This window comes from Cherax quadricarinatus, chromosome 55, assembly GCF_038502225.1.
Source record: "Cherax quadricarinatus isolate ZL_2023a chromosome 55, ASM3850222v1, whole genome shotgun sequence".
Lineage (NCBI taxonomy): Eukaryota > Metazoa > Arthropoda > Malacostraca > Decapoda > Parastacidae > Cherax > Cherax quadricarinatus.
In genome coordinates, this window is record NC_091346.1 from 6620530 (window position 1) to 6891344 (window position 270815).

Genomic DNA, 270815 nt, shown 5'->3' on the forward strand with positions numbered 1-270815 from the left:
CTTCGTGATATCTCTCATGATTGCCACTACGTTGTACTCTTAGCGCACTTCGTGATATCTCTCATGATTGCCACTACGTTGTACTCTTAGCGCACATCAGTGTCCCGTGATAATTTTTTATTTACTTATTAATGAAACACGTCTTCTTACCAAGCCTTTCATTTAAAAATGAAACTTTCAAACTTTTCTACCTCGGCTTCAACAACAGAATTCCACTTTCGTAATAAAGTCGCACAAAACAATTATTCTCTCACTTGGCTGAAAATTACATTAATACTTATTTAACACTAACCAGTATCTCTCGCTTCTTGGTGTATTATTGTATTACCCGCTTCCCACATAAAATTTTTATTCTAAACTCTGATTTAAACATTTATACAGCTTTTATTTTTACAATTATCCATTTAACGTTGCCACCACATTCTCTCTCTCTCTCACACCTTAATTGTTGCGTTCTTGCAAATTCAAAAATCCATGCCTTTTTAACTTGTTTCACTCAGTGCTAGGATAGGCTATCCAGCCTTCTTCCATTCATTACTTCAACAATCATTCTTTTTCTTAACATCTGCACTACATCAACATTAATTCAAATCCAAAGTCAAATTTTTCTTAATTTTCCTTGGGATCATTCCATGAAAATGGTAACAAACTAAGAACTCCACGCAATTTATTGGATTTATACAACACACAGGTGTGGAGAAAAGATTTTAACTTAATTTTCCTACAAAAACTGTCAAGGAAACATTAAAGGTTTAAGAGTTGTTAGAATAACAAACAAAAAAATACCAAATGCGTTGTCAGTGTAAAGTGCTTTACATATTCATATTTTTTCACAGGTTTCACAGAACGGTAGTACTTTCTTGGATGGTGATTGCGATCTACCAAGAGAATAATTAATTTTCAATTCTGCTTTACAACAGTCGTCTCCATTTTGGTTTTATGTACTAATCTCTCATAAGATGTCCTAGCAAAAAATGCAATTATTTTTTTTTTTCACTAATCGCTCAAACATCGCTTCTAATCCTGAATCTTACGACAAACTACTACCCATGTCTCCCTTATTATTATTATTATTATTATTCATATGAAATGATAAACCCAGTGTAGGTCAATAAGTTTAAGAACTGGTGGAGGCTCAATTCATCGTCTCAAACGGGAGATAGACTACCTAACTGTATTTGTCTAGCTCCCATGTCTCACTGTCAAGAGTATGGAGATTTGGAAATCACCTTTAGAAAACAATTGCTTTTTCTCACTTCGTTGTCATGTGAAGCTATACCACTAAATGGTAACCTTCCTTACTGTGGCCTATAAATCCTACTTCCGTTCAGTTATACAAACGTGAAAAGAAAACCTACTGAACGTTGTACACTGTTGGAATCCTGGAATTTTCTGTCTTTAAAAACACTTACGATGGTAGGTAAATCTTATAAACTTCTAAATACATTCAGTATACACTTATATTCAATTTTCTGCATGCATATTCATAATTATTACAACTGTAATATTTCTCTTTCAATTTATGCGGCCTAGTTCAGTACCAGACCACGATGTTACACTGAAATTAACTGATGCATGCAACAGATTTAACTCATCGAACATGAATAGAAAATCAAGCCCCGGAAACAGCTGAAAGTAGTCAAAACAAGAGACCCTAGCAGATCTTCCACTACAATACACTAAAGGTCCACACTCCCCAGGCAATGGAAGGCACTTAGGCTCGATCCAACAAAGGAAAGGTTAAGTTCCGTTCCTTGGATGAAGATCCCTCACCGGCGTCAAGATACCTACCTCTCTTGAGGGGTTGTAGGTGACATCCTACTGAGTGGTAGTACGTATGTCATAGATTTGGCCACTAGACTTTGAAATGTGGTGCAGTAGATAGCAGCTTTCAGCCTGTAAATCCAGTCTTTTAGTTTAAATATCCTATGTTTCGACAATTACCTTGAAGAATAGCATTTTTACTTACCATAATCTTCTTCTGGGTGCGTGGGGAGGCACAACACTCCAGCGCCAGTCTATCTCTCCTAGCTTCCTCCAGTTCCAGCTTCACTACCATCGAGGTCGCCATCTTCCTCACTTGTGAACGCCTTACTAGCATGCGTTTCCAAGTCTCGTTATTATTTTACTCTTTTTAAGTTTATTAGTAGAGTTTAGGACTTCATATTACTGCCTTGGCTCTTTCCTGTATAATTTTTATTGTGTATTTGTATTTCTCAAAATTCATGTATATTACTTAACATCTCCAGTCTGTCTTCATGTTTACTATTTCTCAGTTTATTTATTCACTTCACTGCTTCCAGTTTGAGTTACCCACTCCAGTAGTTTTCAAGATGAGTCATCCACTTCACCAGTTTTCAGGATGAGTCATCCACTGCAATATACTCAGGTTGTGTGTGTTTCTGCCATTAGTATAACTCTCTGCTCCATTTTTGACAAGCTATGTACCCTCGGGTCTCCTTACTGAACCTCTTAGTAACCGGAAGTGCTATTGTAATTAAGATGGTCTCACTTCGACTCGTTTTTATGATAATGCTAAAGGTATCCTATGCAAAAAAAAAAAAAAAAAAAAAAAGGCTATCATTATTTATTAACTTACGGAGGTCCAATTTTCAGAGCCACTTAGCAATGATATGAAAAGAAAAGCTTGACTACTGGAGTGATTTTTGTCTCTTAATTATTGAATGGAGGGTCTAGCCTACATACACCCTTTGTACTGAATGGCTGACACAAGTTTAGCGTTCACATATTATACAATATCGAGAATATCGATGACTGTGAACTGTGTCGAACATTACCATTTAATACTTGTAGCGTAAAAAGATAGCTATAGCTTGCCGGCAATTTAAAGCACCCTGAATACTTAGAAGAAATTATATTCATAATGAAGCGCTAAGCCCGTAAGGCTCAAGAGATCTTCACCAGCATCAAAACATCTCACTCGAATGATGAAATAAATGAGTGTACTTTAACAGCACAGTGTTCAGTGGTCAGTCGTCAGTGTTCAGTGGTCAGTCGTCACGTGAGGTCACAGACCCTGAGCTGCTTTGGGGATTAGCGTGGACGGTTACAAAGCATGGCTTGCTTCTGCAGTGTTTTAAAAACTGAGGTTGGAGAGTTGAAGGAGGAGGTCTTGCTTCTCCAGGAGGAGATTAGGAGGCTGAAGGTCCACCTCAATGGGCCCGGGAGAGAGTGTGAGGTGGTTGGAGATGTGGGGAATGAGGCTTCTAGCAGTGAGGTGCAGTCTGTCTCTCACTGTGAGGAGGCTGTAGGTGGGGAGGTAGCAACGGCTACCAGCAGTGAGGTGCAGCCCAGCACCTGCTACAAGTGGCGAGTTGTTCACAGTAATGGGAGGCGCATCAGAGTAAGGAAAGTTAAGAGTGAAGATCTGAAGGTAGGAAATCGCTTCTCTGTTCTCCAGGATGAATGTACTTCAGTGGCCAGTGAAGGTAAGGGTACTACTGCCCCTGCTAATGAAGGTAAGCGCATTCTTGTGGTTGGTGACTCTCAGGTAAGATATGTTGACCGTGCTTTTTGTAATAGGAATAAGAAGATGAGAGATAGAGTGTGCTTCCCTGGAGCTGGTGTTGGGGACATTGTCAACAGGCTGGATAATATCATGTCAGGTAATGGGAACAAGCCCATTATCTGTCTCAGTGCTGGTGGAAATGATATTGGGAAGGGTAGGAGAGAAGAGCTGCTAGATAAGTACAGGTCAGCTATAGATTTCATTAAGTCTAAGGGAGGGATCCCAATCATATGTAGCATCTTGCCTAGAAGGGGAGTAGGAAATGAATGGTTGTCTAGGGCAATTGGTGTAAATTGCTGGCTAGACAGATACTGCAAGGAACTTGCAATCCCATTCATTGACAACTGGAACAACTTTTATGGCAAACATGATATGTATGCAAGGGATGGGGTACATCTCTCTGGGGCAGGGGTGGTAGCACTTGCAGACTCGATTGAGAAGGCCATTGGTGAAATGCCTATGATTTTAAACTGATGGAAGATAGAGGTATGGGTGTGTGTGGGAAACAAGCAGGTTGCAACACTAGGGTTGGAAACAGTAAATGTATAAAAGGCATTCAGCATGAAGTTATAAATAAAGACAATAGAACAGGTCAGCAAACAAAGGGGGACAGCAGAGGGCAGCAAGGGACTAGCTCCCTTAAGGTTTACTATACTAATAGCAGGAGTGTAAGAAATAAGATAGATGAGCTAAGATTAATTGCAAGTGCAGGAAACATAGATATTATTGCTATAACAGAGACCTGGCTCAATCTGAAAGATAGAGAGATGCCCTCTGAATGTCACATACAAGGCTATAAATTATTCCACACTGACAGGGTCAACAGGAAAGGTGGTGGAGTAGCGATGTATGTCAGAGACAATTTAAATTGTTGTGTTAGACAAGATATTAAATTAGAAGCGTCAGCCACTGAATCTGTTTGGTTACAGCTTCTCGAGGGCCGAGAAAAACTAATTTTGGGTGTGATTTACAGGGCCCCAAATCTTGATAGGGAGTGCAGTAAACTTCTATGGGACGAAATTCGTAAGGCATCTACATACGAAAATGTTGTGCTAATGGGAGATTTCAACTATAGACAGATTGACTGGAGCAATTTGACAGGAAATTTAGAGACGGGTGACTTTCTTGATTCGATCCAGGATTGTTTTTTAAAACAGTTTGTGACAGAGCCAACTAGGGGAAATAACCTCCTTGACTTGGTTCTTGCCAGTAGGGAAACACTAATTAATAATCTTGAGGTTAATGATGAGCTTGGGGAGAGTGATCACAAATCACTCAGTTTTAACATATTATGGAATTCCCCTAATAATGGCAATCAAGTCTCCGTCCCTGACTTTCGCTTGGCTGATTTCATAGGACTGAAAAATTACTTAGGTGGGCTGAACTGGAATGACCTGACTAAGGGTCAGGTAGGTGGTGATGGTTGCCGATATGATGCTTTCCAGGGCATAGTTCTAGCTGCTCAGTCAAATTATGTTCCAAATAGGGAAATCAGATCAAACAAAAATGATCCTAAATGGATGAACAATAGATTAAAATATCTGATTGGTCAAAAGAGAGGCATATATAGGCAAATCAAAAGAGGAGAGGGGCAATTAAGAAATCGATATATTCAGTTAAAGAGAGAAATAAAAAAGGGAATTAGAAAAGCAAAAAGAGATTATGAGGTTAAAGTTGCAAGAGAATCGAAGACTAACCCAAAAGGATTCTTTCAGGTATACAGAAGTAAGATCAGGGACAAGATAGGCCCACTCAAAAGTTCCTCGGGTCAGCTCACTGACAGTGATAAGGAAATGTGTAGAATTTTTAACACATACTTCCTCTCAGTTTTTACACAGGAGGATACCAGTGATATTCCAGTAATGATAAATTATGTAGAACAGGACGATAATAAACTGTGCACTATTAGGGTCACAAGTGACATGGTCCTTAGGCAAATAGATAAATTAAAACCTAACAAATCCCCAGGCCCTGATGAACTGTATGCAAGGGTTCTAAAGGAATGTAAAGAGGAGCTTAGCACACCTTTGGCTAATCTTTTCAACATATCACTACAAACTGGCATGGTGCCAGATAAGTGGAAAATGGCAAATGTGATACCTATTTTCAAAACAGGTGACAGGTCCTTAGCTTCGAACTATAGACCAATAAGCCTAACCTCCATAGTGGGAAAATTTATGGAATCAATAATTGCCGAGGCAGTTCGTAGCCACCTTGAAAAGCATAAATTAATCAACGAATCTCAGCATGGTTTTACAAAGGGGCGTTCCTGCCTTACGAATTTATTAACTTTTTTCACTAAGGTATTTGAGGAGGTAGATCATGGTAATGAATATGATATTGTGTATATGGACTTCAGTAAGGCTTTTGACAGGGTCCCACATCAGAGACTATTGAGGAAAATTAAAGCACATGGAATAGGAGGAGAAATTTTTTCCTGGATAGAGGCATGGTTGACAAATAGGCAGCAGAGAGTTTGCATAAATGGGGAGAAATCAGAGTGGGGAAGCGTCACGAGCGGTGTTCCACAGGGGTCAGTGTTGGGCCCCCTGCTGTTCACAATCTACATAAACGACATAGATGAGGGCATAAAGAGCGACATCGGCAAGTTTGCCGATGACACCAAAATAGGCCGTCGAATTCATTCTGACGAGGACATTCGAGCATTCCAGGAAGATTTGAATAGACTGATGCAGTGGTCGGAGAAGTGGCAGATGCAGTTTAATATAGACAAATGCAAAGTTCTAAATGTTGGACAGGACAATAACCATGCCACATATAAACTAAATAATGTAGATCTTAATATTACGGATTGCGAAAAAGATTTAGGAGTTCTGGTTAGCAGTAATCTGAAACCAAGACAACAGTGCATAAGTGTTCGCAATAAAGCTAATAGAATCCTTGGCTTCATATCAAGAAGCATAAATAATAGGAGTCCTCAGGTTGTTCTTCAACTCTATACATCCTTGGTTAGGCCTCATTTAGATTATGCTGCACAGTTTTGGTCACCGTATTACAGAATGGATATAAATTCTCTGGAAAATGTACAAAGGAGGATGACAAAGATGATCCCATGTATCAGAAACCTTCCCTATGAGGATAGACTAAGGGCCCTGAAACTGCACTCTCTAGAAAGACGTAGAATTAGGGGGGATATGATTGAGGTGTATAAGTGGAAGACAGGAATAAATAAAGGGGATGTAAATAGTGTGCTGAAAATATCTAGCCTAGACAGGACTCGCAGCAATGGTTTTAAGTTGGAAAAATTCAGATTCAGGAAGGATATAGGAAAGTACTGGTTTGGTAATAGAGTTGTGGATGAGTGGAACAAACTCCCAAGTACCGTTATAGAGGCCAGAACGTTGTGTAGCTTTAAAAATAGGTTGGATAAATACATGAGTAGATGTGGGTGGGTGTGAGTTAGACCTGATAGCTTGTGCTAACAGGTCGGTTGCCGTGTTCCTCCCTTAAGTCAATGTGACCTGACCTGACTAGGTTGGGTGCATTGGCTTAAGCCGGTAGGAGACTTGGACCTGCCTCGCATGGGCCAGTAGGCCTTCTGCAGTGTTCCTTCGTTCTTATGTTCTTATGTTCTTATGAAAAGTACACACTCCGACAACGTACATTAGATGACTTCAAAAGGAGCCGTTAACCAGACTGGGGATAAAGCTAGATGAAGAAGGGAGTTAGTAGCATAGCAGCAATTTACGGAGACGTTCACTAATCTTTTGGGTGATCACAGCATCGGAAGTGCCGGCGCCTCTCTCCTCTCCTACCCCTACCTACTTCCAAGTTTAAGTATTTCTCTCCCGTCAACCCTCTAAGTCCTCCAAGTCTTCGTCTCATTCTCATCCTCCAAGCCCGAGTTCGTTCCTTTCTCTAAGCCTCAATGTTTCCCTCCCTTACAACATACTACTTACAGACTTACCTCCCTTGCTCACAGCCTTTCTCTTTTCCTCCACCCCTAACTACAAAACAGCATCCTCCCTCCCAGTTTCAGTCTCTCCTTTCATCTCTATTTAAATATAAACGTACGCCCCTCCCTCCCGACAAGCCTCTATCATCTTTTGCACTTCCATCTCCCCCCTCCACATATAATTGATTTACAGAGGTTATTTAAAGCTTCCTTCCCCGTTGATCATAGATGCATTTTTTAACACATTAATTTATACATTCCTCCTGGGGTGATTCAGATTTGACCCAAAGTAGTATGAGCATTGCAAGGCTATGTGTCTGTCCGTCTCTCTCATATCAAAATACATGTTTTATTGTTAACATGTGTGTTTTAATGAGTGGTTTAACAATAATCTTGAAATGTTTCCCTTATCCTAACCAGCTGTGTCTACACACAAATTTCTTACATATTTTCTTTCACTAGCGTATTGTATCCAGTAGTTCCGTGAGCTGTCTTCACTTCCACCGTGTAAAACAGTTCAACGGTTCTTAATACACCGTATACGACATTCTCTACAGTGACACTCCTCCCTCAACACATCCACAACCACACATCAACACATTTCCCTCAACACCACCACACATCAACACATTTTCCTTAACACCACCACACATCAACACTACCACCACACATCAATACTTGTCCCTCAACACTACCACCACCACACATCAACACTTTTCCCTCAACAGCACCACACATCACTATTCCATCAACACCACCACCACCACACATCAATACTTTTTCGTCAACACTGCCACCACCACACATCAACACTTTTCCGTCATCACCACACATCAACACTTTTTCCTCATCACCACCTCCACCACCACACATCAACCTCTCCACAACCATCACCTCACCAACGCCAATGAGGGATGACCTCCCCCCCTCCAATGAGGAAGGTTCCCACACCTATGCCAATCCAATAAAAGAACTCCTCACTCCCACACCAATAAGGGATGGCACCAATAAGGGAGGACTAAACACCTCTCCCATACCAATAACGATGGACCAACACCACTTGAGCACCAATAAGGGAGGATCCCACACCTCTTTGGTACCAATAAGGGAGGATCCCACACCTCTTTAGCACCAATAAGTTAGGACCCCCACACCAATTAGGGAGAATCCTACACCTACCCCACCGCATACCTCTCTCCCACTAAGGCAATAAAGAGAATGAATTATTAAACCAAAACTCATGCTTCTTTCCGGCTTTATTCTCGACGCTGTCACAGAGAACCAACCAGACTCAAATCCTCCTACGATCTGAACATTAAAAATGTTCTCATCATGTATTGCAATATCTGGACGTTTAAGTTGGTGCAGTATACCCTACAAGAGCTAAGCTACCTTGCCACAGCAAACTTTTGCATCTGTAAAACGAGTGGGTATAGGCACGCAGCTAATTTAAATACATACGGTACATCTTAGAAAGAAACTTATTCATTGGCAGAGCTGCTCGGTTCACACCTGAAAGGACTCGAACGAGTAGGCATAAAGGAAGGTTTCCTTAAACCTCATGCCTATGTTCACCAAGCAGTAAATGGGTACCAGGGAGTTAGTCGACTGTTGCGGATCGCATTTTTGGAAAAAGAACTTCAGGACCTGAGGGAAAGTAATTCATATTACTTGACTAGGATATATATACACAGACGATGATCAAACTAAATGTAAGGAATGTGGTCAGCTTTATGATAACTTGGTATTTTGTGTATCAATATATTCTTGCACTACCGTGCATAAGAGAGATATGGGGTGCATAACGAAGTTGCCTCTTTGGTGGCGAAAATAATAAAAAAATAATATCGAGTTAATCTAGGTAATAAACCTCCAGGATTAATTATACGAAGTCAAATTCTAAGTAATGGTACGTATTAAACGAAAGCTCCAAGTTTCTGATATGTTTTCAAAACATAACTTATAAATGCATTAATAAATAACAAATTGTAGAATAAATAGTTGTATTTTTAAAGAGCTTTATTTGTAAATGTGTCTGACAATTTTCCGTTTCCGAAGCACTGGCAGTACTGTAAAGAGAGAATTTGTCAAGTTAATTAAGTCTTTATTCTGACGAAATTTCGCTTAGTGTTGCGCTTAAACAAGTCATAGTAACTTAATAAGCTCAATACTAGGAATAAAAACTTGCTCTGCAAACTATCTCTCTTTACCATACTTGTAGGCACCATTTGCCTGTTAAAGCACACTAGCAGTGCTTGTCCACAGCACAGCTTACTGCATGAACAGTGAACATAAGAAGCCTCGCTTGGGTACTAGGATGAGAGACGGCGGCAGCTCACGTGAGCTGACTTAGCGTTTGTTTACGTGTGAGGGGCAGGCAGCGACACTGCACACCACACTAGCCAGAGTGCCACTGAACCTCACCTCTGAGGCCACTCACCGCCTAGCGTTGGCACCCGCCCGGCCACCTACGCTCCCCGAACACACCTACACACATACACCATGCAATTACCTTCTATTATTATTACATTATTAATGGTATCGTGTGCTGGAAGGTGGCAAAGGCCACTGATGTACATTTTAAGAGAGAGCAAGAGTGTGTATATCTTTATCTCCGTCTTTAAAAATTAAGTTTGTGCCTTGCTGTATTCTACATAAAGGATGATACAGCATAACAAAATAATGAAGGGCGATATTTTTTTTCAATCAGTAATTGATCACTTCTTTACATCTTTTTCTTACATAGAGCAGAAAGGTAAAAATAAAATACAGCCTTACCTGCGTTACCTTTCGTAAAAATAAATATTTTCTTGTAAGGCTCCCCACACACCCACCCCACATACTCCCATCTACTTCCATACATACATATTCACTGACTAAATAAAGAGGACGTTGTAGTGACTGAGAGGTAAAGGGGTCGAGGAGGAGGGCAAAGGAGGGAAGTGAGTGTTTAGCAAATGACTTGTAGACATTTTCACGGTAAATCAGACTGTAAGAGGTTATAAGAGACAAAAGATTTAATAACTGATAATCAGGGTTGTTTAATTTTTTTAACCCAGTCCGCCCAGTTATTTTATAAGACCAATTTTAGAAAAAAGAAAAACTTTTTTACAATTTTTTTTTAAGTTTTTCATGTTTTTATTTGCTTATTTTGCTTAACATAGTGCTTTTACAATGGAATGTTAATTTTTTTTTAATTTACACATATATTGACAGAATCATACTTCATGATAGATGCAATACATTACTGTGCACAGTGCAGTGTATAGTTCAGAACCGTATTTTTATATACCTTCCAAACTGAATACTGCACTCTACTGCTAATGCTTCCACTGCATATATTATTATTAGAACAACACTGATGTTATACTCTACAAACCATTTACGATATTAGGAGACATCAGATAAAATGCTAAGATTCCAAATGAATCCATATACTTTGAAACTTATTCAGATGAAATCCAATGCAACAGTATTCATGTTGAGATTTGTTAAATCAATGAAGCATAAATACTCACTCAGAAGAGAATTGTTAAGTAGCCTGTTTTTGGCAGTGAAGGAGTCTACACAGGATCATGATAACAAGTATAGGTAGATATAAAGCTGGAAGGAATTTGAGGAAGCAAAATATGACAAAGAAAGTAAACAGAAACGCAGACATTACAATTCGTGTTTTCTGAAAGACTCAGAAAACACTTGAAAAAATGTAATGAATTCGCTAAGAAAACGTACCCGGATAATCAACGCCTTAGGAAGATGCAAATGATATAAGTATACCCAGTGAAATCAGTGTGCCAGGGACCTCTAAAAGACCACCTTCATTGTCATTCAAGGTCAAGAGAAGTGCAAATCCATCATCTAATTGTTCTGTTGAATACACTGCATAAAATACAGAAAATAGAGATATCCGTGCACAAAATTGAATAAAAAAAAATTATTAAACCTGCAGTATGCCAGGGTAAAATTTTATGCCTGTAACATACCTACCACTGATCTATATTCCGTTAAAGATTTACCTAAATTTTAATTATGCTGCACAGTATTAATGTATACAGTAAGAGTACCAACACAATACTTTTTTAAATACTATTTGACCAGCCTATAAAAGGCCCCAATAAAAGATTAAGAGCTAAATTTCTGTATCTCCTTGTATCAAAACCATAATAAATAATAGTTTTTGAGTTCAGGTACCAGGCCAGACGGAGTAAATCAACTGAAGTTAAATCACGTTTATAAAATTGGTCATTGCCAAGTTTAAGTTTGTTAAATACCAAAACCAGTATGGTACTAGGGTGTGTGAACATAATTTTGTAGTACCTACAATATGTTGTCAGGCCTCAAATACATTTTACTATAAAGCAGTAAAAGAGTGTAACGGATTGCCTGCACACGTCAAAGCCTGTTTTAGCAGGAAGAGAGCTAAAAGGTACCCAATGAATGAAGCTACAGAAGGGGAGGAGAGTGATTTCTTATATAGTTAACATCCATGTACCTTATTGTAAGCTGATCCTCTCATTAATGTTCATGTAAATAACTCCGTTCAGTTTATTTCTATGGTATCTATTTTTATTGAAAGTGATTTTCACACCGTTGAGTTACTTAGTTGTTTTACTTTTTAAGGTTATAATCATGACTGATTTCTACCGTAATTTGCAGCTAGGATTCTAAGAAAATATTACAAGGACACCAATGGAAATAAATGATTTTGTCCGACTTTTTGGGGATAACCTAGGTAATTTACAAATATGTTAAACTATACATATAATTGTACTTGTGTGTACCTGTACCTAAATAAACTTATTTAAACTAAAAAAAAAAAAACCGGCTCGGGAGGGTGAGTGTGTAGCTGATAATAGTATGAAAAGATAGGCTGGAGGAAAGATAGATCACTGGTGATTTCTGCGCTTGATGAGACTGAGGAAGACTCGGAATTGAGATTACTAGAAAACGAGGGTGATGGAATTAAGAGAATTATAAAAAGAAATGTTGGAACAGGAGAAAATAAATTTAATTATTTTTAATGGTCATCAAAAACTCAAGGGACATGCATCCCTGGTGCATATTTCACCAGCCAGTCTTACAATAAAAGCCAATTCTGGGAAGAATGAGACAGAACAGACACACGGGAGAGCAAAAAGAACATAAACTGACGCAAACAGGAGAGCAGTTGTGAGACAAAATCAAGAACTATTGGGAGATCCCTCAAACAAAATGGAAGGAGTAGATATCAAAACACTCCCTATCCCCACTCGCGTCCCTAAGTTGACAATGTTCAACTTACAAACTAAGGATCCAGGATCGATCCCCAGCACAGGAGACACGCTGGTCATGTTTCCTTACACATGCTGCCCTTGTTCACCTAGCAATACGTAGGTACTTAGGTGTTAGCCAACTGTTATGGGTCACATCTTGGGGAACAAGATTAACCTAAGTTTCTTTAAATTCTCTACATAACCAGGGGTTTTCTATATAGTATACCAGTGATGTCGGCTAGGTCTACAACAGTTTTATCATGTTTTTGTGAAAATTATTATTATTATTATTATTATTATTATTATTATGTCATCATCACAGATTTAGTAACACAGGAGTCAGTTACAATCACTGTAAGAAAAATGGGTCCCAACTCGGACACAGTAAAACAGAGCCATTAAAAAAAAAAAAACTGTCAGCACTACACCTGGGAAATCTGCAGATATACTAGACAAACTGTAAAAAGAAATGGTATGTGTCAGTCTGATCACCCCAGAAAATGCCGTACTCTTTTGAATAAAGAAGTATGTCATTTCAATACTTGCACATGTTTTCACCCTAAAATATGCAATGACTCAATAAACGAGATACAGTGATATGATGCAAACTGCCTGGCATTTTTCATGTGTAGGGAACGAGGTATATAAGGCAACATGAAAGCATAAATGAACACAGAAAATTCAACCGTAAAGGCAGAAATTATTTTTTTTTTGTGTCAAAAAAAAAAAAAAAAGAATGGCAAGACCATATCACTACCTAGGAAACATCCTGGACTGGAAATGAATTCACTGGAAACAAAACCACAGGCAGGCTCACCAGAGCCATGGATACTGAAGCAAAAAAAAAAAAAAAAAAAAAAAAAAAAAAAAAAAAAAAAAAAAAAAAAAAAAAAAAAAAAAAAAAAAAAAAAAAAAACAGCTCAGCGACAAACATAACATCTTTTGTTTTTGCAAATATTCTTGGTTTTTAAACCGAGTAACAACAAAATGCCACTCATCAGCGGTCTCGTCAGTGTCAAATGCAATGTTTGCTGCTTCACGGAAACCCAGTGATAGGCTACTTTAATAATGAACTATGGATTCCTGGATACATTCTACTCAGATGCGACTAGAAAGAGACAATGGGAGGTTGGTCTGTATGTTACTTAATACTACGAATAATGTGGTCGAATCTTCGGTAGTTAAAATTATTAATAAAAATCTAGTTATTGCAATTTTATAAAAACTCCCACCAACCTAGAAGTGATGATGTCTCATCTATCTCCTTCAAGGACACCTCAAGACAAACCAGCAAGATACAAGTATAGCATACAAATGAAGATACAATAATATAGATGATAACTTAACGAATGAATGAATGGCAAATTTATTGCCACACAAGTCATTGATTGCCTAGATGAAATTAACAGGATCTATAACAAATTCAATATTGGTGCCGTGTTTGAAATATTACATCATGTGGAGGGTTTCGGGGGCGTTGACCCCCGAAACCCTCTCCAAAATGGAAAATGCCACTTTGGTGTGATATTCACACATACGAAAACATGTAGTTAAAAGCAGAGAAAGTTTAAAGAGATGCGACCAAATGGTTTCCACAAGTGAAGAAACTGAGTATGAAGCAAGATTAAAATATTGTAAGAGAGATTTAATAACCAAATATAAATATATAAAAGGATGTGAGAAGCAGATAAAGAATTTTTTGGTTCCATACGTATAAATTAATGGAAAAGATATATTAAAAATAGATTTTTTTTTACAAATAGTGATGGATGGCTGGAATTAAAATCTAAAGGAGGATGGAACCAAACTAATGAGTATTGTAAACACCTATATGATACTATAGGCCAATATCCAATTTACACCCTCTCTCAAAAATCTTCGAAAAATTAATTCATAAACGAATCTACTCCTACCTCATCTCCCATAACATTCTCAACCCCTGCCAATTTGGATTCAGGCCTAATAAAAATACTAATGATGTTATTATACACATGCTAGAACATATATACACTGCAGTAGAGAAAAAAGAAGTCCCACTGGGGATCTTCATTGACTTACGTAAAGCTTTTGATACAGTTGACCATGACTTGCTCCACGTAAAATTGTCACACTATGGTATTAGAGGGCACTCCCTCAACTACCTCAAGTCTTACCTCAGCAACAGAAGCCAATATGTGTACGCAAATGGGGCAAGCTCTTCCGCACAACCAATTACAGTTGGTGTCCCACAGGGAAGTGTCCTTGGCCCTCTTCTCTTTCTCCTATACATAAATGACCTACCAAATGCTTCGCAATTACTCAAACCCACACTTTTTGCAGATGACACCACATACGTCTTCTCTCACCCGAGCCCAGTCACGCTAGCCAATACTGTAAACACTGAATTACAGAAAATATCTACCTGGATGAGGACTAACAAACTTACATTAAATATTGACAAAACCTACTTCATTCAGTTTGGTAGCAGAGCTACAGATGTACCTCTTAACATAACGATAAACGGATCACCTATCACAAAGCTAACAGAGGGAAAATTCTTAGGAATCCACCTCGATAATAGACTCAAATTTCATACACATATACAACAAATTTCTAAGTAAATTTCCAAGACTGTAGGCATACTATCGAAGATACGGTACTATGTTCCACAGTCAGCCCTCCTGGCCCTTTATCACTCTCTTATTTATCCCTATCTCACCTATGGAATTTGTGCATGGGGCTCAACAACAACTAACCATCTCAGACCACTAATTACCCAACAAAAGGCTGCAGTTAGAATAACAAATTCTCACTACAGGCATCACACTCCACCAATATTCAAAACACTCAACCTACTCACCATACAAAACATCCATACTTATTATTGCACTTATTACATACATAGAACACTTAACTCTGATATTAACCCTCCCCTCAAACATCTCCTTGCCAACCTCAACAGAACACATGACCATAATACAAGGCACAGATCACTCTTTGATGTTCCTCGTGTCCATCTCACGCTATGCAAAAACTCAATGCACATAAAAGGCCCTAAAATCTGGAATTCATTACCTGTAAATATAAAAGAAACACTACCTGTTTATAAATTCAAGTCTCTTCTCAAAGTTCACTTACTCACTCAAAACCAAATAAATACTGAATAACTGAACCATATAAATTGTATATCCTAAATGTTACTCACAATTATATCACACAAATGTTAAACCTAACTTTGTTATTTTTTTTTTTAAATACACTACCTGAATGAACAGCAATGCATGCAACCATATGACCTGTCTTTGTAATACTCATTTGTATTTTATAGTTATCTGTTTACAATAATGTCTTATCACTGATTTCATCATTGCTTAGTTAATCTTAAGTTAATTTTAAGCCAGCCCGTAATGCTATGCATATAAGTGGCTTTGGCATGCTGCTCTTACCTGTATTTTTTTTTTGTACCTCTGTATGTATGCTAAAATTTATAAATAAATAAATAAATAAATAAATTTATATAAAAAAACAGAGCAACGAAAGCCTATGCTATATTCAGTTCAGGTCATTTAGCACCTGGAAAAACGAGAGGCCACCAGGTTCAATCCAAGGAAGAGAAGGTCAGGTGCAATTCATTTGATCAAGAGCCCCTCACCAGCATCAAGAAGATTCCCTTGTGGGGTTCCTATAACATAATAAATATTACATCTTATCTTACTCTCACCCACCCACAAACAAATCCAAAGTTAAATACAGTAATATAATAGAGAACAAATACCCGGTTAATACTAATAATTAATATTATATTTACTTATAGGCATGGATGTTTTAAGAATTTTTCAAGTGGTGTTTCCGAGGATTTCTTCCTTCAGCAGAATGACAAATGTTAAATATAAGTAAATAATCCAATAAATACATAAGAATACACCCTCTCTATACTGCATATTAATATTATTATCATCATCAAAACTATGCGCTAAAAATTTACGATTCAGAGAAAAATGTTTCCCAAGCGGTGTAAGGAGAACTTCACTTACAATACGGGGTAGAATAATTTCACTGGCGATGCGAGGAGGAAAAAGAAATGAAAGTGTCACCAAAATATAAATGTCTATCAATGGTAACTACGTTACTGGTGCTGCAGATCTTGTCCCCTGACAAAGGTCACTGCCAAGTACATGTACTGAGTGGCCCAATTTAATAATGACACGGGTTAGTGTTTTGATAGGCTCAAAGCCTATGAACTGCACAAGCCATTATGGCCACACTTCAACTGTACACTTACAAAGATTATTGTATTGTCTTAAATAATGACTTAGGTAAACAATGAATACATGAGGATATGTACAACTTTGTCTATAGCCTGACACCTCAATTACTGGGAACGCTTGAAGTTGCTCAACCTGTACTCCCTAGTACACAGGCGGGAGATACATGATTATATACCCTTGGAAAATCCTAGAGGGATCAGTACTAAATTTGCACATGAAATTCACTCCCTATGAAAGCGAGACTCGACTTGAGATGCAACATTTCCCAATGAAAACCAGCGACGCCTCCCATCATACATAAATAGGATTACCAACAGACCTCCGGCTGTCTTAAAAAGGTACTGGACAGACACCTATTCAGTACCTGACCAGCCGGGTTGTGGTTCGTACGTCGGGTTGCGTGCGGTCAACAGTAATAGCCTGGTTGATCAAGCCCTGACCCACCATGAGGCCTGGTCACAGACCAGACCGCGGGGACGTTGACTCCCGAAACCCTCACCAGGTATATTCCAGGTCATCTTGATATTCAACTTTAAATCATTCAGTTCTCAAAAATTAGCCTATTCTATTAACTGCACCTTCATGACTTACCTTACTCTTTGTTTGTAATTACATCTTGCTGTATTTGGCTCTCTACGATAGGTTTTGGACAAATAATCACAAGATAATATACACTAGGTCAGACGAGCGTCCACCTACCCCTTCACCAGCTCAGAAATGGCGCTCCCTCCCTCCCCCAGTGGCGGGAACCCTTGATATCTAAAAAGTTTATTCAGGTTCATGTGTAGTGCACATGCACCTGAATAAATTATCATAAATTATTATACATGGAAGCATATGTGTAGATTTTTTTATACTTACTGAAGCACATGAGACACATAATCCTAACAATATACTTGCATCAAGACCGGGGAAGGAAGCCGATGTTGACAGTGAAAAATGTTAATTATTAGGGAAATTAAATTATCATTATTGTCAGTCAATATTTATTTTGCAACAAGCAATCATTTGCTATACATTATGTAGGTTTGACATTTTTTAAAGTAATATTGCGGTTTAAACAAGGCGACCAGCCTTCCAGGTATTGACAGAACGATCCTGGTTTTGGCGGGACTGTCTACCCGACATTTTAGGAGACGCAAGATTGTCCCGCTTCTATACATATTGATAAAACTTTTTTTTAAATATTTACTTGTCAGACGCCTCTAGCCAGAGGGGAGAGAACATAGCCATTTAACTATGCTGAACAAATGTCCTGATTAATCAAAACAAATATCCTGATTAGTCAAAACAAATATGCTGAATGGGTCAAACAAATGTCCTGATTAGTCTTGATTGGTCAAACTTACGACAAATAAACTTTACTGTTAACGGATAATTTGCTTCATGATGCCATTAACTAACAGGCAAAGAAATACTTAATTTGTTGTACATGAAGCTTGACGTTATATTGTTTGGTAATTTTGTCACCATTACAGATTACATGCTCTTAACGTTGCCTCCCAGTCTCCAGAGTCACGAGTTTAGCGCTTCCCACTAGTATAAATAAAAATAACTCTTGATCCTCCCTTTCCTTTGAGCCTGACTGAATTCCATTCCTCAGGCTGTATGATCCCTACGGGTTTGACGTTTCCCTTAAATAAAAATGGCCGCCTCGTACACAGCCCAAAACCAATTCAGTCCTTCAACTGAATAATATACATCAACTCTGAAGGTTCCATGTCATCCAGAAGTTTTCGACGTTGAGGGTTTATAGCCAGTAGACAAGACATTCACATATTGTGGCAAGAAAACCGGTATTTAAAATTTCCAAATTTCTTCTAAAGAAAATTGGTACATTGATATCTTAACACCCAAAATCAATCCCAATTTTCTGTTAGATGATGATGTAGTAAGTAATAGTAAGTAGTTAGTAGTAGTAGTAAGTAGTAATATAATCAAGGTAAGCGCTAAATCCAAAAGGGTTACACAGCTCTGCTCTAAGATACACCAACATTTAAGGTTTGAAACCTATCAGAAATTAGATTTTTTCAGTTATTGTACGGAAATCAAATTGTTTAAAAAAGTGGCAAACTAAAACTTACGCAATCTAGAATCAAAGTGAAGCTTTTTTTTAGAAAAGCACATCAGCATTGCAAGTTTAAAGCCGACCGGAAGATGCATTCTCCAGTTATCTCACAAAAACCCGACAAATCCAAAATTATAAAACATTAGTAAATGGTCAGATCTGCAGCCACAGCCTAAGATGCATCAGCTGTTGAAGACTGAAGTTGCTTTAAAAAGATATCCCCTCAAGGAAGGTTCCTTGATGTTGGTGAGGGGCTCTTGATTTAGGGAATTGGATCTGTGCTCCAGTTCCCCGAATTAAGCCTGAATGCCTTCCACATCCCCCCCCCCCAGGCGCTGTATAATCCTCCGGGTTTAGCGCTTCCCCCTTGATTATAATAATAATAATTTAAAAAGATATACTCGAAGTACTTCACAAAAAAATCATAACATTTTGAAAATAAAATTGGCATTACACTCAAAACATTTACAGCCTTCTATGTAGGATACACCGGTTTCTGAAATTATTATTATTATTATTACAATCAAGGGGGAAGCGCTAAACCCGGAGGATTATACAGCTCCGGTTTCTGAAAGCTTGAGGCCGTTCAGCGCTTGAGGAATAGGAGGCAATCAGGTTCAATCCAAGGAAGGGGAGAATAAGTTCAATTCTTTGAATTAAGAGCCCTCCATCAGCGTCATGGAACCTCCCTTGAGGGAGAACTTGTCGAGGTGTCCCTAGACTAGGGCGAGGCTGTGACCCCACACACACCATAGTAAACCTTCGCATGTCTTACTGATCTCAGGAGGCCGCCTCGATACTATTTGATTCCTACGGATTTAGCGCTCTCCCTTAAATATTATTCTAATCAAGGGGGAACGCTAAACCCGTAGGATTATGCAGCGCCTGTGGGGAGAGGGGGATTTGGAAGGTATTCAGGCTTAATTCAGGGAACTGGAGCACAGATCCAATTCCCTAGATCAAGAGCCCCTCACCAACGTCAAGGACCCTTCCTTGAGGGGAGTGTTATTATTATATAAAAAATGCTAAACCTACAAGGGTCATACAGTGCCGTCCCTTAAATATAAATTAATCCCAGACCCAAGGGAGATTCCTAGATGGCAGTGAGGGGCTCTTGATCCAAGGAATTGAACATGCCTTACCCTTCCTTCGATCAAAACTAATGCCCATTCTCCCAGGCACTGTATGACCCTTAAGGGTTGAACGCTCCCCCAGGAATGTAATAGTAATGTATTTAATCCCAGAATAGAACACTATGCTTATTTTTTGTAACTATCATTATATGAAACACAACCTCGCTGTGTCTGACACTTTTCATCTTTAGTCCATTAAATTCTTCTTACATTCTTTCAGTTTGTCACAGGCTGTGCAGTAATTAGCCATTATAAAAAAAGGTGCAGGCATGACAAAAATAAGTCTGTGACAGCAGTTACAACCAACAAACAACAGAGCAATCATTGCCGACACTTCATATAAATAATCATATTAAAAAAACACAACAGACAACAGAAAATCGCTACCAACAAATCACCATGAAGTAAATAACGCTAGGATGTCAAAATCGATGATTGCCAAATTTCATGGGGAAATTGAAGCTCCGCCATTATTTCCTATCGAAGTTTTTTAACAAATGAAAAATCCTGTGGTACCATCTCTATCCTGTTTTGGCCCATCAATATTTATCTTAGTTTTAACGTTTTAACATAGTCCTTTAACTAGTCACAAATCCAGATTTTTTTTAACACGTCGGCCTTCTGCTGAGGCAGGGTGACCCAAAATTATTATTATAATCAAGGGGGAAGCGCTAAACCCGGAGGATTATACAGCGCCTGGGGGAGGATGTGGAAGGCATTCAGGCTTAATTCGGGGAACTGGAGCACAGATCTAATTCCCTAAATCAAGAGCCCCTCACCAACATCAAGGAACCTTCCTTGAGGGGTGGGTGACCCAAAAAAAGACACCCTTTCACCATCATTCATATATAATCACTGTCTTTGCAGAGGCGCCCAGATATGACAGTTCAGATGTCACTCCAAACTGCCAACATCCCAACCCCTTCCTTTAAAGTACAGGGCACTGTACTCCCCACATCCAGATATAGTAATATAATAAAATAAAGTGCTAAACCCAAGACATATGTCAGTCTGAGTCCGTTTTCATTGCTTATATGACTCAGGAGAGAGCAACACAGTAGTACATTCAGGTAAGCACCATATGACTTGGGAAGGAAGAATATGGTAACACACTCCCAAGCAGGAGGAAGTGCTATAACCATAGGAGTTATACAGCTCATGGGGAATGGGAGGCAATTAGGTTCAACACAAGGGATTTATTTATTTTTAAATTACTGTAATCAGTGGTAAAAGTAAAACCCGGAAGGGTCATATAATGCTTGGGGAATGGGAGACCCTTTCTGGAGGGTCAAGGTATTTTTAACACCCCTGGCCATCTCACCAAGGCAAGGTGACCTGAAAAATAAACTTTCACCATCATTCACACTATCATTGTTTTGCCAGAGGCACACAGATACAGCAGTTGAGATGTACCTTCAAACAGCAAATATCCCAAATGCCTCCTTTAAAGTGCAGGCAGTGTATTTCCCACCTCCAGGACTAAAGTCCAGCTAACCATTTTCCCTGAATCCCTTCACAGATTACCTTATTCGCATTTTAACAGCTCGTCAGGTCCCAAAAACCATTTATCTCCACTCACTCCTATCTAACACGCTCATGCATGCCTGCTGTATGTCCAAGCCCCTTGAACACAAAATGTCCTTTACCCCCTCCCTCCATCCTTTCCTAGGATGACCCCTACCCCACCTTCCTTCCACTACAGATTTATACACACTCCAATTATTATAATAAAAGAAAGCACTAAACCGACAACAGTCATACAGCGCTCCAAGTCATCCTAGTCTGCTCCATCCTCTCTAAATGGCCAAACCATGACTCATGAAATCATAATGACACGATTGCAAACAAACCATACCACGGGCAGGGATAGAACCCGGGATCAGTCTCAAAACTCTGTAAAAACTTGCAATTGTGGTCACAGTGGTGCCTATGCTAACCCTCCTATGGTGTAGAAATATACCTAGTTGGACGAATCTTATTGTGGCAAGCTGGTCCAGTGGCTAACGCGACAGTCTGGAGTTTTGAGACTCTCTAATCGCAGGTTCTATCCCCACCCGTGGTATGGTTTGGCCAAACCATCTCAACAACCCCTCCTCAGTCCTTGGATAATACTAAAAGTATTATCCAAACTATGAATTCTCTGCATAATAATTACACCACATTGCCCTCAGACACGACATCTCCACTGCCTCCAACTTCCTCACTGCAACATTCACCACCCATGTTTCACACCCATACAAGAGTGTGATACCACTAAACACTCATACATTTCTCATTTGCCTCCATGGATAATGTTCTTTGTCTCCACAGATACCTCAATGCACAACCCACCTTTTTCCCTTCATCAATTCTGTGGTTTGTCTCATCTTTCATATATACTCATCTGCTGGCATGTCCACTTCCAAATATCTGAACACATTCACTTCCTCCATACTCCCTCCCTCCAATCTGATATCCAGTTTTTCATTACCTAACTTGTTTGATACCCTCATCACCTTGCTCTTATCTGTGCTTTCAACTTCTTTTTTTATACACCTTTATTGTATTATATTCACAAGGTCATTCAGTGCTATACAGCAGAAGTGGAAGATATGAAAGAGAGGGAGAGATGGTCTTTATTAAATTAAGGGTCGTACAGGTCCTAGGAAATGGAAGGTAATCAAATTTGATACAAGTAGTTCCAATTCACTGGAATAAGATTATCATAATTATTATAATCATGGGGAAGCACTAAACCTGTAGGATTATACAGCGCATGGGGGGGTGGAAGGTATTCAGGCTCAATTCAGGGAACCGGAGCACAGATCCAATTACCTATATCAAGTAGATCGAGACCCCTCACCAGCATCAAGGAACCTCCCTTGAGGGCACTGAAATAAGAGCCCTTTACCAGCTGTCAATATTATAATCATGAGAAAGTGCTAAATCCATAAAAGTAAACAGCATTTGGGGAATGGGAGGTAAATGGTTAATCCTAAGGAAACAGTACCTCCAGTTTCTTGCATCAAAACCCCTTTGCCAACATCAAGCTATTTCACCTTAAAGGAAAGCTGTATTAAATGCTCAGGTAACAGGACAGTTGTAATCATTATTTGTGGTATTTTACCATGGCAAGAATGATGCATGCTGCAGACTATGAAGTTTCAGGTACTGATCACACACATCTTTAGTCAGCTGTGTGTCATGGAGCCTTGGCTGACCATTATGATTCAAATGTGTCCTAACATACATTTAGTATGCTAAGATTAGGCTAGCATGACATTCAATCAACACAAAATACTCTAAATAGGATAAGCCTAACACTCCCAGCTTGTTATGTATAATATTCTTAGAGCTTAACATTGTATTCTGTACCTTTGCAGTGCATTCCCAAGACTCCATATTGAGTATAATAGGGAAGCATCATACTTCCTGCAATTATTTTCAATGGCAGTAGCAACAGGAAGGTCATACAAGGTTGTATTATTACTCAGGAATTTTGGTAAATTTTGGTTAGGCTTAGGTTTAAATATGTTAATTTAAGCATTCATATATAAACTGTAACAGTCCCAGTTGTGTTAATAATAATAATAATAAAAAAGCACTAAACCTACAAGGGTCATACAGCCCAATTTTGTTAAGTTTTGTAGTTTAATTTAGGCTCGAGCATTGTCTATGGGCCTACAAGTGCTTTTGCGCAATAATTTATATGTAATACTGTATATCCTAGTCCATTTTACTTCATGTAAGTTTACTTTGTTGCAAGTCATGTCTTCTAGGACCTTATCTCCATTAGTGTATTGTATCTGTTTTTGTGTTGTCAAGGCTTTGTCCCAGATGCTAAAAGAAACCTATTCCATTCAGCTTGGAAATAAAGCTGCAAATGATCTGATTAACATAATGCTAAATGAATCATCAGTCACAAGACTCACAGAGGGAAAATTCCTAGGTATCCACCTTGACAGTAGCCTTAAGTTCTGGACACACATACAACAAATCACCAAGAAAATTTCAAAACTGTAGGCATACTATCAAAGATAAGGTACTATGTTCCACAGTCAGCTCTCCTGGCACTGTACCATTCACTCATACCCTTATCTTACATACGGAATTTGTGCATGGGGATCAACAACATCCAATCACCTAAAACCCCTCATAACCCAGCAAAAAGGCAGCAGTAAGAATGATAACGAATTCCCACTCCCGCCAGCACACTCCACCAATTTTCAAGTCTGAATCTGCTCACCATTAAGAACATCCATACTTATTCATGTGCCTACTACATACACAGAACAATACACGCAAATATAAACCCTCTACTCAAACTTCTCCTCACCAACTTAAACAGGAAACATGACCACAACACAAGACACAGATCTCTTTTTGATATACCTCGTGTCCTTAACACACTGTGTAAAAACTCTATGCACATAAAGGGCCCTAAAATATGGAATTCATTACCAGAAGTATTAAAGTAACCCAGTCTGAAAACCAGTTTAAGACACTTCTCAAAAGCCACTTAATCACCTTAGACTAAACGCTAAATACTCAGTACACACATACTCACCTATGTACTCCCACATCATAACTTCAACAATCACTTTGAACCTTTTATCCATTGTTGACAGGAATATAATTGAACCATTGTTTTCCACAAAAAGCATTTTAGACTATAAGAATATATCCTTTTTCTTATACAAATTTAATTCACTTATAATTAATAATCTACTGTTCAACTATGAAATAATTACTGTCCTACTGTACAACTATGATAAAATCCTTAGTGTTAAGTAGTCTGTAAGCCAATAATGTTAAGTTGGCCCATAATGCCTAGGCATAATAGAGGCTCTCTTTGCATTGCAACCCACTATTGCAAATATAAAATCTCAATGTACTGTTTGCAAAGACAGAATAAATAAAATAAAATAAAGAAAAATGCTCATGTTTGTGTGAAAAATCAGATTAATATACAGTATTTATAACTAAGTACAGTGCCTGTGCTTTGAAGGAGGGATGTTGATGTTGCAGTATTTTAACAGTAGTGTAGGCACACCTCTGGCAAGACAGTGATAGTGAATGATGATGAATGCGTTTCTTCTTTTTTGGGTCATCCTGCCTTGGTGGGAAACGGATGTTAACGTTAATAAAAGAAATTATAACGAACTGCTAGCTGTGTTCTTTATTCCCTTGTTATTTAAATTACTTGGGTCATTTCTGAGTACAGTATCCCTTGCATTAACATTTTGGCACAGAAGTGACCTTAGACTGCTTCATCACCTGTTGAATGTAAGGCAAAGCATACTTGGATGGCATTGTGCATTAAGACAAAATTGCTATCATATTATTTATGCGATTTGGATATGCACATTGCACTATGACCTGTAAACATGTTAGAATTTGTATCAAGTATAAGAGAGGATGCCATAGAAGGATCAGGACAAGCGAACCGGGTGCTAAGGGTTCAATGATCTTTGGGGCCCCATCGTTAAATCACAGTACCTTGGTTCACTGATCAGTCACAGACGAGCCTGCCAAGTGCTGAGACGATATGGTGTCACTCGTGGTCAACATTTGCCAGAATCACCTCTAGCTGGTTGAAGTATGGTGCTCTCTCTCTCTCTCTCTCTCAGGCTTTTGTCTTTGCTTTTATCACCACTTATATTCCATTCTTGTACATAGTGTACATAAATGTACATCTCTGTATATAAACATTTGGTGAAGGAAAATACAAGTTAAAATATTCCGCCAAGTTTGTTTTGCTCCAACCCATTATGACCAGGTCAACAGGCCAGCAATACCTGTATTCGTAATAACAAGTTATCCATGTTGGATGTGAGGTACAGCCTGTCCATTTCACTTGTGTTTTCACTCCATATAGCAAACCACATACATAATCCTGCATATAGAGAGAGCAATAGGGTGTAGAGAACTAATAGGAAGAGATCATATAAGCCACAAAACAGAAGATAAGGCATTCAAATACCTTCCCTGGATAGCCAAACTGGCAAAAAATTTCGACACTGCAATAGAGTGGGTAAAACCTCCAAATCTGTTAGCCAATGACATACCACAAAGATGAATGATGGAAGGAAGATAGAGACAGCTACAACAAGCAGATTGGGCATTTATTTCCACTTTGTAACTCAAGGTCATGAAGCTCAAGTTGACTGGTGTTACCTGCACACTCCTCAAAAGACTGAATGAGAAAAACCATCTCAGGAATGAAGATTGCCCTGCAGTGCAGATTCTGCTGGGCACAGAAAATGAGAGTAATGAAAGCACCAGTCACTCCCTGGAGTTTAAATAAAGCATCCTACATGTGAAAAATGGAACTTGGTTGTGTAATTTGTGTTATGTGCCTTCATGACCAATTGAAAACAGGAATGTGAAAGTAACTGATACTGAATGCTACAATGACTATACTTAGTCATGGTGTAATAAATTGCTTCCATGTCTCACTGTGGAAAGCATACTAAGGAGATATGTCAGGAGGAAGTGGCTTGGTAGACCTACTGGACTGACAGTAATGGTTGGTTCTCAAAGAAGAATTGTCAGTGATCTTTGAAAGTAAGGCAACCTGCAGGCTAGGTTGCCTGAGTGGCAAGTTCCAGGATGAGTGCAAAAGATCATTAACTAGAAAATAGCACCATCTCTTCACCCACCTTGGAATCTATGAACCACTTACACTAACAGTACTAGGTCTAATAAAAAGACAGCAGTCCAGGACCAAAAGGGTGGGTACCCTTCAGTGCCTACTTGGTCTGAGCCAAATATAGTACAACATTCCACCACCAACCACCAGAAGGACAAGTACCACCCCATGCTACCTAAACTCACAGGAGCCCTCAATTCACAAAACTGAGTGTAAACTAAAATCCTCAAACTGAGTCTTAGCAGTAAATGCATTTTTTTTTTATTAACACATTGGCCGATTCCCACCAAGGCAGGGTGGCCCGAAAAAGAAAAACTTTCATCATCATTCACTCCATCACTGTCTTGCCAGAGGGGTGCTTTACACTACAGTTATAAAACTGCAACATTAACACCCCTCCTTCAGAGTGCAGACACTGTACTTCCAATTCCCAGAGCTCTGTCTGGCCTGCCAGTTTCCCTGAATCCCTTCATAAATATTACCTTGCTCACACTCCAACAGCACGTCAAGTATTAACCCTCATGAAACACCACTGCATCCCACTGATACAGCTAACAAGATAAACAACTTCTTCTCAAACACAGGATCTAATCTCGCCAGTAAAATCCCACGTACCAATGCCCGTGCCGGGGACTACCTAGATGGGAATTTCCCAAATTCCTTCTATCTTGTACCAACTGAGCCCACGGAAGTCAGCGCGACCATAAAGTCACTTAAAAATAACTCGGGGAATCTGTCTCACGTCCCACCATTATTGTACAAGCGAGCGGCCCATGTCCTTTCGCATGCTATTAAATTACTTTTTAACAAGTCACTAGAAACTAGCACTTTCCCGACACTACTCAAGACAGCAAGGGTTACACCAATACATAAAGGTGGTGACCCTACAGATGTAAACAATTATAGGCCAATATCAAACTTACCATTGCTATCCAAAATCTTCGAGAAACTCGTGCACAGGAGACTATATTCATTTATAATGTCACAAAACATACTCAACCCCTGCCAATTTGGATTCAGGAAAAATAAAAGCACTAATGATGCAATTATAAAAATGCTAGACCTGCTTTACACAGCATTGGAAAATAAGGGATATCCGCTAGGAAATTTTATTGACCTAAGAAAAGCGTTTGACACAGTAGACCACGGCATCCTACTCCACAAACTTGACCACTATGGTATAAGAGGCCATGCGCTTGCATATTTTAAATCCTACCTTTCTAATAGGTATCAGTATGTCACCATTAAAGACACAGCCTCATCACTACGGCCACTAGATACTGGAGTTCTGCAGGGAAGTGTCCTTGGACCCCTGCTCTTCCTCATTTACATCAATGATCTTCCAAAGATATCCCAACACCTGAAACCCATTCTCTTTGCTGACGACACGACTGATGTCATCTCCCACCCTAATATTGCCACCCTCAACACCACTGTTAACGAGGAGCTGCTCAAAATATCGACTTGGATAACAGCCAATAAACTTACACTTAACACTGGCAAAACCTACTATATTATGTATGGTAGCAGAGCAGGTGTTGCGCAACTTAACATTAAGATCGACAACACTCTAATTGCCAGACATAATAAGGGCAAATTCCTTGGCCTATACCTCGACAACAATCTAAATTTCAGCACCCATATCCAACACAACAAAAAAGTTGGGGTTCAACTGCAGCAACACACCTAAAGCCAATAATAACCCAACAAAAAGCAGCAGTAAGAATAATCACTAAATCCCATCCTCCCCCTTTACTGGATACCCCACACAAACATCCCAAATTTCAGTGAGAAATTAAAGGCACTAATAACAAACAGACAAATGAATAAGCACCACCTTCTCTTAGCTGGAGACTTCAACATCAACCTTGGCCTACTAGATGATCAGCCTGTAACTGATTTCATCAACAATATGAACAACACACTTCTCATACCAACAATAACTAAACCAACCAGGCTCACTGAAACAAGTGCAACCATAATAGACCACATATGGACCAATATACTAGCCCCCCTTAAATCAGGGATAATCACAGATAGCACTACAGACCACTACCCTACCTTCCTCTTGACAAACATTAGTAAACCACCACTTGAATACAACAAAGTTCATTTAGACTCCATGATGAGGCCTCAATAAGGAAGTTCACAGCTGACCTAGTGACTGTTGACTGGCCTACAGAATTCTCCAAGGCCAATGGTATTGATGACTGGACAGACATTTTTCTTAACAGATTACTTAGACCATACAACAAACATTGTCCTATAAAAACGAAACAGATCACAAACAAACGGCTTAGTTGCCCATGGCTAACCAGCACCATTCTGAAATCCATTGATAAGAAACACCAATATGAAAAGCAATATAGACAGGGCTTAATACACAAAGACATTCTTAAACACTATTCATCAGTCCTCACCAAAGTAATAAAGAAAGCCAAACAACTATACTACTCCAGTAGATTCACTGACACAAGAGGAGATATAAAAAAGACCTGGAAAACACTCTCTCAGATTCTAGGGACCCACAAACTGAAAAAAAAAGAATATTGCCCTAACTAAACCTAATGAAACACCACTGCATCCCACAGACACAGCTAACAAGATAAATGACTTCTTCTCAACCATAGGTTCTAATCTCGCCAATAAAATCCCACGTACCAATGCCCATGCTGGGGACTACCTAGATGGGAATTTCCCAAATTCCTTCTATCTTGCTCCAACTGAGCCCATGGAAGTCACCGAGATTATAAAGTCACTTAAAAATAACTCAGGGAATCTGTCTCATGTCCCACCATTACTGTACAAGAGAGTGGCCCATGTCCTCTCGCATGCTATCTCATTACTTTTTAACAAGTCACTAGAAACTAGCACCTTCCCGAAACTACTCAAGATGGCAAGGGTTACACCAATACATAAAGGTGGTGACCCTACAGATTTAAACAACTATAGGCCAATATCAAACTTACCATTGCTATCCAAAATCTTTGAGAAACTCGTGCACAGGAGACTATATTCATTTATAACGGCACAAAACATACTCAACCCCTGCCAATTTGGATTCAGGAAAAATAAAAGCACTAATGATGCGATCATAAAAATGCTATATCTGCTTTACACAGCATTGGAAAATAAGGAATATCCACTAGGAATTTTTATTGACCTAAGAAAAGCTTTTGACACAGTAGACCACAGCATCCTACTCCACAAACTTGACCATTATGGTATAAGAGGCCATGCGCTTGCATATTTCAAATCTTACCTTACTAATAGGTATCAGTATGTCACCATTGAAGACACAGCATCAACAACACAGCCACTTGATACTGGAGTTCCGCAGGGAAGTGTCCTTGGTCCCCTGCTCTTCCTCATATACATCAATGATCTTCCAAACGTATCTCAACACCTGAACTCCATTCTCTTTGCTGACGACACGACTTATGTCATCTCTCACCCTAATCTTGCCACCCTCAACACCATTGTTAATGAGGAGCTGATCAAAATATCGACTTGGATGACAGCCAATAAACTTACGCTTAACACTGACAAAACCTACTACATTATGTTTGGTAGCAGAGCAGGAGATGCGCAAATTAACATTAAGATCGACAACACTCTAATTGCCAGGCATAATGAGGGCAAATTCCTAGGCCTATACCTCGACAACAAACTGAACTTCAGCACCCATATCCAACACATAACCAAAAAAGTATCCAAAACGGTTGGGATCCTCTCCAAGATACGATACTACGTGCCGCAAACTGCCCTTCTCACATTATACCATTCACTTATATATCCATACCTCACCTATGCTATCTGTGCTTGGGGTTCAACTGCAGCAACACACCTAAAGCCAATAATAACCCAACAAAAAGCCACAGTAAGAATAATCACTAAATCCCATCCCTGGCAACACACTCCCCCACTCTTCATAGATCTAAACTTACTCCCTGTTCAGTACATCCACACTTACTACTGTGCAATCTACATCTACAGGACCTTAAATTCCAATATTAACCTTGACCTAAAATGCTTTCTTGATAGTTGTGACAGAACCCACAGGCACAACACCAGACACAAACATCTCTATGACATTCCCCGTGTCCGACTAAACCTTTACAAAAATTCAATGTATGTCAAAGGCCCTAAAATCTGGAACACCCTACCTGAAAATTCTAAAACTGCAGACACATTCATCACCTTCAAAACTACCATCAGAAAACATCTTATCTCCCTGATACACCCTGTCAACTAATTACACGAATACCACCTGGTGGTTAACACTTACACTCACTCACCCATTTGACCATAAACAGAAATATCAATCTCAATTTCAAAATAATGAATCTTAACTAGTCATAAGTTGGCCTGTGATACTCCAATACTGAAACTATGTATAGTGCCAAAACAAAAGCATTCACATTGCTAAACTCACAAACTAGTATTTAGTCACTTAGCCATAATACCAACTTACCTCATAATTTTGTAATATTTTAAACTTAAGATTTGATTTAAGTCTGCCCGAAATGCCTAGCCATGCTAGGTGTTCTAGTGGTACACTCTGTAATTATTATTTTACTACATGTAAACCACACAATAACCAAATTCTGTAAACTCAGCATTGTAATCCTTATAGAGAATAAACTTTGAATTTGAATTTGAATCCCTGGCAACACACACCCCCCTCTTCACAGATCTAAACTTACTCCCTGTTCAGAACATCTACACTTACTACTGTGCAATCTATATCTACAGGACCTTAAATTCCAATATTAACCTTGACCTAAAATGCTTTCTTAATAGTTGTGACAGGATCCACAGGCATAACACCAGACACAAACATCTCTATGACATTCTCGTGTTCGACTAAACCTTTACAAAAATTCAATGTATTTCAAAGGACCTAAAATCTGGAACACCCTACCTGAAAACTCTAGAACTGCAGACACATTCATCACTTTCAAAACTACAGTTAGAAAACATCTTATCTCCCTGATACACCTCGACAACTAATTACATGATAATCACCTGGTGGTTCACAATTACACTCATTCCCCTACTGACTATAAACCCAGAAATACTAATCTTAATCTTAAAATAATAAATCCTAACTAGTCATAAGTTTGCCTATGATACTCCAATATAGACACTTTGTATTGTTCCAAAACAAAAGCATTCACATTGCTAAACTCACAAATTATGATGTAGTCACTTAGCCTTAATACCATAATCTGTAAGGATTTAATGTTAAGAATTAATCTAAGTCTGCTCAAAATGCCTAGCCATGCTAGGTGTCCTAGTGGCCTCCTCTGTAATTAGTATTTTATAACTTGTAAACCACACAATACCCAAAACCTGTAAACCCCACATTGTAACCCTTATAGAGAATGAACCTGAATTGAATTGAATTAAACGGTCCAAACGTATATATACGTTCTCTCGTGTAGCACCCCGAATATTTTGAGAAAAAAAAAAAGTTTTTTTATAGGAAAAAAGAGCATGTGGTACCCAGGCGTCCCCAATTTTTTTCATATGGCGCACACTGAGTGCGCACACCCATTCTCTCTTGTCTAGGCGACTCAGGCCTATCGTGCCAATGTTGAATGAATGACAAATGAAGCATATACATATATACGTTTCGGGCGCTACGTGAGAGAACGTATATATACATTTGGACCATTTAAGGGTTAAAAACCATTTGTCTCCATTCACTTCTATCAGATACGCTCACACATGCTTGCTGGAAGTCCAAGCCCTTCGCACACAAAACCTCCTTTACCCTCCCTCCAACCTCCGAGTGGACTAATATGCAACCCACCACCAGCCTGCAACAATGCTATGTGGTATATGATCAGCTCCAATTCCTTGTATCAAGAACACTCATCCTAATTGAAATGATACTGGTAGTACAGAAGATCATATGACCTACTGGTAGGTCACTCATGTCAGTAATGTACTACTGTTGGGCAGTACAGAGCATATTATAATAATCAAAGAGAAGCACTAAACTTACAAGGGTCATACAATGCAGTGTACAGAGCGTACCCTTGTTCCAATGATAACAATAACTGCAGTTTAGCTACATATACACTGCTGTACTACTTGCTTTGTTACATTTTCATCTCCACTCTGCTTCTACAGCAAATACTCTTTTCCTTTCTTTCATTTTCCCTTACTTGTGTCTGCCTTTCTCTCATTTTTCTTATTACACTTGCCCACTTATTTATGCTTACTGAATCAACACTCTGTCTTTCCACATTCAAATATTTGATTGAAAATAAACAGCAACTGGTTAACCTTTGTAATAACAAAACTAACAAAGTAAAATTACTTAAACGACTTTAAAGTAATAAAGCTACTGTATAGATCTAGTTTCAGCAAGTATTTCTACAATTTTTTGAAAACCATGGAGGCCACCTCCCACCAAGGTAGGATGACCCAAAAGTAGAAACAATTACTGTTATTCATTCAATAGCTGACTTTCATAACCCTATATACTGTCTTCTAATTTCTACACTCTGAATTCTTTACAAAACATTCACACCACACACTGTTCTCAAACAAATCTCCACTGCCTCCACCTCCCTGCAGTGTTTAAAGCACCCATGTACTAGGGTTGATACCACTATACTCTAGTACATTCTATTTTTTGCCTCCATAAATAGGCCCCCTTTTCTATCTTTTCCCCGTCATTCTATAGTTCATTTCCTCTTTCATCAACCCATCTGCCAACATGTCCACTCCCAAATATCTAGATACACTCTTCTACAAGTCCATCAATAAAACATTAAGCCATGATGACATCACACATCCCTTTCTATGGCCTACTTTAACCGGAAAATAATTTCCTTTTCTTCTATATAGTCTAACCTAAGCCCTGCTCTCCACATAAATTTTTTATTCCTTTTAGTAACCTACTACCTATTCCATACAGCATCCACCACATTGCTGCCCTAACCACCCATTCATATGCCTTTTCCAAATCCATAAATGCAAGAAACAATTCCTTACCCTTATCTATATACGTACTGTTCATTTACTGTTCAGGATATACAACTAGTCTACACATCCCCTATCCTTCCTAAATCTTTCTTGTTCCTCTGTAATCCTATTTCTGTCTTAACACTAGGATTATTTCCCTATTATTTTTGCACTCTCTTGTCCCCTTCTTCCTTGTACAAAGTTATGCAGGTTCTCTGCTAATATCTATCACAATTATGAATAGCTAGGATGTATATTAATGTTATGCTTTTTAGAGCCATATTTCCACAAAAAAATTTATTTTCAAAAAACTTCCCATACACATTCATAGAATGTAAATTATCATTGCTAAAATTAACAAAATACAATTTAGCCAAGTGTTACCCAACCTATCTTAGTTCAGTCTAAATTTAGTTACTGTACTTGTATTATTATTTAACATCAATGAGATATATTAATTCCATGATGTACAAGCTGATTTTCAAGAGGGTTATTTCAACAATGAATTAACATTCAACTTGCTTGGTAAAATTATCACTGCTTATAAGCCAAGCCTGCAAACCACTGTCTCAAAAAAGAACAATATAAATATCTCTGGAAGCAAACCTCCACCCTACCACTGTTAACAAAATAAATAATCTCGCAGCTTTTTGCCCAAGTACCAAACCATAGCATATCTGAGGCTTCTTGGGAAAACAATCTCTGCTTTGATATACAGTGGACCCTCGGTAATCGGCCATTCCTGTTATTGGCCAACTCGGTGATCAGCCGTTTTTTTGGGCTCCCCGTGATCGGCCGTTATTTCGGTGATCGGCCATTTCGGATGCGTCTGTCTGCCGGTTGGAGCTGCTTGCGCGTCAGTTTGGCTGTGTGTCTCGGTGCGTGAGGAAGCATCTGCTAATACATCCAAACATTTCACTTGTTTTCCATTGTTTTTTTGGGGTTTTTTGCAGTGCAACTGCGAAATAAGTAACCATAGCTCCAAAGTAAAGTTCCTGTGGTAAAGAAAGTGAGAAACACCATGAAATTTAAGCATGCAGTGATTGATAAATACAAGAGTGGTATGCGGGTGCTGGAACTTGCCAGGATGTACGGGAAAAACAAATCACCAATTACATCCATCCTGGCAAAGAAAGAACAAATCAAGAATGCTAATGTTGCAAAAGGAGTAACTTTTCTAACGAAACAAAGGTCACCAATAATGGAACAGATGGAAAAGTTGTTGCTATTGTGGATTAAGGAAAAACAATTAGTGGGAGGACAGTGTTGTAGAATCTAGTATTTGTGAGAAGGCAAAGCAGTTACATGAGGAACTTCTACAGAAAACTCCTGGAACAAGTGCTGCTAGTAGTAAATTTAGGGCCAACAAAGGCTGGTTTGAAAGATTCAAGAAGCGTAGTGGCATACAGTGTTGTAAGGCATGGAGAGGCTGCAAGTTCCGATAAATGTGCGGCTGAAAAGTATGAACAGGAATTCAAGGACTATGTAAAGGCTGAAGGATTCAAACCCCAACAAGTGTTCAATTGTGATGAAACAGGCCTGTTTTGGAAAATGCCAAAAAGGACCTACATCACACAGGAGGAAAAGGCACTGCCAGGACACAAGCCTATGAAAGAAACAACAGGCTTACTCTTTTGTTGTGTGGTAATGCTAGTGGGGATTTCAAAGTGAAGCCTTTACTGGTGTATCACTTACCAAGTCCCAGTGTTCAAGAAAAGCATTGTCAAGAATAGATTGTGTGTGATGTGGAAAGCTAATCATAAGGCATGGATCACAGGGCAAATTTTCAAAGAGTGGGTTAATGATGAGTTTGGCCCAAGTGTGAAAAAATGCCTCCTGGAAAAGAAATTGCCACTCAAGTGTCTCCTGGTACTGGACAATGCTTCTGCACATCCTCCAGACTTGAAAGACCAAGTGTTTAGGGACTTCAATTTTATAAAAGTTAAGTTCTTGCCTCCTAACATCACTCGTCTCTTCCAGCCCATGGACCAGCAGGTCATTTCTAACTTCAAAAAACTCTACACCAAAGCCGTGTTTGAAAAGTGCTTTGAAGTGACCTTGGACACTCAGTTGACCCTAAGAGAGTTCTGGAGGAATCACTTCAACATCCTCAATTATCCTCAATTGCATAAGCATTACAGGTACAGTTCAGGATGTTTATTTAAGGAAACGTTTTGCCATGAGTGGCTTCTTCAGTCCTAATACAGAGAAAACTAAGAAAATGCGTATATATGTATAGTGGCAGGAGTCAGATGAAGTGACGTGTGGGTAGAGGTGGTAGTAGTAGTAGTGGAACTAAGGAGGTGAGACGGATGGCTAGAGAGGGACCTGCTGACATCATGTAACAGCAGTTTCCAGAATGGGTAATATCCTGTTGGTATCACCATACCATTTCTTTATAGGTAAAGCTCGGGAGGGAGTGACTTCCAGGACTTTGAACTCTGCTCAGAGAAAATTGTGGCCAGGTTGTGTCCAAGTGAGGGATTTTGAAGGGTTTGAGGCTGACCCTGACCTTGCCTACCCTGTGGCCTCTATTGTGGCACTGGGGAAGTTCCTGGGGTCGGAGGTGAGTGGCAAGGATGTGGAAGAGTTGGTGGAGGACCACAGGGAAGAGCTAACCACTGAAGAGCTGCTACACCTTCAACTCGAACAGCAACAGACTGCAGCTGAGGAACTTGCTTCAGAGGAGGAGGAAGAGGGAGTGAAGGAGGTGCCTTCTTCAGAGATTAAAGAGGTGTGTGCAATGTGGACTAGGGTGCAAGCTTTGTAAAGAAACACCACCCTGACCAAGCTGAAACAAGCCATATCTGCAACATGTTCAGTGACAAAACCCTGTCCCACTTCAGGGAAATCTTAGAGAGATGCCAGAAACAGACCTCTACGGACAGATTTGTTGTGTAACAGGGGTCCAGTGACTCAAGCTGGTCCTAGTTGCACTAAAAGACAAAGAAGTTAAGTAACCCCAGAGAAGGCTTTGCTACCTGAAGTCTTTATGGAGGGGGATTCCCCTTCCAAACACTAACTCCTCCCTCTTTCCTCCTCCCTATCTTCCAGAAGCCAGCATTAGTCTTCAATAAAGGTATGTAATGCTTATACGTATAATTGTTTAAAAAATTATTTTTTTGCAGCGAGGAGGCGGTTGGAGGCAGTGGAGATGTCCTGTCTAAGGGCAATGCGTGGTGTAAATATTATGCAGAAAATTCGGATTGTGGAAATTAGGAGAAGGTGTGGAGTTAATAAAAGTATTAGTCAGAGGGCTGAAGAGGGGTTGTTGAGGTGGTTTGGTCATTTAGAGAGAATGGACCAAAGTAGAATGACATGGAGAGCATTTAAATCTGTAGGGAAAGGAAGGCAGGGTATGGGTCATCCTCGAAAAGGTTGGAGGTAGGGGTTAAAGGAGGTTTTGTGGGCGAGGGGCTTGGACTTCCAGCAAGCATGCATGAGCGTGTTAGATAGGAGTGAATGGAGACGAGTGGTATTTGGGACCTGACGAGCTGTTGGAGTGTGAGCAGGGTAATATTTATTGAAGGGATTCAGAGAAACCGGTTAGTTTTATGCAGCCAGACTAGAGTCCTGGAAATGGGAAGTACAATGCCTGCACTCAAAAGGAGGGGTTCGGGATATTGGCAGTTTCGAGGGATATGTTGTGTATCTTTATTACGTACATGCTTCTAAACTGTTGTGTTCTGAGCACCTCTGCAAAAACAGTGATTATGTGTGAGTGAGGTGAAAGTGTTGAATGATGATGAAAGTATTTTCTTTTTGGGGATTTTCTTTCTTTTTGGGTCACCCTGCCTTGGTGGGAGACAGCCGACTTGTTAAAAAAAAAAAAAAAAAAATTGTCTGGAACAGATTAATTGTACCATTAATTCTTATGGGAAATATTATTTCGGTTTTCGGCCATTTCGGTTATAGGCCGAGCTTCTGGAACAGATTACGGCCGATAACCGAGGGTCCACTGTACTGTTTGAAACATCATAATCTCCAACATATTTTCACTTTAGATACAGGAGTGTGACATATCCTTTCATAATCAACCCATCTGCACACCCTCAGGCTACCTTGTGCACTTAAGCTACCTGTGGATATTCAAGCCACCAGTTACACTAAAGCAACCTTTGTACACTCCAGCCACCCAATGTATTAAAGTTGCCAAGCACACTCAAAGCCACTTGACACGCTCAAAGCCACTTGGCACGCTCAAGTCACCTGTACACACTCAAGCCACTTGGCACGCTTATGTCACTTGGCACTTTCATGCCACCTGGCAAATTCATGTCACTTAACACACTCATGTCGCCAATCAATAATGACAGCAATTCGGAATAAAAGAGGGGTAACCAATATATATCTATATCTTTCTTCTTTCTTTCAACACACCAGCCGTATCCCACCGAGGCGGGGTGGCCCAAAAGGAAAAACGAAAGTTTCTCCTTTTCTTTCTTTCAACACACCGGCCGTATCCCACCGAGGCGGGGTGGCCCAAAAGGAAAAACGAAAGTTTCTCCTTTTACATTTAGTAATATATACAGGAGAAGAGGTTACTAGCCCCTTGCTCCCGGCATTTTAGTCGCCTCTTACAACACGCATGGCTTACGGAGGAAGAATTCTGTTCCACTTCCCCATGGAGATAAGAGGAAATAAACAAGAATAAGAACTAGAAAGAAAATAGAAGAACACCCAGAGGGGTGTGCATATATGTGCTTGTACATGTATGTGTAGTGTGACCTAAGTGTAAGTAGAAGTAGCAAGACGTACCTGAAATCTTGCATGTTCATGAGACAGAAAAAAGGACACCAGCAATCCTACCATCATGTAAAACAATTACAGGCTTTCGTTTTACACTCACTTGGCAGGACGGTAGTACCTCCCTGGGCGGTTGCTGTCTACCAACCTACTACCTATATATATCTATATATCTATGATTTATAACTTACTGCTACAGAGTATCTTATGCCATAAAATGTAAATTTTTTAAAAAGTACTTGTAAAAAATATCTTTTATAAGGAACTTTTAATTCCCTACGCACTTTTTTTTATTGCATTGCAAATTCTGCTTTAAAAGTTAAATAATAAGATGAATGTTCATAGGCCTAAGACATAAAGAATCTAATAGCTATCCTTTTGTTAAGTTTCTATATCATTGATTTTCCTCATGGAGTATATTTGCATGAAGTTTTTCAGCTCTGTCCCTTAATTTACCCAGCTCCTCTTGAATCTTGTCTGTGATGACTTTACGAGCTGTTGTAGGGTCCTCCTGCTTCTCCTTCATTTCAGATACTAATGCCTTGAAATCCATTGGCTCTCCAACCACAACAGTTACTGTCTTTCCCACTCTGGGAATATAAGGAACTCGAGTTGGTAGAATTTGGTCCATTCCAACGTGGTAGAATGGCAAAACAATAGGGCAAACCGGTGAATCATATACTAGTCTTCCAACACCCCATTTGAGGCGGATGTGTTCCATGCCCATGTTTACCTTACCCTCAGGAAATATATGCACCCACTGGCCTTCCTTCAGTCTCTCAATCATGAAATCCATTGCTTGCTGAGGAAGACAAAAAATATTGTCAATAGACTTATTAATTTTCAATCTTGATTTACTGCCTTTAACCCTTAAACTGTCCAAACGTAGATCTACGTTTGCTCGCGTAACGCTCCGAACGTAGATCTACATTTTTTTTTTTTTACATTCTTTCTTATGAGGAAAATCAAGGTCGGAGCAATAAGCGTGCAAACGTAAATCTACGTTTGGACAGTTTAAGGGTTAATATACTGTATATTAATTATTATTATTTTTATTATTAACACACTGGCCGATTCCCACCAAGGCAGGGTGGCCCGAAAAAGAAAAACTTTCACCATCATTCACTCCATCACTGTCTTGCCAGAAGGGTGCTTTACACTATAGTTTTTAAACTGTAACATTAATACCCCTCCTTCAGAGTGCAGGCACTGTACTTCCCATCTCCAGGACTCAAGTCCGGCCTGCCGGTTTCCCTGAATCCCTTCATAAATGTTACTTTGCTCACACTCCAACAGCACGTCAAGTATTAAAAACCATTTGTCTCCATTCACTCCTATCAAACATGCTCACGCATGCCTGCTGGAAGTCCAAGCCCCTCGCATACAAAACCTCATTTACCCCCTCCCTCCAACCTTTCCTAGGCCGACCCCTACCCCGCCTTCCTTCCACTACAGACTGATACACTCTTGAAGTCATTCTGTTTCGCTCCATTCTCTCTACATATCCGAACCACCTCAACAACCCTTCCTCAGCCCTCTGGACAACAGTTTTGGTAATCCCGCACCTCCTCCTAACTTCCAAACTACGAATTCTCTGCATTATATTCACACCACACATTGCCCTCAGACATGACATGTCCACTGCCTCCAGCCTTCTCCTCGCTGCAACATTCATCACCCATGCTTCACACTCATACAGGAGCGTTGGTAAAACTATACTCTCATACATTTCCCTCTTTGCTTCCAAGGGCAAAGTTCTTTGTCTCCACAGACTCCTAAGTGCACCGCTCACCCTTTTCCCCTCATCAATTCTATGATTCACCTCATCTTTCATAGACCCATCCGCTGACACGTCCACTCCCAAATATCTGAATACATTCACCTCCATACTCTCTCCCTCCAATCTGATATCCAATCTTTCATCACCTAATCTTTCTGTTATCCTCATAACCTTACTCGTTCCTGTATTCACTTTCAATTTTCTTCTTTTACATACCCTACCAAATTCATCCACCAACCTCTGCAACTTCTCTTCAGAATCACCCAAGAGCACAGTGTCATCAGCAAAGAGCAACTGTGAGAACTCCCACTTTATGTGTGATTCTTTATCTTTTAACTCCACACCTCTTGCCAAGACCCTCGCATTTACTTCTCTTACAACCCCATCTATAAATATATTGAACAACCACGGTGACATCACGCATCCTTGTCTAAGGCCTACTTTTACTGGGAAATAATTTCCCTCTTTCCTACATACTCTAACTTGAGCCTCACTATCCTCATAAAAACTCTTCACTGCTTTCAGTAACCTACCTCCTATACCATACACCTGCAACATCTGCCACATCGCCCCCCTATCCACCCTTTCACATGCCTTTTCCAAATCCATAAATGCCACAAAAACCTCTTTAGCCTTATCTAAATACTGTTCACTTATATGTTTCATTGTAAACACCTGGTCCACACACCCCCTACCTTTCCTAAAGCCTCCTTGTTCATCTGCTATCCTATTCTCCGTCTTACTCTTAATTCTTTCAATAATAACTCTACCATACACTTTACCAGGTATACTCAACAGACTTATCCTCCTATAATTTTTGCACTCTCTTTTGTCCCCTTAGCCTTTATACAAAGGAACTATGCATACTCTCTGCCAATCCCTAGGTACCTTACCCTCTTCCATACATTTATTAAATAATAGAACCAACCACTCCTAAACTATATCCCCACTTGCTTTTAACATTTCTATCTTTATCCCATCAATCCCAGCTTCCTTATCCCCTTTCATTTTACCTACTGCCTCACAAACTTCCCCCACACTCACAACTGGCTCTTCCTCACTCCTACAAGATGTTATTCCTCCTTGCCCTATACATGAAATCACAGCTTCCCTATCTACATCAACATTCAACAATTCCTCAAAATATTCCCTACATCATCCCAATACCTCTAACTCTCCATTTAATAACTCTCCTCTCCTATTTTTAACTGACAAATCCATTTGTTCTCTAGGCTTCCTTAACTTGTTCATCTCACTCCAAAACTTTTTCTTATTTTCAACAAAATTTGTTGATAACATCTCACCCACTCTCTCATTTGCTCTCTTTTTACATTGCTTCACCACTCTCTTAACCTCTCTCTTTTTCTCCATATACTCTTCCCTCCTTGCATCACTTCTACTTTGTAAAAACTTCTCATATGCTAACTTTTTCTCCCTTACTACTCTCTTTACAACATCATTCCACCAATCGCTCCTCTTCCCTCCTGCATCCACTTTCCTGTAACCAAAAACTTCTGCTGAACACTCTAACACTACATTTTTAAACCTACCCCATACCTCTTCGACCCCATTGCCTATGCTCTCATTAGCCCATCTATCCTCCAACAGTTGTTTATATCTTACCCTAACTGCCTCCTCTTTTAGTTTATAAACCTTCACCTCTCTCTTACCTGATGCTTCTATTCTCCTTGTATCCCATCTACCTTTTACTCTCAGTGTAGCTACAACTAAAAAATGATCTGATATATCTGTGGCCCCTCTATAAACATGTACATCCTGAAGTCTACTCAACAGTCTTTTATCTACCAATACATAATCCAACAAACTACTGTCATTTCATCCTACATTGTATCTTGTATACTTATTTATCCTCTTTTTCTTAAAATATGTATTACCTATAACTAAACCCCTTTCTATACAAAGTTCAATCAAAGGGCTCCCATTATCATTTACACCTTGCACCCCAAACTTACCTACCACACCCTCTCTAAAAGTTTCTCCTACTTTAGCATTCAGGTCCCCTACCACAATTACTCTCTCACTGGATTCAAAGGTTCCTATACATTCACTTAACATCTCCTAAAATTTCTCTCTCTCTTCTACATTCCTCTCTTCTCCAGGTGCATACACGCTTATTATGACCCACTTTTCGTATCCAACCTTTACTTTAATCCACATAATCCTTGAATTTACACATTCATATTCTCTTTTCTCCTTCCATAACTGATCCTTCAACATTGTTGCTACCCCTTCCTTAGCTCTCTCTCAGATACTCCAGATTTAATCCCATTTATTTCCCCCCACTGTATATTAAATATGTAAATAAATAAACACATATACACACTCAGTGGCCACTATATTAGGAACACCTTCTCACTGATGCAAATATCTAATCAACCAAAAAAATTAAAAAAATAAAAATGCATAATACTGTGACTGAAACAGAACACAAATATCCCTCACATAAGAGACTGAGACTTATGACAACATTTTGGACCAACTTAGACCATTAACTAGTTACAAAGAAAACACAAAGAGAAGGGAGCCAGGAATGGGAGTGGTGTAACAAGAGGAGGAAATAGTATTAAAGTGTTGCTAGTGGTGGTAGTGGCAGCAGTGGTGGTGGTAGTTCTATGTGATGGACAAGGAAAGGGTTAAAGAAACAGTCATTCTCCTTCTATGGTCCGAGTTCACATGGTGATTTTTTTCAATATGCATTTTATGTGGCTTGTTTTATCAAGTGCATTAATTGTTTTATATGGCATATTGGAGCATTTGCTGGATGCTTATATTTTTGTGGTACAAATCTGTCAATTTTTTTTTTCTTTTGGCTTAAATCGACAATTACTATGACCTAGAATTTTGTTGAAAATTTGCTTGCTACCTCTCCTATGCAGAAATCTTTCTACATATTTCTGTGAATTTCAATATTAATAAGATTAAATAATATTTTAAGAGATACGACCTGTGAAACAAAAAAAAATTGTTTTCTTCCTCGTGTTTATTGCTGACACATTCACCACTACTCATTTTCCAACACTCCACCAAATCCTACTTCATTGTTCAAGAGACTGTTTTCAAACTTTTCAGTGACTGTACTCTCTCCTGGAATGTAACCTCTCTCAAATATGGAGGACTTACTGTCTGGAATGGGACAACATAAATGAATCATATACACTTTCATAAAAATTTGTTTGTTTAAATATACCTGATTGAAAACCTATATAGCATAGTCAACTGAAAAACTTTTAAAAACAGGGAATGGAATTTATGAATTCTTATGCAGAAAAAGTTTTGAAATCTGTTAGTTCCGTAACAACAAATGCAATATGCACTGTTACTAGAACTAACAGATGACGGCTGGATACTATTTAGACACCAACCTGATACACTCCAAGTCCTCTAATAATTGGAATACACTTTCCATGGCTAAAGAACCAACTGTAAAATTGACGAGTGAAAGCAATATCATGGGCAGCAGGAGACCAGCGCATTGTGTGAGCACTCCACAAATCTCGCCATCTTAACAAACCTGAGAATTACAGATGCATTAGTATAGGAGTTGTTTACACTGTATGTGCAAATTAATATTCTGATTTAATATTTAAAACTTTGTTGTCTAGAGTGGGAAGAGGAGGGGAGGGGAGGGAGAGAGAAAAAGGAGACGATGGGAGGACAAGAAGAGATGAGAGAGAGGGAGGGGAGGAAGAGATATTAGAAGAAGGGTGATAGAGAGAGAGTAGGGGAGCAGAGGTATGAGAGAGAGAATAGAGGGAGACGAGGGCAAAGTGAGAAAAGTTACCCAATAACACAATTCCAGCTCTAAATTAACAGAATGGGGCTGCTCTAACAGTAATTAAGAAAAGGCTGAATGGTTTCCCAACTTTTTTGATGTTAAGATTCAAGCCCTGAATCTAGATAGCCAACTTCCATAGATAGCAACAAACTGTGTCAAAAATCCATCCCCATAATTCCATGGGACATGCAAAAGGCTGTGGGGCTCGATGAAGGAAGCACAAGATTATTACACAGATGTGATGATTAGGCAGCATCACCTCTAGCTCACATATACTAACTCTGACTAGCATTAGATAACTGGTCTTTTTGTTTACTTCAGAAAAGATTGCCCTGCAGCTGATTTCCTGTTGAGTCTGTCTGCTATATGACACCAATTGCTGGATAAATGTAAGATCATCTCTTAAAAGTAACTATGGTAAATACTGCTAATGCCTTTCAATGGGTTTGGCACTGCTGCTTCTCAATAAAACTGCAAGCACAGAGAATCTCTGGATCCATTCTACACCTGAGTAACTACTCTTTTTAGCTAAGACTTACTGATACATTGTTTGTAAGCCACTTAATCAGTGCCAGCTAACAAGGGAGTATGCTCAATCCATTGCTATAAAATTTATAATGAACTATACTTCAGTGACCTAATTCACCATTTACATGAATCTCATGTCCATGCAAATGACTGCACTCTAACATATATTCAAGAGAAGAAATGCTCACTTCCCTGAGAACATAAATCACCAACCTGCAGCTCCATCTGCCTTGGGCAAGAGATATCAAGTTACATTTGCTACTGAGAAAACACAAATGATGATGATGGTCTTCAGACAATATGACATTACTACTAGAGATAAATGAAGTGAATAACATAAAAGACTGTGCAAGGCAACTTGCCTTAAGTCTCAATCCACCTTGGTTGAACCTGTAATTTCAGCAGAGCCTTCAACATTAAAGAAATGTCAGTAGCCATACTGTTATGTGTCAATGCTGTCAAGGTCTCCCACTTGGCTATTCTCATTATGGCCCAACTTCAAGAACAGTCATAAAGTTTCTATAACTGCAATTTGTATCAATATTATACACAAACCGTTGAGATAGACATACCATTTATTGGTATAAATCAGAGGAAAGCTATTATATAATAAGATGGGTAACCATCATCATCACTGTTGCAATCAATTAGCCTCATTCATTTTTATGACTAGATACCATTTGGAAAATGTTTTCATAACAAACAGATTTTCAAGAAATCAAATTAACTCACTAAATAAAAGGTGACTCAAAGATGGCTTTAATTTCACCCTGTCCCCTACAAGTACATCATTCTGCTTTACACTAAATTAATATACACCTATAAATTAACTCTACAATAAAGATATAAAAACCAGACATTAAAGTGAGCTAAAAAAGAAAGTTAACTGCTACTGGCTTTTAAAACGAATACATGAACATGTTTATCTATAGAATCCTTAAGTGTAAACAAAAAGAGGAGAGAGAGAAGGGGATTGAGAGGACAGTACTTAGAAAAACGTGCATTAGAGAAAAACTAGTTGCTGTCTACTGCTACTTGTTTTGTCTGTATGACTGAAATATAGACAGAAAAGAAGACACTCCCTACTCTTCAGTCTCTCTGGCCACAATGCTGGCATGATGGGTAAAAGGTGGGTGCCATGTACTATCATGCTGTAAGAGACACATGCATGGAGGATTTATAGGAAAGGAAGATGGAAAGCATGGATTTAATACAATTACCTGCACTACTACAACTACTACTACAAGTGCTGAGAAAACTTAATTTGTCTCTGCTACTTCTACACCTCTTACATGGATGTGTGAATTCAGGATAAACAAGTAGAAGTCTCTCTCTCTACCCTCCATTCCCACCGGCTCAGAGAGAGGGGAAAAAGTTGTGAGCCAGACAAGGATAGCTGCCTGATATTCCTATGAGGATATGTTGACCAACTGGCCTCACCTCTCACTCACCTCTACCTAGTGTGCCTAGCACAGAGAAAATGGCTCTCTTGATGGAAGAAAACATAGTTCCAATCACAGACTAGAGTGCTCTTGTTAATCACTAGTATAAGTTTTGAGATACATATCTCGTAAGAAATGATCGATGATGTTATTACAGTTTGTTACTGTGTGATTGTGAATATGGTTTCAGAAAAAGTTGTAGTGCAGCCGCTCTCTTGCAGCAGCCAATCTCTTGTTTAGCCTCCCCACAACTGGTGCCTTGACCAGGTGTGGTACCACAGTCTAAATTGCAAGGAAAAGAAGAAAGATTAAGTTGATTTTAGCAGTGCAGGAACCCATTCAGCTCACAAGTACCTGGTGCACTATTATGAACAAAAATTTTACACAAAAAAAAAAATCGCTGCATTATTTAAGGATGAACATATGCCTTTTTTGTATACCAGTAATAAAAAATTGATCTAATTAAAAAATAAATGCATTATGAGACTGGTTAGGATATATGTTTAAAACGTTTGTAGAAGATTGTCTTCAAAACTTCAATGTATTCTTAACATTCAATAACAAAATGTTCAATTGTTATACGACAGTGCACTTTTCACAAAAGGGTTGATTTCTGTTTCATCAAAATATCTACTATTTCTTATTTCATGACTGGAGAATACCCAAGGGCTGTTGAAAAGTTTTTTTATTTCTCATTGTGGTTTTTTCTATGTTTATCCAGCCATCTCCCTTTATTTGATAATTAAACTAGTATCAGACCAAAGTAAAAATTTTATCAATATAAGTTCAAAAGTTTTTTTGCAACTAAATCTGCTTCCTAAAATTTAAATGATTTCACTAATATAAAGTGAGAAAACAGTAGATGAATTGTCTCTTCTCTTACTAATATGGAGTATCACTTAAGATTTGTGTGTTGCAAACAAGCCACAAAAAAAATAAAAATGCTTATGCAAACATCCTAAAACAAATATGATAATGTATCAAGCTCTTTGTATCTTTTTAGTTTTGATGTGTCGGTACTCTACAAAAGTTTAGTACAGTATTTACTAGGCACTACCATAGCCATTGGTATATAGCATTCCCACAATGCACTGCAGGGGCCGATTTTCTGTATGCTGCACACACCAACCATACAGACCCATTCTCTCATATGTAGGCCTACCAGGTTTCTTGCACTAAATTTAAAGCCACTAGAATTTAGCCATAGATCTACATCAGGGACCCTGGCATCAATGATGTAGTTCTATGTAATGACCACTGAAAGGGTTAATGATATTCATTCTCTGGCATTATCAAAAAACCTAACAGAGTTATTTGCTGACTCGAGAATTTTTTGACACCCACTGAATGCAATTAGCAGACCATATCATAAAGAAACCAATGCTGCTTGTATATATCTTACAAACTACACATGGTAATCATCTTACCCCAAAGTGCAGGATCATCAATGCAGGAGTAATGGTTTGATACAGTAACAAGAGGTACACCTTCTGGTCTATTGCCAACCAACTCCTGTAGCCGTTCCACATTATGGCCACTGACACTATTACACCACTCTGAAAATATACTTTAACTCAAAATTTGATTTTTACCTAAAGAAAATGTAGTTTCTGTCTAGGTTTTCTACTGTTAATTCTAATATTAAAGGCTTACCTGTAAATTAATTTTCATGTACACTGCACAAGTAAACAAGAGCAAATTTACATAACTAATTGTCAGTAATGGTGTGGAAAATACTTTATATATTTTCCAGAAATACAGTAGTTATATGTAAACAGATGGGCATACTGTATTTAATAAAATTTATGTTATCGAAAACAGGAAGCTGCGCCTGCGCAGAAGGACTTGCCATTGCTGTTTGAACTGGTCAACTGTTAGTGAATATTGGGAAGAATTTTTCGTGCTCTAGAGGTTAAAATTGGGCTGACACCTCTCAAATAGGAGACGAAATTGTCAGATGTGCATTCCTGCATAACTTGAGTATCAGTCGACAGGACAGGACAACTCCAGGAACCTCAGATAAGCTGTCTAATTTATGTTTAAATTCTGGCCAGTAAATTTTTCATATTATTATTATTATAATCAAAAAGAAGCGCTAAGCCACAAGGGCTATACAGCAAATTTTTCATAAATGTAGACAAAAGGGGGGGTCTTGTACATGACACATTAATCTCCAGTCAAACTGGTGGGTGATATTAAGATATTTTCCTTCTGTTATATAAATGTGTATATATATAATTCTTTATTAATTTAATATAGTCCACAAATTTATATATTTACCAGAATTCCTGGTGTATGTATATTTCATTTATAATTAATAGGTCCAGAGCAACTTGTGGATATGACAGTGGTAAGTATCGAAGGGGTACATTTTTTGCAACCTAGGTATCCCAAATTCCTACTTGTCTAACTGATAAATAATAATTATCTTTGTTCATTTACTGTTATGTACATAATGATACATTCAGATAAATGTAATTTTCCGCAAATGGTTAAGTTAACAATACACATTTATATTTTTAAGGTATAGATACTTCAACACTTTCCTATAAGTTAAGATACTTGTCAGTACCTTTATAACAGTGTTCCTCAGTAAACTTACCACACGACCCACCAGTCATTTAAGGTTTACCTTGCTCATGGACCCCACTGGAGACTGTAACTTACACAAACAGTGCTCTATAATAACCAAGCTCTTTAAATATTATGGTATACCTGGAGTATACCTGGAGAGGGTTTCAGGGGCCAATACCCCTGCAGCTCGGTCTGAGACCAGGCCTAGTGGTGGATCAGGGTTTGATCAACCAGGCTGTTACTGCTGGCCGCACATAAACTGGCATATGAACCACAACCCGGCTGGTCAGGTAATGACTTTAGGTGCCTGCCCAGTGCCTTCTTAAAGACAGCCAGGGTTCTATTGGTAATTCCCCTTATGTATACTGGGAGGCAACTGAACAGTCTTGGGCCCCTGGCACTTATTATGTTGTCTCTCAGTGTACTTGTGGCACCCCTGCTTTTCATAAGGGCAATGTTGCATCTCCCGCTGAATATTTAACTTGGCAACTGATCAGACAGCACCAGGAATAACTGTTCATTCAGGTTGATTGCATTATAGTTACTCAGGTTATATGTCCTAACATTCAGCCTTTAAGAGACACCACCATGCAAAATTTACAGGATATAGGTGGCTCAGTAGGCGATGCTCTCGCCTCACACACTGAGTGTCCATGGTAGAAACACTGAGCATGTTTCCTTACACCTGCTGTCCCCATTCACTTAGTACTAAGCAGGTACCTGGGTGTTAGTCGACGTGTGGATTGCATCCTGGGGGACAAGATTCAAAGACCACAATGGAAATCAGACAGACAGTCCTAAATGATGCACTGACTTTCTTGGGTTATCGTGGGTGGCTAACCTTCAAGGTTAAAAATCCAAATGAATCTTTATCTTTTCATAAAGCAGAACACTTTGTGTTAATAACCCAATTATGACTAATTACTTTTGGTAATAAGATGTCAAATTTTGGAGTTTATATTTCTTACTCTACTGCATACAACTAAATAAGGTACATAATTGAAAAAAAATCAGTGGTGATTTGGTATAAACTTTTTGAGCTTTTATTCCTTATTAATGTGGCATGTTCAACTATATGAAATAATTGTAAAATATGAAACAACTAATAATTTTCTAGTGATGTAGCAATGCTCAGTGAGGTGTGACAAAGACCCATAGTGACCTGTGTGATCCTGATTTTTGAGCTACCACTCACATGACAAGCATGGAGTCACTTCATCTGACTTTGTTGGGTTATCCTAGGTAATTTACACTAAGTATGATAATTATACTTATATGTCATTGTGACTAATAAACTTGCACAATACACTACCCACTTAGGCAACACAACTGATACCACAGCTTACGTACTCAGAAGAATCTTGCTGAAAGTTCCAACCAAAGGAATTATAATGTTACTCTTCACCCTGAATGTGAGAGGTGGGTCCTTCATGTCCGGGAAGGGCCATCCATACTTAAGTTTGAGGTCAGCCTTCTGAGGCACCCCCACACACACTCTCTCTGCCTCAGCCATTGTTGTTATGGCTAGAGTTAAAGGCAACTACACCTTAAGTCGTACTCTGCTCTAGTCATGTCCAAGCAATGTCAATGTCAAAGTCAATGTCAAAGACATGTAGAGAGATTTTATTCATTTTACGTGGCAGTGGTATGTCCGTAGAGGTTATACAGCGACTTGGGGAAGGTTCAAACCAATTAAAGGAAGGGTAGGTCTGATTCTTAATATAAGTGCCCTTCACCGGCGTCAAGGCATCTGCCTGTAAGTCACATAGACACAACAAACCTTCATTAAAACTGTTTCACTCAGTGAATGCTTCATCAAGTTTATTAAGATTACTTTACAGCGTAAAGTAATCTTAACCAGCGTATACGTGCTGGTTTACTATCTATTAAGTTGCTGCTTAATTTAAGTAGCACAGTACTCAACTATGGAAATAAATTGCAGTATTATACAATACAATACATTCTTTATTTCCTTGCAAGTTTACATTGAGATTCTGTAAGTACAATAATGAGTTGTAGTGCAAAGAGAGCCACTATCATGCCATGGCATTATGGGCAGACTAAATTAATGACTTACAAACTACTTAATATTAGATAAATTAATCATAGTTTGTTTAAGTTGTGCATCTGTTTTTATTTATCGCAGACAGTAAGTTTGCTCAAATTACAATCTGGGGATATTACATTGGGACAAGTTGAAAGTATTTTGTACGTTGTGTATATCAATAATAAATATTTAAATTATATTATAAGACATTCATCATGAAGTTATAAATAAAGACAATAGATCAGGTCAGCAAACAAAGGGAGACAGCAGAGGGCAGCTAGGGAATAACTCCCTTAGGGTCTATTATACTAATAGCAGGAGTCTGAGAAATAAGATAGATGAGGTAAGATTAATTGCAAGTGCAGGAATCATTGATATTTGTGGAAAATTTTCTAGGGTGATTACCTTTATGTACCTCAGCATTACATGCATACAAGTAAACTCATTGGGAGACAACCATATTGTTTACCGTAGTCACCCCGTGTGGACATGTGAGAAAACTTAACCACCCTGGTCACGGCAGGTGGTTCCTTCGACCTCACAATCTTATCCATATCTATCCGAGACCAGTATGGATTGGATAGCACCCACAAGTACGGTGCTACTAATTAATTGTGGACTGTATAGATTATATTAGTGTAACTGAATGAAGGGGGGGGGGTAGGTTACACATGGATATATCCATCAAGGAAAAACACTTGTACATAATCTCTCCACTTACCAGATATTCTCTGGTGGTCACTTGATGTAGCTGGATCACTCATAACCTATCCAATTACAACATACCTAACTGGCCAGTATCAGTCTGCTATAACTAGAAGGGTTACTTAACTGTGGGTGATTGATTCTCCTTATTTCCTCTATTCACCATCTCATTTCGATGTCCTGCTACACCGACACGGTTCTTATTCCAGCAGGACGAGGTATCCGTCGGTTTGTCCCGGTTTAGAAGTCGTGACTCTATAAAGCCTTCACTATCCTCGGGACAGGAACAACGAGATAAACATGTGCACACACACTCTGGGAATGGCAGTTCATATCGCTTCAACGATTCCTTAACTTAGTGTTATTATCACTGATTATATTACGATTTACAAGACGGTTTAATGTCTCATAATTATTATACACACTGGAGGCCACTCCATTAAGATTTGAGACCGATGAGTGATGATTAAATCACGGGTAATTTTCCCCGGGACACAGTCCATGGCGACGCGCCAGTCACCCCCGGTCCTACCATTATGGTGCCGTCAATCACGTTCCCTCACTCTTCATCAGGAACAGTCACGACACTTCCTATTATGAAATGAGGCCTATATTAATCCTTAGGCCGCCATGAACGCCAATTTCCTGGTTCCATGCTTTCCCAGCCTCCTCACTACATTCAAAACACTCCCGCCTCACCCATGCCCCGAGTCGACCTCTACCCCCGCACATCCGCACATGCGCAAAGTGAACTCTTGGTTCTGTCCTATTGTCAAATACATTTTTCACTCATATCGACACATTAAACACCTATTAGGCGCTATAGCTTCAGAAAATTGAAATATTTTCCACAATATCATTGCTATAACAGAGACCTGGCTCAATCTGAAAGATAGAGAGATGCCTTCTGAATGTCACATACAAGGCTATATATAATTATTCCACACTGACAGGGTCAACAGGAAGGGTGGTGGAGTAGCGATGTACGTCAGAAAAAATATAAATTGTTGTGTTAGACAAGATACAAAATTAGAAGCATCAGCCACTGAATCTGTTCGGTTACAGCTTCTCAAGGGCCGTGAAAAACTAACTTTGGGTGTGATTTACAGGGCCCCAAATCTTGATAGGGAGTGCGGAAAACTTCTATGGGATGAAATTCATAAGGCCTCTACATACGAAAATGTTGTGATAATGGGAGATTTCAACTATAAACAGAATGACTCGAGCAGTTTGACAGGAAATTTAGAGTCAAATGACTTTCTTGATACGATTCAGGATTGTTTTTTAAAACAGCTTGTGACAGAGCCAACTAGAGGAAATAACCTGCTTGACTTGGTTCTTGCCAGCAGGGAAACGCTAATTAATAATCTTGAGGTTAATGATGAGCTTGGGGAAAGTGATCACAGATCACTCAGTTTTACTATATCATTGAATTCCCCTAATAATGGCAATCAAGTCTCTGTCCCTGACTTCCGCTTGGCTAATTTCATAGGACTGAAAAATTGCTTGGGTGGGCTGAACTGGAATGACCTGACTATGGGTCAGGGCATAGTTCTAGCTGCTCAGACAACTTATGTTCCAAATAGGGAAATCAGATCAAGTAAAAATGATCCTAAATGGATGAACAATAGATTAAAACATCTCATTGGTCAAAAGAGAGGCATATATAGGCAAATCAAAAGAGGAGAGGTGCAATTAAGAAATCAATATATTCCTGGAGTTTACCTGGAGAGAGTTCCGGGGGTCAACGCCCCCGCGGCCCGGTCTGTGACCAGGCCTCCTGGTGGATCAGAGCCTGATCAACCAGGCTGTTACTGCTGGCTGCACGCAAACCAACATACGAGCCACAGCCCGGCTGATCAGGAACCGACTTTAGGTGCTTGTCCAGTGCCAGCTTGAAGACTGCCAGGGGTCTGTTGGTAATCCCCCTTATGTATGCTGGGAGGCAGTTGAACAGTCTCGGGCCCCTGACACTTATTGTATGGTCTCTTAACGTGCTAGTGACACCCCTGCTTTTCATTGGGGGGATGTTGCATCGTCTGCCAAGTCTTTTGCTTTCGTAGTGAGTGATTTTCGTGTGCAAGTTCGGTACTAGTCCCTCTAGGATTTTCCAGGTGTATATAATCATGTATCTCTCCCGCCTGCGTTCCAGGGAATACAGGTTCAGGAACCTCAAGCGCTCCCAGTAATTGAGGTGTTTTATCTTCGTTATGTGCGCCTTGAAGGCTCTCTGTACAATTTCTAGGTCAGCAATTTCACCTGCCTTGAAAGGTGCTGTTAGTGTGCAGCAATATTCCAGCCTAGATAGAACAAGTGACCTGAAGAGTGTCATCATGGGCTTGGCATCCCTAGTTTTGAAGGTTCTCATTATCCATCCTGTCATTTTTCTAGCAGATGCGATTGATATGATGTTATGGTCCTTGAAGGTGAGATCCTCCGACATGATCACTCCCAGGTCTTTGACGTTGGTGTTTCGCTCTATTTTGTGGCCAGAATTTGTTTTGTACTCTGATGAAGATTTAATTTCTTCGTGTTTACCATATCTGAGTAATTGAAATTTCTCATCGTTGAACTTCATATTGTTTTCTGCAGCCCACTGAAAGATTTGGTTGATGTCCGCCTGGAGCCTTGCAGTGTCTGCAATGGAAGACACTGTCATGCAGATTCGGGTGTCATCTGCAAAGGAAGACACGGTGCTGTGGCTGATATCCTTGTCTATGTCAGATATGAGGATGAGGAACAAGATGGGAGCGAGTACTGTGCCTTGTGGAACAGAGCTTTTCACCGTAGCTGCCTCGAACTTTACTCTGTTGACTACTACTCTCTGTGTTCTGTTAGTGAGGAAATTATAGATCCATCGACCGACTTTTCCTGTTATTCCTTTAGCACGCATTTTGTGCGCTATTACGCCATGGTCACACTTGTCGAAGGCTTTTGCAAAGTCTGTATATATTACATCTGCATTCTTTTTGTCTTCTAGTGCATCTAGGACCTTGTCGTAGTGATCCAATAGTTGAGACAGACAGGAGCGACCTGTTCTAAACCCATGTTGCCCTGGGTTGTGTAGCTGATGGGTTTCTAGGTGGGTGGTGATCTTGCTTCTTAGGACCCTGTCAAAGATTTTTATGATATGGGATGTTAGTGCTATCGGTCTGTAGTTCTTTGCTGTTGCTTTACTGCCCCCTTTGTGGAGTGGGGCTATGTCTGTTGTTTTTAGTAACTGTGGGACGACTCCCGTGTCCATGCTCCCTCTCCATAGGATGGTAAAGGCTCGTGATAGGGGCTTCTTGCAGTTCTTGATGAACACGGAGTTCCATGAGTCTGGCCCTGGGGCAGAGTGCATGGGCATGTCATTTATCGCCTGTTCGAAGTCATTTGGCGTCAGGATAACATCAGATAGGTTTGTGTTAACCAAATTCTGTGGATCTCTCATAAAAAATTCATTTTGATCTTCGACTCTCAGTCTGGTTAGCGGCTTGCTAAAAACTGAGTCATATTGGGACTTGAGTAGCTCACTCATTTCCTTGCTGTCATCTGTGTAGGACCCATCTTGTTTAAGTAGGGGCCCAATACTGGACGTTGTTCTCGACTTTGATTTGGCAAAGGAGAAGAAATACTTTGAGTTTCTTTCGATTTCATTTATGGTTTTTAGTTCTTCCCGCGATTCCTGACTCCTATAAGATTCCTTTAGCTTAAGTTCGATGTTTGCTATTTCTCTGACCAGTGTCTCCCTACGCATTTCAGATATATTAACCTCTTTTAGCCGCTGTTATTCTTTTCCGTCGCCTGTAAAGGGAGCGCCTGTCTCTTTCTATTTTACATCTACTCCTCCTTTTTCTTAGAGGAATAAGCCTTGTGCATACATCGAGTGCCACCAAGTTAATCTGTTCTAGGCATAAGTTGGGGTCTGTGTTGCTTAGTATATCTTCCCAGCTTATATCAGTTAGGACTTGGTTTACTTGGTCCCACTTTATGTTTTTGTTATTGAAGTTGAATTTGGTGAATGCTCCCTCGTGACTAATCTCATTATGTCGGTCTGGGGCTCCGCACATACATGTCTGAACCTCAATTATGTTGTGATCTGAGTATATTGTTTTTGATATGGTGACATTTCTCATCAGATCATCATTGTTAGTGAAGATGAGGTCTAGTGTATTCTCCAGTCTAGTAGGCTCTATTATTTGCTGGTTTAAATTGAATTTTGTGCAGAGATTTAAAAGCTCGTGTGAGTGTGAGTTTTCATCAGAGCTGCCTCCTGGTGTTATTACTGCAACAATATTATTTGCTATATTCCTCCCTTTTAGGTGCCTTAAGTTGAAATCCCCCAGGAGCAAGATGTTGGGTGCAGGAGCTGGAAGATTTTCCAGACAGTGGTCAATTTTTAACAGCTGTTCCTGGAATTGCTGGGATGTTGCATCCGGAGGCTTGTAGACTACCACAATGACTAGGTTTTGGTTCTCGATCTTTACTGCTAAAACTTCCACTACATCATTTGAGGCATTAAGCAGTTCTGTGCAAACAAGTGACTCTGCAATGTACAGGCCAACCCCCCCCCCCCTTTTGCCTGTTCACTCTGTCACATCTGTATAGGTTGTAACCTGGGATCCATATTTCGTTGTCCAAGTGATCCTTTATGTGGGTCTCAGTGAAAGCCGCGAACATTGCCTTTGCCTCTGCAAGCAGTCCACGGATGAAAGGTATTTTGTTGTTTGTTGCTGGCTTTAGACCCTGTATATTTGCAAAGAAGAATGTCATCGGACTGGTGGTATTGTTGGTACTGGGGGGGGGGGGATTTTTTTCCGGCATTAGTGTCTGTATCTGTTGGTTTGGAGTGGAGGCCATCGACTGTGGTTCCACTCCAGGAATGACTGGATTTGGTGTACGATTTCTGCCATTTCCTGCCAGTTTTTTTTTTCCTTCTTGGCTCTAAAAAACCTCTCCCTCTTGAGTGGCTGTGGCTACCCAGGTTTTCCCATGGCCTGGATGTTTTGTATCTTTTTGTCCCCTTTAGATGGTGTGCCTGGCAATTTAAGTTATAGCAGTCTTTCCTGTACTGAAGAGGTACACATTTCAGGGTGAAAAAGCTTACAGGAAGAGAGTTTGCATTTTCCTGTTGTCATATGGGCACGGCATTTTCTAGGGTGGTCATAGTTGCACGTCCCATCTGTTTTTCCAGATTTCCCATGTCTGCAGATATCAAGTGCATAGTATGTGCACAGGCTTGGTTTCCGTTTGCCTTGGGTTTCTGTGACTGTATTCCCTGTTGGTGCATGTTTACCTGTCTTATTCCTATCCTCCCTAGCACCAACAATGGAGCTCCCACCAGTTGTTTTTGGTAATATATCCTCACTATTGCTAGTGGAGTCCTCTTGTTTGCTATTTCCTGTGGTATTTTTAGTTTGTAATATTGGTTTTATCTTATCTTTGACTACACTTGTTTCCCCACTATGGCTCCTGTCCCCTATGAGGTCATTTATATGCATTCCTTCCTGCGTATAATTCCCGACTACCTGGACAAAATCTCCAGCTTCACCATTACTGTCTCCCAGGACAGCACCTCCAGCTTCACCATTACTGTCTCCCAGGACAGCACCTCCAGCTTCACCATTACTGTCTCCCAGAAGATTATAAGATTAAAGTTGCAAGAGAATTGAAGACTAACCCAAAAGGATTCTTTCAGGTATACAGAAGTAAGATCAGGGACAAGATAGGCCCACTCAAAAGTTACTCGGGTCAGCTCACCAACAGTGATAAGGAAATATGTAGAATTTTTAACACCTACTTCCTCTCAGGATGGTATAACCTATGATATTCTCAGAAATCTAAGGCACGTGCCTGATAACCCTTTGTTGGCACTGTATAATCTCAGTTACATTGAGGGCGTTCTTCCTACTTCCTGGACCAATAGTCTCATTGTGCCTATCCCTAAGCCCCAACAGCCTGATACATTTAGGCCGATCTCCTTAACTAGTTGTCTTTGTAAAACTTTTGAAAGAATGATGCTTAACAGACTGTACTACAGAATCAGACACCAACTTTCCCCCTACCTCTATGGGTTCATGAAAGGTAAAAGTGTGCAGAACTGTATTTCCACCTTTCTCACTGCACACACCTCTACTAGTTTTACCACTTTTCTTGATCTAAAATCTGCATTTGATATTGCGAACAGAACCGTTATACTACATGAACTAGCCAAAATGAATATTGGTGGTAGCTTACTCTGCTGGATAATAGGATACCTGTCAAACAGAGTATCCTCTGTCCTTTACCAAGGCTTCAGAAGTGATTCTAAAGAAATGTCCTTAGGTACACCGCAGGGAGGAGTTCTTAGTCCCATGCTATTTAATATTCTGATTAATGCTCTCCTAAATGCTCTACCTGCCTCACCTAAACATATAGCTATAAGCTATGCTGATGATATCATGATCCATACAACAGGGCATAAGAAGATGAATACCATTCTTAATGAAGTTCAAGCAATTTGTAATCGACTAGGCCTCATAATATCTTCCTCTAAAACTAAGATATTAACAAGCAAACGACATCCCCCACCCATCTATTTGCAGGGTGAAATCATTAGCTACGTTAAAACTTACAGATATCTTGGTGTAGATGTACCCTTTAACAAATCCACTATACCACAACTAAACAAGAAATGTAAAGCTAGGCTAAATGCTCTCAAAGCTGTTGCTGGCTACAATCCCAACTATGGTGCAAATGTGAGAATCGTGAGAATGATGTACATAGCCTATGTTAGGTCCTTAATTGATTATGCTGCTCCCATGTTGATATTAGCTAGAGAAAGTTCTCTCCGACCCTTGGAGTTAATGCAAAATGAAGCTCTCAGGATTATTCTTGGCTGTCCCAGATCTACAAAAGTTCTTAACATGAGGAAGGAGCTTGGTATTTCTAGTATCAGTGATAGGATTGTTGAAATTAACACTGTACTCGGTATTAGAATGTTGAGAAACGAACCAGACACTGTCACAGTGAATCTTACCAAGTGTCTAGAGGTAAATACACACAGATCTAAATGGATTGTGAAAACGTGCAATTGCATTAAGTTTTATAACCTGCATGAACTGTATCACTGTAGGCAACAAGAGCATTTCACCCCTCCATGGAAGATGTGTTCATTTAATATCACATACCTACAAGTCCCTCCCAAGAAGCTCATTGCTAGTAATCCCTTCCTTAAATCTCTTGTTAGAGCAACTGCTCAAGAAGAAATTTTTCGCCTAGCTGGTAGTAACAAGTTATCACAAGTTATATACACTGATGGATCTAAACAGGAGTCTTCTGGCAGGGCTGCATCTGCTCTTGTTGCCACTTCCCTAGTTAAGAACGATAATAAATTTGTTGAGTTAGGCATAAGAATTAACAACTGGGCGTCTACACTGCAAACTGAATTGTTTGCAATCCTAATGGCGCTAAAGCTAACCTATGACACTGAGCTTGACTCTATCATCATTACTGATTCTTTGTCATCATTGAAGGCTCTTGACTCATGTAATGACTCCAACAACATGCTCATTGGGGAAGCCAGGTATAGATACTCAAAAATTAGGGACAAAGGAATTAATGTACAATTGCTATGGATCCCATCACACATTGGATTACTCCTTCATGATAAAGTTGATATGTTAGCCAAGAAGAGTATCGAGAAGGAGAATGTAGAATATAACTTTGGTATAACTGTGTCTAGCATTAGGAATAATATTAGGAGAGAAGTAAATAATGAAAATGATTGTTATAGGAATGCAGTTAGAAGCCTGAGTAGATCTATAACCCACTATGATAACATGAACGTAGATAAGTATGTTTATGGAGCAACTTGCAATGTGAACAGACTGACTGATGTTGTAGTGGCCAGGCTTAGGCTTGGTTACAAGTACTTCTGGCAGTTTGGGAGACACACAGATGATGATCAAACTAAATGTAAATTATGTGATCAGGCATATGGTCACTCTCTTGAACACTATGTGCTTAATTGTCCACTTATTGAGGAATACAGAGACAGACAGTATAATAACCTATGTGACATGTCAAGATATCTTATTAATGAAAATAAGATACCAGATATACTAAGCAAATTTCCTAAATTTGCTTGTAACAGATAAGTGAACTATAGATATGTAGATATAAATCCATATGTATTCCTGTTAACCCTTTGGGGCCTAGTTCCTAGGCCTTTTGTGTATCCATATGCTCTCGCGCTACCGTCCACAGGATGGATATGGGGTGCACAATAAACTAGCCACTTCGGTGGCAAAATCTAAAAATCTACTTCCTCTCAGTTTTTACACAAGAAGATAGCGATATTCCAGAAATAATAAATTATGTAGAACAGGACGATAAGAAACTATGCACAATTAGGGTCGCAAGTGACATGGTTCTTAGGCAAATTGATAAATTAAAACCTAACAAATCTCCAGGCCCTGATGAACTGTATGCAAGGGTTCTAAATGAATGTAAAGAAGAGCTTAGCACACCTCTGGCTAATCTTTTCAATATATTGCTACAGACTGGCATGGTGCCAGATAAGTGGAAAATGGCAAATGTGATACCTATTTTCAAAGCAGGTGACAGGTCCTTAGCTTCGAACTATAGACCAATAAGCCTAACCTCCATAGTGGGAAAATTTATGGAATCAATAATTGCCGAGGCAGTTCGTAGCCACCTTGAAAAGCACAAATTAATCAACGAATCTCAGCATGGTTTTACAAAGGGGTGTTCCTGCCTTACGAACTTATTAACTTTTTTCACTAAGGTATTTGAGGAGGTAGATCATGGTAATGAATATGATATTGTGTATATGGACTTCAGTAAGGCTTTTGACAGGGTTACACATCAGAGACTATTGAGGAAAATTAAGGCACATGGAATAGGAGGAGAAATTTTTTTCCTGAATAGAGGCATGGTTGACAAATAGGCAGCAGAGGGTTTGTATAAATGGGGAGAAATCAGAGTGGGGAAGCGTCACAAGCGGTGTTCCACAGGGGTCAGTGTTGGGCCCTCTGTTGTTCACAATCTACAATACCTGTCGGTATTTTATACCATTTTAATGTACAATCTACATAAACGACATAGATGAGGGCATAAAGAGCGACATATTCAAATTCAAATTCAAATTCAAAGTTTATTCTCTATAAGGATTACAATGCTGAGTTTACAGAAATTTGGTTATTGTTTGGTTTACATGTAGTAAAATTGTGATTACAGAGTGTACCACTAGAACGCTTAGCATGGCTAGGCATTTTGGGCATTCTTAGTTTTATTCTTAATTGTAAAATATTACAAATTATGAGGTAAGTTAGTATTATGGCTAAGTGACTAAATACTAGTTTGTGAGTTTAGCAATGTGAATGCTTTTGTTTTGGCACAGTATATAGTTTCAGTATTGGAGTATCACAGGATTCATTATTTTAAGACTGAGATTAATATTTCTGTTTATGGTCAAATGAGTGAGCGAGTGTAAGTGTGAACCACCAGGTGGTATTCGTGTAGTTAGTTGACGGGGTGTATCAGGGAGATAAGATGTTTTCTAATGGTAGTTTTGAAGGTGATGAATGTGTCTGCAGTTCTAGAGTTCTCACGTAGGGTATTCCAGATTTTAGGGCCTTTGACATACATTGAATTTTTGTAAAGGTTTAGTCGGACACGGGGAATGTCATAGAGATGTTTGTTTCTGGTGTTATGCCTGTGGGTTCTGTCACAACTATCAAGAAAGCATTTTAGGTCAAGGTTGATATTAGAGTTTAAGGCCCTGTAGATATAGATTGCACAGTAGTAAGTGTGGATGTACTGAACTGGGAGTAAGTTTAGATCTTTGAAGAGTGGGGGGGTGTGCTGCCAGGGATGGGATTTAGTGATTATTCTTACTGCAGCTTTTTGTTGGGTTATTATTGGCTTTAGGTGTGTTGCTGCAGTTGATCCCCAAGCACAAATAGCATAGGTGAGGTATGGATAAATAAGTGAGTGGTATAGTGTGAAAAGGGCATTTTGCGGCACGTAGTATCGTATCTTGGAGAGGATCCCAACCGTTTTGGATACTTTTTTGGCTATATGCTGGATATGGGTGCTGAAATTCAGGTTGTTGTCAAGGTATAAGCCTAGGAATTTTCCCCCATTATTTCTGGTAATTAGAGTGTTGTCAATCTTAATGTTAATTTGTGCATCTCCTGCTCTGCTACCAAACATAATATAGTAAGTTTTGTCAGTGTTAAGCGTAAGTTTATTGGCTGTCATCCAAGTCGATATTTTAATCAGCTCCTCATTCACAATGGTGTTGAGGGTGGCAAGATTAGGGTGAGAGATGACATAATTCGTGTCATCAGCAAAGAGAATGGGTTTCAGGTGTTGGGATACGTTTGGAAGGTCATTGATGTATATGAGGAAGAGCAGGGGACCAAGGACACTTCCCTGCGGAACTCCAGTATCAAGTGGCCGTGTTGCTGATGCTGTGTCTTTAATGGTGACGTACTGATACCTATTAGTAATGTAAGATTTGAAATAAGCAAGCGCATGGCCTCTTATACCGTAGTGGTCAAGTTTGTGGAGTAGGATTTGGTGGTTTACTGTGTCAAAAGCTTTTCTTAGGTCAATAAAAATTCCTAGTGGATATTCCTTATTTTCCAATGCTGTGTAAAGCAGATCTAGCATTTTTATGATTGCATCATTAGTGCTTTTATTTTTCCTGAATCCAAACTGGCAGGGGAGTATGTTTTGAGCCGTTATAAATGAATACAGTCTCCTGCGCACGAGTTTCTCAAAGATTTTGGATAGCAATGGTAAGTTAGATATTGGCCTATAGTTGTTTAATATTAAGTCTGTAGGGTCACCACCTTTATGTATTGGTGTAACCCTTGCCATCTTGAGTAGTTTCGGGAAGGTGCTAGTCTCTATTGACTTGTTAAAAAGTAATGAAATAGCATGCGAAAGGACATGGGCCGCTCGCTTGTACAGTAATGGTGGGACATGAGACAGATTCCCCGAGTTATTTTTAAGTGACTTTACGATCTCAATGACTTCCGTGGGCTCAGTTGGTGCAAGATAGAAGGAATTAGGGAAATTTCCATCTAGGTAGTCCCCGGCATGGGCATTGGTATGTGGGATTTTACTGGCGAGATTAGATCCTATGTTTGAGAAGAAGTCGTTTATCTTGTTAGCTGTGTCAGTGGGATGTAGTGGTGTTTCATTAGGTTTAGTTAGGACAATATTCTTGGTTTTTCTCAGTTTGTGGGTCCCTAGTTTGCCGATGACACCAAAATAGGCCGTCGAATTCATTCTGACGAGGACATTAGAGCACTCCAGGAAGATTTGAATAGACTGATACAGTGGTCGGAGAAGTGGCAGATGCAGTTTAATATAGACAAATGCAAAGTTCTAAATGTTGGACAGGAAAATAACAATGCCACATATAAACTAAATAATGTAGATCTTAATATTACGGATTGCGAAAAGGATTTAGGAGTTCTGGTTAGCAGTAATCTGAAACCAAGACTTAGTTAGTTTAGTTTAATATGTTTATTATGCACCCCATACCCATCCTGTGGGCGGTAGTCAAAAGATTACAGAGGTACATAATTGATCCAGGGACTGGACTCCAAAGTTTTGATAGCTGAGCAAGTTACAGAGGTAATGAACTCACAATTTACAAAGGTAATGAACTCACAATTTACAAAGGCAATGAACTCACAATTTACAAAGGTAATGAACTCACAATTTACAAAGGTAATGAACTCCAGGTAGGTCTGGTCACAATCATGACAAGTTACAAAGGTATTTACAGATTACAGAGGTACGTAATGGGTCCAGGGACTGGGCCCCCAAAGTTTTGATAGCTGAACTAGGTACAAAGGTAATGAGCTCACAAGTTACAAAGGTAATGAATTCTGTAGAATGGTTACTTACGTTTATACATGGCTACAATCATGAACAAATTATAGTATAATGAGCAATTCACACTTCCACACCTGGTCACAACTGTAATGAGTTATTGGTGCAAATATTGATTGTTGAGTCACACACACACCACACACACACACACACCACACACACACACACACACACACACACACACACACACACACACACACACACACACACACACACAAACACACACACACGCACATACACACGGGGCCAGGAGCTGGGATTCGACCCTTGCAGCCACAATTAGGTGAGTACACACACACACACACACACACACACACACACACACACACACACACACACACACACACACACACAAACACACATACACACACACACACACACACACATACACACACCCACATACACACACCCACATACACACATACACACACACACACACACACACACACACACACACACACACACACACACACACACACACACACACACACACACATTGACAACCAGCACGGTTTCAGGGAAGGAAAATCCTGTGTCACAAACCTACTAGAGTTTTATGACAAGGTGACAGAAGTAAGACAAGAGAGAGAGGGGTGGATCGACTGCGTATTTTTGGACTGCAAGAAGGCTTTCGACACAGTTCCTCACAAGAGGTTACTGCAAAAGCTAGAGGACCAGGCACACATAACAGGAAAGGCACTGCAATGGATCAGAGAATATCTGACAGGGAGGAAACAACGAGTCATGGTACGCGACGAGGTGTCAGAGTGGGCGCCTGTGACAAGCGGGGTTCCACAGGGGTCAGTCCTAGGACCTGTGCTGTTCTTGGTATACGTGAACGACATAACGGAAGGGATAGACTCAGAAGTGTCCTTGTTTGCAGACGATGTGAAGTTAATGAGAAGAATCGAATCGGACGAGGATCAGGCAGGACTACAAAGAGATCTGGACAGGCTACAAGCCTGGTCCAGCAACTGGCTCCTAGAATTTAACCCTGCCAAATGCAAAGTCATGAAGATTGGGGAAGGGCAAAGAAGACCGCAGACACAATATAGTTTAGATGGCCAAAGACTGCAAACCTCACTAAAGGAAAAAGATCTGGGGGTGAGTATAACACCGAGCATATCTCCTGAGGCGCACATCAATCAGATAACTGCTGCAGCATACGGGCGCCTGGCAAACCTACGGATAGCGTTCCGATACCTCAGTAAGGATTCGTTTAAGACTCTGTACACCATCTACGTCAGGCCCATACTGGAGTATGCAGCACCAGTTTGGAATCCACACCTAGTCAAGCACGTCAAGAAATTAGAGAAAGTGCAAAGGTTTGCAACAAGACTAGTCCCAGAGCTACGGGGATTGTCCTATGAAGAAAGGTTGAGGGAAATCGGCCTGACGACACTGGAGGCCAGGAGGGTCAGGGGAGACATGATAACGACATATAAAATACTGCGCGGAATAGACGAGGTGGACAAAGACGGGATGTTCCAGAGATGGGACACAGACACAAGAGGTCACAATTGGAAGTTGAAGACTCAGATGAATCAAAGGGATGTTAGGAAGTATTTCTTCAGTCATAGAGTAGTCAGGCCATGGAATAGCCTAGAAAGTTATGTGGTGGAGGCAGGAACCATACATAGTTTTAAGGCGAGGTATGATAGAGCTCATGGGGCAGGGAGAGAGAGGACCTAGTAGCAATCAGCGAAGAGGCGGGGCCAGGAGCTGTGACTCGACCCCTGCAACCACAAATAGGTGAGTACAAATAGGTGAGTACACACACACACACACACACACACCTGGTCCAGCAAATGGCTTCTCGAATTTAATCCTGCCAAATGCAAAGTCATGAAGATAGGGGAAGGGCACAGAAGACCACAGACAGAGTATAGGCTAGGTGGCCAAAGACTGCAAACCTCACTCAAGGAGAAAGATCTTGGGGTGAGTATAACACCGAGCATGTCTCCAGAAGCACATATCAATCAGATAACTGCTGCAGCATATGGGCGCCTGGCAAACCTGAGAACAGCATTCCGATACCTTAGTAAGGAATCATTCAAGACACTGTACACCGTGTATGTCAGGCCCATACTGGAGTATGCAGCACCTGTTTGGAACCCGCACTTGATAAAGCACGTCAAGAAACTAGAGAAAGTACAAAGGTTTGCAACAAGGTTAGTTCCAGAGCTAAGGGGAATGTCCTATGAAGAAAGATTAAGGGAAATCGGCCTGACGACACTGGAGGACAGGAGGGTCAGGGGAGACATGATAACGACATATAAAATACTGCGTGGAATAGACAAGGTGGACAAGGACAGGATGTTCCAGGGAGGGGACACAGAAACAAGAGGCCACAATTGGAAGTTGAAGACACAAATGAGTCAGAGAGATAGTAGGAAGTATTTCTTCAGTCATAGAGTTGTAAGGCAGTGGAATAGCCTAGAAAATGACGTAGTGGAGGCAGGAACCATACACAGTTTTAAGACGAGGTTTGATAAAGCTCATGGAGCGGGGAGAGAGAGGGCCTAGTAGCAACCGGTGAAGAGGCGGGGCCAGGAGCTAGGACTCGACCCCTGCAACCACAAATAGGTGAGTACAAATAGGTGAGTACACACACACACTGTAAGTGCGGTAAGTCCCAGGAGGTTGGGGTGTCAGGTCACAAGAAGGTGTGGGCAGCCAAGGACCACTGAGACTTACCTTAAACGACAAGCCACCTACCTTTCAGTACATAAACCCACACATAATTCCACACACAATTACACAAAATTACACACTCACACACACACACACACACACACACATATCCAGACACACATACACTCCCCCCTCACCACCGACATCTCACTACTTCCCCTGATCCCTCCCCTCCCTCGATCACCCTCCCCTCCCCCGTTCACCCCAAACCCTCCCCACCCCTCCCCACTCAGCTCCCACATAGCCACAGTTCCTCCACTACTTCCCCCCCCCACACTCTGACACACACACTACTAACCTAACATACAGAACTACATAGGTTTCCCACTCTGAGGCAATCAGGATAAAACAAAAATGGGTTGCCAGAGAGCAACAAGAAAAACCAAGGGACAGGAGGAGGAAAATGCAAAGGAAGATTGGGCAGCAGAGCTCATAAAAAGGGATCATGAATGGGAAAAGAAACTAGAAGAACTTAGCATGAGAATGGAAGAGAGGATAGATATGGAAAGCAGGAAGTGGGAGGTGCATGTCAAAGCAGCAGAAGCTAGGATACAGAGTTTAGAAGAGGAATTGAAAAATCTGAAACAGCCTAAAGAACTAAAGAACATTTTGGGATTGACAACAGAGACTGCTACCTCAGCCACAAATAAGGGGACTGTAGGGAAAGAAGGGGCACAACTGCATGGAGATGCTCTATCAGAGGAGACTGTAGCAAATGAAAGAGCTAAGCTTTATGTGGAGGCCCTAACAGACAACAACAGAGCCCAAGGAAAGACGAGAAGGGAAAATGACAGGCCACTGAGCCCAAGTACATTAGCCAGTGAAACTGATGAAAGGAAAGCTGCAGTGGAGGAAACCAAATTAAATGAGGGGATACACAGGGATATGCAGTGGGAGAATGAAAGGGTGAGGTCAGTCTTCGTGTATGGGCTCCAGGAAGTCGAAGGGGAAACATATGAAGCAAGAAAACAAGGGGGAAAAAAGCAATTGAAAGCATCATGAAAGCAATAGGAGAAGACGATATGACCCAGCTGGAAAATTTTCGGAGAATAGGGGGGTTTGTAAAAAAAAGAACCCGGCCAGTGAGAGTGACCTTCAAGGCAGAAGCGACTCGGACCAGGATCCTGCAGGAGAAAGCACGATTAAGGGACATGACGGCATACAGGAGGGTGTATCTCGACCGCGACAGAACACAAGAAGAAAGGAAGAAACTGAGAGAGATGGTACAAAGGCGAAAGGAGGAAAGAGAGGGGATGGAGAAGACAGACAGGAGATCCCAGACCCAGGAAGAAGATCTAATACAGCCTCCCTCACAACTTTCTATAGAAGCCTCCCAACCAGGTCAACCCCAGTGCAACCAAACACTCTAAATCAAAACACCCATGCCACATCCAATGCCCCCACCCACTACATTACAAACTTCACCCCCACAGCAACAACCCATAGTTCCTTACCAGGTCTCCCACTTCCCCAACCCTAATATACTTCCCAGACCACAGTCTTAGAAAAGAAGTTGAAGGTGTGGTATACAAATGCAGATGGAATAACAAACAAGTATGAGGAGTGGCACGAAAGAATCAAAGAGACATCCCCAGACATAATAGCACTCACAGAAACAAAACTCACCAGAATAATAACAGATTCAATCTTTCCATCCGGATATCAAATCTTCAGGAAAGACAGAGGGAGGAGAGGGGGAGGAGGAGTTGCACTGCTCATTAAAAACCAGTGGGGTTTTGAGAAAATGGAAGGAATGGATGGCATGGGCGAAAGGGACTACTTAGTAGGAACAATACAGTCTGAGGGACATAAGGTGATAATTGCAGTAATGTACAACCCACCACAGAACTGCAGGAGGCCAAGAGAAGAATACGATGAGAGCAACAGAGCAATGATCAACACACTAGCCGAGGTGGCCAGGAGAGCACACATGGGGGGAGCAAAGTTACTAGTTATGGGTGATTTCAATCACAAGGAGATTGACTGGGAAAACCTGGAGCCCCATGGGGGTCCCGAAACATGGAGAGCCAAGATGATGGATGTGGTACTGGAGAACCTCATGCATCAACATGTTAGAGACACTACCAGAGAGAGAGGAGAGGATGAACCAGCAAGGTTGGACCTTGTATTCACCATGAGTAGTTCGGACATCGAGGGTATCATGTATGAAAGGCCCCTGGGAGCTAGTGATCATGTGGTTCTGTGCTTCGACTACATAGTTGAGCTCCAAGTGGAGAGAGTAGCAGGAATAGGCTGGGAAAAAACAAACTACAAAAGGGGGAACTACTCAGGCATGAGGAACTTCCTTCAAGACATTCAGTGGGAGAGGGAACTGACAGGAAAACCAGTACAAGAAATGATGGACTATGTAGCAACAAAATGCAAGGAGGCAGAGGAGAGGTTTGTTCCCAAGGGAAACAGAAATAATGGGAAGAACAGAACGAGTCCTTGGTTCACCCAAAGGTGTAGGGAGGCAAAAACTAGGTGTACTAGAGAATGGAAAAGGTACAGAAGACAGAGAACTCAGGAAAATAAAGAAATCAGCCGAAGAGCCAGAAACGAATATGCACAGATAAGAAGGGAGGCTCAGAGACAATATGAAAATGACATAGCATCAAAAGTAAAGACTGACCCGAAGCTGTTGTACAGCCACATCAGGAGGAAAACAACAGTCAAGGACCAGGTAATCAGACTGAGGAAGGGTGATGGGGAATTCACAAGAAACGACCGAGAGGTATGTCAGGAGCTCAACACAAGATTTAAAGAGGTATTTACAGTGGAAACCAGTAGGACTCCAAGAAATCAGAACAGGGGGGCACACCAGCAAGTGCTGGATGAGGTACATATAACCTATCACCTATCACCTATCACAAAGCTAACAGAGGGAAAATTCTTAGGAATCCACCTTGATAATAGACTCAAATTTCATACACATATACAACAAATTTCTAAGAAAATTTCCAAGACTGTAGGCATACTATCGAAGATACGGTACTATGCTCCACAGTCAGCCCTCCTGGCCCTATATCACTCTCTTATTTACCCCTATCTCACCTATGGAATTTGTGCATGGGGCTCAACAACAAGTAACCATCTCAGACCACTAATTACCCAACAAAAGGCTGCAGTTAGAATGATAACAAATTCTCACTATAGGCAGCACACTCCACCAATATTCAATACACTAAACCTCCTCACCATACAAAACATCCATACTTACTACTGCACCTATTACATACATAGAACACTTAACTCTGATATTAACCCTCCCCTCAAACATCTCCTTGCCAACCTCAACAGAACACATGACCATAACACAAGGCACAGATCACTCTTTGATGTTCCTCGTGTCCATCTCACACTATGTAAAAACTCAATGCACATAAAAGGCCCTAAAATCTGGAATTCATTACCTGTAAATATAAAAGAAACACTACCTGTTTATAAATTCAAGTCTCTTCTCAAAGATCACTTACTCACCCAAAACCAAATAAATACTGAATAACTGAACCTTATAAATTGTATATCTTAAATGTTTCTCACAATTATATCACATAAATGTTAAACCTAAAACCCAATCTAACTTTATTATTTTTTAAATACACTCCCTAACAGAATACTCCATTCTACTGAATGTACAACAATGCATACAACCATATGACCTGTCTTTGTAATACTCACTTGTGCTTTATAGTAACCTGTTTACATTAATGTTTTATCACTGATTTCATCATTGCTTAGTTAATCTTAAGTTAATTTTAAGCCAGCCCGTAATGCTATGCATAGTATAAGTGGCTTTGGCATACTGCTCTTACCTGTATTTGTTGTACCTCTGTATGTGTGCTCAAATTTTTAAATAAATAAATAAAATAAAGGAGGAGGTGAAGAAGCTGCTATGCGAACTTGACACCTCAAAGGCGGTGGGACCAGACAACATCTCTCCATGGGTCCTTAAAGAGGGAGCAGAGATATTGTGTGAGCCATTAACAAAGATCTTCAACACATCATTTGAAACTGGGCAACTCCCTGAGGTATGGAAAATGGCAAATGTAGTCCCAATTTTTAAAAAGGGAGACAGACATGAGGCACTAAACTACAGACCTGTATCACTAACGTGTATAGTATGCAAGGTCATGGAGAAGATCATCAGGAGGAGAGTGGTGGGGCACCTGGAAAGAAACAAGTGTATAATTGACAACCAGCACGGTTTCAGGGAAGGAAAATCCTGTGTCACAAACCTACTAGAGTTTTATGACAAGGTGACAGAAGTAAGACAAGAGAGAGAGGGGTGGATCGACTGCGTATTTTTGGACTGCAAGAAGGCTTTCGACACAGTTCCTCACAAGAGGTTACTGCAAAAGCTAGAGGACCAGGCACACATAACAGGAAAGGCACTGCAATGGATCAGAGAATATCTGACAGGGAGGCAACAACGAGTCATGGTATGCGACGAGGTGTCAGAGTGGGCGCCTGTGGCAAGCGGGGTTCCACAGGGGTCAGTCCTAGGACCTGTGCTGTTCTTGGTATATGTGAACGACATAACGGAAGGGATAGACTCAGAAGTGTCCTTGTTTGCAGACGATGTGAAGTTAATGAGAAGAATCGAATCGGACGAGGATCAGGCAGGACTACAAAGAGATCTGGACAGGCTACAAGCCTGGTCCAGCAACTGGCTCCTTGAATTTAACCCTGCCAAATGCAAAGTCATGAAGATTGGGGAAGGGCAAAGAAGACCGCAGACACAATATAGTTTAGATGGCCAAAGACTGCAAACCTCACTCAAGGAAAAAGATCTGGGGGTGAGTATAACACCGAGCATATCTCCTGAGGCGCACATCAATCAGATAACTGCTGCAGCATACGGGCGCCTGGCAAACCTACGGATAGCGTTCCGATACCTCAGTAAGGATTCGTTTAAGACTCTGTACACCATCTACGTCAGGCCCATACTGGAGTATGCAGCACCAGTTTGGAATCCACACCTAGTCAAGCACGTCAAGAAATTAGAGAAAGTGCAAAGGTTTGCAACAAGACTAGTCCCAGAGCTACGGGGATTGTCCTATGAAGAAAGGTTGAGGGAAATCGGCCTGACGACACTGGAGGCCAGGAGGGTCAGGGGAGACATGATAACGACATATAAAATACTGCGCGGAATAGACGAGGTGGACAAAGACGGGATGTTCCAGAGATGGGACACAGACACAAGAGGTCACAATTGGAAGTTGAAGACTCAGATGAATCAAAGGGATGTTAGGAAGTATTTCTTCAGTCATAGAGTAGTCAGGCCATGGAATAGCCTAGAAAGTGATGTGGTGGAGGCAGGAACCATACATAGTTTTAAGGCGAGGTATGATAGAGCTCATGGGGCAGGGAGAGAGAGGACCTAGTAGCAATCAGCTAAGAGGCGGGGCCAGGAGCTGTGACTCGACCCCTGCAACCACAAATAGGTGAGTACAAATAGGTGAGTACACCCTCACACACACCCGCACACACCCTCACACACACCCACACACACGCACACACACACACACACACACACACACACACACACACACACACACACACACACAGGATCCATACATAGCTTTAAGCAGAGGTACGATAAAGCTCACGGCTCAGGGAGAGTGACCTAGTAGCGATCAGTGAAGAGGCGGGGCCAGGAGCTCGGACTCGACCCCCGCAACCTCAACTAGGTGAGTACACACCCTCACACACACCCACACACACACACACACACACACACACACACACACACACACACACACACACACACACACACACACACACACACACACACACACACACACACACACAATAACTGCTGCAGCATATGGGCGCCTAGCAAACCTCAGAACAGCATTCCGACATCTTAATAAGGAATCATTCAGGACCCTGTACACCGTGTATGTTAGGCCCATATTGGAGTATGCGGCACCAGTTTGGAACCCACACCTAGCCAAGCACGTGAAGAAACTAGAGAAAGTGCAAAGGTTTGCAACAAGACTAGTCCCAGAGCTAAGAGGTATGTCCTACGAGGAGAGGTTAAGGGAAATCAACCTGACGACACTGGAGGACAGGAGAGATAGGGGGGACATGATAACGACATACAAAATACTGAGAGGAATTTACAAGGTGGACAAAGACATGATGTTCCAGAGATTGGACACAGTAACAAGGGGACACAGTTGGAAGCTGAAGACACAGATGAATCACAGGGATGTTAGGAAGTATTTCTTCAGCCACAGAGTAGTCAGTAAGTGGAATAGTTTGGGAAGCGATGTAGTGGAGGCAGGATCCATACATAGCTTTAAGCAGAGGTATGATAAAGCTCACGGCTCAGGGAGAGTGACCTAGTAGCGATCAGTGAAGAGGCGGGGCCAGGAGCTCGGACTCGACCCCCGCAACCTCAACTAGGTGAGTACAACTAGGTGAGTACATGTGGTAGTGCTTTATTTACAGCTAGCAAAGTCAGGGTATTTCTCCAGAATGGTCTGCAATATACCACTGTGGATAAAATACTTTGCCATTTCTTGAACATTTCTGAGTGAGTTGTTTCTAAATTCATTAATTTGATCACACTCCAGTACATAATGACGCAATGTGTGACAATAGTCCATCTGGCAAAGTTTACATTTCGTTTGGTCTACATCTGGTGGTGGTGATTTAACCTGCCAAAGATACTTGTAACCCAGCCGGAGCCGGGCAGTAGTGACATCCAAGAGTCTGCTTATCTTGTTGGATGCACCATAGACATGTGGCTCCTCCTGCATGATGGAATGATGATAGATGGACTGACTTGTGTCAATCTCCCTAAGTCTTAAGTCAATAAAGTTCATTTGAAGTTCTTTTCGTATTATTGTTCTCAAACTGCTAAATGACAACCCAAGATTGTAATCTACCCCCTCTTTGAAAGCATACAGCTTAGCCAATTTATCAGTTCTATCATGCATCTGAAGACCAATGTGAGATGGAATCCACAGCATGTGCACTCTGACTCCACTGTCCACAATCTTACCATATCTATGTCTGGCTTCTGACAAAAGCATGCCACAATTTATACTTAATGAGTTGAGAGCATTTATGGATGACAGAGAATCAGTTACAATTAAAGTGTCAACCTTAGATACATGGACACATTTGAGTGCAAGGAGTATGGCAAACAGTTCTGTTTGAAGGGTAGAGGCCCAGTTATTGATGCGTGCTCCAATTTCTTTATGAGAGCCATCACTCTGTGTGACAACAGCAGCACTACCAGCTGCACCAGTGGACTGGTGAACAGAACCATCGACGTAAATAATTTGTGAAAGATTGTTCTGTGTGACTAAGTTATCAATACAGCTTAAGGCATCATGTTTGGCTTCAAGACGAAGCTTTGGTTGTGATTTAAGAAGAGTTTTGGGGGGAAATGGAGGAATGGTAGTTTGGAATGGGGTAATATCCCATGGAGCAGGGAAATGTCTCTGTTGTCCAACTTGATATAGATCATGTAGCTGGTTCATGCGGAGGTCGGTTCCAGTTTTTTCGATCCATCTGGAAGGATGTTCACCAGTGCTGAGGAAAGTTTGGAGGGCTTCTGTGCAGGGGTTTGAATGGGCTAGCCTAAGCATATTGACCCCAATAAGGATATTTCTTTCAGTAACACGATCTCTAATGCTTGGAATATTAAGTTCTTTCCGCATATTTAAAATTTTGGCAGTACGAGGGCATCCTAGGATGATCCTCATTGCTTCGTTTTGCAGTTTTTCCAGCCCTCCAAGCTTCCAGTCAGACACGAGTGCAAGTAGTGGCGCTGCATAATCAACCAATGATCTAATATAAGCAAGATACATCATTTTCACAATTTTAACATTAGCACCATACCTGGGATGAAAACCTGCCACAACTCTAAGTGCTCTCACCCTTTCTTTGTATTGGCGACAAAGTCTCGTTACAACAGGTCCAAGTAGTGGAACCTCAAAGCCTAGATACCTGTATCTGCTTACATATTCTAGAAGAGACCCATCATGCAACTGGATCTGACGAACTGTGCCTCTCTGCCGAGGAGGACGCCTGTTGAGTATCTTTGTTTTATCCCCTGAGATTATTAACCCCAGGTCCTGACACGAGGCTAGTACATGATTAAGAATGTTTTGGGTGTTGGAGAATCCGGTAGTGTGAATCATTATGTCATCAGCAAAACTAACCATATAATGATGGGGCTGGCTAGGCATGGCATTAAGTAAGGCATTAATCAAAATGTTGAAAAGGGTGGGACTAAGCACACCTCCCTGTGGGGTTTCTAATTCAAAATCTTTAGTTACACTTCTATGTCCCTGGAACAACACAGACGACTTTCTGTTGGACAGGTAACCTTTAATCCAGCGGAGAAGCCATCCTCCAACATCCATTCTGGCAAGTTCACTAATGATTACATGTCTGTTGGCTACATCAAAAGCGGATTTAAGGTCAAGGAACGTAGTGTATGAGCTGTCAGTGTGCAGAGTGAGAAAGGTGGTAATGCAATGATGCACACTCCTTCCATGCATGAAGCCATGCAACCGGGGTGACAAGAATTCCTTAATTCTGTGCATAAGACGATTAAGAATCATCCTTTCAAATGTTTTACACAAGCAGCTAGTAAGGGATATTGGGCGAAATGAGTTTTGTTGATTGGGCTTTGGAATGGGAATAATGAGGCTATTGGTCCATGATTTAGGGAGCTCCCCAGTGACATAACTCATGTTATATAATTCAAGTAAAGGATTACCTGGTACTCGACACAGCAATCTGAGTATGTTGTAAGTAATACCATCCTCACCAGGCGACGTGGAGTTGCCTTTAGTTAGTGCTGCATCAAGTTCATAATTAGTGAAAGGAATGTTGCAGTCATCTGCCTTGCTGAGCATAAAGCAAACAAGTCTCTCCCTTGCATCATATTTGTCCATTAATTTCGCCTGTGTGGTACTGGAAAGACTGTCATAGCTAGATGTAGCAGCCCAAACACTGACTAACTCATTCGCCCTATGCAAGGGATGAGGGTGCGCGATCTGCCCAGTTCTGTTACCCTTAATTCTATTTATGTCCCTCCATGCCCGGCTAAGTGGGGTGTGAGCATTGAGACCATTGACAAATTGTTCCCAGTCGGTTTGCCGCAGCTCTGTCATACGCTCTCTGGCAGCAGCAAGGGCAGTTTGGAAGAGGCTCAGCATTTCAGGGGTACGATGGTTTCTATAGGCTAGGCCTAGTCTGCGAGCAGTACGTTTCAATGTTCGAAGTTTAGAATCATTGTAATAGGTATGATTTTTATAAGACTTATGATTATTATGGAAGTCATTTGGATTTAGAGTAGTAGGAGGTTTCAGAGGCGGCTCTAAGAAGTTCTGAATACTGCTCACAAGGTCATTGTTAAAAGTCTCGACAGAGGTACACTCATAGGAATTATACCAGTCAGTCACATGTGCAACAAAGTCATCATGTTGATCAGGGGAAACATTAAGACGTTTCCGTTTGAATATCCCACCAGGGAGAATAGTATTACCAATATCTAGAGAGGTTAGCCTTGGGAAATGATCAGACGCTATATCTGTTACAATGGAAGACTCACAGCTGGCAGAAGTAATGTTGAAGCCAAGACACAGATCAAGGACACCTCCATAGATATGTGTGGGTTCAAGGTCACCTACAATTTGCACATTATCATGACTGTTTAAGAGTGACAACAGTTGATTGCCATTACGATTACCAAACTGAGAGTTTCCAATGCTTTTGTGTCTTGCATTATAATCACCAATAATGAGAGTAGGTTCAGACTGAGCACAAGTTGGGAGCTCCAAGTAATTAAACTTATCAGCAGGAGCGTACAAGTTAAATATGTTGAGAGCAGAGTTCCCAATATAAATCCTAACACCGTGATACTGTAGCCCCTCTGTTTTCTTATGTGCAAGAAGTTGATGGGGAAGTGATTTTTTAATATATAGAACACAAGAATTAGTAGATTTGAGGTTATATGCAACAAACGATGGCAATTTAGGGGGTTGGGATTTTTCAGGGACTCTGCACTCTTGTAGACACACAATATCAATGGATTCAGTGGTTACTTTATGATGCAGGTCAGAAAATCTTTTTCTAAGTGAAGCAAATATTCCAACTTAAAATGGATAGTTTATACGAGTTTGGTTCCATTATAAAAGTCCAGGGATAGTATTCAATTTCTCAGCAAAATGAAAAAACTTACTAAATAACAAACAGACATAATCAATATCAATATCATCAGTATTATCCTTATCCATGAGTCTCCTAAGTGCACTTCCATTAGTGAGACCTCTTGGGAGTCTTTGTACACAGAGATCACTGCGCTCTTTGTCTGTGAATGTATGGAAGGTGACACTATCCCTCGCACTCAACTCTCCGCTTTTATTACACTCATCACTATCATCACATGTATCACTTCCCTCATCATTATGACCAGTGATACATACACCATTATCAACAACCGGGTCATCTCCACACTCAGTATCTATCAATACATTACACTCATCAGGTTGACTATCATGATGGTCTTCACTGCCCTTATCATCTTCACTGTGATTGTAAACACCACTATCAGATTCATCATTTTTGTAATTATTAACACCACTGCAATCATCAGTTTGTTCATCATCACCACACTCATTTTCATAATGGCTGACTATCTATGGGTTGATGTACTCATTTGCAACCTCTGTAAGTTTTTCCTCGTGGTGCTCAAGTTGTTGTTTCAAACACCATTGTTGCTTCTCCAGTACTGTTATGCGCAGCTGCATGTTGTGTACCACCCCAGCAAGACTAGCGTCATCAGGAAGTATGAAGTCCCGATCAGCTGAGTCAGGTGGCTGACTGACAGCTGACTCAGCCAGACAGGTGGTGTCAACACCAGCAGCATTACTAGTGTTGATAGCAGACGTGATCGTGCTCTGTTGATGTACTCCCAGAGTGACTCGCTCAACCATATTGTCTGAGTTCAGGCATGGGTCAGTATTCAGACATGAAGTATCTGGTAGGCCTATTGAATTTGAATTTGAATCATGGGGGGTGATGGGTGAGGCGGGAGCTCTGCGGCTGGCGATGTGGGCAGCTTTCGCTCTGCAGTCAGCATGAGCAGCTGTGACTCCTGGAGTCTTACAATTGATACATTCTAATGCAACGGTCTGGTGTTTCTTGATCATATCATAGCACTGGTGAGAAGGATGGGCCTTGGCACACACTGCACACCAGTGTGACTTACTAAAGCATTTAAAAGCAACGTGACCCCAGCGCTGACACTTGTAGCATCTACGGTGAGGTGGTTTGTACAAAGCTATTTTGTAACTCCTGTTAAGCGCTGCACGAGAGTAGATATATGATGGTGGAGTCCCTTGACCAATCCACTCAGCCAATATCAGATCATTTGGAAGTCGACGAGGGTTTGCAACTTGATCTGACAACAGAAATTTAGGATCCATGTACTTATTGACATTGTGGATAACAATAAGTACTTTAGGTGATCTTGGTGGGGCAGCTTGGAGTTGGATGTTAGCATATTTATGAGTAAGAAGTTTTTCTATGAATGTTGGGTCGTTAGTAACAAAAACGTAATTATCCTCGTCATGACGAAAGCGAATCCGAAGGTTTTTTTCTGGGTTGTCTAATGAAGCTTCGTAAAACCATCTAAACTTGACCTCAAACTCAGTGTTAGCAGGGAAATCAAGCCTAACCGTTCTGCAATGGTTGTTGTTGCTCTCGTTGTTTCTTGCAGCAAGTCTCCTTTGAAATCCTCTTTCTTTTTTCAAAGCTCCCTTACTTCTAAAACGTACGAATTCGCCTTCACCATCATTTACTTCGTTCACATCCATAGGTCACTTTTAGTTCAGCTGCTTGAGATGGAAGAGTTAGTCTGTTACTTTTGGGTCAGTGAAACCGCCTTTATTCTGAAATGCGCAGGGAGACACTGGTCAGAGAAATAGCAAGCATCGAACTTAAGCTAAAAGAATCCTTTAGGAGTCAGGAATCGCGGGAAGAACTAAAAGCCATAAATGAAATCGAAAGAAACCCAAAGTATTTCTTCTCCTATGCCAAATCAAAATCGAGAACAACGTCCAGTATTGGGCCCCTACTTAAAAAAGATGGGTCCTACACAGATGACAGCAAGGAAATGAGTGAGCTACTCAAGTCCCAATATGACTCAGTTTTTAGCAAGCCGCTAACCAGACTGAGAGTCGAAGATCAAAATGAATTTTTTATGAGAGAGCCACAAAATTTGATTAACACAAGCCTATCCGATGTTATCCTGACGCCAAATGACTTCGAACAGGCGATAAATGACATGCCCATGCACTCTGCCCCAGGGCCAGACTCATGGAACTCTGTGTTCATCAAGAACTGCAAGAAGCCCCTATCACGAGCCTTTTCCATCCTATGGAGAGGGAGCATGGACACGGGGGTCGTCCCTCAGTTACTAAAAACAACAGACATATCCCCACTCCACAAAGGGGGCAGTAAAGCAACAGCAAAGAACTACAGACCAATAGCACTAACATCCCATATCATAAAAATCTTTGAAAGGGTCCTAAGAAGCAAGATCACCACCCATCTAGAAACCCATCAGTTACACAACCCAGGGCAACATGGGTTTAGAACAGGTCGCTCCTGTCTGTCTCAACTACTGGATCACTACGACAAGGTCCTAAATGCACTAGAAGACAAAAAGAATGCAGATGTAATATATACAGACTTTGCAAAAGCCTTCGACAAGTGTGACCATGGCGTAATAGCGCACAAAATGCGCGCTAAAGGAATAACAGGAAAAGTCGGTCGATGGATCTATAATTTCCTCACTAACAGAACACAGAGAGTAGTCGTCAACAGAGTAAAGTCCGAGGCAGGTACGGTGAAAAGCTCTGTTCCACAAGGCACAGTACTAGCTCCCATCTTGTTCCTCATCCTCATATCCGACATAGACAAGGATGTCAGCCACAGCACCGTGTCTTCCTTTGCAGATGACACCCGAATCTGCATGACAGTGTCTTCCATTGCAGACACTGCAAGGCTCCAGGCGGACATCAACCAAATCTTTCAGTGGGCTGCAGAAAACAATATGAAGTTCAACGATGAGAAATTTCAATTACTCAGATATGGTAAACATGAGGAAATTAAATCTTCATCAGAGTACAAAACAAATTCTGGCCACAAAATAGAGCGAAACACCAACGTCAAAGACCTGGGAGTGATTATGTCGGAGGATCTCACCTTCAAGGACCATAACATTGTATCAATCGCATCTGCTAGAAAAATGACAGGATGGATAATGAGAACCTTCAAAACTAGGGAGGCCAAGCCCATGATGACACTCTTCAGGTCACTTGTTCTATCTAGGCTGGAATATTGCTGCACTCTAACAGCACCTTTCAAGGCAGGTGAAATTGCCGACCTAGAAAATGTACAGAGAACTTTCACGGCGCGCATAACGGAGATAAAACACCTCAATTACTGGGAGCGCTTGAGGTTTCTAAACCTGTATTCCCTGGAACGCAGGAGGGAGAGATACATGATTATATACACCTGGAAAATCCTAGAGGGACTAGTACCGAACTTGCACACGAAAATCACTCACTACGAAAGCAAAAGACTTGGCAGACGATGCACCATCCCCCCAATGAAAAGCAGGGGTGTCACTAGCACGTTAAGAGACCATACAATAAGTGTCAGGGGCCCGAGACTGTTCAACTGCCTCCCAGCACACATAAGGGGGATTACCAACAGACCCCTGGCAGTCTTCAAGCTGGCACTGGACAAGCACCTAAAGTCAGTTCCTGATCAGCCGGGCTGTGGCTCATACGTTGGTTTGCGTGCAGCCAGCAGCAACAGCCTGGTTGATCAGGCGCTGATCCACCAGGAGGCCTGGTCACAGACCGGGCTGCGGGGGCGTTGACCCCCGGAACTCTCTCCAGGTAAACTCCAGGTAAGAGAGAAGGGACAAGGAAGGGATATTCACCTCGCTAGACACAGGCAATATGGGTGTAGTGGCCTGCGGGTCGCAGTGCGATTTTCAAGGTCATTCACTGGGCCCACAGTCGTCTCGAGAGTTACCAACACTGTACTACTTGTTAATTACTCCAAACCCGCAGCACTTAACACATCTAGCACACGTGTCTTGGAATGACAGACAAATTTTCACTACTTAAGAACTAGTTCTCACAACACCGAAGGTACGGCCGGAACACTGTAGAACGTTCACAAAGGCATTCTGTAACTTGGCCTTCACTGGCTGGCTTGGAGCGCTGTTTAGCCTGGATCAGCTAAACTCGCCCTTATCCCATATGTAGATAATGGCGACGAGTTAAGGGATTCCGGTGAATAGGAAAGTCGAGGAAGGGACATTCACCTCACTAGACACACGCAGTATGGGTGTAAGTGGCATGCGGGTCTTATAGTGCCATTTTCAAGGTCACCCAGCAGGCCAGACATTCCTCACTCATTTTAAGCCTACGTAGGTACTGATGGTAGCACAATTGCCTAAGTCAGTGAAATCCACTCGTGCAAATAGTTACAACAAATCTGCAGCACTTAACACTACTAGCACAAACTTACAATGTTTATAGGTGAACCTCTGGCATGTCCCACTTAAAAAGTTAGTACTGCAATGCTCGTTAAATTGTTCTTAACTAAGCCACTGCAGGAAACACTGGTATGCCAGCAGCACTGTAGAACGTATACGTAGACATGCTGGGCCTTCAAATGCTGTTTTCAAGCCTGCTTGAATGTGCTTGCTAAGCCCGTGTCAACCACTTGGATATTTGCTTGTAGCAGGCAGGTAGGCACACAGGAGACATATTCGTAAGATGAGTGGAGTGCGGCACGGAGGACTGACACGGGCACTCAAGCATTTATGTGGTCTGGCAAAAACCGCCTCTAGACCATAAGTAAATAGAGGCGAATGTCTGAGTTCCAAATCGAGGAAGGAGGGGAGACAGGCGAGGTGGAGTGAAGGTGTAGCCTCCTACAGCCACTTCGAGTTAGGCCTGAGTGGTTGAGGGGAGAGGACGTGTGTGTGTAGAGGGAAGTCCTAGGCCTTCTATATCAGAACTGCTTATCTCACCCGACTGATAACTCATCATGCAACAAATATCGTTGGAGCGCAGCTGAATTGCTGCTGGAACTCTTATGTGTGAACTGTGACTAGTGATATACCTAGTGAAACACAAACATCTTGATTTGAAGTGGCTGTAGGAGGCTACACCTTCACTCCACCTTGCCTCCCTCCCCTCCCTCCTCGATTTGGAACTCAGCCATTCGCCTCTATTTACTTATGGTCTAGAGGCGGTTTTTGCCAGACCACATAAATGCTTGAGTGCCGTGTCAGTCCTCTGTGCCGCACTCCACTCACCTTACGAAGTCTCCTGTGTGCCTACCTGCCTGCTACAAGCAAATATCCTAGTGGTTGTGTTAATTGCTGCAGATTTGTTGTAACTATTTGCACGAGTGGATTTCACTGACTTAGGACATTGTGCTACCATCAGTACCAACGTAGGCTTAAAATGAGTGAGGAATGTCTGGCCTGCTGGGTGACCTTGAAAATGGCACTATAAGACTCGCATGCCACTTACACCCATACTGCGTGTGTCCAGTGAGGTGAATGTCCCTTCCTCGACTTTCCTATTCACCGGTATCCCTTAGCTCGTCGCCATTATCTACATATGAGATAAGGGCGAGTTTAACCGATCCAGGCTAAACAGCTTTTTAACTGTAACAAGCCAGAGGTTCATCTATAAACATATTAAGTTTGTGCTGATTTATTTGTCCACAGAGTGAAAATTTGTCTGTCATTCCCAGACACGTGTGCTAGCTGTGTTAAGTGCTGCGGGTTTCGAGTAATTAATGAGTGGTGCAATATTGGTAACTCTCGAGACGACTGTGGCCCCGTGAATGACCTTGAAAATCGCACTGCGACCCGCAGGCCACTACACCCACATTGCCTGTGTCTAGCGAGGTGAATATCCCTTCCTTGTCCCTTCTATTCACCGGTATCCTTTAGCCCATCGCCAGTGTGAAACTCCTGTCAGCTATGAGTATAGCTGATGGTGTTGACGTAGATGATGGTGAAGGCAGATTTGAAACATATTTTAGTAAACAGGCTCGGAAAAAAGAACGAGGCTTCCAGAGAAAGCTTGCTGAAAGCAATACAGTGGGCGCACACCCTCCCAAAGCTGTCAGGTTAGATTTCCCTGACAACACTGATCAAGAGACCAAGTTTAACTGGTTTTTCGAAGCTAGTGTAAACAATCATGAGAAAACGATCAAGTTTGTCCGCGATGAGGATAACTACGTCTTTGTGCCTAATGATTCAGCATTTATAGACAAACTTCTCACTCACGAATATGCCAACATCAAACTCCGAGCTGCCCCACCAAGGGCACCTAAAGTGCTTATTGTCATCTACAACGTCAACAAGCACTTGAATCCTCAATATCTGGCGTCAGAGCAAGTTGCAAGCCCTCGTCGACTTTCCAACGGTCTGATATTAGCTGAGTGGACTGGCCAGGGGACTCTGCCACGCTATATTCACTCCCGTGCAGCCCTCAACAGACGCTATTACATTGCATTGTACAGACCTCCTCAACGTCGATGTTATAAGTGTCAACGCTGGGGCCACATCGCCAGGAAATGCCCATCTAAGTCACACTGGTGTGCAGTGTGTGCCAATGCTCATCCTTCTGAACGGTGTTATGCTATGATCAAACAGCAACAGACTGTTGCTAAACAATGTATCAATTGTAAGACCTCAGGAGTCACAGCAGCTCATGCTGACTGCAGTGTGAGGGCTGATCGCATCGCAGCCAACCGCATTTCACCCTGTACCCCTCATAATGGCCCCCCAGGACTACCAGGTACCTCGGGTCTGAATACTGGCTCATGCCTGCCCTCAGACAATGGGGTTGAGCACCTCACCTGGGGAGCACGTCAACAGACCCCCATCACATCGGCTGTCAATACCAGCCTAGCTGAGTCAGCTGACAGTCAGCCAAATAGCTCAGCTGACCGGGACTTCACGTCTCCAGATGTTCCAAGTCTTGCTCCTGTGGTATACAACCTGATGTCGCGCATAAAAATACTGGAAACACAACAGTTACTCCTGAAACAACAACTTGAACAACACAAGGAAAGATGTGTAGAGTGTACCAATAACAAGATTGTCACAATTTGTGAAAGCAAGTGTAAGGCTGCTGAACAAGGTGGTGGTGGTGTTCTTAATCACAGTAATGACGAATATAATACTTGTGTTGATAACTGTAGTGAGCATCATAACGAAGGCTATGGTGTCAAGGATGTTAGTAATAGTGATGACCGTAATATAAGTGGTGGTGAAGAGTGTGATGAGGGCTATGGTGTCTATAATGTTAGTAATAGTGATGAATATAATTTAAGTGGTGGTGAAGAGTGTGATGAGAGCGGTGGTGTCTATAATGTTAGTAATAGTGATGAGCATAATTTAAGTGGTGGTGAAGAGTGTGATGAGAGTGGTGGTGTCTATAATGTTAGTAATAGTGATGAGCATAATATAAGTGGTGGTGCAGAGTGTGATGAGGTTAGTCACATAGACATTAATGTTGAATACAATACTGTTGACAAATGTAATGAACACAATGTTGGTAGTGGCGCTGGTGATGACAGTTGTAGTGTTGCGTGTAATGTTAGCGGAGGAGGGAATGTGAGTGGTGGTGGTGTCACCTATCATACATTCACACATAAACAGCGTCATGCTCTGGGTTTACGAAGACTCCCACGAGGCCTTACAACTGGAGGTGCACTTGCAAAACTCATGGACAAGGGTAGCACTGTTGACATTGATAAGGTCTGCTATTTATATGAACAATTTTTTCATTATGCTGAGAAACTCAAGATGATCCCAGGACTACTATAATGGATCAAAACTCGTATAAACTTTCTATATTAAGCTGGAATATTGCATCACTTAGAAAAAGGCTTCCTGAACTTCATCATAAAGTAACCACCGAACCCATTGATGTTGTGTGTCTACAAGAGTGCAGAGTCCCTGAAAAATCCCAACCCCCTAAATTACCATCATTTGTTGCATATAACCTCAAATCTACTAACTCTTGTGTTCTATATATTAAAAAATCACTTCCCCATCAACTTCTTGCACACAAGAAAACAGAGGGGCTACAATATCACGGTGTTAGGATTTATATAGGGAACTCTGCTCTCAACATATTTAACTTGTATGCTCCTGCTGATAAATTTAATTACTTGGAGCTCCCAACTTGTGCTCATTCTGAGCCTACTCTTATTATTGGCGATTACAATGCGAGACACAAAAGCATTGGAAACTCACAGTTTGGTAATCGTAATGGCAATCAACTGTTGTCACTCTTAAACAGTCACGATAATGTCCAAATTGTAGGTGACCTTGAACCCACACATATCTATGGAGGCGTCCTTGATCTGTGCCTGGGCTTCAACATTACTTCTGCCAGTTGTGAGTCTTCCATTGTAACAGATATAGCGTCTGATCATTTCCCTAGGCTAACCTCTCTAGATATTGGTAATACTATCCTTCCTGGTGGGATATTCAAACGGAAACGTTTTAATGTTCCCACAGATCAGCATGATGACTTTGTTGCACATGTGACTGACTGGTATAATTCCTATGAGTGTTCCTCTGTAGAGACCTTTAACAATGATCTTGTGAGCAGTATTCAGAACTACTTAGAGCCGCCACTGCAACCTCTTGGTACTCTAAACCCAACAAACTTCCGTAATAATCATACCTCCTTCAAAAACCATACTTATTACAATGATTCTAAACTTCGTACACTGAAACGTACTGCTCGCAGACTAGGCCTAGCCTATAGAAAACATCGTACCCCTGGAATGCTGAGGCTCTTCCAAACTGCCCTTGCTGCTGCCAGAGAGCGTATGACAGAGCTGCGGCAAACCGACTGGGAAAAATTTGTCAACGGTCTTAATGCTCACACCCCACTTAGCCGGGCATGGAGGGACATAAATAGAATTAAGGGTAAACGAACTGGGCAGATCGCGCACCCTCATCCCTTGCATAGGGCGAATGAGTTAGTCAGTGCTTGGGCTGCTACATCTAGCTATGACAATCTTCCCAGTACCACACAGGCAAAATTAAATGATAAATATGATGCAAGGGAGAGACTTGTTTGCTTTATGCTCAGTAAGGCAGATGATTGCAACATTCCTTTCACTAATTATGAACTTGATGCAGCGCTAACTAAGGGCAACTCCACGTCGCCTGGTGAGGATGGTATTACTTACAACATACTCAGATTGCTGTGTCGAGTACCAGGTAATCCATTACTTGAATTATATAACATGAGCTATGTAACTGGGGAGCTCCCTCAATCTTGGACCAACAGCCTCATCATTCCAATTCCTAAGCCCAATCAACAAAATGCATTTCGCCCAATATCTCTTACTAGCTGCTTGTGTAAAACATTTGAGAGAATGATTCTTAATCGTCTCATGTACAGAATCAAACAATTTTTGTCTCCCCGGTTACATGGTTTCATGCATGGAAGGAGCGTGCATCATTGCATAGCCACCTTTCTCACCCTGCACACTGACAGTTCCTACACTACCTTCCTTGACCTTAAATCCGCTTTCGATGTAGCCAACCGACATGTAATAATTAGTGAACTTGCCAGAATGGATGTTGGAGGATGGCTTCTCCGCTGGATTAAAGGCTACCTGTCCAACAGAAAATCGTCTGTGTTGTTCCAGGGACATAGAAGTGTAACTAAAGACTTTGAATTAGGAACCCCACAGGGAGGTGTGCTCAGTCCCACACTGTTCAATATTCTAATTAATGCATTACTTAATGCTATGCCTAGTCAGCCCCATAATTATGTGATTAGTTTTGCTGATGATATAATGATTCACACCACCGGATTCTCCAACACCCAAAACATTCTTAATCATGTACTAGCCTCGTGTCAGGACCTGGGGTTGATAATCTCTACTGATAAAACAAAGATACTCAATAGGCGTCCTCCTCGACAGAGAGGCACAGTTCGTCAGATCCAATTGCATGATGGGTCTCTTCTAGAATATGTAAGCATATACAGGTATCTAGGCTTTGAGGTTCCACTACTTGGACCTGTTGTAACAAGACTTTGTTGCCAATACAAAGAACGACTAAGAGCACTTAGAGTTGTGGCAGGGCTTCACCCCAGGTATGGTGCTAATGTTAAAATTGTGAAAATGATGTATCTTGCTTATATTAGATCATTGGTTGATTATGCTGCGCCACTACTTGCTCTTGTGTCTGACTGGAAGCTTGGAGGGCTGGAAAAACTGCAGAACGAAGCAATGAGGATCATCCTAGGATGCCCTCGTACTGCCAAAATTTTAAATATGCAAAAAGAACTTGATATTCCAAGCATCAGAGATCGTGTTACTGAAAGAAATATCCTAATTGGGGTTAATATGCTCAGGCAAGCTCATTCAAACCCCTGCACAGAAGCCCTCCAAACTTTCCTCAGCACTGGTGAACACTCCTCCAGATGGATCGAAAAGACTGGAACCGACCTCCGCATGAATCAGATACATGATCTATGTCAAGTAAGGCAACAGCGGCACTTCTCCGCTCCATGGAATATTACCCCATTCCAAACTACCATTCCTCCATTTCCCCCCAAACTACTTCTTAAATCACAACCAAAACTTCGCCTTGAAGCCAAACATGAGGCCTTAAGCTGTATTGATAACTTAGTCACACAGCACACACTCTCGCAAATTATTTACGTTGATGGTTCTGTTCACCAATCCACTGGTGCAGCTGGTAGTGCTGCTGTTGTCGTACAGAGTGATGGCTCTCTTAAAGAAATTGGAGCACGCATCAATAATTGGGCCTCTACCCTTCAGACAGAACTGTTTGCCATACTCCTTGCACTGAAATGCATCTATGTATCAAAGATTGACAGTTTAATTGTAACTGATTCTCTGTCATCCATAAATGCTCTCAACTCATTAAGCATAAATTGTGGCATGCTTGTGTCAGAAGCCAGACACAGGTATGGTAGGATTGTGGACAGTGGAGTCAGAGTGCACATGCTGTGGATTCCATCTCACATTGGTCTTCAGATGCATGATAGAACTGATAAATTGGCTAAGCTGTATGCTTTCAAAGAGGGAGTAGATTACAATCTTGGCTTGTCAGGTAGTAGTTTGAGAACAATAATACGAAAAGAACTTCAGCTGAATTTTATGGACTTAAGGCTCAGGGAGATTGACACCAGTGAGTCCATCTATCATCATTCTATCATGCAGGAGGAGCCACATGTCTATGGTGCATCCAACAAAATAAGCAGACTCTTGGATGTCACTACCGCCCGGCTCCGGCTGGGTTACAAGTATCTTTGGCAGGTTAAATCACCACCACCAGATGTAGACCAAACGAAATGTAAACTTTGCCAGATGGATTATTGTCACACCCTGCGTCATTATGTACTGGAGTGCGATAAAATTAATGAATTTAGAAACAACTCACTCAGAAGTGTTCAAGAAATGGCTAAGTATTTTATCCACAGTGGTATATTACAGACCATTCTGGAGAAATACCCTGACTTTGCTAGCTGTAAATAAAGCATTACCACATGTGTGCATGTGTGTGTGTGTGTGTGTGTGTGTGTGTGTGTGTGTGTGTGTGTGTGTGTGTGTGTGTGTGTGTGAGTATGAGTGTGTGTGTGTATGAGTGTGAGTGTGTGTATGAGTGTGTGTGAGTATGAGTGTGTGTGCGTGTGTGTATGAGTTTGTGTGTGTGTGTGTGTGTGTGTGTTTATGTGTGTGTGTGTATGAATTTGTATGTGTGTGTGTGTGTGTGTGTGTGTGTGTGAGAGAGAGAGAGACTCAGCAATCAACATTTGCACCAATAACTCACTACAGTTGTGACCGGGTGTGGAAGTGTGAATTGCTCATTACTCTAAAATTTGTTCATGATTGCAGCCATGTATAAACGTAAGTAACCATTCTTACAGTATTCATTACCTTTGTAACTTGTGAGTTCATTACCTTTGTAACTTGTGAGTTCATTACCTTGTACCTAGTTCAGCCATCAAAACTTTGGAGCCCGGTCCCTGGACCCATTGTGTACCTCTGTAATCTGTAAATACCTTTGTAACTTGTAATGATTGTGACTAGACCTACCTGGAGTTCATTACCTTTGTAAATTGTGAGTTCATTACCTTTGTAAATTGTGAGTTCATTGCCTCTGTGGCTTGCTCAGCTATCAAAACTTTGAGGCCCAGTCCCTGGACCCATTATGTACCTCTGTAATCTTTTGACTACCGCCCACAGGATGGGTATGGGGTGCATAATAAACATATTAAACTAACTAACTACAGCCACTTCAAATCAACATGTTTGTGTTTCACTAGGTATATTACTAGTCACAGTTCACACATAAGAGTTCCAGCAGCAATTCAGCTGCGCTCCAACGATATTTGTTGCATGATGAGTTATCAGTCGGGTGAGATAAGCAGTTCTGATATAGAAGGCCTAGGACTTCACTCAACACACACGTCCTCTCCCCTCAACCACTCAGGCCTAACTCGAGATTGATGGACTGAACACATCGACTCAAGGTTGAGGGACTGATTACCTCATTCTCCTCCTGTTCTTCAAGTTTCTCCTACGTATGGACTGATGAAGCCACTGTGTGGCGAAACGTTTCCTCAATAAAGATACCCAACAGTTGCACATGTGTCTAATTTATCAACATGTCGGTTCTCTGAACCATTCATCTACAAACCCCCTCCAGGTATACTCCATCAAGCTGTTCGAATTGCCAAGAATTGTTCTTGGATTTTTTTTGTGTGTGCATTAATAAAAACTTTATCGTGAATCAACGTGCAATATATTCCTTAATTTTGCGCCAAATTATTATTTCGGTTGTCCTAACAGGACAATGGAAGTAATAATGGGTCCTGGCAGATCTCATCGGACATAGTTACATCTTTAAACAATACATCTTTAAATATATTACAGCTGTTTCATATACTACAATATATCCACATAGCTAATCTACACATATACAATATGTACGGTATCTTATTATTACCAGCGCTAATATTGGTCGCTGACTAATTACAATCTCATCAAATAACTGTTCATTCATCTAACCGATACAAAATGAGAATGTAGTTTAAAGAAATCTTTTCTGTTATTAACAATGAAGTGATTTGCTGTTTTCTGTAAGGTTTGTTTAGACGTGTGCTTATTAAAGATTTTGTTCAGATTTTAACCCCGGAGGGTTAGCCACCCAGTCTTGTCCCCCAGGATTCGACCCACAAGTCGACTAACACCCAAGTACCTACTTACTTGCTAGGTGAATGAGAACAGTAAGTGTAAGGAAACGATCAATGTTTCAACCCTTGCCGGAAATCGAACCGTGGACACTTTGTGTACTCACCTAATTGTGGTCGCAAGGGTCAAGACTCAGTTCCAGGCCCCGCCTCTTTACTGATCGCTACTAGGTCCTCTCTCTCTCTGCTTCCTGAGCTTTGTCATACCTCGTCTTAAAGCTATATAGCAAAGAACTACAGACCGATAGCACTAACATCCCATATCATAAAAATCTTTGAAAGGGTCCTAAGAAGCAAGATCGCCACCCATCTAGATACCCATCAGTTACACAACCCAGGGCAACATGGGTTTAGAGAAGGTCGCTCTTGTCTGTCTCATCTATTGGATCACTACGACAAGGTCCTAGATGCACTAGAAGACAAAAAGAATGCAGATGTCAGACACAGTGATGACAAGACCTCAAGAATCACATCCGGCAATGCCCAACCGAACGAATGACAGCTTCCACACCTGGGGAAGCCCTCCCGTCACTCCTACCCACATACATAAGAACATGGGATACAAACCTTGACTACAGCCCTCCTTGGCTCCACCAGAGCACCGACCGCCTATACACAACAAACCACACAGGATCCACAAAACAACCATCCATAAACCATACCTCCCAAACCATACATAATCCTCACACATTCAGGTGGGTTCACACACTCAGGCACTCACCCCGTCCCTTACTGGGAGACCAGCCCGCTGCAACCCCTGACTTCCTCATAAATTCAATAAATCCACTGTGAAACCACAGTACCCCACTGAAAAATCCCTCTCCCGCCTCCAACCATAAAGGTCCCTGTTGCGACACTTCATCCTGTAAAAGGTCGCTGCTAGGACCTTCCTACATTCCCTCATCCCTTTATCCCTCATCGCCCATGAGACAAAAATAAAATCGACAACCAGGTACGCCACAGCTCTCTGGACCTGCGCTACCGGTGGCCTGGTGGCTAAAGCTCCCGCTTCACACACGGAGGGCCCGGGTTCGATTCCCGGCGGGTGGAAACATTTCGACACGTTTCCTTACACCTGTTGTCCTGTTCACCTAGCAGCAAATAGGTACCTGGGTGTTAGTCGACTGGTGTGGGTCGCATCCTGGGGGACAAGATTAAGGACCCCAATGGAAATAAGTTAGACAGTCCTCGATGACGCACTGACTTTCTTGGGTTATCCTGGGTGGCTAACCCTCTGGGGTTAAAAATCCGAAAGAAATCTTATCTTATCTTATCTTATCCCGCTCCACCCATATCCAAACTTAAGAGGAACATCTGTAGTTCTGTTCCCAAACTGAATGTAGTAGGTTTTGTCAATATTGAGAGTAAGTTTGTTAATCATCTGGGTATTTTTATTTTTATTATTATGTAGACTTTTCTCCGACTAGTGGCTTTATCAGTACAATACACTACAAGGACAAAAGCAAAAGACTGAAGCAGGTGTTCAGAACTGTAGTCTCGATGTGCCTAATTCCTTAACTTGTCGGTTTTATACCACTGATTCATTATATAATGCAGACGTATTGCTCAGGGAGTAAGACGCCTTGCTCTGCCCGTATTTAGGCCTGGGGTCCACCTGATCTAAGTGGGAAAGTAATGTTTCAGTTTCTGATTCACGGCCAGATTTTGGTCAGTACCTCTCCCAGGCCCCCGGGAGGTAGAGCTCAATAAAGCGTCAAGAGTTGGTGGCCCTGAACGACCCCAACAACAACAACGGCTGTGGTTAAATGTTTTGAAAATTATTACACTTCAGCCAAAGAAATTTTTGCTACCGCAGTCAAATATTGCCGGCAAATATGTTACACGATCTTATTTCTGCTGTTAAAGGAATTGGGGGAGACATGTTTGTGGGGAAAGAAGACTTTCGTTTTGAGGTGAGCTTTTGTTTTATAATAAAGTCAACAAGGTTTTATACAGTTTTTTTTTTGTAAATGAATATGTAATTAACAGTTATACAGTCGATGAATTAGCCAAAGCATTGTATAACAGCACTTTTCACACAACTCAATCATATAGAAAGTAAAATCGCCTAGAAATCAATCGTCCAAGGACCCCAGTGGAAATGTCATAATGTTTATTGGGTTATGGGAATTGATTAAGCTACCACTGACTTTACGTCTTCAGTAAAAGTCTTAATTGCCCATCTGTCATATTCTCGCAATCTGTCAGTATTAACAGACTTGTATTTTTACAATTTCTTAGATATAGATAAATTAAAGAAGTGTTATTGAAGATTGTTCCTTGGTGGAACTTAAGCAGTATTTTATATTTTACATTTTGCAGACGCTCTCCTTGCTAATGGAATAAATGTGTATTTCTGCAAAATTTTCATTTTGGGAAATAATAGAAAGCTTAAAACTTATTTTTTTATGAGAGAGCCACAAAATTTGGTAAACACAAGCCTATCTGATGTTATCCTGATGCCAAATGACTTCGAACAGGCGATAAATGACATGCCCATGCACTCTGCCCCAGGGCCAGACTCATGGAACTCCGTGTTCATCAAGAACTGCAAGAAACCCCTATCAGGAGCTTTTAACACCCTGTGGAGAGGGAGCATGGACACTGGGGTCGTCCCACAGTTACTAAAAACAACAGACATAGCCCCACTCTACAAAGGGGGCAGAAAAGAACATAAGAACATAAGAAAGGAGGAACACTGCAACAGGCCTGTTGGCCCATACTACGCAGGTCCTTTACAATTCATCCCACTAACAAAACATTTGACCAACCCAATTTTCAATGCTACCCAAGAAATAAGCTCTGATATGCAAGTCCCACTCAAATCCAACCCCTACCGCTCATGTACTTATCCAACCTAAATTTGAAACTACCCAAAGTCCTAGCCTCAATAACCCAACTAAGTAGACTGTTCCACTCATCAACTACCCTATTTCCAAATCAATACTTTCCTGTGTCCTTTCTAAATCTAAACTTATCTAATTTAAATCCATTACTGTGGGTTCTCTCTTGGAGAGATATCCTCAAGACCTTATTAATATCCCCTTTATTAATACCTATCTTCCACTTATACACTTCGATCAGGTCTCCCCTCATTCTTCGTCTAACAAGTGAATGTAACTTAAGAGTCTTCAATCTTTCTTCATAAGGAAGATTTCTAATGCTATGTATTAATTTAGTCATCCTACGCTGAATGTTTTCTAACGAATTTATGTCCATTCTGTAATATGGAGACCAGAATTGAGCTGCATAATCTAGATGAGGCCTTACTAATGATGTATAAAGCTGCAGTATGACCTCTGGACTTCTGTTGCTTACACTTCTTGATATAAATCCCAGTAATCTATTTGCCTTATTACGTACGCTTAGGCATTGCTGTCTTGGTTTAAGGTTGCTGCTCACCATAACCCCCAAGTCCTTTTCGCAATCTGTATGGCTAAGTTCTACATCATTTAACTTATAAGTGCTAGGGTTATGGACACTCCCGAGCTTCAGAACCTTGCATTTATCTACATTGAACTGCATCTGCCACTTTTCTGACCAAGAATATAGTTTGTTTAAATCCTCCTGAAGTTCCCTAACGTCTACGTTTGAATCAATTTTCCTACCTATCTTTGTGTCATCGGCGAATTTGCTCATATCGCTAGTAATTCCCTCATCAAGGTCATTGATATATATTATAAACAACAACGGGCCCAAGACTGATCCCTGTGGAACGCCACTTGTTACAGATCCCCACTCGGATTTAACCCCATTTATGGACACTCTCTGCTTCCTGTCTGTGAGCCATGACTCGATCCATGAGAGCACTTTTCCCCCAATGCCATGAACTGCCACTTTCTTTAACAGTCTTTGGTGTGGAACTCTATCAAAAGCTTTACTAAAACCTAAGTAAATAATATCAAACTCTTTATCGTGGTCAACAGCCTCAAAAGCTTTACTGAAGAAAGTTAATAAATTAGTTAGACAAGACCGGCCTCTTGTGAATCCATGCTGAGTATCATTAATCAAGCTATGCTTATCGAGATGGCTTCTTATAATCTCAGCTATAATTGACTCTAGTAATTTGCCTACAATTGAGGTCAGGCTTATTGGGCGGTAATTTGACGGTAACGACTTGTCCCCTGTTTTAAAAACAGGAATTACATTAGCCATCTTCCACATATCAGACACTACACCTGTTTGAAGAGATAAATTAAAAATATTAGTTAATGGTTCATAGAGTTCCATTTTGCATTCCTTAAGAACCCTTGAAAAAACCTCATCAGGACCCGGCGACTTATTTTGCTTCAGTCTGTCTATCTGCTTCACAACCATTTCACTAGTGACTGTGATGTTACATAATTTATCTTCTTCTAGCCCACTATAAAAATTAATTACTGGAATATTGTTAGTGTCTTCCTGTGTAAAAACCGAGAGAAAATAATTATTTAAAATCGAGCACATTTCATTCTCTTTGTCAGTAAGATGCCCATAGGAGGCCTGGTCACAGACCGGGCCGCGGGGGCGTTGACCCCCGAAACTCTCTCCAGGTAAACTCCAGGTAGTTATTTTTAAGGGGACCTATCTTATCTCTAACTTTTGTTCTATAGACCTGGAAAAAACTTTTTGGGTTAGTTTCAGAATCCCTAGCAACTTTAATTTCATAGTCCCTTTTAGCTTTTCTTATCCCCTTTTTAATGTCCCTCTTAATGTCAATATACTGATTCATAAGATGACCCTCACCTCTTTTGATATGCCTATAAATTACTTTCTTAGGCCCTAGTAGATATTTGAGCCTATTATTCATCCATTTTGGGTCATTTCTATTTGATCTAATTTCTTTATATGGGATAAACGTTCTTTGAGCAGCACGTATAGTTGGTTTAGAAAGACACGTAAGCAAACACTATAACATATTTATTAGAAAACGTTTCGGTCCTGGGACCTTGATCACTTCTAACATACAGAGGTAGAAAGACATTATATATATAGGCGGAGAGTGAGATGTGACGCACGTGACCTGAGGAATGTCATAAGAACATAAGAATGGAGGAACACTGTAGAAGTCCTACTGGCCCATGCGAGGCAGGTCCTTATCAAAACAACCTCTACCTATGATGAGGACGGGTAGACGATGAAATCATGTGACTCCTGTGTTGTTGGGTTGGTGCTGCTTAAGTATCATGTATGCCAATGTTTTTGAAATTTTGTAGTTTCCAGTGTTGCATTCTATAGTGTCGGTGACGGCGATTAGTGAGGCTTCTAGGCACCGTCGGCGTCTGAGGTCTGGTTCGGTGAGAACGAGTTGTGCCTCGTTCCAGTTCATCAAATGCCCCGTGGGCACTTGCTATGAGTAACATCAACGTTTCCACCATAAACACATCATCTATCAAAGACCTCACTACGAAACGCAGTTCCACACCTCTAACTTCTACAGCAGGCATCTACACTATCCCTTGTGGGTTCTGTCCCAAGAAATATGTAGGTGAGACAGGCAGAGATCTTGCAGTCCGCCTGAATGAGCATCGAAATGCCTCTAACAGAGACGATGTAAGGTACGCCTGTGTCCTCCACAGAGACTCCACGGGGCATTTGATGAACTGGAACGAGGCACAACTCGTTCTCACCGAACCAGACCTCAGACGCCGACGGTGCCTAGAAGCCTCACTAATCGCCGTCACCGACACTATAGAACGCAACACTGGAAACTACAAAATTTCAAAAACATTGGCATACATGATACTTAAGCAGCACCAACCCAACAACACAGGAGTCACATGATTTCATCGTCTACCCGTCCTCATCATAGGTAGAGGTTGTTTTGATAAGGACCTGCCTCGCATGGGCCAGTAGGACTTCTACAGTGTTCCTCCATTCTTATGTTCTTATGTTCTTGCAGCAAGACTAATCCTAAAGCTGAGGGACATGACCTATTAGGAGAGGTTAAGGGAAATCAACCTGACAACACTGGAGGACAGGAGGGACATGATAACAACAAATAAAATACCGAGAGGTGGATAAGGATAGGATGTTTCAGAGATGGGACACAGCAACAAGGGATCGCAACTGGAAGTTGAAGACTCAGATGCATCACAGGGATGTTAGGAAGTACAGTGAACCCCCGCTTTACGATCAGCTCCCAATGTGACTAATTATGAAAGTGTATTTATGTAAGTGCATTTGTACGTGTATGTTTGGGGGTCTAAAATGGACTAATCTAATTTACAATATTCCTTATGGGAACAAATTCGTTCAGTAATGGCACCTGAACATATTTCTGGAATGAAATAATATCGTAAGCCGAGGGCGTGTGTAGTAAACAGTGACCCTTTCATAACGCCTCAACACCTGCGCGTCTCCCCCGCCTCACCCACCCAACTCCCAGCGCCACCCCATCAGTAGAGGGTACTTCTCCCCTAACCCACGATGTCAGCGATGGCACTGCAGGGAGTGCCGGGCTCACAGGAACTTCCACTACAGGGACAGCATCGTGGAGTTCGACCGCGAGGCAGCTGTCAGGTGTGCCACAGGCAGTGTGTACTCAGTTCCTCAAGCTTCAACATCCGTGCACACGAGGGCCTGGGATCTTCAATCAACTTGGCGTCCACCAGGACGCTGACATGTCCCTAGGGGAGCTCTTCATCGGGCTGCTAACGGAGTCACTGGCTTCTTGGACCTCTTGGGGAGGGTCGATGGTGCTCGTGCAAGCAGCAGATCCCAGGGCAACTTGCTGCTGTTTGCAATGGCTGTCTACCGAGGAGAGACAGGCACCTAGCAACATCTGTTGTTGGGGCAATGGATGAATTCCCTGCTATGTTTGTTTACTGCTCATTACTCTGTAATTTGTCTATGATTGTAATCATGTCATAACGTGTTTATCATTCATTACCTTTGAAACTTGTCATGATTGTGACCAGCTCTACCTGGAGCTCATTACCTTTGTAAATTCTCATGATTAATGTGTTTATGATTCATTACCTTTGCAATTGTTCATGAGTGTGACCAGCTCTACCTGGAGCTCATTACCTTTGTAACTTGGTCATGATTATGACCAGATCTAGTTCATTACCTTTGTAACTTGCTCAGCTATCAAAACTTTGGAGTCCAGTCCCTGGACCAATTATGTACCTCTGTAATCTTTTGACTACCGCCCACAGGATGGGTATGGGGTGCATAATAAACATATTAAACTAACTAGTGAAGGCAGGAAGAAGAGATATAATAAAGTTTATGGAGCAGGGTTAGAGTGGACCTAGTAGCAGCCAGCGAAGAGGTGGGGCCAAGAGCTGTGACTCGACCCCTGCAACCACAGATAAGTAAGAACAAGTAGGTAAGAACATGCATACATATATACATACATGCATACTAGAGTTATAACTTTTTTACTTTTTTCCAAATAAAACATCTTCAGTGTCATAAATCGATGAACTTTTGTTTAAAAACAATGAAAAAGTCCCTAATTCCTCTCAGTTTTCAAAAAAGGTCACCCCTAAATAAAAACTATTAATCATCATTTATCAGCATTACTACTCATTAACCCTTTCAGGGTCCGTGCCGTAGATCTACGGCTTTACGTTCAGGGTCCAAACCGTAGATCTACGCCATGAGCTCAGCTCACTCTGATAAGCTGTGAGTGGTAAATTTGGGCCTAGATATGAGAGAATACATCTATGTGGTATGTGTGCACCACATAAAACAAATCCTGCAGCACACAGTGTATAATGAGAGAAAAAAATGAGACTGTGATTTTCGATTAAAACAGCGACTTTGCAGTTTTTCCGTATGTTTTTTATAGTTGTATTTGCGATTTCTTGATCTCATTTGATAGAATAGAAGATATATTACAGAACTAGAGATGATTTTGATTGGTTTTCTTACTGGAAATGTCTTGAAACTGAGCTCAAAGTAGCGGAAATGTTAAATTTTTGTCGATGTTCAAGAGTAAACAAATGACCTCACACGTCTAATACACGGCAGCTGGTGGGTCTAATATACATTCACAAATGTGATGATGATATTTATACAATTATTACAATATTGCATAACAGTAAATCTTCTATTTTTTGGTTTGAATAAAAATTCATTATGTGAATAAAAAATCAAAATGGAATTCATTTGTAAAGCCTGAAAACATAACTGATGAGCAGAGGAAATCTTAGTTTAGTGCCAGGAATGCCTGCATTGTTTATTCTGGACCCTATTTTGAAATTGGAATATTTTGAACTATGTGTTAAATTGGCTAAATTACCAATTTCCGATCACTTTATTTTGTAGTTGAAACAGTTGACTGGGCAATTTCTTGTGCTCAATCGATAGAATAGAAGTAATACTAGTGAAATAGCTAAGAATTTGGTTGACTGGAATAATGTAATTGGCCTAAAATGGGAGTCAAAGTTGGCAAAATCGCCGATTCTTAAATGTTGCCGACACATCAAAATTCACGAGAGCATAATTTCGTCAATTTTCCATCAAATTTCGTACTTTTTGTTTTATTACCTTCAGAAAAAGATTCTCTACCATTTCATAAGAAAAAATAAAAAAAAATGGCCTCTGAACGCTGAAAGGGTTAAGAAGCAGCTCAGGAAAGTACTAATTGGCAACTCAGATTAATGAAAAATATTAATCACCATATATTTACATTACTCAGGTGTCTTGTAGCTCGATCGCTAGTACACTCAACCCGCACACTGAGGTACGGGATTCGAATCTCCTCCGGTATGACTTGAAAACATTTACCTGGAGTTTACCTGGAGAGAGTTCTGGGGATCAACGCCCCCATGGCCCGGTCTGTGACCAGGCCTCATGGTGGATCAGAGCCTGATCAGTCAGGCTGTTACTGCTGGCTGCACGCAATCCAATGTACGAGCCACAGCCCGGCTGGTCAGGTACCGACTTTAGGTGCTTGTCCATTAGGGACATGTTTCCATAAGACACCTACTGTCCCTGTTCCTGTTTACCCATCAGTTTAAAATGGGTACCTGGGAGTTAGTTGACTGGTGTGGGTCGCATCCTGGGACAAAAATTGACCTAATTTGCCTGAAATGCTCAGCATAACAAGCAGCTTTCTATATTGTAGTACATGTGTATGTATGTCAATGATGTCAGCTAGGCTGCCTGTATACTATGTACATGTACTTGTAGTAAATAAAGATATAATCATCATTATTATTATTATTATTATTATTATTATTATTATTATTATTATTATTATTATTATTATTATTATTATTATTACTCATCATAAGTAGCAGCTCAGAAAATTACTAATTGGCAACTCTATATACTGGCATCTACTATTGTTGTTATCATTTTCTCATTGGTAATGGATGAAAATCTTAGTGCTAAAACCAGTTCTCCAAACATTGAGTATCCGTTTGTATCCCAACTGGTGAAGAATTACGAGGAACTAGAGGCACAGTTTGTTAATGGAATAGAAGAGAGCCTCCATAAATCAGGATGGAGAGATGATATGAAGTTTTTGTACCATCTAACACGAGTGTTTAGATTCTCTGAAGAAAAAGGGCACTTTCCTTTGAATAACTTTCAGAAAATTCCAGACATCAGCAATGCGAGATGGAATTCAAGAGCCATTCTAGCTATTCTTGCATTCATTCTTATACCTACAATACGGAAAACTTTGGAGAAGATATGCAGATTTATTTCATACACCTGGGCAGATTACAGTGGACCCTTGGTTATCGGCTGTAATCCATTCCAAAAGCTCAGCCTAAAACTGAAATGGCCGAAAACCGAAATAATATTTCCCATAAGAATTAATGTAAATACAATTAATCCATTCCAGACAAAAATATTCACAAAAAATAATTTTTTTAACAATTAAATCAGTATTACATACCTTTATTGAAGACTACTGGCTTCTGGAATGCCTGCTACACTCCCTGCATGCCCGTTACACTCCTTGCATGCCTGCTACACTTCCTGCATGCCTACTACACTCCTTACATGCCTGCTACACTCCCTGCATGCCTGTTAAACTTCCTGCATGTCTGCTACACTCCCCGCATGCCTGCTACACTTTTCACATGTGCTACACTCCCTGCATGCCTGTTACACTCCCTACATGCCTGTTACACTACTTGCATGCCTGCTACACTTTATGCATGTCTGCTACTCTCCCTGCATGCCTTTTACACTCCCTGCATGCCTGCTACACTTCCTGCATGTCTGTTACACTCCCTGCATGCCTGCTACACTCCCTGCATGCCTGCTACACTTCCAGCATGCCTGCTACACTCCCTGCATGTCTGCTACATGCAGACATGCATGTAGCAGACACTCAAAAATATTAACAAAAAAATAGATTTTTTAAAGATTAAGTATAGTTTTACATACACAAAACAATGAGAACTGAATCAAATAAATACATGAACAGTTAAATCACTATTACATACCTTTATTGAAGACTCTTGTTGACTTATGGAAGATAGGGAGGAGGAGAGAGGGAGTTGGGGTTATTGTTTGGAAAGGGAATCCCCCTTCATAAGGACTTTAGGTAATAAGTCCCTCTTTGGTGTTACTTCCCTTCTTTGTCTTTTAATGCTACTAGGACCAGCTTGAGAGTCACTGAACCCCTGTTGCACAAAGTAACTGTCCAGAGTGCTCTGTTTCTGGTGCATCTTTAAGATTTCCTAAAATGGGACAAGGTTTTATCACTGAACATGTTGCAGATATGGCTTGTTTCAGCTTGGTCAGGGTGATATTTCTCCACAAAAGTTTACAACTCATTCCACTTTGCACACATGTCCTTAATCACTGAAGAATTCACATCCTTTCCTCTCTCTCTCTTCCTCCTCTGCTGAAGCAAGTTCCTCAGCTGTGGCCTGTTGCTGTTCCATGTGAAGGTGTAGCAGCTCTTCAGTGGTTAGCTCTTCCCTGTGGTCCTCCACCCACTCTTCCACATCCTCACCACTCACGTCCAACCCCATGGACTTCCCCAATGCCACAGTAGATTCCACAACAGGCAGAGGGTCAACAGGCTCAGGGTCAGCCTCAAACCCTTCAAAATCCTTCTCGAGGGCACGGTCTGGCCACAATTGTCTCCAAGAAGAGTGCATAATCCTGGAAGTCACTCCCTCCCAAACCTTACCTATAAGGCTAATGCAATGGAGGATATTGAAGTGATTTCTCCAGAACTCTCTTGGGGCCATTTCAGTGTCTGAGGTCACTTCAAAGCACTTTTGAAACACTGCTTTTGTGTAGAGTTTTTTGAAGTTAGAAATGACCTGCTTTTCCACGGGCTGGATGAGAGGAGTGGTATTAGGAGGCAAGAACTTCGCTCTTTTAACTGAAATCCCTAGACAATTGGTTTGCCAAGTTGGGAGGATGTGCAGAGGCATTCTCCATTACTAGGAGGCACTTGAGTGGCAATTTCTTTTCCAGGAGGTATTTTTTTCACCCTCAGACCAAACGCTTCATGGACCCAGTCAATGAAAAGTTGCCTCGTGACCCATGCCTTATGATTAGCTTTCCACATCACACAATTTACTCTTGATGATATTATTTTTCTTGAATACTCTGGGATTTTGTGAGTGATACATGAGTAAAGGCTTCACTTTGAAATCTCCAGTAACATTAGCACAGAACAAAAGAGTTAGCCTGTCTTTCATAGGCTTGTGTCCTGGCATTGCCTTTTCCTCCTCCATGATGTAGGTCCTCTTTGGAATTTTCCTCCAAAAGAGGCCTGTTTCATCACAACTGAACACTTGTTGGGGTTGGAATTCTTCAGCCTCTATGTACCCCTTGAATTCCTGCACAAATTTTTCAGAACCACGTTTGTCAGAATTTGCAGCCTCCCCATGCCTTACAACACTGTGTATGCCACTACGCTTCTTAAATCTCTCAATCCAGCCTCTGCTTGCCTTAAATTCACTAACATCATCACTAGTACCAGGCACTTTCTTTACGAGATCTGCATGCAACTGCCTTGCCTTTTCACAAATGATCATCTCTGAAACACTAACTCCCGCTGTTTTTCCCTGATCCACAACAACAACAACTTCTCCACATCTTCATTTGTTTGTGATCTCTTTTTTGTTAACAGGTTTACTCCTTTTGCCACATCAGCTTCCTTGACTTTTTCTTTCTTTGCCAGGATAGAAGTGATTGTTGATTTGTTTTTGCCATACATCCTGGCAAGTTCCAGCACTCATACACCACTCTAATATTTTTCTGTTACTTCCTTCTTAAATTCCATCGTGTTTCTCACTTTCTTTACCAAAGAAACTTTACTAGAAACTTTCTTGGGGCCTATGGTGACTTATTTCACAGTCGCACTTTATAAAAAACCTCCCAAAACAATGGATTTTAAGTTAATGTTTGGATGAATGTGCGGAGTATATGCTCACTCGCTGACAGACAAAGGGAGACTGACTCACCAAAGCCTGGCGTCCCAGCAGGAGAGATGGGCTAATGCATCTAATATGGCCAATATACGAGGCAACGGCTGAAATATGGAGCAAAATTTCCGCCGAAAAAACGGCCTAAATACAAATTGGCCAATAAAAAAAGCGGCCGAAAAATGACGTTCCACTGTACATGCATGCATGCACACGTACATACATACATACATACATACATACATACATACATACATACATACATACATACATACATACATACATACATACATACATACATTCCATACCATACCATCATACCATACATTCATACATTACATACATACACTCATACACAACAGTAATTTTGCTGGCTGGTTGTAGAAGCAACAGCTAACCAGATAACATTAATAAGGAAGGTGGCTAGTTGTCTGCTGGATTTCTGAGACATTTCTTATTACTATAATGGAGTATTGTACGTATTTGATACCGAAATCTCATACACCCCTCTCAATATTTGCAGGTTTCCAATGACCTGGGTTTTCTTCATCCAAGTGAGTTTGCCATCATCCACAAGATACTAAGTATTGGGACTCACTACAAGAAGATTACAAATTTTTGTAATACTTATGACATTGTACGAATTAATACAGGTTAGTGTGAAGGGCATTGCATGTATTATTTAGAAAAGCAAATACAAATAGCAAAATGAGCCTTTATCAGTTAATGTTTTTGCTCCAGTGAGTGTCATAGCAACAAGAATGGAACAACACTTCATAAGGTTTACAAACACAGGCTAGGTAGGTTATTTCATTTTTCATGAATGAAGGGTTTCTTATTAATAACTAATAAGGAAAATTTTTTTAAAAGTATGTTCTACAATGTATTTGTTTTCATTCAAGAGAACAGAAGAGTGGCTGGATTTTGAACAGTGCTCCTTGTTTCTTAACCCCAAATCCTGAGGTGTCTCCTGGTGTTGCAAAATTTCTAAAAAAAAAAAAAAAAGAAATTTTTTTTATGAAATGACAGAGAATCTTTTCCCGATTGTAATGACACCAAAAGAATGAAATTTGATGAAAAACTTAGGGAATTATGCTCTCGCGAAGTTAGCGGTCTCTATTATGTTTACGCATTGGCAATTTCGCCCACTTTGAGCCCTATTTTCGGCCAATTCCAATGTACCAGTCGACAAAAATCATAACTATTTCGCTAGAGCTACATTTTTTCTATCGAATGAGTATAAGAAACCACCCATTTACTGATTTCAACTATCCAATAAAGTGGTCAGAAATTGGCAATTTTGCCAATTTCTAACCACTTGTGTGAAATTGGCAAAATTGCCAATTTCACACAAATTTCAAAAGATGCCAATTTCCAAATAGGGTCCAGAATAAACAAGACAGATATTCCTGGCTCTAAAATAATTTTTTTTCTGTTCATTAGTCACATCCCCAGGCCTCTCTTACATTTCTTTTGCTTTCCACTTTGAATTTTTATTCTCACAAAAAAATAGAAGATTTACTGTCATGCAGACTAGGAAGGTCTTTCACAAACCATCCCACTAACAGAATTGTATTTGCCCAACCCAATTTTCATTGCTTCCCAAACAATAAGCTTTGTTGGTTCTCCGAACCATTCATCTACATTTGATAATTCTGTTCGCTCATGTGGAAGTCCCACTCAAATCAAATCATGTGTGTGGGAAAATACCCTGGCTGGTGTGTGGGGAAGTACCCTGGCTGGTGTGTGGGGAAGTACCCTGTCTGGTTTGTGGGGAAGTACCCTGGCTGGTTTGTGGGGAAGTGCCTTGGCTGGTGTGTGCAGGGAAGTACCCTGGCTGGTGTACATAATTTAGTAGGAACACTGTAGCAGACCTGTTGGCCCATACTAGGCAGGTCCTTCACAAACCATCCCACTAACAGAATTGTATTTGCCCAACCCAATTTTCAGTGCTTAACAAACAATAAGCTTTGATGATTCTGTTCACTCATGCACAAGTCCCACTCAAATCAAATCATGTGTGTGGAGAAGTGTCCTGGCTGGTGTGTGTTGGCAAGTACCCTGGTTGGTGTGTTCTTTCTTGAATTCTGTCGTGTTTATTGCTTTTTTACCAAAGGGGTGGCACTAGGAGCTTTCTTTTGGCCCATGGTGGCTTATTTAGCAGTTGCAAGCACTAAAACGAATGGGATATTACGAAATGTATCGTATGAACGTGTGGGATCATGCTCACTGGCTGATAAACAATGACACACTGACTAATTGGTGTGTCGGGCCGCTCGGACGCATTTGGGACGAATGACTATTACCGAGCTAAATGACGCTCACTGAGCCAATATTTTGACCAAAAAGTTACTACAGTGGACCCCCGGATAACGATATTATTTCAATCCAGAAGTCTGTTTGGGTGCCGTTATAGACCGAATTTGTTCCCATAAGATATTGTGAATTAGATTAGTCCGTTTCAGACCCCCAAAAATACACCTACAAAAGCACTTACAAAAATACACTTACATAATTGGTCGAGTTGGGAGCTGATCGTTATGCGGGGGTCCACTGTATTTCCAAATATTACGAAATCCGATGACTATGAAATCCGGGGGTCTGCTGTACGTTTATTTTCCAGTGTACCTCTTAACCATTTCACTGTCCATCACATAGATCTATGTTATTGACACCAAGGTCCCTTATGTAGATATACATCATGAACTATGACATGCTAAGAGTATGTTACATTTTATCTGGCATATATCACACACCATTATAGGTATGCCTCCTGACCAGTGAACCAGGTGCTAAGGGTTTAACGATCAGGGGCCTCATTGTTATACCAGTACCTTGGTTCAACCAACCAATCACAGGAAAGCCTGCCAAAGCTGTGAAGCGATGTTGTATACTTGTGAAACAGCTTTGGCAAACTTGCCTTCCCTCTTGATCGCTACAGTTCACTGTGTCTTGTGCTTGCATTTGTCTTATTGATCACTGTGTCTTATGTTTGCATTTGCCTCATTGTATATAGCTGTATATACTGTACATAGGCTATGTGCACTGTAAATACCAGCTTATTTTGGTGAAGGAAATACATTCATTTATTCTCTGCTGTCTTTTTACTCGTTTCTAAGTAGTTATAGCAATATGGCAAGTGTGCAGGCCGTATCTACACCTGTGTTTATAAAATGAACTCAACCCACTCAGATAAGCTGTGAATGGTAAATTTTGGTCTAGATGTGAGAGAATAGGTTTGTGCAGTGAGTGTGAACAGTATAAAAATTTTTTTTTGCCTGTCATGGTGCATGATGGGGAAAAAATATGACTGTGTTAGGTTTAAAATAGCGAATTTGAGGTATTTTCTAGGATGGTATTTATGGTTTTATGGGCTGTTTCCAGTGGCTAACGCGACGGTCTGGAGTTTTGAGACTCTCTGACCGCGGGTTCAATCCCGCTCGTGGTATGGTTTGTTTCTTGTTATCGTTTGATAGAATGTAAGATATACTATGGAATTAGAGATAATTTTGGTTGGTTCCAGGACTAGCAGTAGCCTGAAATCAGCCTTAGAGTAACAGAAGTATTCGATTTTGCTGATTTTCCTGATCTGTTTGATGGGTTTTTACTAGGTCTGCACTGTATAGCCCTTGTAGCTTAGCGCTTCTTTTTGATTATAATAATAATTTACTAGGTCTGATTCAGTTATTGGAATACCATAAACTATGACAAATCACTCCTGGTTATATTTTGTCTGAGAAATAGGGTTAATCTTCAATATTTTGATGTGATGGCTTCAAAATGAAAGGCAGGTGCAATATGGGAGAGGCTTGGGAATGGGATTAATTAACAGAGGAAATGTCTAAGTTTTTATTTTGGATTCTGTATTTAAATTGAAATATTTTTAATTTTATGTAAAATTTCAGAAGAATTTTTTTTTAAAGGGGGACACAGAACTTTTAATTTTGGGGGTCTGGACAGTGAAAAGGCTAATAGTTCTTATTCTCTAATATTTTTTTTATATCCTAGGAACCTTGGGAACATGATCTCCAGAACCACTAAGAGAACATGTAACACACTGTGTACCATGCAAAAGGAATGTTTATCACCATCCTCTAGGATAGAGGAGTAAATTTGAACAACCATGTAAATATAAGGTTCCCCATGTTATTAAGAGGCCTTTGTTAAATGGAGACAGGCAGCTGATTGGGGTGGATGGCCTGTGCAGTGAGCAAACAGAGGAAATGCAGGTGTGCAGGAGAGTGTAAACAGTTAATTTACTGGACAGAAAAAGATCTAACTGTGTGTTATTGGTATTAGAGGCTATACTGACAGGGGTGTTAATGTTGCAGTTTAAAAACTGTAGTGTAAAGCACCCTTCTGGCAAGACAGTGATGGAGTGAATGATGGTGAAAGTTTTTCTTTTTCGGGCCACCCTGCCTTGGTGGGAATCGGCCGGTGTGATAATAAAAAAAAAAATCATAGAACTTAAAAACTGAAATAGTTTCAAATACTGTACTACAGAGGTTTTTTCATCTTTTTCCAGATAAAAAATATCGTTGTGGATTATATCTGTCATCACTTGCTTCAGCTCTTCATAAAACAGCACGAAGCTTTCACACTACAGTGGTAGAGCTGGAGTACAGACTACTGAGTGATCCACACCTTCCTCTCAGTGAATTGCTGCTTACTCTTCAACCTACAGCTCCATTATTAGCTGCACTTTCCTCACTAGTAACTCAGGTAATTTACTCTCATTTATTCTTCAGTGATGAGAAACCAGTTTTCTTTCTTGTGGTAAGTGATTCTTGAAAGTTATCTTTAATCATATGACACTCCATACTTTTTTTTTTTGCATTGCAATTTATTTTGGCAGTTTATTTTTCTATACATCCATATCTTCTGCATAATGCTTTAACAAGTAAAGCATAAATTGTCTTCAGAAAAAAGAGGGTGATATACTGCATTTAATATTTTTTCACACTTTTGTTATATTTAAAATTGGAAGCAGGTGAAAGGACAAAATTGTGTTGTGGATGCTTGATTACACTAGACAACATAATATATGTTCGGTCTGCTACTGAGATAAATCTAGATGTTCTTTTGTATTGAGCTTGATGATTTCAAATTTGAAGTTGAAATTGAGCCAACATGTCAGAATTTTTAGTTATTGGAAAGCATATTTTTTCAAGAATTGTGTATTTATTAATCATGTTCCATCAAAATTTACAATACAATATAATAATGAGCCATAGAAAACTTACTCCTTGTTATAAAGTAATTGCTAAAGAATGCTTCAAGGACAATAACAACAAATTCTCACTGGAAGTTGAAAATATTAAAAAATGTTTAAAGCATTTGCCTCTAAGCTTGTGACTAACAGTGATTCTCTTTGAAGACACCAACAGTAGTCCCCCATCATATAGGGATTAAAACACCCTTGGTAGCCTAACTCCATTATACTGATATCCTGGTGAAATGTTTTACCATGCTTATTAATAGCATCAAGATTGGATGGAAAGAAGTCAAGATGTGAATGAAGAAATGTCATTTTCAGGGACATACAGCAGTCTAGGTTGGGGCTCTTAGGATATTGACACAGCTTTATCAGGTGATTGTTGCAGTGGAGTGCTCAAGTACTCTGTTATATGCCACTGGCTTGTTTTACCCTGCAGTTCTTTATTCAGCAGATGATTAAGTCTAACACCTGCTCCAGATCACACTTTATGATAATGCTTTGAGATCAATCATGGTTCTTTTCAGTAAACAAGTCTGCAATTTTTCAAAGAATATGCAATGACTCATGTACATTTTGCAGTGTCAGCATCACCCCTTAAGGCTCAGGTTCTTCATCCTCATCGTCTTCTGCTCTCTGCAGCTGGAAATTTAATTCCTGCATTATTTCCTCTGCAGTTGATTGTTGAAGTGGAGTGCTCATGTATTCTGTCATATGCCACTGGTTTGTTTTACTCTTTAGTTCTTTATACAGTGGAACCTCGGCTGTCAAATTTAATTCGTTCCAAATGTCGATTCGACAACTGAAATGGATGACAACCATAAAGAATAATGTAAATAGAATTACAGTGGACCCCTGGTTAACGATATTTTTTCATTCCAGAAGTATGTTCAGGTGCCAGTACTGACCGAATTTGTTCCCATAAGGAATATTGTGAAGTAGATTAGTCCATTTCAGACCCCCAAACATACACGTACAAACGCACTTACATAAATACACTTACATAATTGGTCGCATTGGGAGGTGATCGTTAAGCAGGGGTCCACTGTAATCTGTTCCAGACCTCAGAAAACAATATAATAATTTATTAAAAATTTACTACTGCATAAAACTGTAAAAATGAATACTAAAAGAAACTTTAACTAAAATATTGTACAGAAAATGAAAATTTAACTGCCTCTTACCTGTCAGAGGAGAGCTAATGGCATACTGGAAGCAGGAGGCAGAGGAGAGGAGGAGGTATGCTACTGCTTGGAAGGAGAGTCACCTTCTATTAATGTCAGGCAACTGTCCTTCTGGTGTTGTTTCTCTTCTTTGTCTCTTTTCACTACTAACACCTTGTTCTGGCTCACTGGTTCTTTGTCTCACTAAAAACAAAACCTGTCCAGTGAGGTTTGTTTCAGGCTCTGTTTTAACACTTGTTTAACCCGTAAACAGTCCAAGCAGATCTACGTTTACATGTGTAGTGCTACAAAAGTAGATCTACGTTTTTCTTTACATATTTTCAAATGTAACAAAAAAAAAAGTAGATCAAAGTTTTTTTACACATTTTCAAATGTAAAAAACAAAAAGAAGATCTACTTTTTTTACATACTTTCAAATGTTGAAAAAACGTATATATACGTTTGGACCGTTTACGGGTTAATTGAGACATTACAGTTATTGTACATGTTAGAGAAATGGATAGCCACTGCTTTGTCTGGATGATATTTTTCAGTAAACTCCTGCACTTCATGCCATTTAGCACACATTTCATTGACAAATGCAGTGGGCACATTGTCCCTTCCCTCCTCTTCCTTTGATTACAGCTCCTCTGCAGCAATCTATTGCTGCTCCTTCTGAAGGTCTGCAAGTTGTTCTATGGTGAGTTCAGTTCTGTCCTCCTCCACATCATCTTCAATCACCTCTAGGTCCAAGGTCTTCTCCAGGGACACAATATCCTCTACTGGCTCAGGCTCGTTTTCAAAGCCTTCAAAATCTCTGGCTGCCACAAAGTCAGACCACAATTTCTTCCATGCTGACTGTATGGTCTTAGAAGACACATTTCCCCAGGCTTTGTCTGTATGACTCAAGCAGATGAGGATATTGAAATGGTCCTTCCAGAACTCCCTGAGGGTTAAATTTGTTTCTGAAATGATTTCAAAGCACCTTTCAGAAAGTGCTTTGGTATAGAGTTTCTTGAAGTTATAATTGACCTGCTGGTCCATGGGCTGGATGAAAGGAGTGGTGTTAGTTGCTGAATTTCTCCAGCACCTCATTTTACAAGCTTGGAGGATGAGCAGGAGCATTATCTATAAGTAAAAGGGCCCTGAGTAGCATTTTTTTTTTTAGCCCCAAATCCTGAAGTGTCTCCTGGTGTCGAAGAAAATAAAAAAAAAAAAAATTATTTTTTCTTAGGAAAATGTTAAGATTAATTTTCTAATTGTTTTAAGCCCCAAAACAAATTTTTGCAATCAGTACTTATGGAGATAGTAGGTTGGTAGACAGCAACCACCCAGGGAAGTACTACCATCCTGCCAGATGACTGTGAAACAAAAACCTGTAACTGTTTTGCATGATGGTAGGATTGCTGGTTTCTTTTTCTGTCTCATAAACACGCTAGATAACAGGGATATCTTGCTACTCCTACTTACACTTTGGTCACACTTCACAGACACGCACATGCATATATATATACATACATCTAGGTTTTTCTCCTTTTTCTAAATAGCTCTTGTTCTTCTTTATTTCTTCTATTGTAAATGGGGAAGTGGAAAAGAATCTTTCCTCCGTAAGCCATGCATGTCGTATGAGGCGACTAAAATGCCGGGAGCAATGGGCTAGTAACCCCTTCTCCTGTAGACATTTACTAAAAAAGAGAAGAAGAAAAACTTTATAAAACTGGGATGCTTAAATGTGCGTGGATGTAGTGCGGATGACAAGAAACAGATGATTGCTGATGTTATGAATGAAAAGAAGTTGGATGTCCTGGCCCTAAGCGAAACAAAGCTGAAGGGGGTAGGAGAGTTTCAGTGGGGGGAAATAAATGGGATTAAATCTGGAGTATCTGAGAGAGTTAGAGCAAAGGAAGGGGTAGCAGTAATGTTAAATGATCAGTTATGGAAGGAGAAAAGAGAATATGAATGTGTAAATTCAAGAATTATGTGGATTAAAGTAAAGGTTGGATGCGAGAAGTGGGTCATAATAAGCGTGTATGCACCTGGAGAAGAGAGGAATGCAGAGGAGAGAGAGAGATTTTGGGAGATGTTAAGTGAATGTATAGGAGCCTTTGAACCAAGTGAGAGAGTAATTGTGGTAGGGGACCTGAATGCTAAAGTAGGAGAAACTTTTAGAGAGGGTGTGGTAGGTAAGTTTGGGGTGCCAGGTGTAAATGATAATGGGAGCCCTTTGATTGAACTTTGTATAGAAAGGGGTTTAGTTATAGGTAATACATATTTTAAGAAAAAGAGGATAAATAAGTATACAAGATATGATGTAGGGCGAAATGACAGTAGTTTGTTGGATTATGTATTGGTAGATAAAAGACTGTTGAGTAGACTTCAGGATGTACATGTTTATAGAGGGGCCACAGATATATCAGATCACTTTCTAGTTGTAGCTACACTGAGAGTAAAAGGTAGATGGGATACAAGGAAAATAGAAGCATCAGGGAAGAGAGAGGTGAAGGTTTATAAACTAAAAGAGGAGGCAGTTAGGGTAAGATATAAACAGCTATTGGAGGATAGATGGGCTAATGAGAGCATAGGCAATGGGGTCGAAGAGGAATGGGGTAGGTTTAAAAATGTAGTGTTAGAGTGTTCAGCAGAAGTTTGTGGTTACAGGAAAGTGGGTGCAGGAGGGAAGAGGAGCGATTGGTGGAATGATGATGTAAAGAGAGTAGTAAGGGAGAAAAAGTTAGCATATGAGAAGTTTTTACAAAGTAGAAGTGATGCAAGGAGGGAAGAGTATATGGAGAAAAAGAGAGAGGTTAAGAGAGTGGTGAAGCAATGTAAAAAGAGAGCAAATGAGAGAGTGGGTGAGATGTTATCAACAAATTTTGTTGAAAATAAGAAAAAGTTTTGGAGTGAGATTAACAAGTTAAGAAAGCCTAGAGAACAAATGGATTTGTCAGTTAAAAATAGGAGAGGAGAGTTATTAAATGGAGAGTTAGAGGTATTGGGAAGATGGAGGGAATATTTTGAGGAATTGTTAAATGTTGATGAAGATAGGGAAGCTGTGATTTTGTGTATAGGGCAAGGAGGAATAACATCTTGTAGGAGTGAGGAAGAGCCAGTTGTGAGTGTGGGGGAAGTTCGTGAGGCAGTAGGTAAAATGAAAGGGGGTAAGGCAGCTGGGATTGATGGGATAAAGATAGAAATGTTAAAAGCAGGTGGGGATATAGTTTTGGAGTGGTTGGTGCAATTATTTAATAAATGTATGGAAGAGGGTAAGGTACCTAGGGATTGGCAGAGAGCATGCATAGTTCCTTTGTATAAAGGCAAAGGGGATAAAAGAGAGTGCAAAAATTATAGGGGGATAAGTCTGTTGAGTATACCTGGTAAAGTGTATGGTAGAGTTATAATTGAAAGAATTAAGAGTAAGACGGAAAATAGGATAGCAGATGAACAAGGAGGCTTTAGGAAAGGTAGGGGGTGTGTGGACCAGGTGTTTACAGTGAAACATATAAGTGAACAGTATTTAGATAAGGCTAAAGAGGTCTTTGTGTCATTTATGGATTTGGAAAAGGCGTATGACAGGGTGGATAGGGGGGCAATGTGGCAGATGTTGCAAGTGTATGGTGTAGGAGGTAGGTTACTGAAAGCAGTGAAGAGTTTTTACGAGGATAGTGAGGCTCAAGTTAGAGTATGTAGGAAAGAGGGAAATTTTTTCCCAGTAAAAGTAGGCCTTAGACAAGGATGTGTGATGTCACCGTGGTTGTTTAATATATTTATAGATGGGGTTGTAAGAGAAGTAAATGCGAGGGTCTTGGCAAGAGGCGTGGAGTTAAAAGATAAAGAATCACACACAAAGTGGGAGTTGTCACAGCTGCTCTTTGCTGATGACACTGTGCTCTTGGGAGATTCTGAAGAGAAGTTGCAGAGATTGGTGGATGAATTTGGTAGGGTGTGCAAAAGAAGAAAATTAAAGGTGAATACAGGAAAGAGTAAGGTTATGAGGATAACAAAAAGATTAGGTGATGAAAGATTGAATATCAGATTGGAGGGAGAGAGTATGGAGGAGGTGAACGTATTCAGATATTTGGGAGTGGACGTGTCAGCAGATGGGTCTATGAAAGATGAGGTGAATCATAGAATTGATGAGGGAAAAAGAGTGAGTGGTGCACTTAGGAGTCTGTGGAGACAAAGAACTTTGTCCTTGGAGGCAAAGAGGGGAATGTATGAGAGTATAGTTTTACCAACGCTCTTATATGGGTGTGAGGCATGGGTGATGAATGTTGCAGCGAGGAGAAGGCTGGAGGCAGTGGAGATGTCATGTCTGAGGGCAATGTGTGGTGTGAATATAATGCAGAGAATTCGTAGTTTGGAAGTTAGGAGGAGGTGCGGGATTACCAAAACTGTTGTCCAGAGGGCTGAGGAAGGGTTGTTGAGGTGGTTCGGACATGTAGAGAGAATGGAGCGAAACAGAATGACTTCAAGAGTGTATCAGTCTGTAGTGGAAGGAAGGCGGGGTAGGGGTCGGCCTAGGAAAGGTTGGAGGGAGGGGGTAAAGGAGGTTTTGTGTGCGAGGGGCTTGGACTTCCAGCAGGCATGCGTGAGCGTGTTTGATAGGAGTGAATGGAGACAAATGGTTTTTAATACTTGATGTGCTGTTGGAGTGTGAGCAAAGTAACATTTATGAAGGGATTCAGGGAAACCGACAGGCCGGACTTGAGTCCTGGAGATGGGAAGTACAGTGCCTGCACTCTGAAGGAGGGGTGTTAATGTTGCAGTTTAAAAACTGTAGTGTAAAGCACCCTTCTGGCAAGACAGTGATGGAGTGAATGATGGTGAAAGTTTTTCTTTTTCGGGCCACCCTGCCTTGGTGGGAATCGGCCAGTGTGATAATAAAAATAATAAAAAAAAAACTTATGGAGATATGCAGGAGTAAAGTTGGCAGAAAATGAGCTGCGTATGGCAACAGCCACGAATGCTACTCACCAGGTAAACTGGTTTACTTGCATTCGAAGGTTTCTTGTTTTTTTTTTTTCACTATTTTATTTTTTCACATAACTTATGTGGCCTGTGAGTTCAAACTAAGGTACAATGTACATATATACACTCATATACAACACAATAAGCACAAGAAGATAATTATCAATATATTGTTTACAAAACTTATTTACACATACAAACAATACAAAAAATTGTTTATTACTATTGTTCTATAATATATATACACATGTACAGTCACTGGACATGTTCCTAGAAGTTCTGCAGCATGTGGAACTCTTTGACACATGGTTTCATGCACAATGGTGTTTTACACTTCTCACACATAAAAAGAGTGTGTCTGCATTTTTGTGTGTGTAAAGACAAAACACCTCATATGAGCAGTTTTCTTCATGGTAGTTTTTTTTTTTTTTTTTTAACAAGTCGGCCGTCTCCCACCGAGGCAGGGTGACCCAAAAATAAAGAAAATCCCCAAAAAGAAAATACTTTCATCATCATTTAACACTTTCACCTCACTCACACATAATCACTGTTTTTGCAGAGGTGCTTAGAATACAACAGTTTAGAAGCATATACACATAAAGATACACAATATATCCCTTCAGACTGCCAATATCCCAAACCCCTCCTTTAAAGTGCAGGTATTGTACTTCCCATTTCCAGAACTCAAGTCCGGTTATATAAAAATAACCGGTTTCCCTGAATCCCTTCACTAAATATTACTCTGCTCACACTCCAACAGTTTGTCAGGTCCCAAATACCATTCGTTTCCATTCACTCCTATCTAACACGCTCACGCATGCTTGCTGGACGTCCAAGCCCCTTGCCCACAAAGCCTTCTTTACTCCCTCCCTCCAACCTTTTCGAGGACGACCCCTACCCTGCCTTCCTTCCTCTACAGATTTATACACTCTCCATGTCATTCAACTTGGATCCATTCTCTCTAAATGACCAAACCACCTCAACAACCCCCTCTTCAGCCCTTTGACTAATACTTTTATTAATTCCACACCTTCTAATTTCCACACTGAATTTTCTGCATATTTACACCACACATTGCCCTTAGACAGAACATCTCCACTGCCTCCAACCGTCTCCTTGCTGCAGCATTTACAACCCAAGCTTCACATTCATATAAGAGTGTTGGTACCACTATACTTTCATACATTCCCTTCTTTGCCTCCATAGATAACGTTTTTTGTCTCCACATATACCTCAGCGCACCACTCACCTTTTTTTCCTTCATCAGTTCTACACATTCCCTACCCACTCTAAAACCTCCTTGCTTATCCGCAATCCTTCATTCTGTCTTACCTATAATTCATTCAGTAATAACCCTACTGTACACTTTTCCTGGTATACTCAGTAAACTAATTCCTCTATAATTTTTACAATTTCTTTTGTCCCCCTTCCCTTTATGTAAAGGTACTATACATGCTCTCTGCCAATCCCTAGGTACCTTCCACTCTTTCATACATTAAACAAAAATACCAACCACTCTAACACTATATCCCCCCTGCTTTTAACATTTCTGTCATGATTCCATCAGTTCCAGCTGCTTTACCCCCTTTCATTCTACGTAATGCCTCACACACCTCCCCCACACTCGCATCCTGTTCTTCCTCACTCCTAAACGATGGTATACCTCCCTGGCCAGTGCATGAAATTACTGCCTCCCTTTTTTCGTCGACATTTAAAAGCTCCTCAAAACATTCCCGCCATCTACCCAATACCTCCATCTCCCCATCTACTAACTCCCCTACTCTGTTTTTAACTGACAAATCCATTCATTCCCTAGGCTTTCTTAACTTGTTTAACTCCAAATTTTTTTCTTATTTTCATTAAAATTTCTTGACAGTGCCTCTCCCACTATATCATCTGCTCTCTTTTTGCACTCTCTCACCACTCTCTTCACCTTTCTTTTACTTTGCATATACTCTGCTCTTCTTATAACACTTCTGCTTAGTAAAAACCTCTCATAAGCTACCTTTTTCTCTTTTATCACACCCTTTACTTCATTCCACCAATCACTCCTCTTTCCTCCTGCACCCACCCTCCTATAACCACAAATTTCTACCCCACATTCTAATACTATTCCAACCCTCTTCAACCCCCCCCCCCCCACTACTCATACTTGCACTAGCCGACCTTTCTGCCAATAGTTGCTTATATCTTTCTCGAACCTCCTCCTCCCTTAGTTTATACACTTATACGTCACCCTGCCTCGGTGGGAGACGGCCGACTTGTTGAAAAAAAAAAAAAAAAAAAAAAAACTCTCTCTTAATTGTTGTTGCCATTTTCCTCTTGTCCCATCTACCTCTTACTCTAACTGCAGCTACAACTAAATAATGACCCAATATATCAGTTGCCTCTCTATAAACATGTACATCCTGAAGCCTACCCATCAACCTTTTATCCACCAGTACATAATCTAACAAACTACTTTCATTACGTGCTATATCATACCTTGTATTTTTATTTATCCTCTTTTTCATAAAATATGTATTACTTATTGTCCAACGTCTTTCTACACATAGCTCAATTAAAGGCTCCCCATTTTCAATTACCCCTGGCACCCCAAATTTACCTACTACTCCTCAACATTTTTACCCACTTTAGCATTGAAATCCCCAACCACCATTACTCTCACACTTGGTTCAAAACTCCCCACACATTCACTCAACATTTCCCAAAATCGCTGTCTCTCCTCTATACTTCTCTGTTCTCCAGGTGCATAAATGCTTACTATAACCCACTTTTCACATCCAACCTTTATTTTACTCCACATAATCCTTGAATTAATACATTTATACTTTCTTGTTTCCTGCCATAGTTTATCCTTCAACATTATTGCTACTCCTTCTTTAGCTCTAACTCTGTTTGAAACCCCTGACCTAATCCCATTTATTTCTCTCCACTGAAACTCTCCCACCCCTTTCAGCTTTGTTTCACTTAAATCCAGGACATCCAGCTTCTTCTCATCCACAATCATCTCTTTCTTATCATTCGCACAACATCCACGCACATTCAGACATCCCACTTTGACAATTTTCTTCTTATTCTCTTTAATAATCATTACAGGAAAAGGGGTTACTAGCCCATTGTTCCTGGCATTTTAGTTGACTTTTACAACACGCATGGCTTACGGAGGAAAGATTCTTATTCCACTTCCCCATGGATATACATAAAAGGAAAAGTACTAAGAACAAGAACTATTAATATAAAATCAAAGAAAGCTCGGATGAGTGTGTATAAATAAACATGTACATGTATGTGTAGTATGACCTAAGTGTAAGTAGAAGTAGCAAGATGTATCTGTAATCTTGCATATTTATGAGACAGACAAAAGACACCAGCAATCCTTGCATAATGTAAAACAATTACAAGCTTTCGTTTTACACTCACTTGGCAGAACGGTAGTACCTCCCTGGGAGGTTGCTTTCTACCAACCTACTACTGGTAGGTAGTTATTCTAGGTAAATGTCATCATTCCTTCCTATCTACCTACCTTTCATTCTTTCTTCATTCTTTCCTTCCTTCCTTCCTTCTGGTTTCTATAATATGTATACACATATATAGTCACTGGACACTTTCATTGTGTTGTGTGTGAGTGTGTGTGTGGAATTCTAAATGTGCTGAGTCAGGGTCCAGCAGCTGTCAAAGTGACATATTGTATTACTAATTCCCTCTACTGCCATTCAAAACAATGGGGTCTGATGCTGCTTCCCCTCCATCCTCCTACCTAATTATCTTTATTCTTTCTACTTCTTTCTTTCTCTTTTATTTCCTCTTTCATTCTCTCTCTCATTCTCTCTCTCTTTTTTTACACAGGGCTTGAAAAGGTTAAGGATCCCTAGCTTTATTGACAAGCTATTTACAGGTTAAGGATTCCTAACTTTATTGGCAAGCTAAGAGCTGTTACATACATCAGCTCATTTGAAAGCATTTTTATTGTTACGAGACATACAGTAGGGAACAGGATGAAGTTGGAGCCATCTGTGGGCCAGCATTTTCATTTGATCAACTGACTTTATCTCGTTGACATCATTATGCTGTACGAATGTGTTCCATACTCGAGTCATCCTGGGTATATATGATCTCAGATGGAGTGATGTTCTGGAGAAGGGTACAACCAGAGTGAAGTTGCTGCTTTCTGCTCGTCTTGTGGCATAAAAGCTTGTTTCACGCTGTCCTCGAGGTGGATCCAGATGTGGTACTTTGACAATATTGGCCTTGTACATAACAGTAAGGCCACCCACATCCCTCCTGTGTTGAAGGCTCTGCTGAAATGACAGATCTATCCAGGATGGGTCCAGGCGAGAGATGAGACGTCTTGCTCTGTTCTCTACTCTATCAAGCAGTCGGAGATGAGAGGGGGGGCAGGCAAACCAAGAAAGTGGAGCATACTCAAGGTGTGAGCGTACTTGTGCCTCGTACAGAATCTTGCAACCCCTACTATCAAGCAGATGCGAGATACGGCGAAGTGCCGTAAGCTTCCTGGCTGCCTTGTTTGGAAGATTTACAACATGGTTCTTCATGGTTAGTTTGGAGTCAAATTTCACCCCAAGGATATCAACTTCTCAAGGTGCCAACACCCTCCCATTCATCCTTACTACTGCGCCAGCATTACCACCATGGTGCCTAGAGACGATCATCATTTGCATTTTCTCAGGTGCAAATGTTACTTGCCATCTATTTCCTCAAAGCTGATATAGCTCTTAGCTGGTGATTGATGTAGCTTATAAGAGCAGCTGGCATTTCTTCTCTTGGATAAGTGAATGTCAGTGTACAGTCGTCTGCATGTGCATGTGATTCTGGGATGAGATGAAGAAGGTCGTTGAAGTAGACATTCCATAACAATGGTCCCAGCACGCTTCCTTGTGGAACACTTGCTCTCTCTCTCATTTTCTCATTCTCTCTCTCATTCATTCTCTCTCATTCTCCTTCATTCTCCTTTCCCCTTCTTTCTCTTTCTTTCTTCTGGTATCCTGGGCATTGCTTTTGGTCACAAACTCCTCAAAACCATGAAATTGATCTTCACTGACACTTCCATCTGTGTTAGAGTGATCACTTGGGAAGAGAAGAGTCCCAGATTTCCCAGGGAGTCACATATTTCTTACCGCTAGGCATGCTGAACAAGGACTACTGAAATGGCATTTCCACAATGCTCCACTGGCTCCCTGATTTTTTTTATATGGTGCACACTGACCATGGAGACCCATTCTCTTATATGTGGGTCTACCAGCTTTCTCCTCCTTGATTTGAAGCCGCTAGAATTTTGGCGGATTAATACGTCAAGCACATTGGCTCGTAAGACGTATATATATGACCAAAACAGTCAAAGGGCTAATGAGAGACTTTTTGACAGTGGGAGCAAGGACCACATGAACCCACTCAATAAAAAATTGTCTTGTTACCCATGCTTTCATGTTGGCCCTCCACATTAAAGCCAGTTTATTTTTCATAACGTTGTTCTTATTAGAAACTTGTAGATTTTCGGAATGATAAACAAGTAAAGGGTTCATTTTTAAGTCCCCACTTGCATTACCACACATTAACAGAGTGAGCCTGTCTTTCATTGGCTTGTGTCCTGGCATTGTGTCCTCTTCAGTTATATAGGTCCTCTTGGGCATTTTCTTCCAGAAGAAGCCTGTCTCGTCACAATTAAACACTTGTTGGGGGACAAACCCCTCAGCCTCTACATACTCTTGGAATTCAGTAACATACTTTTCAACAGCCACTTTGTCAGCACTGGCAGCCTCCCCATGCCTAGCCACACTATGAATGCCACTTATTTTCTTAAAATTATCAAACCAACCCCTACTAGCCTTGACTCACTCCCACACCGTTGACTCATTGTCCAGTGCCCATTCTGTGAGTACATGACCTGAGCTGTTCGCGTTGTCAGTCAATAACCAAGAGAACATACAAAAACCAGGACATTTTGTTTCTTGAATTCCTTGTTCGAAAACAGATTTGTTCGACAAGTAATGCAGTCAACAACCGAAGTTACACTGTACTGAGCATTCTAAATCAGTTAAACGAACCAGTACTAAATGTGTACTTGTTTTTGGGCTGTACTTACTCCTCACACAGTGTTTTACAGTAAGATAAGGTTTTATATCCTAATTAAAGTTATCTTGTGGAACACCTTCCTTTGTTTGCTTTTCAATCCACACATTAGTAAATTTTTTTTTAACACACCAGCCATCTCCCACTGAGGCAAGGTGACCCAGAAAAAATAAATGTTTTTCTTTTCCCATTTAGTAATGTATTAGGAAATTATATACAGTGGACCCTCGCATACCGTTGGCATCACATATCGTTAAATCTGCATACCGATACATTTTATCACTAAAATTTTGCCTCGCATACCGCTAAAAAACTCGCTCAACGCTATTCGTCCGAGACGCTTCTAATGTGTGGCCTGAGCCAGCTTCACATGTTCCGCCGGTGGCATTGTTTACAAGCCAGCCTCCACGGTAACATCCAAGCATACAATCGGAACATTTCGTATTATTACAGCGTTTTTGGTGATTTCATCTGCAAAATAAGTGACCATGGGCCCCAAGAAAGCCTCTGGTGCTAACTCAGTGGTAAAAAGGGTGAGAAATACTATAATACCACAGTCAGCTGCTGCTGCACCACGTTCAGCTGTTGCTTGACCAGTCAGCTGTTGCTGGATCAGTCAGCTGCTGTTGCACCATGATCAGCTGTTGCTGGACCAGTCAGCTGTTGCTGGATCAGTCAGCTGCTTCTGCACCACGATCAGCTGTTGTTGGACCAGTCAGCTGTTGCTGAATCAGTCAGCTGCTGCTGCACCACGATCAGCTGTTGCTGGACCAGTCAGCTGTTGCTGGATCAGTCAGCTGCTGCTGCACCACGATCAGTTGTTGCTGGATCAGTTTGCTGCTGCATCATGATCAGCTGTTGCTGGATCAGTCAGCTGTTGCTGGATCAGTCAGCTGTTGCTGGACCAGTCAGCTGTTGCTGGACCAGTCAGCTGTTGCTGGATCAGTCAACTGTTGCTGGACCAGTCAGCTGTTGCTGGATCAGTCAGCTGTTGCTGGATCAGTCAGCTGTTGCTGGATCAGTCAGCTGTTGCTGGATCAGTCCGCTGTTGCTGGACCAGTCAGCTGTTGCTGGATCAGTCAGCTGTTGCTGGATCAGTCAGCTGTTGCTGGACCAGTCAGCTGTTGCTGGACCAGTCAGCTGTTGCTGGACCAGTCAGCTGTTGCTGGACCAGTCAGCTGTTGCTGGATAAGTCAGCTGTTGCTGGATCAGTCAGCTGTTGCTGGATCAGTCAGCTGTTGCTGGATTAGTCAGCTGTTGCTGGACCAGTCAGCTGCTGCTGCACCACAGTCAGCTGCTGTTGCACCATCAGCTGTTTCTGAACATGACTCGTCCCGAACCTGTCCCGAACCTGTCCATCCAGCCTGAGCGCCTGCCTTGCCGTCATTGTTTTCAAGCCAGGGTGGCTGGTTGCATGCATACATTCGATACATTCTGTATTATTCCATTATTTATAGTGCTTGTAACTGCTAAATAAGCCACCATGGGCCCAAAGAAAGCTTCTAGTGCCAACCCTGTGGTAAAAAGGGTGATAAATACTATCGTACCACAGTCAGCTGCTGCTGCACCACGGTCAGCTGATAAATTGGACCAGTCAGCTGTTGCTGCACCACAGCTGCTGCTGCACCACAGCTGCACCATGGTCAGCTGTTGCTGCACCACAGCTGCTGCTGCACCATGGTCAGCTGCACCACAGCTGTTGTTGTTGCTGCACCACCATCAGTTGTATTACTCGAAGATGTGGAGAGAGTGTTGTTGGCGTGGCTTAATGTGAAACAATTACCGAGAAACGATTAACCCCGGAGGGTTAGCCACCCAGGATAACCCAAGAAAGTCAGTGCATCATCGAGGACTCTCTAACTTATTTCCATTGGGGTCCTTAATCTTGTCTCCCAGGATGCAACCCACACCAGTCGACTAACACCCAGGTGAACAGGGAAAAACGCCTGGAACTAGTGCTCATATTGGTGAATTTAAAGCCAGCAAAGGTTGGTTTGAGAGATTTAAGAATCGTAGTGGCATACACAGTGTGATAAGGCATGTTCTGGAAGAAAATGCCAAACAGGACCTACAGTACTCAGGAGGAAAAGGCACTCCCAGGACACAGTGTCTCATCAGTCATTGCTGCATCTTCAATAAAGGTAAGTGTCATTTATTCTTCATTTAGTAGAGTAGTACATGCACAATATATACTGTGCATGTACTACTCTACTATTGTGCATGTATCCTTCTCTTTGTGTGTAGGAAAATGTATATTTCATGTGGTAAATTTTTTTTTTCATACTTTTGGGTGTCTTGCACGGATTAATTTGATTTCCATTATTTCTTATGGGGAAAATTCATTCGCATAACGATAATTTCGCATAACAATGAGCTCTCATGAACGGATTAATATTGTTATGCGGGGGTCCACTGTACAGTGGACCCCCGCATAACGATCAGCTCCCAACTCGACCAATTATGTAAGTGTATTTTTGTAAGTGCTTTTGTAGGTGTATTTTTAGGGGTCTGAAACGGACTAATCTACTTCACAGTATCTCTTATGGGAACAAATTCGGTCTATAACGGCACCCAAACAGACTTCTGGATTGAAATATCATTATGTGAGGGTCCACTGTATTTTTATTATTAACACATCAGCTGATTCCCACCAAGGCAGGGTGGCCCGAAAAAGTAAAACTTTCATCATCATTCACTCCATCACTGTCTTGCCAGAAGGGTGCTTTACACTACAGTTATAAAACTGCAGCAGTAACACCCCTCCTTCAGAGTGCAGACACTGTACTTCCCATCTCCAGGACTCAAGTCCAGCCTGCCAGTTTTGGTAATCCTGCACCTCCTCCTAATTTCCAAACTACGAATTCTCTGCCTTATATTCACACCATACATTGCCCTCATACATGACATCTCCACTGCCTCCAGCCTTCTCCTCCCATGCTTCACACTCATATAAGAGTGTTGGTATAACTATACACTTATACATTCCCCTCTTTGCTTCCACTGACAAAGTTCTTTGTCTCCACAAACTCCTCATCAATTCTGTGATTCACCTCATCCTTCATAAACCCATCTGCGGACAAGTCCACTCCTAAATATCTGAATACGTACATTCATCTCCTCCAGACTCTCCCTCCAATCTGATATCCAATCTTTCCTCACCTAAGCTTTTTCTTATCCTCATCACCTTACTTTTTCCTTTATTCACTTTTAATTTTCTTCTTTTACATACCCTACCAAATTCATCCACCAAACTCTGCAACTTCTCTTCAGAATCTCCCAAAAGCACAGTGTCATCAGCAAAGAGCAACTGTGACAACTCCCACTTTGTGTTAGATTCTTTATCTTTTAATCCCACACCTCTTTCCAAAACCCTCGCATTCACTTCTCTTACAACCCCATCTGTAAATATATTGAACAACCACGGTGACATCATACATCCTTCTCTAAGGCCTACTTTTACTGGGAAATAATCTCCCTCTCTCCTACATACTCTAACCTGAGCCTCAATACCCTTGTAAAAACTCTTCACTGCTTTCAGTAACCTACCTCCTATTCCATACACCTTCAACATCTGCCACGTTGACCCCCTATCCACAGTCATATGCCTTTTCCAAATCCATAAATGCCACAAAAACCTCTTTACCCTTAAGTAAATGCTTTTCCCTTATATGTTTCACTGTAAACATTTGGTCTACACAACCCCTACCCTTCCTAAAGCTTCCTTGTTCATCTGCTATCCTACTCTCCGTCTTACTCTTAATTCTTTCAATAATAACTCTACCATACACTTTACCAGGTATTCTCAGCAGACTTATTCCCCTATAATTTTTGCACTCTCTTTTGTCCTCTTTGCCTTTATACAAAGGAACTATGCATGGTCTCTGCCAATCCCTAGGTACCTTACCCTATTCCATACATATATTAAAAATTAGCACCAACCACTCCAAAACTATATCCCTGCCTGCTTTATCCCATCAATCTCAGCTGCCTTGCCCCCTTTCATTCTACCCACTGCCTCACAAACTTCCCCCACACTCACAACTGGCTCTTCCTCACTCCTAGAAGATGTTATTCTTCCTTGCCCTGTACTTGAAATCACAGCTTCCTTATCTTCATCAACATTTAAGAATTCTTCAAAATATTCCCTCCATCTTCCCAATACCTCAAACTCTCCATTTAATAACTCTCCTCTCTTATTTTTAACTGTCAAAATTATTTGTTCTCTAGGCTTCCTCAACTTGTTAATATTTTTATTTTTTTATTATCACACTGGCCGATTCCGACCAAGGCAGGGTGGCCCGAAAAAGAAAAACTTTCACCATCATTCACTCCATCACTGTCTTGCCAGAAGGGTGCTTTACACTACAGTTTTTAAACTGCAACATTAACACCCCTCCTTCAGAGTGCAGGCACTGTACTTCCCATCTCCAGGACTCAAGTCCGGCCTGCCGGTTTCCCTGAATCCCTTCATAAATGTTACTTTGCTCACACTCCAACAGCACGTCAAGTATTAAAAACCATTTGTCTCCATTCACTCCTATCAAACACGCTCACGCATGCCTGCTGGAAATCCAAGCCCCTCGCACACAAAACTTCCTTTACCCCCTCCCTGAAACCTTTCCTAGGCCGACCCCTACCCCGCCTTCCTTCCACTACAGACTGATACACTCTTGAAGTCATTCTGTTTCGCTCCATTCTCTCTACATGTCCGAACCACCTCAACAACCCTTCCTCGGCCCTCTGGACAACAGTTTTGGTAATCCCGCACCTCCTCCTAACTTCCAAACTACGAATTCTCTGCATTATATTCACACCACACATTGCCCTCAGACATGACATCTCCACTGCCTCCAGCCTTCTCCTCACTGCAACATTCATCACCCATGCTTCACACCCATATAAGAGCATTGGTAAAACTATACTCTCATACATTCCCCTCTTTGCCTCCAAGGACAAAGTTCTTTGTCTCCACAGACTCCTAAGTGCACCACTCACCCTTTTCCCCTCATCAATTCTATGATTCACCTCATCTTTCATAGACCCATCCGCTGACACGTCCACTCCCAAATATCTGAATACATTCACCTCCTCCATACTCTCTCCCTCCAATCTGATATCCAATCTTTCATCGCCTAATCGTTTTGTTATCCTCATAACCTTACTCTTTCCTGTATTCACTTTTAATTTTCTTCTTTTGCACACCCTACCAAATTCATCCACCAATCTCTGCAACTTCTCTTCAGAATCTCCCAAGAGCACAGTGTCATCAGCAAAGAGCAACTGTGACAACTCCCACTTTATGTGTGATTCTTTATCTTTTAACTCCACGCCTCTTGCCAAGACCCTCACATTTACTTCTCTTACAACCCCATCTATAAATATATTAAACAACCACGGTGACATCACACATCCTTGTCTAAGGCCTACTTTTACTGGGAAATAATTTCCCTCTTTCCTACATACTCTAACTTGAGCCTCACTATTCTCTTAAAAACTCTTCACTGCTTTCAGTAACCTACCTCCTACACCATACACCTGCAACATCTGCCACATTGCCCCCCTATCCACCCTGTCATACGCCTTTTCCAAATCCATAAATGCCACAAAGACCTCTTTAGCCTTATCTAAATACTGTTCACTTATATGTTTCACTGTAAACACCTGGTCCACACACCCCCTACCTTTCCTAAAGCCTCCTTGTTCATCTGCTATCCTATTCTCCGTCTTACTCTTAATTCTTTCAATAATAACTCTACCATACACTTTACCAGGTATTCTCAGCAGACTTATTCCCCTATAATTTTTGCACTCTCTTTTGTCCTCTTTGCCTTTATTCAAAGGAACTATGCATGGTCTCTGCCAATCCCTAGGTACCTTACCCTCTTCCATACATTTATTAAATAATTGCACCAACCACTCCAAAACTATATCCCCACCTGCTTTTAACATTTCTATCTTTATCCCATCAATCCCGGCTGCCTTACCCCCTTTCATTTTACCTACTGCCTCACGAACTTCCCCCACACTCACAACTGGCTCTTCCTCACTCCTACAAGATGTTATTCCTCCTTGCCCTATACATGAAATCACAGCTTCCCTATCTTCATCAACATTCAACAATTCCTCAAAATATTCCCTCCATCTTCCCAATACCTCTAACTCTCCATTTAATAACTCTCCTCTCCTATTTTTAACTGACAAATCCATTTGTTCTCTAGGCTTCCTTAACTTGTTAATCTCACTCCAAAACTTTTTCTTATTTTCAACAAAATTTGTTGATAACATCTCACCCACTCTCTCATTTGCTCTCTTTTTACATTGCTTCACCACTCTCTTAACCTCTCTCTTTTTCTCCATATACTCTTCCCTCCTTGCATCACTTCTACTTTGTAAAAACTTCTCATATGCTAACTTTTTCTCCCTTACTACTCTCTTTACATCATCATTCCACCAATTGCTCCTCTTCCCTCCCGCACCCACTTTCCTGTAACCACAAACTTCTGCTGAACACTCTAACACTACATTTTTAAACCTACCCCATACCTCTTCGACCCCATTTCCTACGCTCTCATTAGCCCATCTATCCTCCAACAGCTGTTTATATCTTACCCTAACTGCCTCCTCTTTTAGTTTATAAACCTTCACCTCTCTCTTACCTGATGCTTCTATTCTCCTTGTATACCATCTACCTTTTACTCTCAGTGTAGCTACAACTAAAAAGTGATCTGATATATCTGTGGCCCCTCTATAAACATGTATATCCTGAAGTCTACTCAACAGTCTTTTATCTACCAATACATAATCCAACAAACTACTGTCATTTCGCCCTACATCATATCTTGTATACTTATTTATCCTCTTTTTCTTAAAATATGTATTACCTATAACTAAACCCCTTTCTATACAAAGTTCAATCAAAGGGCTCCCATTATCATTTACACCTGGCACCCCAAACTTACCTACCACACCCTCTCTAAAAGTTTCTCCTACTTTAGCATTCAGATCCCCTACCACAATTACTCTCTCACTTGTTTCAAAGGCTCCTATACATTCACTTAACATCTCCCAAAATCTCTCTCTCCTCTACATTCCTCTCTTCTCCAGGTGCATACACGCTTATTATGACCCACTTTTCGCATCCAACCTTTACTTTAATCCACATAATTCTTGAATTTACACATTCATATTCTCTTTTCTCCTTCCATAACTGATCCTTCAATATTATTGCTACCCCTTCCTTTGCTCTAACTCTCTCAGATACTCCAGATTGAATCCCATTTATTTCCCCCCACTGAAACTCCCCTACCCTCTTCAGCTTTGTTTCGCTTAGGGCCAGGACATCCAACTTCTTTTCATTCATAACATCAGCAATCATCTGTTTCTTCTCATCCACACTACATCCACACACATTCAAGCATCCCAGTTTTATAAAGTTTTTCTTCTCTTTTTTAGTAAATGTCTACAGGAGAAGGGGTTACTAGCCCATTGCTCCCGTCATTTTAGTCGCCTCATACGACACGCATGGCTTACGGAGAAAAGATTCTTTTCCACTTGTTAACCTCACTCCAAATCTTTTTCCTATTTTCAACAAAATTCGTTGATAACATCTCACCCACTCTCTCATTTGCTCTCTTTTTACATTGCTTCACCACTCTCTTAACCTCTTTTTTCTCTCCATATACTCTTCCCTCCTTGCATCACTTCTACTTTGTAAAAACCTCTCATATACTAACTTTTTCTCCCTTACTACTCTCTTTACATCATCATTCCACCAATCGCTCTTCTTCCCTCCTTCACCAACTTTCCTGTAACCACAAACTTCTGTTGAACACACTAACACAACATTCTTAAACCTACCCCATACATCTTCGACTCCATTACCTGTATTCTCACTAGACCATCTATCCTCCAAAAGTTGTTTATATCTTACCCTAACTGCCTCCTCTTTTAGTTTATAAACCTTCACCTCTCTCTTACTTGCTGCTTCTATTTTCCTTGTATCCCATCTTCCTTTTACTCTCACTGGCTACAACTAAAAAGTGATCTATCTGTGGCCCCTCTATAAACATGTACATCCTGAAGTCTATTCAAGTCTTTTATCTACCAATACGTAGTTCAACACCCTGCATCATATCTTGTACTTATCCTCTTTTTCTTAAAATATGTATTAACTATAACTAAACCTCTTTCTATACAAAGTTCAATCAACAGGCTCCCATTATCCTTTACACCTGGCACCCCCTAACTTACCTGCCACACCCTCTCTGAATGTTTCTCCTACTTTAGCATTTAGGTCCCCTCCACAATTACTCTCTCACTTGGTTCAGAGGTTCATATACATTTGCTTAACACCTCCCAAAATCTCTCTCTCTCTCTCCTCTACACTTTCTCTTCTCCAGGTGCATGCACACTTATTATAACCCACTTTTTGCATCCAACCCTTATTTTAATTCACATAATCCTTGAACTTGCACATTTATATTCTCTCTTCTCCTTCCATAACTGCTCCTTCAACATTATTGCTACCCCTTCCTTAGCTCTAACTCTCTCAGATACTCCTGACTTAATCTCATTTATTTCTCCCCACCAAAACTCGCCTACTTTATTTCGCTTAGGGCCAGGATATCCAACTTCTTTTCATTCATAACATTAGCAATCATCTCTTTCTTATTCTCACTACATCCACACACATTCAAGCATCCCAGTTTTATAAAGTTTTTCTTCTTTTTTTTAGTAAATGTCTACAGGAGAAGGGGTTACTAGCCCATTGCTCCCGGCATTCTAGTCACCTCATACGACACGCATGGCTTACGAAGGAAAGATTCTTTTCCACTTCCCCATGGACAATAGATGAAATAAAGAAGAACAAGAGCTGTTAAGAAAAAGAAGAAAAAAACCTTGATGTATGTATGTATACATATGCATGTGTACATCTCTGTGTAGTGTGACCTAAGTGTAAGTAGAAGTAGCAAGATATACCTGTTATCCAGCATGTTTATGAGACAGAAAAAAGACACTAGCAATCCTACCATCATGTAAAACAGTTACAGGTTTCTGTTTCACAGTCACCTGGCAGGACAATAGTACCTTCCTGGGTGGTTGCTGTCTATCAACCTACTATTATATTTAACTGCAGGATCCTATTCTTCATTCTTTTCACTGTGTCACATTGAGGATTACTCATTGCACAAGCCTTTATATTTGTCTCATTGTCTCAGATTGAATAAATCATTGATTCTCTAACACCAGACACTTGTGCTGTCTCAGTGATTTGTGCACCACCCTTCAGCATCTCAATTTGCTCTAATTTTTTTTAAATAAGCATAGTTTCATGCTTAAGTTTCTTCTTTGCTTCCCCAGCATCATCTGCACTTTGTCTGGATACCACAAGAAATATCCAGAGACTAGTTGGGTGATAGAAAAAAAGGAAAAAAAAAAACTGAACAATAATGTATGCTGTCTCATGTGGGAAGCTGTTTGTTAACATCCATTCACCCTCTTCCACACCCTTCCTTACACTTCAAAAACAAGTGAATTGCCCAGTGCATAATGATGGGTCTCCTGCCTGTCTGCCTCGGTGCTCCTTAACAGAAATGCGTGCCACCAATTATGATAAAAGTCCGATAAAATGTACTAATAGTGGGGAAAGTTTTACCCAAAAATTTTGTTACATGGAACTTTTCAATTGAAAGGACAGTCTAGTAGTCGATTGATTAATGGACCATGCCTGCTTAATCAGTTGACTACTGGACATGGACAAGTGTCAAATAAAACAGACTTAGTTCACTGTATTGATGACTTGACTGGACATACAAAAAACAGACACTGATTATACATATACCTGACAGGGGAGACTTGGGACAGCAAGAATGCAAATGTAAAGTCTACAATTCTCTAACAAACTGGCTGGCTAATTGGCTAGGTAGCTGGCTAACTGACTGGCTGGGCTGGGCCGGGCTGCTTGGCCTGTCTGGCCTGCCTACCCTGCCTTCCTGCCTGCCAAAGAATTGGAGGATAGATACAATTCCTTGGATCAAGAGCCCCTCACCAGCATCATTATACAGTACCTTCAAGAGGAGTTAGTGATTAGGTAATTGGCTGAACTCAGCCATTTGCTTATTTCTTATACAAGCAAGGTAGTCAAACCCAGGCAAAAATAATTATTTTCTGTAATTTTTTTTTATTGTGGGAGATATTAGCCCTGTAAGTACTTATATAAAAAGAAGATTGTATGTGTTAAAACATATGTTGGCCAATCAGAAGTTAGTATTCAATCCTCGGCTTTGCACTTAATATATTTAGATAACAACAAAACACTGACCACCATGGGTTTAGTTACAACTGTTTTTTTTCTACCACATGATAATTGTAATTTTCTACTACATGATAATTGATAAAGCTTTATAAGCTTCATCACACTTGATGACAGTTGACAGAAAAATTTCAAGATGATGAGCTCCATATCAAAGAAATTGGAGATACCCTGCTTTTCCTTGAGGCAACTCTATATGGGCTTAACATGCCTTCCCTGAAATAGATACAACAATTGTTTTAAGAAAACAGCATGTTTGCCTGCCTGCATGGCTAAACAGCTGATCAGATCATGCCTCACTAGCCTTGGTACACGTATATCTTTTATTGTTTTGTTACACAGTTTGTATTCTATGTGAGGCTTGTTTTCACTTTCATCCATTTCCATTAGTTTTTTCCACTGTTCAAGAGTACATTGATGTTTGGGGATTTATATTATAATTTAAGCATACAAGTTTTGATGATAGTTGCTACAAGAGAACCATAGACACTACTAACAAATATTAGAGGATCCAGTTCTTAAAGCCAAGGACATGGTTAATAAATTTGTTAGAAGGCATTTTACATGAGAGTTATGACAGTTTCTATAGGTAGAATACTACTTATGACATTATGACAATGATATGATACTTACTACTTAAGTAAAAGAGTGGAGTATTTGAAGGCTAGATACTTCTTTCAACATACCAGCCGTACCCCACTGAGGCGGGGTGGCCCAAAAGGAAATATGAAAGTTTCTCCTTTTATATTTAGTAATATATACAGGAGAAGGGGTTACTAGCCCCTTGCTCCCGGCATTTTAGTCGCCTCTTACGACATACATGAAGGCTAGATACATTTCTAGTTATTAATGTTGTATTTTTACTTCACAGATTGAAGAGAAAAATGTTCATGGATGCATGATACTGGAAGTTCTTCACAAGCACACAGCAAATTCTGTGGCACATGTGAAGCAGGTTCTCATGTGGTGAGTAGCACTAGAACACTGTTGTAGCTTTTGATTATTATGACATTCCAAATTTTAATATAACTCTTTCATGTAAATTCAAATTGTCATCTACTTCAATCTTTGTAATATCAACCTTTTTTGTGGTAGTGTCAAAATATTATTACAATCCCCAGCAGTATACAATTTCTAAATGCTGTACTGTAAATGTTAGCTTAAGTTTTTCTTGGAAAAATATGGGTAATTCTATGGTGATTTAAAAATATACAATACAGTGGTACCTAGAGTTTCGAACAACCCCCTATTTGAACAGTTATGTAAGTGTATTTTTGTAAGTGCTTTTGTAAGCGTATTTTTGGGGGTCTGAAATGGACTAATCTAATTTACATTATTTCTTATGGGAACAAATTCGTTTGGTATCAGCACTCGAACAGCCTTCTGGAACGAATTAAGTTCATAACTTGAGGTACCACTGTACTATGTATTTCTTTTATAATTAGTTTTACTATACCTATGTATGTATTGTATTTTTTTTGTAAAAATTTGTCTTAATCATATTGAGTTATTAGATACTGCATGAAATTTTACAGTCACTTATATTTCAGGGTAGAGCAGGAAGTTCACTCAGTTTTGTTTGACCAACTGACTCACTGGTTGCTGTATGGATTGTTGCTTGATCCACATGAAGAGCTTTTTATCCACATAACTACTGACACTGATGCTCCAAGTGAGGTGCAGGAAATGGATGCTCTTGTAAGTCAGTTTCAGTAGTAAACTATGTACTGCATCTGTATTCTAATTATGGTAATGTTTTAGCTTCATGATTATTTTTACTGATGCTAATTGTTTTAAGCACATTCACTAGACAACCTAGGTTTTTTTTATTAACTCATCAGCCATTTCCCACCAAGGCAGGGTGGCCTGAAAAAAAAACTTCCATCATCACTCACTCCACTGTCTTGCCAGAGGTGTGCTTACACTTTAATTATAAAAGTACAACATTAACATCCCTCCTTCAGAGTGGAGGCACTGTAATTCCCATCTCCAGGACTCGAGTCTGGCCTGCTGGTTTCCCTGAATCCCTTCATAAATGTTACCTTGCTCACACTCCTACGTCATGTCAAATCCTAAAATAACATTTGTCTCCATTTACTACTATCTAATACACTCATGCATGCTTGCTGGAAGTCCAAGCCCCTCGCACACAATACCTTATTTATCCCCTCCCTCCAGCCTTTCCTAGGTCGACCCCTACCCTGCCTTCCCTGCACTACAGATTTATACACTCTCAAAGTCATCTTATTTTTCTCCATCCTCTCTACATATCCAAACCACCTCAGCAACCCCTTCTCAGCCCTCTGGATAATAATTTTGATAATCCTGCACCTCCTAATTTCCAAACTACAGATTCTCTGCATTATATTTACCCCACACATTGCCCTCAGACATAACATCTCCACTGCCTCCAGAATTCTCCTTCTGGCAACATTCACAACCAATGCCTCACACCCATACAAGAGCGTTGGTATAACTATACTCTCATACATTCCCATCTTTGTCGCCACAGACTCATCAGTGCACCATTCACCTTTTTCCCCTCGTCAGTTCTGTGATTCACCTCATCTTTCATAGACTCGTCTGTTGACATGTCCACTCCCAGATATTTGAATACATTCACTTCCTCCATAGTCTCTCACTCCAATCTGATATCCACTCTTTTGTTACCTAAATTTTTTGTTATCCTCATCACGTTAATTTTTTCTATATTCCCTTTTAATTTCCTTCTTTTGCATACCCTACCAAACTCATCCACCAACCTGCAACTTCTCTTCAGAATCTCCCAAAAGCACAGTGTCATCAGCAAAGAGCAACTGTGACAACACCCACTTTGTGTAAGATTCTTTATCTTTTAACCCCGCACCTCTTTCCAGCACCCGAGCATTCACTTCTCTGACAACTCCATCTATAAATATATTGAACAACCATGGTGACATCACACATCCGTGTCTAAGGCCCACTTTTACTGGGAAATAATCTCTCTCTCTTACATACTCTAACCTTAGCCTCACTATCCTCGTAAAAACTCTTCATTGCTTTCAGTAACCTACCTCCTATACCATACACCTTCACCATCTGCCACATTGCCCCCCCATCTGCCCTATCATACATCTTTTCTAAATCCATAAATGCCACAAGAACCTCTTTACCCTTATCTAAATACTGTTCACCTATACAGTGGACCTTCGGTTCACGATATTAATCCGTTCCTGAGAGCTCATTGTAAGCCAAAATTATCGGAAAGCGAATCAATTTTCCCCATAGGAAATAATGGAAATCAAATTAATCCGTGCAAGACACCCAAAAGTATGAAAAAAAAAACTGTTACCACATGAAATATTAAGTTTAATGCAATAGAATAATTACAATAACAACAATAACAATAGAATAATATGTAACAAAAGAATAATTGACACTTACCTTTAATGAAGATCTGGTGATGATTGATGGGATGGGAGGAGGGGAGAGTGTGGATGGTGTTAGCATTTAGAAGGGGAATCCCCCTCCATTAGGACTTGAGGTAGCAAGTCCTTTTCCGGGGTTACTTCCCTTCTTCTTTTAATGCCACTAGGACTAGGTTGAGAGTCACTGGACTTGTGTCGCACAACATATCTGTCCATAGAGGCCTGTACCTCTCGTTCCTTTATGACGTTCCTAAAGTGGTTCACAACAGTGTCATTGTGCAAGTTGCCAACATGGCTTGCAGTAGCTGTGTCAGGGTGATTTTCATCAAAAAAGGTTTGCACTTGAAGCCACTTTGCACACATTTCCTTAATTTCAATAGTCATTAGCACCCTTGGTCTCGGGTTGGCACTAGAAGCTTTCTTGGGGCCCATGGTGACTTATTTTGCAGAAACAAACACCAAAAACAGTGATAATATGGATAATATAGAATGTACTGAATGTATCCTTAGATGCGCGCACACTGGCTGGCTTGTAAACACTGGACACATCTCGTACGAATCGTACTCATACCGGGTTTTGTATCGGGAAGCGAGGCAAATTTTTTTCGATCAAATGCATCGGCTACCGGATTTATCAGATACCGATAGCATCGGGAACTGGGGATCCACTGTATATTACTGTAAACACTTGCTCTCCACACCCCCTATCCTTTCTAAAGCCGCTCTCCACACCCCCTATCCTTTCTAAAGCCTCCTTGCTCTTCTGCTGTCCTGCTTTCTATCTTACTTTTAAATCTGTCAGTAATAACTCTACCATACACTTTACCAGGTATATTCAACAGATTTCCTCCTTTTTCCTTTCAACAAACTGACCATATCCCACTGAGGCAGGGTGGCCCAAGAAGAAAAACAAAAGTTTTTTTTTTTTAAATTTAGTAATTTATACTATCATGCCCCAGCCTGATAGTGGCTTTCTTTGTACTTAGCAAACCAAAATTGTAATTACAGCTTCTCCTCATTTAGCGACATACTCATTTACCGATGACTCAGACTTATGAATGGCTCTCTGACCAGTATGCAAACCAAAATAATGTATATTAGAGCTGATTTCCTCTATTCTGTTTATTAAAATATGCAGTACACTACTGTATAAACATTTAAAAGTATACCAGAAATGTTATAAATGGTGCATAGGTGACATTAAAACAATACCAAAGATGGTTGACACAAACCCAATACCATTATAGCATGCTCCTCACTTAGCGACGAATTCATTTACCGATGAGGTCTTAGGAACGGAGCTCCGTCGTTAAGTGAGGAGAGGCTGTACACACTGTAACCTTTACAAAGAAATAAAGCTTTATCTTTATCTTTAGAAAGGGTTACTAGCCCCTTGCTTCTGGCATATTAGTCGCCTCTTATGATACATATGGCTTATGGAGGAAGAATTCTTTACCACTTCCCCATGGAGATAAGAAATAAGCAAGAACAAGAACTAGTAAGAAAATAGAAGAAAACCGTCAGTGGTGTGTATATACAGTGGACCCTTGGTTATCGGCTGTTCTGCTTATCTGCCAACTCAGTTATCAGCCAGTTTCTCGGCTTCAGGTTATCGGCCATTTTTTCACTTAGCCGTATGAGACGTGTCAACCCACTGCCTCCAGTCGCTCGCGCGTCTGTCTGGCTTTGTCTCTGGGTGAGTGAGGAAGCTTCTGCTCATTCATCCAAACATTTCACTATAATCCATTTTTTTTGTGGTTATTGATTAAGTACATCTGTGAAAAAATAATCATGGCCCCAAAGAAAGTTCCTGGTAAAGTTCCTTGGGTAAAGAAAGTGAGAAACCTGATAGATTTTAAGAAAGAAGTTGTTGAAAAGTATTTTTTTATTTATTTATTATCACACTGGCCGATTCCCACCAAGGCAGGGTGGCCCGAAAAAGAAAAACTTTCACCATCATTCACTCCATCACTGTCTTGCCAGAAGGGTGCTTTACACTACAGTTTTTAAACTGCAACATTAACACCCCTCCTTCAGAGTGCAGGCACTGTACTTCCCATCTCCAGGACTCAAGTCCGGCCTGCCAGTTTCCCTGAATCCCTTCATAAATGTTACTTTGCTCACACTCCAACAGCACGTCAAGTATGATAGTGGTATTTGAGTGCTAGAACTTGCCAGGATGTATGGGAAAAACAAATCAACAATCACTTCTATTCTGGCAAAAAAAGTAGAAATCAAGAAAGCTAATGTTGCGAAAGGAGTAAATGTGCTAATGAAACAAAGGTCACCGATAAGGGATGATATGGAGAAATTGTTGTTGTTGTGGATCACCAAAAAGCAATTAGTGAGAGAGAGTGTTGTGGGGTTGATTATTTGTGAGAAGGCAAGGCAGTAACATGTGGATCTTGTAAAGAAAATGCCTGGAACAAGTGCTGCTGTTTGTGAATTTAGGGCCAGCAAAGGCTGGTTTGAGAGATTTAAGAAGCGTAGTGGCATACACAGTGTGGTAAGGCATGGGGAGGCTGCAAGTTCTGACAAATGTTTGGGTGAGAAATTCATGAAGGAATTCAAGGGGTACGTTGAGGCTGAAGGATTCCTCCCCCAACAAGTGTTCATTTATGACGAAACATGCCTCTTTTGGAAGAAAATGCCAAAGAGGACCTACATCATGGAGGAGAAAAAGGCACTGCCAGGACACAAGCTTATGAAAGACAAGCTTTTGTTCTGTGCTAACGCAAGTGGGGATTTCAAAGTGAAGCCTTTACTGGTGTATCACTGAAAATCCCAGAGTGTTTAAGAAAAACAATGTTGTCAAGAATAGATGTGTGATGTGGAAAGCTAATAATAAGGCATGGGTCACGAGGCACATTTTCGAAGAGTGGGACAATGGTGTGTTTGGCCCCAGTGTAAAAAAATACTTCCTGGAAAGTAAATTGCCATGCAAATGCCTCCTGGTACTGAACAATGCACCTGCTCATCCTCCAGACTTGGAAGACCAGTTGTTTAGGGTTTTCAGTTTTATATAATTGAAGTTCTTGCCTCCTAACACCACTCTTCTCATCCAGCCCATGGACCAGCAGATCATTTCTAACTTCAAAAAACTCTACGCCAAAGCAGTGTTTCAAAGGCGCTTTGAAGTGACCTCAGACACTTAAGAGAGTTCTGGAGGAATCACTTCAATATCCTCCATTGCATAAGCCTTATAGGTAAGGCTTGGCAGGGAGTGACTTCCAGGACTTTGAACTCTGCTTGGAGAAAATTGTGGCCAGATTGTGTCCAAGAGGGATTTTGAAGGGGTTTGGAGCCAACCCTGAGGACCCTATGCTTGTTGTGGAATTTATTGTGTCTTTTGGGAAGTCCATGGGGTTGGAGGTTAGTGGTGAGGATGTTGAAGAGCTGGTGGAGGACCACAGTGAAGAGCTAACCACTGAAGAGCTGCAAGAGCTTCATCTGGAACAGCAACAGACCACAGCTGAGGAACTTGCTTTGGAGGAGGAGGAAGAGGGAGGGAAGGAGGTGCCTTCTTCAGGGATTAAGGAGATTTGTGCATTGTGGAGTAGGGTGCCAGCTTTTGTGGAGAAATATCACCATGACCAAGCTGAAACAAGCCATATCTGCAACATGTTCAGTGACAAAACCTTGTCCCACTTCAGGGAAATCTTAAAGAGAAGCCAGAAACAGACCTCCCTGGACAGATTTTTTGTGCAACAGGGGTCCAGTGACTCTCAAGCTGGTCCTGGTGGCATTAAAAGACAAAGAAGGGAAGTAACCCCAGAGAGGGACTTGTTACCTGAAGTCTTTATGGATAGGGATTCCCCTTCCAAACATTGATAAATTAGACACATGTGCAACTCTTGGGTATCTTTATTAAGGAAACGTTTCGCCACACAGTGGCTTCATTAGTCCATACAAAGGAGAATCGTGAAGAACAGGAGGAGAATGAGGTAATCAGTCCCTCAACCTTGAGTCAATGTGGTCAGTCCATCAATCTTGAATAGAATACAGCATATGTGCAGAGAAGTAGCTTATATACTGTAGGCAGGAGAGGTGCAGCAGTCATAAATGGTGTCACATTTATCTAATGTGGAAGTAGGTCATGCCCAAGGGTTAGGCAAGCGAAGAATTCCCAAGTATTAAGATCCCAAGAAGTTGCAGTGTCTGACAGGATTGTAGATGAATGGTTCAGAGAACCAACACGTTGATAAATTAGACACATGTGCAACTCTTGAGGAAACATTTCGCCACACAGTGGCTTCATCAGTCCTACAGAGGAGAATCGTGAAGAACAGGAGGAGAATGAGGTAATCAGTCCCTCAACCTTGAGTCAATGTGGTCAGTCCATCAATCTTGAATAGAATACGGCATATGTGCGGAAAAGTAGTGCAGCAGTCGTAGGTGGTGTCACATTTGTCAATAAAGATACCCAAGAGTTGCATATGTGTCTAATTTATCAATGTGTCAGTTCTCTGAACCATTCATCTACAATCCTGTCAGACATTGCAACTTCTTGGGATCTTAATACTTGGGAATTCTTCACTTGCCTAACCCTTGGGCATGACCTACTTCCACATTGGACAACGACACTACCTATGACTGCTGCACCTCTCCTGCCTACAGTATATAAGCTACTTCTTCGCACATATGCTGTATTCTATTCAAGATTGATGGACTGACTACATCGACTCAAGGTTGAGGGACTGATTACCTCATTCTCCTCCTGTTCTTCACGATTCTCCTTTGTATGGACTGATAAAGCCACTGTGTGGCGAAATGTTTCCACAATAAAGATACCCAAGAGTTGCACATGTGTCTAATTTATCAAACAATAACCCCCACTCCCTCCCTCCTCTTCCCTATCTTCCATAAGCCAACAAGAGTCTTCAATAAAGGTATGTAATAGTGATTTAATTGTTCATGTATTTATTTTATTTAATTCTCATTTTTTGCGTATGTAAAACTGTAATTAATCTTTACAAAAATTTTTTTTTGTTAATATTTTTGGGTGTCGGGAACAGATTAATTGTATTTACATTAATTCTCATGGGAAATATTATTTCATTTTTCAGCCATTTTGGTTTTAGGCCGACCTTCTGGAACGGATTATGACCGATAACCGAGGGTCCACTGCATATGCTTGTACATGTATGTGTAGTGTGACCTAAGTGTAAGTAGATGTAGCAAGATGTACCTGAAATCTTGCATGTTATGAGACAGAGAAAAGACACCAGCAATCATTTTTCTTTCAACAAACCAGCCATATCCCACTGAGGCATTGTGGCCGCAAAAAGAAAAATGAGTTTCTCTTTTTAACTTAAGTAATGTATACAGGGGGAGGGGTTACTTGCCGCTTGCTCCCGGCACTTTAGTTGCCTCTTACAACACGCATGGCTTATGGAGGAAGAATTCTGTTCCACTTCCCCATGAACATAAGAGGAAATAAGCAAGAACAGAAACTAGTAAGAAAAGAAAAGAAAACCCAGAATCGCTTGTATATGCAGTGTAACCTCGGTACTTGAACTTTATTCATTCCAGAAGGCTGTTCGAGTGCCAGTCTGTTCGAACGAATTTTTCCCAACCAATTTTCTTTTTGGTTGGCTGTTATTAGTAATCTTCGTAGGCCCTATGGTGACTTGTTTATACAAATAATATATAAAAACACCAAAAAATGTGAAGAAGCACATAATAGTTTACGGTAAAGTTCTGGCAGGTCGTGTTTACAGTGGTCCCTCGTTTTTCATAATTAATCCATTCCTGGAGGAGCTACTATAAACGAAATTTACAATTTGCGAATCAATTTTCCCCATAAGAAATAATGTAAATACAATTAATCTGTTCCTGACACCCAGAATTATTAAAACAAAAAATTTTTTTACATGAAATATACATGTAGTACATAAACAGTACAATGGGAAATGATGAATGAAACATTAACAGCATAACACTTACCTTTATTGGAGATTCTTCTTAGTGTATAAGAGACTGGAGGAGGAGAGAGATTGGATTGTTTATAGTGTGGAAGGGGAATCCCCTTCCATCAACACCTCAGGTACCATTTGCTTTTCTGGGGTTGCTTGTCTTCTCTGTTTCTTAATGCCACTAGGACCACCTTGAGAGTCACTGGAGTCCTGTCTCGCAAAATAACTGTCCAGAGAGCTCTGTTTCTGGCATCTCTTTAACACTTCCCTAAAATGGCCCAAGACTTTGTCACTGTACATGTTGCCAACATGGCTTGCAACAACCTTGTTAGGGTGATGTTTCTCCATAAGGCTTTCCATCTTACCCCACATAGTAAAAATCTCTTTAATTTCTGAAGAAGGCACCTTCTTCCATCTCTCTTCCTCCTCCTCTGCAGCAAGATTCTGAGCTGCGATCTGTTGCTGTTCCTGCTGAAGCTCTTGCAGCTCCTCAGTGGTGAGCTCTTCGTTGTGGTCTTCCACCAATTCTTCCACATCCTCCAAACTCACATCCAACCCCATGGAACTCCCCAGTGCCACAATTGATTTTACAACAGACATAGGCTCATCAGGGTCATTCCCAAACCCTTCAAAATCCCTCTTATTGACACAATCTGGCCACAATTTTCTCCAGGCAGAGTTCAAAGTCCTGGTAGTCACTCCCTCCCAAGCCATACCTATAAGGGTTATGCAATGGAGGATGCTGAAGTGTTCTCTCCAAAATTCCCTTAGGGTCAAGTGAGTGTCTGTGGTCACAGTCAAGCACCTGTGAAACATTGCTTTTGTGTAGAGTTTTTTAAAGTTTGCAATGACCTGCTGGTCCATTGGCTGGAGGAGCGGAGTGGTATTCGGGGGCAAGAACTTTACTGTGATGAGCCCAAACTCCTCAAAAATTAGGTCATCCAAGTTTGGAGGATGAGCAGGTGCATTGTCCATTACTAGCAGGCACTTGAGATCCAATTTCTTTTCCAGGAGATACTCCTTCACACTAGGGCCAAACACTTCACTGAACCACTCAACGAAAATTTCCCTCGTGACCCATGCCTTGCTATTAGATTTCCAAAACACACACAATTTACTCTTCATAACATTGTTTTTCTTGAACACTCTGGGATTTTCAGAATGGTACACTAGTAATGGCTTCACTTTGAAATCCCCACTAGCATTAGCACAGAACATTAGCGTCAGCCTGTCTTTCATAGGCTTGTGTCCTGGCATTGCCTTTTCCTCCTGTGTAATGAAGGTCCTCTTTGGCATTTTCTTCCAAAAGAGACCTGTTTCATCACAATTGAACACTTGTTCAGGTTTCAGTCCTTCAGCCTCTATGTACTGCTTGAATTCATGCACATATTTTTCAGTCGCCTTGTGGTCCGAACTGGCAGCCTCACCATGCCTTACCACACTGTGTATGCCAGTACAGTTCTTAAATCTCTCAAACCAGCCTTTGCTGGGCTTAAATTCACCCACATCACCACTAGTTGCAGGCAGTTTCTTTACCAAATTGTCATGCAACTGCCTAGCCTTTTCACAAATAATCGAAGTCATAAGAGTATCTCCTGCTAATTGTTTCTCATTTATCTACACCAATAATAACTTCTCAACCTCTTCGAGTACTGGTGATCTCATTTTTGTCAGCATAGTTACCCCCTTTGCAACAACAGTGTCCTTGATTTCCTTTTTCTTGGCCACTATGGAACATAAGGTTGTGTAGGGTTTCTTATACATCTTGGCCAGTTCGACCACACTTATACCATTTTCATATTGTTCAATGATGGTTTTCTTAAATTCAATCGTATTTCTCACCTTCTTTACCACAGGCTTGGCACTAGGAGCTTTCTTTGGAGCCATGGTAGCTTATTTAGTACGTCAAGCACTAAAATAAATGGAATATTATGAAATATTTCGCTGGAGCACGTGAGGGGACCTTCGCTCACTGGTAAACAATGCCAGACTGGCTGCCGCCACGGCTCACGCCGTGGGTACGCGTCCCGGACGAACTACGATTCGCGAGTCAACCTATGGAAAGCGAGCCCATGTTTAAACGAAAACATCTCTATGATTTCCGAAATTTACGATTGCCGAGAACTACGAAAAGCGAGGGACCACTGTATTTGGTTGAGTGCTGAGCAAACGGTCGACTACCAAGCAATATTTTACTGAACAAAGCGTTCAGATATCAAATTGTTTGAGTAGGGAGCTGTTTGAATACCAAGGTTCTACTAGGTACCTTACCCTTTTCCATACATTTATTAAATAAAAGCACTAACCACTTTAAAATTATATCTCCATCTGCTTTTAACATTTCTGCTTTATCCCATCAATCCCAGCTACTTTACCCCCTTTCATTCTACCCACTGCTTCACGCACTTCCCCCACACTCACAACTGGCTCTTCCTCACTCCTACAAGATGTTTTTCCTCCTTGCTCTATATACGAAATCACAACCTCTCTTTTTCTCTCCACATACTCCTCTCTCCTTGCATCAAATCTACTTTGTAAAAACCTCTCATATGCTAACTTTTTTTTCTCTTACTATCTTTACCTCATCATTCCACCAGTTGCTCTTCTTCCCTTCTGCACCCACTTTCCTGTAACTGCAAACTTCTGCTGAACACTCTAACACTACATTCTTAAACCTATCCCATACATCTTCAACCCTATAGCCTATACTCTCACTAGTCCATCTATCCTCCAATGGTTGTTTATATCTTACCCTAACTGCCTCCTCTTTTAGTTTATAAATCTTCACCACTCTCTCACTTGCTGCTTCCATTTTTCTTTTTACCCATCTACCTTTTACTCTCATTGTAGCTATTACTAAAAATTGATCTGATATACCTGTGGCCTCTCTATAAACATGTACTTCCTAAAGTCTGTCCAACAGTCTTTTATCTACCAATACATAGGCCAACAAATTGCAGCTAGCCTTCCACTTTCGCGAGTTCCACTTTTGCAAGCTTGGAACATTCGCTAATGCCCAGCTGCCTAATCATATTTACCAAACAAATGCAGGAAAAAAGTATGGGAAAATGCTTCCTGCCGCATCCCTACTACCCTCCCCTCTTACCCCCCATCACAATGTTCTTCACAAGGAAGCCTGCAACTACCCCTGCCGCTACCCCTACTGCTTCACCTGAACCTTAAGCCATGGCTGAATCTAACTCCATTGCTAACTCTGACTCTAGTGATGTTGGCGGTGACACTGGCAGTGAGGAGTTAGAATCCACAAACTAGACTCATCATGCCATGCAGTTATTTTTTTTTTATTACCACATCGGCCGATTCCCACCAAGGCAGGGTGGCCCGAAAAAGAAAAACTTTAATCATCATTCACTCCATCAGTGTCTTGCCAGAGGGGTGCTTTACACTACAGTTTATAAAACTGCAACATTAACACCCCTCCTTCAGAGTACAGACACTGTACTTCCCATCTCCAGGACTCAAGTCCGGCCTGCCGGTTTCCCTGAATCCCTTCATAAATGTTGCTTTGCTCACACTCCAACAGCATGTCGTGTATTAAAAACCATTTGTCTCCATTCACTCCTAAAAAATACGCTCCTGCATGCTTGCTGGAAGTCCAAGCCCCTTGCACACAAAACCTCCTTTACCCCTACCCTCCAACCTTTCCTAGGCCAGTCCCTACCCTGCCTTCCCTCCACTACAGATTTATACACTCTCGAAGTCATTCTGTTTCATTCCATTCTCTCTACATGTCCGAACCACTTCAACAACCCTTCCTCAGCCCTCTGGACAACAGTTTTGGCAATCCCGCACCTCCTCCTAACTTCCAAACTACGTATTCTGTGCATTATATTCACACCACACATTGCCCTCAGACATGACGTCTCCACTGCCTCCACCCTTCTCCTCGCTGCAACATTCATCACTCTCATACATTCCCCTCTTTGCTTCCATGGACAAAGTTCTTTGTCTCCACAGACTCCTAAGTGCACTGCTCACCCTTTTTCCCTCATCAGTTCTATGATTCACCTCATCTTTCATAGACCCATCTGCTGACACGTCCACTCCCAAATATCTGAATACATTCACCTCCTCCATACTCTCTCCCTCCCTTCTTCTTTTACATACCCAACCAAATTCATCCACCAACCTCTGCAACTTCTCTTCAAAATCTCCCAAGAGCACTGTCAAAAGCAAAAAGCAGCTGTGACATTCATTCATTCATTCATTCATTAGGGATTTGCCGGTACTTCCGGCCCAGGTCTTCTCCAGATGGCGACCCGGCGGTGGTTGTCGTTCATCTTCTTCTTTCTTCTGTCTTCTTTCTTGGGCCCTCTGGCTGGAGGGTGAGAGCAACTGTGACAGCTCCCACTTTGTGTTAGATTCTTTATCTTTTAACTCCACACCTCTAGCCAAGACCCTTGCATTCACTTCTCTTACAACCCCATCTATAAATATATTGAACAACCACGGTGATATCAGACATCCATGTCTAAGGCCTACTTTTACTGGGAAATAATCTCCCTCTTTCCTTCATACTGTAACCTGAGCCTCACTATCCTCCATGCAGTTACACTCCATATAATCACCTCCATTCAACTGTCATCAGTAACTGCATGACTAACTATCATTATCATCATCACAAGTTGTCAGAGTTCATTTGCCTAACCTTACAAGTGGTGAGTGTTTTGTTTGTTCATTATTTATTAGTATTACTGTCATTACTCCCTATATCATATCTTGTATACTTATTTATCCTTTTTTTTCTTAAAATATGTATTACCTGTAACCAAACCCCATTCTATACAAAGTTCAATCTAAGGCCCCCCCCCATTATCATTTACACCTGGCACCCCAAACTTACCTACCACACCCTCTCTAAACGTCTCTCCTTCTTTAGCATTTAGATCCCCTACCACAGTTACTCTCTCACTTGGTTCAAAAGTTTCTACACACTTGCTTAGCATCTCCCAAAATTTCTCTCTCTCCTCTACACTCCTCTCTTCTCTGGGTGCATACTTATTTTGACCCACTTTTTGCATCTGACCCTTACTTTAATTCACATAATCCTCAAATTTTTACGTTTATATTCCCTCTTCTCCTCCCATAACGGGTCCTTCAACAACTTTGTTTTGCTACCACTTCCTTAGCTCTAGTTAGTAAGTTTATTCAGGTATACACAAATACAATTACATAGATCATACAGAGCAGCATATGTGTAGAGAACCTAGGATAACCCAAAAAAAGTCAGACGAAGTGGCTTATTTCCATTGGGGTCCTTTAACTCTCTCAGATGCTCCTGATTTAATCCCATTTATTTCTTCCCACTGAAACTCCCCTACCCCCTTCAGCTTTGTTTTGCTTAGAGCTAGGACATGCAACTTCTTTTCAGTCATAACATTAGCAATCATCTCTTTCTTATCATCCACATTACATCCATGCACATTCAGACATCCCAGTTTTATGATTTTTTTTTCTTTTTTAGTAGTAGTTTATACAGGAGAAGGGGTTACTAGCCCATTGCTCTGGCATTTTAGTTGCCTGCTACGACATGCATGGCTTACAGAGGAAAGATTCTTTTCCACTTCCTCTGTGTTTTTTAAGAGTTCATGTGATGTGGTAGGTAGGCAGGTAGGTGTGACAGATGTTTTCAAGTGTGTGTGTGTTTGCATTTATTTTTTACACACACACATGCACATGTGCATGTACATTCACTTAAGTATAGATCTACATTCTAAGAACATTTTATTGGCAAACCTTAGTGGGTTAACTTAATCATGAATATTACAGTTTTTCTTTTTAGGTCACCCTGCCTTGGTGGGATATGGCCGGTTTGTTGAAAAAAAAAAATTCTGGTGGGTTGTAGTCTACAAAATGCAGTCCCTATGCTGAAGAACTCACTTTTTGACCCATACGGTCTCAGAGCTTGTTTTTAATATAATAATTTACTAAAGAACACAAGAACAGAGTATTGCTGTTCTAGGCCTGCTGGCAGTGCTAAGGTCCTGCCCACATTCAAACATAACATTCATCTATAACTGTGTACTGCAAAACCAGTGTTTTAATTCCTGTATATGAACATGAAATCATTGATAAAAGATCACTGCAGTAGGCCTATTGACCCATGCTAAGTCAACTATTCTCACTCAGTACTGTATCTCTCCAGATTTTGCAGCTTGTTCTACTCATCTATAACTCAGTTGCCAAAGCCCTTCTATTTCTGAATTTTTCTAATTGAATCCATTGTTTTGAGTTCTGTTTTTGGTAGATTTGTCCAGCACCTTATTTACAGTTGCTTAATAAATTACACCTATCACCAATATGACAGTATTTCCTCAGTGACTGAGGGGAGTTATCATCCAACAAAGACTTGAACCAAGAGTCACTTTTCTGTTCCTGATGAACAAACCACCACCTCACTACTAAAAATAATGACAATAGGAAGATGGGAAATCCTTCAGAAATAAAATGGTAGATAAGTGAAATGTGCTAAGAGAGATTGTATTATGCCACAAGTCCCTCAGATGGAAGTGCCTTGAAGTTGGTGAAGGGCTTTTGATCAAAGGAATTAAAGCAGCCTTCGCCTTCCTATGATCAGACTTGATTATCCCCCTTCCCTCCCTTTCTCAGATTCTGTATGACCCTTATGGGTTTACTGCTTCATGAGAAATATGATTTTTTTTTTTTTAACAAGTCGGCCTTCTCCCACCGAGGCAGGGTGACCCAAAAAGAAAGAAAATCCCCAAAAAGAAAATACTTTCATCATTATACAACACTTTCATCTCACTCACACATGATCACTGTTTTTGCAGAGGTGCTTAGAATACAACAGTTTAGAAGCATATACATATAAAGATACACAACATATCCCTCCAAACTGCCATATCCCTCCAAAACGGACTCAAGTCTGGCTATATAAAAATAACCAGTTTCCCTGAATCCCTTCACTAAATATTACCCTGCTCACATTCCAACAGATCGTCAGGTCCCATATACCATTTGTCTCCATTCACTCCTAACACGCTCACACACGCTTGCTCGAAGTCCAAGCCCCTCGCCCACAAAACCTCCTTTACCCCCTCCCTCCAACGTTTTCGAGGACAACCCCTACCCCGCCTTCCTTCCCCTACAGATAAATACGCTCTCCATGTCATTCTACTTTGATCCATTCTCTCTAAATGACCAAACCACCTCAACAACCCCTCTTCAGGCCTCTGACTAATACATTTATTAACTCCACACCTTCTCCTAATTTCCACACTGAATTTTCTGCATAATATTTACACCACACATTGCCCTTAGACAGGACATCTCCACTGCCTCCAACTGCCTCCTCGCTGCAGCATTTACAACCCAAGCTTCACACCCATATAAGAGTGTTGGTACTACTATACTTTCATACATTCCCTTCTTTGCCACCATAGATAACATTTTTTGTCTCCACATATACCTCAATGCACCACTTGCCTTTTTTCCTTCATCAATTCTATGATTAACCTCATCCTTCATAAATCCATCTGCTGACACATCAACTCCCAGATATCTGAAAGCATTCACTTCTTCCGTACTACTCCTCCCCAATTTGATATCCAATTTTTCTGTATGAAAATATATAATGAAAATGAATAAGACTTTTAAAATATATATGATTAAAAAAAAGGTAGGAAACCTAAATCCTAGATGTACTTGTATTGTTTTTTTTTTATTAACACATTGGCCATTTCCCACCAAGGCAGGGTGGCCCAAAAAAGAAAAACATTCATCATCATTCACTCTATCATTAAATGGGCAATCTAAATAGGTAATCACGCACATTAGAATTATTGCTTAAGATAGAAAAAATGGGTCCTTGGTTTAGTCCTCAACTTTAATTAAAAAAAGCAAGGTTGTCTGCAGTCCTTTTTTTATTATGGGGTATATTTATTATGATGCAGGACAAAGTTGTATGGAAATGTTCTTTATTTATTTTTTTTTTCTACAAATAATGTATGCTTCTTTTTATATCAACAGAGCCTTGAAGGGTTAGAGTGTCCTAAAATGAATCCAGAATGCAAGTTAAGGCTGGAGATGCTGCCCAGCCACATACCTCTCGCTGTTGCCGAAAAAATTCTCTTTATTGGGGAGGCCATCCTTGTGTTTGAGAGGGAGGCAAGAAAAGAAAATGGTAAGGCAGTTTTTTTTTTCAGATTTACAATGTTGCTGAAAGATCCTGGTAAGCAAACAAATGTGCCAGTTAAGAGATGTTACATGAGGTAATAGAAATACAGTATTAGGAAGATGGGACTATTTTCAGGAGTAGTTAAATGTGGATGATGAAAGTGGAGTGATGATTTTGTACCTTGAACAGGGAGGAGTAGGATTTGCTAGGGTAAGGGAGGAACTCAAGAGATGAATGTGCAGGAATTGGGTGAGGTAGAAAGCACTTTGAAATTGAAGCAAAAACTTGGTGATGGATAGAATGAGGACTTAAGATTGCAAAAACTAGCAAGGATATAGTTTTGCAGAAATACAGTATTCAGCATTTCGCTTTATGGAGTTGCGTTAATATGGCAATTTCAAATTATGACCAAAATTTGCTGTATGGCAAGCGATCTTTCAAATATGGCGCACCCCACCTGGTTTGTTTACATTCTCCGTGAGCACATATCTCTATTATGTCTGGAAACTTTCCAAAATTTCAAGTGTTTTAAAGTTGTTGTATACAGTGGAACCTCTGCTTGCAAGTTTAATTCGTTCCATGACCTTGCTCACAACTGGATTTGCTCGTTTGCAGAGTCAATTTTCCTCATTTAAATTAATTGAAATGCAATTAATCCGTTCCAGTAGAATTCTGTACTTCAATAATTTCTCTAATATCAACTCTATGACTTATTTATCTATCTCACTTCATCTAATCTTCTTTTTCTTCTTCAGCACACTGGCTGTATCCCACCGAGGCGGGGTGGCCCAAAAGGAAAAACGAAAGTTTCTCCTTTTACATTTAGTAATATATACAGGAGAAGGGGTTACTAGCCCCTTGCTCCCGGCATTTTAGTCGCCTCTTACAACATGCATGGCTTACGGAGGAAGAATTCTGTTCCACTTCCCCATGGAGGTAAGAGGAAATAAACAAGAACAAGAACTAGAAAGAAAATAGAAGAAAACCCAAAGGGGTGTGTATATATATGCTTGTACATGTATGTGTAGTGTGACCTAAGTGTAAGTAGAAGTAGCAAGACGTACCTGAAATCTTGCATGTGTATGAGACAGAAAAAAAAAAGACACCAGCAATCCTACCATCGTGTAAAACAATTACAGGCTTCAGTTTTAAACTCGCTTGGCAGGACGGTAGTACCTCCCTGGGCAGTTGCTGTCTACCAACCTACTAGCTAGTACTTCATCTAATATGACATAATAAACAATATAAATAACATAGAAACCTGATATATACTCTAAAATGAATAAAATATGTCATTCATGTAGTGGTATGGGTGGTGTTGGCAGTGGACGAGAGTTTGTCTGGAGACTGGGCAAAATACTTCATGAATAATTTCACTAATATCATCTATACTGCTTATTTATCTATCACAGTTCATATAGTATGACATAACAAACAATATGAATAACATAGAAACATGATATATACTCTAGAATGAATAAAATATGTCATTCTTTCTTCTTGTCTTTCAACAGACCGGCCGTATCCCACCGAGGTGGGGTGGCCCAAAAGGAAAAATGAAAGTTTCTCCTTTTACATTTAGTAATATATACAGGAGAAGGGGTTACTAGCCCCTTGCTCCCGGCATTTTAGTCGCCTCTTACAACACGCATAGCTTACGGAGGAAGGATTCTGTTCCACTTCCCCATGGAGATAAGAGGAAATAAACAAGAACTAGAAAGAAAATAGAAGAAAACCCAGATGGGTGTGTACATATATGTTTGTACATGTATGTGTAGTGTGACCTAAGTGTCAGTAGAAGTAGCAAGACGTACCTGAAATCTTGCATGTTTAAAATATGTCATTCATGTAGTGGTAATTGTATAAATATGTCAACCCATTCACGACTGCATTTTTTTTTTTTTTTATTATCACACTGGCCGATTCCCACCAAGGCAGGGTGGCCCGAAAAAGAAAAACTTTCACCATCATTCACTCCATCACTGTCTTGCCAGAAGGGTGCTTTACACTACAGTTTTTAAACTGCAACATTAACACCCCTCCTTCAGAGTGCAGGCACTGTACTTCCCATCTCCAGGACTCAAGTCCGGCCTGCCGGTTTCCCTGAATCCCTTCATAAATGTTACTTTGCTCACACTCCAACAGCACGTCAAGTATTAAAAACCATTTGTCTCCATTCACTCCTATCAAACACGCTCACGCATGCCTGCTGGAAGTCCAAGCCCCTCGCACACAAAACCTCCTTTACCCCCTCCCTCCAACCCTTCCTAGGCCGACCCCTACCCCGCCTTCCTTCCACTACAGACTGATACACTCTTGAAGTCATTCTGTTTCACTCCATTCTCTCTACATGTCCGAACCACCTCAACAACCCTTCCTCAGCCCTCTGGACAACAGTTTTGGTAATCCCGCACCTCCTCCTAACTTCCAAACTACGAATTCTCTGCATTATATTCACACCACACATTGCCCTCAGACATGACATCTCAACTGCCTCCAGCCTTCTCCTCGCTGCAACATTCATCACCCACGCTTCACACCCATATAAGAGCGTTGGTAAAACTATACTCTCATACATTCCCCTCTTTGCCTCCAAGGACAAAGTTCTTTGTCTCCACAGACTCCTAAGTGCACCACTCACTCTTTTTCCCTCATCAATTCTATGATTCACCTCATCTTTCATAGACCCATCCGCTGACACGTCCACTCCCAAATATCTGAATACGTTCACCTCCTCCATACTCTCTCCCTCCAATCTGATATTCAATCTTTCATCATCTAATCTTTTTGTTATCCTCATAACCTTACTCTTTCCTGTATTCACCTTTAATTTTCTTCTTTTGCACACCCTACCAAATTCATCCACCAATCTCTGCAGCTTCTCTTCAGAATCTCCCAAGAGCACAGTGTCATCAGCAAAGAGCAGCTGTGACAACTCCCACTTTGTGTGTGATTCTTTATCTTTTAACTCCACGCCTCTTGCCAAGACCCTCGCATTTACTTCTCTTACAACCCCATCTATAAATATATTAAACAACCACGGTGACATCACACATCCTTGTCTAAGGCCTACTTTTACTGGGAAAAAATTTCCCTCTTTCCTACATACTCTAACTTGAGCCTCACTATCCTCGTAAAAACTCTTCACTTCTTTCAGTAACCTACCTCCTACACCATACACTTGCAACATCTGCCACATTGCCCCCCTATCCACCCTGTCATACGCCTTTTCCAAATCCATAAATGCCACAAAGACCTCTTTAGCCTTATCTAAATACTGTTCACTTATATGTTTCACTGTAAACACCTGGTCCACGACTGCATATTGGAATGAAACTGCCAAGCAATGGATCATTTCTCCTAGGTTGAGCTCAATTTCAAGGCACTTTTCATCATGAAAGCAATCAAAATCATATCTATTTCTGTAATGTATCTTCCATTCTATCAAATGAGACCAAAAAAACAAGAATACAACCATAAAAACCTTTTGAAATTACTGCTAAGGGGTGGCTAATTGCTGAGAAGTGAACTCCATTATTTATGCTTAGATTTCTTTCATTATTATTATTATTATTATTATTATTATTATTATTATTATTATTATTATTATATAAATAATTTGTAATTTTTATTCACACAAAAAATATAAGATATACTGTGACGTCATTTGTTTACACTGAAACAGCCAAGCAATGGACCATTTCTCCTAGGTTGAGCTCTATTTCAAGGTACTTTTCGTCATGAAAGCAATCAAAATCATATATATTTCTGTAATATATCTTCCATTCTATCAAATGAGACCAAAAAATCGAGAATACAACCATAAAAACCATTCAAAATTACCACTTAGGGGTGGCTAATTGCTGAGAAGTGAACTCCATTATTTATGCTTGGAGTTCTTTCATTTTTGGTGTACGTTAAGAAGCATCTTTCCATAATACATTGCCCAAGTTTCAATAAGATAGTCCAACAAACAACTGAGATACAATTCCCGAGATCAAGAGCAAGAGCCCCTCACCAGTGTCAAGGAACCTGCCTTGAGGTCTGCTCACTTGTGGAAATTTTGCTCGCGTATGGAAGCAAAAAATTGACCCATCAATTGCTCGTATTTGGAAAAACTCGCACGTGGACATGCTCGCAAGTAGAGGTTCCACTGTATTTTACATGTTCTTCCTTCAATGCACTGGCTGTATCCCACCGAGGTGGGGTGACCCAAAAAGAAAAACCATAGTTTCTCCTTTTACATTTAATAATATATACAGGAGAAGGGGTTACTAGCCCCTTGCTTCCAACATTTTAGTCGACTCTTATGACACGCATGGCTTATGGAGGAAGAATTCTGTTCCACTTCCCCATGGAGATATTTTATATGTACGTACCCTGATAATTATACTTATGTGTACCTGTACCTAAATATACTTACACACTGTGCTGGCATGCAGGTGCACATTAAAATCACCAAGAGTGTCTCTTCTCTTGATGCCATATTAATAATAATACAGTGGACCCTTGGTTATCGGCCGTAATCCGTTCCAGAAGCTCGGCCTACAATCAAAATGGCCGAAAACTGAAATAATATTTCCCATAAGAATTAATGTAATTACAATTAATCCGTTCCAGACAAAAATACAGTGGAACCTCTACTTGCGAGCATGACCACGTGCAAGTTTTTCCAAATACGAGCAGTCGATGGGTCAATTTTTTGCTTCCATATGCGAGCAAAATTTTCACAAGCAAGCAGACCTCAGGGCAGGCTCCTTGACACTGGTAAGGGGCTCTTGCTCTTGATCTCGGGAATTGTATCCCATTTGTTTGTTAGACTGTCTTATTGAAACTTGGGCAATGTATTCTCGTTTTTTTGGTCTCATTTGATAGAATGGAAGATACATTACAGAAATAGATATGATTTTAATTGCTTTCACGACGAAAAGTACCTTGAAATAGAGCTCAACCTAGGAGAAATGGTCCATTGCTTGGCTGTTTCAGTATGCAGTCATGAATGGGTTGACATTATTTATACAATTATTGCAATAAGGAATAACAGTAAATCTTATATTTTTTGTGTGAATAAAAATTATAAATTATTTATATAATAATAATAATAATATGTATAATAATAATGCATATAATAATAGTATAATAATATAATACAATAATAATAATAATAATAATATAATACAATAATAATAATAATAATATAATACAGTGGACCCCCGGTGTACGATATTATTTCATTCCAGAAGTATGTTCAGGTGCCAGTACTGACCGAATTTGTTCCCATAAGGAATATTGTGAAGTAGATTAGTCCATTTCAGACCCCCAAACATACACATACAAACGCACTTACATAAATACACTTACATAATTGGTCGCATTGGGAGCTGATCGTAAACCGAGGGTCCACTGTATTTATAATAATAATACATAATAATAATGTACTACATATAACAATTATAATAGATGGCTTCAAAAGGCCATCACTAGATGGCAGTGTTTACCACAAAAAAGAGGGAGCAGTTGTGGCCGCCTCCACCTGTTACATAATGACATACAGTGGTCCCTCTTTTTTCATAATTAATCCGTTCCTGGAGCCGTTACTATAAACGAAATTTACGATTTACGAATCAATTTTCCCCATAAGAAATAATGTAAATACAATTAATCCGTTCCTGACACCCAGAAGTATTAAAACAAAAAAAATTTATACATGAAATATACATGTAGTACATAAACAATACAATGGGAAATGATGAATGAAACATTAACAGCATAACACTTACCTTTATTGGAGATTCTTCTTAGTGTATGGGAGACTGGAGGAGGAGAGAGAGTGGATTGTTTATAGTTTGGAAGGGGATTCCCCTTCCAGCAACACCTCAGGTACCAATTGCTTTTCTGGGGTTGCTTGTCTTCTCTGTTTCTTAATGCCACTAGGACCACCTTGAGAGTCACTGGAGTCCTGTCTCGCAAAATAACTGTGGAGAGAGCTCTGTTTCTGGCGTCTCTTTAACACTTCCCTAAAATGGCCCAAGACTTTGTCACTGTACATGTTGCTAACCTGGCTTGCAACAACCTTGTTAGGGTGATGTTTCTCCATAAAGCTTTCCATCTTGCCCCCACATAGTAAAAATCTCTTTAATTTCTGAAGAAGGCACCTTCTTACATCTCTCTTCCTCCTCCTCTGCAGCAAGATTCTGAGCTGCGATGTGTTGCTCTTCCTGCTGAAGCTCTTGCAGCTCCTCAGTGGTGAGCTCTTCATTGTGGTCTTCCACCAATTCTTCCACATCCTCCAAACTCACATCCAACCCCATGGAACTCCCCAGTGCCACAATTGATTTTACAACAGACATAGGCTCATTACGGTCAGTCCCAAACCCTTCAAAATCCCTCTTGTCGACACAATCTGGCCACAATTTTCTCCAGGCAGAGTTCAAAGTCCTGGTAGTCATTCCCTCCCAAGCCATACCTATAAGGGTTATGCAGTGGAGGATGCTGAAGTGTTCTCTCCAAAATTCCCTTAGGGTCAAGTGAGTGTCTGTGGTCACAGTCAAGCACCTGTGAAACATTGCTTTGGTGTAGAGTTTTTTAAAGTTTGCAATGACCTGCTGGTCCATGGACTGGAGGAGAGGAGTGGTATTCGGGGGCAAGAACTTTACTGTGATGAACCCAAACTCCTCGAAAATTAGGTCATCCAAGTTTGGAGGATGAGCAGGTGGATTGTCCATTACTAACAGGCACTTGAGATCCAATTTCTTTTCCAGGAGGTACTCCTTCACACTAGGGCCAAACACTTCATTGAACCACTCGACGAAAATTTCCCTCGTGACCCATGCCTTACTATTAGATTTCCAAAACACACACAATTTACTCTTCATAACATTGTTTTTCCTGAACACTCTGGGATTTTCAGAATGGTACACTAGTAATGGCTTCACTTTGAAATCCCCACTAGCATTAGCACAGAACATTAGCGTCAGCCTGTCTTTCATAGGCTTGTGTCCTAGCATTGCCTTTTCCTCTTGTGTAATGAAGGTCCTCTTTGGCATTTTCTTCCAAAAGAGGCCTCTTTCATCACAATTGAACACTTGTTCAGGTTTCAGTCCTTCAGCCTCTATGTACTCCTGGAATTCATGCACATATTTTTCATCCGAACTGGCAGCCTCACCATGCCTTACCACACTGTATATGCCAGTATGGTTCTTAAATCTCTCAAACCAGCCTTTGCTGGCCTTAAATTCACCCACATCACCACTATTTGCTGGCAATTTCTTTACCAAATCTTCATGCACCTGCCTAGCCTTTTCACAAATAATCGAAGTCATAAGAGTATCTCCTGCTAATTGTTTCTCATTTATCCACACCAGTAATAACTTCTCAACCTCTTCGAGTACTGGTGATCTCATTTTTGTCAGCATAGTTACCCTCTTTGCAACAACAGCATCCTTGATTTCCTTTTTCTTGGCCACTATGGAACATAAGGTTGTGTAGGGTTTCTTATACATCCTGGACAGTTCGGCCACACTTGTACCACTTTCATATTGTTCAATGATGGTTTCCTTAAATTCAATCGTATTTCTCACCTTCTTTACCACAGGCTTGGCACTAGGAGCTTTCTTTGGAGCCATGGTAGCTTATTTAGTACTTGCAAGCACTAAAATAAATGGAATATTATGAAATATTTCGCTGGAGCACGTGAGGGGACCTTCGCTCACTGGTAAACAATGCCAGACTGGCTGCCGCCCCGGCTCATGCCATGGGTACGCGTCCTGGACGAACTACGACTCGCGAGTCAACCTATGAAAAGCGAGTCCATGTTGATACGAAAATACCCCTATGATTGGCGAAATTTACAATTGCCGGGAACTACGAAAAGCGGGGGACCACTGTATTTTATTCATTCTAGAGTATATATCATGTTTATATGTTGTTTATATTGTTTGTTATGCCATATTAGATGAAGTGAGATAGATAAATAAGCCGTAGAGTTGATATTGGCGAAATTATTGAAGTACAGAATTCCACTGGAACAGATTAATTGCATTTCAGTTAATTTAAATGAGGAAAATTGACTCTGCAAACAAGCAAATCCAGTTGCGAGCAAGGTCATGGAATGGATTAAACTTGCAAGTAGAGGTTCCACTGTATTCACCAAAAAATAATTTTTTAACAAAGCAGCATTTCATACCTTTATTGAAGACTAATGCTGGCTTTTGGAATGCCTGCTACACTTCCTGCATGCCTGCTACACTTCCTGCATGAATGCTACACTTCCTGCATGTCTGCTACACTCCCAGCATGCCTGCTACACTCCCTGCATGCTTGTTACACTCCCTGCATGCCTGTTACACTCCTTGCATGTCTGTTACACTTCCTGCATGTCTGCTACACTCTCTGAATGACTGTTACACTCACTGCATGCCTGCTACACTCCCTGCATGTCTGTTACATTCCCTGCCTGCCTACTACACTTCCTGCATGCCTGCTACACTTCCTGCATGAGTGCTACACTTCGTACATACCTGCTACACTTCCTGCATGCCTGCTGCACTTACTTCATGCCTACTACACTTCCTGCATGTCTGCTACACTCCCTGCATGCCTGCTACACTCCTTGCATGTTTGTTACACTTCCTGCATGCCTGTTACACTTCCTGCATGTCTGCTACACACTCTGTATGCCTGTTACACTCATTGCATGCCTGCTGCACTCCCTGCATGCCTGTTACATTCCCTGCCTGCCTACTACTCTTCCTGCATGCCTGCTACACTTCCTGCATGAGTGCTACACTTCGTACATGTCTGCTACACTCCCTGCATGCCTGTTACACTCCCTGCATGCCTGTTACACTCCTTGCATGCCTGTTACATTCCCTGCATGCCTGTTACATTCCCTGCATGCCTGTTACACTCCCTGCATGCCTGCTACACTTCACGCTTAAATTCCATGGTGTGTCTCACTTTCTTTACCACAGGAGCTTTACTAGGAACTTTCTTTGGAGGTATGGTTACTTATTTCGCAGTTGCACTGCAAAAAAAACCACAAAAAACAATGGAAAACAAGCGAAATGTTTGGATGTATGAACAGAAACTTCCTCACACACCAAGAGACACAGCCAAACTGACACACAAGCAGCCCCAGCCAGCGGACAGATGCGTCCCAAATGGCCGATCACTGAATTAGCTGCCAATAACCGGGCGCAAAAAAAACAGCCGATCACCGAGTTGGCCGATAACAGAAGCGGCTGATAACTGGGGGTCCACTGTACACGTAATCTCTTGGGCGCATTAAATGTCATGTATTATGCTAATATAGACATTTCTATTAATCCATCGATGATATTTTTTTTCAAAATTATATAATAAACACAGTACGTAACATATAAACATGATACACCCACAGTATAAAAATTGACATTAATATAAGATTTGTTTACCAAGCAATTGGTGGGGGGTCAGAAGAATTATGTTTTGTCTAGTCACACGCCAGTAACTTAACTAGAAATTTATTACTTTCATTTGCCTTCACTCTATCTGTAGCTATTCATGACCCTTGTGGGTTTAGCGCAGGCATGCATGAGCATGTTTGATAGGAGTGAATGGGGACAAATGGTTTTTAATACTTGACGTGCTGTTGGAGTGTGAGCAAAGTAACATTTATGAAGGGATTCAGGGAAACCGGCAGGCCGGACTTGAGTCCTGGAGATGGGAAGTACAGTGTCTACACTCTGAAGGAGGGGTGTTAATGTTGCAGTTTAAAAACTGTAGTGTAAAGCACCCTTCTGGCAAGACAGTGATGGAGTGAATGATGGTGAAAGTTTTTCTTTTTCGGGCCACCCTGCCTTGGTGGGAGTTGGCCAGTGTGTTAATAAAATAAATACAGTGGTCCCTCAATAATCGTCCGGCCTGAAAGTCGTCCATTTCGGAAATAGTCCTGTTTTTTCGTCAAAATATTGGTTCGCAAATGGTCCGGTAACTCGCTAATAGTCCTTCGTCCTGGACGTGTACTCACGCTCTGAGCCGCCTCAAGCCGCCTCGGCCTTTCCTTCCCAGCCAGTATGCCATTGTTTACCAGTGAGCAACGGTCCCCTCACGTGCTCCAGCGAAATATTTCATAATACATGTATTCCATTTATTTTAGTGCTTGCAAGTTATTTAAGTGCTAAATAAGCTACCATGGCTCCAAAGAAAGCTCCTAGTGCCAAGCCTTTGGTAAAGAAGGTGAGAAATACGATTGAATTTAAGAAAAACATCATTGAACAATATGATAGTGGCGTACGTGTGGATGAACTGGCCAGGATGTATAACAAATCCCGTGCAACCATATCTTCCATCATAGCCAAGAAAAAGGAAATCAAGAATGCTGTTGTTGCAAAGGGGGTAAATATGCTGACAAAAATGAGATCACCAGTACTCGAAGAGGTTGAGAAGTTATTATTGGTGTGGATAAATGAGAAACAATTAGCAGGAGATACTCTTATGACGTCACTTATTTGTGAAAAGGCTAGGCAGTTGCATGATGATTTGGTAAAGAAATTGCCTGCAACTAGTGATGATGCGAGTGAATTTAAGGCCAGCAAAGGCTGGTTTGAGAGATTTAAGAAGCGTACTGGCATACACAGTGTGGTAAGGCATGGTGAGGCTGCCAGTTCGGACCACAAGGCGGCTGAAAAATATGTGCATGAATTCCAGGAGTACATAAGCAGTGAAGGACTGAAACCTGAACAAGTGTTCAGTTGTGACGAAACAGGCCTCTTTTGGAAGAAAATGCCAAAGAGGACCTACATTACTCAGGAAGAAAAGGCGCTGCCAGGACACAAGCCTATGAAAGACAGGCTGACGCTAATGTTCTGTGCTAATGCTAGTGGGGATTTCAAAGTGAAGCCGTTACTAGTGTACCATTCTGGAAATCCCAGAGTGTTCAAGAAAAATAATGTTATGAAGAGTAAATTGTGTGTGTTTTGGAGATCTAATAGTAAGGCATGGGTCACAAGGGACATTTTTGTCGAGTGGTTCAATGAAGTCTTTGGCCCTAGTGTGAAGAATTACCTCCTGGAAAAGAAATTGGATCTCAAGTGCCTCCTAGTAATGGACAATGCACCTGCTCATCCTCCAAACTTGGATGACCTAATTCTGAAGGAGTTTGGGTTCATGACAGTAAAGTTCTTGCCCCCGAATACCACTCCTCTCCTCCAGCCTGTGGACCAGCAGGTCATTGCAAACTTTAAAAAACTCTACACCAAAGCAATGTTTGGAAGATGCTTGAATGTGACCTCAGACTACCAGGACTTTGAACTCTGCTTGGAGAAAATTGTGGCCAGATTGTGTCCACAAGAGGGATTTTGAAGGGTTTGGGGCTGACCCTGATGAGCCTATGTCAGTTGTTAAATCCATTGTGGCACTGGGGAGTTCCATGGGATTGGATGTGAGTTTGGAGGATGTGGAAGAGTTGATGGAGGACCACAACGAAGAGCTAACCACTGAGGAGCTGCAAGAGCTTCAGCAGGAAGAGCAACAGATTGCAGCTCAGAATCTTGCTGCAGAGGAGGAGGAAGAGAGATGGAGGAAGGTGCCTTCTTCAGAAATTAAGGAGATTTTTGAAATGTGGGGTAGGATGGAAAGATTTTTGGAGAAACATCACCCAGAGAAGGATGTTGCAAGCCATATTGGCAACTTGTACAGTGACAGAGTCTTGACCCATTTTAGGGAAGTTTTAAAGAGACGCCAGAAACAGAGCTCTCTGGACAGTTTTTTGCGAGACAGGACTCCAGTGACTCTCAAGGTGGTCCTAGTGGCATTAAGAAACAGAGAAGAGAAGTAACCCCAGAAAAGCAATTGGTACCTGAGGTGTTGATGGAAGGGGATTCCCCTTCCAAACAGTAAATCATCCACTCTGTCTCCTTCTCCAGTCTTCCATACACAAAGAAGAATCGCCAATAAAGGTAAGTGTTATTCTGTTAATGTTTAATTCATCATGTGCCACTGTATTGTTTATGTACTACATCTATATTTCATGTAAAAAAATTTTTTGCTTTAATACTTTTGGGTGTCAGGAACGGATTAATTGAATTTACATTATTTCTTATGGGGAAAATTGATTCATAAATCGTCCATTTCGATAAAAGTCCCACTTCCAGGAACGGATTATGGACGATTATTGAGGGACCACTGTTTAATAATAATACAATAACTTGTAATAATTTAGAAAGGGCAGATGTGTGGATCTTAGGTAAGGGTAAGGAACTGCTTATTGCATTATGGATGGATTTTGAAAAGGAATATGAAAAGGTGGATGTGGAAGCAATGTGGCAGGTGTTGCAAGTCTTTTTTATTTTTTTTCAGCACACTGGCTGTCTCCCACCGAGGCAGGGTGACCCAAAAAAGAGACACTTTCACCATCATTCACACACAGGTGCCCAGATATGACAGTTTAGATGTCACTCCAAACAGCCAATATCCTAATACAGTGGACCCCCGTTTTATGATATTATTTCATTCCAGAAGTATGTTCAGGTGCCAGTACTGACCGAATTTGTTCCCATAAGGAATATTGTGAATTAGATAGTCCATTTCAGACCCCCAAACATACACATACAAACGCACTTACATAAATACACTTACATAATTGGTCGCATTGGGAGCTGATCGTAAACCGGGGGTCCACTGTACTAGTAGGATGGCAGACAGCAACCATCCAGGGAGATACTACTGTCCTGCCAAATGAGTGTAAGACAGAAATCTGTATTTGTTTTACATGATGGTAGGAGTGCTGATGTCTTTTTTCTGTTTCTTCAACACACAAGATAACAAGTACAGTGGACCCCCGCATAGCGATATTAATCCATGCAAGAGAGCTCATTGTTATGCGAAATTATCGTTATGCGAATGAATTTTCCCCATAAGAAATAATGGAAATCAAATTAATCCATGCAAGACACCCAAAAGTATGAAAAAAAAAATTTACCACATGAAATATACATTTTCCTACACACAAAGAGAAGGATACATGCACAATAGTAGAGTAGTACATGCACAATATATATTGTGCTTGTACTACTCTACTAAATGAAGAATAAATGACACTTACCTTTATTGAAGATGCAGCAATGACTGATGAGACACTGTGTCCTGGGAGTGCCTTTTCCTCCTGAGTACTGTAGGTCCTGTTTGGCATTTTCTTCCAGAACAGGCCTTATCACACTGTGTATGCCACTATGATTCTTAAATCTCCCAAACCAACCTTTGCTGGGTTTAAATTCACCAATATGAGCACTAGTTCCAGGCATTTTTTCCTGTTCACCTGGGTATTAGTCGACTGGTGTGGGTTGCATCCTGGGAGACAAGATTAAGGACCCCAATGGAAATAAGTTAGACAGTCTTCGATGACACTGACTTTTTTGGGTTATCCTGGGTGGCAAATCCTCTGGGGTTAATTGTTTCTTGGTATTCTCAATAAGCCACACCAACAACAGTGCTACAGCAGTAGCAGCAGCAGCAGCTGACAGTGCTACAGCAGCAGCAGATGATGCTACAGCAGCAGCAGACGGTACTACAGCAGCAGCAGACGGTACTACAGCAGCAGCAGCAGCAGCTGATGGTGGTACAACAGCAGCAGCAGCAGCTGACAGTGCTACAGCACTAGCAGACGATGCTACAGCAGCAGCAGACGATGCTACAGCAGCAGCAAACAGTACTACAGCAGCAGCAGCAGCAGCTGACAGTGCTACAGCAGCAGCAGATGATGCTACAGCAGCAGCAGACGATGCTACAGCAGCAGCAGATGGTACTACAGCAGCAGCAGCAGCTGACGGTGGTACAACAGCAGCAGCAGCTGACAGTGCTACAGCAGCAGCAGACGATGCTACAGCAGCAGCAGACGATGCTACAGCAGCAGCAGACGGTACTACAGCAGCAGCAGCAGCTGACGGTGGTACAGCAGCAGCAGCAGCTGACGGTGCTACAGCAGCAGCAGCAGCTGACAGTGCAGCAGCAGCAGCAGCTGACGGTGGTACAGCAGCAGCAGCAGCTATACCACCAATAGTAGCGATGGTTGATTGGGGTTTATTGTACAACCTGGCCAGCTCGGAGACACGCACTCCACTTTCATACTTATCAATGATCTTTTTCTTCATCTCTATAGTAATTCTCACCCTTATTGCTGTAGGGTTGGCACTAGAAGCTTTCTTGGGGCCCATGGTCACTTATTTTGCAGATAAAATCACCAAAAACACTGTAATAATACGAAATGTTCCGATTGTATGCTTGGATGTTACCGCGGAGGCTGGCTGGTAAACAATGCCACCGGCGGAACATGTGAGCGTGGCTCAGGCCGCACATAGACGCGTCTCAGACGAACAGCGTTGAGCGGGTTTTTTAGCGGTATGCGAGGCAAAATCTTGGCGATAAAATGTAGCGGTATGCGGATTTAACGTTATGTAAGGCCAACGGTATGCGGGGGTCCACTGTATAAGAACATAAGAACATAAGAAAAAAGGAACACTGCAGCAGGCCTGTTGGGCCATACTAGGCAGGTCCTTTACAATCCTTCCCACTAACAAAATATTTTCCCAACCCAATTTTCATTGCTGCCCAAGAAATAAGTTTTGATGATTCTATTTACTCATTATGCAAGCCTCACTCAAATCCTACTTTTACTTACAATTAGGTTACACTAAATATTCATGTACACATTTATGTAGTAGGTTGGTAGACAGCAGCCACCCAGGAAGGTACTACCGTCCTGCCAAGTGAGTGTGGAATGAAAGCCTGTAATTGTTTTACAAGATGGTAGGATTGCTGGTGTCTTTTGTCTGTCTCATAAATATGTAAGATTACAGGTACGTCTTGTTACTTCTACTTACACTTAGGTCACACTACACATACATGTACATGTTTATTTATACACACTCATCTGAGTTTTCTTCGATTTTATCTTAATAGTTCTTGGTCTTATTACTTTATTCCATGGGGAAATGGAATAAGAATCTTTCCTCTGTAAGCCATGTGTGTTGTAAAAGTCAACTAAATTGCCAGGAACAATGGGCTAGTAACCCATTTTCTTGTAATAATTACTAAAAAGAATAATAAGAAGAAAATTGTCAAAGTGGGAAGTCTGAATGTGTGTGGATGTTGTGCAAATGATAAGAAAAAGATGATTGTGAATGTTAGGAATGAGAAGAAGCTGGATGTCCTGGCTTTAAGTGAAACAAAGCTGAAGGGGGTGGGAGAGTTTCAGTGGAGAGGAATAAATGGGATTAGATCAGGGGTTTCAAATAGAGTTAGAGCTAAAGGAGTAGTAGCAATAGTGTACTAGAAGGATAAGTTATGGCAGGAAAAGAGGGACTATAAATGTATTAATTCAAGTATTATGTGGAGTAAAATAAAAGTTGGATGTGAAAAGTGGGTTATAGTAAGTGCATATGCACCTGGGGAAGAGAGAAGTGTAGAGTAGAGAGAGAGAGATTTTGGGAAATGTTGAGTGAATGCGTGGGGAGTTTTGAACCAAGTGTGAGAGTAATGGTGGTTGGGGATTTCAATGCTAAAGTGGGCAAAAATGTTGTGGAGGGAGTAGTAGGTAAATTTGGGGTGCCAGGGGTAAATGAAACTGGGGACCCTTTAATTGAGCTATGTGTAGAAAGAGGTTTGGTAATAAGTAGTACATATTTTATGAAGAAGAGGATAAATAAATATACAAGGTATGATATAGCACATAATGAAAGTAGTTTGTTAGATTATGTATTGGTGGATAAAAGGTTGATGGGTAGGCTCCAGGATGTACACATTTATAGAGGGGCACCTGATATATTGGATCATTATTTAGTTGTAGCTACAGTTAGAGTAAGAGGTAGATGGGACAAGAGGAAAATGGCAACAAGAAGTAAGAAGGAGGTGAAAGTGTTTAAACTAAGAGAAGAGGAAGTTTGGGTGAGATATAAGCAACTATTGGCAGAAAGGTGGGCTGGTGTAAGTATGAGTAGTGGGGGGGGTGTGTGGAAGAGGGTTGGAATAGTTTTAAAAATGCAGTATTGGAATGTGGGGCAGAAGTTTGTGATTATAGGAGGGTGGGTGCAGGAGGAAAGAGGAGTGATTGGTGGAATGATGAAGTAGAGGGTGTGATAAAAGAGAAAAAGATAGCTTATGAGAGGTTTTTACAAAGCAGAAGTGTTATAAGAAGAGTAGAGTATATGGAGAGTAAAAGAAAGGTGAAGAGAGTGGTGAGAGAGTGCAAAAGGAGAGCAGATGAAAGAGTGGGAGAAGCACTGTCAAGAAATTTTAATGAAAATAAGAAAAAAATTGGGAGTGAGTTAAACAAGTTAAGAAAGCCTTGGGAACGAATGGATTTGTCAGTTAAAAATAGAGTAGGGGAGTTAGTAGATGGAGAGATGGAGTTTTGGGTAGATGGCGAGAATATTTTGAGGAACTTACAAATGTCGACGAAGAAAGGGAGGCGGTAATTTCATGCACTGGCCAGGGAGGTATACCATCTTTTAGGAGTGAAAAAGAACAGGATGTGAGTGCAGGGGAGGTGCGTAAGGCACTATGTAGAATGAAAGGGGGTAAAGCAGCAGGAACTGATGGGATCATGACAGAAATGTTAAAAGCAGGGGGGATATAGTGTTGGAGTGGTTGGTACTTTTGTTTAATAAATGTATGAAAGAGGGGAAGGTACCTAGGGATTGGCAGAGAGCATGTATATTCCCTTTATATAAAGGGAAGGGGGGACAAGAGAGATTGTAAAAATTATAGAGGAATAAGTTTACTGAGTATACCAGGAAAAGTGTGCGGTAGGGTTATAATTGAAAGAATTAGAGGTAAGACAGAATGTAGGATTGCGGATGAGCAAGGAGGTTTTAGAGTGGGTAGGGGATGTGTAGATCAAGTGTTTTACATTGAAGCATATATGTGAACAGTATTAAGATAAAGGTAGGAAAGTTTTTATTGCATTTATGTATTTAGAAAAGGCATATGATAGAGTGGATAGAGGAGCAGTGTGGCAGATGTTGCAAGTATATGGAATAGGTGGTAAGTTATTAAATGCTGTAAAGAGCTTTTCTGAGGATAGTGAGGCTCAAGTTAGGGTGTGTAGAAGAGAGGGAGACCACTTCCCAGTAAAAGTAGGTCTTAGACAGGGATGTGTAATGTCACCATGGTTGTTTAATATACGTATTTATAGATGGGGTTGTAAAAGAAGTAAATGCTAGAGTGTTTGGGAGAGGGGTGGGATTAAATTATGGGGAATCAAATACAAAATGGGAATTGACACAGTTGCTTTTTGCTGATGATACTGTGCTTATGGGAGATTCTAAAGAAAAATTGCAAAGGTTAATGGACGAGTTTGGGAGTGTGTGTAAAGGTAGAAAGTTGAAAGTGAACATAGAAAAGAGTAAGGTGATGAGGGTATCAAATGATTTAGATAAAGAAAAATTGGGTATCAAATTGCGGAGGAGGAGTATGGAAGAAGTGAATGTTTTCAGATACTTGGGAGTTGACGTGTAGGCGGATGGATTTATGAAGGATGAGGTTAATCATAGAATTGATGAGGGAAAAAAGGTGAGTGGTGCATTGAGATATATGTGGAGACAAAAAATGTTATCTATGGAGGCAAAGAAGGGAATGTATGAAAGTATAGTAGTACCAACACTTATGTGGGTGTGAAGCTTGGGTTGTGAATGCAGCAGCAAGGAGGCAGTTGGAGGCAGTGGAGATGTCCTGTCTAAGGGCAATGTATGGTGTAAATATTATGCAGAAAATTCAGAGTGTGGAAATCTGGAGAAGGTGTGGAGTTAATAAAAGTATTAGTCAGAGGACTGAAGAGGGGTTGTTGAGGTGGTTTGGTCATTTAGAGAGAATGGATCAAAGTAGAATGACGTGGAGAGTGATTAAATCTATAGGGGAAGGAAGGCGGGGTAGGGGCAGTCCTCGAAAAGGTTGGAAGGAAAGGGTAAGGGAGGTTTTGTGGGCAAGGAGCTTGGACTTCCAGCAGGCGTGTGTGAGCGTGTTCGATAGGTGTGAATGGAGATGAATGGTATTTGGGACCTGACGATCTGTTGGAGTGTGAGCAGGGTAATATTTAGTGAAGGGATTCAGGGAAACCGGTTATTTTTATATAGCCAGACTCGAGTCCTGGAAATGGGAAGTACAATGCCTGCACTCTAAAGGAGGGGTTTGGGATATTGGTGGTTTGGAGGGTTATGTTGTGTACCTTTATATGTATATGCTTCTAAACTTTTGTGTTCTGAACACCTCTGCAAAATCAGTGATTATGTGTGAGTGAAGTGAAAGTGTTGAATGATGATGAAAGTATTTTCTTTTTGGGGATATTCTTTTTTTTTGGGTCACCATGCCTCGGTGGGAGACAGCCGACTTGTTAAAAAAAAAAAAAATATGTAAACACACTCACCTGAAATTTTTTTTGTTTTTTCTTAATAGTTCTTTGTCTTATTATTTTTCCTTTCATATCCATGAGAAAATGGAATAAGAATTTTTCTTCAGTAAGCCATGCATGTTGTACAAGTCAATTAAAATGCCAGGAGCAATGATCTAGTAATCCTATTCCCGTACAGCTTACTAAAAATAAAAAGACGTGTTGCAAATACAGTGGAACTCCGGTTTTCGCATGCCCCAGTTATTGGACAATTCGGTTTTAGCACAGTTTTTTGTGCAAAATTTTGCTCCAGATATCGGACCTAGATCCAGAAATCATATGTATCAGATGCATCCGCCTGAGCCACTCATACATTCGTGATTCACTCTTGGGCACATTAAATGTCTTGTTTTATGTTAATATAGACATTTTCATTAATCCATCTATGATATTTTTTCAAAATTATATAAGAAATGCATTACATAGCATAGTATAAACAGGAAATGTTTATATGCTGTGTATATTTAATAATAATCACTCTTGGGCACATTAACCCCTTGACTGTCGCAACCCTAAATCCTGAGGTGTCTCCTGGTGTCACAAAATTTCCGAAAAAAAAAAAAATCTTATGAAATGATGATAATCTTTTCCCGATTGTAATGACACCAAAAGAATGAAATTTGATGGAAAACTGACAGAATTACGCTCTCGCGAAGTTAGCGACCTCAGCGATATTTACAAAGCGATGATTTTGCTCACTTTGAGCCTTATTTTCTGCTAATTCCATTGTTCCAATCGACCAAACTCATAGCTATTTCTTTAGAACTCCATTTTTTCTATCGATTGAGTACAAGAAACTGCCCATTTACCGATTTCAACTACCCAATAATGTGGTCAGAAATTTGCAATTTGGCCAATTTCATGAAAATTGAAAAATATGACAATTTCAAAATAGGGTCCAGAATGAACAATACAGACATTCCTGGCTCAAAAATAACACTTTTCTTTGTTCATCAGTCACGTCTCCAGGCCCCTCTGATATTACTCTTGCTTTCTATTTTGAATTTTTTTTTTCAAACAAAAAATAGAAGATTTGCTGTTAAGCAGACTACTGCAATATTGTAATAATTGTATAAATAATGTCAACCCATTCATGACTGCATATTAGAATGGCTACTTGGACATTTATTGGAAAATGACATTATTTGTTTACTTTTGAACATCGGCAAAAATCAAACATTTCCCCTACTTTGAACTCCATTTCAAGGTTCTTTTCATAGTAAAACCAATCAAAATCACCTCTCTTTCTATAATATGTTTTCCATTCTATCAAACGAGACCAAGAAAACGAAATACAACCATAAATACTATACGAAAATACACTGCAAAGTCGGCGTTTTAATCCAAAAACATGGTCGGAGTTTTTTTTTTTCTCATTATGCACTGCGTGCTGCAGAATTTTTTTATATGGTGCACACTGACCACACAGACCCATTCTCTCACATTTGAGCCTACCAGCTTTCTCCTGCTTGATTTGAAGCCGCTAGAATTACGGTGGCTCGTAAGACTTATATATACACCTACCATCCGACTTAAGACCTGCTCGACATACGACGACTCGACTTACGACCGTGTTTTTTATGCCAAATTTCTGGGAAATAAACAAGTGTTTGTGTTGTACACAGTGTTTATCCTAAACCTTATAGTATAAAATACAGTACTAACAGCATAAAAAGTAAAGTAAAACATGAAATACCAAAATAAAACAATAAAATAAAGTCATTAAAAAATGTTATGTTGATATTCAGTAGTAAAGTTCGACTTACGTCCATTTCGACTTACGACCGGTTTCTTGGAACTGAACTCAGTCGTAAGTCGGATGGTAGGTGTACAACTGAAACAGTCAAAGGGTTAAGTGAGCAATATAGCAAGGCCTAAAAATGCATATACAGTACACACATTACTTACCTTAAAATATTTTTGTCCTTAGCTTATAGTGAGTGGTGAATATACTCTATTTATTGTAGAAAATCTGAATGAAGAATGAGTATAATTGAAAATCGCTGTATTAGCAAAATGTTGTAAAGTGAAACATTGTAAAGTGGGGCCTCCCTGTATGTAGGCATTCATTTTTTGGAGGATTATGTGGACAAGTAAGTATGTCTTTATCATTGTTACTGATTACTATGATAAATTTACCAGCAATTTTGTTTTATCAGTGAGAGAGAAGGTGAGGTGATGATCAGTTTTATTGTCAGTGATAGTTCTTGCATTTAAGAACTAGTCTTTGCAAAAGAAAAACCCATTGCTATCAGAAAAAAAAAAGTTTTCAAGAGGATGAATAAAACGCCAAAACAGTTTAAATAGCTTTATTAGTGAACTTGAAAGGTAGTGTAAGAATTATAAGGAAATAAGCCTTTTGAGTATATGTACTAGGTAAAAATGTATGGTAGAATTTTTATTGAAAGAATTAACCCTTAAATGGTCCAAACACATATATACGCTCACTCGCGCAGCGCCCCGAATATTTTGAAAAAAAAAAAAAATATATATATAGGAAAAAAGAACACATTTTTTGACATGTTTTAGAATAAAAAAAAATTAGGGTCAGTACTTACCGAAATATGAGGCCGAGAAGTTGGCACTGGATGCTCATGTGACAGCAACATCGTGTCCTGCTGCTTGCAGAAGTGTTGCCGATATACCTTTTTTTCTATTTTTCATATTATTTTATGTAATTTTTATGTTCTGATAATTACAGTTTGTAGTAGTTCTTGTCATTTTATAACCAATCTTTTTTCTGACACTAGTATTAGGTGCTGAAATTGTACTCAAATTGTCACAAACAAACTGACAGGTGGGCATTTACACCTGTCTTAGCTATTTACTATTGTCTTGGAATACATTTATACAAAGTATTTATATGTCCCAGCAATGTTTTGGATATGTGGAAGTATATAATAACATTGAGGAGGAGGAAGAGAAGGAGAAGGAAGAGGAGGAGGAAGAGGAGGAGGAGGAAGAGGAGGAGGAGGAAGAGGAGGAGGAGGAAGAGGAGAAGGAGGAAGAGGAGAAGGAGGAAGAGGAGAAGGAGGAAGGGGAGAAGGAGGAGGGGAGGAGGAGGAGAAGGAGAAGGAGGAGAAGGAGAAGGAGAAGGAGGAGAAGGAAGAGGAGAAGGAGAAGGAGAAGGAGGGGGAGGAGATGGAGGAGGAGAAGGAGGAAGGAGGAGGAGGAGGAAAAGAATAATACGTAATAATAATGATAGGTAATAATAAGTTCCCTTGAAGCATGAAAAACAAAGTCCACCCCTGACAGTGACATGTTAAGATAAGATAACATCTGATAAGAGCTGAGGTTTGATGAGCATACACAAGGGTGGGGGAGGGTGCAACTGATAAGAAAAGATTAGAGGTGATATTTGATGAGCATCACCCTCACTTTGTTTTCGCTGGTACACAAACATGTATGTCTGTCTATTTGTCTGTCTGTCAAGCTCCCTGTCTATCTGTCTATCCGTCTAGCTCTGTCTCAGAGAGAGCCACAAGACTGCGTCACCACCTTTACTCATATCTTCAAGCAAAGTATAGCACTTTGGATTTTTTTGGGCTATCCTAGGTAATTTACATTATGTATACTTGTATTTGTGTAAATGTGAGACAGAGATAGACAGACAGATAGAAAGAGAGAGACAGATTGAAAGAGATACAGAGACAGACAAAGACAGATAGAGACAGACAGAAACAGACAGAGACAGATAGACAGAGGTAGACAGAGACAGAGATAGTTAGTTAGTTTAATATGTTTATTATGCACCCCATACCCATCCTGTGGGAGGTAGTCAAAAGATTACAGAGGTACATAATTGGTCCAGGGACTGGACTCCAAAGTTTTGATAGCTGAGCAAGTTACAAAGGTAATGAACTAGATCTGGTCATAATCATGACCAAGTTACAAAGATAATGAGCTCCAGGTTGAGCTGGTCACACTCATGAATAATTGCAAAGGTAATGAATCATAAACACATTAATCATGAGAATTTACAAAGGTAATGAGCTCCACGTAGAGCTGGTCACAATCATGACAAGTTTCAAAGGTAATGAATGATAAACACGTTATGACATGATTACAATCATAGACAAATTACAGAGTAATGAGCAGTTAACAAACATAGTAGGGAATTCATCCATTGCCCCAACAACAGATGTTGCTAGGTGCCTGTCTCTCCTCGGCAGACAGCCATTGCAAACAGCAGCAAGTTGCCCCGGGATCTGCTGCTTGCACGAGCACCATCGACCCTCCCCAAGAGGTCCAAGAAGCCAGTGACTCCGTTAGCAGCCCGATGGAGAGCTGTCCTAGGAACTTGTCAGCATCCTGGTGGACGCCAAGTTGATTGAAGATCCCAGGCCCTCGTGTGCACGGATGTTGAAGCTTGAGGAACTGAGTACACACTGCCTGTGGCACACCTGGCAGCTGCCTCGCGGTTGAACTCCATGATGCTGTCCCTGTAGTGGAAGTTCCTGTGAGCCCGGCGCTCCCTGCAGTGCCATCGCTGACATAGTGGGTTAGGGGAGAAGTACCCTCTACAGATGGGGTGGTGCTGGGAGTTGGGTGGGTGAGGCGGGGGATATGGGCAGGGGTGAGGCGTTATGAGAGGGTCACTGTTTACTACATACGCCCTCCCCCTCCCCCCCAGCGGAGAGGGGGGGAGGCGCTGACTGGTCCTGACTCAACAACACCAAACCCTCTAAAACTGCACAACACTTCAACTATTTACGCTGAAACGATGCACTGGGATGTCCGTTCGCTGCTCTGGTATCTTCTCAAAGCATTCACACTGAGTTCTGTTAAGTAGGGACCTGGTCATTCTCTTTGACCAGGAGCTATCCTTGAAAATCCCGCAGCTAGCCCGCTACACAACCTGCCGCGTCGGCCATACCAGCAGCTGTGAGAGAGAGACAGAGATAGAGATAGACAGAGATGCAGAGAGAGATAGACAGACCCTAAACTTGGGGTTAACATCACTTTCCTCTTAAAAGAGGAGTGTTAATATGACATTACATCAGTGAATCCTTGGTGTTTGCCGCACTGTTTGCTCTAGCTGGTGCTCAGTTTAACTGGCGCTCCTACAAGGTACTAAGTGGTCCCAGATTTTTTTTAATACTGTGCACACTGAGTGTTAGGACCCATTCTATGCTGACAAGGCATCTCAGGCCAATCCTGCCAAATTTGAAGGCAGGAAAAATAAAGCGTATATATACGTTTGGGGCGCTACGCGTAAGAACGTATATATACGTTTGGACTGTGTAAGGGTTAAGGGTAAGATGGAGAGTAGAATCACGGATAAACAAGGTTTTAGGAAGTGTAGGGACTGTAAAGACACAGTGTTTACATTGAAGTGTATAAACAAATAATATTTAGATAAAGGTAAGGGTGTTTTTTTTTACATTTATGGATTTAGAAAAGCGATATGAGAGGGTAGTTAGGGAAGTGCTGTAATGGGGGAGATGATGCAAGTGTATGGAATAGGTAGTAGGTTATTTTAAGCAGTTAAGAGTTTTATGAGGATAGTGAGGCTCAGGTTAGCTTATGTAAGAGAGAGGAAGATTATTTTCCAGTAAAAGTAGGCCTTAGAGAAGAATGTGTGATGTCACCATGGTTAACATATGTAGATGGGGTTGTAAAAAAGTGAGTTTTGTATTGGTATTAGGAGCATCCTAATACCAATACAAACTACTTTATTTCTTTTTATTTTATTAAAAGTAATATAATAAGTACGTAATCCTATACTCTAAGCTACATTACAGTATGTATTATATTTGTCTAGATGAGATTAAGTGCAGATGCTGTATCTCAGTAATTCTCATCAGTTTGGTTATTCATGGTATTAATAGGGAATTATGCATATTGTTTAGGAAACCCACTGTTTTACCTTAAACTGTCCAAACGTAGATATACGTTCACCTGCGTAGCGCTCTGAATATTTTGAAAAATAAAAAAATAATTTTTTTTTAATGTAGAACTCATTTTTATAAATGTTATAGGATAAAAAAAAATTTTAGGGCCAGTACTTACTGAGATATGAGCCAGCAAAGTTGGTGCTAAATGATGAGGTGTCGGCAACATGGAGCACTGCCGCTTGCAGAAGTAATAAACATTTATTGTTTTTTCCAGTTCTTTTCTATTTTTTGTTGTTTTCATGTTATGATAATGTTTTCTTACAGATCTTTTGATTTAAGAGCCAGTTCTTGTTAAGACACAAATGTTTGGTACTTGAATTAGTAATCATACTGTCACAAACACACATGTTCACACTGATAAATGAATTTGTACACCTGGTTCAATCACATAATATTGTTTACATATATGTATATACAGCATATTTACAGGTCCCATTTATGTTTCTAGAAGTCCACCATTGTATGATACTCGAAGAAGCATGGATTCATACAGAGTTCCACCCCACATTGCTGACACATATCATGTGTCTTTTCACACTTGGGATCGCTGTGTAGTGTAAGCACACACAGCACACTTTTTCTGAGAATACGTCTTCTTTGGAGTAGATGGTAATGGTATCAGGCAGTGACATTCAGGGATTATACGGTTGGGCACTCCCCCCTCTGGTTGTGGGGTGACGAGTCGCTGTGGAGTGGCAAGTATAGGTGTGGTACCATACTTTTTCGCTATCTGCTTGATGACATTGAGGGTGAATTCCGCATATCATTGTCGCTTCCCAGTCTTTACTTTGTACATGTTGAAGGCATTGAGCATTGCAATGTCTACAAGGTGGAAAAGCACCTTCATATACCACTTGTGACTCCTACGCACACAGTCAACAAACCCTATCATTATGTCACACTTGTCGACTAGTCGTACATTGTTCGTATAGTCGATGACAGCAGCTGGCTTTACAGTAGGTTCATTGTTGAACCTGCTCAGTCTGTCTGTACCATCTTGTGTCTGTGGACGGTTGACAGCAATGTCACATCCCATTTGTCATGCCATGTCAGTGCCATGATGTCATTGGCATGAAACGATTCCATTAGACTTGCTCCAGTGAACTTTGGCATGTGTTTTCTACTTCTTCTCACTGTTCCACATATATCAGTATTGTTCACACATAGGAAATCAGCGAGCACAGGGCTTGTATACCAGTTGTCTGTGAACAGTGTATGACCCTTGCCAAGGTATGGCTCCATCATCTTGCGAACACCATCACTAGAAATGCCCAACATGCGCCTTGTATCGTCGAGTGTATTTTTCCCTGTGTAGATAATGACATCCAACACAATACCAGTCTCACAGTCACACATAACAAAAAGTTTTATACCAAAGCGATTGTGTTTGCTTGGTATACAGTGGACCCCCAGTTCGCAAAGCAATCGGTATCCGATAAATCCGGTATCTGAAGCATTATATCGCAAAAAATTTGCCTCGGTTCCCATTACAAAACCCGGTATGCGATACGATTCGTACGAGACATGTCCAGTGTTTACAAGCCAGCCATTGTGCGCGCATCTAAGGATACATTCGGTACATTCTATATTATTCATATTATCACTGTTTTTGGTGCTTGTTTCTGCAAAATAAGTCACCATGGGCCCCAAGAAAGCTTCTAGTGCCAACCCATTGAGACCAAGGGTGCTAATTACTATTGAAATTAAGGAAATGTGTGCAGAGTGGCTTCAAGTGCAAACCTTTTTTGATGAAAATCACCCTGACACAGCTACTGCAAGCCGTGTTGGCAACTTGCACAATGACACTGTTGTGAACCACTTTACGAACGTCATAAAGGAACGAGAGGTACAGGCCTCTATGGACAGATATGTTGTGCAACACAAGTCCAGTGACTCTCAACCTGGTCCTAGTGGCATTAAAAGAAGAAGGGACGTAACCCCGGAAAAGGACTTGCTACCTCAAGTCCTAATGGAGGGGGATTCCCCTTCTAAATGCTAACACCATCCACACTCTCCCCTCCTCCCATCCCATCAATCATCACCAGATCTTCATTAAAGGTAAGTGTCAATTATTCTATTGTGAGTATTCTATTGTTATTATTGTTATTGTAATTATTATATTGCATTAAACTTAATATATCATGTGGTAAAAGTTTTTTTTCATACCTTTGGGTGTCTTGCACGGATTAATTTGATTTCCATTATTTCTTATGGGGAATATTGATTCGCTTTCTGATAATTTTGGTTTACGATGAGCTCTCAGGAACAGATTAATATTGTGAACCGGGAGTCCACTATTATTTGAATGACAGTTGTCCCTTGAACAGTATCAAGGACTCATCAACAACAACGTTCTTGAATGGATAAAAGTAGGCACTGAATTTGTGCTTCAGATACATAAACAATTCCCGGATTTTGTATAGGAGGTCATTTCGGTTTGGCATGTTCCTGTCTGCGAAGTGCAACATTCGTAGCAACAGAGTGAATCTGTTGCAGGGAAGTAGGTCACGGAAGACTGGAGTACAGATGAAGTGGTCTGTGGACCAGTAGTTTGCTATATTGTTCTTATATGTGTGTGGCATAAGCATGATAGTCCCAAGGAATAAATACATTTCAGCCACAGTCGTATCTTTCCACCTGCGCAAACGTGACGATTCTGAAACATCTGTGTGGTCCATTGTTACTGGTGGTACATGTTGGTCTGGGTAACAATCAGGTTCATTATTGGCTCATCAAAGTATAGTTAAAAATAGACTAAATCTGTAGACACATTTGTGATGGGACAGTGTGGCATGATGCTACTTCCACTGGCATCAAAATTGAAAAGATGTGGCATGAATGGTGTACTGTCTGTCCAGTTCCATTTGCGATCAGATGGTGCAGGGTGGACCTGTGGCATAGGGCATGGGGGAGCAGGAGGGGGGACAGGAGTGGAGGCAGCACATGGTTGAGAGGGTGCTGGGTGGTCCTTTGTCTGCCCACCCACCATGCCATGAGGTCCAGGCACCATGCCACCTTCCTCTTCCTCCATCCCAGCATATTCTCCTTCATGATCACTATCACCGTCAGTGGCTGGGGTTTTGGATCATGACCTCCCACGAATCTTGCCACCAACTACATATGGCACACTGCCTGATCAGAGGTTATGATGCCTAAAAGTACGTTTCACTGGGGAAACATGATAATCACTTTCACTCGATGAATCGTCTGTAGGTATAAAATTGATTTCATCATTGTCACTTATATTACTTTCACTATCGTCAGCACCATAACGCTTTTAAAATGATAATTTCCTCTTGTGGAGTTGCCTCTGTGTAGTAACACAAGCAACCCCAGAGGTGCTGGGCTGAGGGTCTGTTGTGACCACACTGGTCACACTGGCCACCTCAGAAGTGCTGGACTGAGGGTCTGGTATGGCCACACTGTCCACACTGGCCATCCTAGAAGTGCTGGGCTGAGGGTCTGGTATGGCCACACTGTCCACACTGGCCACCCCAGAGGTGATGGGCTGAGGGTCATCTGGGTTCTCATCAATATTTTCACTAATTCCTTGATTAGTGGCCGTATCACTGTCAAATCCACTAAACTTGCATTCTGTTTCACTCTCCGAGAATAGTAGTGTGTTAATACGACGAGGTGTGAGTGAATCATGAGGGTTTGCCATGATGTTGACCCAAGATGGAGCTGAAAATAACTGGTCCTACCATGTGGTACCGCGGAATCACCGATTTTTTTCATATTGCAAAAGCATATTGAAAAGCAAAAAGGGATTATGAGACTAAGGTTGCAAGGGATTTAAAGATTAACCCTAAAGGATTCTTTCAGGTATACAGAAGTAAGATTAGGGACAAGATTGGCCCACTTAAGAGTAACTCTGGTCAGATCACTGACAGTGATAAGGATATGTGTGAAATTCTAAATACCTACTTCCTCTCAGTTTTCACCCAGGAAAATACTAGTGATATTCCTGAAATAATAGATTATGTAGAACAGGATGATAATAAACTATGTACAATTGCGGTAACTAGTGACATGGTCCTCAGACAAATAGAGAAACTAAAACCTAACAAATCCCCAGGCCCTAATGAACTGTTCGCAAGGGTGTTAAAGGAATGTAAAGAGGAACTTAGCATACCTTTGGCTAATCTTTTTAACATATCACTACAAACTGGCATAGTGCCTGATAAGTGGAAAAGGGCAAATGTAATACCTATTTACAAGGCAGGTGACAGGTCCTTGGCTTCGAACTATAGACCAATAAGCCTTACCTCCATAGTGGGAAAATTTATGGAATCAATAATTGCCGAAGCAATTCTTAGCCATCTTGACAGGCACAGATTGATTAATGAATCTCAACACGGTTTTACAAAGGGGCGTTCCTGTCTTACGAATTTACTAACTTATTTCACTAAGGTGTTTGAGGAGGTAGATCATGGTAATGAATATGATATTGTGTATATGGACTTCATTAAGGCTTTCGATAGAGTTCCACACCAGAGGCTATTGAGGAAACTTAAGGCACACGGAATAGGAGGAGAAATTTTTTCCTGGGTAGAGGCATGGCTGACAAATAGACAGCAGAGAGTTTACATAAATGGGGAGAAATCAGAATGGGGCACGTCACAAGCGGTGTTCCTCAGGGGTCAGTGTTGGGCCCGTTGTTGTTCACAATTTACATAAACGACATAGATGAGGGAATAAATAGCGACATAAGCAAATTTGCTGATGACACCAAAATAGGCCATCCAATTCATTCTAATGAGGACACTAGAGCACTCCAGGAGGATTTGAATAGACTGATGCAATGGTCGGAGAAGTGGCAGATGCAGTTTAATATTGACAAATGCAAAGTTCTAAATGTTGGACAGGTAAATAACCATGCCACATATAAACTAAATAATGTAGATCTTAATACTACTGATTGCAAAAAGGATTTAGGAGTTCTGGTTAGCAGTAATTTAAAACCAAGACAACAGTGCATTAGTGTTCGCAATAAAGCTAACAGAATTCTTGGCTTCTTATCTAGAAGTATAAATAACAGAAGTTCTCAGGTTGTTCTTCAACTCTATATATCCTTGGTTAGGCCTCATTTAGACTATGCTGCTCAGTTCTGGTCACCGTATTACAGAATGGATATAAATGCTCTGGAAAACGTACAGAAGAGGATGACAAAGATGATCCCATGTATCAGAAATCTTCCCTATGAGGATAGACTGAGGGCCCTAAATCTGCACTCTCTCGAAAGGCGTAGAATTAGGGGGGATATGATCGAGATGTATATATGGAAAACAGGAATAATTAAAGGGGATGTAAATAGCGTGCTGAAAATTTCCAGCCAAGACAGGACTCGCAGCATTGGTTTCAAGTTGGAAAAATTCAGATTCAGAAAGGATATAGGAAAGCACTGGTTTGGTAATAGAGTTGTGGATGAGTGGAACAAACTCCCGAATACAGTTATTGAGGCTAAAACGTGTAGTTTTAAAAATAGGTTAGATAAATACATGAGTGGGTGTGAGTTGGACCTGACTAGCTTGTGCTGCTGGGTCTGGTGCAGTGCTCCATCCTTGAGTGGAGATGGTCAGACTGGGTGAGTCATTGGGCTAATCCGGGAGGGGGGGGGGTTCATTGGTCTAATCCGGGGGGGGGGGACATGGACCTGCTCCGCATGGGTCAGTAGGCCTGTTTCAGTGTTCCTTCTTTCTTATGTTCTTAAGTTCTTATATTGTGTACACTGAGTGCGCAGACCCATTCTCTCATGTCTAAGCGACTCAGGCCTATCATGCCAAATTTGAAAGAATGAAAAATAAAACGTTGATATACGTTCAGAGCGCTGCGCACATGCACGTATATCTACGTGTGGACAGTTTAAAGGTTAAAGAATAAAAAGGGACAATATTGTGACTGGAACAGTACTCAAATAACTGAAATATTGTCATATGTTTCATTCTCCTTTTTGTTGGTTATTTGTGTATAAACCCATTACTTGTATGTCTTTTGATTGAATAAGGCTGATTTAAATCTCAAGTAATTATTAAATGATATTTTATGACTTTGTTGTTACTAATTAGGTCTATAAGATTGTCACCAAAGTAGGCTATTTTGATATGAGGTGATCTATATACAGTTCCTCATGCTAGAAAAAATAAACAGCTAATATTAAGTTTTAAGTTTTGTTTAGATGTTGCAGATACAGCATCAGTGTCATCACATAGTGGTCAAGTGTTGAAAAGCAGAGAAGAAGAATTTAAAGGTCTCATACAAGCATTGGGCCAGGAGCCAACATTCTCCATCTTACAGTTCAGCCAAGTTATTGAAACAGTCAGGCACTGTGTATCTGAGGTGAGTTAACAAAGATTTTATTACTTAATGTGAGACCTTTTTACTGTCGTATCTGCATGCCTCTGTAAAGACAGTGATAGTGTGAATGATAGTGACAGTGTTTCTTTTTTTTTTTTTTTTTTTTTTTTTTTTTTTCACCCTGCCTCAGTAGGAGGTGGCAAGTGTGTTAAAAAAAAAAAAGAGAGACCTTTTATGTTAATTAGTGAATGGCTGTTACAAAATGTTGAGAATGTAATGCTGTGGGTGAGCTTCAGACTGCAAGACATTTGTAATAAATAAGCCTGTTTAATGTTTCTTAGTTTTTTATTTGAATTTGGGTAAAACTCATTATCTGAGTAAAATTTAACCATTTATTTCTTTATGTAAGTATTTTCCATAGATCAGTTATTTATAGTTCTTCTTGCTTTTATCTTAAGGATTCAACAGTGAAAAAAAAGGCAAAAGTGCTGAGTAAGCTTTTATTATGATAGTGTTTTGTTGAATGTAGAGCAAAAGATTGTCACAGTAAAAGTTGTTCTATACCTGTCGGAGGTGTGCTTTTATATCCTGATTCACATTCTCAAGTCTATCTGTTTAAAGTCAGCTATTTTGTATTTTTAAGCAAGGCTTCCAAGAACTATTGGCAAGAGATAATGTAAGTATATATAAGTCCTCCAACATACACACAAGTTGTATTTCTTATGTTTGAACAAAAGCAATAGCACAAATGATAGTTTATTTTTTTAGCACATTGACCATCTTCCACCAAGGCAGGGTGACCCAAAAAAGAAGAAATGAAAGTTTTTCTTCTTTATACATTTAGTAATTTATACAGAAGAAAGGATCACTTGCCCCTTGCTCTTGGCATTTTAATTGCCTCTTACAACACACATGGCTTATGGAGGAAGGTTTCTCCACTTCCTCATGGAGACAAATGATAGTCTTTTTTTTTTTTTTTGTCAACATGCCAGCCATCTCCCACTGAAGCAAGGTAACCCAAAAAAGAAACAAACACTTTCACCATCATTCACATATAATCACTTGCAGAAGTGCCCAGATATGACATTTTAGGTGCCACTCCAAACAGCCAATATAAATGATAGCTATGTTTCATTATACACTGATACCTCTCATATATGAACTGTATGGGCTAAGACTGGTTCGGAAACATGGAGTTTCTGGATATGTGAGGGAGAAAAAATGCACATCCGTACCATCATATTGCCATCCATACCCCATCATATAGCCGTTGGTGATGGCATTGTATGTTTAAAAAACGAGTCCAACGTTGTCTGGCAGTGGGACCAGACACACTTGGCTCAAATAACAACCTCCTGGATTTCACAGACCACAGGACCATAACTTCAAATGGACTGTGGACAGTGGATGTTCCAAATACTCCAAAAGTGTTTCAATGCCTGCCCTTGCTGCTGAAATTTTTGGTTTTGGAGGCATTGGGTTGTTGTTTTCATCATCGCTTTTGGAATTTTCTGGGTTCAACACTGATTCTGCAATCTCTGCATCTTTCAAAGATCACACACCAGGGTCGTCTTCATCACACACTAGCCAGTCCTGCATGTCGGTGCCACGAACCATCATACCACTACCGTGTTGTTGTAGGTACCACTTCATCACGCACTGATCAAATTCCAAGCTTTTTGGCTTTGCTATCACTTTTTTTCGGCACTTTTTCCAGTTTTTGAGGTGGCAGAAAACTCACTTGTATAGGCCATGACCTTATTACGAGCCTTCTTGATATCACAGAGGGTGACAAAGAGTGTAGCTCCTAGTGGCCAACCAGTACACTAAAGTGCATGCCAAGTTTGATTCAGCCTTATGTCATATCCAAACAGCTGTTCATATGTTTGGGTAATAATTTTAGAATTTTGCCCTTTCCCAGGGCTTGGTCATATGTTGGCGAAGTTCAGATAATAGCAGGCAGGATATGCGAGGTATCACTGTACGTATGTTTGTGCTGCAGATTGGTTTTTGTGAAAGTATAATTGGTTCATAAATGCAGATGTTTGCAACTTGGGATGTTTGTAAATTGTAAAAACCTCAAATGTATTAGTGTTGTGTTGGACTCATTATACCAAGGTTGGGCACACTGCACAGCTAAGCTTGGGGGGAAGTGAGAACTTATTATTTTAAATTCTTCTAATTAATTACTGTTTCTTTGAAATACTTCATATTATAAATAATTCTAGTTTATTGTTATTCTAAATAACCTACCACAATTAAAATAGTGTAAAATAGAATAGAGTTGATTAATTCGAATTTAATTTTAATATTTTTAACAAACCGGCTGTCTCCCACCAAGATAGCACCCAAAAAAATAATCTATTTGGTGAAGACCAAGGCTACAAGTATTATACAACTATGCAAATATGCATTTTGACAGTGGACATGAGGATGCTGTTAGTTAACCATGGGTGATTTACTCTCTGTTTTGACCTGTTTGTTTTTTGAAGAACTAAAGTTATTGTAGAGACTCTGAATGTTTTATTGGACACGGGAGTTAATGTTTTGCTTGTTGTTACATTTTCTCTTCCAGTCAGCGTTACTGATTGTTATGGTAAAGTCATTCACTGATGCATCATCACTGAACCTGAGAAGTTATTACATTTGTCCAGATGTAGTCAATTTGCTGATGACACCAAAATAGGCCGTCCAATTCATTCTAATGAGGACACTAGAGCACTCCAGGATGATTTGAATAGACTGATGCAATGGTCGGAGAAGTGGCAGATGCAGTTTAATATTGACAAATGCAAAGTTCTAAATGTTGGACAGTTAAATAACCATGCCACATATAAACTAAATTATGTAGATCTTAATACTACTGATTGCAAAAAGGATTTAGGAGTTCTGGTTAGCAGTAATCTAAAACCAAGACAACAGTGCATTAGTGTTTGCAATAAAGCTAACAGAATTCTTGGCTTCATATCTAGAAGTATAAATAATAGAAGTCCTTAGGTTGTTCTTCAACTCTATATATCCTTGGTTAGGCCTCATTTAGACTATGCTGCTCAGTTCTGGTCACCGTATTACAGAATGGATATAAATGCTCTGGAAAACTTACAGAGGAGGATGACAAAGATGATCCCATGTATCAGAAATCTTCCCTATGAGGACAGACTGAGGGCCCTGAATCTGCACTCTCTAGAAAGGCGTAGAATTAGGGGGGATATGATCGAGGTGTATACAGTGGACCCCCGCATACCGTTGGCCTTACATAACGTTAAATCCGCATACCGATACATTTTATCGCTAAGATTTTGCCTCGCATACCGCTAAAAAACCCGCTCAACGCTGTTCGTCCGAGACGCGTCTAATGTGCGGCCTGAGCCAGCCTCACATGTTCCACCGGTGGCATTGTTTATCAGCCAGCCTCCGCGGTAACATCCAAGCATACAATCGGAACATTTCGTATTATTACAGTGTTTTTGGTGATTTTATCTGCAAAATAAGTGACCATGGGCCCTACGGCAATAAGGGTGAGAATTACTATAGAGATGAAGAAAGAGATCATTGATAAGTATGAAAGTGGAGTGCGTGTCTCCGAGCTGGCCAGGTTGTATAATAAACCCCAATCAACCATCACTACTATTGTGGGCAACAAAACGGCAATCAAGGAAGCTGTTCTTGCCAAAGGTTCAACTGTGTTTTCGAAACAGAGATCGCAAGTGATGGAAGATGTTGAGAGACTCTTATTTGTATGGATAAATGAAAAACAAATAGCAAGAGATAGCATCTCTCAAGTGATCATAAGTGAAAAGGCTAGGAAGTTGCATCAGGATTTAATTAAAAAAATGCCTGCAACTAGTGATGATGTGAGTGAATCTAAGACCAGCAAAGGTTGGTTTGAGAGATTTAAGAAGCGTAGTGGCATACATTGTGTGATAAGGCATGGTGAGGCTGCCAGTTCGGACCACAAAGCAGCTGAAAAATATGTGCAGGAATTCAAGGAGTACATAGACAGTGAAGGACTGAAACCTGAACAAGTGTTTAATTGTGATGAAACAGGCCTGTTTTGGAAGAAAATGCCAAGCAGGACCTACATTACTCAGGAGGAAAAGGCACTCCCAGGACATAAGCCTATGAAAGACAGGCTTACTCTGTTGATGTGTTCCAATGCTAGTGGTGATTGCAAAGTGAAGCCTTTATTAGTGTATCACTCAGAAACTCCCAGAGCATTCAGGCAAAAGAATGTCCTTAAGGCTAATTTGTGTGTGCTGTGGAGGGCAAACAGTAAGGCATGGGTCACTAGGGAATTTTTCTATGACTGGTTACACCATGCATTTGCCCCAATGTGAAAGATTACCTAACTGAAAAGAAATTAGACCTTAGGTGCCTCCTGGTGTTAGACAATTCCCCTGGTCATCCTACAGACGTGGCAGAGCGACTTTATGGGGACATGAGGTTCATTAAGGTGAAGTTTTTGCCTCCTAATACCACTCCTCTCCTGCAGCCCATGGACCAGCAGATTATTGCAAACTTCGAAAAACTGTACACAAATGCTCTGTTTGAAAGGTGCTTTGTAGTGACCTCAGAAACTCAACTGACTCTAAGAGAATTTTGGAGAGAGCACTTCAATATCCTCAGTTGTGTAAACCTTATAGGTAAGGCTTGGGAGGGAGTGACTAAGAGGACCTTGAACTCTGCTTGGAAGAAACTGTGGCCAGAATGTGTAGACCAAAGGGATTTTGAAGGGTTTCAGGCTAACCCTGAGAGGAGAACGCCAGTTGAGGAATCCATTGTGGCATTGGGAAAGTCCTTGGGGTTGGAGGTTAGTGGGGATGATGTGGAAGAGTTGGTGGAGGAGGACAATGAAGAACTAACCACTGATGAGCTGCTAGATCAACTTCAACAGCAAGAGGCCAGACCTGAGGAAACTGGTTTGGAGGAGGGGAGAGAGAAATTGAAGAAGTTGCCTAGTACAAAGATTAAGGAAATCTGTGCAATGTGGCTGAAAGTGCAAACCTTTATGGATGAAAATCACCCTCACACAGCTATTGCAAGCCATGCTGGTGACTATTACACTGACAATGTTGTGAAACACTTTAGGGAAGTCATAAAGGAACGAGAGGTACAGGCCACTATGGACAGATATGTTGTGCGACAGAAGTCCAGTGACTCTGAAGCTGGTCCTAGTGGCATTAAAAGAAGAAGGGAAGTAACCCCAGAAAAGGACTTGACACCTCAAGTCTTAATGGAAGGGGATTCCCCTTCTAAACACTAAGACTCTCTCCTCCTCCCATCCCATCAATCATCACCAGATCTTCAATAAAGGTAAGTGTCATGTAATTGTACATGCCTTTTTCAGTTTGTGTGTATTAAAATTAATATTTCATGTGGTAAATTTTTTTTTTTTCATACTTTGGGGTGTCTTGCACGGATTAATTTGATTTCCATTATTTCTTATGGGGAAAATTCATTCGCATAACGATAATTTCGCATAACAATGAGCTCTCAGGAACGGATTAATATCGTTATGCGGGGGTCCACTGTAAATGGAAAAGAGGAATAAATAAAGGGGATGTAAATAGCAGTGCTGAAAATTTCCAGCCAAGACAGGACTCGCAGCAATGGTTTCAAGTTGGAAAAATTCAGATTCAGGAAGGATATAGGAAAGCACTGGTTTGCTAATAGAGTTGTGGATGAGTGGAACAAACTCCTGAGTACAGTTATTCAGGCTAAAACGTTGTGTAGTTTTAAAAATAGGTTAGATAAATACATGAGTGGGTGTGGGTGGGTGTGAGTTGGACCTGACTAGCTTGTGCTGCTGGGTCTGATGCCGTGCTCCAAACTTGAGTGGAGGTGACCAGACTGGGTGGGTCATTGGGCTAATCCGGGGAAGGGAGGACATGGACCTGCTCTGCATGGGTCAGTAGATACACAAATAACCCGCACATAAAAGAGAGAAGCTTACGACGACGTTTCGGTCAGTAGGCCTGTTGCAGTGTTCCTTCTTTCTTATGTTCTTAAGTAAAGATGCTGTGTCTCAGTAATTCTCATAGGTTTGGTTTTTGACGATATTAATAAACAGCTATATACATTGTATAGGAAACCAGCTACTTCCAGAGTTTCTGATTAAATAAGGGTGATGTTAAGGTTCCAAGAAATTATTAAGTGATGTTTGTCTAGTTTATATTTATGATTAGGTTTTTTAGATTATCACCAATGTTTGCTATGTTGGTATGTATACTCATCTGTAGACTGTTCCTATTGTGATCAAGTTCTTTAACTTTTTTGTCTGAAAATTTTGTAAATATATACCTGTTTCTAAAGTTTATCTCTGGTGCATCTTGAGTTAATACATTTCATTTTATTAGTGTTTTAGCCAGATTTTCGTAAGAATAATGAAAGTTAGTGTGCATTTGGTAATTCTAGATGCATATTGATGTCATTATATTGATTATTTAAAGACCTTGCATTGTTCTTGAAAGATATTTTTTCTTTGGCTACATGTACAATACTCGCAGTCTTGGTGTGTAGTGAAGTGATTATTGTAGAGATCTGAGAGGTGATTAGAGTAGTTAAGCATCAGTAGCCTTAATGGACTATAAACTGGCAATAAGGAATTATGCAAAAATGCCATGCACATAAAGGGCCTGAAAATCGGGAATTCATTGCCAGAACACACTAAAGGACCCCTGCTTGCAAATCAATTTAAATCCTACTTAGAAATCTCCTTGTCACCCAAAATTAACCAGACAAACCGTACTTAATACCTACCAGTTACTCAGAAGCTACACAAAAAGCTTCTAAATAATTTAAGACTGCTCAACTTAAAATTGTCTCAGTTTCATTACTGTATATTGTGCTGAGGATTGCTCAACCATTTACTCATTACTGCAAAATTAGAATGTTTAAATTTCCTTGTTTTAAATACTAAATTGTAATACTTCATGTAGTAATTTGTTTAAATTGTTCTATTATAATACTGTGATTTTTATATAATAATTCAGAACTGTAATTATTCTCTACTAAACTTCTCTACTAGACTTATTAAAGTCATATAGCTTTACCTAATAATATTCAGTTCTTTTGTTCTCACAGTAACTCATCTAATGACCATATAATCTGTTGTGCAAGAAAGGTATAAAATACCGACAATATGAAAGTTAAGACACATGTGCAACATCTGGATATCTTTATTGTAGACGTTTCGCCATCCAGTGGCTTTATCAATACAGATTCTAGGACATAATAGGAAGACAGTAGAACTATATACAAAAGATGAGGTAATCAGTCCCTCAGCCTTGGAGTTAGTGTTCACAGCATCGTGGTGGAGGAGAATCTGGAGCAAAGGCAAGAAGACTGGCGGTTATATAGGCGTCAGTGGATAGGGACGGGCAGCAGACGAGGGCATAGTCACTGGTAGGCGGGATTCCCCAGTGGAAGTAGGTCCTTCCCAAAGAGATGGGTTAGTTGCAGCAGCCATGAAGAAGGTCTTGTAGATGTCCTTGCCTGTTATTGCCTTATGATTATTATTATTATTTTTTTTTTCAACAAGTCGGCCATCTCCCACCGAGGCAGGGTGACCCAAAAAGAAAGAAAATCCCCAAAAAGAAAATACTTTCATCAGCATTCAACACTTTTACCTCACTCATACATAATCACTGTCTTTGCAGAGGCGCTCAGATAAGACAGTTTAGAACTCCTTCCAAATTGTCAATATCCCAGACCCCTCCTTTAAAGTGCAGGTTTTGTACTTCTTATTTCCAGGGCTCAAGTCCGGCTAAATCTGTAATAACTGATTTACCTGAATCCCTTCACTAAATATTACCCTGCTCACACTCCAACAGCTCGTCAAGTCCCAAAAACCATTCGTCTCCATTTACTCCTATTTAACACGCTCACACACGCTTGCTGAAAATCCAAGCCCCTCACCCACAAAACCTCCTTTATCCCCTCCCTCCAACCTTTTCGAGGATGACCCCTTCCCCTCCTTCCTTCCCCTACAGATTTATATGCTTTCCAAGTCATTCAACTTTGATCCACTCTCTCTAAATGACTAAACTACCTCAACAACCACTCTTCAGCCCTCTGACTAATATTTTTAGTAACTCCACACCTCCTCTTAATTTCCACACTCCAAATTCTCTGCATAATAGTTACACCACACATTGCCCTTAGACAGGACATCTCCACTGCCTCCAGCAGCCTCCTCGCTGCAGCATTTACAACCCAAGCTTCACACCTATATAAGAGTGTTGGTAATCTTAAGGTAATTTAAGTTTGCCTGAAATGCTCAGCATACATGGGGCTTTTGGCATGTACACTCAACTATTATATTCCATTCTACAGCCATGTATCATGTCAAAATAAAGTTGTAATTATTATTCTTATTCTCATTATTATTATTTTTTTTTTTCAACAAACCGGCCATATCCCACCAAGGCAGGGTGGCCCAAAAAGAAAAACAAAAGTTTCTCTTTTTAAATTTAGTAATTTATACAGGAGAAGGGGTTACTAGCCCCTTGCTCCTGGCATTTTAGTCGCCTCTTACAACACGCATAGCTTATGGAGGAAGAATTCTGTTCCTCTTCCCCATGGAGATAAGAGGAAATAAACAAGAACAAGAACTAGTAAGAAAATAGAAGAAAACCCAGAGGGGTGTGTATATATAGATGCTTGTACAGATATGTGTAGTGTGACCTAAGTGTAAGTAGAAGTAGCAAGATGTACCTGAAACCTTGCATGTTTATGAAACAAAAAATGGACACCAGCAATCCTACCATCATGTAAAACAATTACAGGCTTTCGTTTTACACTCGCTTGGCAGGACTGTAGTACCTCCCTGGGCGGTTGCTGTCTACCAATCTACTACCTATATAATATTATTATTATTATTATTATTATTATTATTATTATTATTAAGGAAATTGGAGTTCTCTAATGTTGTGCTTCTAATAAAAGTGTTAATAAAGTGTATGGTAACTAAAATTACTGTCTACAGCATGATAGTAATCGTACATAAAAAATTTATAAGAGTAATAGAAATCTAGAGTTTTTTTTTTTTTTTTTTTTTCAACAAGTCGGCCGTCTCCCACCGAGGCAGGGTGACCCAAAAAAAGAAAGAAAATCCCCAAAAAGAAAATACTTTCATCATCATTCAACACTTTCACCACACTCGCACATTATCACTGTTTGTGCAGAGGTGCTCAGAATACACAGTTTAGAAGCATACACATATGAAGATACACAACATATCCCTCCAAACTGCCAATATCCCAAACCCCTCCTTTAAAGTGCAGGCATTGTACAGTGGATCCCCGCATAACGATCACCTCCGAATGCGACCAATTACGTAAGTGTATTTATGTTAGTGCGTTTGCACGTGTATGTTTGGGGGTCTGAAATGGACTAATCTACTTCACAATATTCCTTATGGGAACAAATTCGGTCAGTACTGGCACCTGAACATACTTCTGGAGTGAAAAAATATCGTTAACCGGGGGTCCACTGTACTTCCCATTTCCAGGACTCAAGTCCGACTATATGAAAATAACCGGTTTCCCTGAATCCCTTCACTAAATATTACCCTGCTCACACTTCAACAGATCGTCAGGTCCCAAGTACCATTTGTCTCCATTCACTCCTATCTAACACGCTCATGCACGCTTGCTGGAAGTCCAAGCCCCTTGCCCACAAAACCTCCTTTACCCCCTCTCTCCAACCCGTTCGAGGACGACCCCTACCCCGCCTTCCTTCCCCTATAGATTTATATGCTTTCCATGTCATTCTACTTTGATCCATTCTCTCTAAATGACCAAACCACCTCAACAACCCCTCTTCTGCCCTCTGACTAATACTTTTATTAACTCCACACCTTTTCCTAATTTCCACACTCCAAATTTTCTGCATAATATTTACACCACACATTGCCCTTAAACAGGACATCTCCACTGCCTCCAACCATCTCCTCGCTGATGCATTTACCACCCAAGCTTCACAACCATATAAGAGTGTTGGTACTACTATACTTTCATACATTCCCTTCTTTGCCTCCATAGATAACGTTTTTGACTCCACATATACCTCAACGCACCACTCACCTTTTTTCCCTCAATTCTATGATTAACCTCATCCTTCATAAATCCATCCGCCGACATGTCAACTCCCAAGTATCTGAAAACATTCACTTCTTCCATACTCCTCCTCCCCAATTTGATATCCAATTTTTCTTTATCTAAATCATTTGATACCCTCATCACCTTACTCTTTTCTATGTTCACTTTCAACTTTCTACCTTTACACACATTCCCAAACTCATCCACTAACCTTTGCAATTTTTCTTTAGAATCTCCCATAAGCACAGTATCATCAGCAAAAAGTAACTGTGTCAATTCCCATTTTGAATTTGATTCCCCAAAATTTAGTCCCACGCCTCTCCTAAACACCCTTGCATTTACTTCCTTTACAACCCCATCTATAAATATATTAAACAACCATGGTGACATTACACTTCCCTGTCTAAGACCTACTTTTACCAGGAAGTAGTCTCCCTCTCTTCTACACACCCTAACCTGAGCCTCACTATCCTCATAAAAACTCTTTACAGCATTTAGTAACTTACCACCTATTCCATATACTTGCAACATCTGCCACATTGCTCCTCTATCCACTCTTTCATATGCCTTTTCTAAATCCATAAATGCAATAAAAATTTCCCTACCTTTATCTAAACACTGTTCACATATATGCTTCAATGTAAACACTTGATCTACACATCCCCTACCCACTCTGAAACCTCCTTGCTCATCCGCAATCCTACATTCTGTCTTACCTCTAATTCTTTCAATTATAACCCTACCGTACACTTTTCCTGGTATACTCAGTAAACTTATTCATCTATAATTTTTACAGTCTCTTTTGTCCCCTTTCCCTTTATATAAAGGGACTATACATGCTCTCTGCCAATCCCTAGGTACCTTTCCCTCTTTCATACATTTATTAAACAAAAGTACCAACCACTCCAACACTATCCCCCCCCTCCCCTGCTTTTAACATTTCTGTCATGATCCCATCAGTTCCAGCTGCTTTACCCCCTTTCATTCTATGTAATGCCTCACATACCTCCCCCACACTTACATTCTGCTCTTCTTCACTCCTAAAAGATGGTATACCTCCCTGACCAGTGCATGAAATATAGAGTTACAGTAATATTTTACAGAATAACAGACAAAATAATACAGGTAGTTATACATGGAGTTTTTAGGTTCATACTGTTGACTATTCTGTCTTGGTTTAAGCCAGTTTCATTAAGGAATTTTCTAGATAATGTTCATTCATTATATTGAATTGTTTGCTTGTGCTAATTTTTGACAGTTTTTTTTTTTTTTTTTTTTTTTTGTACGATTACTTGTACGATTTTTTTATGTACGATTACTATCATGCTGTAGACAGTAATTTTAGTTACCATGCACTTTATTAACACTTTTATTAGAAGCACAACATTAGAGAACTCCAATTTCCTTATTAATAATAATAATAATAATAATAATATTATATAGGTAGTAGATTGGTAGACAGCAACCGCCCAGGGAGGTACTACCGTCCTGCCAAGCGAGTGTAAAACGAAAGCCTGTAATTGTTTTACATGATGGTAGGATTGCTGGTGTCCATTTTTTGTTTCATAAACATGCAAGGTTTCAGGTACATCTTGCTACTTCTACTTACACTTAGGTCACACTACACATATCTGTACAAGCATATATATATACACACCCCTCTGGGTTTTCTTCTATTTTCTTACTAGTTCTTGTTCTTGTTTATTTCCTCTTATCTCCATGGGGAAGAGGAACAGAATTCTTCCTCCATAAGCTATGCGTGTTGTAAGAGGCGACTAAAATGCCAGGAGCAAGGGGCTAGTAACCCCTTCTCCTGTATAAATTACTAAATTTAAAAAGAGAAACTTTTGTTTTTCTTTTTGGGCCACCCTGCCTTGGTGGGATATGGCCAGTTTGTTGAAAAAAAAAATAATAATAATAATGAGAATAAGAATAATAATTACAACTTTATTTTGACATGATACATGGCTGTAGAATGGAATATAATAGTTGAGTGTACATGCCAAAAGCCCCATGTATGCTGAGCATTTCAGGCAAACTTAAATTACCTTAAGATTACCAACACTCTTATATAGGTGTGAAGCTTGGGTTGTAAATGCTGCAGCGAGGAGGCTGCTGGAGGCAGTGGAGATGTCCTGTCTAAGGGCAATGTGTGGTGTAACTATTATGCAGAGAATTTGGAGTGTGGAAATTAAGAGGAGGTGTGGAGTTACTAGAAATATTAGTCAGAGGGCTGAAGAGTGGTTGTTGAGGTAGTTTAGTCATTTAGAGAAAGTGGATCAAAGTTGAATGACTTGGAAAGCATATAAATCTGTAGGGGAAGGAAGGAGGGGTAGGGGTCATCCTCGAAAAGGTTGGAGGGAGGGGGTAAAGGAGGTTTTGTGGGTGAGGGGCTTGGATTTTCAGCAAGCGTGTGTGAGCGTGTTAAATAGGAGTAAATGGAGACGAATGGTTTTTGGGACTTGACGAGCTGTTGGAGTGTGAGCAGGGTAATATTTAGTGAAGGGATTCAGGTAAATCAGTTATTACAGATTTAGCCGGACTTGAGCCCTGGAAATAAGAAGTACAAAGCCTGCACTTTAAAGGAGGGGTCTGGGATATTGACAATTTGGAGGGAGTTCTAAACTGTCTTATCTGAGCGCCTCTGCAAAGACAGTGATTATGTATGAGTGAGGTAAAAGTGTTGAATGCTGATGAAAGTATTTTCTTTTTGGGGATTTTCTTTCTTTTTGGGTGTTTTCTCTTCTGCACCAAGATGCCATTGCGTTACAATGTTGCTAGGCTCAGAGAGTAGATAAACTCTCGAAACTCTTCAAAGGTAACTCTTCTTCAAAGGTGCCAACAGGTTGGTAGGTAAGACACATAGGCAACAGTTAGGGAACTTTAATCCGAAACATTTCACCTACACAGTAGGCTTCTTCAGTCAAGTACAGAAAGTAGGCAGGAGCATTAGAGATGTGAAGACAATGTAATCAGTCCATCACCCTTGAAGTTGTAGATTTGAGGTTGTCAGTCCCTCAGCCTGGAGGAGAGTTCTGTTCCAACCTATTTGAGGGAAAAGTTCAACAGATAGGAGTAGCGAGCGAGTATATGGTGACGATAGTTTGATTGCCGGCTGCTTGTTAAGGTAGAGTCAGTCTAGCTCCCGCTATCCCCTCACCCCCCCTTTTTCCACTCCGAAAGGTGACGTGTGGGGCTCGGACCAAACAGTAATCACTTGACTCACAGCTCCCAGCACAACAGTAAGTAAAAGCCTCTGCTCCTATTCTAGTGGGTATATTGGTTGAAAGCTTCACTTTTGACCAATAATAAACTTAGTCCTTTCAGTCTCAAGTTCCATGTTATGCTTTTAGATAATCACCATTTCTTTTAGGTATTGTACTTATCATGGAGAGTGATTTCTTAAGCAGTGGGTAACCTTTGTCTCTTTCTAGCTTGGAATAACAGCTCTGGTCATCTGCCAACCAAAGAAACGTGTTGAAGGAGATGGATTGAAGTCCTGAGACGTCACTTTTTGATCTACCTACCTGAGTAATTGTAGGCAACAGCAGGCGACTACCCCTCATCTTTTGCAGTGGTAAAGAACCTGCGTTCCTGTCATCTGGAAAGACTATTCAAGGCTATAGACTCTGTGAAGAACTAGTTGTTGGGTTGTCACTCAGCACCTGTGACCCCCCCATCATCAGTAACGGCTATAATTTCTACAAGACGGTGTCAACCTCAACCAGACACCCCAGTATAACTGTACATATTAGCGTTGAATTCAAATGTCATTTTTTCATTTCATTTTTCATTTTTCTTTCAAGTAGGATACACATTCATGTTTCAATGTTTTATCTTTGCACTACTAAATAATAAAGTGTTTATCTTTGTGAATTATTATTTCTTTTTCTATTCATTAATTTTCCTGAGGAGGAGCCAGCCTTGGTAATACTGACTGAAGTTGTTACAGGGCCAAGTAAGCCTTCACAAGTGGCGACTTTGCCAGGATCAACTCGACTGAATCAAGATTCATCTCGAATCTACCATTGGAACTTCAATGCCGCATACCACAGACAGTTACCACCAGCCATGAGTAATCATTCTCTATGGTAGGACTACAGTACAGGTATTTAAAAGATTTGGTGATTGTTATAGTCTCAATTTATTGTAAGTCAAGTCAAGGCAGGATATACTAGTTAATTCTGTCACCTTTATTCTTGAGCTTGAAACGACTTGCAGGAATAAACTCTAGGGACCCGAGATTTTCCAGTGACAAGTTGTTTCATTGAGCTCTGTTTATTATATCAAGGGAACTGTTGTAGGACACTCTTGATTTTTTTTGGTGAGAAGATTGGATGGTCAAGGGACCCCATTCTACTTGCTGTTTGGTTGGAGCCGGCATAGAACCCTCCGTTTTCATTCACATATACACACGTACTGTTTAATCGAAGCAGGGATCGAACCCTCCGATTTATTTACAGTTTTGAGCGGAGCAGGAATTGAACTCTCCATTTTCTTTGATATATCCGTTTCATTTTCCCCTGGTAATTTAAGTTATTCTTGCAAGTATGGAGGAATACCAGTTTTGGATGAATGTTGGGAGTAAGTTAGGAATAACAGGGAAAAATTTAGAAGCTTTCATTAGTGCTAAGATCCAAGAAAGAATTGAAAAGGAAAGAATTGAGAGAGAAGAAAGACAGTTAGAAAGAGAAAGAGAGGAGAAAAAGGAGAGAGAGAGAATCGAAAGAGAGGAGAAAAACGAGAGAGATCGAATTGAAAGAGAAAATCAAGAAAGAGAAAGAGAGGAGAAAAAGGAGCATGATAGACTTGATCGTGAGGAGAGAGCTAAAATACGTGAGGAACAAGTTAAATTAAGAGAGCTTGAGGAAAGAGCAAAAGATAGAGAAGTTGAGGAAAGAGCTAGAGAATGTGAGGAAAGAGCTAGAGAATATGAATTAAGAGAAAGAGAAAAGGATCGTGAGGTAGAGAAATCTATCCTTGAATTAGAGAATAAAAAGTTAACTTTTTCACAACAACAATTAGAGGAAGGAGTAATGGAACATCATGCAGCTAGTGCACATATTCCAACACCTAATTTACCTCCCTTCACATAGGGTGAAGACATTACTTCATACATTATCAGGTTTGAAAATACTGCTACCCTCTGTGAATGGCCTGCTGACACCTAGGCTACCAGGTTGGGTATGTTATTTTCTGGTACAGCTTTGAATATCTATGCAACTTTGTCGCAGGATGTCATATATAATTATAACCTACTGAAGAAGGCAATCCTTAAAGCATATCAAAAAAACACAAATTCTTATAGGAAAGATTTCAGGTATGCCACCTTACAGCATGGCCAAAACTTTCAGCAGTTACAGGTAACACTCTTTCGTTTGTTCGACTTTTGGATAGAGAGCTCAGGAATTGATCACAGTTATGAATCTCTTAGAGACTTCATGGTTGCTGACCAGTTCCTGACAGCTCTTCCTCACCAGATACGAACATTCATTAGAGAACGTAACCTGATTAAAGCTGAGGAAGTTGCTGAGGCCGATGACTTGTATGCTGAGGCTCACAATTCCTATAAAGACCTAAAGGGATCGATCCCTAAGGGCAAGGGTTCACCTGAACCAAAGATTAAGAAGCCTACAGTAGAAAAAAAGTCAACAGCTATTATACCAACATGTCATCGGTGTGGTGGTATCAGACATAAACGTCCAGATTGTCCTTCCAAGAAAATAGAGAAAGTTGGCAGATGTTTTGTTGACGGTAATGACCAAGCACCCTTCTGTTCAGGAACAGTTAATGGTATACATGTCTCAGACATTACGTGACACTGGATGCACATATATAGTCATTTCTGATAAACTCTTCCCTAACCTTAAAGAAACTCATATCTCTGCTATACTTTCAGACTACTTGGGCCGTACAGACACTTTTCCTGTCATCCGTTGTTACATTAAGTCTAAATGGTTCACCGGTTGGACTAATGCAGTACTAGCCCCAATTACTTGTTCTATAATAGTGGGTAACGTTAAAGGTGCCATTCTTCCTTCGGAAGCGGATCTTTCGTCACCACCCGTGGACCTAAGTTTTCCAACTCCTCTTCCTTGCAAGTTAAATAAGCCCCTTAACAATTCTGCACCGGAAGCTACATTATCTCGTACGGTTCATTTGGGGGTAGAAACAGATGATACTGCTCTCGATAGTGAGGTAGCAGGATCACCTGTTCGCTCGTCAGGTGAAAGTTAGGGTATTGCCTTCGGCACACTCAATGTCTTGGCTAGGGCTCAGACCATAACCCTGGCTTCTCCTACCTCCTCTTCTCCCACTGTAAGTCCTTTTATTTTCCCAGATTTTATGTCCAAGGATGACTTTGTCAATTTACAGCGTGATTGCCCTTCACTTCAGGATTGTCATAATCATGCTTTTAACAGCAAAGTTATCCACGGGAGATACGTATCTCATAAGTTTGAATATATTAATGGTATCTTATATAAATTTGTATTTAAATCTCATTCTTCTGCGATAGATTATTCCCTCCTTGTTCTTCCTAAACCATGTCGAGAGACTGTTCTTCAAATGGCTCATGTTTTGCCAGTGACCGAACACTTGGCCCATCGTAAGACGTGGCATAAACTCAAGCACATTTATTTTTGGCCAAGCATGTACTTACAGGTTACAAAGAAGTATAATTCTTGCAATAGGTGTCAGGTGCTTGCTGCACAAAATACACATTCCAGAAGTATGTTCTCCTATTTGTTCCTGTATTAGATTTATTTCAGACCCCCAAACAAATACTAAAACTTCCTTACATAATTGGTCCTGCAGAAACTAGATACTCCACCATAGAAAACGAATGTTTGGCCCTTGTGTGGGGTATCTCCAAGCTTAAATTTTATTTACTGGGAAAAGAATTCATTTTAGAGATGGATCACAAACCTTTGATATACCTAGAAACTTTTAAGGGACCCAGCAGTCGCCTCTTGAGGTGGACATGGAGCTCCAAGCTTTTAAGTTTCATATTGTGTATATCAATGGTTCATCCAGTTATGTCTCTGACTGGTTAAGTCGTGACAGTCAGTAGAAGATTTGGTGCCTTACGCAACTTCTTGTTAGAACTTTTTCCTCGCCTATTCTTCTTATACTCCTTGACTATAAGTCTTGGTATGGGGGAGTGTGAGGGAAAAGTTCAACAGATAGGAGCAGCGAGCGAGTGTATGGTGACGATAGTTTGATTGCCGGCTGGTTGTTAAGGTAGGGTCAGTCTAGCTCCCGCTATCCCTTCCCCCCCTTTTCTCCACCCCGAAAGGTGACGTGTGGGGCTCGGACCAAACAGTAATCACTTAACTCACAGCTCCCAGCACAACTGTAAGTAAAAACCTCTGTTCCTATTCTAGTGGATATATTGGTTGAAAGCTTCACTTTTGACCAATAATAAACTTAGTCCTTTATGTCTTGAGTTCCATGTTATGCTTTTAGATAATCACCATTTCTTTTAGGTATTGTACTTATCATAGAGAGTGATTTCTTAAGCAGTGTTTAACCTTTGTCTCTTTCTAGCTTGGAATGACAGCTCGGGTCATCTGCCAACCAAAGAAACGTGTTGAAGGAGACGGACTGAAAAAGAAGTCCTGAGACGTTACTTTTTGATCTACCTACCTGATTAATTGTAGTCAACCGCAGGCAACTACCCCTCATCTTTGCAGTGGTGAAGAAACTGTGTTCCTATCATCTGGACAGACTATTCAAGGCTATAGACTCTGTGAAGAACTAGTCGTTGGGTTGTCACTCAACACCTGTGACCCCCCCCATTCCCCCACATCATCAGCAATGGCTACAATTTCTACAAGACAGTGTCAACCTCAACCAGACACCCTAGTATAACTGTACACATTAGCGTTGAATTCAAATGTCATTTTTTCATTTCATTTTTCATTTTTCTTTTAAGTAGGATACACATTCATGTTTCAGTGTTTTATCTTTGCATTACTAAATAATAAAGTGTTTATCTTTGTGAATTATTATTTCTTTTTCTATTCATTAATTTTCCTGAGGAGGAGCCAGCCTTGGTAATACTGACTGAAGATGTTACAGGGCTGAGTAAGCCTTCACACCTAACTGTTACCTATGTAACTTACCAACCTGTATACCATTTTGATGTTCACTGTATCTTCATATTGACATCTATTTTCATATACATGTACTGAGTTTTAATAATTAAAATTACATTTGATAATCTTTTTTCAAACAACATAGTAGGTTGGTAGACAGCAACCACCCAGGGAGGTACTACCGTCCTGCCAAGTGAGTGTAAAACGAAAGCCTGTAATTGTTTTACATGATGGTAGGATTGCTGGTGTCTTTTGTCTGTCTCATAAATATGCAAGATTACAGGTATGTCTTGCTACTTCTACTTACACTTAGGTCACACTACACATACATGTACACGTTTATTTATACACACTCATCTGAGTTTTCTTTGATTTTATCTTACTTTTCCTTTTATATCCATGGGGAAGTGGAATAAGAATCTTTCCTCCGTAAGCCATGCGTGTTGCAAAAGTCAACTAAAATGCCGGGAACAATGGGCTAGTAACCCCTTTTCTTGTAAAGATTACTAAAAAGAATAAGAAGAAGAAAATTGTCAAAGTGGGAAGTCTGAATGTGCGTGGATGTTGTGCAAATGATAAGAAAGAGATGATTGTGGATGTTATGAATGAGAAGAAGCTGGATGTCCTGGCTTTAAGTGAAACAAAGCTGAAGGGGGTGGGAGAGTTTCAATGGAGAGGAATAAATGGGATTAGGTCAGGGGTTTCAAATAGAGTTAGAGCTAAAGAAGGAGTAGCAATAATGTTGAAGGATAAGCTATGGCAGGAAAAGAGGGACTATAAATGTATTAATTCAAGGATTATGTGGAATAAAATAAAGATTTGATGTGAAAAGTGGGTTATAGTAAGCGTGTATGCACCTGGAGAAGAGAGAAGTGTAGAGGAGAGAGAGAGATTTTGGGAAATGTTGAGTGAATGCATGGGGAGTTTTGAATCAAGTGTGAGAGTAATGGGTGGTTGGGGATTTCAATGCTAAAGTGGATAAAAATGTTATGGAGGGAGTAGTAGGTAAATTTGGGGTGCCAGGGGTAAATGTAAATGGGGAGCCTTTAATTGAGCTATGTGTAGAAAGAGATTTGGTAATAATACATATTTTATGAGAAAGAGGATAAATAAATATACAAGGTATGATGTAGCACGTAATGAAAGTAGTTTGTTTGATTATGTATTGGTGGATAAAAGGTTGATGGGTAGGCTCCGGGATGTACATGTTTATAGAGGGGCAACTGATATATCGGATCATTATTTAGTTGTAGCTACAGTTAGAGTAAGAGGTAGATGGGAAAAGAGGAAGGTGGAAACAACAAGTAAGAGGGAGGTGAAAGTGTATAAACTAAGGGAGGAGGAAGTTCGGGTGAGATGTAAGCGACTATTGGCAGAAAGGTGGGCTAGTGCAAAGATGAGTAGTGGGGGGGTTGAAGAGGGTTGGAATAGTTTTAAAAATGCAGTATTAGAATGTGGGGCAGAAGTTTGTGGTTATAGGAGGGTGGGGGCAGGAGGAAAGAGGAGTTATTGGTGGAATGATGAAGTAAAGGGTGTGATAAAAGAGTAAAAGGTAGCTTATGAGAGGTTTTTACAAAGCAGAAGTGTTATAAGAAGAGCAGAGTATATGGAGAGTAAAAGTAAGGTGAAGAGAGTGGTGAGAGAGTGCAAAAGGAAAGCAGATGATAGAGTGGGAGAGGCACTGTCAAGAAATTTTAATGAAAACAAGAAAAAATTTTGGAGTGAGTTAAACAAGTTAAGAAAGCCTGGGGAAAGTATGGATTTGTCAGTTAAAAACAGAGTAGGGGAGTTAGTAGATGGGGAAAGGGAGGTATTAGGTAGATGGCGAAAATATTTTGAGGAACTTTTAAATGTTGAGGAAGAAAGGGAGGCGGTAATTTCATGCACTGGCCAGGGAGGTATACCATCTTTTAGGAGTGAAGAAGAGCAGAATGTAAGTGTGGGGGAGGTATGTGAGGCATTACGTAGAATGAAAGGGGGTAAAGCAGCTGGAACTGATGGGATCATGACAGAAATGTTAAAAGCAGGGGGGGATATAGTGTTGGAGTGGTTCGTACTTTTGTATAATAAATGTATGAAAGAGGGGAAAGGTACCTAGGGATTGGCAGAGAGCATGTATAGTCCCTTTATATAAAGGGAAAGGGGATAAAAGAGATTGTAAAAATTATAGAGGAATAAGTTTACTGAATATACCAGGAAAAGTGTACGGTAGGGTTATAATTGAAAGAATTAGAGGTAAGACAGAATGCAGGATTACGGATGAGCAAGGAGGTTTCAGAGTGGGTAGGGGATGTGTAGATCAAGTGTTTACATTGAAGCATATATGTGAACAGTGTTTAGGTAAAGGTAGGGAAGTTTTTATTGCATTTATGGATTTAGAAAAGGCATATGATAGAGTGGATAGAGGAGCAATGTGGCAGATGTTGCAAGTATATGGAATAGGTGGTAAGTTACTAAATGCTGTAAAGAGTTTTTATGAGGATAGTGAGGCTCAGGTTAGGGTGTGTAGAAGAGAGGGAGACTACTTCGTGGTAAAAGTAGGTCTTAGACAGGGATGTGTAATGTCACCATGGTTGTTTAATGTACGTATTTATAGATGGGGTTGTAAAAGAAGTAAATGCTAGGGCGTTCGGGAGAGGGGTGGGATTAAATTATGGGGAATCAAATTCAAAATGGGAATTGACACAGTTACTTTTTGCTGATGATACTGTGCTTATGGGAGATTCTAAAGAAAAATTGCAAAGGTTAGTGGATGAGTTTGGGAATGTGTGTAAAGGTAGAAAGTTGAAAGTGAACATAGAAAAGAGTAAGGTGATGAGGGTATCAAATGTTTTAGATAAAGAAAAATTGGATATCAAATTGGGGAGGAGGAGTATGGAAGAAGTGAATGTTTTCAGACACTTGGGAGTTGACGTGTCGGCGGATGGATTTATGAAGGATGAGGTTAATCATAGAATTGATGAGGGAAAAAAGGTGAGTGGTGCTTTGAGGTATATGTGGAGTCAAAAAACGATATCTATGGAGGCAAAGAAGGGAATGTATGAAAGTATAGTAGTACCAACACACTTATATGGATATGAAGCTTGGGTGGTAAATGCAGCAGCGAGGAGATGGTTGGAGGCAGTGGAGATGTCCTGTCTAAGGGCAATGTGTGGTGTAAATATTATGCAAAAAATTCGGAGTCTGGAAATTAGGAAAAGGTGTGGAGTTAATAAAAGTATTAGTCAGAGGGCAGAAGAGGGGTTGTTGAGGTGGTTTGGTCATTTAGAGAGAAAGGATCAAAGTAGAATGACATGGAAAGCATATAAATCTATAGGGGAAGGAAGGCGGGGTAGGGGTCGTCCTCGATAGGGTTGGAGAGAGGGGGTAAAGGAGGTTTTGTGGGAGAGGGGCTTGGATTTCCAGCAAGTGTGCGTGAGCGTGTTAGATAGGAGTGAATGGAGACGAATGGTACTTGGTACCTGACGATCTGTTGGAGTGTGAGCAGGGTAATATTTAGTACATGTAGAGAGAATGGAGCGAAACAGAGTGACTTCAAGAGTGTATCAGTCTGTAGTGGAAGGAAGGTGGGGTAGGGGTCGGCCTAGGAAAGGTTGGAGAGAGGGGGTAAAGGAGGTTTTGTGTGCGAGGGGCTTGGATTTCCAGCAGGCATGCGGAAAGTGGAAAAGAATCTTTCCTCCGTAAGCCATGCGTGTCGTATGAGGCGACTAAAATGCCGGGAGCAATGGGCTAGTAACCCCTTCTCCTGTATACAATTACTAAAAAAGAGAAGAAGAAAAACTTTATAAAACTGGGTTGCTTAAATGTGCGTGGATGTAGTGCGGATGACAAGAAACAGATGATTGCTGATGTTATGAATGAAAAGAAGTTGGATGTCCTGGCCCTAAGCGAAACAAAGCTGAAGGGGGTAGGAGAGTTTCAGTGGGGGGAAATAAATGGGATTAAATCTGGAGTATCTGAGAGAGTTAGAGCAAAGGAAGGGGTAGCAGTAATGTTAAATGATCAGTTATGGAAGGAGAAAAGAGAATATGAATGTGTAAATTCAAGAATTATGTGGATTAAAGTAAAGGTTGGATGCGAGAAGTGGGTCATAATAAGCGTGTATGCACCTGGAGAAGAGAGGAATGCAGAGGAGAGAGAGAGATTTTGGGAGATGTTAAGTGAATGTATAGGAGCCTTTGAACCAAGTGAGAGAGTAATTGTGGTAGGGGACTTGAATGCTAAAGTAGGAGAAACTTTTAGAGAGGGTGTGGTAGGTAAGTTTGGGGTGCCAGGTGTAAATGATAATGGGAGCCCTTTGATTGAACTTTGTATAGAAAGGGGTTTAGTTATAGGTAATACATATTTTAAGAAAAAGAGGATAAATAAGTATACACGATATGATGTAGGGCGAAATGACAGTAGTTTGTTGGATTATGTATTGGTAGATAAAAGACTGTTGAGTAGACTTCAGGATGTACATGTTTATAGAGGGGCCACAGATATATCAGATCACTTTCTAGTTGTAGCTACACTGAGAGTAAAAGGTAGATGGGATACAAGGAGAATAGAAGCATCAGGGAAGAGAGAGGTGAAGGTTTATAAACTAAAAGAGGAGGCAGTTAGGGTAAGATATAAACAGCTATTGGAGGATAGATGGGCTAATGAGAGCATAGGCAATGGGGTCGAAGAGGTATGGGGTAGGTTTAAAAATGTAGTGTTAGAGTGTTCAGCAGAAGTTTGTGGTTACAGGAAAGTGGGTGCAGGAGGGAAGAGGAGCGATTGGTGGAATGATGATGTAAAGAGAGTAGTAAGGGAGAAAAAGTTAGCATATGAGAAGTTTTTACAAAGTAGAAGTGATGCAAGGAGGGAAGAGTATATGGAGAAAAAGAGAGAAGTTAAGAGAGTGGTGAAGCAATGTAAAAAGAGAGCAAATGAGAGAGTGGGTGAGATGTTATCAACAAATTTTGTTGAAAATAAGAAAAAGTTTTGGAGTGAGATTAACAAGTTAAGAAAGCCTAGAGAACAAATGGATTTGTCAGTTAAAAATAGGAGAGGAGAGTTATTAAATGGAGAGTTAGAGGTATTGGGAAGATGGAAGGAATATTTTGAGGAATTGTTAAATGTTGATGAAGATAGGGAAGCTGTGATTTCGTGTATAGGGCAAGGAGGAATAACATCTTGTAGGAGTGAGGAAGAGCCAGTTGTGAGTGTGGGGGAAGTTCGTGAGGCAGTAGGTAAAATGAAAGGGGGTAAGGCAGCCGGGATTGATGGGATAAAGATAGAAATGTTAAAAGCAGGTGGGGATATAGTTTTGGAGTGGTTGGTGCAATTATTTAATAAATGTATGGAAGAGGGTAAGGTACCTAGGGATTGGCAGAGAGCATGCATAGTTCCTTTGTATAAAGGCAAAGGGGATAAAAGAGAGTGCAAAAATTATAGGGGGATAAGTCTGTTGAGTGTACCTGGTAAAGTGTATGGTAGAGTTATAATTGAAAGAATTAAGAGTAAGACGGAGAATAGGATAGCAGATGAACAAGGAGGCTTTAGGAAAGGTAGGGGGTGTGTGGACCAGGTGTTTACAGTGAAACATATAAGTGAACAGTATTTAGATAAGGCTAAAGAGGTCTTTGTGGCATTTATGGATTTGGAAAAGGCGTATGACAGGGTGGATAGGGGGGCAATGTGGCAGATGTTGCAAGTGTATGGTGTAGGAGGTAGGTTACTGAAAGCAGTGAAGAGTTTTTACGAGGATAGTGAGGCTCAAGTTAGAGTATGTAGGAAAGAGGGAAATTTTTTCCCAGTAAAAGTAGGCCTTAGACAAGGATGTGTGATGTCACCGTGGTTGTTTAATATATTTATAGATGGGGTTGTAAGAGAAGTAAATGCGAGGGTCTTGGCAAGAGGCGTGGAGTTAAAAGATAAAGAATCACACACAAAGTGGGAGTTGTCACAGCTGCTCTTTGCTGATGACACTGTGCTCTTGGGAGATTCTGAAGAGAAGTTGCAGAGATTGGTTGATGAATTTGGTAGGGTGTGCAAAAGAAGAAAATTAAAGGTGAATACAGGAAAGAGTAAGGTTATGAGGATAACAAAAAGATTAGGTGATGAAAGATTGAATATCAGATTGGAGGGAGAGAGTATGGAGGAGGTGAACGTATTCAGATATTTGGGAGTGGACGTGTCAGCAGATGGGTCTATGAAAGATGAGGTGAATCATAGAATTGATGAGGGAAAAAGAGTGAGTGGTGCACTTAGGAGTCTGTGGAGACAAAGAACTTTGTCCTTGGAGGCAAAGAGGGGAATGTATGAGAGTATAGTTTTACCAACGCTCTTATATGGGTGTGAAGCGTGGGTGATGAATGTTGCAGCGAGGAGAAGGCTGGAGGCAGTGGAGACGTCATGTCTGAGGGCAATGTGTGGTGTGAATATAATGCAGAGAATTCGTAGTTTGGAAGTTAGGAGGAGGTGCGGGATTACCAAAACTGTTGTCCAGAGGGCTGAGGAAGGGTTGTTGAGGTGGTTCGGACATGTAGAGAGAATGGAGCGAAACAGAATGACTTCAAGAGTGTATCAGTCTGTAGTGGAAGGAAGGCGGGGTAGGGGTCGGCCTAGGAAGGGTTGGAGGGACGGGGTAAAGGAGGTTTTGTGTGCGAGGGGCTTGGACTTCCAGCAGGCATGCGTGAGCGTGTTTGATAGGAGTGAATGGAGACAAATGGTTTTTAATACTTGACGTGCTGTTGGAGTGTGAGCAAAGTAACATTTATGAAGGGATTCAGGGAAACCGGCAGGCCGGACTTGAGTCCTGGAGATGGGAAGTACAGTGCCTGCACTCTGAAGGAGGGGTGTTAATGTTGCAGTTTAAAAACTGTAGTGTAAAGCACCCTTCTGGCAAGACAGTGATGGAGTGAATGATGGTGAAAGTTTTTCTTTTTCGGGCCACCCTGCCTTGGTGGGAATCGGCCGGTGTGATAATAAAAAAAAAAATGCGTGAGCGTGTTTGATAGGAGTGAATGGAGACAAATGGTTTTTAATACTTGACGTGCTGTTGGAGTGTGAGCAAAGTAACATTTATGAAGGGGTTCACGGAAACCGGCAGGCCGGACTTGAGTCCTGGAGATGGGAAGTACAATGCCTGCACTCTAATGTTGCAGTTTAAAAACTGTAGTGTAAAGTACCCTTCTGGCAAGACAGTGATGGAGTGAATGATGGTGAAAGTTTTTCTTTTTTGGGCCACCCTGCCTTGGTGGGAATTGGCCAGTGTGATAATGAAAAAAAAAAAAAATGATAATTCAGGGAAACCGGTTATTTTCATATAGTTGGACTTGAGTCCTGGAAATGGGAAGTACAATGCCTGCACTTTAAAGGAGGGGTTTGGGATATTGGCAGTTTCGAGGGATATGTTGTGTATCTTTATACGTATATGCTTCTAAACTGTTGTATTCTGAGCACCTCTGCAAAAACAGTGATAATGTGTGAGTGTGGTGAAAGTGTTGAATGATGATGAAAGTATTTTCTTTTTGGGGATTTTCTTTCTTTTTTGGGTCACCCTGCCTCGGTGGGAGACGGCCGACTTGTTGGAAAAAAAAGAAAATAATAATTTTAAGCTTGACATTCACATAATTTAACCTAAACTATACAATGTCAAGTAGTTTTTAAGTTGAACAAGTTAGATTTAGAAAAATTATAGGAAAATATTAATTTGGCATTGGTGTTGTGGGTAAGTGGCACCATCTTCCAAGTAGCAGCATTGATGCAAGAACTCTGGGTAGCTTTAAAAAATAAGTTGGACAGGTACATGGGTAGGTATGAATTAAATGTTCCTAGCATGGGCCAGTAGGCCAGTGTTAGGCAGTGCTCCTCTATTCTTATGTCGTTACGAAATGCTTTTCAAAGATTTTCAAAGGCTTTTCAGATTGTATTATATAAATTTCATATAATTTTTCTAGCAGTATGTGCACTCAGTGGCCACTTTATTAGGTACACTCTTCTTGTACTGAGTAGGGTTGTGCTTTTGCCCCCCAGAACAGTCTGAATTCTTTGTGGCGTGGATTCGACAAGATGCTGGAAACATTCCTTAATGATCCTCGTCCATGTTGACATGATAGCATCTTGTTTCTGCTGCAGATTTGTTGGCTGCACATTCATGCTGCAGATTTGTTGGCTGCACATTCATGCTGCAGATTTGTTGGCTGCACATTCATGCTGCAGATTTGTTGGCTGCATATTCATGCTGCAAATCTCCCATTTCACCACATTACAAAGGTTTACCCAAAATTCTGACCCTACCATTTGCATGTTGCAGCAGAAATTGCCATTTGTCAGACCAGGCGACATTTGTCCATTCCACATTTGTCCAATTTTGGTGAGCCTGTGACTAGCCTCAGTTTCCTGTTCTTAGATGACAGGAGTGGTATCCGGTGTGGTATTTTGCTGCTGCAACCCATCCGCTTCAAGATTTGACATGTTGTGTATTCAGAAATGCTGGTCTGCATACTGCTGTTGTAATGCATGGTTATTTGAGTTACTGTGTCCTTTCTGTCAGCTTGAACCAGTCTGGCCATTCTCCTCTGACCTCTCTCATTATCAAAGTGTTTTTACCGACAGAATTGCCACTCACTAGATGTTTTGTGTTTTTCCACACCATTCTCTGCAAACACTAGAGATTGTGGTACATGAAAATCCCAGATCAACAGATACTCAGACCACCATGTCTGGCACCAACAATCATTCCACAGTCAAAGTCACTTAGATCACATTTCTTTCCCATTCTGATGTTAGGTCTGAAGAACAACTGAAACTCCTGACATTGTCTGCACTGCATGCTTTTAGGAACTGAAGTGCTGCCATGTGATTGGCTAATTAAATATTTACATTAATAAGCAGATGTATAGGTGTACCTAATAAAGTGTACATTTTGGAAATAAAATGGGTTTGCTTGCTTTCCTGTATTGATCATCATATTCCATGGAATTTTTCATTATTCCTGTATAATAATTTACTTTATTTTTGTTTTTTAAGGAACTCTGGAAAATAGTTATGGATGCAGGATTGGTAACAGAATTGGGCAATCTAAAAGCTGTCTTCCTGCTGGGTCGGGGAGAGCTCTATCAAACACTAATCCCATCCATCACACCATTTCTTCGAAACAGTTCACCCAGTGCTAGTAAGTAATGGCAAAGTTTATTATATTCATTCCTGTTTTAAGTGAAATCCAAATGTTATCCATTTTTCCCAAGTTTTGAGGATGTCTTGGCAAGGATCTGGTAACCTGGTGGATATCAGGAGTTGGTGAGGGTTTGGGGCTAGGTCAGGAGGCTGGGGAAGGGGATTGGTAAGGAATTTGGCAAACAATTTGGAGGCTGAGGAGTAAATCAGTACAGCCTCTTCGCACTTAACGACGGAGTTCCGTTCCTAAGACGACGACGTTAAACGAATTTGTCACTAAGTGAGTAGCATACTAAATGAGTTTGTGTCAATCATTGTTGATATTATTTTAATGTCACCTTTGCACCATTTATAACATTTCTAGGGCAGGTAAATGACTGTAATTACAGTTACAGTATAATTTTAGGTTAATAACTTTTGTATGTGCCTCTCACCACAACACACCAAGCATATTTACAGGCAGGCCCAACTTATACAGTAGGTTAGGTTCTGAGCTACTGATGTATAGTGAAAATTGCTGTGAAGTGAAACTTTTTTTTTTCACTTTCAAATGCACATACAGGTATAAGCCTGATAACATGTTTATGCTATCCTATATTAGTGAGTAATAGAGCTAGGCCTAAAAAAATACATATACAGCACACATATTACTTTCCTCAAAATATTTTCGTCCTTAGCTTATAGTGAGTGGTGAATATATTTAATGTAGAAAGTCTGAATAAATGAAGAATGAGTATAATTGCAAACTGCTGCATTAGCAAAATGTTGTAAAGTGAAATGCTGTAAAGCGGGGCCCACCTGTACCTAAATTTTCCTAGACACCAACTGAGTTTCATACTTAACCCCTTGACTGCCGCAACCCCCAATCCTGAGGTGTCTCCTGGTGTCGCAAAATTTCCAAAAAAAAAAAAAAATTATTTTTTCTTATGAAATGATAGAGAATCTTTTCCCGATTGCAATGACACCAAAAGAACGAAATTTGATGGAAAGCTGATGGAATTGTGCTCTCACGAAGTTAGCGACCTCATCTATACAGTGGATCCCCGGTTCGCGAAGCCATCGGTATCCGATAAATCCGGTATCCGAAGCATTATACATGTATAGCAAAAAATTTGCCTCGGTTTCCGGTACAAAACCCGGTATGCGATACGATTCGTACAAGACGTGTCCACGTGTGGCCTGAAATGCCCCGTGTGTGCCAGTGTTTACAAGCCAGCCAGTGTGCATGCATCTAAGGATACATTCGGTACATTCCATATTATCACTGTTTTTGGTGCTTGTTTCTGCAAAATAAGTCACCATGGGCCCCAAGAAAACTTCTAGTGCCAACCCATCGAGACTAAGGGTGCTAATGACTATTGAAATGAAGAAAGTGATAATTGCAAAGTATGAAAGTGGAGTGCGTGTGTCGGACCTGGCCAAGTTGTATAGTAAATCCCAATCAACCATCTTTACTATAGTGAGCAGGAAAACGGCAATCAAGGAAGCTGTTCTTGCAAAAGGTGCAACTGTGATTACAAAACAGCGATCGCAAGTGTTAGAAAATGTTGAGAGACTGTTATTGGTGTGGATAAATGAAAAACAGATAGCAGGAGATAGCATCTCTCAAGCAATTATTTGTGAAAAGGCTAGGCAGTTGCATGAGGATTTAATTAGAAAAATGCCTGCAACTAGTGGTGATGTGAGTGAATTTAAGGCCAGCAAAGGTTGGTTTGAAAGATTTAAGAATCGTAGTGGCATACATAGTGTAATTAGGCATGGTGAGGCTGCCAGTTCAGACCAAAAAGCAGCTGAAAAATATGTGCATGAATTCAAGGAGCACATAGAGGCTGAAGGATTGAAACCTGAACAAGTGTTTAATTGTGGTGAAACAGGCCTGTTTTGGAAGAAATTGCCAAGTAGGACTTACATTACTCAGGAGGAAAAGGCACTCCTAGGACATAAGCCTATGAAAGACAGGCTTACTCTTCTGATGTGTGCCAATGTTAGTGGTGATTGCAAAGTGAAGCCTTTATTGGTGTATTACTCAGAAACTCCCAGAGCGTTCAGGCAAAAGAATATCCTCAAGGCTAATTTGTGTGTGCTGTGGAGGGCAAACACTAAGGCATGGGTCACTAGGGACTTTTTCTATGACTGGTTACACCATGCATTTGCCCCCACTGTGAAAAATTACCTAATTGAAAAGAAATTAGACCTTAAGTGCCTCCTGATGTTAGACAATGCCCCTGGTCATACTACATACTTGGCAGAGCAACTTTATGGGGACATGAGCTTCATTAACCCTTTGAGGGTTTTCGTCGTACTAGTACGTCGTACGAGTAGGGGTTTTTGACGTACTAGTACTCATAAATTCTACCGGCCTCAAATCTAGTGGGAGAAAGCTGGTAGGCCTTCATATGAAAGAATGGGTCTATGTGGTCAGTGTGCACAGTCTAAAAAAAATCCTGCAGCACACAGTGCATAATGAGAAAAAAAAAACTTTGACCATTTTTTTTTAATAAATCGGCGACTTTGCAGTGTATTTTCGTATGGTATTTATTGTTGTATTCTAGTTTTCTTGGTCTCATTTTATAGAATGGAAGACATATTACAGAAATTGAGATGATTTTGACTGGTTTTACAAAGAAAGGTGCCTTGAAATTGAGCTCAAAGTAGCAGAAATGTTCGATTTTTACCAAACTTCAAAAGTAAACAAATCGTGCCAAGCGTGCAATACACGTCAACTGGTGAGTCTAATATTCTTTCACAAGTGCACCAATAATATTTATACCATTTTTTACACTAATGCAGTAGTCTGTATAACAGTAAATCTTATATTTTTTGTGAAAATAAAAATTCAAAGTGGAAAGCAAAAGAATATAAGAGGGGCCTTGAGACATGACTAATGACTAGAGGAAATGTCATTTTAGTGCCAGGAATGTCTTTCTTGTTTATTCTGGACCCTATTCGGAAATTTGGCATCTTTTGAAATTTGTGTGAAATTGGCAAAATTGCTAAATTCTGACCACTGTACTGGATAGTTGAATTTCATAAATGAGTGGTTTCTTGCACCCATTCGATAAAAAAAATGGAGTTCTAGCGAAATATTCATGTTTTTTGTCGACTAGTACAGTGAAATTGGCCGAAAATGGGGCTCAAAGTGGGCAAAATCGCCGATGCGTAAACATCGCCGAGACCGCTAACTTTGCGAGAGCATAATTCCGTAAGTTTTCTATCAAATTTCAAACTTTTGGTGTCTTTATGATCGGGAAAAGATTCTCTATCTTTTCATAAGAGAAAATAATTTTTTTTTTTTAAATTTGGCCGACCCTGAGAACGAGTTTCGGAGAGGGCCTGTCGACCCTCAAAGGGTTAAGGTGAAGTTTTTGCCTCCTAATACCACTCCTCCCCTGCAGCCCATGGACCAGCAGGTCATTTCCAACTTCAAGAAACTGTACACAAAAGCTGTGTTTGAAAGGTGCTTTGAAGTGACCACAGATACTCTATTGACTCTAAAGGAATTTTGGAAGGATCACTTTAATATCCTCAATTGTGTAAACCTTATAGGTAAGGCTTGGGAGGGAGTGACTAAGAGGACCTTGAACTCTGCTTGGAAGAAACTGTGGCCAGAATGTGTAGACAAAAGGGATTTTGAAGGGTTTGAGGCTAACCCTGGGAATCCTATGCCAGTTGAGGAATCCATTGTGGCATTGGGGAAGTCCTTGGGGTTGGAGGTTAGTGGGGAGGATGTGGAAGAGTTGGTGGAGGAGGACAATGAAGAACTAACCACTGATGAGCTGCTAGATCATCTTCAACAGCAAGAGGCCAGACCTGAGGAAACTGCTTCAGAGGAGGGGAGAGAGAAATTGAGGAAGTTGACTACTTCAAAGATTAAGGAAATGTGTGCAAAGTGGCTTCAAGTGCAAACCTTTTTTGATGAAAATCACCCTGACACAGTTACTGCAGGCCATGTTGGCAACCTGTACACTGACAATGTTGTGAACCACTTTAGGAAAGTCATAAAGGAACGAGAGGTACAGGCCTCTATGGACAGATATGTTGTGCAACAGAAGCCCAGTGACTCTCAAGCTGGTCCTAGTGGCATTAAAAAAAGAATGGAAGTAACCCCGGAAAAGGACTTGCTACCTCAAGTCCTAATGGAGGGGGATTCCCCTTCTAAACATTAAAAACTTCGACACTCTCCCCTCCTCCCATCCCATCAATCATCACCAGATCTTCATTAAAGGTAAGTGTCAATTATTCTATTGTGATTGTTATTTATATATTATTTTTTATTATCACACTGGCCGATTCCCACCAAGACAGGGTGGCCCGAAAAAGAAAAACTTTCACCATCATTCACTCCATCACTGTCTTGCCAGAAGGGTGCTTTACACTACAGTTTTTAAACTGCAACATTAACACCCCTCCTTCAGAGTGCAGGCACTGTACTTCCCATCTCCAGGACTCAAGTCCGGCCTGCCGGTTTCCCTGAACCCCTTCATAAATGTTACTTTGCTCACACTCCAACAGCACGTCAAGTATTAAAAACCATTTGTCTCCATTCACTCCTATCAAACACGCTCACGCATGCCTGCTGGAAGTCCAAGCCCCTCGCACACAAAACCTCCTTTACCCCCTCTCTCCAACCTTTCCTAGGCCGACCCCTACCCCGCCTTCCTTCCACTACAGACTGATACACTCTTGAAGTCATTCTGTTTCGCTCCATTCTCTCTACATGTCCGAACCACCTGTTATTATTGTTATTGTAATTATTATATTGCATTAAACTTAATATTTCATGTGGTAAAAGTTTTTTTTTTCATACTTTTGGGTGTCTTGCACGGACTAATTTGATTTCCATTATTTCTTATGGGGGAAAATTGATTTGCTTTCCGATAATTTTGGTTTACGATGAGCTCTCAGGAACAGATTAATAACGTGAACTGGGGGTTCACTGTATTTACAAATTGGCGATTTTGCCCACTTTGAGCCCTTTTTTCGGCTAATTCCATTCTTCCAGTCGACCAAACTCATAGCTATTTCTTTAGAACTCGATTTTTTTCTATTGATTGAGTACAAGAAACTGCCCATTTACCGATTTCAGCTACCCAATAACGTGGTCAGAAATTTGCAATTTGGCCAATTTCACGAAAATTAAAAATATGACAATTTCAAAATAAGGTCCAGAATGAATAATGCAGACATTCCTCGCTCTAAAATAACATTTTCTTTGTTCATCAGTCACGTCTCCAGGCCCCTCTGATATTACTCTTGCTTTCTATTTTGAGTTTTTATTCAAACAAAAAATAGAAGATTTACTGTTATGCAGACTACTGCAATATTGTAGTAATTGTACAAATAATGTCAACCTATTCATGACTGCATATTAGAATGGCTACTTGGACATTTATTGGAAAATGACGTCATTTGTTTACTTTTGAACATCGGCAAAAATGAAACATTTCCCCTACATTGAGCTCCATTTCAAGGTTCTTTTCATAGTAAAACCAATCAAAATCACCTCTATTTCTATAATATGTTTTCCATTCTGTCAGATGAGACCAAGAAAATGAGAATACAACCATGAATACTTTACGAAAATAGACCACAAAGTCAGCATTTTAATTAAAAAAAACTGTCGGAGTATTTTTTTCTCATTATGCACTGCGTGCTGCAGGATCTTTTTATATGGTGCACACTGACCACACAGACCCATTCTCTCACATGTGGGCCTACCAGCTTTCTCCTGCTTGATTTGAAGCCGCTAGAATTTCTGAGTATATATACGTCAGACATGGTGGCTCGTAAGACGTATACAGTGGACCCTCAACCAACGATATTAATCCGTTCCTGAGGGCTCATCATTAGTCAAAATTATCGTTAGTCGAGTTAATTTTCCCCATAAGAAATAATGGAAATCAAATTAATCTGTGCAAGACACTCAAAAGTATGAAAAAAAATTTTTACCACATGAAATATTAAGTTTAATGCAATAGAATAATTACAATAACAATAGATTAATAACAATAGAATATATGGAGAGTAAAAGAAAGGTGAAGAGTGTGGTGAGAGAGTGCAAAAGGAGAGCAGATGAAAGAGTGGGAGAGGCACTATCAAGAAATTTTAATGAAAATAAGAAAAAAATTTGGAGTGAGTTAAACAAGTTAAGAAAGCCTAGGGAAAGTATGGATTTGTCAGTTAAAAACAGAGTAGGGGAGTTAGTAGATGGGGAGAGGGAGGTATTAGGTAGATGGCGAGAATATTTCGAGGAACTTTTAAATGTTGAGGAAGAAAGGGAGGCGGTAATTTCATGCACTGGCCAGGGAGGTATACCATCTTTTAGGAGTGAAGAAGAGCAGAATGTAAGTGTGGTGGAGGTACATGAGGCATTACGTAGAATGAAAGGGGGTAAAGCAGCTGGAACTGATGGGATCATGACAGAAATGTTAAAAGCAGGGGGGGATATAGTGTTGGAGTGGTTGGTACTTTTGTTTAATAAATGTATGAAAGAGGGGAAGGTACCTAGGGATTGGCGGAGAGCATGTATAGTCCCTTTATATAAAGGGAAAGGGGACAAAAGAGATTGTAAAAATTATAGAGGAATAAGTTTACTGAGTATACCAGGAAAAGTATACGGTAGGGTTATAATTGAAAGAATTAGAGGTAAGACAGAATGTAGAATTGCGGATGAGCAAGGAGGCTTCAGAGTGGGTAGGGGATGTGTAGATCAAGTGTTTACATTGAAGCATATATGTGAACAGTATTTAGATAAAGGTAGGGAAGTTTTTATTGCATTTATGGATTTAGAAAAGGCATATGATAGAGTGGATAGAGGAGCAATGTGGCAGATGTTGCAAGTACACTGTATATGGAATAGGTGGTAAGTTACTAAATGCTGTAAAGAGCTTTTATGAGGATAGTGAGGCTCAGGTTAGGGTATGTAGAAGAGAGGGAGAATACTTCCCGGTAAAAGTAGGTCTTAGACAGGGATGTGTAATGTCACCATGGTTGTTTAATATATTTATAGATGGGGTTGTAAAAGAAGTAAATGCTAGGGTGTTCGGGAGAGGGGTGGGATTAAATTATGGGGATTCAAATTCAAAATGGGAATTGACACAGTTACTTTTTGCTGATGATACTGTGCTTATGGGAGATTCTAAAGATATATTGCAAAAGTTAGTGGATGAGTTTGAGAATGTGTGTAAAGGTAGAAAGTTGAAAGTGAACATAGAAAAGAGTAAGGTGATGAGGGTATCAAATGATTTAGATAAAGAAAAATTGGATATCAAATTGGGGAGGAGGAGTATGGAAGAAGTGAATGTTTTCAGATACTTGGGAGTTGAAGTGTCGGCGGATGGATTTATGAAGGATGAGGTTAATCATAGAATTGATGAGGGAAAAAAGGTGAGTGGTGCGTTGAGGTATATGTGGAGTCAAAAAACGTTATCTATGGAGGCAAAGAAGGGAATGTATGAAAGTATAGTAGTACCAACACTCTTATATGGATGTGAAGCTTGGGTGGTAAATGCAGCAGCGAGGAGGCAGTTGGAGGCAGTGGAGATGTCTTGTCTAAGGGCAATGTGTGGTGTAAATATTATGCAGAAAATTCGGAGTGTGGAAATTAGGAGAAGGTGTGGAGTTAATAAAAGCATTAGTCAGAGGGCAGAAGAGGGGTTGAGGTGGTTTGGTCATTTAGAGAGAATGGATCAAAGTAGAATGACATGGAAAGCATATAAATCTATAGGGGAAGGAAAGAGGGGTAGGGGTCGTCCTCGAAAGGGTTGGAAAGAGGGGGTAAAGGAGGTTTTGTGGGCGAGGGGCTTGGACTTCCAGCAAGCGTGCATGAGCGTGTTAGATAGGAGTGAATGGTGATGAATGATACTTGGGACCTGACGATCTGTTGGAGTGTGAGCAGGGTAATATTTAGTGAATGGATTCAGGGAAACCGGTTATTTTCATATAGTCGGACTTGAGTCCTGGAAATGGGAAGTACAATGCCTGCACTTTAAAGGAGGGGCTTGGGATATTGGCAGTTTCGAGGGATATGTTGTGTATCTTTATACGTATATGTTTCTAAGCTGTTGTATTCTGAGCACCTCTGCAAAAGCAGTGATAATGTGTGAGTGTGGTGAAAGTGTTGAATGATGATGAAAGTATTTTCTTTTTGGGGATTTTCTTTCATTTTTTTGGGTCACCCTGCCTCGGTGGGAGACGACCGACTTGTTGAAAAAAAAAAAGAAAAAAAAAGAATAATTGACACTTACCTTTAATGAAAATCTGGTGATGACTGATGGGATGGGAGGAGGGGAGAGTGTGGATTGTGTAGGTGTTTAATGTAGGTCCTGCTTGGCATTTTCTTCCAAAACAGGCCTGTCTCATTACAATTAAACACTTGTTCAGGTTTCAATTCTTCACTGTCTATGTACTCCTTGAATTCCTGCACATATTTTTCAGCTGCTTTTTGGTCCAAACTGGCAGCCTCACCATGCCTTATCACACTATGTATGCCACTACGATTCTTAAATCTCTCAAACCAGCCTTTGCGGGCCTTAAATTCATTCACATCACCACTAGTTGCAGGCATTTTTCTAATTAAATCATCATGCAGCTTCCTAGCCTTTTCACATATGATCGCTTGAGAGATGCTATATCCTGCTATCTGTTTTTCGTTTATCCACACCAATAACAGTCTCTCAACATCTTCTATCACTTGCGATCTCAGTTTCAAAAACATAGTTGCACCTTTGGCAAAAACAGCTTCTTTGATTGCCGTTTTCTTGGCCACAATAGTAGCGATGGCTGATTGGGGTTTTGTGTACAACCTGGCCAGCTCCGACACACGCACTCCACTTTCATACTTAGCAATGATCTCTTTCTTCATATCCATAGTAATTCTCACCCTTTTTGCTGTAGGGTTGGCACTAGAAACTTTCTTGGGGCCCATGGTGACTTATTTTGCAGGTGCAGTCACTAAAAACGCTATGATAATATGAAATGTTCCGATTGTATGTTTGGATGGGACCGCAGTGGCTTGCTGGCTTGTAAACACTGGCTGCAAGTGGACGCGTCTCGGACAAAACGAATCTCGTTGATCGAGTTTTTTAGCGCTAGCCGAGGCAAAATTTTTACGTTAAAATGTATCGCTAGTCGGATTTAATGTTATACGATGCCAGCATTGGTTGAGGGTACACTGTATATACGACCGAAACAGTCAAAGGGTTAATTTTGTTTTTGGTACTTCTAGTATCACTACAATTTCTTTTGGGTGCTGTGGTTAATATGCAGAGATGAGCAAGGTATAGAAAAGTTCGAAAATGGAGTGGTACATATGTGAGTGTATGGTATTATTTACACTAAGAAGTGAAGCTAAGCCTCCTGTTTAAACAATGGTCTGGCCCGGGGAGTGGAAGGAAACTCTTCCACCATGCATTAAAGTGATTTTTCTTGCACAACTTTTGGTCTTGGCACAAAATTTAATTAGTTTTTAAAAATGCAAGATTGGGCATGCAGATTTTAACCCTTTCAGGGTCGAGAGGCCCTCTCCTAAACTTGTTCTCAGGGTCGAAAATTTTTCGGAAAAAAAAAAAATTATTTTTTCTTATGAAAAGGTAGAGAATCTTTTCCCAATCATAATGACACCAAAAGTATGAAATTTGATGGAAAACTTACGGAATTATGCTCTCGCGAAGTTAGTGGTCTTTATGATGTTTATGCATCGGCGATTTCGCCGACTTTGAGCACTATTTTCGGCCAATTTCGGTGTACTAGTCGACAGAAATCATAACTATTTCGCTAGAACTCCATTTCTTCTATCGAATGATTACAAGAAACCACCAATTTACCGATTTCAACTATCCAATAAAGTGGCCAGAAATTAGCAATTTTGCCATTTTTCACACAAATTTCAAAAGATGCTAGTTTCCAAAAAGGGTCCAGAATAAACAAGACAGACATTCCTGGCACTAAAATAACATTTCCTCTGTTCATTAGTCATGTCCCCAGGCCCCTCTTACATTTCTTTTGCTTTCCACTTTGAATTTTTATTCTCACAAAAAATAGAAGATTTACTGTAATGCAAACTACTGCATTAGTGTAGAAATGGTATAAATAATATCAGCACACTTGCAAAAGAATATTAGATTCACCACTTGATGTGTATTGGACGCATGGCATGATTTGTTTACTTTTGAACTTTGGCAAAAATCGAACATTTCTGCTCCTTTGAGCTCAATTTCAAGGTACTTTTCATTGTGAACCCAATCAAAATCATCTCAATTTCTGTAATATGTCTTCCATTCTATAAAATGAGACCAGGAAAACTAGAATACAACCATAAATACCATTCGAAAATGCAGTACAAAGTCGCTGTTTTAAACCAAAAACACGGTCAAAGTTTTTTATTTTTTCTCATTACGCACTGTGTGCTGCAGGATTTTTTTTATACTGTACACACTGACCACATAGACCCATTCTTTCATATGTAGGCCTACCAGCTTTCTCTCGCTAGATTTGAAGGCACTAGAATTTAGGCGTACTAGTATGTCAATAACCCTGGTACTAGTACGTCGGAAACTCTGAAAGGGTTAATTATGAGTCTATTGTATTTTATATACTCTGAAGCATGGTTTAAGGCACTCTTCTACATTGTGCAGTGGCACTATCATAAACAATGAGGTTGACTGCCACTTGTCTAAGCCCTACATGATTTGCAGCTTTGTAAGAGAAAAGTTGTCACTGCTGATACACCTTGGTTTTGGGGTTATGTACTCTCTAAATAGCATATAATGAAGTTGCACCTCACCTGCTTATGGTAACCACACAGTGCTGTCTGGGGTTTTTCCAGATAGTTTATTCACTTACTTGAGTTTTTGTTGTGTTAAAGGACTTGTTAAATATGGCTGCAAAAAATATGGATGGGTGTCCCATATGTGAGGTATTTAATTGAGATTTATGTAGTGAATGGTTTTTATATTGCCTATGCAGATTTAGATGAGGATGATTATAATTTTAACCCCTTCTCCTGTATATATTACTAAATTTAAAAGGCGAAACTTTCGTTTTACCTTTTGGGCCACCCCACCTCAGTGGGATACAGCTGGTGTGTTGAAAGGAAGAAGAAAGATTATAATTTTATGCACTGGCATCATCGTTTAGATTTTTGGTAGCTGTGCAATGGATGTGTTTGGACCAGATGTTGTTCTTCATGAAGGAATGAATTCTGATTTCCAGGGGAGCATTAATGGATAGTATTTCTGTGGGAGCTGTTGGTGCAGTGACTGATGCCATTGGTAATATTTTGAATAATTTTGTTATAAAACTGAAAGAGGTAAATAAGAAATTATCTAACCTCAATGGCATACTGTAGGACTCTGTTATCTTTCCTCAGTCTTTTATTGACATTGTTAGGAAAGGCATTGAGGAAGGAAAAGGGAGAAAGGAGATGCATGCCCTGAGGATGCCTGATATCAAGATTTACAAATCACCCAATGGGTGGGGGTTTGAACCCATGGCCATGGGTTCATACCTTAACTGTCATGGGATTTGTTTGTGGTTGTGTTATTACAATTTGGTGAATCAGGATTAACAATTGTGGGGTGAACACTGTAATTTGGGATCAGCAGTTGTGATTGTCAAGCTGAACCTGGTATCCCAGTGGACAGTGTTGCAGTTGGCCACATAACTGATTTAATTTGGGTTTAATTAAATCCAATCCTAGTAAAGAAGGCAATGGAGACTAAAAATCATGTTTTGTGATTAGTTTCCCAACTGCTGAAGTGAAATGAGAGGGTGGTGTTCCTATGGCTTCTTGATGCTGGTTTTGTAATCTGAACTAATCAAGATGTTGCTTAAGGCTGTTGTGACTGGTCTTTCACCTTCTTGTTCAGATAATGAAATTGTTTCTGGTATTTTTGCCAAGAATCTAAAAATCAAGGAACTATCTGAAAGAGGCTGTGTCCTTAGTGTTTATTTTTCAAGGGTTAAGGGTGGTAGCAGGAAGGCTGCTGAGAGGTGAAATCTTGCCATTAAGAATGGATGATATATATTTGTCTTGGCTAGGTGCAAGGTTTATGACAGGTTTTGGGTAACTTAGTGTTACCCTGGCCAGGACTTTAGTCATACTGTAGCAATGTCCTCAAAAGGATAATCCACCAAAGTTTGCATTTTTTGCTGGTGATCATGAATCTAGAAATTGTGACAATAAATCAACTCACTGTTACATCAATTGTTCCTCCAGAGATGCTCCCTAGGATTCAATTCACCACTTTTCATTTACAGTAGATCATTATATTACACAGTAGTTACATTTCTGAAAATGCCATGTTAGGTAAATCCGTGTTAGATAAATTGAAGAACTTACAGGGAAAAATAGGGTTACGTTCCTGGGAGCCCCAAAAAAGTGAATATGTAACTGTAGTTTATTGTCATGATGCATTATGTTGTTTTTACTGCGTAAGACTACAAATGCAACAGAAATAATAGTATTTCTTACCTTAAATTGTGGATGCTGGTGTTTGTCGATGATTGTGAAGAGAGTATAGAGTCATGCTGTTGGACCGCTGGGCTGAGGTGGATGGTAGAGGTTCTGGTACTGAAGTCGATGGTTGTACTGGAGTGTGCATAAATTATGTTCTATTTTACCCTGCATTATATTACACAAATGACAGTAAGGGATCATCAGCTCTAGACACCGTTTCAGAGCACTGCTTCTAGATTTGTCAGGGTCTTTTACCTTTGATATACCTTTGAAGAGTTTTGAGAGTTCACTCTCTCAGCCCGGCCATGGGCCAGGCTCATATGGTGCTTGCCTGGTCAACCAGGCTGTTGCTGCTGGAGACCCGCTTCCCCACATATACATCACAGCCTGGTTGATCTGGCACCTCTTTGGTGAAAACATCTAACTTTAAGTCAGTCAAGTAATGCTTCATTAAGGCCATAGGCTATCTCTTGTCTAATATCTCTATTTTCTTTGTAACTCTAAGACTTAAACGCTTATACCTTTTGTTGCCACTCTCAGCAACACTCATATGCCTACTGGGTGCCATGATTTCTTGGCAGATACAAGATATGGCAATTAAAAGATCACAACACAATTCACAAACACAGCTAGCTCCTAAGACAATGAAACTGAACAAGTATTCACGAAGGCTGGGATGGTGGTGGCAGGAGTGTCAGGGGTGGCAGGGAATGGCTGTAGGTCTCCCCCGCTGACCCACAGCAAGGCGGCAGCTTGAGCTGACCGTAAATTATCAGCTGCTCTACACACTGTTTCAGAGTATGGCTTCTGGATTTGTCAGGGTCCACTTCAGTGAAAAAGTCTAACTTTAAGTCAGTCAGTCAGTAAATTAGTCAAGTCAGTGAGTAAATCGGTCAAGCCAGTCAGTTAGGTCAGTAAAGTAAGTCACTCTAGTCAGTCAGTCAGTCCATCAAGTCAGACAGTAAGTCAGTTAAATAAGTCAGCCAAGTAAGCCTGTTAGTTAGTCATGTCAATCAGTCATTATACAAACTTGTACATTTACCTCATTCTTTTTAACCCTTAAACTGTCCAAACGTAGATCTACATTCACGTTCGTAGTGCTCCGAACGTAAATCTACATTTTTTTTTTTTACATTTGAAAGCACATATAATAAAATGTAGATCTACGTTCGGAGTGCGACGCACAGGAACGTAGATCTGCATTTGGACAGTTTAAAGGTTAATTGTACAGAAAGACATTTCTCTAAGGTTATAGGCTATCTCTTGTCTAATATCTCTGTTTTCTTCATTCTAAAACTTAAACACATATACCTTTTCTTGCTACTTTCAGCAACACTCATATGCCTACTAATTGCTATGATTGCTTGGCAGATGCAGTGGTACCCCAAGTTTAGAATTTATTTCATTCTAGAATGCTGTTCGAGTGCCAATACCGAACGAATTTGTTCCCATAAGGAATAATGTAAATTAGATTAGTCCGTTTCAGACCCCCAAAAATGCACTTACAAATGCACTTACACAAATACACTTACATAATTGCTCGAGTTGGGAGCAGTTCAGATCTCGGGGTACCACTGTACAAGATATGGCAATTAAAAGATTAAAAAATTCACAAACACAGGTAACTCCTAAGATAATGGAACTGAACACATATTCACGAAGACTGGGATGGTGGTGGCGGGAGTGTCGGGGTGGCAGGGGATGGCGGTAGGTTTCCCCCTCTGACCCACAACAAGGCGGCAGCTTGAGCTGGGGAAATTTTTTCCATGCCCGCAAACGGACCCATGTTAAGTTAATTTTATGAAGTGTTGTATAAAATTGTGTTGCAATTTTTCAGTAGTGCAATGACCAAAACTTGGCAAATAAATCCATGTAATATAATGGTCTCTTGTATCTCAAACTGATCGAAAATTGTGCCACAGCGTCACAAATTAATGGGGAAAACAAACTACAGATAAAGCATAATGTGATTTTTGAATACACCCTGAATTTCCTCTTGTTGAAAATAAATATGAATACAAATAGCTGAAAGAAGAATAATTTTGTTCTAAGTGTTGGAAGACATATTAATGATTTGAAATATTTATCAACTTCAGATTTTGACGGATTATTCCAGTTAGCAGGCCGCCAAGTGCTACTGGAGGAGGAGATGTTGGAAAAGTTTGCACTTTCCCTGAAAATTGTGCCTACTGCACAGGCCACTCCAGTCAGAGGTCAACCAGGTAGGAAAAGTAGTATGGTATTTTTATTTTGAGCTTTTTTTTTATGTTCCATTGCATTCATATTAGGAGTTTACTTTTGTATTGAGAATGCAGTAGGATTTCAGTAATGCATTTTTGCAGTAGAGAGTATGAGAATGCTGTACAGTAACTTGAATAAAAAAGGAGTACAGCATTCTCATACTCTCTACTATAATTTACTCCCTGAAAATAAGTAATGATTGTAATTTTGCATGAAATTCTAGGGAAATTGAGCAATGGTTGTTTCATTTACATGAATAGTGTACTGTATTTTTTGTAGTAGATCTCTGATGACCCATTAGGAACAAATCAGGCACATTATCACACCTGTACTCACCTCTAAACACTCAGTAAGGACTATCACATTGTCCTTATAGTTTACTTCTGCTTTCCTTCTTGTTTCCAATTTCTGTGACCAGATGCTGACCGAACATCACTTGCCCTCCAGAAGCACTAGTCTCATTGCCTCCCACTTGTTCTCTCTACAGCCATTTTCATTTTTTCAGTTTACTGGTAGATTTCAGTCTTTTTCTAAGATTATTTCACATTCATGGAATCAAGAATAACTTGATCACACTATGTCTCTCATGTACTAATTTTTCCATTTATATAGGGAATGAGTGTTTTTTATCTTGGCACTGACTTGTGACCCGGCATTAAAAAAATTGCTTCTGTTTATCCTTATTTTTATTTTTTACTGCAGATATTCACTGTTTCTTTATTGTTTTCTCTTGTTAAATGAAGAATAATTTACTCACACTCTGAGTGCTAACCCTGAAAGTCCCCAAACTCTCTTTCAGTTGATAAACATTAGCAAGCAATGGTGTCCTGTAAAGTGGACCCCCGGTTTACGATATTATTTCATTCCAGAAGTATGTTCAGGTGCCAGTACTGACCGAATTTGTTCCCATAAGGAATATTGTGAATTAGATTAGTCCATTTCAGACCCCCAAACATACACATACAAATGCACTTACATAAATACACTTACATAATTGGTCGCATTGGGAGCTGATCGTAAACCGGGGGTCCACTGTATATGTATTATACTGAATTTTGATCACTTGTTTAAAATAATTTCTCAGATAAAAGTTGGCGAAATCTGAAGCTGGAATACCATTCTAAGTGGCCACTGCATAAGCTGTTTACTCCATCAGTTCAGGACAAGTACAATTCAATTTTTACATTTCTCTTGGATGTTCGTAGAGCTCAGTTCCGACTCCAACAGTTGTGGATCACACAGATGCGAACGAAATTCCATAGGTAAGCCTTTGTTCTGCTAAAGTAATTATGATGTATACCTTTTTCAGTATCTAAATGTTCCTTGTACACACAAGATGATTTCAATCACATTGTGATCAATAATTATTTTAAAATAAAATTTGTTTCCATGTATAGTAGTACATTTTCAAGTGCAGAATTAACTGTATATTTGGATCATGTCTAGGGCTAATTTTCTAGCATCATTCCTTGCAGAGTTCTTCACAGCTGTTCAGAAGTCTGTTTTTATGAATTTGTAATTGTTGCAGAGAGGATGCTTTTTTAATAGTTTTCTGATATTTCGTATTACAGTGGACCCCTGCATACCGTTGGCATCACATACCGTTTATTCCGCATACCGCTCACTTTAATCGCAAAAATTTTGCCTCGCATACCGCTCAAAAACCCGCTCACCGCTGTTCGTCCGAGACGCGTCCAATGTGCGCCTTAGCCAGCCTCACATGTTCCGCCGGTGGCATTGTTTACCAGCCAGCCTCCGCGGTAGCATCCAAGCATACAATCGTAACATTTCGTATTATTACAGTGTTTTTGGTGATTTTATCTGGAAAATAAGTGACCATGGGCCCCAAGAAAGCTTCTAGTGCCAACCCTACAGCAATAAGGGTGAGAATTACTATAGAGATGAAGAAAAAGATCATTGATAAGTATGAAAGTGGAGTGCGTGTCTCCGAGCTGGCCAGGTTGTATAATGAACCCCAATCAACCATCGCTACTATTGGTGGTACAGCTGCTGCTGCTGCTGCTGTAGCATCGTCTGCTGCTGCTGTAGCATCGTCTGCTGCTGCTGCTGCTGTAGCATCGTCTGCTGCTGCTGTAGCACCGTCTGCTGCTGCTGTAGCATCGTCTGCTGCTGCTGTAGCATCGTCTGCTGCTGCTGCTGCTGTAGCATCGTCTGCTGCTGCTGCTGCTGTAGCATCGTCTGCTGCTGCTGTAGTATCGTCTGCTGCTGCTGTAGCACTGTTGTTGGTGTGGCTTATTGAGAATATACCAAGAAACAATTAACCCCAGAGGATTTTCCACCCAGGATAACCCAAAAAAGTCAGTGTCATCGAAGACTGTCTAACTTATTTCCATTGGGGTCCTTAATCGACTAACACCCAGGTGAACAGGGAAAAATGCCTGGAACTAGTGCTCATATTGGTGAATTTAAAGCCAGCAAAGGTTGGTTTGAGAGATTTAAGAATCGTAGTGACATACACAGTGTGATAAGGCCTGTTCTGGAAGAAAATGCTAAACAGGACCTACAGTACTCAGGAGGAAAAGGCACTCCCAGGACACAGTGTCTCATCAGTCATTGCTGCATCTTCAATAAAGGTAAGTGTCATTTATTCTTCATTTAGTAGACTAGTACATGCACAATATATACTGTGCATGTACTACTCTACTATTGTGCATGTATCCTTCTCTTTGTGTGTAGGAAAATGTATATTTCATGTGGTAAAAATTTTTTTTTCATACTTTTGGGTGTCTTGCACGGATTAATTTGATTTCCATTATTTCTTATGGGGAAGATTCATTCGCATACCGATTATTTCGCTTCGCATACCAATGAGCCCTCTTGCACGGATTAACCCTTTCAGGGTCCGTCCCGTAGATCTACGGCTTTACGTTCAGGGTCCAAACCGTAGATCTACGCCATGAGCTCAGCTCACTCTGATAAACTGTGAGTGGTACATTTGGGCCTAGATATGAGAGAATACATCTATGTGGTATGTGTGCACCACATAAAACAGATCCTGCAGCACACTGTGTATAATGAGAGAAAAAAAATGAAATGATTTTTCGATTAAAACAGCAACTTTGCAGTGTTTTTTCGTATGTTTTTATAGGTGTATTTGCGATTTCTTGGTCTCATTTGATAGAATGGAAGACATATTACAGAAATAGAGATGATTTTGATTGGTTTTAGCATTGAAAATGGCTTGAAACTGAGCTCAAAGTAGCGGAAATGTTAAATTTTTGCCGATATTCAAGAGTAAACAAACGACCTCACACATCTAATACACGTCAGCTGGTGGGTCTAATATACATTCACAAATATGGTGATGATATTTATACAATTATTACAGTATTGCATAAGAGTAAATCTTCTATTTTTTGGTGTGAATAAAAATTCATTATGTGAATAAAAAATCAAAATGGAATTTATTTGTAAAGCCTCAAAACATAACTAATGAACAGAGGAAATGTTAGTTTAGTGCCAGGAATGCCTACATTGTTCATTCTGGACCCTTTTTTGAAATTGGAATATTTTGAACTTTGTGTTAAATTGGCCAAATTAACAATTTCCGATCACTTTATTTTGTAGTTGAAACAGTTGACTTGGCGATTTCTTGTGCTCAATCGATAGAATAGAAGTAATACTAGTGAAATAGCTAAGAATTTGGTTGATTGGAATAATGTAATTGGCCTAAAATGGGAGTCAAAGTCGGCAAAATTGCCGATTCGTAAATATCGCTGACACATCAAAATTCGCGAGAGCATAATTTTGTCAATTTTCCACCAAATTTCGTACTTTTTGTTTTATTACCTTCACAAAAAGATTCTCTACGATTTCATAAGAAAAAATAAAAATTTTTTTTTTTGAAAATTCTTGGACACTGGTGCGTGACTCCAGATTTGGGCCTTGGACCCTGAAAGGGTTAAAATCAGTATGCGGGGGTCCACTGTACTTGTTTATAAGTCCAATTCCTACAACTGGTCATATTATATATGAAGTACCTGTTATTTATAGATATCATGACCTTGTTTTTGATAGGGGTGGACTGATTTGTTTCTGGACATACAGCATTATGGTGACTCCTTACTGAACAGTTTCAATAGTTTTAATCTTGTGATGCATGTACAGTAGGGCCCAGCTTTTCGGCATTTCACCTTACGGCGTTCCGCTAATACGGCGATCTCAAATTATGGCCAAAACTTTCTATACGGCAAGTGGTCTTTCAAATACGGCATGGGCCACTTGGTTTGTTTACATTCTCCATGAGCACATATCTCTATTATGTAATAATAATCACTCTTGGGCACGTTAAATTTCTTATTTCACGTTAATATAGACATTTTCATTAATCCATCTATTATATTTTCTTTAAAATTATATAAGAAACACATTGCATAACATATAAACATTTTGTTTATATATTATGGTGGTGTGGTAGCCGGGCAGAGGGAAAACATTACGTCACTCCCTTAATGCATAACACTTTTGTTTACAATTCTTGGCTTGAATTATTCATTACTTCTCCATTTGTTTATGATGTCATCTAAAGGTAGTTGTTAGAAATGATTAAACTCAGTGAATATGGTATGTCCATGGTAATAATATGGCTCTGGGCCACATTAAATATCGTGTAGGTATGTAACCCAGGCGGACTACATACCTACATTATTATTATAACTGATAATTATATGTATGTGTACCTGTACCTAAGTAAACTTATACACTGTGCTGGCATGCAGGTACACATTAAAATCACTAATAGTGCCTTATTAGTCTTGATGCCATATTAATGCTAATAATAATAACACAATAATAATCACTCTAAGAAGCATTAAATATTGTATAAAATGTTAATATAGACATTTTGCTTAATCCATCTAAATACACCCCACAGTAGAATAAATTAACATAAATATGAGATGTTCTCCATGGGGAAGTGGATCAAAATTCTTCCTCCGTAAGCCATGCGTGTCGTAAGAGACTACTAAAATGCAGGGAGCAAGGGGCTAGTAACCCCTTCTTCTGTATATATTACTAAATTTAAAAAGAGAAACTTTTGTTTTTCCTTTTGGGTCACCCCACCTCAGTGGGATACGGCTGGTGCGTTGAAAGAAAATATGAGATGTGGTAGCCAGGTGACTTGTAGGACTTGTGGTAACCAGGCAACTTGTGGTAGCCAGGCGACTTGTAGGACTTGTGGTAGCCAGGCGACTTGTGGTAGCCAGGCAACTTGTGGTAGCCAGGCAGCTTCTGGTAGCCAGGCAACTTGTAGGACTTGTTGTAGCCAGACGACTTGTAGGACTTGTGGTAGCCAGGCGATTTGTGGTAGCCAGGCAACTTGTGGTAGCCAGGCAATTTGTGGTAGCCAGACAACTTGTGGTAGCCAGGCAACTTGTAGGACTTGTGACGAAAACCAGACATGTTCATCTGGTTTGTTTACATTATGTGTGGGTAGGGTGGTGAGGGCTGCCCTTCCTGGCTACCCATACTTCCCAACCTGACTTCAGACAAATAAAACTCACCTCTCACCCTCCATTAAGACTACAATGGTAGACAGCAAACGCCTAGGGAGGTACTACCATACTGCCAGGTGAGTGTAAAATGGAAACCTGTAATTGTTTTATATGATGGTAGGATTGCTGGTGTCTTTTTTCCGTCTCATAAATATGCAAGATTTCAGGTATGTCTTGCTACTTCTTCTTACACTTAGGTCACACTACACATACTGTACATGTACAAGCATATATATATGTATTTACACCCCTCTGGCTTTTCTTCTATTTTCTTACTAGTTCTTGTTCTTGTTTATTTCCTGTTATCTCCATGGGGAAGTGGAACAGAATTCTTCCTCCGGAAGCCATGCGTGTTGTAAGAGGCGACTAAAATGCCGGGAGCAAGGGGCTAATAACCCCTTCTCCTGTATAAATTACTAAATTTAAAAAGAGAAACTTTTGTTTTTCTTTTAGGGCCACCCTGCCTCAGTGGGATATGGCTGGTTTGTTGAAAGAAAGAAAGAAATTAATGAGTGTACTATACAGTGGATCCCCGCCTTACGAACGCATCGCGTTACGTTAAATCTGCCATACGAAGCATTTGAATGCAAAAATTTTGCCTCGCCTCACGATAAAAATTTGCCTTATGTGATTCATCCGGGACGTGTCCCACGTGTGGCCTCAGCTGCCCCGTGGGTGCCATTGTTTACAAGCCAGCCAGTATGGTCGCATCTAAGCATACATTCGGTACATTTCATATTATCACAGTGTTTTTAGTGCTTGTAACTGCAAAATAAGTCACCATGGGCCGCAAGAAAGCTTCTAGTGCCAACCCTGTGGTAAAAAGGGTGAAAATTACTTTGGAAATGAAGAAAGAGATAATTGCTAAGTACGAAAGTGGAGTGCGTGTCTCGAAGCTGGCCAGGTTGTGTATCAAACCCCAATCAACCATCGCTGCTGTCATTTTTGGTCTGGAATGGATTAATTCTATTTACATTATTCTTTATGGGAAAAATTTGTTTGGTTGTCAACCATTTTGGTTGCCAAACCATTATCTGGAACTAATTAAGTTTGACAACTGAGGTTCCACTCTATTAATTATAAGAGAGTTAAAATAAATTTCAGAATGACCATCAGTTGTTGATTATTAGACAGTAACCAATATTCATTTAGGTAGTAAATGTTACTGGTTACTTCGCAATCTTAATATTTCTGGTAATTCATATTTTTTACCTTGTGTTAAAAAACAAGTAATTTGTTTTTTCTTTAGAAAAAGTGAAGCAGACCGTCTTCAGTGGACACTGAGGCACCACATGAGTCTCCTGATTGATAACATCCAGTACTACTTACAGGTGAGCTTTTACACATTCCTTCTAACAATCTGAAGTCCATCAAGGTCCCACAGGGTGATGATAGTTTCTCAGGAGAAATGTGAAAATTCCTTCTGATAGAGGTCTGAGTCATATGATGTCCCATTCAGTGGAGCTTTAGATCATTTGACTGAGACCTTTCACTGGCTTACCTTCCACTATGTAAAAAGTTAAAAGATTAATATTCATAGGGGATGCTCCTATAATGGCAGGAGAATCAATAAACATGCCCATGACCAAAAAATCAGTAAGTATTTTGTTTACATAAAAATTTTGGCTACAAATTAGTGGTACTATTCATGTAATGATGAAGAAATGCTGTTCTTTCTACCAGTAGATACAAGAAGATTTTCTGAAACAAAAATTTTCCAGGGAAAACCGGACAAGTACATGCCAAGAGTATCAGATCTGCTAGATTGTGATGACTGTTCACTGCTTGCAGGCACTGGCAGCAACAGCCTTGTTGACCAGGTAGTCAGCATTGAAGTCTGGCCTCAGGTTGGGCTATGAGAATACAGTACATAAGAGCCCTGACTTATGATCATCCAGGTTACAAACCCCCACACTTACAGTCAGGGCACTTTGGAACCAGTTCATTTTTTATTTAGTGCCAGTCTGTCAATAAAAGCACTGCAACCATTAAAACATAAATTATTTTCAAGAAACTGTTTTTCCTTTATTTTTTCACCAAGTGCATTCATATTTTGTGTTTATTTTATACATGTGTGAAGGGTTCATGTTTGTTTTGGTAGAGGCTGGTCAAGAACTGTAAATCTAATTACTGTGATTTTGCTAAAAATTGATAGGGATACCAGTACTTTATCATATCCCTAATTCATTCTGAGACTTTGCCATTTCCACATTTCTCGACTAAAGAGCTTATAACACATGCACCAAATGACCATGTACAAACAAGAAATGAAATTGGTTGAAAAAAATTTAGAAAAAATTAAATTCAAAATTCAGTCTTAGATCTTTCACTGTCTCTTACGTAGATCTGCATTATCGATGCCAGTGTCACTTGCATAGATCTACGTTATTGATGCCAGTGTCACTTACATAGATCGACATTATTGATGCCATTGTCACTCTCGTAGATCACCATTATAAACACAGCGTCCTCAGATATACTGTAAGTGGTAAATTGTGGCTTAGACATGAGAGAATGAGTCGGTGGTGAGCATGTACAATATAAAAAAGATCCTGCTCCATGCAGTGTATGATGTAAAAAATAAACCTCTAGCCCAAACTATGGGAGAATATGAACTTTCACTTTTGGCATGAATATGTTCCAGATGAACCAACCCCAGACATGGATGGTTGCAGGTCGTTGGGGTTCTCAGCACTATTTCTAGCCTCCCATGCATCACTTGCTCTCACTAAATGTATGAAAGCACATAGCACATCCTTGGTTCCTGTAATTCTTGTTGTTGGATTATTCACTGAACAGTGAGCAAATTGAACTAAAGATGGCATTCACACGGTGCACTACTGTGGCCCCAGTTTTTTGTACACTGTGCACGTTGTGTAAATCCATTTTCTCATATGTAGGCCTACCAGGTCTCTTGCTTTATAAAATTTATGCATGGATTTATGTGAGATTCTGGTGTCAGTAATATAGATGTACATAAAAGACACTGAAAGGGTTAATAAAATACAGTGGTACCCCGAGTTTTGGCCATAATTCGTTCCAGAAGGCTGTTCGAGTGCTGTTACCGAACGAATTTGTTCCCATAAGAAATAATGTTAATTAGATTAGTCCATTTCAGACCCCCAAAAATACATTTACAAAAGCACTTAAAATAATACATAATTGTTTGAGTTGGGAGCTGTACGAAACTCGGGGTACCACTGTACGGAATAGTATTTTCAGACATTAATTTCTTGTCACTTGTAGGTCTATATTGGAGTTCTCTTAATAATTTGTTATTATTTTCATTGAGAAGATGCTTATAAATATACTAAAAATTTTAGGTTGATGTACTGGAGTCACAGCACTGGCAGCTTATTACAGAAATTGGCAAAACTCGGGATTATCAACAGCTGGTCCGAGCCCATCATAACTTCCTGGTCTCTGTCTCAGCTCAGTGTTTTCTTAACAACACCATGGTCAGCAACTCTCTGCAGCAGTTACTCAAGCTGGTCCATAAGTTTTGTTCCATTTTGGAATCTGTATTCAGTAATGAATCTAAAGATAGAAATGCTCCTCTTAGATCAGCTATTGCCCTTAATGTGCAGCCAGTTCTTAGTAGTGCAGAGCAAATCAAGAAGTTAAATGAAGCATTTGAACGGGCAGCAGCCTATCTATTTTTTGTGTTGTCTAACTTAAGACTTCATCAGGGATCACAATATACATCTCAGCTCATTATGAGAATTGACTATAATAAGTATTATAGTAACAATACAACTGTTAGAAGGTTCAAATCCCCTCTTGATGCACTCTAAGTATGATATTGTAAAATAACACACAAGTTTCAGATTTAAATTCCTTTGATTGGTGGGAAGGTTGGTTTCCAGAAACCCAATGACTGGGACAACCCATGGTCTAGAGCAGCAGTGGGCAAACTACAGCCCGCAGGTTGCATGCAGCCCGCAGGTTGCATGCAGCCCGCCAAAGGTTTTCATGCATCCTGCATCTCAGCACTCAAAAAGTTTCAAAATCTGAAAATTTTTTCAAGAAAGACGTTTGTGTTGTTTTCATCAACTTACATTTGTGAGCAGACTTTCTCTATGAAGAAAGTTCCCCTGCACTGAAAAATTTGCTCACCCCTGGTCTAGAGAAACCCTTTTGACTCTGGACCCAAAAATATTACATTAAGCTTTAAAAATGGCTAAACACCTGTGTAGCCTGAGTTCATGGTCATTCCCCTTAATCCAGATTTACAGCTGGAACTTCATGATCATGTAAAACTTATAATTTATGAGATATTTTTTTATTTTATTAACACATTGGCCGATTCCCACCAAGGCAGGGTGGCCCGAAAAAGAAAAACTTTTACCATCATTCACTCCATCACTGTCTTGCCAGAAGGGTGCTTTACACTACAGTTTTTAAACTGCAACATTAACACCCCTCCTTCAGAGTGCAGGCATTGTACTTCCCATCTCCAGGACTCGAGTCCGGCCTGCCGGTTTCCCTGAATCCCTTCATAAATGTTACTTTGCTCACACTCCAACAGCACGTCAAGTATTAAAAGCCATTTGTCTCCATTCACTCCTATCAAACACGCTCACGCATGCCCGCTGGAAGTCCAAGCCCCTCGCACACAAAACCTCCTTTACCCCCTCCCTCCAACCTTTCCTAGGCCGACCCCTACCCCGCCGTCCTTCCACTACAGACTGATACACTCTTGAAGTCATTCTGTTTCGCTCCATTCTCTCTACATGTCCGAACCACCTCAACAACCCTTCCTCAGCCTTCTGGACAACATTTTTGGCAATCCCGCACCTCCTCCTAACTTCCAAACTACATTATATTCACACCACACATTACCCTCAGACATGATATCTCCACTGCCTCCAGCCTTCTCCTCGCTGCAACATTCATCACCCATCCTTCACACCCATATAAGAGCGCTGGTAAAACTATACTCTCTTACATTCCTCTCTTTGCCTCCAAGGACAAAGTTCTTTGTCTCCACAGACTCCTAAGTGCACCGCTCACCCTTTTCCCCTCATCAATTCTATGATTCACCTCATCTTTCATAGACCCATCCGCTGACACGTCCACTCCCAAATATCTGAATACATTCACCTCCTCCATGCTCTCTCCCTCCAATCTGATATCCAATCTTTCATCACCTAATCTTTTTGTTATCCTCATAACCATACTCTTTCCTGTATTCACTTTTAATTTTCTTCTTTTGCATACCCTACTAAATTCATCTACTAGCCTTTGCAACTTTTCTTCAGAATCTCCCAAGAGCTCAGTGTCATCAGCAAAGAGCAACTGTGACAACTCCCACTTTATGTTTGATTCTTTATCTTTTAACTCCACGCCTCTTGCCAAGACCCTCGCATTTACTTCTCTTGCAACCCCATCTATAAATATATTAAATAACCACGGTGACATCACACATCCTTGTCTAAGGCCTACTTTTACTGGGAAATAATCTCCTTCTTTCCTACATACTCTAACTTGAGCCTCACTGTCCTCGTAAAAACTCTTCACTGGTTTCAGTAACCTACCTCCTATACCATACACCTGCAACATCTGCCACATTGCCCCCCTATCCACCCTGTCATATGCCTTTTCCAAATCCATAAATGCCACAAAAACCTCTTTAGCCTTATCTAAATACTGTTCACTTATATTTTTCACTGTAAACACCTGGTCCACACACCCCCCTACCTTTCCCAAAGCCTCCTTGTTCATCTGCTATCCTATTCTCCGTCTTACTCTTAATTCTTTCAATAATAACTCTACCATATACTTTACCAGGTATACTCAACAGACTTTTTTTTTTTTTTTTTTTTTTCAACAAGTCGGCCGTCTCCCACCGAGGCAGGGTGACCCAAAAAAGAAAGAAAACAATTTTCTTCTTATTCTTTTTAGTAATCTTTACAGGAAAAGGGGTTACTAGCCCATTGTTCCCGGCATTTTAGTTGACTTTTACAACACGCATGGCTTACGGAGGAAAGATTCTTATTCCACTTCCCCATGGATATAAAAGGAAAAGTAATAAGACCAAGAACTATTAAGATAAAATCAAAGAAAACTCAGATGAGTGTGTATAAATAAATGTGTACATGTATGTGTAGTGTGACCTAAGTGTAAGTAGAAGTAGCAAGACATGCCTGTAATCTTGCATATTTATGAGAGAGACAAAAGACATCAGCAATCCTACCATCATGTAAAACAATCACAGGCTTTCGTTTTACACTCACTTGGCAGGACGGTAGTACCTCCCTGGATGGTTGCTGTCTACCAACCTACTACCTACAACTCAACAGACATTTTTTTTTTTTTTTTTTTTTTTTTTTTTTTTTCAACAAGTCGGCCGTCTCCCACCGAGGCAGGGTGACCCAAAAAAAGAAAGAAAATCCCCAAAAAGAAAATACTTTCATCATCATTCAACACTTTCACCACACTCGCACATTATCACTGTTTTTGCAGAGGTGCTCAGAATACAACAGTCTAGAAGCATACACATATAAAGATACACAACATATCCCTCCAAACTGCCAATATCCCAAACCCCTCCTTTAAAGTGCAGGCATTGTACTTCCCATTTCCAGGACTCAAGTCCGACTATATGAAAATAACCGGTTTCCCTGAATCCCTTCACTAAATATTACCCTGCTCACACTCCAACAGATCGTCAGGTCCCAAGTACCATTCGTCTCCATTCACTCCTATCTAACACGCTCACGCACGCTTGCTGGAAGTCCAAGCCCCTTACCCACAAAACCTCCTTTACCCCCTCTCTCCAACCCTTTCGAGGACGACCCCTACCCCGCCTTCCTTCCCCTATAGATTTATATGCTTTCCATGTCATTCTACTTTGATCCATTCTCTCTAAATGACCAAACCACCTCAACAACCCCTCTTCTGCCCTCTGACTAATACTTTTATTAACTCCACACCTTCTCCTAATTTCCACACTCCGAATTTTCTGCATAATATTTACACCACACATTGCCCTTAAACAGGACATCTCCACTGCCTCCAACCGTCTCCTCGCTGCTGCATTTACCACCCAAGCTTCACACCCATATAAGAGTGTTGGTACTACTATACTTTCATACATTCCCTTCTTTGCCTCCATAGATAACGTTTTTTGACTCCACATATACCTCAACGCACCACTCACCTTTTTTCTCTCATCAATTCTATGATTAACCTCATCCTTCATAAATCCATCCGCCGACACGTCAACTCCCAAGTATCTGAAAACATTCACTTCTTCCATACTCCTCCTCCCCAATTTGATATCCAATTTTTCTTTATCTAAATCATTTGACACCCTCATCACCTTACTCTTTTCTATGTTCACTTTCAACTTTCTACCTTTACACACATTCCCAAACTCATCCACTAACCTTTGCAATTTTTCTTTAGAATCTCCCATAAGCACAGTATCATCAGCAAAAAGTAACTGTGTCAATTCCCATTTTGAATTTGATTCCCCATAATTTAATCCCACCCCTCTCCCAAACACCCTAGCATTTACTTCCTTAACAACCCCATCTATAAATATATTAAACAACCATGGTGACATTACACATCCCTGTCTAAGACCTACTTTTACCGGGAAGTAGTCTCCCTCTCTTCTACACACCCTAACCTGAGCCTCACTATCCACATAAAAACTCTTTACAGCATTTAATAACTTACCACCTATTCCATATACTTGCAACATCTGCCACATTGCTCCTCTATCCACTCTATCATATGCCTTTTCTAAATCCATAAATGCAATAAAAACTTCCCTATCTTTATCTAAATACTGTTCACATATATGCTTCAATGTATACACCTGATCTACACATCCCCTACCCACTCTAAAACCTCCTTGCTCATCCGCAATCCTACATTCTGTCTTACCTCTAATTCTTTCAATTATAACCATACCGTACACTTTTCCTGGTATACTCAGTAAGCTTATTTTTCTATAATTTTTACAGTCTCTTTTGTCCCCTTTCCCTTTATATAAAGGGACTATACATGCTCTCTGCCAATCCCTAGGTACCTTCCCCTCTTTCATACATTTATTAAACAAAAGTACCAACCACTCCAACACTATATCCCCCCCTGCTTTTAACATTTCTGTCATGATCCCATCAGTTCCAGCTGCTTTACCCCCTTTCATTTTACGTAATGCCTCACGTACCTCCCCCATACTTACATTCTGCTCTTCTTCACTCCTAAAAGATGGTATACCTCCCTGACCAGTGCATGAAATTACTGCCTCTGTTTTTTCCTTAACATTTAAAAGTTCCTCAAAATATTCTCGCCATCTACCCAATACCTCCATCTCCCCATCTACTAACTCCCCTACTCTGTTTTTAACTGACAAATCCATATTTTCCCTAGGCTTTCTTAACTTGTTTAACTCACTCCAAAATTTTTTCTTATTTTCATTAAAATTTCTTGACAGTGCCTCTCCCACTCTATCATCTGCTCTCCTTTTGCACTCTCTCACCACTCTCTTTACCTTTCTTTTACTCTCCATATACTCTGCTCTTCTTATAACACTTCTGCTTTGTAAAAACCTCTCATAAGCTACCTTTTTCTCTTTTATCACACCCTTTACTTCATCATTCCACCAATTACTCCTCTTTCCTCCTGCCCCCACCCTCCTATAACCACAAACTTCTGCCCCACATTCTAATACTGCATTTTTAAAACTATTCCAACCCTCTTCAACCCCCCCACTACTCATCTTTGCACTAGCCCACCTTTCTGCCAATAGTCGCTTATATCTCACCCGAACTTCCTCCTCCCTTAGTTTATACACTTTCACCTCCCTCTTACTTGTTGTTGCCACCTTCCTCTTTTCCCATCTACCTCTTACTCTAACTGTAGCTACAACTAAATAATGATCCGATATATCAGTTGCCCCTCTATAAACATGTACATCCTGGAGCCTACCCATCAACCTTTTATCCACCAATACATAATCTAATAAACTACTTTCATTACGTGCTACATCATACCTTGTATATTTATTTATCCTCTTTTTCATAAAATATGTATTACTTATTACCAAATTTCTTTCTACACATAGCTCAATTAAAGGCTCCCCATTTACATTTACCCCTGGCACCCCAAATTTACCTACTACTCCTTCCATAACATTTTTACCCACTTTAGCATTGAAATCCCCAACCACCATTACTCTCACACTTGATTCAAAACTCCCCACGCATTCACTCAACATTTCCCAAAATCTCTCTCTCTCCTCTACACTTCTCTCTTCTCCAGGTGCATACACGCTTATTATAACCCACTTTTCACATCCAATCTTTATTTTACTCCACATAATCCTTGAATTTATACATTTATAGTCCCTCTTTTCCTGCCATAGCTTATCCTTCAACATTATTGCTACTCCTTCTTTAGCTCTAACTCTATTTGAAACCCCTGACCTAATCCCATTTATTCCTCTCCACTGAAACTCTCCCACCCCCTTCAGCTTTGTTTCACTTAAAGCCAGGACATCCAGCTTCTTCTCATTCATAACATCCACAATCATCTCTTTCTTATCATCTGCACAACATCCACGCACATTCAGACTTCCCACTTTGACAATTTTCTTCTTCTTATTCTTTTTAGTAATCTTTACAGGAAAAGGGGTTACTAGCCCATTGTTCCCGGCATTTTAGTTGACTTTTACAACACGCATGGCTTACGGAGGAAAGATTCTTATTCCACTTCCCCATGGATATAAAAGGAAAATTAATAAGACCAAGAACTATTAAGATAAAATCAAAGAAAACTCAGATGAGTGTGTATAAATAAATGTGTACATGTATGTGTAGTGTGACCTAAGTGTAAGTAGAAGTAGCAAGACATGCCTGTAATCTTGCATATTTATGAGACAGACAAAAGACATCAGCAATCCTACCATCATGTAAAACAATCACAGGCTTCGTTTTACACTCACTTGGCAGGACGGTAGTACCTCCCTGGGTGGTTGCTGTCTACCAACCTACTACAGACTTATCCCCCTATAATTTTTGCACTCTATTTTGTCCCCTTTGCCTTTATACAAAGGAACTATGCATGCTCTCTGCCAATCCCTAGGTACCTTACCCTCTTCCATACATTTATTAAATAATAGCACCAACCACTCCAAAACTATATCCCCACCTGCTTTTAACATTTCTATCTTTATCCCATCAATCCCAGCTGCCTTACCCCCTTTCATTCTACCCACTGCATCACAAACTTCTCCCACACTCACAACTGGCTCTTCCTCACTCCTACAAGATGGTATTCCTCCTTGCCCTATACATGAAATCACAGCTTCCCTATCTTCATCAACATTTAACAATTCTTCAAAATATTCCTTCCATCTTCCCAATAATTCTAACGCTCCATTTAATAACTCTCCTCTCCTATTTTTAACTGACAAATCCATTTGTTCTCTAGGCTTCCTTAACTTGTTAATCTCACTCCACTTTTTCTTATTTTCAACAAAATTTGTTGATAACATCTCACCCACTCTCTCATTTGCTCTCTTTTTATATTGCTTCACCACTCTCTTAACCTCTCTCTTTTTCTCCATATACTCTTCCCTCCTTGCATCACTTCTACTTTGTAAAAACTTCTCATATGCTAACTTTTTCTCCCTTACTACTCTCTTTACATATGAGATATCTTAAGTTTTAATACAATATGCATAAGGTTAAGAAAATTCAGTATAATACAGCCTCTCCTCACTTACCAACATACTCGTTTACTGACAACTCAGACTTACGACGGGTTCTCTGACTAGTATGCATACCTAAATAATGTATATTAGAGCTGATTTCCTCAATTCTGTTTATTACAATATACAGTACACTGCTGTATAAACATTGAAAAATATACCAGAAATGTTATAAATGGTGGAAAGCTAACATTAAAAAATATCAAAGCTTTTTGACACAAACCCACTACAATTATAGTATGCTCCTCACTTAGAGACGAATTCGTTTACCAACATGGGCTTAAGAATGGAACTCTGTCGTTAAGTGAGGAGAGGCTGTACTTGTGCATCCATTATGCACTAGTGTCTTTCAACAAAGGCTTTCTTTTCTTAAATGTTAACCAAGCATTGAACCTTATTAGAATTTTTTCTACTTTTTGTTTAATAAATGTTTTAATAGCAGTGAAGTACATAAACCTATTTGACTAGAGATGTCAGTGACAAAATGCAAAGTGTGTGGACAGAGACAGGGCCATACACTGGAGCACTATATCTTAGTGTTAATCAAATAACCTTTCAGAGACACCTCCATGCAAACCTTACAGGATATGACAAAACACCTCATTGTTAATAATAGGATGTCTGGAATCTTGAGGTTGCATCTTCATTTTGCATAGACTAATTGAATAGACTGTCTATATATAGATTGCAACCCAGTTATGACCATTTTTTTTTTTTAGTGGTAATACGATATCAGTTTTTGAGGTTGTATTCCTTACTCTTCTGTGTACAATAATTATATGAAGTAATTGTAAAATACAGAATGACTAATATTTCTTTCTAGTAATGTAACAATGTTCAGTGAGGTCTGAGAAAGAGTTATTGTGACCTCTGTAATCTTGTTTTTTGTGGTACTGCAAAAAACAAGATTACAGAGGATGTGCTTATAGTGCACAATAAACTACCCAATCAAGTGGCACAACTGCATCTACTGTTTTCAACTAATGTTTTCATTGGCTTCATCAAGACAAGTTGGTCTACCTGAATGGATAGAATAATTAAAAGTGGTTAAGCATGAAGAAATGTAAAATATTGTAGTCTTGACCAGAGTACTGTAGTGTAAAAATTGATTCCTTCTTTTGGAAAATAATATGTATTGTCAGTCGTCTTTTGATACAGTATTGTAGTGTTTATTTGCTATTTTGTGAAGGTAAAATAATTTATAAGTTTAGCAATCCCTCATATAAGTGCAAACAGTTATACTGTATAACATTCCTGTCCATTCCATTTACTTTATGTAATAAATTTCTGTAAAACCTATTCTTTAAAAATGTTCATATAAGAAAATTAGTTGTAAATCATTTGAACCTAGAAATGTTTAGTTTTTTAACCTTTTTATCTCCAGAAATTAGCCACAACTGAGCTTTCTTGGATTATCCTTAGTTATTAGCTCTCCAGTGTTAATAACCTAACTAAAGCCTTCTTCAAGGCCGATACAGTTTTTCTCAGTATTTCATCCATTGACCTTCAGATCTTCAAATGATTATGATTTTAAAAATGTATTGTATCCTTGGGTACCTTTGAAGGGCTTCTAGATATCACTGCCCCAGTTCTTCATCAGACCTGGTAACAGCCTGATTAGTGAGACTTGCTGTCCTGAATTAGCCTCACAGGTTTAACATTTGCATGCCTCTCAGTCTTCTGAAGTCATTTTAAGGAGAGTGACAAAGTCCCTTCTGAAACATTATTTTCAAATAATTCTTATTTTTTTTTTTGTTGTTGTTGTTGTTAACTAAATTAAAACAATAACCAATTGCTTTCTCTAAAGAAGAATATTATATAAAGATAAGAATTATTTTAGTAAATTTAAACTAGAATACAAAAAAAATTGTTAGGTTTACCATATAATGGTAGTTTTTTTATAACTTTTTTTATCAACATGCTGGCCATCTCCCACTGAGGCAGGGTGACTTAACCCTTTTAGGGTCGGCAGGCCCTCTCCTAAACTTGTTCTCAGGGTCGGAAATTTTTCGAAAAAAAAAAAAATCATGAAATGATAGAGAAACTTTTCCTGATCATAATGACACCAAAAGTATGAAATTTGATGGAAAAGTTACGGAATTATGTTCTCGCAAAGTTAGCGGTCTCGACGATGTTTATGCATCGGTGATTTCGCCCACTTTGAGCCCTATTTTCTGCCAATTCCAATGTACCAGTTGACAAAAATTATAACTATTTCATTAGAACTCTATTTTTTCTATCGAATGAGTACAAGAAACCACCCATTTACCGATTTCAACTATCCAATAAAGTGGTCAGAAATTGGCAATTTTGCCAATTTCACAAATTTCAAAAGATGCCAATAGAAGATTTACTGTTATGCAGACTACTGCATTAGTGTAGAAATGGTATAAATAATATCAGCACACTTGTGAAAGAATATTAGACTCGCCAGTTGATGTGTATATGTGTATTGATGTGTATCTCTGGAAGCCACCTTTCGGATTCCGGGGGTGGTGGATATCCGGCCGCCCTCTCTTTTGTCCACCAAGGTAGCTCGGCAGATGTGAGGTTGCTATCCCGAATTGCTAGTTTACTGGCATGATGGGTAGGGTATGGCACGGGTTCCATGTTGCATCTACGCTACTTGTGGTGCTGAGGTCCTCTTGGGCGCGGAGGGAGATTTCTGGCCCTTTCATTCCTCCTAGGAACTATTCCTCCCCAGTCCCCCTTTTTTTTATTCTTTTTTTTATTTTTATTTTCTTTTCTTCTTTCTTTTTTTTTTCTTAAAAACAAAAAGAAAGAAATAACCTAACCATGGCAGCCCTAGTCCATGAACCTGATTCCCCCGGGCCCCTTCTTGATACCGCACCCTGTTCTGACCCCGCCTCGTCTTTGGACCACTCTTCGGACACTCCTCATGCCTCTATACCTCTTGCCGGTGCTGTTTCCTCACCCGCTTCAGGTACTGAGGTCTCGACTGACTCCTTTGATTTATCTGACCTCCGCTCTCCTTTGACTATGCTTCTGGCCTCTCCCTCTACGGTGCAGCAATTTTCGAATCGCCGGCCCGTTCCGCGTCGGACCAATTCTGGTCCCACACCTAAACGCCAATGACAGTTACCTGCTGATGATACTTCTCCACCTTCTCGTTCTTCTCAGAAAAGATCAACACGTCCTGCACTCCCTTTCCACGCTCAGTTTCAGACTGCACAATGGTCTAAATTCTTCACTTTACGACTGACTTCCTCTACCGCCTATCTTTCCGACCACAGTATTGGCAAGGCACTCCTACGCCATGTTGGTAAAGATATTTTTTTCGTGCTCTTAAGAGCGGTATGCGCATCATCACTGTACAGAATGCTACCCAAGCTCATGATCTTTCTCTTCTTTCCCATATAGATACTGTTCCTGTCACTATTGAAAAACATCATTCCCTCAATTCTTGTAGTGGTACCGTCATTCTGCCCCATACCATAGTTCAACAAAATTTCCAGACATGTGGCAATGACATTTTTGAACAGCTGGAACTCCAAGATCTCCCAATCCTCAAGGTAGACACTTATGTTCTTCCTGCCCGCAGGCGGAGACGATACCCTAGCAATGTGGCTCATTTAACTTTTGACAGCCGTGAACTCCCATCCTCAGTTTATGTGGCAGGACATCGGTTACAAGTTCGAAAGGTGATCCCTACACCGCAGCAGTGTAGAAATTGCTGGCGATTTGGCCATCCAGCTAAATATTGCAGATCCATAGCCGAATGCCCAGTCTGTGGTGCCGATGACCATTCTAATACGTCTTGCAATCGACCTCGCTCTTGCCTTATTTGTCATGAGGCTCACCCTTCGTACTCTCGCCGTTGCCAAGTCTACTTAAATGAGCGGGAAATCCGTTACCTCAAAGAGGCAGAATGTCTCCCTTATGCCATGGCAGTTTCTCATGTCCGCCTCCGAGGGAGACTACCTCGTGTTTCTTATTCCCGTGTTTCAAAACGTCCCCCCACTTCTGGGGTCCCATCTTCTGCAGCCTCCTCTGTGGTTACCTCTCCCATAGTCACTCCTGTATCTAATTCTTTTGCTGTCCTAGGCTCAGACGTCCCTACTTCAACGCCTCAGTCTGTTCATGCTTCTTTGTGCTCTCCCTCACAAGCCTCAGTATCGACGAGACCTCGTACGACACCTCCTCCCAATCGTCCCTCTACTTCTCAGAAGTCAAAAAAAGGTCCTTTAACCCCTCCTTCCCTACTTCCACCTCCTCATTTTACCTTCCCTGTCTCTGTACCGGATTCTTCCCCTCTCTCTGGCTCTGTTACAAGTGTAGAGGTTCACCCTCCTCCTCGTACTATACCTACCTCCCCTGTTCCCTCCCAGGTTTCTTCCTCTTCTGCCTCCTTCCACGCTTCTTCTCCAGTTCCCTCCACCCTTTCGCCCCCCCTACCTTGGTACAGTCCATTACCGTTCCAATCTTTACTCATCCTCCCCCTACCATCTCCAATATTGTCTCCCATATGGCGTCTCTGAAATCCGAAACACTTGAAGCAATCTCTGAATATATTGCAGAGACCAAACCATCAATGGACACTGATCCACCCTCTGTTCCTTCTCTCTCCTCTCCTCCATCTGCGCAACTCCTTTCTTCACAGCGCACCGTTCCTTCGCTGCTTGAACGTTTTCAGCTGCCTCCGCATGTGGACTTTTCTAACCCCTCTAGTCCGTAGGAACCCTTACCTGTGGATTTCGAGTATCTTTATCATTGCCAATCATGGCCTATTTACAGTGGAATATACGCGGCCTCAGGGGTAATCGGGGTGAGCTTCAGATGTTACTCTCCCAGTTTTCCCCTGTTGGTGTTTGCTTACAGGAACCAAAATTACACTCTGCTGTTATCTCTCCCATCTCAGGCTATAATTTATTGTATTCGTCAGATCCTTTTCCTGATGGGACCTTTAATGAAAGTGCCCTTCTTCTACGCAATGATATTCCGTACCATCAGCTATTTGTTCGTACTTCGCTGCATTACACAGCAGCCCGTATCCACTTGCATAGGTGGTATACGCTCTGTTCTTTATATCTCTCTCCTTCTATGGCATTATCTATTCCGGATATTGCCTTTCTTGTTTCGTCATTACCGCCACCGATTCTGTTACTTGGCGATTTTAATGCCCATCATTTCCTCTGGGGGGGTCTCACTATGCTTCCCGTGGCATTCAGTTAGAGGCTTTTCTTGCCACCCACCCCCTCCATGTTTTAAATACAGGTACTCACACCCATTTCGATCCTCGGACTCACACTCTCTCTTGCATCGATCTCTCAGTCTGCTCTTCCTCCGCCGCATTAGACTTCACTTGGTCTGTTCTCCCGGACTTACATGACAGCGATCATTTCCCAATCATTCTTACTTCCCCTTCATATTCACCACCTCTTCGCATCCCACGCTGGCAATTTGATCAGGCAAATTGGAACCTTTACTCACACCTAACTGTTTTTAGAGAGGTTCCTTCTTCGTCCTCCATTGATGAGCTTTTACACATCTTCTCGTCCTCCGTTTTAACCGCCGCTTCTAATTGTATACCCCAAACTTCGGGCAGGCATTCTCAGAAATGCGTGCCTTGGTGGTCTCCTGCTTGTGCTCGTGCAGTACGTTTGAAACGCGCTGCATGGGGCAGGTACCGGTACAGTAGAACCATGGAGAGACTTCTTGATTTTAAGCAGAAGCGTGCGCTCGCTCGCCGTGTCATCCGTGATGCTAAACGCACTTGCTGGCGAGATTATGTCTCCACCATCACCTCTGCTTCCTCTATGAGTGCAGTCTGGAAAAAAGTACGAAAACTGAGTGGTAAATATTCTCCTGACCCGGCTCCTGTTCTGCGGGTTGCTGGTGTTGATATAGCAAACCCACTAGATGTTGCCAATGAAATTGGCAATCATCTGGTCCGTATTTCTCAGGGACTCCATCTATGCCCCTCGTTTCTTTCCTCAAAGTCTGCCAGAGAGTTACCACCCTTGGACTTTTCTTCTCTCAGAGAAGAACAGTATAATGTGCCTTTTACACTTCAAGAACTAGAGGCAATGCTCTCAGCTTGCCGATCATCGGCAGCTGGGCCCAACGACATTCACATTCGTATGCTACAACATTTACATCAGTCAGCCCTTGCAGTCCTATTACACCTTTACAATCTTATTTGGTCACAAGGAGTTCTTCCACAGCTGTGGAAATCTGCCATTGTTCTCCCTTTCCGTAAACCAGGCACTACGGGACATGAAGCCTCCCACTATCGTCCCATTGCTCTTACCAGTGCAGTTTGCAAAGTGATGGAACGCCTGGTAAATAGACGTTTAGTGTGGTATTTAGAGACACACAACAGTCTCTCCACTCGTCAATATGGCTTTCGTAAGGGACGTTCTACCATAGACCCCTTACTACGCTTGGATACATATGTTTGTAATGCCTTTGCTAATAACCACTCGGTTATTGCCATATTTTTTGACCTTGAGAAGGCATATGACACAACTTGGAGGTATAATATTTTAGCCCAAGCCCACTCCGTAGGCCTTCGAGGCAATCTACCATCCTTCCTTAAGAACTTTTTAACTGACAGGCATTTCCGTGTTCGGGTTAATAATGTGCTTTCCCCGGACTTTATCCAAGCTGAAGGTGTCCCCCAGGGATGTGTTCTTCCATCACATATTTGGTCATCACTCTATGTTGATGACTTCGCTATTGCCTGTGCAGGCGCTGACTGTCACTTCATTACAGCTTCTCTCCAGCATGCGGTCGACCGTGTTTCCAATTGGGCCACCGCACATGGGTTTAAATTTTCCAGCACTAAAACCCACCAAATTACTTTCACTAGACGCTCGGTCATCTCCAATCATCCTTTGTACCTCTATGGCTCCCGTATCCCTGAACGTGATACAGTCAAGTTTCGGGGCCTCCTCTTTGACCGTAGGTTATCCTGGAAACCTCACATTACCTCTCTGAAGGCAACTTGTCACAGCTGGCTGAACCTTCTTAAAACCCTTGCTCATCTTTCATGGGGAGCTGATCGTCGAACCCTCCTTCGCCTACATTCCACCCTCATTTTATCGAAACTTGATTATGGTGACCAGATCTATTCAGCGGCATCTCCTGCTACTTTCTGTAGCCTTAACCCCATTCATCACCAAGGATTACGTTTATGCCTTGGTGCTTTTCACTCTTCCCCTGTCGAGAGCCTCTGTGCAGAAGCGAACGTTCCATCCTTATCCGATCGCCGTGATGCCCATTGCCTTCGCTACTATGTACGCTCTCATGATCTCCGCAATCCTTCCATTTATAGAATGGTCACTGATATTAGTAGACATTATTTGTTCGCCGCCCCTGTTTACTCCGTCCCTTCTCTCTTTGCCTTCATTCGCTCTTGTCTTCTCTTCAATTACCACCTTTCTATGTTCATGTAGCATCTCACTTTTCCCTACCCCCGTGGGAAGTTCTAGCTGTTCGAGTCTGTTCTTTCTCTCTCCCTTGCTCGAAAGCCCAACTGTCTACGGTCGCTTACCGCTCTCTTTTTCTTGACCACTTCCACTCTCATTCTCATGCCATTGCTGTGTACACAGATGGCTCTAAGTCTTCTGACAGCGTAGGATTCGCAGCAGTGTTTCCGGACAGCGTCGTACGAGGGCATTTACTATCTTTGGCTAGTATTTTTACTGCTGAATTGTATGCCATCCTTGCAGCACTTATCCGTATTGCATCTATGCCTGTGTCATCATTTGTGGTTGTCTCAGACTCCCTTAGTGCTTTACAGGCTATACAGAAATTTGATACACCTCGCCCTTTAGTCCTCCGTATCCAACTTTGGCTACGCTGCATCTTTACCAAGCATAAAGATATTGTTTTTTGTTGGGTCCCTGGTCATGTTGACGTACAGGGCAATGAACAGGCAGACACTGCTGCGTGGTCAGTACATGACCTACCAGTTTCATATAGAGATATTCCATTTACGGACTATTTTGCTGCAATATCTTCCCACCTTCACACCCGTTTGCAACAACATTGGTCTACTATGCTCGGCAACAAACTTCAATCTATTAATCCGAGTATAGGTTACTGGCCGTCTTGTTATCACCAGTGTCGAGGTTGGGAGACTACTCTCTCCCGTCGTCGCATTGGCCATACTCGTCTTACTCATGGATATCTCATGGAGAGGCGCCCTGCTCCTCTCTGTGAGAATTGCCAAGCTCCATTATCAGTCAGCCACATTCTGTTGGACTGCCCACTTTATCAACGAGCACGCAGAATTTACCTCCGTCGTCGTCTTTGCTCCGCTGCTCTCTCTTTACCTTCCCTTCTCGCTGATGGACCCACCTTTCATCCGGACTCTCTCATTGACTTTTTGACAACAACTGACTTGCTTCACAAATTCTGATATCTTCAGCCCTTTCTACTTCAATCTCTTGCTACCCTTTACCCCTGTACTATCCCCTGACCCGCTGTTTTCTGTAACCTACTGATCATCCCTCCTCCCTTCTGCCACCCAATACCCTCGCTTCCTTCCCTACCCTGCAGCGCTGTATAGCCCTTGTGGCTTAGCGCTTCTTTTTGATTATAATAATAATAATAAACCAAAAACACGGTTGGAGTTTTTTTGTTCCTCACTATGCACTGTGTGCTGCAGGATTTTTTTTTATACTGTGCACACTGACCACATAGACCCATTCTTTCATATGTAGGCCCACCAGCTTTCTCTTGCTACATTTGAAGGTGCTAGAATTTATGCGTACTAGTACGGCACCAACCCTGGCGTGCAAGCTATACTAGTACGGCACCAACCCTGAAAGGGTTAACAAAGTTTGTGTACAGTATTGTGTCACGGATGACTAAGCTATCTAATATGCCACTTCATTAAATTTGATATGTTTGTTTATATTGGTTTGAACTGTCATTAATATACACACATCTTCTTTCTTCTTTCAACACACCGGCCATATCCCACCGAGGTGGGGTGGCCCAAAAGGAAAAACGAAAGTTTCTCCTTTTACATTTATTAATATATACAGGAGAAGGGGTTACTAGCCCCTTGCTCCCAGCATTTTAGTTGCATCTTGCAACACACACGGCTTACGGAGGAAGAATTCTGTTCCACTTCCCCATGGAGATAAGAGGAAATAAACAAGAACTAGTAAGAAAATAGAAGAAAACCCAGAGGGGTGCGTATATATATATATGCTTGTACATGTATGTGTAGTGTGACCTAAGTGTAAGTAGAAGTAGCAAGATGTACCTGAAACCTTGCATGTTTGAGACAAAAAATGGACACCAGCAATCCTACCATCATGCAAAACAATTACAGGCTTTCGTTTTACACTCACTTGGCAGGACGGTAGTACCTCCCTGGGCGGTTGCTGTCTACCAACCTACTATCTAGGATACACATACATAGTACTAATAAATTATATTACAGCTCAAGAGATTGATATTGTGTGTGACTAGTCAATGGTTCAAGTCAGACTGAAATGTCATTATAAGTTTCCTTCTCCTATGTGTGGGTTATTTGTGTATTATAGATCAGTTTTCTACTATTTCTGTCAGTGGCATAGCACTATGATGTACATATTGTTAAATCAGTCACTGGCTGGGTTGAACCTTGACGAACCATTCGTATCAGTATACATATTTCACGTTAATAATTTGTGAACTAATTATACATTTGGATATCCCAGTAGCTTTTGAGTATTAAGGATAAATCATTCAATGAAATAATTGTAAGCAGTTATAGATGTTTAGATGGAAGGGCTAAGAATAGCTAAGCAATGCCTTCAACTTATCTTACTGCTTACTGTCTAATGAATTTCTTTTGTCTGAATGATGTTAATATTTTTTCACCAGTTATCAAGGATTAATATTTGCTTTGTTTGAAAATGTGTTATGTCTTTTTAATGATTCTGTATATAGTTGGATAAGTAACTGTGAAATCCAAATAAAAAAATCTGTATGTATTAATATTCCCTATATGTATTAATATTCCTTATGAAGCCAGTTTCTTTCCAAGGGGGGAAATTACAGTCCTTGATGACAGTATGCCTGCAACACAACCATAATACAATTGCATCACACCCACACTTAACCTGCAACACACCTACACTTCACCAACAACACAACCACACTACACCTACAAGAGAAGTACATTACACCTGCATCACAACCACACCACTTGCAACCCAACCACACTACACCTGCAACACAGCCACCCTACATCTGCAACACAACCACCCTACACCTGCACACAACTACACTACACTTGCAACTCAACAACACTATCTTGTGAGGTGATCTGTATTGTGTGAAGACATGCCAAGTTAGTTCTGTTCTTGGCTAACTGATATTATGATAGTGGTTTCCCTCGACTTGGAACAACTGTATCTTCAAGTTAAGGCAGAGTCAGAGAAAGCTAGAAGAGAAAGATTCAACAGCTGAAAAGGGTGTGTAAGGATTATCCCCGGCACAAGAACACTGATTCCCGCAACAAGAACGTCGATCCTTGGAACAAGGAGTCAGGAACAGCTGCGTTGATGATTGGACCAAGAATTGGATGGTGGTTGGAACGAATGGGATGAAGCTGTACCAGTTATCTGCATTCCCATCAGACATATCTTGGGATCTTGATACAATTGATCCACTGTATAAGGAATCTTCCATATGAAGATAGACTGAGTGCCTTGTGGGTTCAGAGAACCTGCAAGCTGATAAATTAGACACATGCAACACTTGGGTATCTTTACTGAGGAAGCATTTTACCACACAGTAGCTTCATCAGTCCAGTACAATTAACCCTTAAACTGTTCAAACGTAAATCTACGTTCACGTGTGTAGCTCTCCAAATGTAGATCTACTTTTTTTTTTACATTTGAAAGCATGTAAAAAAAACATAGATCTACATTCAGAGCAGTACGCACATGAACGTAGATCTACATTTGGACAGTTTAAGGGTTAAGAATGTTGAAAATCAGAAGGAGTTTGAGGTAATCAGTCCCTCAGCCTGGAGACAATGTAATCGGCCCCTCAGCCTGGAGTCAATATAAACAGTCCATCAATCTTAATAAGAATACAACATAAATGTGAAGAAGGGGCTCAAACTGCAGACAGGAGAGGTGAAGCAGTCATAGGTGGTGTCACCTTAGACAAATCCATAGGTGGAAGTAGGTCATGCCCATAGGTTAAGCAAGTGTAGAATTCCTTGTATCAAGATCCCAAGATGTTGCTGTGTCTGACAGGAATGTAGATCGATGTTTCTGAGAACCAACAAGTTGATAAATTAGAAATGTGCAACACTTGGGTATCTTTACTGTGAAAACATTTTGCCACACAGTGGCATAATCAGTCCAATACAAAGAATTTATCAGCATGTTGATTCTCTGAACCATTTATCTACATTCCTGTCAGACACAGCAACATCTTGGGATCGTGATACAGGGAATTCTATGTTTGCTTAACCTATAGGCATGACCTTCTACCTGTGGATTTATTCAAGGTGATATTGCCTACAACTGCTTCACCTTACATGTCTGTAGTATATAAGCCACTTCTTCGCACATATGCTGTATTCTTATAAAGATTGATGGACTGATTACATGGACTCCAGGCTGAGGGACTGATTACATCCTTCTGATCTTCACCATTCTTCTTTGTATTGGATTGATGAAGTCAGTGTGTGGTGAAACGTTTCCACAAAAAAAGATACCCAAGTGTTGCACATATGTCGAATCTGTCAACTCTCTTGAGAGACGTAGAATGAGAGGAAACATCATTAAAGTATATACAGTGGAACCTCAAATTTTGAATGTATCGCTTATCGAACTCTTCAAAAATCGACCGCTTTTTTTTAACCAACTTTGTCCCTATTATTGAACTTGCCCCTTCTTTTGAACCACTGGGTACTGGACCTATCCGCCAGCCCGCTCTGTCCGCATCCCTGTGCAGGCGCCGTGAGCCAATCTGGCTTTGTTGATGCTTGAGTGAACACTAACCTGCAGTCTCATTCAAACATTTTACAATTAATTCATTGTGTTTAGTGCTTGTGGGACTGTGAAATAGGCTACCATGGGCCCAAAGAAACTTGCTAGTGGTACCCCTGTGGCAAAGAAAAAGAGAAACACCATAGATGTGAAGAAGGAAATAATACAGAAGTATGAGAGTGGTGTGCGACTTGTTGAGCTTGCCAGGATTTACGGGAAAAATAAGTCGACCATCACTTCTGTCCTGGCAAAGAAAGAACAAATCAAGGAAGCTGATGTTGTGAAAGGTGTTGATATGCTTACCAAAAAAGGACCACAGACAATCGATCAGGTTGAGAAGTTATTGCTGGTGTGGATCAAGGATAAAGAGATGGCAGGTGACAGTGTTTCAGAGACGATTATTTGTGAAAAGGCAAGGAAGTTGCATGCCGATTCAAAGATTAAGGAGATTTGTGCCAAGTGGAATGATGTCCAAATGTTTGTGGAGAAGTACCATCCTGAGCAAGCTGAAACAAGCCATCTTTGCAACAAGCTCAGTGACAGAACCATGTCCCACTTTAGGGAAATTTTAAAGAGGCACCAGAAACAGAGGACTGTGGACAGTTATTTTGTGAGACAGGGATCCAGTGACTCTCAAGCTGGTCCTAGTGGCATTAAAAGACAGAGAAAGGAAGTAATCCCAGAGAGGGCTTTGATACCTAAAGTCCTTATGGAGGGGGGATTCCTCTTCCAAACGCTAACCCCAACTCCCTCTCTCCTCCTCCCTATCTTCCAGATGCCATCACCAATCTTCAATAAAGGTAAGTAAAAATGTTATTTTATATGTTTATTTAAATTTATTAATAATTGTACACTATATGTGTTGTGTGTATGTAAAACTATAATGTAATACTATCTATAAAATGTATTTTTTTGTGAATATTTTTGTGTTTCTGTAACGGATTAATTGTATTACCATTATTTCTTATGGGAGATATTACTTCGCCTTTCAAACTTTTCGACTTTAGAACTAGCTCCTGGAAAAGATTAAGTTTGAAATTTGAGGTTCCACTGTACATGTAAGTGGATAATGGGCATAAACTAAGGTGATATTGTATCAAGTAAAAAACAGAAATAATGGATTTAAATTAGATTAATTTGGAAAGGACATAGGTAAGTATGTACTGGTTTTCAAACAGAGTTGTTGGTGTGTGGAACACTCTTCCAAGTAGGGTAATAGAAGCTAAAATCTTGGGTAGCTTTTAAAAGAGACTTGACAGATATGTGAGTGAGAAGGGCTGGGTTTGATTAGTACCTGGGGTACTGAAGTGAATTCTTGGATAGCTTTGGGAAAAGGTTAGACAAGTAAGTGGGTGGGAAGGGTTGGTTTAGAGATGGATTTCCCTAATATGGGCCAGTAGGCCTGCTTCAGTATTAATCCAGTCTTATGTTCATAGATAAATGCAAAGTCCTTAAGCTTGGGAATGTAAATAATCCCAGCATAGTATAGTACTTGGCCGTACAGAATGAGAAAAGGACTTGGAAGTAATGGTAAGCAACAACCTGAAGCCAAGACAGCAATGCCTAAGCGTATGTAATAAGACAAACATATTACTAGGATTTATATCAAGAAGTATAAGCAACAGGAGTCCAGAGGTTGTTCTACAACTTGCTCTTTGTATTCACTCTCTCTCAGCCTCTCTTCAATATTCCCCCTTTATATGTTCATCTGGCATCTACCTTCCCTCCCATCCCCCCTTCCTTGGGAGCTTCTGACAGTTCAAGCCTGCTCTTCTTCTTCATCTCATCCCCTAGTTCTTCATATCCAACTTTGGTTGTGCCACATCTCTAGCAGAAATTAAGAAATCATTTTCTGCTGGGTCCCTGGTCATGTTGATGTTCAGGGCAATGAACAGGCAGACACGGCTAAGCAGTCAGCTGTACTTGGCCTTGGCATTTCATGTAAGGGTATTCCATTCTCAGATGATTTTGCTGTAATCTCTAGCCACCTTTTCAATCGTTGGCAACAATATTTGTCTGATTTGATTCATAATAAATTATGCTGTATAACCCTTGTGGGTTTAGTGCTTAGTTTTGATTATATTAATACAGCCTCTCCTCACTTAGCGACATACTCGTTTACTGATGACTCGGACTTATGACGGGCTCTCTGACCAGTATGCATAGCTAAATATATATTAGAGCTGATTTCCTCTTTTCTTTTTATTGCAATACACAGTTCACTACTGTATAAACATTTAAAAATATGCCAGAAATGTTATAAATGGTGCAAAGGTGACATAAAAGCAATATCAAAGATGGTTGACACAAACCCACTACCTTTATAGTATGCTCCTCACTTAATGACGAATTTGTTTACTGACGTGGTCTTAGGAACGGAACTCCGTTGTTAGGTGAGGAGAGGCTGTAATAAATTATATTCTGTCAAGCCAAGTTTAGGTTTCTGACCTTCTCACTATCAATACAGGGGTTGGGAGACTACGCTTTCCCGTCTTCACATCAAGCACATGTCTCACTCATGGATATCTCACGGAGAGGAGCCCAGTTCCACTCTCAGAATTGTCAGGTTCCATTTCCAGTTTGCCATATTCTATTGGACTGTCCTGTTTGTCAACAAGCACACAGAATTTACCTCCAACTGTGTCACTGCTGTAACACTCTTACCTTATCTTCCCTCCTGGCTGACAGCCCCACCTTTGATACAGACTCCCTCTTTGACTTTTTGGCAGCAACAGATTTATTACATAGCGTTTGATTATACTCCGTTTAGCACCCCTCAACGCCCTTACAAACTCTACCTCCATTTTACTCTCCACCACAAGTACACTGAGAGACAACACAATAAGTGTCTTCAAGAAGGCACTGGACAAGCACCTAAAGTCAGTACCTGACCAGCCAGGCTGTGGTTTGTATGTCAGTTTGTGTGTGGCCAGCAGTAAGAGCCTGATTGATCAGACCCTGATCCACCACGAGGCCTGGTCTCAGACCAGGGGGTGTTGACCCCCAAAACCCCCTCCAGATATACCCTTGCTAGTCTCAGATCAAGCAGATTAAACCTTAAGCACACCCTACCCTGCAGCGATGTATGACCCTGGTTTGTTTAGCACTTAGTTTTGGCTATAACAATAATACAGCTCTACACGTCATTAGTAGAGCCTCACTTACATTATGCAACTCAGTTCTGGTCTCCATACTACAAAATAGATATAAATTCATTAGAGAACATGCAGAGAAAATGACAAAATTAATCTATTGCATATGAAATCTTCCATAGAAAGAAGGGTTAAAGTCCCTTAACCTACATTCTCTTGTAAGACGTAGAGTGAGGAAGACATATTTGAAATGTATAAGTGGAAGACAGGCATAACTAAAGAAGATATAAATAAGGTTCTGGGGATATCCTGTCATGTAGTCATGTGCAGCTGTTATGCATCCACAATAGCCAGTGCAAACGCCTTGGGTGAGCGTCCCACTAGTCAGTTGCAAGGTAGTCTCTAGCACTGACAGACTTACAGGTAGCTGGCAGGTCCATTTTCGTGTGGAAACTCATCTCAAGAGACAGGATTTGGTACTCGGTAAGCTTGAAGAAGCCAGTCTAAAGATAAAACTTTAAGCATCAGTTCCTCAGATCAGAGATCAAGTTTCTGGATCACGTACTCCTAGACGGGTAACGACTATATGACTTGTGGGTTTAGTGCTTAGTTTTGATTATAATAATCCTACACCAAAAACTGCTGATGTCGTAAGATCATTTATAGGCTTATCAGGTTTCTGTAGAGCTTTTATTATAAAATTTTCTTCTGTTGCAGCTCCTCTGAGTTCCTTAAGAAGGATGCTCCTTTCACTTGGACCTTCAGTCACGAAAGAGCATTCCAGACATTGAAAGGTAAGCTAACTTCTGATCATTTATTAACATTTCTAAATTTTAAAAAGACTCTATTTGACAGATGCTAGTCCAATCGGTATAGGTGCCGTAGTAGTGCAAAAGACTGATAACAAGTATATCCCAGTTGCATTTGCTAATTGAGTCTTAAGCAAAGCTGAACGAAATTAATTCTGTAATTAAGCATGATACATTAGCTACTGTTTGGGCTTTAAAGCATTTCCGAGATATCTACCAGTACCCATTCCATATCTTGAAAGATTGTGCTCCACTGAGTTCCTACTGGACGATTAGCAAGTTGGTCTTTAACCATACAGGAGTTTAACCCCATTTTTGCACACTTGCTTGGCAAGTCGAATGTGGTTGCAGATGCCATGTCTCGCTACATTGGTGCAGCTGTAGTCGATCCTCCCCTCAAGGAAGGTTCCTTGATGTTGGTGAGGGGCTCTTGATTTAGGGAATTGGATCTGTGCTCCAGTTCCCCGAATTAAGCCTGAATGCCTTCCACATCTTCCCCCCCCCACCAGGCGCTGTATAATCCTCCGGGTTTAGCGCTTCCTCCTTGATTATAATAATAATAATGTAGTCGATCCTTGATATAATGCAGAGGATGTTAAAATCCAACATGGTCTGGTGTAAATCGATTCCTGATGAAGGAAAATCGAACTGTGAAACCACTAGCTCCTGTTAGTGACTGTCATGAACCAAGATTTGTTGTATCGTGTAGCCAAACTTGGTACCCCTAGTTCCCAAGTTCACTAGTGAATGTTTCCCTGCAATTAATTGCACTCCCTGGTATGGATAGTTCTGTCCAACATGATAGGCTGAAATATTTTGGCCTCGTAAGGCAACATATATTTTGGAGTACGCTAAGAAATGTAAGTATTCATACAACATAAAGGTCATGTTTTGGTGAATCTAATCCCAGTTGGGTATACCCTATTACCAGCGAACCTTGGGAAAGAGTATCGCTTGACTTGTTGACTAATTTCCAACTTTCCCTCCAGGGCAATAAGCATTGATGTGCGATGGTAAATAATTTCACACGACACTGTTAGTACCTATTGCAGTTAAAACTACAGATGCAACAGCCAAAGTATTTAAAGGACGAATTATCTGCAGACATAATACTAAGTCCATTATAACAGATGATGGAGGTGAATTTTGTAACGAGATCCTTGAAAAGTGGTGTACCATCGTCCTTCACCATCCTGCTAGTAATGGTTTAGATGAAAAGACAAAGAAGTACGCGATGCTTTACAAGCAATATGGGATGAAGCAATTCTTGATGTGCAATTAATTCTGCATACAATGTCACTATAGGAGATTCTCCACATTATGCCTTGCATGCTGTAGATAAGCGCCACCCTACGAGTTGTACTCCAGTCCACGACCTAATTACATTAATGATGATTATGAAATGATTCGTACTTGTATCACACAAGGTACTTTCAGAAGACTCAAAGAAACACTTCGAAAGTCAACACCAGAATTTACAAGGGTTACAAACGCTTGAGCAAAGCCAACCAAAATTAAAGTCTGCTCGAGTCGTTAATTAACTTCAATAAGACATCTTCAATGCAAAAGCTTGACCAAAAGTTTGATGGCCCTTGTTGAGTTGTGAAACACGTAAGTGGTAATAAGTACAAAGTCAGAGAAATGAGCAGTGGTCAGTACAAAGAGTCACATTTAGAGTATATGAAATTAGTCTGTGACGATGTTGAAACTTCCGGCAGCCAGACTAGTGAGCCCGAGCTTGACCATCTGACCCTTTACCTTCTATCTCGACCCCCCCCCCGACTGACACACGTCCCGACTGTCGTTACTCCTTGCGGACATGACAGGTAATGAGGATACTCAGGTGTCAGGCATTGAATTTGACCTCCCAAGATCAGATGTACACTGCATATGTAAATCTTACCCAAGCAAAGTTGAGGCTAAATGTCAAAGCCTTGTATAGATAGATAGTTATTTCAAGTTTCAAGTCATTACTTTACCATCTTTAGTTTTGCTATACTTTCTCATCTTCGGCTGTGTGTCATTTTGCAATTGCTGAGTGACTGTGTCACCTTACATTATCGTGCCATACTGTGTGTGGAAAATTACATTTATCTGGATGTAACTCATAATGTACATACCAGTAAATAACAAAGATAATTATTATTTATCAGTTAGACAAGTAGGAATTTGGGACACCTAGGTCGCAAAAAATGTCCCCCTTCGATACCTACCACTGTCATATCCACAAGTTGCTCTGGACCTATTAATTATAATTAAAATATACATCACCAGGAATTCTGGTAAACATAAATTTGTGGACTGTATATTAAAAATAATAAATGATTATATATATATATATATATATATATATATATATATATATATATATATATATATATATATATATATATATACACACATTTATACAACAGAAGGAGAATATATCTTAATCATAACACTCACCAATTTGACTGGAGATTAATGTGTATCATACTCAGAAAACCTCACTGTCTATCTATGAAAATAACACTGCCCAGAGTTAAACATAACAGACTTATCTGAGGTTCCTGGAGCTGTCTTGTAAGGTCGCCTGATATCTCAAGTTATGCAGGAATGCACATCCAACAATTTAGGCTCCTATTTGAGAGGTGTCAGCTCAAATTTAACCTCTAGAGCATGAAAAATTCTTCCCATTACTAATGTCTGTTACTCAATTCAAAAACAAAAATGGCGACTGTCCTGTGCAGGCACAGCTTCCTGTTTTCTATGACAATTATTAAATACAGTATGGCCATCTATTTACATATAACTACTGTATTTCTGGAAAATATATACAGTTTTTCCACACTGCGGCCAGACGGAGTTCGTTGCTAAACGACTCAAATTGCTCATTTGGCAATGGTGGTGGACCTGGGTACATATAGGATCTGGCATCCACACGGCGACATATTACACAAGATTTAATCACCCCTTTTTACACTTTGCTGTCCTTGCGGAATCCAGAAAGTTTCCCTAATACAATTTAAGGTATCTTGTACCCCACCATTCATTACATTTTTATGAACATTTCGAACAATTAAATTTGTTAGATGATGAGTTTTGGGCAGTAAGATAGGGTGTTTAGCATAATCACCCAATTCAGCATTTTGTAACCTACCTCTGCACCTAATTACATTGTTCTCTAAATACAGCCCCAATTTCTCTATTATAGAACCTTTCACAATTTTTCTTTCCATCATCAATTTAATCTCATTTCCATAGATTTCCTCCTGTACCCTCTTTATCCAATATTCAAGAGGATGTGAAAACTTATATGATATATTCATCTTGTTTAGAAATTTAAACACCAACTTAGTTACATTGATTAGTTTGGGTAAAGAAGAATACCTATTTATATCAATGGCTAAGGGAGGACAAACTATTGGAGCGGTGGTCACAGTAATTTCAACAGGAGCAACATACGCCTTTGTACAGGCCAATTAGCTTTATTTACCAACCAGCTCGGTCCTTTAAACCATGATACAGCATTTAAAAATTTAGCATAAGGTAAACCTCGAGACAAGAAATCAGCTGGATTCTCCTCATCAGGTATATGATTAAATGTTAACATATGCTGACCCAAACTATTATACTTCTCTTGCATCTGATTAATTTCAGCGACTCTGTTTTGTACGTACACAATTTTACTGTTTCCATTACGAATCCATTGTAAGGATACCTCATTATCAGACCAAATTAAAGTGTCACTAATATTTATCTCATGCAACTTATTTCTTATATAATTAGCTAATTTGACACCTACATAAATGGTTGTTAATTCCAACTGAGGCAAGGTACGTGATTTAATTGGAGACACTTTAGCCTTAGACATAACAAGAGAAATAACACTATTACATTGAAGGTAAGCAACTGCTCCATATGCCAATTTTGAAGCATCACAAAAAATGTGGAGTACAATTTTTCCCATTTGGATTGGCCACCTGGCATGGGAACTCCAACACTGGAATTTTTTCATAATCACCAATTAATTCATCCCACCTGTTAATGAATTCCTCAGATAGTATTTCATCCCAAGCACATTTAAGTTTCCATGCTTCCTGTATTAATAATTTCCCTATTATAGTAAGGGGTGACACTAAACCTAGTGGATCAAAACATTTGGAAACTTCAGCAAGCAAAACTCTCTTAGTTAATTTATTGGGCATACTGTAATTATTAGGTTTTAACATTAACAAATCTCTCTCAGTATCCCAAGTTAATCCCAATACATTACTACATTTTGGCACTTCATCTCCAGGGAAATCTTTACTTATTTTGTCCTTTAATTTGGACGAATTACTATTCCATTCCTTCAGAGGCATATTTGCACTTTGCATTATTTTATTAGCCTCTCCATAAATCATTAACAGTTCCTCTATGGAAGAATTATACTGGGGTACGATTTCATGAGTAAGACACACAGTTATGGTATTTGTAGTTTCCTTTAGTCATGCATTATTATTACGAGGAATCCTACCATACATTACATGGCCTCCTGCAGTCTTCAAAAGGGTGACACCACATTTCTTTATCCTACCCTTTACAAAGGAGGCATAATAGTCACTACCTATCAAAATATTTATTGGGCCTACAGAATCATCACTTACACCAGAAGGTGCTAAATTTACATTATGTCAGAGTCTTTCTGTAGCTTTACTAAGCCCTACTGTAGATATTTTCTCTGGAAGTCTATCTACAATTACTGCCTTAACACGTTTTTTCTCATTGCCCAACCTGACAGTTACATAAACAGTGTCATACAATTGAGCCCTTTTATCCGAGAGAAAACCAGATAATTTTAAAGTTGTGGGATCTCCCATCTGTACTTTCATACCATCAAGACATTTACGTTTTATGAAAGTATGCTGGGATCCCTGGTCCAATAATGCATTTACATTTTTTGATTTATGCCTTTTATCATCAATTTTTACCTGTAACACAGGTAAGGCTACTTCAGCAAAACCATCATTAACATTAGCAGCAATTTTTACATTAGACACTGTTGTGTCAGGATTGTCAACATTATCATTATTATCAACATTATCATATAGACCTTTACACATGACTATATGGTGTCTTCCTTTGTGACATTGATAAGAGAAGTTTAATTTGGCATAACAATCCTTTACATTGTGATTACCCAAACACCTGATACATCTGTCAAGTTCTTCCAATCTTTCAACTTTATCATTCCATGAATTGTATGCAATGCAATTCTTAGAAAAATGAGTACACTTGCAGAAGAGACAATCTCTCTTTTCTTTGACTGGTTTCTTATTAACTGGGCTACTCTTAATTAAGAGGGTACTTATTCTTCTTACTTTGTGGAGAATCATTATTTCTGATTCCTGCTACTTGATATGCACCTATCCAACTCTTTTTAGGAAATGAAATTTTATTATTACCATTGGGATAATTTTTCCCTTTGTGAAACTTGACAGATACCTTAGAGTTATTATGTGTTGCACCTTTAAAATGAGTTAGTTGGCTGGTCTGCAACCGAACAATTAATTCTTGTAGACCTTGTCTTATTTCCTCCAGACCAAAATAACCCTTGTGATACTTATTCGAGAGCCATTGAAGTGTTTTACAGCTTAATTTATTCTGTACAATGGCACTCAATAACCAGTCTGATTCCTTCAGATTATATTTATTACTTAAAGTTTTGAGAGTGCTCTCCAGTTTAACTCTGAACTGTTGTAAACCTTTGTAAGTGTGATCTGGAGATTTTAAATTAACAATGATATTCACTAGATCCAACCTACTTTGTTCTATATTACCAAAAGTGACCTTCAACAAGTCAATTGCTTCCTTGTAAGAGTCATCTACATTGGGAGAGGCTTGTATGAGTATGTGAGCATCTCCTCTTACCTGTCCTTTTAGGTAAAATAATTTAGTTACACAGGCTAGGTCACTCCTGTCATGCACAGCTGCTTTAAAAATTGACCAAAACTCCTCCCAATTTTCTCCTGGATTAAATGCAGGTAAACATAACTCTGGGAGTTTTGGCAGAGACATATTATTTGTTGGAGCAGACTGATTAACTGCCTGGTTTACACATTTTAATTTATTCAAGGCCTGACTTTTACAAGAAAGAATCTTTTCCTCTAATTCATAATACTGATCTACTTCAGTCTCATCTACACAGTTTACTAACAAATCTCCTTCATATTTGTTGTAATATAATTTGTATGAATCATATCTATTCCCTAAAGCATCTAAATACAATTTTAAATCATCAGTATTCACAGTTTCTTGATTCATTAATTCCAAGCACTTATTATATGCCTTGGTTATGTGAAGGCTTACTCAGCCCTGTAACAACTTCAGACAGTATTACCCAGGCTGGCTCCTCCTCAGGAAAATTAATGAATAGAAAAAGAAATAATAACAGACAAACATAAACACTTTATTATATAGAAAATATAAAATATAAAACACTTAAATATGAAATATTAATCCTACATTAAAGAAAATGAAAAATGAAAAATATAAATGATAACTGAATTCAACGCTAATATAAAACTTGGGTGTCTGGTGTTGGTGACACTGCTTGTTGAAATCGTAGCCGTTGCCGATGATGGGGGGGGGTCACAGGTGTTGGTTACAATCACTGGCTAGTTCTTCACAGTATAGCCTTGAGTATTCTATCCCGATGACAGGAAAGCAGGTTCTTTACCGCTGTAATGATGAGTGGTTACGTCCTGCAATTTCATACAGGTGCACAGGTAATTAAATCCAAAAAGGGGAAGTCTCAGGACGTTAGTCCATCTCCATCAGTTCTACTCGTTGATTGGCAGGTGACCCTCTCTGTCATCCAAGAGTAGTGCTGGGAGTTGTGAGTCTAGTGATTACTGTTTGGACCGGAGCCCCACACGTCACCTTTCGGGGGGGGGGGAAGGAGGGGAAGGGATAGCGGGAGCTAGACTGACCCTACCTTAACAAGCAGCTGGCAGTCAAACTATCACTTTCGGGGTGGGGGAAAAAAGGCGGGAATAGCGGGAGCTTGACTTACCCTACCTTAACAAGTAGCCGGCAATGAAACTATTGTTACTATATACTCCCTCGCTACTCCTATTTATTGAACTTTTCCCTCACTCTCCCCCATACCAAGACTTATAGTCAAGGAGTATAAGAAGAATAAGCGAGGAAAAAGTTCTAACAAATGGAAGTCGCATAAGGCAAGAAATCTTCTACTGACTGTCACGACTTAACCAGTCAGAGAAATAATTGGATGACCCATTGATATACACAATATGGAACTTAAAAGCCTGGAGTGCCAATGTCCACCTCAAGAGGCGACTGTTGGTTCCCTTAAAAGTTTCTAGGTATATCAAAGGTTTGTGGTCCGTTTCTAAAATGAATTCTTTTCCCAGCAAATAAAATTTAAGTTTGGAGATACCCCACACAAGGGCCAAACATTCCTTTTCTATGGTGGAGTATCTCGTTTCTGCGGGAAGGAGTTTCTGGCTTAGGAAGCATACAGGGAAGGGAGTACCATCATGGTATTGTAGTAGCACCGCACCTAAGCCAGTATTGGAGGCATCAGTTCTTAAACAAAATGTTTTATTAATATCTGGAATCTTAAGTATAGGGTCTTTCGAAAAGATACTTTTAATCTCATTAAACTTTAACCTAGCTACGTCGGAAAGTTCAAGAGGTTCCTTCACAGACTTTTTAAGGAAGTCAGATAAGATGCCTGTAAGATCAGTAAGGTTTGGGATAAACCATGCATAAAAATTTACAGAACCAAGAAAGCTATGCATGACCTTCTTGGTTTTGGGGAATTTAAATTCTAATAAAGCTTTGATCTTACTGGGGAGAGGCTGCAGAGAGTTATTAGAAAGTATCAGTCCAAGATATCTAATCTTGTTATACCCAAGGAAGCATTTCTTCGGCCTGGCAGTGAGGCCATGTGAGCATAACCTACGTAAAACTGATGTTAATGTTTGGATATGCTCGCCCCACGTGGATGTCATTACGTAAATGTTATCAAAATAAACTGAAACGTTTGGCATATTACCCAAGACCTTTCTCATCAGTCTCACGTAGGTAGCACAGGCAGTTACCAAACCGAAGGGCATAGTTCTATATTGCATCAGTCCTTGGTGTGTAGGAAAAGCGGTGTACTGCTTAGAAGAAGGATCTAACATTACTTGATGATATGCTTGCGCAATATCAATCTCTGAAAAGAAGGAAGAGTCATAAAATTTGTGTAGATCGCTATCTATTAAGGGCATAGGCTCAGCATCCCACCGAGTTATAGCATTAAGGCCTCTGAAGTCAATAGCAAGTCTATATGAATTATCCTCCTTCTTAACCATGACTACTGGTGAACAATATGAAGATACTGAAGGTTCAGTGATCTTTAGTTTTAATAATTTGTCTACCTCTCGGTCAAATGCATCCCTAAGGTGAACTGGAACTGGGTATAATTTTCGTTTGATAGGATTGTCCGTCACTAAGTCAATCTTATGGACGTTTGAAAAGTTACTCACACATTGAAGTAGTTCATGTCTCTTATGGTCATCCAAAGATTCATTAACATAAATGTTGGTTGCGTCCGAGTGGTCAAGAGTCACCAAGTCATGTAGTTCTTCTTCATAGTCTAAGTTAGTGGTGTCAATTACGCACACCTTACATTCTTCAGTTGTCGTATCAAGTTCGTGTGGAAAAACTAAGTCAAAGTTATTAAGGCAGTTAACCGAATTTCTTCGGTAATATTTCTTAAGGATGTTGATATGATAAAGCTTAGGTTTCCCCTTGACTTCTATGAGGTAGCCAACTTTCCCACAAATTTTTAATACTTTATATGGACCTTTCCATGCTACTAGTAATTTATTTGGCTTGATCGGCAAAAGTACAAGAACTTCATCCCCTACTTTAAAACTTCTCCTCTGACTTTTGGAATCAAAATAGGTTTTGTACTGGTCCATTGACAAGCTTAGGTTTTTCGAAACTATGTCAGAGGTCTCCTCAAGTTTGGATCTAAGGTCAAGGAGAAACTGGTAAGAAGACTGAACCTCAGCACTCACCTCCTCATTAGTCCATAAGTCATGAAGAATGGACAATGGGCCTCTGGCCTGGTGAAAACCCCAGAGTCACTGGGAACTTCCCTCATGGCAAACAAAGCACAGGGTAGGTAACGATGCCACTCTAGGTTTAAGGGAGCAAAGTTTCCTTAAAACGGACTTGAGAATCGAATGCTGGCGCTCAATCCTCCCATTACAGCTGGGATGATAGGGTGTGGTGAAGAGAGGCTTCACTCCCAGAAGTTGGTATAGATGTTGCATTAAGTCAGATGTGAATTGTGTCCCACGGTCAGACAAAATTTCTCTAGGGATGCCCACTCTGGAGAAGATGGACAAAAGGGCTTCAGCCACCTCTGTAGTAGTTATGGTTTTTAAGGGTACGGCTTCAGGGAAACTCGAAGCATAATCCACTTATTATTATTTTTATTTATTATCACACTGGCCGATTCCCACCAAGGCAGGGTGGCCCGAAAAAGAAAAACTTTCACCATCATTCACTCCATCACTCCATCCACTTATGTTAATATATATCTATGTCCCCCAGATGAAAGTGGAGATAAAGGACCAACGATGTCAATGGCTACTCTTTCAAAGGGTACCATAAAGACTGGCATTTTGACCATAGGTACTCGCCTGGTACCTCGGGAGGATGACAGTTGGCAAACTTTACACGATCTATAATAGGTAGTGACATCTGAGGACATTTTTGGCCAAAAATAGGTTTCCCTAATTTTATTTAAGGTTTTACGATGTGAGAAATGTCCGGCCACTGGCAGGTCATGAGCCATTTTAAGAACAGTCTCTCTGCATTGACTTGGAACAACTAAGATGGAATAGTCTATCTCATCTGAATTTAATTTGAATGCTGACTTGTACAAGATACCTTTTATATATTCAAATTTATATGAAAAGTTTTTCCTTTGGATAACTTGATTTTGTTTAGCGGTATTATGGCAATTCTGAAGAGAAGGACAATTACGTTGTAAATTGACGAAGGAGTCCTTCGATATGTCTAAAGGCTTAAAGTCAGGGAAAATCAAAGGATGGACAGTAGGAGAAGCCTGGGCTTTTGTCTGAGCCCTAGTCAAGACATTTATGGTATCGGAGGTGATATCTTCACTTTCATCTAACAAGTGAACCGGTGATCCTACTACCTCGCTTTCGAGAGTATCATCACTGGTTTTTAATCCCACATGAATCTCACGAGACATTGTCTCATCTGAACTTTCGAGGGGCTTCTCTGATTCTACAGGAAGAAGATCTGAAAAGCTTATGTCCACCTTTGGTGATGAAAGGTCAATCTCAAAAGGAAGAATGGCACCTTTTACATTACCTATTAGTACGGAGCAAGAAGTGATGGGAGCTTGTACGGCTTCAGACCAACCTGTGAACCATTTAGACCTAATGTAACAACGGATGGTAGGAAAAGTGTCTGTACGGCCCAAGTAGTCTGAAAGTATAGCAGAGGAATGAGTTTCTTTAAGGTTAGGGAACAGCTTATCAGAAATGACTATACATGTGCATCCAGTGTCTCGTAAAATGGTAGATACATTAAGTCCATTAACTGTTCCTGAACAGAAGGGTGCTTGGTCATTACAGTCTTTAAAACATCTTCCAACTTTTTGGACCTTCTTAGAAGGACAATCTGGACGTTTATGTCCCTTAACACCACACAAATGACAAACAGGAATAAAAGAAGTCATTTTACTTTCCACTAGAGGCTTTGATTTCTTAAGGTCTGATGAACCCTTGCCCTTAGGGTCTGTATAGTCCTTGTGGCTTAGCGCTTCTTTTTTGATTATAATAATAATAATTGCCCTTAGGGTTCGATCCCTTTAGGTCTTTATAGGAATTGTGAGCCTCAGCATACAGGTCAGCAGCCTCAGCAACTTCCTCAGCTTTAATCAGGTTACGTTCTCTGATGAATGTTCGTATCTGGTGAGGAAGAGCTGTCAGGAACTGGTCAGCAACCATGAAGTCTCTAAGAGATTCATAATTGTGATCAATTCCTGAACTCTCTATCCAAAAGTCGAACAAACGAAAGAGTGTTACCTGTAACTGCTGAAAGTTCTGGCCAGGCTGTAAGGTGGCATACCTGAAATCTTTCCTGTAAGAATTAGTGGTTTTTTGATATGCTTTAAGGATTGCCTTCTTCAGTAGGTTATAATTACATATGATATCCTGCGACAAAGTTGCATAGATATTCAAGGCTGTACCAGAAGATAACATTCCTAACCTGGTAGCCCAGGTGCCAGCAGGCCATTCACAGAGGGTAGCGGTATTTTCAAACCTGATAATGTGTGAAGTTATGTCTTCCCCCTCTGTGAAGGGAGGTAAATTAGGTGTTGGAATATGTGCACTAGCTGCATGATGTTCAATTACTCCTTCCTCTAATTGTTGTTGTGTAAAAGTTAACTTTTTATTCTCTAATTCAAGGCGAGATTTTTCGAGCTCGCGATCCTTTTCTCTCTCTATTAACTCGTGTTTTCTATCCTTTGCTCTTTCCTCAAGTTCTCTTAATTTAACCTGTTCCTCACGTATCTTAGCTTGTTCCTCACGATCTCTATCCTTTGCTCTTTCCTCAAGTTCTCTTAATCTAGCTTGTTCTTCACGTACTCTAGCTCTCTCCTCACGATCAAGTCTATCACGCTCCTTTTTATCTTCTCTCTCTCTTTCTAACTGTCTTTCTTGGATTTCTCTCTCAATTCTCTCTCTCTCCTTTTTCTCCTGTCTTTCAAGGTTCTCTTTCTCCTTTTTCTCTTCTCTTTCGATTCTATCTCTCTCCTTTTCTTCTTCTCTTTCCCTTTCTAACTGTCTCTCTTCTCTCTCAATTCTCTCTCTTTCAAGTCTTTCCTGGATCTTAGCACTAATGAAAGATTCTAAAATTTTCCCCGTTATTCCTAACTTACTTCCAGCGTTCATCCAAAACTGGTATTCCTCCATACTTGCAAGAATAACTTAAACTATCAGGGGAAATGAAAATGGTATTAAAGAAAACGGAGGGTTCAATTCCTGCTCCGCTCAAACTGTAAATAAACCAGAGGGCTCGATCCCTGCTTCAATTAAATAATACGTATTAATGAAAACGAAGGGTTCTATGCCAGCTCCGAGCAAACAGTAAGGAGAATGGGGTCACTTGACCATCCAATCTTCTCACCAACAAATCAAGAGTGTCCACCAACAGTTCCCTTGATATAATAAAGAGCTCAATGAAACAAATTGTCACTGGAAAATCTCGGGTCCCTAGAGTCTAATCCTCCAAAGTGTTTCAAGCTCACACAGAAAGGTGGCAGAATTAAATATTATATCCTGCCTGACTTGACTTACAATAAATTGAGACTATAACAATTACCAAATCCTTCAAATACCTGTACTGTAGTCCTACCATAGAGAATGATTACTCATGGCTGGTGGTAACCGTCTGTGGTATGCGGCGTTGAAGTTCCAATGGTAGATTCGAGATGGAGTTGAATCTTGATTCAGTAGAGTGTATCCTGGCAAGGTCGCCACTTGTGAAGGCTCACTCAGCCCTGTAACAACTTCAGACAGTATTACCCAGGCTGGCTTCTCCTCAGGAAAATTAATGAATAGAAAAAGAAATAATAACAGACAAACATAAACACTTTATTATATAGAAGATATAAAATATAAAACACTTAAATATGAAATATTAACCCTACATTAAAGAAAATGAAAAATGAAAAATATAAATGATAACTGAATTCAACGCTAATATAAAACTTGGGTGTCTGGTGTTGGTGACACTGCTTGTTGAAATCGTAGCTGTTGCCGATGATGGGGGGGGGGATCGCAGGTGTTGGTTACAACCCACTGGCTAGTTCTTCACAGTATAGCCTTGAGTATTCTATCCTGATGACAGGAAAGCAGGTTCTTTACCGCTGTATTGATGAGTGGTTATGTCCTGCAATTTCATACAGGTGCACAGGTAATTAAATCCAAAAAGGGGAAGTCTCAGGACGTTAGTCCATCTCCATCAGTTCTACTCGTTGATTGACAGGTGACCCTCTCTGTCATCCAAGAGTAGTGCTGGGAGCTGTGAGTCTAGTGATTACTGTTTGGACCGGAGCCCCACACGTCACCTTTCGGGGGGAGGAAGAAGGAGGGGAAGGGATAGCGGGAGCTAGACTGACCCTACCTTAACAAGCAGCCGGCAGTCAAACTATCACTTTCGGGGTGGGGGAAAAAAGGCGGGAATAGCGGGAGCTTGACTTACCCTACCTTAACAAATAGCTGGCAATGAAACTATTGTTACTATATACTCCCTCTATATACTCTATATACTCCCTCACAGGTTACATGAACTTTTCTAGCCTGTAGTGATGCTTTCTTTACTCTATATTCCATATGTTTGTCTTCTATATTAATTTCCTCATTTTCAGCCATGATGCAATGTATTAAATTCAACTTAATTAATAAGACTGATTACAACTTACAACACTGATACAACTTACCTTTGAATAAATCCTAGCTACTTGAGCTTAGCAATTACATGCAAGAAAATAATATAAACTTCAAATGTACATTAATACAAACCTTTAGCCAGACTTGGCTTATCAAAATTAATATACTAATTAATAAATCCTTGCCAGAATTTGGCATAGCAAAATTATTATACACAATATAATCTTTAGACACACTTTTCTTATCAATTACACATACACTGATATAAATCTTGGCCAGAATTGTCTTATCAAATTAATATTATACAAATTAATATAAACTTAGCCAGACTTGACTTATCAAAATTAATATTGTAATAATTATAATCCACTACACATTAAGTAAATTTGTGAACTTAACATCTACCTCCTTCTGTCATTTCACATACAATTATTAAGTAATTAACTAATTAATGACTTCACTAATTACCTCCGGTTCGAAGGACCAACGGGCAAATTAAATGTGGAAAATTACATTTATCTGGATGTAACTCATAATGTACATACCAGTAAATAACAAAGATAATTATTATTTATCAGACAAGTAGGAATTTGGGACACCTAGGTCGCAAAAAATGTCCCCCTTCGATACCTACCACTGTCATATCCACAAGTTGCTCTGGACCTATTATTTATAATTAAAATATACATCACCAGGAATTCTGGTAAACATATAAATTTGTGGACTGTATATTTAAAATAAATGATTATATATATATACACACATTTATACAACAGAAGGAGAATATATCTTAATCATAACACTCACCAATCTGACTGGAGATTAATGTGTATCATACTCAGAAAACCTCACTGTCTATCTATGAAAATAACACTGCCCATAGTTAAACATAACAGACTTATCTGAGGTTCCTGGAGCTGTCTTGTCCAGTCGCCTGATATCTCAAGTTATGCAGGATTGCACATCCAACAATTTAGGCTCCTATTTGAGAGGTGTCAGCTCAAATTTAACCTCTAGAGCATGAAAAATTCTTCCCATTACTAATGTCTGTTACTCAATTCAAAAACAAAAATGGCGACTGTCCTTCTGTGCAGGCGCAGCTTCCCGTTTTCTATGACATAAATATTATTAAATACAGTATGGCCATCTATTTACATATAACTACTGTATTTCTGGAAAATATATACAGTATTTTCCACACTGTGTAAATATTAGCATTTATTAGCACATTTAATTGCTTCATTTTTTTCCCTGTGTTGTGTATCCATCTCAACAGAGACTTCAACACCGGAGGGATGTGGGTGGCCTTATTTTTATGTACAAGGCCAATATTGTTAAAGTATCACACGTCTCCATTCCGCGGAGAGCAGCAAACAGCAAACTACAATCTGGCTGTCCCCTTCTGAACATTACTTTGTCTGAGATAGTTTATTCCCAGGATGACTCGAGTCTGGAACATATTCGTACAGCATAATGACATCAACGAAATAAATTCAATTGACCAAACGAAATCGTTGGCCCACAGATGGCTCCAACTTCATCCTGTTTCTCTCTCTGAATGTCTCTTAATAAAAAAGCTTTTAAAATAAGCTGATGTAGGTAACAGGACTTAACTTGTAAATAAAGTCAGTTATCCTTAACCTGAGAAAGAGAGAGAGTGAATGAACGAATTATCACAGTAAAATAATATATATATTATTCACTCATCCAGTTACTCAGGAATATAGATTTGATATTTCATATTTTTTGGGTTGAAGACTATCGACTACACGAGGATCATTAAGGCTGCATGTAATCTGTTAACCATTATTCAAAAGCACTTTTATCGTTAAAATACAGAATGAGGTAAACTCTCAGTGCAAATACACTGAGACATACACTCTTGGTGTATATATCCTGTGCATACTTTTTAACAAGTTCTTAAAAAATAGTGAACTAATATTACATACAATCACTAGCAACCCATCTAAAAATCATCGTCTGTTACGACCCTAATTGTGTTGGCACACGTAGTCATTCACAACCAAACACTGTTTTTCCGTAATGCGTCTCATCTTGCATGCGGCTGAGCTCGCTGGTCTATATGAAATATCGACAAGATGTTATAAAATACCGGCAAGATGGACGACACTTTGTTAATAAAAGATCACATTATACTGCATTTGTGTCTTTATCGACTGTGTTCCAGATGGCGTGGGTGCCTTGTGAATTATTTAATAATTGTCGTGATGTGGACGTCAATATCAGTGTCATCTATCCAGAGTGATGGAAGGTGCTCTCCTGTTTGTCAAATGGATAGAAGCCATCAGCAATCAGACTGGTAAAAATACTAAGGCTTCGATTTCTAAGGAGTGGATGACGTGTTTGGGAAATTTTAAGACAAAAAAAAAAAAACTTGTGGCTATAGGAGGGTGGGTACAGGAGGAAATAGGAGTGATTGGTGGAATGACGAAGTAAAGGGTGTAATGAAAGATAAAAAAAAGGTCACTTATGAGACGTTTTTATAAAGCAGAAGTGTATGTTTGTTAATCAAAAAGACACTCTCTGCGAAAGATCCTGCTGAAGAGTACGTTTGAAAAAAACTATGAGAACACTTCTTTTTTGGTACAGAGGTCATGGTGAGAGTTGCAGTCTATGAGCAGTCTGTATTGCTGAATTTTTATTTGAAATTATCATTGTCCCTGATAAGTAGAATATCAAGAAAAGGAAGGAAGTCATCTTGCTACTCTTGCTAAGTGACTTGTATAGTGTGTTGAAGGTGGTTGAGTCGGCCCTTGAAATTATGAAGGTTGAAACAACGTCTTAATACAATGACAAAGACGTATCTAAGCCCAGTGATGTGGCGGTGAATAATTGTGAATCAGTCCGTTTCATGTATACTGTGAATCGTGAAAATCTAGATATACATATATTGGGGCTTTTTTGTCCAGATTTTTGGCACCTTACTTATTTGTAATGATTTGCTATTAACTATTACCGTTAATAGCGACCCGATTTTGTTATAGTTTTGGTCGGCCTGATTCGTTAATAATCAGCTTCTCCAAATATTTTACTATGTCAGGGTTGTTAATTTATTAATAATATTTAGTCTGTCCGATTCAGGGCTTAATACTACATACAAAGATATGCCGAGCATATTCAAATCCGGTGGGACATAACCGCAGATTTCACGAGATTTTGTAAATTGTTGACCCATTCCGTAACTAAATACGGTGCTCAATTCGATTATTTTTACTTACTTCAAGTTACAAGACGAGTTGTTATCCTACATTTCCTTGTTGTTATGCTACCTCACCTTGTTGTTATACTTCCTCACCTTGTTATTATACTTCCTCACCTTGTTGTTATCCTTCTTCACCTTGTTGTTATCCTACCTCACCTTGTTGTTATACTACCCCACCTTGTTATCCTTTCTCACCTTGTTGTTATCCTACCTCACCTTGTTGTTATCCTACCTCACCTTGTTGTTATCCTACTTCACCTTGTTGTTATCCTACCTTACCTTGTTGTTATACTACCTCACCTTGTTATCCTGCCTCACATTGTTGTTATCCTTCCTCACCATGTTGTTATCCTACTTCACATTGTTGTTATCCTACTTCACCTTGTTGTTATCCTACCTCGCACTATTGTTATCCTTCCTCACCTTGTTATCCTACCTCGCATTGTTGTTATCCTACCTCACCTTGTTGTTATCCTACTTCATCTTGTTGTTATCCTACTTCACCTTGTTGTTATCCTACCTCACATTGTTATCCTACTTCACCTTGTTGTTATCCTACCTCACATTGTTATCCTACTTCACCTTGTTGTTATCCTACTTCACCTTGTTGTTATCCTACCTCGCACTATTGTTATCCTTCCTCACCTTGTTATCCTACCTCACCTTGTTGTTATCCTACTTCACCTTGTTGTTATCCTACCTCACATTGTTATCCTACTTCACCTTGTTGTTATCCTACCTCACATTGTTATCCTACTTCACCTTGTTGTTATCCTACTTCACCTTGTTGTTATCCTACTTCACCTTGTTGTTATCCTACTTCACCTTGTTGTTATCCTACTTCACCTTGTTGTTATCCTACTTCACCTTGTTGTTATCCTACTTCACCTTGTTGTTATCCTACTTCACCTTGTTGTTATCCTACTTCACCTTGTTGTTATCCTACCTCACCTTGATTTGGATCCTAACCTTCACTATTATATATTACCACCACCAGTACATGATCCACAAACCTTGACTAATACCCAGGTAGTTACTGCTGGTGAACATTTTAGTAAATGAAAAAAGACGCCATTACGTCTTTTCCTCCCCGGAAATCGTGCCCGGGTCCCTTCGTTTGTGAACCGAACGCTGCTTGTGAGCTATAGAAAATAGAATGAAACAATAAATGAAATAATAATTATACCAAGTTCATAGTTATTATTCGTCTGGATTTTTCATAACCTTTCATGGTTTATGTAGATGAGATAACTTGGTCGCGAGTGAAGTTATGTTTGACGAGGATGCTGCCAGAGACTAGTAGTGCAGCTCCTGGTGTCACAGTCCACCAGAGTGAAATCCCAATAGTATTAGGAGCGAGGCTGTAGAAAAATACATAGTCCTGGTCTAGTGGTATTCATAGTTCCTTACAAGTTTGCTTAGATATTTTTTATTTATCCCAGATAAGCAAATTCTTTGAGCTGAAATGCTATCAAAACACAGTTTTACCACATCTGTGATAGTGTTAAGGAGAATATTATTACGTGTAATCCCAGAATGCTGATCAAAATAAAAGGGAAAAATATTTCTTCTAGATTAGTTTTTTGTCGTGATTTCAAGACACGTTTCTTTGGTTCATCCTCTTAATCCTGAGTGAGTGCATTTCAGCACCATCTATGTTTGAGCATTCGTACCCCTTCTTCCAGCATTGTTGACGAATCTTACCGGGACACTTGTTCTTACTATACACAGTTAGCTGAGCAGTTGCTCAGCAAACTGTGTATTAGCCCCTATTTTCGTTCTGTGGATTTCTAGAGTTAAGGAAAGCCAGTTGATGACTTAGGTGGGGAAGTGAATGGGCATTTGGCTCTGCCATGATTAAGGCAAGGAGGTTCACCTGCAGTTCTCTGTATGCAATAGCGTAATAAACATAAGGTGAAGTTTTCTTGTAGATGGATGTATATGGTTGTGGCTTGCACTACAGATCATGGCATGTTGCAGCCGCTGACGATGCCTCCACTGATGATCTTCTCACACCTTTCTTCTGCCGTTGCCGCTGGCACCTTCACCTGCTGTTGCTGCAGCCGACTTCGCTGTTGCTGACTCCTCCATTACGTGACTTGTTTCTTTTGGCTTAACTTGAATGCTGGATATAGTTTGAACCGCTACTAGTCTTCTCTTCTTACAGTGCGATTCTGTCCAGGTAGCCGCATTTGGTGTTTGGTTTAAACTTTCTGGCAGTTTTTTCATGCAAGAAGTATTTATTTTACACAGTATTACGATGAGCATTCTTATGTCAGTTGGTATTTACTTTTTATTTCCAAGTGCACTTAGTAATCTCGTAGGTAAAAGTGCGCTTTACATCTCGAAGCTACCGTCTTTGTGCATGTGTGTGTGTGTGTGTGTGTGTGTGTGTACTCACCTAGTTGAGGCCGCAGGGGCCGAGTCCAAGCTCCTGGCCCCGCCTCTTCACTGGTCACTGCTAAGTCACT

The 270815-nt window shown here is 40.3% G+C and overlaps 2 protein-coding genes across 2 annotated transcripts; one reads left to right on the forward strand and one right to left on the reverse strand.

The window, feature by feature from the left end:
* Nucleotides 1-17913: 17913 nt before the first annotated feature.
* Taz (tafazzin, phospholipid-lysophospholipid transacylase) lies at nt 17914-50288 on the reverse strand. Its single transcript, XM_070096787.1, has 5 exons — nt 49974-50288; nt 47477-47605; nt 43667-43815; nt 38960-39305; nt 17914-34752 (listed from the first exon to the last, which is right to left on the reverse strand). Exons 1-5 carry the CDS (start codon nt 50134-50136, stop codon nt 34673-34675), a joined length of 867 nt encoding a protein of 288 aa, XP_069952888.1. The 5' UTR covers nt 50137-50288; the 3' UTR covers nt 17914-34672.
* A 40698-nt stretch (nt 50289-90986) lies between these two features.
* Nucleotides 90987-231481, forward strand: Grip75 (gamma-tubulin complex component 4). Its single transcript, XM_053791485.2, has 12 exons — nt 90987-91222; nt 102171-102300; nt 106173-106369; nt 130267-130361; nt 130946-131093; nt 146728-146881; nt 177372-177532; nt 204690-204834; nt 219390-219515; nt 220619-220796; nt 226297-226378; nt 228371-231481. Exons 1-12 carry the CDS (start codon nt 91145-91147, stop codon nt 228839-228841), a joined length of 1965 nt encoding a protein of 654 aa, XP_053647460.1. The 5' UTR covers nt 90987-91144; the 3' UTR covers nt 228842-231481.
* The last annotated feature ends 39334 nt before the right edge of the window (nt 231482-270815 follow it).

Bases quoted from the DNA above. Each gene is read 5' to 3' on its own strand.
- Taz (XM_070096787.1), bottom strand. From the start codon at position 50,136: ATGGCTGAGGCAGAGAGAGTGTGTGTGGGGGTGCCTCAGAAGGCTGAC. The intron at 43,816-47,476 runs GTAAGATGATTA...TGTAATTCTCAG, and splicing joins TGATGATCCTGCACTTTGGG to GTTTGTTAAGATGGCGAGAT. The intron at 39,306-43,666 runs GTTGGTGTCTAA...TGTCTTCCTCAG, and splicing joins GAGGACTTGGAGTGTATCAG to CAAGCAATGGATTTCATGAT.
- Grip75 (XM_053791485.2), top strand. From the start codon at position 91,145: ATGTTACACGATCTTATTTCTGCTGTTAAAGGAATTGGGGGAGACATG. The intron at 102,301-106,172 runs GTTAGTGTGAAG...ATCTTTTTCCAG, and splicing joins CATTGTACGAATTAATACAG to ATAAAAAATATCGTTGTGGA. The intron at 204,835-219,389 runs GTAAGTAATGGC...TATCAACTTCAG, and splicing joins AAACAGTTCACCCAGTGCTA to ATTTTGACGGATTATTCCAG.